The sequence below is a fragment of the Passer domesticus genome, chromosome 8 (assembly GCF_036417665.1).
Source record: "Passer domesticus isolate bPasDom1 chromosome 8, bPasDom1.hap1, whole genome shotgun sequence".
NCBI classification, from domain to species: domain Eukaryota; kingdom Metazoa; phylum Chordata; class Aves; order Passeriformes; family Passeridae; genus Passer; species Passer domesticus.
Window position 1 is genome coordinate 51,574,818 of NC_087481.1, and position 240,283 is coordinate 51,815,100.

General features: G+C 39.2%; 2 protein-coding genes, 3 long non-coding RNA genes and 1 pseudogene across 12 annotated transcripts; 4 read left to right on the top strand and 2 right to left on the bottom strand.

The window, feature by feature from the left end:
- The first annotated feature begins 1,163 nt into the window (after window positions 1–1,163).
- Window positions 1,164–25,382, top strand: LOC135305892 (uncharacterized). Its single transcript, XR_010366881.1, has 8 exons — window positions 1,164–1,300; window positions 1,676–1,743; window positions 5,124–5,246; window positions 7,748–7,906; window positions 8,125–8,261; window positions 18,137–18,210; window positions 19,838–19,874; window positions 25,308–25,382. It is a non-coding gene; the product is annotated as an uncharacterized LOC135305892 (long non-coding RNA).
- Window positions 25,383–28,103: 2,721 nt separating this feature from the next.
- Window positions 28,104–165,572, bottom strand: GFRA1 (GDNF family receptor alpha 1). The gene is given in 10 exon segments (XM_064431414.1): window positions 28,104–35,793; window positions 36,487–36,543; window positions 58,567–58,745; window positions 61,753–61,887; window positions 66,947–67,056; window positions 83,475–83,814; window positions 162,403–162,486; window positions 163,670–163,954; window positions 165,048–165,096; window positions 165,099–165,572. Coding segments are annotated over 10 exon segments (1,452 nt in total). The 5' UTR covers window positions 165,150–165,572; the 3' UTR covers window positions 28,104–35,631.
- Window positions 96,091–99,720, top strand: LOC135306845 (uncharacterized). The gene is made up of 3 exons (XR_010367598.1): window positions 96,091–96,186; window positions 98,214–98,335; window positions 99,554–99,720. It is a non-coding gene; the product is annotated as an uncharacterized LOC135306845 (long non-coding RNA).
- A 1,308-nt stretch (window positions 165,573–166,880) lies between the features above and the next one.
- LOC135306843 (uncharacterized) lies at window positions 166,881–212,551 on the bottom strand. Of its 3 annotated transcripts, none has more exons than XR_010367594.1 (4): window positions 212,362–212,551; window positions 173,902–174,231; window positions 171,290–171,340; window positions 166,881–169,907 (listed from the first exon to the last, which is right to left on the bottom strand). It is a non-coding gene; the product is annotated as an uncharacterized LOC135306843 (long non-coding RNA). The 3 variants fall into 3 exon arrangements; XR_010367596.1 differs by lacking the exon at window positions 212,362–212,551 and adding an exon at window positions 185,135–185,259; XR_010367595.1 differs by lacking the exon at window positions 212,362–212,551 and adding an exon at window positions 184,415–184,813.
- On the top strand, window positions 184,213–202,824 carry CCDC172 (coiled-coil domain containing 172). Of its 6 annotated transcripts, none has more exons than XR_010367590.1 (8): window positions 184,213–184,796; window positions 184,987–185,072; window positions 188,192–188,308; window positions 189,416–189,581; window positions 191,490–191,591; window positions 192,273–192,375; window positions 197,022–201,788; window positions 202,629–202,824. XR_010367590.1 is itself a non-coding variant. In XM_064431417.1 (8 exons), the coding sequence occupies exons 1-8, from the start codon at window positions 184,718–184,720 to the stop codon at window positions 202,659–202,661; spliced, it is 774 nt and encodes a 257-aa protein (XP_064287487.1). In that variant the 5' UTR covers window positions 184,216–184,717; the 3' UTR covers window positions 202,662–202,824. The 6 variants fall into 6 exon arrangements, 2 of the variants coding, with proteins under 2 accessions (XP_064287487.1, XP_064287488.1); XR_010367591.1 differs by having other exon boundaries at window positions 184,215–184,796; window positions 201,394–201,788; XR_010367592.1 differs by having other exon boundaries at window positions 184,216–184,796; window positions 201,397–201,788.
- Window positions 212,552–223,826: 11,275 nt separating the features above from the next.
- On the top strand, window positions 223,827–235,513 carry LOC135305606 (pancreatic lipase-related protein 2-like; annotated as a pseudogene).
- The last annotated feature ends 4,770 nt before the right edge of the window (window positions 235,514–240,283 follow it).

A 240,283-nucleotide genomic window follows, 5' to 3' on the forward strand; every position in this document is an offset into this window, starting at 1 on the left:
TTAGCTGAAGCCTCTCCAGTGATAATGGTTTCCAGCAGGGCTGGTGATAACCTGCTGCCCAAGGATGAAGCACTGCTCACTGAAGCACCTGCAGCTTGCAGTGGGTCTGGACACATTTTGGACGCTTTTTACACCAATTTCCTTGGCATGGCAGGGTGGGAGACGTGTTCCCATGGCAGACTGGGATCTGTAGCCAAGCCCCTGCTCTAAGAGGGGTCTGTGCCCTACAGCTGCCCGTGCTGTGTGTGATTAGTCAGCCCTAATGCTGAGCTCTGCAGATTAATGTGTTCCTCTTCTCCCATTATATCCCTTCTCCACAAGGCAGCCTATCTCTTGCATCAGCAATGACCAGCTGCAGAGCCTCAGGGTTTTCTCCAGCTACTTTTAACTGATCTAGAACTTCTTATTTTTTCCATGCTCTGCCCTTTCCTTGATTGGTAAATTCCCCAATGTCTTTAATCAGGCTGTGTTGAGCCTAGCAGCTCTGGCAAGTTTTCTTTTGTTTTAATAAAAGGTGAGTTTGTTCCCCAGGCAGGTTCTGCCAGCTCAATTTCAACTATTGCACAGTGGTCTTAAAACAAAAGGGGCCTCCAATCTCAAAAGCACAGGCAATACAATATCCCAGGTGAACTCCTGCAACCTGCCTATTCCCCTTCAGAGGAAAAAATGGACTTTTCCCTCCCGTTTCACTGAGCTCAGGGTTTTGCTGAGTGCATTCTTCATTCACAGCTTCAGGCTAATGGACTCAAAGGGTTTATTTGTGTGGCTGCTGTTCAGCCCAGCCTCAGATCTCAGATGACCACATGGGCTCTCCAGGAGTGTCCTTACTTAATATAACTTAAACCTGCAAAGTCAAAGTTAGGCATTCTTGAGATCTCCCTGCCTGTCTCAGTTCTCAGCCTCTCCCTTTCTTAGGCGTTTAATAAAAGCTGGGAGAAATGTTTCAAGTAAACTGACTTTGGAAAAATTCAATGAAAAGGGAGACCAAAACTTGATGTGAGTTTGGTCAGCACAGGTGAGTGGATTTTGTTGGTAGATTTTTTTTTTTATTATTAGTAGTATTTCAACCTCTTCTTGAGCTGTTACATTTGCAACAGCTGGTTATGGAACTGGAGAGCAGGTGAGAGGAATCCCAGATGACTCACAGAGACTGAGAAGCCATAACCCTGCAGCTTGTCCTGGCATTCCCTCTAGAATATAATGTTCCTTCTGACAAGCTTGTTTTAAAAACCTTTTCCAGATTTTGTATGGTTTGGGTTTTTTGAGCTTCCAGTTAACAGTAAGATGAGAAAATTCAAAGGTAAGGCTAATTATCAGGAACAGTTCCAAAATTTAGGCACTGGAAGTGTGAAAATTGCTATTAAAAGCATCTCTGTAACTCATCCAGCCCTGTATAAAATGAAGTAATATGTCAAGATGAGTGCAAGGTAGGGCTGTGTCAAGCAGAAGAAATCAAAATTGAAATATTGAACCAAGCGATGTGAAAAATCATCAAAATTTACAAAATGCAGTCATTTATTTAGTTCCATACTTTCTGCATAGAGGAAGTGGACCTCAGTAAAAATTAATTAGGTGGGTCTGCATGAAATTGTTGGGTCAAAGGTAACAAAACCATCTACAGCTCTTCTGAGAGTCCTGGCTCTTTTTCTTTTTTTTTTTTTTTTTTTTTCCTCAGGTGGAACCATCAGGAAATTTGACCTGAATTCAGGAATAGCTTCTGGACAAGAGAAAATGCATTTCTTGGTGAGTTTATTGTTGACTGAAAAAAAATATGTTTACCCTGTACCACAGCAATATAAATAGCTTTTATCTCCATTACAAACAGACTGATTTTTTCTATCAGTGATGTACTTTAAATCTCATATTTCCATTACAAACAGGTTTGTTTTACCAGTGACTTACTTTAAATCTTGTAGTAGAGTTCTGCCAACCTTAATTTTCTTTATGGGCAGATGCAGAACAAAGAAAAATAGGTGCTATACACTCCACATTCACTATCAATGAAGTAGTGAGCTCAGCAAGATTTCCTTCCTTGCTGGACTCTGTGCAGAACAGAATGAGAGGAAGATGTTGGGGTGATTCCTGAGGCTTTCTGGTCATGGAGGAGGGAGAATTGGGATCAGCAGGCTGGGTTGGGAAGCTGTGCAAACAGTGAGAGAGGCAGAGAGGAGCTGGAGCCTCAGCCAGGGCAGGGCTCCAGCAGCTCTGATGCCCCCCCTGCACAGGTCCCCAGTTACACAAATGTCATTAGCTTTAGGAATCAGCTTGTCTGCACAAATAAACCTCCCAGGCCCAGATCAGGAAATTATTGCACTTGCTTTCTGAGCAGAACAAAGCTTAGTGCAGTGATGAAGCTACACACTTAGCATTGAAGACATGAATGTATGAAGTCAATTATAAAAGGGAAGCTCTGTGGTGCACAAATAATTGGTACAAGTACAGTGGTTTTCTGTGTGGAATATATCCTTGGTGTATTGCTGCAGCCTTCCAACACAACCAGAGCAAAGCAGCTGATTGGAGAGAATAAACACACCTTAACAAGTAAGGGGGAATGGACAAAGATGGGAAGTTAGGGGTTAGCAGTGGGATAGATGTTAATTAATATTTTGAAAGCCCCAACTATCAATTTCCATGCTTTGAGATATGTGAAGTTCTTTTAAGTACAGCCAGGACTCAGAATCCCCTGAGTCGTTAATGGCTGTGATGATCATTAGTACTGGGCACCCAGCGAGTGTTAGAAACAAATAAAGACAGTTTATGTTCAGAACTATTTGCAATATGAATTGAAACAGATCAAAGTGAGTGGAAGTGATGACCAAATCAAACACATGAGAGAGGTTGTTAAGTCAGGGGTTTGGTGGTACTCCAGTGCTTCAGTGAGGCTGCTGTAAGTGTGCAGGTTGCTGTGAAATTGCTGCAGCACATCTTCAGTGGCTGGCAAGTGGCCCCAGCAGAAAAGGACTTGGGGGTGCTGCTCAACAGCAGCTGAACATGAGCTCAGCTCTGTGCTCAGGTGCCCAAGGAGGCCAATGGAGTAGGAGAATTATCATTACCATTATCTGACTGGGTTTTCCTTTCTCTCTCTCCTTGTTTTTAGAGTTTATAATTTTGTCCACTGTTATAGCCTTGAGGGGATTTGGTGGAGACTCTGCTGTGTCTTGGTTTTGGTTTTTTGGGGTTTCATTCAATACCCCTCCCTCCCTCCCTCCCTCCCTCCCTCCCTCCCTCCCTCCCTCCCTCCCTCCCTCCCTCCCTCCCTCCCTTCCTTCCTTCCTTCCTTCCTTCCTTCCTTCCTTCCTTCCTTCCTTCCTTCCTTCCTTCCTTCCTTCCTTCCTTCCTTCCTTCCTTCCTTCCTTCCTTCCTTCCTTCCTTCCTTCCTTCCTTCCTTCCTTCCTTCCTTCCTTCCTTCCTTCCTTCCTTCCTTCCTTCCTTCCTTCCTTCCTTCCTTCCTTCCTTCCTTCCTTCCTTCCTTCCTTCCTTCCTTCCTTCCTTCCTTCCTTCCTTCCTTCCTTCCTTCCTTCCTTCCTTCCTTCCTTCCTTCCTTCCTTCCTTCCTTCCTTCCTTCCTTCCTTCCTTCCTTCCTTCCTTCCTTCCTTCCTTCCTTCCTTCCTTCCTTCCTTCCTTCCTTCCTTCCTTCCTTCCTTCCTTCCTTCCTTCCTTCCTTCCTTCCTTCCTTCCTTCCTTCCTTCCTTCCTTCCTTCCTTCCTTCCTTCCTTCCTTCCTTCCTTCCTTCCTTCCTTCCTTCCTTCCTTCCTTCCTTCCTTCCTTCCTTCCTTCCTTCCTTCCTTCCTTCCTTCCTTCCTTCCTTCCTTCCTTCCTTCCTTCCTTCCTTCCTTCCTTCCTTCCTTCCTTCCTTCCTTCCTTCCTTCCTTCCTTCCTTCCTTCCTTCCTTCCTTCCTTCCTTCCTTCCTTCCTTCCTTCCTTCCTTCCTTCCTTCCTTCCTTCCTTCCTTCCTTCCTTCCTTCCTTCCTTCCTTCCTTCCTTCCTTCCTTCCTTCCTTCCTTCCTTCCTTCCTTCCTTCCTTCCTTCCTTCCTTCCTTCCTTCCTTCCTTCCTTCCTTCCTTCCTTCCTTCCTTCCTTCCTTCCTTCCATGATGGGAGGGGGAAGTTCTGTCCTATTTAGGAAGGAGATGCTGGAGGTTGAATGGCTGAAGCAACATTCCCATGTAATTTTTGGCCATCTCCTCTTCAGTGGAGGTTGGTGGAGCCCCTGGGACAGATGCTATCACAGCTGATTTCTTCTCTTCAGGAGCAGAACCTGGGCAGGCTTTGGAGCTCTGGTGAGGTCTCCTCGCTCGTAGGTAGCACAGCAGGATTTGGCCCACTTTTTGTCTTTCTCTGGTGTTTCTACAATGTAAGAAACATTATTCTCAGAGTTGCCCTGAATCTGTGGAGTTAAAAAGAGGTTACAAACAAAAGCCTTAATTCTCTGTACAGCATGGAAGTAACACTCAACATCCAGTTGCCAGGGAACAAAGTTCTTCCTAAGGAATAATGGCCAATGGAGAAGCCAAAAATACGATTAAAAACTATTTGGCAATATACCATATTTTTACTTTGTCTCAAGCCTTCATCTTATGATTGCCTTGATAGAGGTGTAGAGCACAGAATAAAATGATGGAATGGGAAAGGAGCATAGATCATTTTTTTTTTCCAGTTCTATGTCACTGCTTTGCAGAGAGGATGTTCCTGCCAGGGGACATGTTCATCATTTTTCAAGTTTTGTGTCAGTCTTCTAAAGAAGATATCTGTTGATCATGCTTAAATTTATCTAGGGAGTATATCTATCTTAGCAGAGAGAAAAATAATTCATTCTTTAGATCTGCCAGTCAGAGCAAACATCTGTCCTTACAGTGAGGAAAAATGATAGAATCCATATCCTCTCTGACAAGCCATCCCCAAGGAAGGCATGAATCTCACTGTGAGCATGTTCTGTGGGAGAAATCGTGGTGTGAAACAGAAACAAGAATCCACCTTCCTAAACCAAAGAATGTTTATCCCTCCAATTTCTAATTTACACTCTGCCTTACTGCTGGGAGAATTTTATATCACTCCCAGAAAACCCTCAGCCCTTTTTTGTGCTCATTACTGTTCAGGTTTAAAGAAGTTTTTTCTCAATGAAAGGTGCCTCTTGTGCTGCATGAGGAGGCAGACTGCAAGGAGACACTTTCTAACTGAGTCCCAGCCACAGACTTTGGACTTCCCAATCTTATCAAGATGTTCAGGACAAGAGAGCATCTCTAAAAAGTAAGTCAGGCCTTGAAGTAAGAAAACAAAGCCTATCATGTCAAGTGGCGAAACACAGGAGCAAAGGAACAGTGGCTTAGGGGAAAGAGAAAAATAAAATGAACCATCATCAGATTGTCAGGTTTACAGTTTTATGATCTGTACAAGCTTAATAGAGTTTAATAGAGTGGAAATCCGTACCTTTGAAGCTGCTGCTGGAATGCATATTGCCTGATGGGGTTAATTGAGGAAGGCCTGAATTCTGTGAAGTCTTAATAGTGCCACTTAAGTGGGTAAAATATGTATTCATTTTTATGTTGACAAAACAATTAAAGCAGTAGCTCATGGCTGTACTCATGCACTATCTGCTGCATATTATCTTATGCAACTTTAGTGTGTTTTCTTTATCCTCCCTGTGTGTTGGTGCTCTCAAACCACTGCTCTCCCACTTCTCTTTTGTAACTGGAGACAGTTACAAACTGTTCCAGTTTTGTAACTGGATCACTCCTCTCCTTCCCCTCTCTCCCTTCAGCATTGCCTTCTGTTCCTCCCTGTCTCTCACCATAGACTGTGGAGTGTGTTGTGTTTTGGAGTCCTAGTTCTGAGACAAGCAGCAGCACCTGCTCATAGAGCTCTGGAAAGCCCTTTGCCAAAGCTCTTGGGATGTCATATCTATCATTGGTGGCTTTGAAAATTTACATCAGTTTGAGATAGAACTATTGATGCAAAACCTTTATTACAGGAGGAAATGTTAAACTTGAGTAACATGGGAACAACTACAGCTGTAATATTTTAGGGAGGAAGGAGGAGGCTTTTATTATTTTTTTCAGCTGACAGTTTCAGTTTTGACTTGTTTTTTTCCTTATTGGGCCAATTCTGTTAATGCTTCCTTAGGATATATTATAGTTCTTAAGGCTCCCTAGCTATGTAGTCATATTTAGACTTTTGAAAACAAGCAAAACATCCTTAAGGGCTCTTAAGTACACTAGTGATAATGTTAACTGAAGCAGCGAGAGATCTTTCCTTTCTTGGCTAAAATATTTCTGCAGGACAGTGCCACAGCCTTGGCTATATTCCATCAGTCTCATCTTCCCTGGCTCACTGTCATGGCTTGCTAGTCTGGAACAAAGCTCTCAGATATGTTGCAAGAAATAAAAAAAATCTTACAGAGAAAGAGAGTTAATGACCACAGTCAGAACTATTAATACCAAGCAAGGCCGAGTTAAAAGAACATGTGGCAGATCTTCACACTGGGCTCCCTTTGTGACTCTTTGATCCTGCGCAGCTGTAGAACAATTCAGAGTGGTAACACCTGCTGTAAAACAGCTCAGTGACTGTGCTAATTGCTTAACTGAGGAAAACCAGCATTAAATAACATGAGGGTGACCACACTGTTTCTGCCTTCAATCTCTCAACAAGAGATCAAACACCAAGATCTGCTGCTGGAGCGCAGTGAGAAGGAGCAGGAGACCTGGCACTTGTGCTGCACTTAGAGCTTGAGTCTCAGCTAATACCCTCGGGGGGAGAATTTTAACACAGCTTAAAGGCATTTTGGGCTTTTAGGGGCCATCTTTCCTGTGTTTCTATCAGTGCATATTTTAATATGTGTTTGGGGGCTGGAAGCAAGCCTCTGTAGAACCCTAAATGCACACTGGCCAGCCGCAGGTTTCTGAGGAAGGGGAGTCAGAGAGGAGCTGTGAAATCAGGACAAAACTTCTGGCCAGGAGCTTTCTGTGTAACAGTTTCCACCCTGCTGTAAGAAGCCTTTAGGCAAAGAGATCTGTAAACATTTTTGTCTGAGAAACAAAATGGTGGGTGTGGAACTGAACAACATTGAAAAATGTAATGGGCACCTATCATGGATGTGGATACTTATTGTCCAAAACATGGGCCAGTTTTTATTATGAAATTAAGGCAGGTTTGGACTAATGGAGTGGGATGTTACTATTTGCTATTTGCAGATCTGAAGCAGGCAGCTTTTTGTCACCCTCAGACACTCCAGGTGTTTTCACTGTACAGATCTGGGGGATGCAAGAAGATGGAGACTAATTTGCAGGCCTTACCTAAAATAGTCATGTATTTTGAGCATTCCTTCCAGTGTGAGACAGTGATAAATTAGAAATCCCTGCCCTGGTAAGTCTTGTTAGTAAATCTGATATGCAGTTAGCTGACAACTCTGATGCATGGGGTTTCAAACCTGCTCTTTGGAAACCCTGCCTTCTGCCCACCTCCCACCTCACTGTGAGGAAGTATATCCATCAAATTTTACATGGGATAGCTCATATTGCTATCTGGATGATAGGAGCAACATTTTCTGCATTAGCAACTCTCAACAGATAATGTCTTGAGGATTGAGAGAGGGAGATTAAGTCTGAATAAATATCCTGTGTTATTCATATTTAATCATTTTACTTAGATGCTGTCTAATCAGTCAAAGCAACAACTGTTGCTGACATATAGGATTCATAAAAATATATACTAAACTAAAGAACTAAGCCTTGTCCCTTTATATTCATGTCAAGCCTGTAAACAGATCTCAGAACAAAATGACTTAGAAATTGAATCTGATGGCTGTAATGAAAGAGCCATGTTACCAAGGAATGACAAACAGGAATTTTGGACAGATTTACACTGCTGGAGGAACTGAGAAGGAGAAATTGTCCTGTGAGTCGCTTGGTCTGGTAAGTGCATTATTGTCACCCTATTAGCTTCTGAGTTTGGGACAGATTAAAGGTGTGAAACCTATCTTCCCAAGTATACATTTTAATATCACCACCTGAGAGTGTTCCCCTCCACCCCCCTTCATAAATACCAGTAGGATGGAGGGAAAGGGGAAAGCAGCAGGGGGAGAGGGGATGGTTTTGGAGAGACTAAAATGTTTCTGGTTTTCCTGGTGCAGAACTACAATACTTGGCAAAAGGCTGAGAAGCAGCATTTGAGGGAGGAAGGAAACAGTGAAGATGATCTGAGAGGGGGACAGAGATGGTGATTTGACAATTTCTGGAAGAGACAGAGCAGATATATTGCTGATGTGCTGTAAGTAAAGTGCACCACAACCAGTTCGGCTGAGGTGAGCTGGCATGTGCTTTCACAATGAAATTTGGCTCCTCCATCACATGAAATATTCTCTGGTTGCTGCCCCATCATTTAACTGCACGGCATTCTACTTAGGACACAGTAAGCTGTTCTTTACCTTTAGAGACAGCCACGTAGCGATGTCTTGAATGTTTTCATTATAGCAGAGAAGAGGAAGCCTCTCCACTGCAAGCATTAGCAATGCAATTTCATAACTATTTGTTCAGACAGTGCACAGGAGCTTGAAAAACAACTTGAGACACTTTATTCCCCCTGGGAAATGCCATCCGAGAATATGTTAATCTGACGAATATGCAAAAGGCTGTCCCCTATTGGTGAACCATGAAGAAAACCACCTCCTTTTTTTCTGGGTTTGTGAGATGTGCTCCTCCCTGCCAAGAGTGCAGCAATCCTTGCCCTCTCATCAAACCAGACAGCTGAAAAGTATGGAGACATTGTGCTGCCTCCTTTGACTTGCAATGTGAATTTGATATTATCTGTACCACCTTTGACAATGCACTTGAAATTAATCAGAGGAGAAATGTCTTATTTGATTATATTTGACCATGAACATTGATCAGTTGCATGCAATTTTGACTTCAGATCTGCATGTCTAAAGTCCTTTCTAAAAAGGGCAAAATATTACCCAGAGATACACAGGAGCTTGTATTATCTGAGTCTCTGAAAAAATATTCTCAGGGGAAATGAATGTACATCTGGGAAATTAAAAATCATTTGCTATGAAACTCTCAGTGAGAGATGGACAGTATCAGAAGAGAGATCCCCAAGACATCAATCCTTTGCCCATTCTCTTTTCATTGCAGCTGTGTTAGCTCATTCTGCTTTCATATGCTTGCATTCATTTCTGGCAGATTAGAAATTCTGTCAGTCCTCTGAGAAGACCATGGCAAGACCCACTGCTCCTCAGTATCTCAAGTGGCACAGGACTGACACTGACATCTGACATCTGGCTTCCCTATCTGCAGTCTGAAAAACCCATGGAGACTACACAGTTCTCTCTATAGCCTCTTTTTCAGGCTTCCTTTCGTCCACAGGGGAGCTGCTGTGGCCCTGGGTACCACAATAATTTGGCTTCCTTTGGGCAGATCAGCCAGGGGATTTATCAGGCAGAGTCAGAGTCAGGTGAGCCATGAGCTCTACACAGCTCACTGCTGGAGGGCTTTGCTTTGGATGTTTTCTGTGTCTCCTAGGTTGGAATTCCCACCAAGAATGTTGTTAAAAGCTCTCCACAGACCTTGTTCTTGGTGCCGACTGTCACATCCTCAGTGGTGGCCATGTCCCTGACTGGACCAGAGCCTCAGGTTTAGCAGCCTCCAAAAGCTCTGGAGCTTTCATGCACCAAAACTTCTCCACAGTCTGAAGCAGCTCAGAACTGCCCTGCTTTTACTGAATGAAGCAGATCTGATAAGGAGTACTTTGTAGGATGTTATTGGAAAACTGTTACTACTTGTATCTTAAATGTGCAGAGATCATCACTTGCCAGTTCTGGCCCCTCTTTCCCCTCTGTTTCTTGAGCCAGGGGAGATCTCCCAAATTTGGTCTCCCACGATGCTCAGATAGTGCAGCACTTTTCACTGATGACAATAATTTAAATCAGAGTGGAAAAAAAAATTAAGAAAAGCAGAGACAAGATGTTTGTTATGGCACGTAGCAGGACAGTGCTCTGAAGCCTGCTCTAGTCTAGAGCTTGTGACAGCTTACACTGCTCAGCTGCATGGAATCTGGGAACTCAAACTGCACACAGGCTCAGGCAGCTCCTCCTCAAAGGGTCAGGATTGCCACAGTCCCCACACCTCTCAGAGACTCCAGTGTGCTGAGGCAGATTTGCATGTCCTGACAGGTTTTTCTTGACTGTGTGTCAGATTCAGCATTCCTTTATAAAGGGCAATAGCTTTTCCTGCCTCTCACCCTGTAACTTTCCTGCTTTTCAGACACCCAAAGGGTCTTGGATGGCATTTCCTGGAGGGAGCAAAGTGTCTCAAGCTGTTTTTCAATAGGTTGGTTTTTTGGTTTTGGTTTGTTAGGTTTCTTGTTTTTGGAACCTGAGGAGGAATTAATATTTCACAAAAGTGACTGGGTGGGTGGAGGGGGGAGCCTGAATACAAAATTCACTTGTTGGTTGGGATTCTGGGGTGGGAGTAAAGGAAGAAAGCATTGCAGGGAGTGTTTTCAAGCTCTTAAGAACATGTTTTTTCCAAGTGCTGTTCTTAAGCATAAGACTTTTAATAATAAGAGCACAGTGGGGTAATATAAATGACACAAAAGGCACTCTCATTGCAAAGCTGAACAGTTTGTGGTTTAGTAGATATTTATGATAAAAGAGACAAAAGGAATAAAAGTTTTTTCCTTCTCAAAAGCTACCATGCCTAGTAACATCTTTTACTCATAAAAAAAATTCAGCTTCCCCCCCTGCTCCTGAGATATGTTCTCACCCAATTAAAGTCCTCCTGCAGATCTGTGGGCCTATTGACAACTTGTTCCATGTCACTAAACTTGGTTTGCTGCCCTGTAACTGAAATTACAATGCAGTGCTTCTTAAATGGTCTCAGTGTTTATAAGTGGCAGAAGAGAGGGCGTTTTGCAGACCCTCAGCCTCCTACCTGGGATCTTCATCCTCACCTGCATCTTCCTCTTTGTTTTCCCTTCCATCTTGTTTGTCAGCAGCAGGGCTTAGCAACCAACAGGAAGAGATTCAGTTTGCTTTTGTATTGTAGCAAAACAACTGTTTTTGTTGTTTGCCTTTTATTCTTTTTGCCAATTGCCCCAGGCAGGCTGGAGGTGAGGAGCTCTGAAGTGTGCAGATTTGCCACAAAGACACACAGAAAGGGGCTGGTGTCTGTGAGCACATGGAGAGGGGAATCAAACTGAGGGAGGCAGTAACCAGCATCCCTTAACATGAAATGGGTCTGGGAAATCTTGATGGAGAGAAGGAAATCCTTTTCTGTGCAGAACACTAGGGGCCTGATGCTAGTCCAAATAATGAAACCCTCTGGAAGTAGACCTGTAGGTGAGCTGTGCAAGCAGTGTTAATGCCAGCTATCATTTCAGCTGCAGCCCACCAGCTGGTGCAGGCTGTTTGTAAAGCTGAGTGCACCCTGGAAAGCGAGGCAGTGTCCCCCCATTAGCAGGTCAGTCACCTCATACAAGAGTATGGAATCCAGATGACTGATTCCATGCCTTTTTCCACAGAAGCAGTAGGAGCACAGGCTGCCACAAGTTCAAAAAGCTGAACTGTTCAGTTGTGTTGGCAACCATGGCACAATCTAAGGATGAAACCACAAGGCTTTATATGGGGAATATGTGACCTTAATCCCACTAGAGGGGTTTGTAGTAATTTCCCCTCTCTCACAGACCATGTGAAAGGCTTGTGTGGGTATCTGGTACAGTTTCTGTGAGCCATTCAGGCATGGAACTCCCACTGAAATTAGGGGAGAGGCCTCAAATAACTGTTTAGGAGCTGTGTCATGATGTATTTTTGATATATAAAAGAGAAATTACAAAACTTCCAGGGTTTTTTCCCTATTTAGATCCATAAATTCCTTGCTGAATGAGCTTTTTCCAGCGCAAGGAGATCCCATCTTTTGGCACCCCAGTAGTTTTAGGCACAGCTCTGCTCTCTGGGCAGAAAGGCCAAAGCAGTCTGTAGTCCTTGAGTCACCAGGATCTACCACAGCACAGGCAGCAGGGCACTTTCTCTCTCTGCCCAGCTGTTGGATCCACTCCTTATCACACATCTGGTACAATTCCCCTGGCTGCCTTGCCCGTGGCTCTGTAAAAATTCACGCACGAAGGAAGGAGCTGTACCTTGCTGTGTGGCTCTAGGCCAACCCACTCTGCAGCACGACACAAAATGCCTAATACACTATTACCTCAGTCTTTTTTTTTATCATTTCTCTGATTAAAAGCAAACCTTTGTCTCTGCTGGATGCATTTGTTATCACCAGTTCATTGGCTAGTGCATGTACAGCTAGTTTTAGCCTCCATTTAAAATGCAGGGAGTTTAAGCATTGCGTGTAGAATACGGCAGGATAAATAAAGACATACTTGAGCAAACATACATTTAGTAATTTATTTTTCTACCAGCAGTTTTAGAGAGCTGTGGGGTTTGTGTTTTTTTTTTTTTTTTTTTTTTTTTAATATAATCCATTCAGTCAGCGGTCTCAAGAGTAAAAGCTCCTGCCTCAGCTTGGGGTTGATGCTTGGTCGAGCCTTAAAGCTTCATGGTTTTTTGACACTGCACTAAGTCTGAAGCTTTGATGTCTGAGGCTGCTGCCTGCACAGCGTAAATCATATTTTAAAGTTTATTGGTACAAAGGGTGCCTTTCCTCAGACATACACATGTGCATCCACACACAGCATCTTCCCACTTTTTTTAGCTACCTACAAGTTTCTGTAGGATTAGAGGATTCTTTCAGTTACTATTCCCACATGGATGTTGCCTTCTTTAATTGAAAGCTCGCAGTATTTGTGGGCTAAGGTAATACACACTTGCTCCTGGCAGTGCTGATTGAGGGGCAAAAGAGAAATGAAAATGTTTTTCTCACTCCACTACTGTAGCTGCTGTACCTGGCTCTCTTTGGCTGTGTGTAAAAGCTGTTGCTGAGGCCAGTGGGATTAAATGAAGGCCAGACCTGATGTACAGAGACCAACAGAGATTTTTGGTGTGTGGATACAAACCAAAGCATCTTTGGGTCTCCAAGGAGCTTGGTTTTGCTTGGCACAATGGCTGTGCAGGTCCTTTGGCTGCTGTGTTCACTGCTCCCCTTTGGCTGGGCCTGAGGAGATGAGTGAGCCACCTTGCTGAAGAGCAGAGTGCCACTGCTTGGGGAAGTTTGAGTCTTTCACAGGCTAATGGAGCACTCCAGGCCATGGGATTAGCAGGATCCGTGTCTGAGTTGTGGCTGTTCAAAGCTTTCTCCAGTGTACAGATGACTGCTGGCAGGAAGGAGATGTGGCTCCCTGTTGGAAGGGCAAGACACTGACTCAGCACTCATTCTTCTGTTTCAGTCATTCTCTGTTCCCAAATGTGCTTTACACCAGGAGCACAGAGCGCAGTTTGCACGTGTGCCTTTGTGCCAGATGTAAACTTGCTAACAAGCTATTCAAGCCAGTGGCACTGGTGATTGCCTTTGTGTATCTCCTGCTTTCCATCCACACAACTGAGAGCACACGAAGAGGTTGTGCAGGCTAAAACCTGTGCTGAATTTATTTACACAAAGCTGTAAATCAAAAAGCAACACCCAACAAAATTCAGCCCAGTGAGGGTGACATATGTTGTTGTTCAGTTCAGTGTCTTCAGAGGAGACATTAGAGGGATGGTATCATCAGGGAGAGAAAATATGGAAGAAGGCTGGAAGTGTGAGTTTCTTGTGACAGCATAGTTCAAGTCACAGCAATTTATTTCAGAGCCCAGGCACTGTCAGAAAGGCCAGGACTCTGAAGAAGTGACCAAGCAGAACTTAATTCCCAGCAGAAGTAAAAAGATTCTTAATGTAATAAAAAAAATTAAAGCTAATCAAACATCACCTGCAGTTATAAAGGATGGTGCAGAAAATCTGCTGTTCCAGGTGTTATTTGTGGTGTGGCATTTCAGGCAAAGCTAAGGAATGTAATACCTGTCAGTGGGACTTATGCTCTTAAATCCCATCAGTGCTTTGAAAAAAATCCTCACTGGCCCCCTCAACCATTGCTGTTACCACTGCTAATGTCACCTGGAATCTTTTGCACCTACAGGGAATGCCTAGAAGTTCTCAGGGCAAGAAATAAAGCAGAGGGTCTTTCTTCTCCTGTTATTTTCAACAAAACTCTTTATCAGTCATTCTTTAAAGGGCTGAGATACTCTCTCACTCCAACTGTCTGCAGTTGTCACCTAGAGTAAAAAACCAGGTATTCAGGCTTTTTCTCTCTTTCTTCAGAGTAGCTGCAGAGAGCTCAGGGAGAACTATATTGAAATACATTAGTAACACTGAAAACCTCCTCCACCTACTCTATCATCTCGGTATTTTTCCTCCAGCTTCTATTTATCATCTATGAATAGATTCCCTGAATGAACAAAATTCTTCAAGAATTCATGATTCAGGCTGAAGGGCCAGGAGGTAACTGGGAGGAAGGAAAAAATGGCAGGTAAAACGTAATTAATTGTCCGTGCACTGCTTTCCCTCAGCCATCTTTCCTTTGGAAGTGGAAATGCCTTGGTATAAAGGTCAAGGTATTAGTGCGCTGGGCAGGATTCAGACAACTTTTTTCAATTTCTGCTATTGACTCCCTGTATGACCTCAGGTAGGTCCCTCATTTCTCTCTGTCTTAGATCTCTATCTGTAAAATAAGGGTATTTCTTTTCCTTTTCCTAGTCTATTTGTCAGCTCTTTAAGCCTTGGCATTAGGTGTGGATGCAAACGCACCCACACCTATGGCTGTCAAAGCATAATGGAGGAATGCAAATATGCAAGACCATACCTGAGCTTCAAAATCAGCACAGTATATCTGCTCTCTGTTACTGAATTTTTTTCTTGTTTTTATCCATCTTTATCCATTAAAAATTGTGATTTTAAAACACAAAGTAGCTATGAGGCCATTAGTATAGAGCAGGAATTTGTGTTAAACTACTTTCAGACCACTAAAGATGGGAAGAAACTTCCCAGCAGCAGGTTCATTTGCAACTGCAGCTTTGGGTAAGGAGTTTCTTTAGGAAGGTCTTGCTGGCCAGTGTTTACAACAAGGCAGTGGACTACAGGGATCACAGGCTGATCTGGCATTGCATTCCTTGTCATGCTCAAAGGTACTGTAAGAAAATGTAGCAGAACAGGATACGCTATTTGAATTCACAGCAGTAGCAGCAGTAAAATGTTTAAAAGTCTCCACGAACCAGCTTCTTAATATCCTGTCAATGCCACTTCTCTCACACCCCTGCTGCACCCCGAAAGGAGCAATCAGAGAGATGTGGATTTCCACAGCAAAGCTGGCCAAAGACGTGTTTTCTCCCGGCCAAATCCCACCTCCTCCTTGCAGTTCCTCACCCCTCAGCTGTGCTGATACAACAGTTTATTATTAACATTATTTTCAGACAGTTCACTTCAGGAATGCAGGCTGGGGCTGAGCCCCACGCTCCTGGTGGCACAAGCGTGTGGGATGCAGGGTTGGGATGGGATGTGCAGCTGGGAGCAGGGACTGGGCAGGCTGGGCTTGCTGCTGTGCCAGGCTGCTGTGCAGTGACCCAGGTCTCACTGTGTGCAGCCTGCTGTCCTGCTCACTGCAGGGAATGAGTGTGTGTGCTTTCCTAAGGAGCTGTGAATTCCTGAGGTTGTTCGTGGTGCAGCATTCCTTGGGAAAATGTGCTAATTCAAATGTTTGTCTCACAGTATGGAGGAGCTGGAGTCAATGCTGGGAAATGTAAAACTTGTGTCACACTGTGATAATGGGGGCATTTAACACAGACCATTGAGAAATCATAGTCAGGGGAATCAAACAACAAAAACTATATGAGGTGACTTTTCATGAGTTTTTATTTTCATTTTGTTCTTCTTTAGAGGGTGAATGGATAGGGAAGATGGCTAAATTTCTGGCTTGTAAGATACAATTTTAATGGTGATCTTACTAAAACATTGTTGAACCTCCTTTTGCCCGAGTTACCAAAAATTGGCTTCAATTTGCATGCTTGTGCAGAAGCTTATGCTAGGTAGAAGTAGAGCATTTATGGTCTCCAGATGGCAGCTGTTTTGATATATGAAGGTCACATCTTTTTAGAACCATTTATTTTGTATCCATAGACAAACTGGTTGAGATTTGGGGCTGCTTGGAATCAGAATGAATGGATAATGAATAATGGAACCTCAGTTTCCATGCAGGAAAAGTAGTCTATGAGCTACTATGGATACACCTATTGATCAACAGATTGGCCAATGCCACCAAGCACTTTTTTAATCAGGAGAGAAAAAAGGCGTACCTGGGGATACATGCTATGAAAATTACCAGGAGGGAGGAAGGAAGTTACTTCACAAGGAGAATACTGATAAATTTATTCTTCCCAACAAAAATTGTGGAGATAAGCCCATCAACAGCTTTCTGTTTCTGCTTCTCTTTGTATTAATTTTCTTAGTTGAAAATTTAGGAGAACATTTAATGTCTTACAAATAATATAGAATTGTATGCATATTTGTCTAGTTCCTTTCATAAGCAAGGGTAGAAAGAACTTTTTGTCAGTTATGTCATTAATCCTGGGCTTCTAGGCTTGATTTGACTGTTGTGAATAGAGTAACTTCCAGAATCTATTTCAAAATGTACGTATCCATGCTTTTTTTGAACATAAAAATTACCTTTCTGGCAAACGGTGTGCCTAACATCCATCTTCAATCTCACAAGTGGAACATGGGGACTTAAACTGACAGAATCAAAGCCCAGGAAAAAAGAGCAGAACAGGGCTGGATTCTCAGAACTGACTAATGATAAGAGAGGCCTAGAAGAAGATCTAGCTTTGAGCTAGCTTTGTGTGTCTAACCTCTGAAGATTTAGAAGCATTTAGGATGTCTCAAACCTGAGCCAAAATTATCTTCAGTCTGAAGTTTGCTCATTGACTGTTCTCTTCTCTTTGGGCTGGTGGCTTCATTTGTCCCACAGGTCCTTTCACAATGCATTTCCATGTCGTGCCTGTGGTCCTTTCATCTCGCCTCATTTCCTGAGAGTGCTTAACTGCCTGGAATTCCTTTATTTTTCCTAATTTGAGGGTTCAAAGTATGGATTTGTAGCAAATTATTCCTGATGAGTGGTTTCATTAAAAGAACAGAAGAGAAATTTTTCTAAGAACTTTCTCTGTTGAAAAGGGGAGGGATAGTGAAATAAAGTACACTGAGAACTTCCCAGAACTGTAATGCATTGTTTCCTGTAGAGTTATGTGCATGGACATGCTGCTATAACTCATCTTTGCTGAAATTAAGATGAGCTCTACTGCTAAACACAGTGCTCTTCCCTGTTCATAGAGGGGATTTTCCAGTGGTAACAACAGTTCAGTGGGGCAATTTCTCCACAAAGTTAACAGACATAGAGCCAGATTTTTAGTGCATCTCAAGCCTAGGTGATTCATTAAGAGATTATTTTTACAAGAAAATGTAATATTTTAATGCATTTTAGTTGTTGATCATCCAGTTTCTTCCAAGACAACTGGGGAACTGCAGCTGTACACCAATCAATAAACACAGTGGGACTTCCTCAGCCTATGATATCATCAGCCGTTTTCTTGATGAAAGACATGAAGTCTTGTGAAGATTTTCCAATTATTATTTAGATAGGGTCAGGTTAATTCTACTGTATCAAGAAGGTAAGACTAAACTGGGAGAGCCTGGGATGTATAAAGCTTAGAAGAAAGGAGAGAACCTATCTGTCACTGTGTCAGACTCTCAGAGGGCTGTTAATAATGGGTTTTCATGAGTTAACCTTCTATCTTGTCCTTTTCAAAATGCTGTCGTGTAACATGAGTTATGTGCTACCAGATAATTTTCCTAAAGTGGTTGCAGTGCGCACCAAAGATAGTTGTGCTCTTTGTCTGGACTATCATTTTAGAACACACTTTAACTACATCTTCTGCAGGATATTGCCACTCTGGGGATCTTTTAGAGACACAATTCACAGCAGACAAACCATCTCTTATGTGTAGTCATGCAAAGTGAAATAAAGCAAGGTGAGACTGAAGGCGTCAGTCGACTTTAAATGTATCCGAATCCTTCCTCCCAGGAGAGGGCAAAGGCAGTGGTTCTAACCTTGCTGTGGCTTGTACAACACTTACAGCACTGATTAACACTTGTTCACATTCTGCCTGATTTCAGTGGAAATTCCACGGGGCTTCTGGGAATGCTGAAACCGCCAGATGAGGAATTCATGGAGGGTTACCCACTACAAGGTAAGAAAACAAGCTCAGGCAGCATGGCTTCAGCACAGGAGCACAGCAGGGCCCAGCCTGGCTTTGGCTACAGCCCTGTGCTTTGTACTCCTCTGTAGGACCCTGAACCCTTGGGGGCCAAGCAGGGCCTGATTTCTGGGTTTCCCACGTTTTGCAGAAGTCTTCAAGAAATGGAAATTAGGCAGTGGAGGCAGCACGAGCTCAGCGCCCCAGCCCAGCACTGTTTTCCACCAGGAGCCTGGGCAGAGTTGAGGTGTTTTCCCATCTAACCCTGGAGTGTGATGCACTTTAGGTTGGAGACAGGCGCCCTTCTACTCCACCCAGGAAGGTTTTCCAGCATGCAAAAGTGCTTAATGAGCTCTGGAGCCCAGGATGAAGGTGCTCACTGAACTAAATCATCTTTGGGACTATGCAGGGTAGAGAGTAAATACTGTACATCACCATCTGAGAGGCTGGCTCCTAACTTCAATTTAATCCCTATTTAGACTGTTTGAATCTTTATGTTCTCATCCATAAAATGGATTTAACAGCATTTTCCTGCCTTTCAAGGCAGCTGGGTGAGCACACAAAGATATGTGCCTTAGCACTAATGAGCTCTTATGAGTACTGTAAATGAGAATCATCTAGATTAAAATGATACAGGGGCTTTTCTTTATTTTGCTGAAAATAACTGAATCTCTAAGGTCACTTATGAGGGGGTTTTTTTCCAGTGGAAATCTTTAAATTTTGTGTAGGAAAGAGTGGGGCCAGAATCAAACATAAAGGTGGATACATAAATATGCATAGAACAGTCCAACATTTTCACACTAAGGAACTACTGTATAAAATATTTTATTTTGTTTTATTTTTTGTTTTAAATTTTTTACAGTAATAAGTGTCTAGTGCACTAGGGAGAGATCTGATGCCTCAGATTACTGTCTTTGGTCTTTGGATTCCAAAAGTGATGGAATAGTTCCACAGAAACAGAAGGTTCATTGAGAGAAGAAAAACCTATCATGTTTTGTACACAAATTATTTAATCAAATCCACCAATTACTACACTATGATATGTGCTTGTAGACTCTGACTGGCGTGAAACATGGCAATATCTGCTTTTTGGGCAGAATATATTTGTTGTACAGAAGAAGGGGTAGGCATGAGTTTGAACTGCACATGTAAGAGCAGAGGTACAGAGGAGCCATTCCTCTCACACCCTCTTTGTCTTTTGCCCTTTACTTGTGTGTGGACTTACTGTGCTTGTGCCTGGTACTTGTGCCTGGTTAAAGGAATGAATGCTTAATTTGTGGCAGGATTAGAAAGCCCTAGCTCAAAGAAAGAGAGGAATATCATGGTGTAAAGTGACTTGAACTTTAAATTGCTTTAATTCCATTAAGTCCAATGGACTTCATTGCTTGAAATTGAGTGCATGAACATAGCACTCCCTTTTCTTGGGTTGTTTTTTGGTTTAGATTCTTTTTGTTTTGTTGTTGTTGCTTTGGGTTTTGTTTTTTCCTCAGGTGTTGGAAACTAGATCTTTTGGAGCATCCTCTGCTATTTATCACAAAACCAGCTGCAGAGCTGAAACATGAGATGTACAAGGCAAAATTAATAAAGATTGTCATCCTTTCTGGTTTGTCTCTTCCTGCAGGATTTCTGAGGTGCCCTTGCAGCCACACCAACCATGTGTGAGTACAGTGAGTATGATTATGTCTGGCTGCTTAGCATCAATTTCCAAGCTGAAAACTATAATTTTTATTGTGTATTATTTATAAAGTTCCTGGTAGGCCTAATGCTTGCTTCAGGAGAGATCACTGTTGAATATTTGAGCTGAACTTGTCTCATAACACTTAACAACCCACTTTATCAGCACACTGTCCACAGTAATGCTGAACACACTTCCCAACAGGGTAAATTTTAACTGCTCCATTACTTTCTCAGAAAACTGTCCCCCCTTTTTGGTAGATACCTTCTGATACCTTGGACTGAGTATACCACCTGAAAAGAGGGTTGGGGTCTCCTGCATGCAGTCAAATGTTGTTACACCACCAGCATTTCACTCTGGAAACTTTGGACTCTTCTCAGTTTTCCAAGTCAGCAATTGGATCATATTTATTTAGAGCTGGCTGTGCAAATGTATTGATTTGTAGCCTGTTATTGTTTTCTGCCTTGTATTTATGTGGCTCTAATGGACTGAAAGTGTTTCAAAACTGAAGGGGATTAAAATATAGAGCTTTTTCTCTGGGTAAGTGTAGGGAATATTATAACTTGAAATCTGTTCTAAAATGTGATTTTACAACATTTATATACTGTTATTTTAAAGCTAGAGATACTGTGCCATCCAGTAATTGAGTACAAAGCCATGAAAATAGTAGAAAGAAATGAAGGTACAGAGAGGAAACAATGAAGCTGGCAACACAAAGCCTTGTCAAATGTGAGGAATGAGCTTTGAAACAAGCTCTGACTTTGCCTCAGCACCACTTGGTAGAATAGTCTCACCCCCAGCCAGATGTCACCATATGGCCGGTGACAACTTTCAATTAAAGGCCTATGGTGTTAATCATCTCCTTTTACATATGGATAAAAAGCAGTCCTGTGACCTGCCCATTGCACCCAAGAGGATTGTGCTCCTTCCTTAAAAGATGTGTGTGCCAAGACTCATCCTCATCTTGGTGTTCTAAGTTTCCAAGCCCAGTTTTAGTGTTTTGATCCCTTGTACAGCCACTGCCAGCTCTGAATGAGCCTGCATCTCCAGCAGTCCCTGGGTACTGAGGGTGGGCTTTGGAGAAGCTTAGGGCTCTACTCTGGACAGTGCTGAAAATGTCACTGTGCAGTTGATTCTGTGCAGCTGCTTTGGCTGCCCCCTTCTGCAAGGGGCATTTTCAGAGCATGGCCACACAAATGTGAATGTTGTGTCCTGCATCTCAACCACGGAGCAAGGAACTTACTCATTGTGACAGCACCAGTCACACTTACCAAGGGGTCCTGGCACCCTTCACAAATGAGGGACAGATGTTAATAATCCAATCAGCTGCTCATCCTTGAGATTGCATAATGATTATCCAACAAATTTGATTATTGGAGTTACTATGTGTTTTAAGCTACCTTTTATGCATGGCTGGGCTTTCCCAGTAATCCTACACAGCGTCCTAGGCACCATTCAGTGGCTTCTTGCAAATCCCTGCAAAGCAATTACTGTCCTTTCTACATATTCAGGAATTGTCAGTTTCAGGTGCAATTAAAGTAAAATTGCTTTCAGTAGGTACTTGGCTATGATGACTTTTGCTGGTCATAATTCTCTCTACACTATGTTGCTTCTTCAGATAAAAATTATATTTCTCTTGTGCCCTGGAATCTCAAGCTCATTTTTGACCCAAAGTATCCTCAGAGAGTTGTAAAACTAAGATGTTATAACTGCACATTACCTAGTAATGAACATTGTGAGAGTCAGGCCAGGAAGATGAAGACAAGAGGTATGAATTAATGTTTTAATAATCTTCCTCAGATCGGTTCAAGTCATACAGGCAAGGATCCCAGTAACTGCTGGTGAGCAATGCAGCTGCTCCAGTAAGGTCTGATATTGCTGTGTAACTCTCCCAGGAGATGGTGCTCAGTGTCTGCAGAGATAGATGATCACCCAGCCACCAACAGAGCTTTGACCTTGTCCCAGCACGATGGTGCAACTGTGCACTTTGGACAGAACTGCTGCTTACAGTGGCACGGCTTTTGCTGGAGGCACAGGAAGCTCATTAATTTATTTTTACTTCTATTTAATCCTAGGCTGTGCAAAACATCCTTTTGTGCTGGTCCAGGGCTTCCACCATTTTTATAATGGAAAGCGAAGAGCTGCTCCATTTCAGAGTAGCACAAGGTTTGAATTGAAACACAGCTGTGAATCATGCCACTTGGTCCTGCAGGGCTAGGACAGGAAAGCTGTGGAAGCAGCATCTCCCACTGCACCACACTGGTGTTCCTGCTCCAGCACAGGAGCCAACTAGTATGAGACATTTTGCAGACCTGCACAATGCCAGCCTTCCCACACATCCATGTGTGCTGCCAGTCCAGATCTGCTGGGATTTGTCCATGGCCAAAATAACCAGAACAGTGTCTTGTTCTTGCATTTTAGAATACAAAGAATCTCCAAAGACAGTGCAAAAACTCCAACATGTCAAAGCAGAAACCCCAAACACAACAGGGCTATATCCTAGAGAAACAGGTTTAATAGATTAAGAGGCTGTCTTCTGGCACTGTGCAAGGTGTTGGACTTGCCTGAATCATTCCTTGAACACAACTTTTCTCTGAGGAAAAAAAAACCTTGTCTGGCTTTAAAGATTTTGTTCAATGGTGGAGAACACAGTACAAATCTTGCTTACTTGCTCCTATGTTTACTTACATTCTCTGTTGAAAATACGACACTTCTCTATGCTGAGCTGGTCTAGATTTAACAGCCAGCCAGCCTTGCTAAGGCTTTATCTATGGATGGAAAACTTTCTAGTTATTTTCTAATTTTCTGCTCCTTGTTAGGTTCCCACAGTCAGTGTTCATGACAGTACACAGTGGGTTTGTGATGAGATTGCACAGTTAGGGATGTGCTATTAGCCATGCTTTTCACAGACACTTAGCATCACCCTTTTGGATCTTCTTGGAACTATCTCCAATTTTTCAGCACCAGTTTGATGAAATTTACTGAAAAAGGACAGTACAGACCCAGATGGCTTCCCACCCAGTGCATTCAAAGTGGCAACACTTCCATGTGTGTTACTATAAATACAGCAACAAACACTTAAAATGATTTAATCTTATATTTTTAAGTACCTGTCTGCTGTGAGATGGGTGCAATGCCACAGAAGAAGTGCTCAGAAAACCCAGTATGCTTGAGTTGACCCTATTTCTCCATTTGGTTGTCCCAGAAAACATGGTCCAGTACAAAATGTGTATGTTTGCAGTGACTGTGCCAGATACAGCTTTCTCAGGTGTCAGTAAACCAAAAAACAGAATGAGAGAAGTGATTAGAGAAACTATTATCACTGCAAACTCCTTTGTGTTCTTTAATATATCCTCTTGATCTGTTCTGTGTTCAGAGCCACCTTCCAGTTCGTCAGCCACCATGAGTCCAGCTCCTGGTTGTTGGGTGTTTAAAAAAGTCAGTTAAGCAATAAAAACCTGAGCCAAGCTCCCAGCGAGCATCTGGCTGTGCTTGTTTGGAAGTGTCTGTGAGTAATGCCAAGCTACAGGAAAGCCAAGCCAGTATTCAGACATCAGTTTTTGGAAATGGGATTTGTTGTGTTATTTATCTTCTGTATTAATGGAGAGGGCCTGGCTTTTGTTTTTTAACCTTGTTGTTTCAATGCCAGAACTGTAGAAATAAAACCCAAGTTAAAACAATAGCTCTTAAAAGATGTGATATTTTCTTTCATCCCCTGTTTAGTAAGCAGCCTTGGCAGTGTCATTTCATATAAAGAACTGCAAAGTCACAAGGTCCAGAAATACAATAATTCCAGGAATGACAAAAAAAATGACCTGCTTTGTCTTTTTATTGACTATAACTGTGGTGAAAAAGGCCATTCTGCATCCTCAGCCGTAACTAGTTAATTACTTTCTGTTGTTTTTTGTAGATGTTTCTAACCAACATTAAGTAAAATGTACATTGTGGAGCAAACCATCCATACAGTATATGCCATAATTACTGTTTAGCAATTTCACACTAGCAAAAATTTATTAAAACTTCACGACTCATTAATAGTAAGTGATCATAATCGCTTAATAGAAAAGGAAACTCAGCTAATGATAGAAGTGCTGATTAATGTTTTTGACCTTAAGACAGGAAGTCAAGTGAAATTAATGTCATTGGGTGTTGAAAGTTAAGTTATTGTCAAGTGTAGATAGCCTCTAATCAAAAGAGAAATTCCACAACTTCGCAAATTTTGTCTTCTTCATGGGAAAACTATTGCTTTTCTCTACTCCGTGGCATTTTTTAAAATCTCACTGCCACATTTCAAGTAGCAAGACTGACCCATTTATTACAAAAGTTTAAAAAAGGAAGTTACTCACACACATTATATATACACACATATATACATATATATATATGTAAAGCCAATTCAGGATGAGGTCGTACAGAAATAGTTAACACACTGGCCATACTTAACCAAGCAGCATTAATGTAGCTATTTATCTCTTCCTCTTGGTCAGAAGCATTCCTTTTATCAGCTCAGGTTAAATATTTTTGAAGAGAATAACAGCCCAGCTGACCAGTCAGTTGCCCCATCACGCATCAGATGCTTGGGCACCATGGAGCTGACAGGATGACTGTCCTTGCAGCCAGCTGCGTGCCTGGAAAGCATCAGCCTCAGCTTTGCATCTGCCTGCTTCTGATGCCCACTGGGGCTGTTGCAAGTGGTGGCATTTGGGATGCAGCAGGCACTGGACTGCACCAGGAGCTCTTGTGGCCAACCTCAGGCCAGATCAATGTGGTAGTGGAATATCTGTGCAAGGGTCCCAGTCCCTGAGGTAACTCAGGTACTGGGTTGTAAATGGAAATGACTTCTCCTTCAGCTGTAAATATTTTTTATGCGTGCTCTTTTTTCATTTTTTGAAAGCAGGATTCCCCAGGACATACTTGTTCTTAATTATGCCACAGCCCCGCATGTAACATTTCAAGATGAAGGATATGGAGCCTCTCACACACTGGCCTAATCTTTCCCACTGAAAAGGCTGAATGGAGATGCCTCAGCCTTTCACCTGAGAAGGCAAACTTCTTTCCAGAAGCTAACTGAGGTTGTGAGCACTCTAAAACTCAGTTTGAATAACCTTCTCTAGATTATTCAACAGCTCCCATGATGGGCAGAGAGGGAGGGACAGTTTCTTCCAAGTATGAGCAGAAAACTGGCTACGTGTTAGTGAGCTTTATGTTCATTTGACATCAGTCAAAGTCACAGAGGGAAGGACAATCCCTTTCTAATAATGTCACTCAATATTTAGCCTACCTGCATTTGTATTAATAATAAAGCCCTCAGGCACTGAGTTATGTGCAGCCATTGATCTGCTCAAAACAGCACTGAAATATTGACAAATACTGTTTTGGAGGAAAATAAAAGCTAAACTGTATTTATATCCACCAGATTCTGACCTCTGACAAACAAGCAAATGGAACTGCACAGCCAGGTTAATGCCACCTTTGAGCCTCTACAAACCAGAATGAAGCCAGCAGCAGATTGGTAAATGCAGATTTATTTTTACATTTTTGTTTTTATAATTTATATCTGTGTGTGTACTTTGTGGGAGACTTTCCAACTGCTTCTCTTGAAGATTTTTGTGTTAACATCTCTTTTGAAAGCAAGAGGGATGTAGCACACTTGCAAACCTGCAGATAAATACCATCTGTTTAGTTAACTTCGCTGAGAATATTGGTGGAATGTTGTTCTTTTTTTAAAACATATATACAAGAGCAATTCAGAGATTTGAATTGCAGGTCCTTCCAAAGCAATTGACAAGACTTTATTTTATAATGCTACAAAACATAAATGTATTTTTTATTAAAGACTCTGTAAACTACACTTTCTACCTCAGAGCAAAAGATTTTCTATCATCCTCTTTGAGGGAAAAAAAACCAACAACCAATCCAAAAAGCCTTCTGCACAATTACTATGGAGCAACATTTCCCAGTCCCTGTTTTGGCTTTTCGCTTGCTGTTGCTCTGCAGTTTTCTGTAATTAATACAGATAAAAATTTTGGTGACGCAGAATTAGGGAGTGTAATTAGTATTCAGAGCCAAAAAAGACATGCATCTCACCAAAACAACTGAGTTTATTGTTACCAAAAAAATGTTTCAGGAAATCATACTTCTGTCTCTGAACACAAACCAGAACTCAGCATGAAACAGACAATAACAGAGACATGTTTTTTGCCAACATGCAGGAACAGTGCAAGTGTCAGGGCAAGCTGATTGCTTGGGCAGAGGATTTTGGAGAGCTCTAGGAGCTTGCCTTGGTTACGATCACCTTTCAAAATCCTTTTCTTGTGCAGCTTAGAACTCTTCTGATTTAATGGCACACTGGAAATGCATCTCCAAGAAAACTCCAAGTAGGAAGGTGTCACATTTGCCCTCTCTAACCTGCCCATCTTTGTCCATGCCTGCTTTGATGATGCCAAGCCATTCATCTGCTTACCAGGGTGTCGTTTAAAATGTCTCTGCACAACCCAACCCATTTAACTTAAATTATTCTATAAAAACCAAGTAAAGTAGAAAACCCCACTTAGCCAGGTATTACTGGCCCTTACCAACACTCCTAAAGAAGTCAGACAATGTGTGATGAGCATTGTTTTGCACATGGCAGCCAGGACAGTGGAGACAGAACTCAGTTTCTTCATGAGGATGCTGGTGTCCTCCGTCATGACAGGAGATGGATGCTATGAGATGTCATTCTTTATTAACAGCATAACCTCTACATGTGGAACAAGGGCAGTGTAAAACAATGGATCATGTCTGTGCGCCTTCTAGGCAGTCTCTTGGCACTAGCTTGGCCAGCCTTTGTCCAGGAAAAGTAGCCCTAACTGCCATGATCTGTCAGCCCACAGGGAAATTGCCAAAGGCAGCCTACGTGTGAACAATTGAAAGCAAAAATCCCGCCAACCCTACAGCAACAAAACACAACCTAAAAATCATACCCACAGATGAGGCACACTGAAGAATCCATCTGGTCATGCACAGTTGGCTGCTTAGTGATGTCAAACACAGCTTGGTTTCATCTGTCCCAGGAGAGGCTGCTCAGCAAGTCTGTCATGGAGCTGTACCACAAGTGGAGGCTTCACTGCTGTTCCTCCATCCTCATCCTCCTCTTTCACAGCACTGGAGCTGTGGCAGTGCAGAAAATGAGGGAAAGGTAGAAGGAAAGTCCAATGCTAACTCATACTGGCAAACATTTTGATGGCTTTTGTGCACCACGCTCTCCAAACACGTCTTTGAAATGGTTAAACATTTGGAAGATGGCACTGCAGTAGCTGAAGAACCTGGAGCACTTTATGCACAGGACTTAATAGCAACAGAATGACTCCTAAATCCAAGCAACCTCAGTAGCTGGCCCAGGAAGCCAAGCTGAGTGTTGGATACTGCCAAACAGAATGTGCTGTCTTCCCCTCCCACCTCCTGAAACACAGATCATCTGGGTAGCAAACAATGCCAGGACAGCTAAACATCTCCTACTTGCATCACCCTGCAACTCCAGACCCTCCTGGAGCTGCCAAAGCATGATGATGATGATTCAGTTGGAAAAGTGTTTTCAGCCCTTGTAGAGCAGACCTTTAACCTTGGATTTTGTGCATCTCTACCACTCCCATCTCTCCTTCTCGCACCCTGCCCCCAAACATTGCTTCTCCCTGAGAAACAGCAATTTAAATTGTCTGGCCTTAAAATGGTGGGAGGCTCTGGCCCTTTGCTGAGCAGCAGCTTTTTCACGGGTGAGTGTGATTGCTCTTTGCTCATAATATATTCATTTGTTAAATCTCAGTTTGAACATAAGTAAATGCTGAAATAATTTGCCTGGTTTTTAGTCACTAACATGAGGAAAGGCATCCTGAAAGCTTGTTTATCCACCTTCCCTCTCCTCTCCCAGCACACTCTGCATTTCCTAAAATATCCTCCCGCTAACGCCTTTGTCTTCAAAGCCTTTGCAGCTCTTCTGCTGCCATTGTGTGAAAATGGGAGCGAGCCCTTTCTTTCTGGCCTGGCAGGATGAAGGGGTGGGATGGGTGTGGAGGCGTCTGTGCGTGCCAGAGAGTGAACAAGCATGAATAGGGCCAGCTGGCCCCTCTCGTGCCCGTCCTGCCATCATTTCCATCTGATACTGCCTGCTCATTGTAATTTTGCAGGCCACATTCACTAACACAAAGAGACTAGGGAGCAAGCAAATGAACAGATATTTAAAGGGAAAAAGCTTTATTTCTTACTTTCTTAGATCATGGTAGACTGCAAAACAACAGGGAAAAATGAGATCAACTTTGTTGTCTTTTTTTTTTTTTGCCAGTCAAGCTCCCTTTTTTTTTTTTTTAATAATAATTCAAAACAGAAGAAAAACAACCAGGAAATTGTTCTCACAAAAACATGCTTTTTAATAAAAAAGAGAATAATGTTTATTGAGAGGGATTTTTTTCTGGATATGTACAATACTAATGCAGGAGGATTATGCTAACAGAAAATGCCAAACATCATGGATTGACTTCCAAAGTGTGGACAGTCCAAAGAGCAATGTCCTCAGAGCAAGTAAGTCAACAGGAACAAGTGAACAGTGGTTTTAGGGGTTTTTTTACAACAAATTACCAGCCATTATGACTGAAGATCTGACACGGAATAACCTCCAGTGAGATGTACAGAAATCCCTAAGACGACACAGAATTTGCACAAGAAGGTAACTGTTTGTGTAAGAATTTCCTTCAGAAAATGGAAAGAGGTTCCAGACAGTTTTGGAAAAAGACAGAGAAAGAATAGGTGAAAAGAAGTGCAGGAAAATACTAACATTGGATATCCTCAGATCACAGTGAATGCCAGTCCTCCTGGGTCCAAATGCTATCTGTTACCTTTATCTTCACCACTTCTTCTTACCCTCAATTAACTGCTCAATCATCATGATGTAAGAAAAATTATTTTTATGTGAGCCTTCTCCTGCTATTGCCTTTTTGCTGCAGCTCTTGTCAACCTGTAGTTTACACAAAAAGTGCAAAATTCAACACAGCCTTGGGTGAAAGACACATGCACCTTCCCAGCCAGAGCAGTACTAATCACAGCTAATCATTTCAATACCAGGTAATGCTGCACAAAACCTCACACAAACCCTGTCAGGGCAAACTCAGTAGCAATGACTCTTGGGGAGGGGAGAACATGGAGATCAATAACTGCCACCAGTTAAGTTTCCCACACGTTGGAGTGCTTTGAAGCAATTTCTCCCACTGACTGCACTCAGGATTTATTTTTTGTTCTTATCCAGAAACAATGTAGGCTACTGGAAAGAGGTAAAAGGTTGATTTTATACAGCACTTCCCAGAAAAGCAGCAATATAAAAATCAAGACCATATTTTTCTTTCAATTTTTTAGCTCTACTTAGTTTTCTTTTTAAGAAATGTGTGACTCAGCTCAGTCTGGGTTGTGCACTCCTGACTGCCAGGCACAATCCCCTATGAGGCTTTGTTCCACCTCCAATAACCCTTACAAACATTCCTTCTGTCCTAACTTTCACTTAAAGGTTAAAGCCTTTGTCTCACCCAAAAGCAGGCAGAGGATGTCACTGCTAATAACCAGGTCTGGGGATGTGAGAGGGAGATCCTGTGCTCCCAGCATTTAGGTTAGCATGCTCCCAAAAGAATTGCTTCACTTCTCAGAAGGGGGAACAGTTTCCATGGGCTAATCCACAAAGTCAAAGAAAAAATCCATGATTTCTCTGTTTTATCCTCAGTGGGACACACATTCCTCTCTCAGCAGTGTGCTTTCTGCAGTATCTCCTGCTAAAATAAATGGTGGTTCCCTAAACAGTAATTTTTGTATCTTCAGGCTTTCTCCTGTTTCTCCAGCTTCCTTCAGTCATATATATCCTATTCCATAAACATTACCAGGAGAGGACTATATAGTTTTAATCTTATTTTGAAAATTACTCCAGAGTTTCAGTAGATGTGCTGGCTTCTGTGCTTGAAGGAGTTTACATCTCCCTGTGGTTCACTACATCTGTGGGGTTTAGCTTTTGTAGCGTTTAAGCTTTGACCTTAGGACGAGTGCAGTGGCCAAAAATCAACTCCTTACTCAGCTGAAGAGCTGCAGCTAGCAAGCCTGCCATGACTTATTTGTCAGCATGTAGCTCTGACAGGTTTGTTAGTCTGGGATAAGCTTCACCCCAGCTGGACAGGCCTGAGTGATGGAGCAGAAACAAAGGCTTTGGAGGACAGAGGTTTGAAAGAAGTCAAATATTTTGGTATTTCTGAAAGAGGAATTTGAGGAAAATTGACCTTAAATCTATGGCTTATTTTCTTCTGAATTCTAGGAAGTTCTCCTTTTGACAGATTAAAAACCAGTGCAAAAGAATTACAATGTTGGAATCCCTACCAGCAGGTGAAACGGGGCTAAGATTTGGGTGTTTTAATCTAGGCAACAATTAGCTCTAATTCTATGCATGGCAACAGCTATTGGCACTGAATAGGATAAAACAACAGAAACTGGTTTAAACTCTGGTTAAATGTGCTCAGAGAACTCTTGTGAATACTCTAGACAGTAGTAGCTTAGTACCAATTTAGAATATCACAGTCTCTCTTGGTAAGAAATGCTACTGAGAAATTTGTTGACTCTGTGCTCCTTTAAAATTCAGATAATTTTTAGGCCACATCCTGAATTTTTTGCTCATGCTTTTATGAATGAAAAAAAACAGATTGAACATCTTGTAGGAGTTGCAGGAATTGGCTTCTGACTATTGAGGTGCCCACATTTAATATGCCTCTATTAAGTATAAACATTGCCTGGAAGTAAACATCAGAAGAGAACATGAAGCAAGGGTGTATAAAAGTCAAGATAATATTGAGTTAAAAATGGGAATTCATCATTCCCCCTGATTTTACCTTAAGAACAGAGCCATCAAAATTTCCCACAGAGAATTCTTACTATTATAAGAATTTACTACTTACTGAGACTGCATCTATTTGACTGAAATTCCAACTGGAAAATACATTAGAAGTATTTAAATATTTCTAATAGCTTGCAAAGAGTTTGAAAGTTTTCAATCCTATTCAGTACCAAACTAAATTTTAAATTCCATCTGGGGAATAACAACATAATGTTTTAGATTATTCAAGTCAAACCAGTGCTAAAGAGATAAAATGGGAACTTTCAATTTCCTCCCCGTTAAAGATGTTCTTAGTTCAGTGGAGACATATTCCTGATCACATCTTTTTCTTCTCAAAAGTGAAGGCTGTAATTAAAAAAGAAAACCAGAAAATCAGCACTGAAGCAAATTTATAAAGTTGAATTCTGTGGAGTTGGACAAAATGACCTTCTGAAGTTAAAGAGAAGCTGAAACAGCCAATAATTGAAATGTCACAGGAGGAACTGGCTGCTGAGAAAAAGCAAATATTTAAAGATGAGAAATATTTAACAAGCCACTGGATTAATTTCTCTGCCAAGTTCATCAGAACCAAATATATTTCTATTTGATGTCAGAGACATCAGGTACAATCTGACTAACCTTATGGGCACAAACAACCCTGGAGGCCTCCTTAGCCCAGAACACTTTTAATGCAGAACATGCAGAATGCAGAACAGTTTAATGAAGAAAGAAATAATGTCATATATTGAACATATATTTTTCAGTGAGGTAGATGCACCTTGGTATTGAAGACAAAGAATTGCATTTTATGAAAGAAAGTTATAATTGTATGAATAACTGCTTGTGCTTCCATCTTTTACTGCTTGCTCTGAAGGAGCTGCTGCTGCAGCAGAATCCAGCTCTTTTATTAGAAGCTAACTATGAGATACTCCTGTCACTTGACATACATAAGATTTATGTCCCTTCAGGGAGCTGTTCTGAGTTTTGCTCTTCTACTTCACTGGTTTCTCACCATCTTTACTCCATGGAAATATCATAGTGATTAGCCAACAATTGCAAGTTTTAATTAAATTGAGATTTCAAGGTGATTCCTGCTTTGTTTTCTTGGTCTCCAGCCTCGTGGCCCAGGCTTTGCAAAAGCAGATGCTTTCATTTGTTCAGTCTACTGATTTGAACTGCAACAAATTGTGACCACTTATGTTCAAAAGGCTGGGTCTCTAGAGGGACGTAATTTCATTGGGGGAAAAAAAAAAGAAAAAAGAAAAAAATCAAGAGTCTGTCTAGACATGCTTTGAAATGATTACGAATTCCAGTTCCTCCTGATTCTTCCTGCTGACATGGTGGGAATGAAACTGCTCAATGGGAAGTGGCCAGTACCCTGGTGGAGACAGACAGACAGACAGATGGACAGCTCCTGCTCAGGGCTCAGCACCTCAGCCCCATCCTCCTGAAGGAGCTGGATCCGAGGGAGCCCAGCCAGTGAAGCAAGGGTTGCAGCCCTCACCACTGACCAAGTCCCTGCATGGTCACTCCTTGGGGCTGCTGCCTGCTGGAGGTGCCACCCCCAACACCGGGACAAGGGAAACCCTCAGCTGGAGCTGCCACCCCCACACTGGGACAAGGGAAACCCTCAGCTGCTGCTATTCCTGCAAATATCTGCAAGGTTCACCTTCAAGTGCCTCTTCCACTGGAACAGCTTGTGGAATGAAGAGTTACGCTGACTACTGCAAAACCTCAGCCATACATTTCAGTTCAGTCCCAATTTTACCTTTGTGTGCACTGCTTTTAAAAAGAAGCATAAACAAGCTATTAATAATGACAGTGTCTGCTCCAGTACAAGATGATTTGGATGTGTTTATGGTAGCCCATGATTTAATTTACACACAACTGAACTGGTGAGATTTACAACTGGAACAGTAGATCATCTCTATGTACATCTTTATTTGGACAGTCTCTATATTATTGTTATATGGATAAAATTCATCTTTTAAAGGGCTATATAAAGCCCAGGCAAAGCTTGTTCATTAAGCACTCAACATATGATATTTTAGTGACTGAAAGGGGGAAAAAAAATTAAACCATACTGTAGCATGTGACTGCATTGGCAAGGTCACCATGCTAAACTGACATCATCCACACCTCATGCAACTTTGAAAAATCCTCCAATATTTGCATGGTAATGCCTGTAAAGTGTCAGACTTCTAATGGTATTTTCTTCCTTTCTTTAATAAGCAATTTAATTTTTTTTATTAGGACTTTGATATGCTTTTCATTTACAGGATAAAAAGCTTAAGTGTCCTGAAGAGCTTTTTTGGTTACCTGTAAAAACCACCACTTTTTCCTCTACTAAACAAGTTTTTCTCTACTAAATAAATTTTATTTCCAACGGTAACTCTCATCAACTCAGATAACCAGCAGTTTCTTTTGTAATTAGAAGCTTATTAGGTTGTTATTTACAGTGTAAGTGATCAATAGTTTTTACTCTGGATCAGACTGTGTCAAAGCTCTAATAATTGGTATTAAATGTAAGAGAGATACTGCAACCAAAGCAAACATTAAAAAATCTTCAAAAAGTATATACTATACTGGGAGATTATTAAAATTCCCAATACTGGCTAAAATGTTTAATGTGCTGAATACAAATGATATTTTAAAGAAAGATTTGTGGATCAAAGATGGATTTAATAATCATAATGTTTAGGAATTTGTTTTGAAAATATTTTTAATTGGATAATGTCAGACTTCTGAATTACAATGCTGTGTTCATTAGCATTTCAATAGGTTATACTATCAACTCCTTTTGACATAAAAGAATTTGATTCATTTTAAAAATCATGAATCTCATGATCTTTTTTCTGCTGCCACTAGTTTTCAGTAATTTGATTATCTTCTACAAGAAGAGCAACAGGAACCACATGGGCTTTGCTGGTAATGACGGTCTATATATCTCTTCTCCGAAAGCAGCTCCACTGCCTTTGAAAGTAATCTGCAGTTTCTTATCAACACAGAATTAAAAAGTAATATTGTCTAATTTGTTATGTTCAGTGGCACAGAGTACTGTAGAATTCTATCACATGCAAATCGCTCTGAAACCTGTATTATGTGACCATAATCAAGAGTACATAAATGACCTTCAAAATTTATGAAAGTGTTTATTATTAGCCAAGAAAAAAATCTCAAAAGACGAACTTGTCAATAGGTTTAATAGTCTCTTAGCAAGATGTGTATTTTGCACACTCAAACCTCAGTGCAGTTTATAAAATAGTAATCTGTACTTTATAGTTGTATTGCAAAGAACTGGTCTGGACATTTCAGAGCAGGACAGGGCATAATTTTGTAAGTCTCAGAGTAAATCTGTACATTCAACATGATGAACTCCTTGCTTGCAGAAGTTGTCTTCTACTTCCAAGAGGAACCAAAACTGATTACTGTTGATCACTTAGACATAACTGCTTGTAACAGTCAACAAGCCATCACAGTAAGGTATAAAGACAGCCCTTAGGAGAAATGCTGCCTATCTGATGACATTTAAAGCTTTAAAGAATTCCTTCTAGATACTGCAGGAAATCATCATGAGCCAGCACAGGCTGCCAATGCCACCGAGTGGAACCAAGCCATTAAATCATGTGTACTGGTAACACTGCCATCCAAACCATTAAATTAATTTGTGGAGCTGGTCTTGCAAACAGCTCATCATGTCAGCAATGCAAAGGTCTGTGGTAGGAACTACCAGGGTGAGAAAAGCCTATCACATGGGTACATGTGCATGATGCTGCCTTGCAATTGGATCAACCCTACTTTCGTGTTGATTTTAGCAGTTCTACGAAATAAAACATGGTTTAAATGATATCCTACTACCTCTTGTCCCTCTACAATGTTTTGATAAGAGAAGTAAGGCATGAAGTTCCTGTAGCTGTTTGATCTGACATTATCAGGTATGTATAAACAGATGATGATGTTTTAGCAGAGCAAATAAATTGTATGTCATTTTTTTATTAAACAAAGAGTATAATAACTGGACTATATTATCACAATGGAAGCATAGAAGACCATAGACTGTACAGCTGAAACCCTGTAGCAATATTTGTTCCTCATATTTAAAGAAATGTATCTTTATCAAGCTTTCACAATGGCTGCATCTTGCTAATGTAAAGAATCTTCACTCTTGTTAAGGCTAGATGATTATAATTAAAAGATAAATGTACTGTTAGAAGGTTCTACGCCACACTCTATGAGAATTTAACTGAAAGACATACATTATACCTGTATGTGAATTATAATGGCTTCTCAGCAGGGAACGCAGAATCACTTACAGTACGTAAACATTTAAAGAGGAAAATGCTAACACACTGAAAGAGTTTAACATCAGTAGCGATTTATCAAATGAAGAAGTTTCATAAAGTCCACTCTCTGGGAGAACATTCACCATTAGACAAAAGCCTGGCATCCTTGATAGTCTGAAGTTCAATCAATTTGAAAACCAAAACCATTCAATGAGATAAACAAGATTTTAAGAAAACCATCATCTTCTTTCTCAGGTAAAAGCCAGAATTAAAATCATAATTATTAAAATAATCCAACCAGGTCGCTTTACAGGCAAATTTACACACTGTCTCTTTAAAACACAGCATGCCCAAAAGCCTTTTGGGTTTGGAATGTAGCACTGCACCAAGTATTTCACAAAGCCTCTAAATATCACAAGAAGCTTTTTTTAGAGAGAAAAAAATAAAATTCCAGCTGACTGAGACTGTTCTAGCAGGAGTGCCTCAGCTTAGCTCCCAGACCTGGAATTCCAGATAAACAACAGAGGACAGCAAACAGACTTTTTTTTTTGATTTTTTTTTTTTTAACACGTCCTTTTGTAATGCAGCTACAAGACGACTGATGAGCTTAGGGACAAAGAGAGTGAGAGTGCAAGTGCCATCAGGGTGAGCTGTGTGCTTAGATAGGAGCTGGTAGGAAGAGCCAGGGAATTCTCCGCGGATATGTGACTGGTGGACACTCCTGCTGTGTTGTCCTTCCCCAGAGCGTTCTGCAAGACACAACACCTTCTTTGGTCACCAGCACAACATTTCCATTGCAAAGCATTTAAGTTCTACTTCATGAAATCCATCTTTTGTTTGCCCATGTCCCACCCTCCACTGATACCTACGCATCAATCGCATAAATTGAATGATAAAAAGGGCATTAAAACAGATGTCACAATGACAGCATTGTGAAATTATTTAACACCAGTACTGCACACTTAAAAAAAGAGAAGAGTATTAAAAAATTATTACTTTATCAATGCTTCCATGTGTAAAGTATGGGGGTTTTTTTTAGGGATTTGTGTTTGTCATGCCAGTTTATTTTATAACAGCAAAAACAAGACCCCTAGAGAAACTGCACCCTCTGAACAGCCAACAGAACAAATCTGTATGACAAATTATTTCTGCATAACAATTAAATAACACTTAATCCATGGATGCAGATTATTAAATAAGTATCCTTGCTAGGTGCAATGGTGTTTACTGTGGGATCTGCCTAAACAGGTACCATACAGGTACTGAAATATCAAATCAGCAGAGAACACTTTGAGCCCAGCTCTGAACTTCTGAGATCATTCTTTAATGCATTACAATATCCAAACACAAAAAAAACCTGACAAAACTTGACAGACTTGGAATGTCTTTTCTTATGGGGAGGTGCCTGTGCTGTGAAATATCCAAGATCCACACTTACTTACCTCATTAAGACAGAGCTCTGTATCTACAGATTCATTGGATTTTCGCTTCTTCTGTGCCTATGAAAAAATACAAATTTTATTCCCTGTACAATTTATACCTCCAGCAGCACAAAGCACTTAGATAAATTTGCATCAGTTGTCATAATCCTATAATTTTGACAGCAATTTGCACATTATTAGCAAATAAACTCCAAATGTAACTGCATGTTTTCCAATAACATTCACATTCTCATTTGAATTTACAACAAAATTTCCAACAGTCAACTAAGGGTACATAGTAATTACAATGATGAGTGCCATCAGCTGCAGAGAACATGTTATCTCTTCTATGGCCCCTTAAAAATGCTGCTGGACGTTCATGAGAAGAAATGAAATATGACAGTTAATAATTACCATAATACCACTGCATATTAACAAATAATCTATGATATACCTCAGTTTTAGGAAAATACACAACACAGGAGTATTTTATCCTTAATGATTCTTGCAATTTCCCCAAATATTATGATAAAATATAAATATTCTTTTAATATATGTCATGGTTGCCAGAGAATCTCTTCCACAAAGCTGCAAAAGGAACACTGACTAAAGCAAGAAGCATTTCAGGTGACATCATCCAGAATGGAAGCAGCAGCCTGCACTCTGTCCAGCAGCAGGAGGTGTTTAATATTTCCACTCCTCAAGTGAACAAGTCTGGGTGTTTTCTGCTTTTCTACAAGGGCAGCACTAATCCCCATGGTGTGGAAGGTGCTCTCAATAAACAATGCTGTGTCTGACTTGAGCACTTCAGCGATTCTCAGAATCAGTTCTTTCTTTGTTCATTTAACTGAGCTGAAGTAAATCAGTTCTTGTAAGAGAACTTTTGGGTTTACAAAAGTACTGACTGCACTGGGCACATCTGGTGCTTCCACCTGAATGTTTTGTCGGACCTGCAACTTATTTCCTGCAAAAAACCAAATATCTGAATCTCAGAGTGCTGCTTTCATTTTACACTGCAGAATCTCACTGGTTTAGGCAGTGATGGCCTGGACTAAAGCAGATGTGAGGAAGTGCTGAGCTGTCTGATTTTATGCCCCCAAAAATTTAGTTCCACATACTGCTATGTTATTTCATATCTGAGAGCCACAGGTTCTGCCAATGGATATAAAATAGTCTTTGGCCTAATTACTGATTTTAGAATTCAAATGAAGGAACTGAACCTCTTATTAGGAAACACATTTTCTGCTTTTGATAATACAGGAACACATTACAGACAACTGAAAAAGTAAAACAGCTGGGATTTAAGAGAAAGACAGCTCAGCAATAGTAATAATACATAATGAATATATGTTGATAGTTTTTGTATATATGACAAAATAATAGCTCAATTTATTAATAAACACCCTCTGTAAAATTTCCGTCTTACATGCCCTCTCTACTAATTAGCACCATTAAAGTGGTTATGGTAAGCATAAATTTACCTGTCTAAATGGAAAAAGAAATGCCTAGAAGTAAATTTACAACAGAAAGAAGCATCACAGTGAAGCCTTCGTGCCATTTTGTAGTGGATAGGAAACTTCTTTTAAAGGCAGCTTGGCATCTGTCAACTGCCAAATGGCTGGCTCCAAGGAGACAGGTAAAGAAGGATAAACTAGATTTAAATCCTGATTTTCTTATGTCCATAACACCCATACTACCTTGAATTGGAATGTGAGGCTTCAGATAAAGCCTCTGGATCAGAGGTTCAGATCCTGAAGGTGTAGGCAGTAAGGCTCACACAACCCTCCTCTTATTTCTCAGTTTGTCACTTATTGCTAACTTTCCTATTCCCACACTGTTTGTTTGTTTGAAACTCTGCTTTGCTGCTTACACCTGCTGTGGATTGATAGCACTGTGCTAACTACAGGTCTACACATGGCAGTAGGTCTCAACACCAAAGTCAGAATTTATATGCCTTTTGTACTGTGCCTATCAAATGAGTAAAGAGAAAACCTCATTATTTTGCCAATATGCAGTGAAGTCTTCCTTTACTTCATTCAGCCTGAAAACAATAAAGTGCAGCAGCTAAAACATATCTACCTTTGAGAACACTATTTTAAGGGTAAAATCAACAGCTAGAAAAAAAAAATTCACCATATAAAAAACCCCTTTTCAATCATTTTGATAAACATTGTCTGGTTTTCATTTGGAAGGAGATACTTCTCTGCATCCATATACTTATTGTAGACATTGTAACATCAACACTTATTCACATGCATCCTCTATTAAAACGTCCTCCTCTCATAGCAATGAAAAGCAATTTTAATAATCAGGCAGGCTTTTCCCTTATCAAAACAGAAAGGACAGTATCTTCTATTTAAAAATACAACAAAAATGCAACCTTTTATTGGGAAGAAGGCAAACAGAAAGAAAAAACTGTCATTCTGAGGATGAGATGAGACATTATATGCCAAGTTTCAAATTGGAAGAGTACATTTTTAGTGTTGAGTTATAAACCTGTGAGAATAGGTTATAATGGAAATACTGGCATAGGCTGCACTACTGGAATACAACAGTGCACCACTAAATCACACAAATAATGGGATAAAACCTACATGTTGAAGAGAGTGCTTTAGTGAATGTCCTTTACTTACAACCAAAGGGGAAAATTCTTCCTGTCTTGAGCAAAAATAGCTTCACACCTAGCAGAAATCTTTCCTTGTGCTACAGTGAGTGAACACCTTATCAGAGATTAAAAAAAATAATCAGAGTTTAGAGGTTATGTGGATAGCCCTGGTGGAAATAGACCCAGACTGGGAGACGTGCATTTGAATTAAAGAGGATACCCTCTGCTGTCAGATATTTACTTTCTAACATCTTCTATTATCCTAAAAATTTAAACAAGAGAAACGAGTGTCCATCACATACAGCTGCAGACAATTCTGGAATAACTGCGCCATCAGTTAATTTGGGAATTGAGAGTTGTTCATTATGCAGGATGCCAAAGATTCACTGCCAATCCCATCTCAGGTATCCAGCTTGCCTACCAAGCAGGCAAGAAGGTGTTTTCGAATGTTCTGGAAGTACCTAACTCCACAGGAGTAAGAGAGCACACACAAATGGCTAAGTTGTCTGTATTCAAAATTGTATTCTTTTGAAATTTTAATATAAAGCTGTTTATCTGGTAATGAACAGCTTTATATTAAAATAAATCTACGGGGACTCTATCATTAAATAGAAAACAAGCAGGGCTGGGCTGATAAAAATAATGATTTCAAAAAAACAGCGAAGGAAAATCAGCTTAAAATAAGTGGCTAACAAAGATGTATGAGTTCTTTTCTACTGCGGAAAAATAGCATTTGCTAATGACTTACTTAATGACACACTGAGCTGTGACATATCTCAGTCTGTAAAACAAAGTTACATAAATGGGCTGACACTTACTCCAGCTTTGCAGGGAATTGTAATTCATTAATGTGAGCTACTCTGGCAAAGCTGTGTCCATGCAGCCAACAGGCTTGACCTCACTTAAGCTTTTACATTTTCTAAAAATGAATACCTCCTTTCCCAGAGAATCTCCTCACTGTAGCAGCACATCTTAAGCAATAGATGGAATTTAGAGATAATTGTATTTAAAGCACCTCCTGATGAGCTTCAGTACAGTGTCTGCTAGTCACATACAAGCCTTGTTTTGGCCTCAAAACCCTTAGCTTTCATTACGAGAACAAAGATATTGGACTTGGTTGGGGCTGGTAGAGTAACCAACAGCATGCCCAGAAAAAAAAAAATCTCATTATGAGAAGCAAGATTTTACTTCTTTCTTTCCTAGAGAGTTAAATCAGGATCGGCAGATGAGCTAGTGGTTTTCTGAAAAGAAAAATAAATATTGCTTACAGAGATGTTTCTCCTTCAGAAGACTCTGTGGACCTCCATGTTTCCTTCTGATCCTAGATGAGTTTAACTGTATGTCTCTAATTAGTCTTCTCTTGCCCTGCACCTAATAATTATCATAAGATCCTCCTAAAACAACTCCCTGCTTTCCATCCCCCAAATCCCTCTGGATCCATCCTCTGCAGACACTACAGCCCTGAATTTATGCCCAGAAATGCAATCTTGCAATTATGCATCCAGCTTTTGCAAATCCCAGCACCGCATGGTTAATAAAAGCATTAAACACTGCAGCAGTGTCTCACCAGGAGTCAGCACACACACTCAGGGCTTGTCACCCAGCTGTATTTCTGTATGTCCACTACAGCATCAATTCTGTTACTCAAAGCAAGGAAAAGTTCTGACTGGGGATGTCTCCAAATGGAGGTGAGCTTTCATGGAGGGAGGGAAGGGAAAGAGAAGGAAGCAAAGGGAGCTGAATGCATTGCTCTGAACGCAAACAGGCACAGAGTGAGCACCCAAATTCAGAACCCAGCCCCTTTCTTTAGCTACCCACTTTGGGCTTTATGAGCTTTATGGAACATATTGCTTGGACAGGGAGGGGCAACAGAAGCATCATTAGGACAGATATCTGCTAGGTAGGCTGTTTATACAGCTGATTTTAATGAGTGAGCCCTTGTCCTCTCCTGAGATCCTGGTTCGTTATGCCCACATTAACAAGGCTTTCTGAAGAAGAGAGACAAATCTCCCAGAATGCATCCTTCAAATGACCACACTTCTAAAGTACCTATAATAAATGAGAGTGTTTGTTCTTTTTGTTCTCCTCCTGTGTTGATTAGAGAGATTTACTATGCAACTAACCTGCTTTCCCCAACAGCAGGACACAAACAATAAGCAGAGAAGTATACAGACTGTAAAAATGCAATCAGTTTAACTCTTCTGTGCTCACTAAGTGGATGGTGAATCTATCACAAGTGACAACAGTATTTTCTTATTAGCACAGGAGTACTCTGCCACACTGGGGTATAATTACTTTCAACAGGAAAGATAAGAATAGTGTGGGTCAGAGAGGCTACAGAAATAAGGATCCAATTCAGCACAGGGTAATTCTAAAACCCATACCATCCAGCCAGAGTGCAGAGCTATTTAAGCTATAAAAACAAGCAGCTCTGCGCTGCCCTGTAACAAAGCAGACAGATCTTTTTTTCTGCTTTGTTTTGTTGGGTTTTTTTCCTCTCTGCTGAATCAACCCTCAAGACAAGCTCAGGGCATGAAATTATCAGTTGTCATTCTGCATAAAAGCACTACAGTTCTGTCATGACACTTTGTGGAGAGAAGAAAGTATCTTCTGGAAAAAAGCATCATGAAGACATTACTGGCAATATACTCCAGAGCTACACAGATAGCACCCAGCACAGAAAGAAGCAAATCACAAGATTTTCAGCTGAGACACATTAATAAAGTAAACCAATCATCCCCTGGTGCCCAAATATGCAATGGGGAAACACACACTGAGGGGATTTTTACAGCATTCCCCATATCCCTCAACATTAATAAATTCTTGCTGGATTTGAGGACTTAAAGATGAAAAATGAGAAACAGAGAGCAACCTTAAAGCAGGGCAGTTTGTTTTCTGGCCAGGAAAGAGAAGGTGCACAGGAATCCTCTGGAAGAGGGGCTGTAACAGAGGTAGGTCCTTGTTGTGCTAAAGGCAGCTTGGCAGCTCTGCAGTCACCAGGGAGGGAGAATCCCCAGTCCCTTTGGACAGGGGCAGGTGGGCTGGGAACAGCATCTCCTCCCCAGACTGCAGAGGAACGACTCAGATCTGCTCTGGTCTGACACTGCAGACACTTGGGGCTACTGACAGATGCAGATGGAAACACACACAGCAGCAGACACCACTTCAGAAATCTAAGAAATGGGCAGAAGAGTTGTTAAAGACTGATATAGATAGAGGGAAAACTCCCTCAACTTCTTCGATTTGCAAATTGTCAGAAAATTTGATTGAAGGGCTAAGAATTGGAAGTAATCCTCCCAAAATGGGAGGCTGAAAAGAGTGTGGAAGGAAGGCAAGATGACCTCTATGATATTAATTATTGCTAGACCATTCCCAGATCCTTATGTTAATAAACATGAGACCTCATTAAGCTCCATCTCTCACTGCACTTATTTGGCTGGGATAACATGGCACAAAAATTGCCTAACAGCAATCTTAAAGGTTTTATAAAAAACAGATCCTATCAGAAACACCAAACTGATCAAACAGCTTACAAGGACCAGACATGGAGATCTTCAAATATTTATTTCAAGCAATTAGTTTCCCAGTGAGCACAGCACAAAATATGACACCCAGCCAAGACAACTGAGCTGACTTACCTTTCATGGCAGTACAGTAACTTGCTAACAATTTTGTTTTCGTGTTCAGTTATTCATTTAGCTGAGTAAAATGAATTTCTATAGTCCCAGATCCTTCCTTCCTATTTTTAGGGGATATTATGCAATTCTCCTAATATGGTCTTTTTATGGATTTGCTGCAAGCAAATATTTTTGCATTAAGAAAGGCAGAGGAGGAAACAGAATACTAAAAAGCAGAGACTGAGTAAGTTTTATTAGGTTAATATCTCAACATCTAGGGCTGCCTAGGTTGTTGGGTTTTTTCTCTAGTTATAAAACTAAACATCCATGTAATCCAAAGTTGAGTTGTTTTGGATTTTATTATTAAAATGCATTTCTCAAGTGATTCACCACAGAGATCAACTTAGTGCCACGGACAGCAGGTACAGGTAGCATCTGGCTGCTGCACCTAAAGAAAAAGAGCAGGGACATAAAGCCATTGCAGTCCCAGTTAAGAGAGGAGAATTTTGAGGGAAGGTAAGTAATTGAAGCACAAGAGATCCCACAGCACTTCTCCAGCCTGAAGCGTGTGGCCCCACATGTCTGAATACCAGAAAAAAGCTGTTCAGCTTGGCAGCAGGTGAAGCTGCTGCCTCCTGGATTAGCCATGGTGCCCTGGAGAGTGGTGGGAGCAGCCCTGAGCAGCTGCCAGCCAGGGCTACTGCAGGACCACAGCAGCTCAGCCCTCTGGAGAGCCCTGCCCTGTGCTAGGAGCCTTGGGAAGAGGCACCAAACCCACGCAGGGCTTCTGCAGGGCAGCAACACCTCCAGGTGTGCCCAGGCAGGAGCTCCAGGGCAGGCAGCATTCCCTGTGCCTGCTGCTCACTGGAGAGCTCCCTCTCTGCAATCACACACCAGGACAGGGTGCAGCCAGGACTCTGCCAAATCAGAGCTGCAGGAGGGCTCAGGAGGCTCCAGCTGGGAGCTGTGGAGGTGAAGGGATGGAGCAAACAAGGTCAGGCACTGCCCGTGTGCCCCAGCAGCAGGACTGCTGCTCTGGGGCTCTGCAGCTGGAAGGGAAGATCAGGCAAGCTTGCCTGAACACCAGGCTGAGCCTCAGCACGACAGGAGGAAGCTTTCCCTTCGTGCCATGCCAACCTCGAGCAGCATTGCTGCTGCTTTCCTGAGCACTGCCCTCACTCATGAATTTTAAAAGGGAAGGCCAGGGAACGACCACGAGCATCTGCTTTTTGTTCAGTGCCTCAAAATGTTCAGGACTTTCTGTTAACAATACGTGTGTGCACGTGTGCATTGCGAGCACTGGCATGGTTACACAGAGACAAAAAACGCAGAAAGCCTTAAAAGGGTGAAAGCACTTCAGGTAAAAAGTGACTCTTCCTGCAATTACAGAGAGGCAAAGGCTACAATAAAGTAACAGTGAAGTAGAATCACACAAAAAGGGGAAAGATGCTCAGTTATCTGAGCATCCACCTATGCCCTCCTGTTTAGTTTGCACATTTCAAGCCCAACATATTAATTCCCAGAGTTGTGTGGTGGAGTACCCAAGTCCCTCTAAATCATGGCATGATTCAGAGGGTAGTTCTTTTCTTTTAAAATAATCCACTCCTGAACAGCTGTGATTTGGATTCATTAGCAAATTTCGCATTTTTGGCACAATCTGCTCTCCAGAAGTGCCACTGAAATAAAAAATTCAAGCATTCAGTCCCTTCTCTAATCCTCTAGCTGAATTTTGCAGGTGCACAGATGCATCCTTAGAACTGGCAGGGCTGCAATTGTGGTGAACTTGCTGCAGTACTTGTCTCAGTTTCTTTCTAGCACTGACAATACCATTTAGAATAAAAATATAGAAAACTTTTTTTTTTTAAATAGTGGAATCAAATCTAGCAAGGTGAGTATTTAAAAAAAAACCCCACATTATGGTGTATTGTGGCTTTGATAGGCAGCTATTCCTCAAGAATTTAGCTAGAACCACACACAAAACGTGAAAATTTTCACCCAAATAATTAATGTTTTAGATCTTTTTTAATATGAAATGTAAGACAACTTCAACCTCAAGCATAGCTGCTAGCAATGTCTATGACAACCTATTTTTATTTTCATTAGAATAAAAGCCTTTAGAAGCCTGTAGAAAGGTGTTCAAATTCACTACTATCATTCCTGTTTAATAATTCTGGAGGCATTTTAATTTCTAAAAAAAAAAAAAAAAGTGAATTAGTATCATACAATTTGGATTACTGGCATTTTATTTTCTCAGACAAGCATATTTTTCAACAAATTTAAGTCATGACTGCAAAAAAAATCCAATTGGTCTCATTCACAGATCTCCATTAGCTAAACTAGACCTTGGTTTGTCCTGTCAGCTTCCTAAATGTTATTAAAAGGCCCCTGCAAAATGGATCTTAAAACTCAATACTTGTGAAAGACTTTGATGTAGCATCCAACATTCATTCTCCCCTTGCTGAAGTGAGTGAGGGAAAGAAAAATCACCCCTTCTCAGAAATACTATCAGTGAAACCCTGACAGTAATTCTCTTTAATGGGTTATCCTACAGTGGACCATACTTTAATGGATGGTATTAGAGTGGCCTTCCTCATATCCCTGATTTACACATGAATGATGCTCTCACAAACAGCCACGCTGTAATTAATGAAGCTATTCAAAAAAGCACAGAAACTCTCGTAAGAGATCTCTGCAGAATCATGGCATTATTTGAAAGGTGCCTTATTTTTACTGCCTTGATCCCATCACGCTAACAGGAATTTCTCCACTTGCCAGGCAGTGGAGAAATTTGATTTCCAACTGGAAATCAAAAGCAACTTCCTAATATCATCTGCATATATGGCCTGAGAATTTGAGAAGTAAGAAGGATGGAGGATTTTTTTTCCATCACTGAAAAAAATTCTTATACACAAAAAAGTACTGTGAATGTCAGATGTTTAACAATTATAACCCACTAAAACAAAACTGGGCCTATAATAACCAGATTATGCAAATAATTACCAGATTATGCAAAACTGTATTCACAGGATCTAATCCTTCTTTGTTTCATCCCACAAGCTCTTCACAGAAGGACAGAAGGCTCAAATTTATGTTTACATTTAAAAAGCTGGAAAATAAAAACAGATGAATGCTAATAATGTCAATAATGCAGATCAACATCACTTTGGGTATATTTTGAAATGTTTCCATGCTAAACTGGAAGTAGCTTTAGAAGTTTAGTTGAGACTAGTCTGCCTACTTTTTGAAGAATTATATTCTGATAGACTGGACAGTTCAGGGGATTATTAATGAGACATACAGACCTAAATTCCAAGGTAGCTTGTTTAATCTAGCTCAGGTCAACACAACTATTCTGTTGTAGTATTGAAATGAGGAGGTGGTTCTGAAGCACTTTTTCTCTAAACAGGATAGGTTCAATGCACAAAAGTGGCACTAATTTGCACCTCAGGCAGTGAAAACTTCATCAGAGACTGAGGAATTAATGGGGTATAGGTTTATAATGTTGCAAAGCATGTAGGATGTTTCCCTATGCCCTCCACTTCCTCTTCTGTGAGATGAGCTGCTGTGTCAAAAAGGGACAGTCCAACTCTAACCTCAGATTTTTCTAAATCTACTGCAAACACTACAAGAAAAATCCTGAAGGTGCCTTGTGCTACCAAATTTTAATATCCTTTGGTGGAACTCAAGAGAGAGAAATGATAAGATTTCACCTAGAAAAACATCTTCGGAGTGCTATCTGAAGAGAATCTTGATTGATGATGGTTGGCAGCAAATAATTCCCTGAGTGCGTAATGGTTTTATTAATAGTTCTGGACTGAACTGAAGCAAGTAGAAAACAGACCAAGTGAGGGGTGGTTTTTTTGTAATCTACTTACTCAGATGCATCCAATGTCTCACTAGCATCAGCTTTTGTCTTCCTAGCAAGTTTCAGTGTCAATACATTGCCATCAAGTATCTAGAGAGGAAGCATTAAGAAAAAATACAACTGTGTGTGTGCCAACCATAGCAGCAGTCTGGCTTCTTGTGTTACTCCTACCTACAGATCAGAGGGTGGAAAGTCACAGGATGACAGCACTGCTAGGAACGAGGGATGGGTGTGATGCAGACAGAACCTACTCTATATTAACATTTGCTGTTGTATCTGGACACCAGTGCTGATACTGCACTACTGAGCTGTCCCAGTCAACAGTGAATTAAATAGGCTAAAATGCCTCGTTCAGTGGCCAGCAGAGGCCAAGCCCCTCTGGTGACTGAGAGCAGCAGCCTCAGAAGGGACCTGGGACATCACTGTGCTGCTCCCACTCAGTGACTGCAGGAGATGCCACTGCTGGGATGCTGAGCACAGCTGAATGGAGCTGCTCTCCAGCAGGCTCTGCACTGAACAAGGGCAGCAGATGATGAGCAGGGGCCTGCAGAGCACAAAAGAGCAGATGTGTCTCGCTGGCATGGAGATGATGTGGAGCTGAGGCTTTGCCATTTGCTCTCTTTAAAAGTCCACGGAACAGCAGAGTCCAGTCCCCTGTTATAGGGACAAAAGCCAGCCCAACTGGCATTTTAGGGGCTGTCCCTGTGACATGGACCCAGTTCAGCTCCCAGCTCTCTCTCTCACTGAGGGCACTCACCAAAGAGCTGCACTGATGCTAAATATAACATGAGCCACCAGCCTGAAGGTGAAAAGACTCTGCCTAATTAATTATTCCTAAGTATTCTCATTAAGCTGTTCTCTGGGTATAGACAGACTGTGTTTTTGATCTAAACCTGTTTAGTTGTGCCTATAACAATCTGAATTTCTTCTCTGCATATATCCATGACTGAGTCCTTAGGAATAATCAGGAAATCTTAATCAAAATTAACACGGGCTGGGTGAACTCCTGATGAGAGCAGGATTCTGCAAACAGTTGCAAGAATTTCTCAAAGTTCAAAACCAAGATGAAAAAAGGGATAATTATTTTCCACTGCATTTGCATTTGGATTCTGAAACTGTATACAAGCAGCTAGGTTCCTGCAGGAACAGACCCCTAAATTCATCCTGAGAACCAGACAATGGCAATGCATATGTGACTGAGGTGTGCAGAACAGTACTCCAACACAGAAATCACTATAGACCAGGCAAGATACATGCAACTATTAATGCACTACTTTTCCTTCCTTTTACAAAAGGTAAGCCTTTGTAAAAACCAAACTGAACACTATTCATCAGAACATTTCTGATCAAACAACCCTTTTTACATTTGTGCAGGCACAAATTTAGGAATGGGTTTTCACATATTCTTGTAACCACTTTGCTTTTGTCTGTGCACACCTGATTTATATGCCCATTTATCCAACCCTCTGCACAAACTAGGTACTTAGGGCTGCAGGTAGCTTTTTAGAGCCTGCTGGTACATGCCTTACCTGCCATGCACATAAAAAATTCAAATGCACACATTTCAAATCTGAGGATGAATTCAGAACATCCAAATGTTTAGGGTCATGTGGCAATGTGTAACTTGCCTTGAGTCAGAGGTTTCTTGAGGATTCTGAAAATGTCAGTCTGGAACACTATAGCACCATGTAATGCAGTACTTAATAAATTACTGCCTGAATACCTAATTCTGTTTTAAGAAAGACATGAGGGAGGATAATCCTATAATTCTTTAGGAAACATGCTGAGTGAACCTATGAAAACCATTCTGTGTTATGCACATCAGTCTGTTTACCCATGACTCATAAAAAGAGCTACACACAGAGGAGGGCTTAACCTGAGGTGGGATTATCAGGCCAAGTTCACTGATTGGGAACAGGATTTGGTGTGAAACAGGCAGGCTCTCCTCCAAAGTACTGACTAAAATAAGCATTTTTAACTCCTATTGATTTTGACAGCAAGGAGCTGAAATGGGTGACAGTGTCTCATGTTCTGGAACTCAACAGCAAATTGAAAAATGCTGTAGAGTAGATGGTTTGATGCAACATAAAGATCTATTATCCAGGTAAGACAGCTGATTAGGAGTCATGGGCATAAAAAGTATGAGATAAAGGGTGAGATTTATTCCCAGTATTTTATTACTAATGTACAGTGAAGACTGTAAGTAAAATAAGCAGAAAGGGCAAAAGCTGAACAAAAATTTCTCTTCAGCTGTTTTGCTGTCATTAATATTTTTTATTAAGAGTATAGATTAGCCAATTTTGTTAAAAGATTGTGTTTCATTTTCTGTCCTATCAACTTGGTTTGATTACTTGAAAAATTAATGAATGCTATGGAAAAGGTTCCAAATTTTAGCTCTTCAACATGGTACTATTTTTGCAGCTACGCTGTCTCTTTGGCATAGTATCGGTTAGAATGATTACTTATTATTTCACTCTAATTTCCACTGGGCTTTTCTATATTTCATTTGCTGGTGGTAACACAGAATAAAATATCCCTGAAAAATCTTCTTCATTATTCCTGAAATGATTTTGATCATATCTGCCACATGGCAACTGAGAGTCCGGGTAGTTTGTTTTTTAAGAATGTTAAGTCTCTGGGTTACACAGAAATATCAAAGAATGGTGTGCATACATGTAAGGTGTAATGGATAATTACAATGTACACTTAAGGATAATTGCAATATACACAACTGTGGAGTTATTCCCTTTTTACAAGTGTATAAACAAAAGCAGAAATTTGATTAGGTCGTGTGATTGCCTCTTTAAAATCAAATTACTTTATATGCATAAACATACTTCAGGTACTTGGGTTTGCTGTTGGCAGAGGAAGGCAATGTATCCTCCTTAATCAAGGATAAGGAAACAGGGTTGATTCACACATTTTACACAAATCAAAATGCAGACTTACTCCAATCTCAGTTGCACCCCAGTAGAGCCACAACCCCACTGTACCTTGCAGGGCAGCCCAGCCCAGCCCAGCAGGGAGATTACTTCAGGATTATACAGGTTCAACACCCTTCCAGCTCAGCCTGGTGCAGATTTTGGTGGGGTTTTTTTTCCTCTGAATCTGCATTTAGCCATTAAATCATGAGAGGAAGTACAGAAAAAGAAGATAAATAAATTTCATAGCAGATTAAGTCTATGAGGCAGTTGAGTGTCTAAACATCACAGAACTGATCTGCAAGAAGAATGGACCAAACACCCCAAACCACAAGGAAAGAAAACAAACAAACAAAAACCACACTAAAAGGAAAAACAACAAAACAAACAAACCAAACAAAAACAGACAGGGAAAGGATCTAATGAAGAATAACTGCTAGCTGGAAGCGAGGTTTCAGATGTTTCAGGTGTAGATATGCCAGTGAGCACAAGACCATGAACTCCAATCGACACTTTTCTGTAGGATTAGACACAATGTCATCAACCACTTGTCCCAAAAAAGAGCACAGGTTTGCTGTGCTCTAAGAAACAGATGGAAACAACGTGCTGATCATTAAGAAGTGTCCAGTAGTGTCTGCAAGACTTCAAGAGCCACCAAGGGTGATAGTAAATGAGAACATTACAGGACAATGTGAATGCAGTTCCCATCTGTGAGCTCTTCTCTACCCACTCATTTACCCAGGGAGTCACATAAATCTCAGGGAACAACATTTTTGGGAAAAGACTCTGGGGCAGGCAGCCCCACACCCCTACTCCAGGAGTATTTCTCTCACCTCTGCGGATTCCAGGGAACCAGAGAGAAGGCAAACCCCTTGACCCTGCACCAGCACTGTGCACAACCCATCAGGTCCCTCTCTGTTATTGAGCCTTCCCCTCCAGGGAATGAGGAGCTTGTACAACAAATTGCTGCCCTGGTCCCCTAAATTCTCACCCCCTCTGCACCATCCCCCTCCAAGGCAGAGAAGGCAGTTAATTCATGAAACTCTACGCATCTGTGACTAAAATGCTCATTACCCAGAATTATTCAACCTCCACACTGTCATTTGTCCTAAACCATCATACTGCAAAACAAAATTGTCAATACCACTTCAATAAGTGTTTAAAAGTACATTTCAGTTATAGAAGTCTTGTGAAATCTTTCAGCTTACCCAGGAAAGAACAATTCATTGCAAAAATGGCAGAACTGATAAAGATTTTATTTGTTAAATTTTGATCTATTCTGGCAACTGCTGAGCTATTTTCATACCTTAGCAAGAAACAACTCTCTATTGACAACTGTATTCATTATCTCATATATTTATATCTGATAAAGTCTTTTACTTTGATTTTCCTCATGAATCTTTGTGGGTATATATTTTTGAGGATAACCTAGTGTATTAACATAGTTTATAATAGTAAAGTCTTTACTGTTTCTGAAGCACTCAAATACACTATGTAGTTCTCAGAACAAACAGAGGCTATAAGGTGATAGCTGGACTGAATTTAACAGCAATTAATTGGGTTTTTAAAGCCAAGACTACCCTTTCATTATGAGTTTCTGGAATATCTAGTATGATGAGATTTTGGTATATAATAAGGACACCTTGAGAGCTATTTCTGTAAAAAAGAAAAGTATTCAGGATGTCAAGGTTTCTACTCTTGATTTCTGTTCCATTAAAAATCTGGTGGAAAAATCACTTTTGCCTACTCTTGCTTGGGAACAGGGTCAGCCTGCTGGCATAACCAGAGCTTCTTTAACTCTAGCAAGCAGAGATGGGAGCAGAGCCATGACTAAAACCTAATATTTGCTAATAGCAAACAATATGTCTTAAACAAAGCACTTTGTCAGGTCCCATAAAGGCACAATATATTCCAAAGACACTATGATTAAACATGTACCATCACAATGCAAAAAATGACCTAGAATTTTTATTGGTAGTAGTTATGCCTTAAAATTAATTTATAATACTGTGCTCCTCTTTATGGCTGTTTTTTGCAGACCATAGTGAGCTATCTGTTTTAAAAGGGAAATACATGATGGACTAGGTATTTGATTGAGAACTAGAGTTGGCTGACATTAGGAATACCTTCAATATGATGAAGAACCACATAAAGTAATAACAAGGGCTATGAATAGTTTGATTTGGCTTATCTGATGAGATCCAATTTTCTGATTCTGGTTTATTCTAGCACTTTGTAGTTCTGTTGTATTCTTCTAAGGATACTCGTGAAACACAGAAACAACTGTAGCTTAGGGGAACACTGCAAATGCAAATCTGCTTTTAGTATCAGTAATTTGCAAAATTCTTTCTGAGGATAAAAACTATAATCTGTCCAAAAAATTTCAATTTTCTGTAAAAGTGTGTAGTGCATTTTCATAAAGCTGTATTTTTTTAAGTCGTTAAATTGGTTTTTAGTAACCTCATACTCATTTTCAATTGAACAATTATTAAACTATAAAACAAAATTGCACAATTCCTAAAACTGTAGTCTGGAGTTTTACAGTCTGCTATAAAGTGCTGTATTATTATAATACACCAAAGACGCTCAGACTATTAAAACTTTTTTTTTTTTTAATGAACCATAAAATACTTTATCATTGATGAAATAATTCTGAAGTATTATGCTCTTCAACAGTATACATGCACAATATTTTGGTCTCATGAAAAGCATGCTAATCAGAAACCCACAATTTAAACTGTAATTCTAATAAGCAACATAAAACATGTCACTATCTTTCAGGAACAGGAGTTTATTACACCCAACTTCAAGCATTAAAAATCAGAGTATTGATCATTAAATATAAAGTCCAGTCTTACAGAGAGATCTCCATGCCAAAGAGACTGATTGTTAAGCACTGGTGATAACAACAGAGATGTGATTACTTTCCTGTTGTAAAGTTTTAGCCTTTATTTCACTCCACAAATCATAACTGGTCTTATAAGGGGGCCTGATGTTCAACTCAGAAGTTCAACCAAGCCTGGTAAATGAGAACAATTTCTTCCTGCCTGCTGATGGCTGCAGCACTGACAGTGATATGATGTGTCTGAGCTATTGGGTTTGATCCCTGGCCACATCCTCACACTGCTCCTCTCTGCTCAAAAGGGAGCCAAAGGATTCCCTGCATTAGACGTTCATCAGCTGCATGAATCTCATCTTTAACTTCAGCAGGTTTTCAACAAACCTGAAAACAACCTATCTTGTGTGCTTTTGAAACTCTTTGGAAAAGAAGGCGAAAAGCTCAGTCTTGCTCTGAGTGGGAGAACCCACACCACCATACCATGAACACACACACGTGTCTGTGTGTGTGTGTGTGTGTGTGTGTGTGTCTGTGTCTGTGTGTGTGTGTATGTGTGCACATTCCCTGCCAACCAGCCTCTGGCACTGGGATCCTCTGTCTGCACAGCAAGGCAGCTGGGCTGGGGCTGCTCTCCTGCCAGGATGCTCCCTTCAACTCCTCTGGATCTTGCAAGAGTCATGCAGTAAATGACTACAGTCTCAGGGAATTGTGCAGCCACACTTTCTGAGGAGCCACTCTAGCAGTGAAATTTTTGCCCAACGTCTGGGAAGAACGATGAGGAGGACTCCATGATATCAGAAGGCTAATTAATTACTTTATTATACTGTATTATTCTCTACTATATTACACTACATCTAAACTGAAACTGCACAAGCACTCAACTGAACAAAATCTCATGACTGTCTGCTGACCGACTGCCTGGACACGCGCTTGGCCCTGACAGGCCAAGGAAACAAAACACCCTCACTTTGGGTAAACAATCTCCACACTCTATTCAACTTTGGCACAACACAGGAGCAGCAAATGAGATAAGAATGGTTTTGATCATTCTCTTCTCTGCTTCTCTCCCTGCTTCTCTCAGGTTCAGAGAATGTGAATGCCACACCACTCCAGCATGGTGCTGAAGAAAACAAGGATTAGCCCCCCTGAAGCCAGTGTCAATGAAATCAATGGACAAAGCAGTATCTGTTGTGGCAAAACAGAATTTTGTTTAGTGCTCCCTAAATCAGAAGTATAAGATTAAAGATGAAACTTCAAGTTAGCCCTGGCTGTCAGATCTTAATCTCTATACACAAAGCACTCAAGACTTCTTTAGGTACAAGGGACTTGCCACTAAAGCAAATTAAAGACATTGCTTTTTTAGCAGAAAAGCTGCCAATAAGTGTTCTCTAAATCACTCTTACCAGCAGGCCGACCCCATTATGTCAGCTAATCCTTGAAATACAGGAGGTAGATTTAAATCTTTTCATAGAAAACATTAAGTCTTTTTTTTTTTCTTTTTTTTTCTCCTTTCTTTTGGTTCTGGCACAGCACTGGGACTTTCTTATTGTTGTCCATCTTTTGCCCCTGACTCTATCTTTCTGTGTAGCTGGAATGCCCAGAGGAAGAGGTCCAAGCAGAACTTTCCCAAGGGATGGAGCAGGCAAGGCATTTGAAAATCAGTGCTTGTATACCACGAAAAGTTCACGGGCTGTGTGAGGGTGCCAGGTGTATGGGTGAGTGAAGTGTGGTGCTCAGGGGATAAAACAAGCTTTGTCTCTACCCCAGTGCTCCATCCCAGCAGCTGTGCCTTTCCCTCACCTACACACTGCCTGTGCTTCCTGCTTATGCTCACCCACCACCCAATTACCAGCCCGTGGAGATCCACACCTGCTGTGTCCTGATCCTCAGAACGCTGCACAGGAGCTTTTAACCCTCTCCAAACATCCACATAATGCTTTGAATAATGGTATTTAGCACCTGGGAAGCAACATTAAGCAGTTAGAGAGGGTACTTAACCCACCAGATTAGCAGCTCCCTGCACAGTGCTGAAGGTCTGCACAGACAGATCTACATGGCAAAAGCAGAGTCATTTTCTGTCTCAGTCACATTTAAATCCTGCTCTCCTCAGAGTAAGGTGAGCCCTCTCTCCTGTTTTTGTCCTAGGATTCACCATTTTAAGTATTTTTTTTAATCGCTAGTATTACATGAATTTGTGGAAAAGTAGCTTGCATTATGACCCATATCTGCTATAAACATTCACTGATCTTACATGCAAATAGAAAGAACTGATATATTTCAGTATCCCGGTTTCTCTTTTCCCACGTTCCCCACAAAATATTTGATATTTTCAGTTTCTATCTCATAGTTTTTAATTTTGCTGCTGAGAGCATAACAGTATTTACATACTGGACTTGTCTTCAGTCCAAAGGATCATGTATCTCAATTATATCTGTCCATTGCTACATTCTTCAAAAGCACAAAAACCTTAATTCCTCTTTGAATCCAAAGCAAAAGCACAACATAATAAATATGGGAAAACAAAGTATAGAGCTAGCTAGCAAGACTTCGATGCATGTATTCACTTAAATGTCCTTAACCATCCTGACTTCTACAATTTTTGTATTTTGTAAAACATCCTTTAAAATATTATAGAAAACCCAGTGTGGAAGTCAGAGTTTTTTATTTATCTCTGCAATGACCCAGGAACAACTGGTTTAATCTATCACTTGAGGTTCATTTCATTATCATCCTTCAGGTCTATCTATCTCTCCTAAATGCAAAGGCAGCCTTTTTTTGAAGAATACATGGTGTGAGTACACATCCAAACTCATTCTTTTGTCCCTTTCAAATAATCCAACACGATGGCTCAGGCAGTGGGGGTAGGACATGAGACTGGAAGACCAGAACCATTTTTTGACTGGCATACTGAATGCAAGTTATGACTAAAAATGAAGGATTAACATATATGTCAGTTAAATAGAAAACATCAGAGTGAAGCCACCAGAAAAAATGATAGGGTTGGCAATTACTTAATAAAATCTGCCTGTATAAGGAACATGTTGTTGGGATTAATCTTCCTTTTTGTTCACAATACTTTATGTTATTTTTATATGGTGCTGAGGATTCTTTGCAAGATGTCAAGCACTTCAAATATACGTAAATTTAGCATTTCATATAAACCTAACTACTATTTACTGTGTTTATAGCAAACTCTGTCAGAAGTCAGGTTCATAAAAAGAGCTTAGAGGATTCTTGGCATCTTCCTGGCAAAGATAGAATGCTGATTTAATTGAGGGACAGAAAAAAAGAATATCTTACACAATCCATGCATATGTAAACATGAAGTAAGCAGATATCAGAAATAAAGATTTTGCTGTATCAATTTGAAATAAGACAATACCCATAATAGGATGAATTGCAAATTCTCATAGCAATGATAAGTTCAAATGAAGAACAACTAAGCAGCATCACTAAAATAAGTATTATTTTAAATTCCACATCTTCAACAGGTTTTTGAAGTAAATATTGAGTACAGGTAAAGAAAAAATATCTCATATTTTCTTCAGGCATTCACCACCTTTCTGATTCCCAGGTTTGCTCGTACAGGAGAACAGGGCACAGCAACAAAACCATGGGTGCACTCCTGCTCTTCACATGACCATTCTGAACAAGTCAGAAAGAAATGTATCAAAAACTGCTCAGTCAGTGGTGCTCCTGGCAGATTGGGTTAGTGCCCTGTATTTTACAGCCCCGGGAGGTTGGTATTTGCTCATTTCTGTGGCATATTATACTAATCAATCACTTCCTGCTCTTTCTTCCCTTGCTGTATTTCTTCCAATGGCAATTTATACTAATCAATCACTTCCTGCTCTTTCTTCCTTCGCTATATTTTTAAACCCACTAACCAGAATATGCAGCCCTGTTGCATCTCAGTGACCACTTCCTCTGCCACTGTCGTTCTGTGCTGAGACTGATGCTTGTAATTTGACTTTTCACAGCATTCAGGCTATATTGCCTTTTAGAAACCATTCAGCTCAGCTGCTAAGCATATAAAAAAGCTTTTGGCTGCACTAGTTCATGTTTTGAAAACACTACAAAGGCATATTTTCATGGGAGGAGAGGCTTGGAATGAATACCCTTCTCCAAGTGCAATATGAATACCAGTTCTTTTATAAAATTTGCATTAGGGTTTAAGTCTCACATGCAAAGTGGCACCATACTGTCCAAAAAAACATAGGTTTCTTTTTAAAAAAATTGTGGGCTTGTTTCAGCTCTGTCTGTAAGTCACTTTTTGAAAAATGCATTAAAATATTAGAGCTTTGTTCTTTGTATTTCAGTTCTGACAGAAGGAAGTGGTAGGCACAGAATATTGTGCTTCACAGGTATAAAACTGCTTGGTTCACATAACTTCAGTGATGTTTTAGTGCAGACTTTATCTACAGTTTCTACCAAACACCAGAGATCATTTATTTAAAGGAACCTATTTTCCCCACCAACCTTTATTTCTTGTGCCAAGTACATCAGGGGGTACCCTTGGAGTCAGAGCACAGCTTTAAACCAGAGCTGATAAACTCATGTGGGATGTGACTTCAAAATGCCGCAGTAACAGGAGGAAGGAGGGAAGAATTTAAGTCATTTTCAAAACACAAGAACATCTATTCAGGCTTAAGAAACATTTGCAAATTCAAGTGAATCCAATGGGATTTGTGATCACTTGGCATTTCTTCAGTTCTTTATTTATTATGTGTACTTTGGTAGCATCTGGAGGCCTGACTCTACAGGGGGCTGTACAAACACTGAAGGAAAATGTGATCTCTCCCATAACACAACTTTTTAATATAACATGAAGTGACTCCATAATATCCCATCAAGGTCTTGTTCTAAATACAAGATATTCCAAGTTTCAGGTTTAAAAGGCTGTGTTTCTTTCAGCATATTTTATTTGTTTAAATGACTATTGCAAATAGCCACATATGCCTCCAACTGTCTCTCTTATCAATAACTTACAAAGCTTAAATAATAATGAATGCACAGATGAGAAAAAGAGAACTAAAACAGAAGGACCTAAACTCAGCACCCTCCATCATTAACCCCCTATACTTTGTGACTCTGTAATGTCCCTCATGTTGATACACATACAACTTTCCAATGCAAAATAGATGCAGGAACTGGAAAAGGATAAAGGAGAGAGAGCAATGCAGAAAAAATTAAGAAGCAAAACATACTTCTCAGAAATAAAATATTTCTGGTTCAGTGGACATGGAACCATTTAATATTAAGAAAACAAAGTGAAAATTTTTTTTTAATAGGAAGTGAAAAATCAATGCTTTAACAGTGAAATCCAAAAATACAGAAAAAATTATCTTAATACCAGCTGAGACCTTAAAGCTTGGACATGTATATTTGTGTCACACAGCAATTTTCCTTCTGTAAAGACAAAAATAAACAGGACAAGCTGATCTATCCCTGCTTGACCTAATTTTGTATTTAAACCACCAGAAGTTTTTACAGCCCAATTCCAATCTGGCCTAAGGATGTTTTCATTTTACATTTCCTACTACCTTCTTCCTGCCTTGGTTCTGCTCTCTTCTCCTGCCCAAGTCCTTCAATCTTTCAAAGAGCTGCAAAAACTGTCCTCAGCAAGTGGTGAGCCTCCAAACCCAGAATCAACGATCCACTATCAATAGCCTAATTTAAGTGTCAAAGAAAATCACTAAAGCCACTGGCCAAAATCACATCATGACCCCGACCTCAGTTCAGGAGAGTGCCTGCTTCAAAAAAGTTTTATCTTTGTCCAGCTTCTTCAATGTGTAGCTTGCAGCACCATATGTTCTCTAATATACAGACCTACTCAGCCAAAAAACCTTCTTGAGTTTAATGCCAATAACATAAGAAAGAAGGCAGCAGGACATGCTAGCTCACATTAAGGGTTTCCTCTGAATTAGGAGTACTCAAGGGATTAATTTAATCTGACATATCCTGGCAGGATTTGGAGAGTGCCACATTCATATTCAAACCTGTGATAAGAAATTAAATACCATCCCCTGTTTCTGAGACAGCGAGGCAATAAAGTCCACTTTGAGATATGCAAGTTCCTGATTTAAAATAAGAGTGTCTGACAGCTCACAACATATGCAGCCTGTAACTACACCATGGGAATAAACAGACATTCCAGTTCAGGCAGGCATCTAGTTAGGCAGTGCGAGACTCCTCGACAGGTATCTGTGAAAAACTTTCATTTATGCACAACAACAAGCAGAAAACTCTCTTACCTGCAGGTTTGCACATGCTGGTGAATCATTGTGGGAGGGTATTTCGTTGTTGGTGGTCTCTGACCCTGTGTTTCTAAGTCTGGAAGCTGTCGTAGTTGTGGCTGTAGTGGTCTGTACTGGTAAGATTGGCTGCCAGACATTCACATCAGTGCCATTGCCAAAGGCCTGAATTGCATTTTCTGTGAAAATAAATTACAGGCAATTTTCTATTTCTAAAAAAAAAAAAAAAAAAAAAAAAAAAAGGCAAAACGCAGAACTGAGTTGTTTTTTATTGCTGTTATTATTATTATTACATTTTAAATGTGCATTTGTAGAAACTCAATTTTATGCTGAAAACTGTGTCTTATTTTTGAACCTATCAGAAACATGAATGGAAAATCTGGGGTTACATAATTATTTGGTGCAGCCTCTTCTTTGTAATGTTTCCAGTAATTCTTGACAGAAGCTTTAAGACTTACCACAATCATATTTGTTACCATCCAAAAGACTCAAAAATTTATTTTCAAGATTAAAAATACAGTTTGAATGTCATGTCCTAATTCAGGCAGGTGAAGTTACAGAGCAAACTACAAACAGGATAAATATTTATTTCTACAGCTTGTTGTAGTAAAACTAATATGCCTATAACTACAAAATAGTTTAACTAAGGCAATCTTTTCCTCACCCTTTTCAATCAAAATCTGCATAATTGGGTGAGGGAAACATGGTTAAACTAAAACTTTAGAATATAAAAGTTAAAAAGCTTATCACAGTTTCACAGGATTAAAGAGTGTGTTTATAGCAAGAGTAAATTGGTTGGAGTTTTTTTATAAACAAATAGAAAAACAGTTCTTAATCAGGTCTTTGGGGATTCAACAAGGATTTGGGGATTTCTTATTTCAAATTCTTTGTACAAGAAATCAAACAATTTCACTGGGGACTAATATGTGGAAGTTATTAATACTTCTTCTCAGTGCCATTCCTTGCCTTATAAAATAATTTACATGTAATTTTCTTCTGAAAGAGATGTATTTTATTCTGATATTATTTCTCAGAAGTTCAAGATGCAAAGAGAAGAACTTATAAAAGGCATCAGAAGGAGCTGCATTAATGGAGACAAAGTAGGAAGCGGGATGTGATAAGTTTTCTTGTGTTTCCTTGAATAAGGCAATATAAAAAGCAGTATTTCCTAAAATCACAGTAACTCTTTGTTTCCATTGTTGCAAGAATGGCCACAGAAATACCTGCAGTCCTCCCAATTTTCAAAGTAACAAGCAGCCTTTACAATTAGTCTTCAATTATTTCATACAATCATATTTGATGATCCTTATGAGTCCCTTCCAACATGAGATATTCCATGATTCTGTGACAGAATCACAAAATTGCTTGGGTTGAAGGAACCTTTCAAGGTCTTCCAGTCCAGCCCTGCTCCAATGAGCAACTTCAACTAAATCATTGCTGTAAATGCCCCAAATAACAAGTTTATTTTCCATTTTGAAGGGAGAATATACTGAAAAACAGACTAGTAAGAAACTCCTAGTTTCTTCCTACCATAGAAAAAAAAGTTTTTGTTCTGTATAAAAGAAGTGGGAAGGATTTCAATGACATTTTCTCCAGGCATCAGAAGGCTCACTAATGAAAATAAAAAATTTTAAAAATTCGTATTCTGTGTGAAAGACAAAACTTTGTAGAACATCCAGAAACACCTTTAATTTCTTCCTGAAGAAGACATTATCTTGCAGCTAGGATGACATAATTTGTCTCTCAGTAACCTCCAATGTCTTTGATTTGTCTTCATTAATGCTTTTGTACTGATGGCAAAAGAAAGGACAAGGAATCACTCTGTCTTTATGTTCCAAAAGGAACCTGCAACACTCTAGAAATTAATTCATTCACAAATGAATAAAATCTAGGTACTGCAATAGATATAAATGGCAACTGCCATTAGGCTTGAAGGTCTGATGGCATATTGTTAAATTTTACCCCTCCTAAAGTTTGAACTTTTTTCTCTTTTTCTTTTGTTAAATGAACTTGAGTAATTGATTTGTTCTTCTTTGTGCACAGACCTCCCTGTGCCTTCACAGCAATGGTGCCTCTTGAGAAGCTAACAACGGGGATTTTCAGACCCTCAAGTAAAACAGTGAGCCCTGCCCCAGCATCAGCTCAAGTCTGTAGGGCTGGATGGGCCAGTCTGGATTACTGAGTTCATTTACTGTTTTGGGGAAAAAGCAATGATGTCTGCTTCTTTGCATTAGTTGATGAAATATGACTTTAAAAACCACTTTTACTCTCAAAACTCCTGCTGGAAGCCTATTTCCTAACTTTAGTCTGATGGTTAAAAATTTTCCCCTTTTAAGCCTAAAAATGCATGGCCAATATCTTCCTTTTTGATCATATGCCAACACTGTCCTGCAGGTGAAGTAATCCCTTCCCCTCCCTGGGCTTGCCCTGATAATGCAATTGCAGAGGACAATCACGTATCCTTTCAACTTCTGTTCTGCTAGGCTAGGGAAGCCAAGCTCTTTTGGTCTCCTCATTCATCTGAAATTAAAACTCTGATGCACACTCCACATCATCCAATTATGCTGCTCCAGGCAGACAGGAAATTTGAAAAGAGAACCTGCCAAAATCAACTCCACTGAGCCATTCTGAAATTTATAATAGTCCCTAATTTGGAAGTGAGTCCGACAAGAAAAAAAAAATCAATAATTTAACAAAATCTTTACAATAGTTACTATCCAGGCTTGTGTTAAAACCAGGCATCTGAGATCCAATATCCTAAAAAAAATGAAGTTGGCTGTAAATTGCAAGCACAATCCAATTTATACTTACTTATGGCAAATCCTTCATATCCTAAAATACATGTCTTTTTTATATGAAGTTCTTAAATTATACAGAAACCCCTCAGGTGTTGCAATTCCATGGTAAAGATGCTGCCTCACTGATAGGCTCCAAATATGACCTGTGTTGTAAACACATTTTAATATCATACAACTTTGGGTTCTATTTTTGTTTTTCCAAGAGCTTCTCATGTTTGAAATCATGGCCATAAACCACAGCATCAGGTGTATTTGCTCATTTTTTTAATTTTTACACCTACAACAGAACCACGCTCAACAAAGTGATGGCCTCGATGTGTCGTAAGCAGTAAAGGAACTCCAGAAAACACCCTGCAACACATTAGAAGACACCTAATTTTGTACTCACTAAGGCATATGTTGTCCTGGAAGAAATTCAGGAATTTCTTGCACTCCTCTTCGTCGTTGCCACTGTTGCTGCAGTCGCACCACGGGGCCACGCTGAGGCTGCTGGAGTCGATGTAGTTCGGTGTCATCACGGTGCCTGTCACCAGAGCGAAGCACAGCACTGTCAGCAACCCCTGCACTGGAACATTCCTGCCACCCTGAGATGGCAAACAGCCCCTGGGAAGCCATGCATTCGGGGCTGGATTCACTACACAGACCCACAGCAGGGCTCTGACCCGCAGATCTGACAGCTCCTGGCTCCTCTCAGCCTCTGACGCCCAGCCCTGTGCTGCATTTCACACCCTCTGCCAGTTGAATGCAATCACTTTAGGGACTGTAACACGACTCACACCTTGAAGACACATTTCTTCCCTCCAAAAAGGATTCCCACAGAGACCTGCATCAGCAGAACTGACAGGTAGAAAGCCGTGGCAGAGGGAGGGATGGTTTGGGAGAAGGTGAGCTCCTCTTTGAAGGGCTTTGCTGCCAAATCAAACACACGTGGACTGGGTCCTTAGAGCTGCAATTAAAAATCTGATTTTCCTTCCTTGCTTGTGTTTTTTCTCATTGTAATTCTAGCTGCAAATAAATGGCTGAAATGGTACCCAGACCTGTGCTTCCTCCTTGAGTCTGCAGCCAGACTGGAAAAACATTTCTGAAATGCATGAGCAAGGAGAATGCTGGTGATGCTGAGGGGAGCCCTACCTCATCTTGATCAGTGTTAACCCCAGGGTGCTCATGCTAGCAGAGTGGGTTAGGATGATGAACAGAAGAAAAACCAGCATGTGTGAAGAGGTACAGCAGATTCTTGCAGGTAATAAATTGTAATTAATCCTGCTGTTTCACTACTTCTTCAGTAAAGTGATTATTTCCTAAAAATTGTCAACAACTTTCCAGCCACAGGGTCATTCTAACTCTGCTACAAACTCTCAGGCAAATATTCTCCCATTTATAGGCCTGCTCAAGGCAACCAAGATTAAATGAAACCAAAGCAGGCATTTTGTGTCCTGAAACATGTACAGCAAGTGTTCATCACTCATCTGGATCAGGAAACTGTTGTATGATGAGCACTTGCTCAAGCCAGTAGTGTCACTGAATGCATTACCCCAGCAGGTCAGATATTTCAAATTTTCCTAAGGATTGACAAGTTCCAATCTTTATTTTATTTGTCTGACCAAAACAGAAAAATTAAATGAAAAGGGGAAGGTATTCCAGACCTGAACAGCTGCCAGCTGCTTCAGGGAACATATTCCTCACTCGATAATTTGCAATTCTAGGACAGGTCATATATTGTGAGGAAATGTGATCACATCTCCTCAAAACTGACATCAAAGTAGTCATTAAGAAGATGGAATAGATGAAGGACAAATGTTAGAGACCCAAAGTGTACACTAGGAGAGAAAATTTGGTCCATAGGTCTAGGGCCCAGCAGTCTGCAATAGCAGACGGGAAAGGGCTATCAAACATTAAGCTAAAAAAAGGAACATTAGAAATAACACAAATCACAGAGTGATGTCTAATAGCCTTTCAGTCACCAGGCAGTGCTGGGAAATGAACAAATCAACATGCAAACTGCCTCATATGTGACGTGGGAGACAAAGGACAACAGGCACTAGGGCTGGCCTGAGGAAGACAGTAATGGATGTGAAAATAAATGTGGTCTTATTGTGAGATTCACAAAAAGCATCTTTTCCCTTGTTTTGGGATGTTCTTAAATTCGACTATACTCCCATACCTTTGGCTTCCTGCAGCTTTTTTTAACAGATAGTTGCACTAATAATTGCTTGAATTCTACATGAGATTGGTACATGAGTAAACAGCATGGTTCAAAATTCATTAAATGGAGATAGAGAATTTAGTAAAATAGGCAAATTTAATTTGCATTGTTAATGAAAACTGGACAGTAGATAAATAAGAAGAGGAATGATGTTAAATTAAAATAAAACACATTAAAATGTCTCTCCCTCATCCATGTGGTGGTTCAGAGCACTATTTCAGCCTTGCAACATGATCTGAAAAAAAGTGTGAGAAAGAGAAAATCAAGAGTATTTTGCAAATGGAAAGAAAATAGTAGGCTGAAAAGAATTCTAATTAGTAAATGCTTAGTTGAAGGGTTGAAAAAACAGAAAGATACTGAGGAAATTAAAAAGGTCACTGAGGTAAGACCTTCTTATCACAAAGAGATAATAAGGTAATTAAAATGGGTTAAGACAGGGGTTAAAAGTGTAACAGATACCAAGGTACAATTAGGGTTGATGAATACAGGAAAGACAGGACAAGGAAAGTGTGTACACAGCACACAAACTGTGCATCCAGCAAAAACAGAGTGGCTGAAAGAGCAGCTAGTAGAAAATCAGTCTGTCATTTAAACCTGGGGGCAGATGTGAACCCAAGCAGATTATATGCTTGGTTTCCTGGGGTGGATTTTCTTTTTTCCCTGCACCGTGTGTGCCTTTCCCTTCCCTCCCCCCTCCTCTAGCTGACATCTTGGAAATTCTGCTGATGGACACTAAGGGATCAGAGAAACCATGGTAAAATAGGACATGCTTGGATTTCTGAGCTCTAGGTATCAAACAGCTCTGGGATGGTCTCAAAGCCAGCAGTGAGAACTCCACATTTTAGACAAAAGCAGAGCTGGACTGAACACAGCCCAGAGGTTGCTCAAATTAGGGTGAATTAACAAGGAGATGGATGGTGAGTCTAGGAGAAGAGACAAGGGGCTGAAGTTTCTTTGGCCAAAATCAAGTCCAGCTTATTCACACAAACTCTCAGGGAATTCCTGGGAATAACAGGGAATTTGGATGGATTTGGCTCGAGACAAGGGAAAATGTGTCAGAAAGTGAATGCCAAAGCAGACCTTGAAGTCAGCACTTAGAGCAAAACTTAATATATGTGGGAGTGCAGAAGGTCCAGATGGGTTAGCCAGGCTGTAACCAAAGCACTGACTCAAATGTGGCTATCCACAGTCTCCTTTTATGGTGATTTTTTTTAATATTTTTTCTGAAAAAAACCCAACTTATCCTTATGCTACAACAAGGAGCCTAAAGCAATGAATTGAGGTTTTTCAACTTCCTGTAATGTGCACACATCTTTAAAATTATATATATAACACCCTGATGCAAATATTCAAGTAGCTTCTACAGAATGTTCTCCATTTGATTGATAAAGCCCCTCATACAAAAGCTGTGACTGGCTCTATTTCCATCTCAAGTCATGAATTTTAGGTGAGATTCCTCTACTTTCAGTGAAGTTAACCCTCATTTACAACCCTGTATTGGAGGAAAGAATCACATTCACTGTACCTTCTATAGAGAAGCCTCAGTTTCCTGAACAAAGTCTGTGGATTTTTGCTACATTTAATGAAATGGCTAAGCTAAATAATATTTTATTTTAATGAACAATAGTTCATCTTAATTAAACTGAGATCCTGAAACCCCTATGGACAAATGGATCTATAGCAGCTTCTTACCCACAGTCTAACTCTTCATCTTGTGTTTTATATCTATCAAGCAGACATTTGAAAGATTATACTGCTGATTTCTGCCTTACTCCACTTTCACAGCAGATTGATATCAGAAGCAGGAATTAACTGCTTCAGCACAAGAAACGTTTTGGTAATTTCTAGATTTAATAGAATTAGTACTAAGAACCAAAAACTCTCTAACACCAGTCAACTCCTCTTTTGCAAGTCTCCAGGGGGTGGCAGGAAGGAAGAAAAATGTGCATCTTCCCTTTGAAAAGTAGATCTCCTTTTCATTTAAACTCCTTAGGCCCCCATTCCACATTTCTGATGTGTGACAGTTTTGCAGCATGGTCATCCCCAGCACCACAAGAACACCTCACAAGAGAAACTGGGTCATCCTTGAGGTTAAACTGAAAAATGAAACCAATAGAACTGCCAGCAAAATTCTCTAGGTCCAGCAAGAACTTGGCAGCTCTTAGCCAGAAGTATCTGTTAGTTACTCCTTGCCAGCAGCCAGACTTCTTAATCTCATTGACAAGATCAGATTTCAAGGCTGTTCAGTTCTCTGTTTGAGAGTCAAATGACAGTCTGTCATAACTGCTCAGATGTTATAGCCTTTGCATACTGTCTTAATCTCTTCAGTGGTAGAAGAATATCCTTTGAAGCCATCACATCTCATTTTACCCATTGCCACATGGACTTACCTCACTTGTTAGCTGCTAGAGTAATAAGAGTGGTAACAATAAGCCACTGAGGATAGCTTTCAGTCATTTTCCAGCAAACCCAACCTATTCTAGAAATATTTTCATTTCGATCTTATCTCCAGAGACATTTATTTAACAGCAGGATCAGCCTCAGGGCCTCAGCTGGCACCTTCATGCCCAACAGAAGGGGATATTACTGCACTGCAGCAGGTGCAGGCTGTAAGCTTAAAAACATTTTATCTGGTGGCCTTTAAATTTATTTGTTTCGGAGTTTTGACATTCACTTATTATTTATTGCCCAACTATGATATTTCTACAACACATTCAGCTTCTTGACATGATCTCTCTTTTTCAGGAATCAAATATTGAGTGTGGCATGTGGAATCTTCTATAAAGGCATCCTTGTGCCTGTTGACACTCAGGAAGATGACAACAAACAAAAATAACTACACTGGGGAGGGAAGAGGATTTCAGATTTGGTCTCAGCTCAACTCACTGACAGGCATCTCTGAAAACACTTGGAGTGGACAGAAGGATATCACGGAAAGAGTAGCAGCTGGAATTGATAAAAGGCTGGATTGATCTATTGTTTCATGCCTCAGATCCAGGTACCTTTCTCTGAAGGTGTTTACCCAAACCTGTGATGACAGCTGCAATATCAGCCAAGCTGCACTTCCACTTGTTAACTTCCTACTCCTCACTCCTGTCTACATTCAACCCTCTAAATAAGCTTCACTTTTAAACTTGCATTTATTTCAAATCCAAGCACCTTTCTCTCCTTACCTTCCATCCTTAATTTTCTTGTCATGTACAAGCTTACCCCAAGAATCTCTGTAAAGCAAAGCAGGGCCACTCTATGTAGGTGGAGAAACTGGCCTAGGATCATATCATACCGTATTATATTCCAGCTTTTATTTCACACAGGCCTTCCAAATGCAGTTTGGGGTTTTTTCTCATGAGCAAGCCCCCACCCTTCCCTGCCCTCTCACCAATGAGCCCCGAGTAAGCGAGCAGGCAGTCAGCATAGTTCTCCTTCAGACAGCCACTAACAGAGCGTGACTCAGGCTGGCAGTTTGTGAAGAAATCTGCAAGGCGAGATCTGCAACAGGAAGAAAAATGCATATCTTTAAAAGTCAAGCCTGAAGGCACTCTTACCTTTTACACTCTCTGTTTTTGGACAAGGCTTAATATTTTTTAACTTAAATGAATAATGGACACATTTCAGCTATTGAGAGTCTCTTTCTATGACACATCTCTTTCCAGAATCTATTTTTGAAGTCAGAACAAAAAAGTGTAACAAAACAGTAAAAAAGGAACAGAACAACAGGGAAATGCCTGCCCTTTTTACTAAAGGAAATGTTCTGCATTTTCATGCCAAGAAAAAAAAGACAAAGACAGATTTTATCATATGAGGAGTCATTTTGCCTGGATCTGAACTCTAACTGGAGTCTTTTATTCAGAGCACAGTTTCTGCTGATTTACTGACTACACAAAGCTGTATGTTTGTGCTCACAGAGCAAGACTCTCACTGCAAGACTGGAAGCAGGACCTGCTTTGGTGGTTTCCCACATTTCCAGAGTGGGCTCACCCTGCTCTGGCCTGGCCTGCAGCAGCAGCTGGGGCAGCAGGCAGGAGCAGCTGGCACAGCCTCCTCACCCCCAGAGCCACAGAGACCTATTTGTTCTTGTAAAACCTGCATTTATCCAAACTCCAGAGTACTGACTCCAGGGCTGAGATGAAAGGAAAGTGTGCTCTGCATCGAGTTCTGCTGCTGAGTGGCCACTTTATCTTCACCCACCTCAGCCGGCACATGGCCAAGGAGGGGAGAGCTCTGATTCCATGCAGGAGGTGCTTTAAGGCAGGAATGAAGCTGTATTGTGATCAACTGATCACTCCCATGATGGAAATTAAAAGGGCTAACAGATCTCTTCTGGTTATTTGTGGTTCAAAGGCCACATAATGCTCCCATTCAGGTCTGTAAAATTTGCAAGGCATTGATGAGGCGGGTCAAGGTCACACATCCTACAGTCACTCCCCTGCCCATTTTAGACTTCTAATTTTGGAGTAGTGACTTTTGTTTATTTACAAAGTGTTATTAACTCCTTCATCTATAAAAAAAATAAAATTATCTCCCTACTTAAATCTTCTTTTCTGTGAAATAGTTATAAAAATGTTCTTTTGCATCTGACAACCCACAGTAATGTCTCAGGATAAGATGCTTAATCTTTGCAAAGCCCTCTCAAAATCAGAATAGTATAATCTATGAATTTTCATTACTGCTCCAGCATTATGCAGATTTGCAATATAAATGCTCTTTTTCAGTTTTGCAACAACCCCACAAAAGTTAGCAGAAACAAGTGATTTGCAAGTGATTTACTTTATTTGTTTACATGCTCCAGAGACTAATTATCTTTGTTTGCTTTATTGTTTTACCTACCCCAGAATGGGACTGGATACACATCATTAATTGGCCTGAAAGTAATGATGGGCAAACATCAAAAGGTTCAGAGGCTTAGTTTGAGAAAGCATCCTATAAATAAACTCCATGCAACCTACACCTGAATTTATGAGAGCTGTTCTCATGGCCTTATTTTAGTTCCATCTCTTGCTAACTGTACTGACACCAGCAAATCCATTGTTGCCTTCAAGCCACAGTCAACCCTAAGCTTTTCACTCCTCTTGCCTTATTTAACCACTTAACCTTGAGATGGAAATCTGTACCCAGTTGCCTTTATTAGCTTTAAAAATTCAACCTCTCTAGCAAACGTTCATACATACATACATATATATACACACATATGTGTGTGTGTGTGCATATTTACACACATACATGTATGTGCATACATATGTATGTATGCACATGTATTTCTAAATTTACATAAAATCCCTACTTAGCTGGTGAACAGATACTGTACCTGCTAGGAGACAGGCTGAGAGGAAATGGGTCTCAAGGTATGGAAAGAGATAAATGGCAGCACCATGAAGAAAATCTGGGAAAGGAAACCCTGTGTCACTGCAGTGATTCCTCTCCCAGTCTGTAATTAAGACAGTGGCTCAAATCCAGCTTTTGGATCAATTGGGAACAAAGAGATTTGACAGGTTCCAAGGATTTTTCTAATTCTACTAATACCTGGATGAAGTCAGGTTTAGAACAGAATAGAGCCTATTACATCTATCTAGTATGAAAAACCTCTGCCATGGTAGAAAGGGCAAGCCTTCTGCATATACAGTATTCTTGTATTTCTAAAACAAAGTAGCTCCTCAGATCTAAATTTCATTATTTATGTGACCACAAATAAATCTTTCTGGCAATGGATTATACAATCAGCATCTTGATAATACTGAAAACACTTCTTGCAATCCTTTCATCCTTCTTGAATGTCCAGCTCTCCCTTAGGTTATTAGGTGCACTGGTCCAGAGATCATTAAATACCTTCCTCTTCTCTAAATGTTTCTAAGGACTGATAACCATGGAATAAACTCAGTCATTTACTACCCAGCCTGCTTAAAGAACTTCTTTGTTGTATACCCTACAGGAGGCTAAAGATAGCTCTGCTGATCTCTTTTGCATACACCTTGATTTCCACGTGAATTTCTGAAGAATTTTGGTGGTCATAAAAAGTAATGATGTGACAACATTGCACATTTAAGTTTTCAGAAGTAAAATGCAGTTCAGATAGCTCTGGTCTGAGCATTGCTGGACACTATCAGACAACCCTTCCCTAGCCAGTCATCCAAACTTCACACAATCCAAGCTCTCACCCTCTCTTGAGCTGTTAACTACACCTGATACTTATGTGGATTCATTTGCACTGCAGATGAAGCTAAGGCCAAAAAAAAAAAAAAAAAGCAGAGTTCTCCATCTGTCATAAAATACTCCAGTACTTCCAGTGAAGATCTGCTGATTAACACTCACTGAAGATCTACCCCCAAACATTTCCAGCAGACTGGCAGTGATGAAAGTGTGCTCATCAGTGAACACCAAAACAGTGGTACTGCTATTTATCTAGAGAGAGAGACAAATTAGCCTAATGAGAACCATTAATCCTAAAGTATTGCACATGAATATTAAGAAGTGTTTGGGTAAAAGAGACAATCCTTTTAGGGATGCAGATTCAGAGCAATGTGATAATAGCAGTCCTATCCAAAAATATGCACTGTATTGAATTAGTGCTCTTTCAGCAGGAGGCAACCTGTAGGTGGCAACTTGAGGGTTTCTAACCCATGACTGAGAAGTTTTGTTACCCAGAGAACAAACAGAATTTGCCACATGTACCTTCAAGTGTGCACAGTTTTACATGTGCAGTGTACACAAATGTATCTCACTGCTGAAGAGAGACAGTTTTATGTTGATCATAACATGTAGCAGGACCACATCTAAAAGGAACTATTAATTTCTTTTTTTGTCACAAAATCCTCATTGTGCACAGCCACATTTGTGATTTGTTCCCTTTTCCTTGCATAAATAAGGGGTACTGCTTAGACATCTTCCTCCCAGGAAGAGGAAAAAACAAAAAACAACAACAAAAAAAATCATCTCTTTGTAGGGCAAAACCCCCACAAATTAAATTAGTCTTATCTTAGCCCTGGAAAACCTGAAGATGTTCTGGAAAGCTTACTTTAAATATTTTCTATACCACTAACTGGAAAATAGGAATAATCCCATCAGCAAATTCAAAGAAAATCTGCTCAAACAACAAACAGCCTTTCTGAAAAGAAAAGAAAAAATCCCAAACCTGCTATTCTCTAATGCTTTGTATTAGTACCAGTAAAATAATTTGTAACAGTTAAAAATACAAAGGAAGCAAAGTTAATTTGCTCTCCTTATGATAGTGGCTCTTCAAATACTCAGCTGGATAATTCAAAACTTTCACATTTGCTTACAAATAAGCTTTTTTAATAGCAGTATTGTATTGGATCTGCATATAATTTTTGAAGCAATTTAATTTTACATTAGCACAACCCGTCGCATAGGCAGCATTGATTAGGTTTTCACTACATTTTGTTCTTAAGGTTCTGTAAAAGTTCTTTGATGTCCTGAAGTTATCTTTGATATTTATCAGTTCTCCCTCTTTAAGGTTGGTCAATTCAGCTTTAGCTATTGCACCTATAGCATTGGTGCAGTATTTAGAAGTATGATAAGAACAGTGAAGTTGCAGAAAATTTTTACAATTTTTAGTTTGGATCTGGTGCAAATAATGACCTACCAGACAGCAACACTCTGAGCCAGACTCCTCCTCAACAAGCACCCACCTCACTGGGATGGCAGGTGTTGATTTCTCTTCTTTTTTTCTCTCTGACTGTATTGTTGGTACACAGGGCTGAGCCCTGAGGAGAGAAACCTCTCTGAGCCTTGCCTTGGCACTGGTGGTGCTCACACCAAGCAAGACACTGAGCTCAGGTCTCCTGCTGGCTGCCACACACAGGCTGTGATGTCCAAGTGAGTGGTTACAAGCACCTGCCCTGTCAGGGATGCAGAGAGTGACAGTGCTGCTGTGCCACACCTCAGGGATGTCAGGTGAGGTCTGGACATGCTCACTGCCACCTCTCCTTGCACTGCTGCTTGTGTTTAGGCACCTATTTATAGCAGTAACACAAAGAGTAGGTAAATGCCAGAGCTGAGAGACTGAGGTGACTACACTAATTAGTCAGAGCTGCTCGAGTGTCTAGACACCATTTGGCAGTGCAGTCACGTAAGGGAAGTGCTGCATCAATATTCAAAACAGAAAAGAGGTATAAATCCCGCACTGAAAAAAGCCAGACTAAGTCAATGAATGTGTGTCATAGTGATAAATGGCACCATTACAGAAAAAAACAACAAGTCAAAATACTTGTTCTTCTTTCGTGGGGGTCAACTGCAGTGTCCTACTCTGGCTACAAATAGCTCCTCTATGGCTGGGGTGGTGCTGCTTCTGCTGGGGTGCAAGAAATGGTTGCAAGGGCTGGTATGTGGCCAAACTAATGGCTTCATTGTTGGAGGAACATTTCATTTTCTCCTTCTTTCATAAACAGTGAGAAAATGAGGCAAAGGCCACATAAGCAGCTCTATCAACCAGTGGGATGAAAAAAGCCTCAGAGGAACTCCATAACGAGAGATGACTCTCCCTGCACATAGTAAAGTAGCTTTGATCCATCTCTTTTTCATTAAAGAACACTATAGCTGTGTAATATTAATAAATCTTACACCTCCTCAGATATCTAAACACACTGTTGAGCACCTGTGAGCAACTACAAATTCTGACATTTTTATTTAAGAGGTCACTTTCCCATGTATTTATTAAACAGCAACCCCACTAAATTTTTCCAACGAAAAGGCTGGTTTGTGTTTGGTGGCTACCTCCTTCTCAAACAATGACAGTGTCCAGGCCCTGAGTCACTGATGCTCCTGCCCTGCTCAGCCATGGCCCCACAGAGCCAGATCTGCCCACGGGCTGATGTCCCATCCTGTCCCCAGGGAGATGTCCCACTCCCAAGCTGGGTTGGTGGGATGAGCCCAGGAAGCCCCCATCCCATGCTGCATCCTGACATCCACCTTGGCCTTTGTACCTTTTGGGGAGTGGGAAGGGTGAGAAAGTAAATTTCTGCTGGCAGAACATTTTCCTCCCAAGACCTGAATACTGAAAGCAGTTTCTCTCACATGAGCTCATCCAAATCTTTTCCAACACTGGCAGAAACCATTACAGGATTTTAGGCCCCAAATACCAGCTACTAACTGAAAGCAGCTGATTTTTATCTGGTTTTGCTGCTGTTTTGTTATTTTAAATGTCTGGCAGCCTAAACCCAAGCAAATATTTGATTCTGGGTTCAACTTGCCTCTCAAAACTGCGTTGTTCATCTGAAAGCAAAATATGGACAATGCCCAATTACACAGAGGCAGCCTGTTTGGATTGTGGAATAACTAGACACAGGAACAAACACCAGGGACCACACAAGATTCACTGAGATGCCTTCCAGCAGCAGAAGTGCTTGCTCAGAGCATCAGGCACAGGCACAAAGCCACCAGTGCTGGTCCCTCCAGAGGAGCACCCACACTCGACCCAGCTCTCTGCCTCTACCATGTCCCCACCACATTTGCCAGCATTTATGTTACTGCTCAGGCTTTTTTGTTTATCAGGGGCCTCCTGGACATTTAACGCCCCAGAAAATGGAGATCTAACTCTGAAATTCAGTCATGCAAAATGACAAGCATTTCCACCTATGCATATCTGTATTTTAAAATTAAAGGTACAAACATTGTATCCTTTCTATTCTTCTAGTAGGAAATTAATACCCTACACCCATGTTCTTTTACTGTACTTTGTGGAAAGCAAATACAATTAGTTCTATACCATTTTCTGTTAATATTATCCTTTCTCTTTGCTCATATCATCTGCTGGAGACCAGTTAGATCTTTTTACACAGTATCTGCTACAGAAAATCAAAAGAACTTAACAAAACACTAATGTCATAGTTTATCAATGTTAATTAAATCCTCTAAGCGACTCAAGATCAGGCATGAGAGTAATTTTAATTTAATATATTAGGTCTCTTTTGGGTTTAAGGGAAACTACTAAGCTCAAATGTGATTCTAAACAAGTATGATTTATTTGAAATTGGGTTATATAAATATTTATATACTACTGACCTTTTGTGTAATAAAACCAATTTTGAAAAAAATTGTGAAAATCTTGAGCAGAAGGTAATGCAATAAAGAATCAGAACAGTGATTCTCAAATGCTGTGATACAAAACAGAATTTTCTCTTTCTGTTTGCAAAAAAAAAAAAATTACCTCACATCATTTTTTAGAGGCCTGTTGGAGAGAACATCTGGAAAACATTCCACAGGAAATCAAACCTATATTAAATATGTTTTGCAGGGCTCTGTTTCCTTGCATCGACCTTAAGCATTCATAATGTGTTTCTGTCTTCTCAGCTGCAAAGAAAACACTTCTGTCAGAGCCCTCTACAAAATGACAGGCTGAATTGTCAGCCAGTGATTTTATCAGGGGATGCTGGTAAGATTTCTATTTAGTTTACCTGTCTCTGTACCAAAGCACTCCAATAACATGAACAAATCCACCAGCTGCTTTCCAGCTACCATGAATTTGTATATCGTTTGCTTAATTTCCTTTATGCTGTTTAATTCAAAGCCTCTTAAATAAAAATGACTGGCATTTTTAAAGATGCCCAAGCCTCAGTGTCTCCTGGCAGGATGTTACTCAGGAAAGAACTATTCTCACTTCATTAGCTGGGCAAGCAGAATAGTCTGAATCACAGGCTGGTAACCTAAGAAAATCACTGTCACTCTCAACAAGCAAGCCAAGGAAAAGCAGTCCCACTGCAAGTCCTTGAGCGTGCCACTGGACGCCTCAGTGTTTATGAATAACTATATTGTGAGTGCACACTGAAAGGATGTGCTTCCAAGTACCTGAGAAAGACATCCATGGCTATAATGTTCCCTGCAGCCACTTGAATAAACTATAATAGACTATTACTAGCTCAAGCATGAAACTGATGGGAGTTTGGAGATGGAAAATAATCTAAAAAGTCCAATACAAGTTCTCTCTTCACCAGAAAAGTTTCTGTTGGTAGATGTACTGGAACATCAGGTTTCCTGGGGTTATGCAGGGATGCTCTTTGCCTAAGAAAATCTCTCAGTAGTATGTGACATTCCTGAAGGAAACAACTCCATGTCCCCTTGTCAGAGGGGTGGCTCAAGGAAAGAAAGAGTGCCCAGAGTGTCCTTGCACTCAGCTGAGCAGGGTCTGTGGGCAGCCAGCATGGCTGAAACCCATCCTGGAGCTACTCTAAATACTGCTCTGACCTTGGAGTAAGACAACAAATATAAAATCATAAATACAGAAGATAAAAAGCAGAGTATTTTTATGTGGATCCATCTTTTCATGCACAAAACAGCCCCACCAAACAGCAACTCAAGAAGTTCTGGCAGCAGCAAGCCAAGAGAGCACTGACCTTATTCAACATGTTTTACTTGCTTTTAGAAGTAATATGGATATATAATTATAGTACAGAAAGCACTGATTTGTAGTGTAAAATTGCAAAACAAATAATTTTTACCAGTTAAGGATGATGTGCTGTATTAACAGCATCTTTTTTGACTCCACTCTCAAAAAAAGGTGAACACACAAGGCAGAGAAAAAAATGTGAGTCCAGGAGTTGACAGCCTGTGATACACCCAGACATTTACAGATGTTGTTCTGAAATGAACTGTCCATTCTGAAAAATATTTTGCAATGCTGCATGATGGCCAGTTACTGAGATGTACCTCCAGCATTTCCTAATGACTAATTGGCAAAGGGAGCATCATAACTAAGAGGACAACCACTGTGATTTTTGCTTGAACTGAAACAAAAGTGAACTAAATATTCAAATAATACAGCTTGAATTTCACAGAGTTCTTAGTAGTATGTGCTATATAATAAAAAAGCTTCCTTTAATGGTTTATAGAATGTGCTTGAAAAAATATAATGTAAGCACAAACATTATCTTTTGATGTAAGGTCATCTATAAATAACCTTAGACAAGGGTCACAGTCAGCTCACACAGAAAATCTATCATCAACAGTAAACACACCAGAAAACCCCTTCTGTGTCACTTGTTTTAAAGCCAGCAGATCATTAAAGCATAGGAAACAACCACAGGAAACAACCACCACCTCTGCTGGGAAGTCTCTGCAGACACTGCCACATTTACATCTCGCTTCCACTTAGAGGAGTTACTCCAGTAACACTGTAGTGATTATTAACATAATTAAATCAATGTAATTTCTATTCAGTAAACATGAGAATGCTAAAATTTGAAGATATGCATGTGGCTGTCACTTGCTCTGTTGAGAAACAAAGTTTTATTTTTAGCTCCAGTGCTTACATTTTCTTGCAGCTATTTTAACAGATGAACTGCCACCAGAAATATTCTCTCACTGGGCCCTGATGTAGAATGATATAAATAACCTTTACAAAGTCCAGCATAGCAGAATGGTAAAATCAGTTGACATTCTCCTAATTAGCACTGCCTGAAGATTTACCTACACAGAACAGGAAGAGCCAAAATCACCCCTGGAAAAAATCCACTCAAGTCACTGATGTCAGAGGAAGTACACTGGGAATGGACTTGATAGAATAGATCTGTTATTTACATTAAACACAGAGCAGCTTCTTGCCTGTAGCATATACATGGCTTGAAGTAAATGAAAAACGCATTTTGATTTATTAAAGAAAATGCTATCCTGTGATATATACACCCTTTCTTTGCCCCAGAAACAGCAAGTTAGCCAAATGTGACTGGGTGTACATGACAGATCTTCTCTACAATACGTCTAATATATCAAGGGGTGGAAACTACTCATCAAACCAGTGGATACTAAACTCCTTTCTACTGAAATCTCTCAACTAACAATTCAAAAAATCAGCAATAGCAGTACTCCTAGTGGAGCCCCATCCAGCAAAGCAATTAAACTGTAAGGACATGAGTAGTTTCAAATTTAGATCTCTATTAAAGTTTAATGCCAAATTTAACTGTCCTGGATTTCAATATTTTTGACTGAACATGTGTGAAACTGTTTAATTAGCATATGTCGTTTAATCTCTCCCCCCTGCCCCGATAAATCAACAAAACAAAATGGATCACATTAGCCCTGCTGTAACCCCCACCCTGGCTCATGTTCCTAATCTGTAGTCTTCTTATTTCTTAAATAATACAGGCAGCTTTTCTTTTCCACATAAATTAATAAAATAAGGGCTCTCAGACAAAATGAACACTCAGGGGAGTGTTCCTGAGAGGAGGCTGTAGCAAGGTCTTCTTCCAAGTAACAAGCTACAAGATGAGATGAAATGGCCTAAAGTTGTGCCAGAGAAGGTTTAGATTGGGTCTTAGGAAAATCTTCTTTATGGAATGAGTTTTCAAGCATTGGAATAGCTGCTCAGAGAAGTGGTGGAGTCACCACCCCTTGGAAGTATTTAACAGACCTGTAGATGTGGCACTTGGGGACATGGTTTAGTGAGGGGCTTGGCAGTGTTGGGTTTATGGCTGGACTTGATGTTCTTAATGCTTTTTTCCAACCTAAAAGACTCTCTGAAGGATCACATTTCGATACAAGTGCCCCAAGTTTTTGGAGATGAAATGGTCACAAGTACCTCACCCAGCTCACTGAATCATTTTCCTACAAAGAGACTGACATGGAAGGAGAGTATCTAAACACAGCCTATAAAACCTGAATCACTGGCATCCGAGTTTATTTTGTGATTGTTGTATGCTCAGACATGCACTCTTTATTCCCACTTCCAGTTCTTCAGCCCTGCAGAGAGGTAATACGGAATATTCAGCACCACAGGTTATTTTTAACCTGATCAGCAGAGGATCTACCTGACTGCAGGGATGCTGCCTGGAGAGTTTGAGCTTGCCTGACAAGGGACCTCAGCATGAAATACTGTCTAGTTACTGCTTCTTGGAGCATAAACTCTCCTACTGGTACAGCACAAAGCCAAGGGAAAGTTGGGTGCAGGACTAAAGCTGAGCTGTTTTTCTAATTACTGTATCCTTGTGTCTCTCCTGCTTTTGGAGAAATGTCAGTCACCCAGCAAGCTTTTAATCTGCCAGCCCCTCCTAAGCTGACCAGAGAGAGTATAAATGAGGGCCAGCCAAGCAGATCTGGGCACTGCAGAATGAGATCCATGCACACTTCAAAAGGAAAAAAGCAGTCTTCTTTTGCAGGATGTTTGGATTTTTCTGATTCCAGAGGGATTTATGGATACCTTATAAGGAAGAACTACTTGATTCATTTTGAGTTTTATTCAGATGGAAGAAATTTAAAGTTACCTTTGTTTCTGAGGGGGAAGGGAGAGCAATATTATGTCTATTTGCTCTACTAACAGAAGACATCAAAGTAATGAGTCATGTAAAGAAAGGGAAGAAAATAACACAATATTGCAGTATTTTCTATCTTTACTTTGCCTTTCTTGAAAGGTTTTTGCTTATTTTGCAGAGACTGCATTAATATTTTTTTCCAGGCTAGCAGTTCCACACACACATATTCCACTACACCATCAAGTTTCCCCTGCAGAATACACCAGCTTTTTTCCTACCTCCCCTCAGACCTGATTTTTTGAATTTTCTGAACTGTCACCATGCCTCACTATTACTTCATTAAAATGAATGAACACCTGTTTTGTCTTTTTTTTTTCCACTTAAATAAATAAACCTCTAGCAATATAGACATACATGCATACATTTACATGCCTGTACATACATATATGTATAAAAATCACTCTTCAAATTCAGGCTATGTGAGGTGAGCTTGTGGGCATGGGCCAAAAAGCAGACTTACAATTTTTTCTGCCCCACTTGGTACTCTGGAGACACAGGAACTCTCCTGAGTGCAGGTGCAGAGAGCTCAGACTCACCCTACTACACTGCAAGCATCTTCTGCAGGGTGAGTCAGGTTTTGCACCCACTCCCTGACTCAGTCTCCAAACACACAATGCAGGCACACCCTGCATTCTCTAGAAATCAAGAGTGTCCTTTTCTTAATGTCCTCAAGGGCATTACAGAAACTGCACTGTTGCCCTGGTTCTACACAACCACAGCAAACCAATCATCTCAAGGAGCTGCCAGGGCGCTCCAAGTGCCAAATTGATATAAACACCCTGGAGGGACTCTCTGTTATCCCAAACTGTGCAATGCTACTGTGGCCTTCATAAAAACACCCACCAAGAGCCCTTTTAACATGCAGAACTAGAGTCAGGCTGGGAGTGAGCGCTCAGGCTTTTATCTGACCAACTGAATTGTCACCAATATCAGCTACACGGCTCAGAAAGGAGGCAGCACCTCTGTTTTCCCTCTCATTTGCTGAATTACAGATGATCACTGGACCGTGGCAGGATACTGAGGGAGGAAAAGCACAACATGCAGAGAAGCAGGTGAGGAGGCACCGTAAGTGGCTGTAATGGAATTCAAACGTGTCAGAGAGGCGGTGAAAGGCAGGTAATTGCAGGGAGATCTGGGAAGAGGAGATGAAAGGAGACTAAACAAGGGGAAGAGGTAGAAGTGGGGGAAAAAAGCAATGGAAAAAAAGAGAAAAATGAAGGAGAAATATAAGAAAGAAAACATGTGAAGAAAAGGGCAAATTTCTTTTTCCCCTCTTCCATCTCCTCCCGCACATCCCTCCAGTACACTGCTCCCTGCTAATCCTGAAACTGAGGACTGCTCCCTCCTAGAACAGGATTGTGCGCTCCCCCCATCCAGGAGCAGGACAAAAAGGGTTGCCTGCACAGTTAAAACATCTCACCACAGACCTGTCTCTAGTGCTGAAGCATGAGGGTGGTGCAGGGTTTGCAGTCAGCAGTGGCTTTTGCTGCAGGAGCAGTCCACAGGACTCACACAGAGAAGCCACTTTTACCTAGAGGTTCCAGGTGTAAAGCACCTGCAGATTTTCACATGCCTCACAGAAAAGGAGCACAGACACAGTGAATCCCTTTCCAAGGTAAATTATCATTAAAAGTGTTCAACAGAATATCACAAAGGAAAATTATTTCCTTGGCAAGTTTCTGATGTTTTCAGGAAATGCAGCAAGCAGCTGAGCCTCTGTTCCAACATTTCCAGTGGATGAATTCTTTCTCTGCCCTGACAACAGTGTTTGCATATCCTCACAGAGTGCTCTGATTCCTGCAGAAGCAGACATGCTTCATGCAGAGCTGAATGGGTGGCTGCAACAAAATTAAGACTGGATAGGACAGGTGACCTGGTCAAGAGGTAGGAACACACCAATGAAAGCACATTTATAAAGATTTGACTTTCCGAACACATAGTGCTGGAAACATTTTTCACTGTATTTTCAAGGAGATGACCCATGTACTGGAACCTAATTGGATATATCATTACTATCCTTCCCCTATCCCACAGGAAGAAGTTAAACATGTTAAGTGTATTCTATTTTATTTCAGTATCAAACATCTGTATACAGCAATATGTACATTTTGCAGAAATAAAGCAAAAAAATTAAGAAGACAACTGAAGTCTTCTGAAATTAGTTAAGAACTACTTTCTGGCTATTTGAGCTTCAAAAATGAACCTCAGTGATCTGACCAGTCACTTGGAGTATAATTATAGTGAAGGACAAGAAACATGCTGCTACCAGATTCTTTTATTAGGAAAAAGATGCTGCCCTTCTTTTCTGATCTTTGCAGCACTTGAATGGATTGACAGCATTATTTCAATAAAGAATGTGTCTGTATCATTATCATTCTGGTCAGTGTCTTCTGAACATATCCAGGAAAAAAACCTCCAAGTATGCAAATTCAAGACAGATTATTAAAAAGACCAAACTAATAACTCACACTTTCATTACTCAAGCAAAATAGTATTTGCAGTACTGTCAAATGTGATAGTGGCAAATATGAAGCACCCTGCCCTGCATTTACAGCAGGATGATATTCTTAAAACATGCCAGTCAACTTTCTGAAGACTAATTGTAAGCTGAAGTGATCAGATCACAAAGTTCTTTAGAGGTTTGTGCTATTCCAGGACATCACTGGTGAAAGTTTTTGATGGCACACTGACTTTCCTTAGAAGATTTGTTTATGCTCACAACAGAAAAGAACTCTAATGGCTGCTTCTTGTTTTTTTCTTTTCTTTTCTGTGAGCATTGACAGACATGCCTGAGAGACTACAATTGTTTCAAAGCTGGATATGGACTGGGATACAAGCAGAGGCAGCAGATAAATGACAATGAAAGTGAACCATTCAGCATTCTGATGAAGTTGAAAATTAGGACTGTTTACATAAGTCAGAACTTATTTGCATTTCCTGACATTTCAGGTCTCTTTATCCCTCGATTGAGAATTTCTTATATAACAGAGTAATGAATTGAACAAAAAAATAATAAAAAAGCAAAGCATCCTGCCGTGTTAGTGGTACCTGTAGTTTGGCCAGATTGTTTCCCTGCTCTTAACTCTGCTTCAAGAACAGACTTGGTGATATATACACCAAGATAAAGCTTTTAAAGTGTGTTCAAAACTGAATGTTTAAATACTTTACACACGCCCAGCTGATATTTTATACAGAGTACAGGCAGATTCAAATCTTGCATTTCTGAGTAAGCAGCATTCATAAACCATTTTATGAACATATTTTCAGAAAACCTTTAGAACTTGCACCCCTTGTCTAAACTAGCATTATGAAAAGGCTTTAATAGGTGTAATAGGCATGCAAATAACATTTTCTAAATTACCTGGTTTCACAGTAGGCAGACCATATTTTCAAATTACTCTGCCATTTAGATACTCTCTCTGATTTCAAAATGAAATAGACGTTATCAGAGTTAGAATTACACACCTACTGACTACTGCTTTTAATTATTCTAAACATATCTGGAATTACTATAAGGACTGATATTTATCAGTGCCAGTAGTTACAATAGCAAGGAGATCTCCTTTTTCTTTCCTGCCCTGCCCAAGTCGCTGTTTTCCGGCAGGACCAGGGGAACAAATCTCACCAATTTCCTGTAAGTGCACAAGTCACAGAGACAAAATGTCTTTCCCTGTCTGATAGGCTGGGACAGCTTTGGTGCCAATTCCTCCTCTCCATGACAGCAGGGAGGGAAGGTACTAAACCACCAGCAGTTTAGAGAGCCCAGGAGGTTGTAGCACAATGTGAGGTGACTCTCAGCAACACACCAAGCTTGCTTTACCTCCACAGGACCTAAATGTTGCCCACACTGAGTCTGCCCCAGACCCTGTAGGCATTTGCCCACCCATTCCAGTGTTGCCCCTCACCCTCACAGCCAGGTCTCACCGAGCCTTGGAAGAGCTAAAACTTTTTAGTTTTTTGATTCTGATGTTCTAAAGCAAAAGAAGCTGCTGATCATTTACAAATGAATCCATTTTTCATTTCAGTGCTCGCTGCAGCTTCGGGCAGAGATTTTACCAAGCCTTCCCCTGCAACACTGAGATGGAGAAACCCAACACCAGACTCATGAAGTTAAACAAAATGCCATAAAAAACTTAACTGCTGAGACAACATTAGCTGACCAAAGAAAAACACAGTCATGAGAGAAGTAATAGCATTAATTTAACAAGTTAATTCCAGAATACTACAACCCAAATAACAGGGAAAAGTCTCTCTATAAAATCCTCTCTCCAATTTCACTGGCACTGTAACACACTGACAGTTTGGCAGAAAACACTGTAAAGATACTGTAACTCTACTAATTAACAGGACCTGTGTATAGGGAAGGCAATACATAGAAGAAAAAATACTAATGGAACAACATGGAAATAGAAAATGGATTGTTCTGAGGCTTTCATAAACTGCAGCAGCATCAGCAATCAAGGTGGTGAATGCAAGTCAGACTGCTCTGATTTAAACCTGCTCCTGTGGTGGCCACAGGAAATGTGTCCCCAGATTCCCCCAAAGCCATGGAGGACAGGGCACTGCTCACCTCCTGACCTCTGAACAACACTCAGGCACAACTGAAGTGCTACCGCAAAAAGCTTAAAACCAGCAGTGGAAATCTCATAAACAAACTTCAAAGTAAATATTTTACCAGGCATAAGTAAGTACTTATTAAGATTTAGATTGTATCTTCAGTGTCCTTGACATTTTACAATAGTGTTTATCTCCCTTGTTTGCTAATTCACAGAATTGGATAATCTACAAGAAATTTACACATTAGAAACGAGCAGGGTTCTCGGGCAAGACTTCATAAATATGACATTAGCACAACAATGCCCTAATATAAACATACACAATGCTAAGTGGGAGCAAAGCATTTCCTGAGAGCAGAGGAGGGCCTGTTTGCCACTGAATGAGCTCTGTGTGAGAACCTGCAGGGACCCCAGGAGGGGAAAGGACCCCAGCCTGTCCTGTAGAGCAGGGCTCTGCACTGCCAGAACACTCAGGGAAAGAGGCTGGGAATTAGGGCAGTGAATCCATGACCCCTGGGCTGAGCCAGCCCAGCACTCTGCTCAGGGGAGGGGAGATGAGACAATTTCAAAGCTAAACAGCTCTATGAAGATAGTGGGATTCTGTCTACAATGTGGACTCCTTTTTTCCCAATGAATTAAAAACACATGAGTAGTCTGTGCATTGTGACTATTTATGAAGTCCAACATGAAGCCTGTATTCCCAATTATTAGTACTAACATGTACAATGAAAATAAATCCCATTATAATAAAAATTCTATTTTTACCTGGTCACTAATGGGATATAAAAATTGTTTAGACACATTATTTCATAGAGACACACAATGTTTCCAACAAAAATCTGTAAAAATTAAACTGGGGGTTTAAAGACTCCTCCATAATGCAAGGGAGTAGCTGTGACCAGTTTTGGAGAAGGCACACACTGTAAGCAAATGAGGGCTTTTGTTACTCTGTTAAGGATGTCAGAGGCATTTGCTGTTTTTCCCTGACTCATCCTTTTCCACAGTGGGTACTCCGACCCTTAGTCCTGGCAAATCCATCAGCACCAAAAACTCCTCCGTGGTACCTCATTAATCACTCCCCTGCCGTGTGCTATCTTACCTGCAGATGTAATTCTTCTTGCAGGACTCTTGCAAATTCAGGCAGTTTGGTTTCTCCCTGTCCTCATATGAGCACACAGGAACAATAGTCTGCCGCCTCCTCTCAGTACAGGCTACGTCTCGACAGGAGCAGAAGAGCATCCCGTAGCTGTGCTTGGGGGGGACCTTGTCAAAAAATAGCCGGAGGGCCTTATGACACTTCCGCTTGTTACAGATCTCATTGGACGTGCTGCTGGTGCAGGGGGTTATGTAAGCAGATCTGAACCTCTTGCAGGTATCATTTAGGTTACAAGCTTTGGCTGCATCCAAGCAATTGTTCCCCTTTGAAAGTACTGGCTCCACTAGAAAAAACAACACAACAGCAGTGAGAAAGGCGTCACATTTACACTTTGTGCTTTGTGGTTATTTCACTGTTAACGAGATCCTGAATACATTTATTTGTTACATACAAAGCTTTCAGTGCCTGGAACTGGGACCAGTCCTTCTGTTTCTCGGGGTATTGGTTGAACAAGTGAACAAGAGCATGGGCATGCCATGAGGGCAGAATGCTGGTGGATCAATGACACTCTGGGCAGGCTGTACTTCATCTTCTTCATGCAGGGGGACTATTGGGTAAGACTTGGTCTCACCAAACAGCTCTCAAAATCCCTGGTAAACTGGAAAGCATACATCTGGCATAAGAACACAGTGACAACATGGGCTTCTAACTCTGGTTTTGTAAAGCTCTGAGATTTCCCAGTTCTTTCCTTTGAACAAGTTAAATTACATGCCATGCCTACCCCAGGTGACAACATTTAAAAGTAATCTGTGTACTGTGCAGAAAGTAAAATAGACATGCCCATTTTTTGAGGTCTGAGGACGGCCCACCCAGATAAGAAGGAAATCAGGTGCAGCCTCCTGTCTGGGAGCTCTCTAAGGCCACCCAGAAGTTCCATGCTTAGGTAAAATACTGTTGTAAGGTCTACAGATGACACCTGAACCCTGGAAAATATATACACTTCACAAGGTTTGAAGAAGCTGACACAAAATTAAAAAGTAACTGTGAAAGAAACATTTTAAAACAAGGATATCCCTTTCTCTCTTACACACACACACACATACACACTACAAGAAATTACAGGAAAAATTAAACTCAGATATAAGTTAAAGCTATAATTACACATTAATTTCTCAATACATTATCCAGATATTAAAACCCAGTAGATGTTTTGCTTGAAAACTAAGGCAACTGGCATTAGACTGCAAAATTCAATTAAGAATAATTATAATGCTGCTTTGGATGTTAGGAATGTCAACATCAGAGATCCAAGAAAATGCATTAATTTCTCACTGCTACAGAATGACAAAACATTTTAAATGATCCAGAGCTCTAAATTACTCTTACAAAAAGCTTTTCTTCCTAAATCTTTCACCTTTACCCAGAAACTCAATGCAAGGTCCTTCTACAACTCACTGCCACTCATCTCCATTCTACCATGCTGTCTGCCATTCCAGATCAGGATATCAACCTTTTCTCTTTTTCCAGAGGAAAAAACACGGAGCAGCTTGGCTGAGAAGCTGCACGGAGGTGCTGCATTTGCTGGAACACACTGTGCCCAAGATGGGCCATGGCTGCTTGCACACACTTCCCATTATTCAAACAGATCACCTGCAACTGTCCCATGCATCTTACCTACCCAAAAATAAACACACAGCTAAGGAGCATGAGATCTGTGCTTCACTCTAGCAGTGTGTTGTAGCTGTGTTCAGTGTGTTTGCACATTTAACCTTTGTAATTTAACAATCACACTCCAGGTCCTTCCCGATCTCAGCTGCTTGCACAACAAAATGACAACTTTTGCATCTCCTCTTCATAAATTACAAAACTGTAAATATGCAACGTTTGACTATAAATTAAGAGCCCAGCCTTTCTTGTAACAACAGCCTACAATAGATTATGCAACACCAGATGCAGAAGAGATGAGACGGCCAAAACACAACCCTCTCATAAAATTGTAACATTTTTAAATAAAATGTTGTACTACATTAGTATACAACTATAATATTAACTATGAACTCTCAAAGTTTTTTTTTTTTAATACAGTATATAGAATTATATGTTTAGTACAAATATAATTACTATGTAATCTGCAGGGCATATAATTATGCAATATATGAATAGTATATGCTAATTACTATGTGATTGCAGAGTAATTACATGGTTATTTGTGCCTGGGAGTCAACTGCTGAATTCCACTATTTAAAACAAAATTCTGTGGAACAGCTCCGAATGGGGTACTGCAATATGAACAGACTTCAGCTTACAGTATTCATATATGCTGCTACAGAATTAAAAAGCACTGTGAATACAAGCATCTCAAAAATCAGAAGGGACAGGTTAATCAATCTTTTTTTAAAAGGCAGAATATAAGCCAAGTCACTGACAGCACAAACAGCAGTGAGAGTTATCTTGGGTGAAAGCTGAATTAGGTGCAAAGTCTTCACAAAGTATAGTTATGCATATTCATACCTGTAATTCAATTTATATCTGCCCAACACTCACATTCCTCTACACATCAACTCTGAATACAGACTGGTTTGGGGGATTTTGTATTTTAAACCAGCCCTGGCTGTAACCTGCCCTTTGCCTTTTCTGTTTTGATACATATGTCTCTAACTATTGTTTCTGGCATACTTGTAACATTATACAAATTATTTTTATCTTTTAAAAGCAAGACTAAATGTAGAGGAGGTGCATCAACTGCATCTGAATTAAACCAGACTGTCTAAACCAACTCTTCTCATTAATATCAACTTCTCTTAAGCTTTTAAATCACATCTGAATGCAAAATGGAAAATCTGCAACACACTTGATGCTTTGTTTTCATTGCAAAAGTGAACAATTTGCAACCCCTAGGTCCTGGGTAACTACAAACAGTTAACAACACTGGGAGTGTTCCTGAGGATTACTTATGCAGCAGTAATTTATAAGGTCAAAATTTCACCCAGCTTCTGTTCTGCAAAGCTTAAATTATTAAGACAGGCAGAAGTTTGGCTCTTACCAGGTAGTGACTACTTTAAAAGCAAATGGATCTTATCCAGAGCTACTTTTCATGCCAGAATCCTTTGGGAAAGGCTTGTGTAAGGAGATCCTTTTTCAGTTCTCCCCTCTCTTGGGGCATTAGGATATGGACTGGGGGCAGTCAGGGCAGGAGCCTGGGATAAGTAAAGATTTCTCTGCACCACATTTCCCAACCCAGAGCTTCGTCTCCCAAATCCGCTTTGCCTGGGCCCATTCTGCAAACCTCTGCCAAACCACAGAGCCCCAATCCCCAGAGAGCCCGTGGGAAGTCACTTCTCACAGGTGGTGAGTGGCGCTGGTGGCCGTGAGCGAGGCGCGGCTCCTGCCTGCAGCACGGGGCCCGGGAGGGCTGAGCTGGGAGCACCAGGATGCTGCTGCCTCCCAGCAGGAGCCTCCACCCAGCAGCTGGGGATGCTGCCCTGATGGAGAGCAGGCAGAGGGATGGCAGAGCCCAGGCAGAGCCAGGAGCTGTGCCTTGGTGGCACAGCTAAAGCCCATCCCAGCAGCAGCTGCTGCACAGCTCACACAGACTGGGGCAGGACCAGGGGGCACTGACTCTGACTTGCCTGCCCCTGCACCCCCAGCTCTCCTACTGCACGTGGAACATGTGTGGCATGTTTTCTGACCAATTCTACAGGTGAAAAAGCAGTCCTTGGTCTGCAGTGCAACCACATTGATGTTTGTTACCTCCTGCATGCCTCTACCCTGGCCCAACACTGCTACAGCTGTCCTGGACTCAATCTCCCTCAACCACAGAAAGAAGAGAGCCAAAAGGCCCTGTCTTTTATCCAGAGGTGCTCCTAAAGTCTTAACAGGGCTTCCTCTACCCTGTTTCACCTTTCTCATGCTTCATCCTCTTTCACAGTCTCTCCACCTTCATCCTTCATTTTCCTTGCACCTCAATTTCTATTTCATTTCTACCTACTGTGTCTCCTCAACTCCTGCTAACCCAGCCCATGATACCCAAAAAGGGACTCTCAATGGGTACTGGGAGATTCTTATTTGTGCTCCCACTAGACAGAGGGAACACAAGGAATATTAGTTGTTCTGCAAGATTCTTATTAAACAGCAAAATGCACATTTAGTTTTCAATTTTCTTTCAGCATATAAAAAACAATTTACTGAGGTTGTCATTAAAATTACCATTACTATTTGCAAGTAATTAGCATTAGTAGGTTTTCTAGTGGATATAGTAAAGGGAATGCTGTAAAGAGAGCAATAAATGTTAATGTGATGGAAGGCAATATTACAAAGTGATAGAGGTGACCACATGGGTATGGGCCTACTCCAACACAGGTGCAGAATATGGCATATAGAAACCAAAACCTGACCAAAATTAAGAAGAGAGTCATGATCCCACTTAAACAGAAGTACTGCTCTGGGGTTCACCAAAGTATTTTTGCTTTGTAAGAAGAGCAGATGAAAAAATAAGGAAAACATAGCAAATATTGTCATCTGGATTAAATTAAACTACTGTTTTCCTGGAGAAATTATTTCTAATTCCAAATGGCAGGGAAAAAAAAAAAAAGAAAGAGTCATCCCTAAAAAAAATCCTGAGACTGATAGTGTTATTCTGAAGTGCTACTTCTCTTCTGCTCAGCATTTACTCAAGAGCTGGCCTATTTCCAACCTTTTCCATAATCTTAATAAGCAGGTGACTTAGTTTTTAAATTAAAGCTAATATATTATCAGCTATGACCAGAACTTTCAGAATACTACCACATACAACAAGATTCACGTTGATAATACAGTTGATGGCACCAGGTGCCAAAGATGAGACTGATGCCTGTGAAAGGTACAACCAAAGCTACAGCAACAGAAACATCTAAACAAACTAAACTGCCTAAAATGACACTTCAGCTTCCTACGACCAAAGCAGGAACATTTCACCTTCCTGGTTAGTAATTAAGTCTTTGCTCAGACAAATTGCCTAGGTCCCTAGAATTCTCTTCTGAATACCCCCGTAAATTCACAGGAGGAGGTCAATAGTGTCTCCTGTCCAAGCCATTTAGAGATTAGGAACAATCACGTTGCTTAGCATGAACCAACAGGCATGATCCGGAAGTGTTCATCTCCCATGTTATGATTGGAAGTGTTCAGCTACTGTGTTATGCACAGCTGCTGTGTCTGAAGTCTTTCCCAACACACCCTGGCCTTCGTTTCTGTGAGGCTCCGCTGGTGAATCATCAGCAGGGATCTTGCAGACTTTGGTTCAGTGCCTTCTGTGGCATCAGAAACTCAGAAACACCGTTCTCATTTCCCAGAAGGGCTCTCAAACCATCTCACTGCAGAGTGTTCTCAACAAGGAAATGGTGCATATTGCAAAACAAAGAGGGAGCAAGATGCTTCAGCCCAAGAATGAGAGCTCTCACTGGGAGGCAGACTGCTGGCTGCTGGCCTGCACCCAGGCAGGAGAGTTACTTCTCTTACAAGAGCAATGACTGGAAACCTTCCCTGAAGAAGACTCTATAAGCCTGCAGAGGCATGATCCCACTTGTACTCCCTACTTCTAATCCCTTCAAAAAATACATAACCCTTTCTATAGCACACCTCATTGCCTTCCTTCCAGACCAAGGTACTGCCAAACCCACAAGAAGGGTACCCTCCCAGGCTTTCTGAAATCCCACAGAGATGAGCAGAGAGCAAAGACATCCCACTTCCTCAAGGACTGTTCTCATCACTGCCTTGGTGACTGAAGCTCCACGACCCCTTGTGCTGGGTGCCCATTACATTCCTGGCTGTCTGCTCCCAGGAGCACACACTGACTGCTGCGTGGGCAGATGCTCCTGCCTGAGGCTGGGAGTCTGGCTCCTCCAGTCCAAACCCTTCCAAAAAAGCTCAGCTTCTGTATTTGCAGACACCTTCCACTAAACCAGGTTGCTCCAACTTCATCCAACCTGGCCTTGGATATTTCCAGGGATGGGCCATCTGCAATCTGTTCTAGTGCCTCAATACCCTAACAGTTAAGAGACTCTTGTTCCTTTTTTTATTTGTTTGCCATTTGTTAAAACTGTTTTCTCTGTGTACTTTATAAAGATTCTAAGCATCTTCTAAGGACTATAGATACCACCTCAAACCAGAAGCTTCTGACTTTTAGGTGGACACATTTATCTCTTGGTCTGCTCCTGGAAGTTAAATTCTATTAATAGAGCCACATTCTCTAAATGCTGCATTTTTTATTGCCCAAGTTCACCACTGGATCTGGGCTCTAATACTCGACAGAGCTCTTGCCTATATTTTGACTTAGATCCTGCTTTAGTTAACCATTGCCTGGTGCATTTCATAGACACTGCAAACAAAGGTTGCAGTGAAATTACAATTCCTAAGCTGCATATGTATTGATTAAAAAGGGGGAAATTATATCTTACTATTTCCTTTAACAGTTTTAATTCTTTACTGGGGAGGAATGGGGAAAAGCTGAGCAGAAAACTCCAGGGTGGCTGAGCCCTGTGGGTTGGCTGAGGGACATCTGCTCAAATTACAAGTTACGCAAGAAAAAAAGTCTTATAAACCTACAGTGATCTGGTTTAAATTTTAGTTCCACAAGAGCAGAGAGGGAAAGGAAACCCTGCTCCCCAGTGTTAACAATACTGTGGCATACAATGCTGAAATTCTGTCTTCACTCAAATATCCTGATCTATCACCTTTCACTTCTGTTACAAATCTAATGACAGGTTATGCCAGGGTCCCTAAGTTTCCACATGGCACTGAAGACAGAAGTTCTAAATTACATTTATGCCAGCACAGTTATTTTGTTCACTGCAGCTATTCTGAATTTTTAATAATTTAAGTTATGAATTTGGCTCTTTAAAGCTACTCTTACTTCTGTCCAAAGTATCTCACTTAAAAGGCAGAAACACATTAATAAAGTCAGAGACTTGATAAACAAAGAAACTACAGTCGCTGCAAACTGATCCAGTCACTGTTTCTCACATTACTGCACCACTGATTTCAGTTCTACCCTGAAGACCTTAAGGGTGTAAAGATGATTTTAACCTATCCACACTACACTAACACGGGGATGGATTATGCATGACTGGGGCCATGTACAGCATACAATTTTTTTTGTGAGGGATTCAGTCATTCCACACACAATTCATGCTCTGTACTGAGTGAGAGGCTGGGTTTGTGATGTGGAAGGCTATCACCACAGTTTCAGCTGAGTTCTTCTAATTAATTTCCCCTTAAAAATAGAGTGAAAATGTGTTACTGCATATGCTCTCATCTTATACAGTTCAGTATTTTATTATCAGCTAAATACTAAGTCAACAGAATTAGGAAAGAACCAGCAGACATGGAAATAGAGAATAAACCTGTGAAAACATTCAAACCTACACGGCTGCCATGAGAAGTGATTTACTGCATGCAAGTTCTCAAGACACAGTGAGGGACTGTTTTGCCAAAGTCATGCCAATTTACAGGGCAACTTTCAGCATTTCTTTTTATTACTACAGAATTGAATTCACAACTTGTTTCCTCTTTTCCTCAGCCTTGATTAATTACCATGTTAACATAACTACTATTCTCCTGCTTATAATGGGCTCCCTCTAAAGTGCTGCCCCAGCAAAATAAGCCAGGAGAAAGCTTCTAGCTCTTTGCTCTAGCACTGCAATCCTTTCTAATCTCACTATTTTTCAAATTTATGTTCCATTCCAATAAAGCTTGTGTGAATATTACAGCAAATCAGATAATACAAGGTTATGACCCTTGTAATTGATCCTTCAAGGTTCTTTTTGCCCTTTTTTTCCAGTTGACGTGGTAAAAACCACATTTAGCTGCGCTTGTTGACACTTGAGAATTCACTTTGTTGGTCATATACACTGTTTCAGAGAGATCACGTTACATAATGATGTATTTCTAGGGCTTCATTTCTTCTATACCTACAAGCCCATTAAGCTGTAAGCAAACCTCCCGTGGGGCTGTAAGACTGCAAGTATCAAGGGGGCAATGCTCCCATCCTGTTCAGAGGGAGCACGGCTGGAAGAGTGTATTATGTGAGGACACAGGGTTAAACATTACCTACTGCTTAAATAATTTCAAATAAATAAAAGCAGCTTAAAATAAAAAAGTTAAATTTCCATTTATAGAAAAATAGACATTTAAATGAACACAGATATCCTAGCACTAGGAATCGGTTTTCTGGAGCAATGGTTTCTGTATCACATGACCACTGGAACAAAGTGATTAATTGGACTGTCTCAGTAAATGCAATCATTACACTTTTAATTAACCTTTTCAACCTCTTCCACCTTTTCGTTTTGTTACGCATTAGATTTTTACAGTTTTCCAGTTATTATGCCTGACTACACTTAAAACAATGTGGAGCTCAGTAAGAAAGATAAGAAGAACAATTGAAACAGCCCTTACTCTTCGTAACAGGAAAATACCACTGATACTGTCATCCTCTGAGCAGTTATAAATCCGGTGGAGGACAGACATTCTGAACTCTGTGGCTACGTTCCCACCTAATTTTTGTTTTGGCAGCACACTGTTATTTAATGACTCTGGCTACCAGGAAACTAGCTTTTGAAAATTCTTTCTCAACCTAGTTATAATTACTCCATATAAATCATACAATGATCAATTATAATAATCTTAGCTTCATCCATTATTTAAACTTAGCGTTTGAATCTACACAGCAGGAGTGCAGGAAATTCCAAAGTCCCTTCTCTGCTCTCTCACAACTGCTTTACTCCTGAAGCCATGCCAGCTACAGAAAAGAAGGGCCAGATATGCTCTTATCTATGACATCCAACCCTGAAATAACCACAGATCCCAGACAAGCAATGGTTTCTGGTTTGGTTTTTGGCTTGGTTTTTTCTAACCACAACATTTTACACTTGCTGAAACTAAATTCAACATGAGATTTTGCTTTCTTGACGTTGGTGGACCACAATCAGGGGAGTTATCTGCAATTACATACAGTGACAGCATGAAATATTCTTACTTTAAAATGGCCTAGGTCTTCCTCACATGGATGCATACAGACACATTTGTACACACATGTATATATGTACTAGAATACTTCAGTACTATTTGGCTTTATGTGTCATTTCACAAGAGCTGGAGGGAAAAAAATCCAAAAGTTTCTGTCTAATTTCAGGCTGATCCTAAGATACCTGAACTCGGTGTGATATGAACATTAAGTATGATGGAAGGAGGAAAAAAAAACTTAAGAAGAAACAATCTTTCATGAAGCATCAAGCAAAACATCCAAACCTTTTTCAGAAAAACTTAAGACATTTAACTGGATTTTGAAATAGTAACAAGAATTTTCAGAACTATTTAATAAACTGACTATATGCTTTTGATCATGCAAAATATTTACCTAATTGTTATTAGTTTTCTGCATCTTGTCTTCGTTTAGTCTCAGCCATAATATTTGCTATCCACTGTAAAGACAATGTCAGTTTTGAGGTTCAACATCTTTTTCATTTCCAACACGTATTTTAATGTTTCACCGACATGCCAAGAATTCCTTTGTTGATAGAGGTGTATTTTTTCTGTGCTTCTCAGCTAAGTCTGCCTGAAGCCCCCCAAATTTTGCAGCATTTAGCATGAAGCAGAGAAAGGAGATGACAAGGAAGGAAACCTTGTCAGGGCAGGAAGAAAAGTCTAGAAATACAAGATCATACATGTGATAAAGCAAGTATTCATATCTGATATCAGAATCACAAAGTTTTCAGTAACTCCACAGCCTCTCTGAACAGCAATCCAGTATTCCCAATGCATCCCATGAAAATTTTTTCATGGGATGTTATCTACCACTTTCTACAACATAATTCCTGTTTTCTTCCTGAATTTACTCCTTCTGTCTTAACAATGGCTTTTTAATTTCTTGAAGACTCTCCTTCTTCCATTACTTGTCTTTTAAGTTAGTCCCCCTCATATTGTTTGTTCACAACATTTTCTGGATATCCAAACTCGTGCTATTTATTTGCAGATTTGGGAAAACAAAACAAGAGATTTCAAAAAAACAAAACAAAACAAAAAAAAAATAACCACACAACAACAACAAAAAAAACCCCACCCCAAATAATTGACCAAGAATTTCAGTAAAAGTTGTACTCAGGAGATTGCTTCAGACAGACAAAACCTGTTAATTCAAGAGCTGCTGAAGCATAGCTTACTCCAGCCTCAAGCAATACCAGTGTAGGTAGGGATGGTTTACACACATTGACTGCCTGCTGCAGGAGTATATATTAGCTTATCTTTGACAGCAGCTTGCTCTCGATGGCTATAACCTGAAAAAAGAAGTCAAAGTATATAAAACCTTAGTAGAAAAAGTATCCTGCTCATTCTGCAGTGTTACTCTTCCAGAAGGAAACTGAGAAAGGACAGTGATCTGGAGAGGTGACTGTGAATCCAGTCTGACAAGATGGGATAACTCAGGGAACAGTTAAAGGCAGAGAAAGGGAAAGATCCTTTCTCCAGAATAGCAAGAGGAAAGCTCCACTGTTCCTAGATGGGAGAATCACAGATGTCTCACTGGTCATGACAGAAGTCCACCAGCACAAGAGAGAGAAGAGGCTAAAAGCACAGTGAAAGCAGCAGGGACAGACACAGGGCAGATGCTCAGTCAGTGACAGCAGCAGCAGGGGTGGGGCAGAGGGTGCCATCATGGCATGGAGAGAGCAATAGAGACAGAGAACAGCAAAACCCACAGCAGCTGGGGAGGCACCAGCTCAGCCCCCCTTTCCCTGCTGCCAGTGAAAACCATTCGGGGCAATTATCTGGCCCATCGACCAAACCATATGAGCCTCATTCCATTAATCCACCACCAGCTGCTCCTCTTTTCCCTATCAGTTGGTCCCAGTGAAATCCTGTTGAATACACATAAAGTCACCACAATGTGAAGAGGACAGCAGTGGTAACTTTGTTCATGGATTTGGTTATGTCAGCTGCAGTCACTGTGCTGCTGCTGACTCCATCTGAGCTCCCACTGCTGGGCCCCAGAGCCAGTGACAAGGAGATGTGTGCACTGAGGCAGGTGTACCTAATGGATCCAGGGAAACAGGATACTTTGGAAATAAATGACTTCAATGATACTGCCCTGGAGAGTTAATAATGGTTGTGATGGTGCCCATCCTACTGTGTGCCCAGGAGATAAAGCAGTACAAAATGAAGGTGAGGCAGCTGTGTTTGATAGATGTCACTTACCTACAGTGCAACTGGGGGTTTGTTAACTTGAGATCATTATGATATTTAATAAATTACACCACACTAACAATCAGACCACTGCCAACTGTCTAATCTAAATTACCTGTACTGTTCATTTATGCCACATGCAACACATTGCAATAGACAAAAAGCTTCTTTTTCTTTTGTCTTCAGTGTTCTTGGCTTTCTGCTGTTCCCTACAGTGGAAAGTTCCTCACAGTTCCCTCCTGAGCTAGTCTGGTTATTTTTCATTAGCTCTTATAAATGGCCAATATCTCTTTTTTTCCAAATGTAAAAATGTGTTTCTTTCTGAGAAAAGGCAAAGAGGAAATACAATTATTTTGACTTGTTAACTATATTTAACAGCATTTGTGTCTCGTTTTTGAGGTGCTGCCCCTACACTGAACACAATATTCTGACTTCCATTTACTTAAAAAACTCTGAATCCAGATTTTATGCCCAAATTTATCTTGTCTTTGAAACCCATTTAAATCAACTAAACATTTGATTGAGTGCTATAGTGACCCGGGCATCAGCTTACACCCTCCTTAGCTCCATTTATAACTCTAAAATACATATAGAATATATTGGTTTTTGTTTGGCATACACGTTTGCAAATATGTTAATGCACAGGTACACAAGACTGAAGTAAACACAGTTGGAAGAGAAAAGCAGTGTTATAACAAAATTGATTATTTTGGTGTTCAAATACTTAAGTCAAATTAATGTCTTCCTAATTAGCGAGGAGTGAGCCTCACTAAGTAAAATGACAACACTATTTACATTTAAATAGTCTATTTTATTCAGAGTCACTTCACACACATGCACACTACTGAACTGCAGCCAATTCTGCAGTGGAGAATAATAATTATACAGCACCAGCAGCACTGTCCAAGAGACACTGGAGGGACATGGATAAGAGATGAATCAAGAGTGTATAATGCTCCTGTAATCAAAATTATAACTCTTAAAAAAAATTTTTTTTCAACATTCATACTCCTGCCTGATCAGGTAAAAAGTGTTACTGCTGCCAGGAATTCAAATCTCAAGACTGAGATCCCAACTCGCATCCTGCAAGGATGCTTGCACAGTATTGACTGAAATGGATGGGTTTGAAATAGTAATTGACTAGTGATGTATGGCTTCCAAATAGGCAAATTATGTTGAACATGTCTCAGTAAGTGAAGAACCCATTTCAAGACAACATTAGTATTAACTCTGTTACTGTTTTAACACATTCCCTTCCTGAGGGTGCAGCCTGTGCAGCTCCCAGGAGCTGAACAGGGTCACTGGTCTGGCACATGGCACTGCCCACGGTCACTCTGTGACGTGGGGACATGGAGGCTGCAGCTCTGCCCCTCCCTGCACAAACACAGCTCTGGCTCATGACTGCAGCTCTGCCTGAGTCACTGAGGCCGTGGGTGCACAACCTTTGCATTGCTAATTTCTGCCTGCAAACCTTGATGCTTCGCAAACTGAGCAGAAAACTTTGGTAACTTTTAGCTTCCCAGCCTTGTCCTACTCTTTCTCTTGAGGAATTGATTCAATAACACTGCTAGGAAAATGATGAGAGATGGTTGAAGTACTCAGTCAGTGCCCCTCACAAACAGGCTGATGAGGAGTTTCTTAGCCCTGCTGGAGACAGGAGATCAACACCATTCCATATATATTTGCTCTTTGTTTTTATTTACTCATTTCTTCATCCTCATCTAAAACACAAATGGATTTGTTTATATACCTGATTAGTGTCAACAGTATTATTTTATTCTGAATACACTTACGAGCGCATATATTCAGTTAAAAATAGTACTCATGTTAAAGCCTGAGAGCTAAACTAAACCTGCATCTTGAAGCCAGTGATGTTCTAATACTGTTGCCATGTGTTAGAGAGACATAAAATAACAGAGCACCAATCCCAGAAAAAGCACTATATATGGAAGCACTGAGGAGAGAACAGAATCTGAAAATTCATTATACACTGGGCACACACACATTTCTCAATCAGCAGCAGCTCCTGCTCTCCAAGTCTCTCCTACCACTGGGAAAACTTTCACATGTCCAACTAAGTGCATGTCCAGTACAATAGCACAGTTCCTTCTGTAATTCAAGAGCATAAGAAAGAATGATTAAGTATGCTATTGAAATCAACACCAAAACTTCAAATAAAATGAATCATGATTAGGTGTTGAAACTAGAATGATGTAGAAAAGCGAAATATCCACAATATAGCAGTGCACCAGTAAATAAATAAAGCACCAAAGTCCCACATATTTGACATTTGAAGAACAAAACTATCCATCAATGTCTTGGCACAGATCGATCAAACAGAATGCTGCTGACGAAAATCTAATAGTATGATGGTAATAATGTAGCCATAAAGCCTCTACTCTGTAATTGACTGCTTCCACTTCAAGCTAACATGTCTAAAAGAGTGACTAATGTTCACCTAAAGATTTCACTTGTGTTGAATGACAATCAGCTACACCTCGTGCTATTCTCCAAAGATTGCTTGTGCAGGGTAATTGCTGAGGGAGAGGAGCCAGAGAGGAAATAGTCTTCTTAACTAAGGAAATTTATGTGGAGAATGGTATGATAATCTCAAAGGAAAATATAGTTTCCCATCTGGTTTTAAAACACAACACAATACTCCAGCCATAGCATTCCCTTCCTAAAGCAGAAGCATCAGTGCTGACTCCCATAAACAGGGCAGAGCAGGTTTTAAATTTAAATGGGTATTTAAACTTTCAGCAAGATATAAAAAATACAATTTTTGCCTCCCAAAATTACATCCTAAATTCTTTGAATAAAGAACATATTTCTGAGAGGCTACAGATAGATTGTATGCTTTGGTCAGAATTTCCATTTCACTAAAAGTCAATACAGTTAATTAGCATTAATAAACCAAACAGAACCATACCCTTTAATGACATGTCTTTAAAGCTTATTTTTGTGATCTTACAGAGTAGACTATTTTAAAAATAATGTGAATTAATACACAGTTTATGTAGTTTTAATTCAGGAGACTAAGATGAAATTAAGCACATTTTTGTACTTTCCTAAAAAAACCTGAAAAACTACAGAAACAGTTTGGTGGGTTTTCCTAATTTTTTGAGGCCAGAATGAGAAATTTAAATTTCCTTTCTAAGTTTCCTTGAAGATAAAAATAATTAAAATGTTTGGAACTCTTTAATGGACCATGATTGCTCTGTCGCCTTTGATATATACTTAAAGGTAATTGGCTAGTCTTAGTGATGTATTTTTAAAGAGCTACCTATTGATTAATAATGTTTCAGTATTAATATAACCACTTTGTGGATCAAGAAACATTGATAGCAGAAACCCATATTTATCCACAAATTAACTGGATATAGATCTGTTGCTTTAAGCAAAATGGGGTGCATCCACTCATTATTTTACAAGAGTAATGAGATAACCCTAAGAGTGAAGATTAAAGCAAAATTTGGGTTTATATTTCAGCTTCATACAATAGATAAAGTTAATTTATTTCTGTTCTTGCAGAATGAAAAAAGGACATAAAAGCAGAACTTCCAACTGCAGGAATTGGTGACACTGTAGTTTTGTACTTTTGGGCCTCCAGGTCAAATGCTGGACACAAAATGAAATGTGCAGTACTGACAGAGGTAATTTTTTTTTTCTTTTTAATCCAGTTAAAATTGGATTAAACCGGTAAATGATCTTGTAATTGACCCCTATAACCAGGTCTCTTACAGCCCTACTCATATCACTGTGACCCAGCAGGTTCCATAAGGACTCAGAGGTTTGCTAATTTATAGAGATATTTGAAAAGAATGTCCTGGCCTGTGATGAAGATCCATCACAGAATTATAAAAACCTGCATCAACTGATTTGCATAAGAAATGGCAGGAAAAGAGAGTGCTGTGCCTTCCTACCACAAACAAGAATAAATAACTCAGGGAACACCTCACTGTCAAGTATCTTACCAAGCAGGTCAAAACTTGTGCATTGAAATTTTAGCAAGATCAGGCAAGTTCAGGTCTGATAGCTGAAACGGCTATTCAGTTCATCCTACTGTGGCAAGCCAAAGTAAGTCCATCCTTTGCAGATCATCTGTCCCAGTCTCCCAGTGGTTGCAATGCTGCAGCCTCCACAGTTTTCCATGCAGTGTCGACTTCTCTTTGAAGTTAGATTTTTTTTCTCTAATACGTAACCTAAACACCACATACTACAATTCAGAGCAAATGACAATTACCCTGTCACAAAGGATATTACACTGCTTTGACATTTGTTCTTAATGAATCCACACTGACCCTCCTGATCACCTTACATCCCCTAGATACTTTTAAATCACTTTTTTTAATACCCTATATTCTATCATGCTTCCAAGCACTCTGTTTGGGAACTGGATCATAATTCCCTGGGCTTTTTTCTGGGTCTAGTTTATTGATGGTGTGTGTATGTGCCTATATATATTTGTTTGTTTGTTTATTTTTAAAAATTAAGTAGGTTCTCTGTTACTTTTTCAGTAGCCCCTTTGGGCTTCCTTTCCCTTCCATGAATTCTCAAATGGCTAAAGGCTTAGTGACAGCTTCAGTTTATTAAGTACACTAAAAATAATTTAATCAGGCCATAAGAAGGAAAAATTTCTCACATTTCATGAGTATTCTTCTCCTTTTCTATTGAAGACACACTTTAACTTGAAATTATTTTTTTTTATGCTATATCTTGTGATGACATACTACATGTTACAGGTCAAACAGCTTAAAACTACTTTCCTAAATTGCTTGCTGAGCTATCTTGCATAGTTTTAGATGGTCTTTTATCAATACAGAAAGCAGTTCTCATAGACAAAAATCTGTCTTTTCCTCCAATACACACAGGTCACCAGGGGAAACACAGAGATGGGAGTGAGGCCTAGAGGGACTGGCAGACTCTGTCTGGGTGGTTTTGCTACTCTGGAGAAGGAAAAAAAAAATCTTTCACCCCAACTGTGAAGTTAAACCAGATTTCTGGTAACTTTGTCTCACCATAGAAGCATTCTGGTAAATCAGGCCTTTCTTATCATAAAGTTGGCCAAAAAATCATTGCTGTTGTTTTCTTTGTGAACAAACACAAATGTTTGTGATACATTTCTCTTTCATGAGCTTTTCTGTTATGTTAACAAAACCCTTCCATGGCAAAACCAGGATCTCTAAACATGCACTCACACCTCCAGAGTCTGAAATCCCCAAACTCTGAGCAAAGTGTCCTTATTGAAAAGAGATCACAAAGCCACCATTCTAGGACAATCCCAGTATCCTGACAGCCCTCTTAAACATGTACATGACCACCAGGAGCAAAAAAATAAGGACCTCTTGAATCTCAAATGCATGAAACTGCTTGCTTGCTTTCCCATTTTACTGAGCAGGAAGTTGGAATCTCTCTTTCTCTCTCTCCTGGTCACCACAGCAAGAAGAAACACCAAATCTGCAGCCAAAGAACACCAAATCCAGGTGGAGACAGAACAATGGGAAGAAAAATAGCACAAAGCTCACTGCCCACAGCAAAGGGGGTGCCTGAGTCAGGATCCCTAGTCCTTCCCTAGTCCAGCAAGGGAAGGACTTCTAAAATCTGTATTTGACAGTCAGATCAGCAAGGGGCTTTTTCACAGCATCTGTCCCCAGCAATGACAGTTTATTGAGCCTTACAAATAGGGGCTGTTTTATCTGTTCAGGAAAGCAGTGAAAACTGGACTAGAAGTGCTGGTCAGCTCCCCAAAGCCCTGCCCCCCTAGAGCTGTCAGGCAGCCAGAGCCTGGGGAGCTCCAAGCCCACACTCCTACCATTTCCCATTCATCTGTAAAATCACAGGAGGCCAGGGAAGGGACAGTGCCAGGAGCATCAGTTTCCATTTCTGAAGGGCTCCTGGAAGAAATGTCAGTCTGCTCAGCCTTCATTCCCTGAGCTGTAGGGAGCTGAAAAGAGATGGAACCAGGGAATACTGCACGAAATGTAACCTATGGCCTTCAGATGAGGGCCACAGCCACTAAATGATCCCTTGAGTGTGAAACTCTGCAAAGCCTGGCTAAAACGCAGGAGATCTAGTTCTTGGATGAAGCACTTTGTCCATCCCTCATCAGTAATTCCTTTCAAGGCAAATTAATGAAGAATAGAGCTACTAGTATGATAGAATAACTATTAGAAGAGTTTCTTCCTCTGAGTTTGGAGAAGCTTAGAATAAGCTCTAGATCAGGCTACCCACTCCACACCTGCCATTCCCATTTCACAGCGGGATCCCTCAGGATTCTGAAGCAGCAGGAACAGGAATGGGACAGTAAAGGAAGGAGTATAGGAAGTACAATTTATCACAAGCAACAGTTTACTGTGAATTTGAATGCCCTAAAGTCGAAGTGACTGCAGAAACAGCACAAGGATTAGCTGCTTCAACAAACATACAAGTTACATAAATATTCCCATTATTATTTGTTAACTAACAATAATTCTAAGGTATTTTTTCCTTTCTTAAAAAAATTAAATAATCAACTTTTCTAGCAAACAGATCTCCAAAATTCATTAATGATTGGACTGCTTCTGAAGAAGTTTTATTTGTATGTAAAGCTTGCTGCAAAGTAAGTTGTGAAGAAGTAACATGGCACTATAACAAAGTTTGACATTTTCTTACTTTCTTTTAATCAGTCTCACATGGTGCTTTACATTTTGTTATGATGTGTTCATGCAGTGCTGAATCTCAAGCAAGAATGACCCACCCAAATTCCCAACAAGTTAAGCAGATGCATAAAAAGCAATTCAGAAACAAGCAGCAATGCTAAGAAAAAAAGCCATTAAACATGAAGAGAAAGCTTTTACCAGGGCATAGGAATAGGTCAAGTTGTGCAAAAAGGAAATATAAGGAGCACTTTAATGGCCTTAAATGCATCAGTAATTTTACAGCATTTGCTTTCTTTTTTTTTTTCTTTCCTAGTGAAAGGATGCACTCAATTCCTAAAAGCTACTATATTTAACTGGAAAAATGAGTGACTACTGTTTACTACTACAAAATCTGTGTACTTGGGCCACAAAAAAAAAAAAAAAAAAAAAAAAATAGTACTTACTTCAAGTCAAGCAGCCAGAAGGCTTTCCTATATTTCAAATACATATTTTTCTGAAATTTCCTCCAAGATTCCTCATTGTCATTTTTGAGAAATTACAGCAAATTACTAAGGATCTCTATCCATGGTTGAAAATATTTTTTGTATAACAATGAAGTCATTACTCTTTTTATTCCTGTAAATTCCATGAGAGAAAGAAACAGAAACACAATAAAAAATCTCTTTCATAACAGTTGATTAGAAAATATGGCCTGCAGAAGTCTGGCTCTCTTTGCACTGTGCACATTAAGAATCCAAATACGTTACCAAAGCTGGGATTTTAACCCCCCACAGCTTTAGCACAAAGAAGCACATTAATAAGATACAATTTAGATTTGCATTTTTTAATAAGCAAGGGGATCAAAGAAAATATGAATGCTGAAGGGATGTTAAATCATGTGCAAATTCAAACATCAAGGTATACTACAGATTTAAGACACATTTGCACTAAAGCGAATGTAGTAAGGCTTTCCAAAAGTTGTGGTGAACAAAATGAACTCTTTTTGAATTGTCTGCAGGCACCCAGCGAGTCTAGGAGAGGAGCAGATACATTGAAGTTGCAACAAATATTTTGTGTATTTGATTTTGAATGTGGCAATGGTCAATGGCAAATTAGCTGGGCTGATGGAGGATCCCTCTTTCTAATGACCAGCACTGCTCTCATTAAAGACTCTGAGCTGTTTCAGCATGAAGATTTGAGTATTTTAACAGACATATATTGTCATGCAGACAGCAGGACAGCCCCTCTCACTGAGGTGGCCACACTGCTGTAGTTTACTGGGTGCAACCATCAGTCTGGGCAGCCTGAGCACCATGGCTGGTACAGAACTTTGCTGAGGCCCTGCCATTAAAAAGGGCTCTGTCTGCACTTCTTCACACCCCACGAGGAGGCTGAGATACCTCCCAGCCAGCAGAATGCAAACCAGCACCATTTCAGCTGCTCCTACCCATCCAGGGCAGCTGACAGGTACATAAAGGGACACAGAGTTGTTGAAAAGGGCACCAAGAAAACAAGGGGGAAACAGCCTTGACAGGCTAATGACAAACATTCTTTTCTGTAAAACTGTTTTACATTTTTTGAAGAATTGAGTTCATAAGCTGAAGCTGCCTCCAGGCGTGACCAGCATTTACTCATCAGATCTCCACAGGCCTCAATGACCTTGGCAGTCTTACAAGGATCATATTTTCACATGGATGAACTGCTCCTGAACAATTTCTCCAAACAGGATTTCTATCAATGTCAGGCACACTTCTCTTTTCATTCTACTTCCCTCTCCTTGATTAAACATATCTACAGTGGACATTAAAGAGAAGAAAACAAGTGTTCACCCACATGCAGATTCAGTAAAATTAAATCAATCAATCACAGAACCGAACCAGTGTCTGCAGTTATCACATCCTTCACTGCAGTTATCACATCCTCACTGTTGCATGCTCTGTCCCTCTGCCCATCCAGGTGATTTACTCTGGAAGTTCATCAGGACAGGGTTTATCTTGCAGCAGTGTCTGTGTACAGCAGAATGGAGCCTTGTTCCCAAACAGCTCTTGAGCATTATGTAATAAACATGATTCATATGTGGATCATCTCCATATACTCTCACAAGCAGTGACAGAAGATAATACCTTCTGAAGGAATCACTTTCAGCACTTCAGTGTCAGCATGCAGCAATGCTCTATGCTTATTTTAAACTTCCAGCCTAGGAGTTTCCCATGAATTTTGAGGGAAAAATGCTTGATGTACTTGGTGTATACAATGAACTATATTCTCTACTTGCAATTAGACTCAAAAATTCAGAGTAACTCTGTTTTCCTAAGATATGTCAAGTTCTGTCTCATTTCATAAACTTTTCCTATCTTTAGAAAAGACCAACACAGAAAAAGGAATCTAATTTACAGCTCCTTAAGCATCAGACTAAGAAAATGAGGATGGTATTTATTCTTTGTCAGTATAAGCAATGCATAACAGAAATCTATATATAAAATAGAGAAAGAAGTCTGTTCTAGTGCCCATGGAGAAGCCTCTACTCAAACCCAAATACTGAATTTATGAGCAGAATTCCAGATTTAGTTCTTAATTAGCATTGTCTACACCTGTATTAACAGCAAATTGATTTGATCCCATGTCACATACACACCCATCTTGCTCCAGTGAGTTCAATGGAGAGGAAGAAAGTAAAAAATGTCCTGAAAAGCAGCTTTTATTGGTTGCTGTCAGACAGGGATAGATGGACAGCTGCTCTGATTCACTGCAGAAATCTTTCTATTCATAAATTCCTAACACATGCATAAATCATAAGAGGCTGAACGGACAATTACTCTGTATCTCAACAATTTTTTTCTTTTTACTGGAAAATAAACTTGGACAAAACCCTCACCAGAAAAACTTGTAAATACCTGCCGTAATGATTGCTATTTCCAATAACATATTCATTAGGTCATATTTTCAGTCATAAAAAACCAGTAACAAATGGACAAATTTTCCACTTTGAAAGAGATAAGTAAGTTAAATTTCTCAATTCAACAACAGGTCAGCAGGTGCTGTATGAAAATTTTAAAGCTTGGCTGCCTGACTGTGAGATGTCATGGGTATCTCATGTCTGGTGTCACATGGCACAGCAATTATCTGGATACAAACTTGTATCACTCACTGGGACAGGCCTGTCAAGCTTTATGGACTTGGTAAAAACAAATGGCTATAAAAATCAACTTGGGTTTATGAACTTGGCCCACAGAAAGTAAGAAATATACATTTATGCAAATCAGTTTCCAATACAATAGCTGAAAACAAGCAACGGACCAAGAAAAATGGTGCTTGACCTAGTAGCATTAGATATATTTTAAATATTTTGTAGTATGCATTGTTACATGTCTAATTCAAGAATTGCTCCATTTAGCTGTTGAAACAATACTGTAAATTATTGTCAGATCTTAACAAAAGCTGGTTTAGTTCAGCCAAACGGGAAAACAAAAAAATGCCATAAAATTCTGATTTTTATGTAAAGCACTATCACTAGATATAGAGCATGAATACTGAATTGCAAACTAACTAGAATAGCAAAAGCAACCTTTTAATGAATGTAATTTATCATGACAATGTCAATGTGATTCATGTAATGAGGCCACATGTCAGAAAAAAGGAAATTACAGGTCATTAGGGTAAATTAAAATTATGTAGTAGATTTGAATGATTTTCTTCATTTTGCTAGGAATTTCTCAAAATTTTCTTTTAATACCTTAGGTTTTTCTTTAAAACATCATACCATTCTTCTAGACTCCAGCCAGTTTTAGCTTGGAAAGTGACAAGCATGAGTTGTAGGGCATTGTGTGATTACATAACATCTGTATCAATAAGAAAATGAATGAAAAACCCTCATGAATCTACAATGAAAAAACCCCTTCTTTTTGTTAATGTAACTATACACACAAGTCCCTTTTTTAACCACGGATTTTTAGTAAACATACAGCTGGGTAAATTTTGTGCCTTAGAGATACAAACAAAAAATGACAAGCAAGACAAGGCACAGGGGTTTAGAGGACAAAAATGAAGATTTTGTAGGCAGAGGAGGGAGCTTAGGGATAGTACAATATAAAAGAACAAAATCAGAACACCATACAAAAATGTGATTTATCCTAAGGTCTTAGTTAACGTTGCAAACAGACCTAAGCATGTCCCAAACCTTAAAAGAATGCCCCAAATATTAGAAGAATTCTTTTCTTTTTTGTGGATCCACAAATAGAAATTCTAATAGCTTTCAAGGTAACTTTATGCATTGTTAAAAAAACTCTTTCATGCATTTTAGAGGAGAAATTCCATCCAGTCTTGAATGATGTCTGAAGTAAGTTTGAAACTTGTATTTTCATCCAGTTAGTAATTCATCAGTCAAAGCCATGTCTCCAGTCTGACAGAGTCCACAGCAACATTTGCAGAGGAAGCCAAGGTTATTTTTTTTTTAAAATATGGACAGTTCAAATTAACTCTTGCCCCACTGAAATATTTTCTTCTTGAAATGGCCATGACAGTTTTTTGAGGAAACAAAAAGGCTGAACACTCCACTTGCCAGTGGTGAAACCATAAACTAATACACAATTTCATGCAGCATGGCAAAGACTACTTTTAAGCCTACTATGCTGTAAGAGCAATAATTCTAAATGGGTTATAAATCCATGAGAATTGTACAGTTTTTTTAAAAATACATATATTGTCTTTAAGCCACTGTACATTTAGAAATTTCAGAGTGGTATGGACCACTAGGCATTTAGCTATACACAGATTTATGGTACTCTTATGCCTACTGTTTTTAATTAGTTACTATTTTAACATGTTTCCTTTCAAAGCACAAAGGCATATGTCAATAACAACCATGAATGATTAATTCTGTTACAGGATCTTAATTTACTAAGCAGGTAACATGAATTTGTGTAAGTTGGGTCCCAAGAATATTATGAATGTTAATAGATGGCCAGGTCATTGTCTGCTTTAATTTGATAAACATGGTGATGTTTTTCATTATTAAAATATGGTTCCCTGAAGTATAGATTTTAAAAGATGAAAGAATAAAGCAATGAGAGATTGATGAGATTCAGCTTTGTGCTGTACTGCATAGAAATAATCTCAATGGCATGTAATCCAGGAGTGCTTCAGAAAAAAACAGATGAAATATTTGAGTAGAATAGGCCCCAGTAAGGTGAACTCCTCCTCCCAGGTTTGCCTTGTAGTGAGAGAACTCCAGGGAGGAAGGAGTGGGGTGCAGGACATCTGCAGGCAAGGGGCGTGAAGTTAAACTGCAGCAACAGGTTAATCACAGAGACAGGCAGAGCCCTGGTGACATCAGGTCTGCTCTGTAGGTCTTTAATTATCAGCTGCAGCACCTAGGGATCAGTCAGTGCCCCAATCAACCAGAGACAGAGAGTGCATGCTAAGTGAAACATGGCCTCAGTAGAACAAAGACATGTAACATTCATTAGCAGCCAGGAATATTATTTCACTGTCTTTGGACCCTGTAACAATTCATAAGAAGCTAATCAGATTCCTATTAGACATTAATATTCTTCTATGGCAATACTATTTAAGAACTCTCTTTGTATGCTCTTCAGTATTCCAGCTTGGAATGACATGTTACTTTCAAGAACAGTCTTTCAAACAAACCTACTGTGAGAACTAAGGCAAACCACTTTGTGGCTGAGATGTGACATTAGATATTTCCATCCATGATCAGAACTCAGCTACAGAGCTGCCTTTTGGTTTATTTTTGAGATTGTGCAGTTAAGCTATCCTTATTATTGTACTTGGAATGAAAAAACAAACAACTCCCAAAACTATACTGGCCAAACCTGCATGTTTTTACCAAAATTACATTTAAAAGATCATGTCCTGTTGTCATAAGTGATCAATATATGGAGACATCCACACAGACACACAGAGGGTATCCAGTACAATGTGAAACTCAACACACTGCTGTCCAGGAGCATTTTGTAACCAGGATTAAGTGCAGTGAGACTTTACAGTGTTCAGCTGCTAGAGAAAGTGAGTTGCTAATGCTGCTCCTCCACTCCCTCGTGAGAATGTAAGTACCAAAGCACAGCAGTCTCTGCTGTAATGTGGAGTACAGAGGGAGACTGAGAGACAATTGGAGGGAGAGCGTGAAAAATGGCAGAGGGCACTTAGTAATGAATAAAGAAAAAAAAAACAACGCTGCTAATTTCCCAAGGGTTGGGTATATTTAACTGTCACATCTGGAACCCATGTTTAAGTGTCATTAAGGGAGCTGGTTTTCAAAGAAGGTTATAAACTGAAGTGTTCTGAAATCACTCTGCAGCACTGTTTACACAGCAGAGTGGCTGCAGGTTTTACAGCTGTGAGTTGGATCCCGACAGCCACAGGAACCAGAAACCCCACAGGGATGCTCACACTGATGTTCTCCCCGCCGTGAAAAAGGGATGCTCACAAAAGCAAAGCAGCTTAACACCAGCCAAGGAGTTTCAAAGTCTCAGACACAGCTCTAGAGCTATTAGAACAGCCTCTCCAGGGCCAAAAAACTCCAACTCAAAGCACTGCTTTACAGATTCTCATCATGATAACTGCACTTCAGGCAAGGGAGTGGCTGAAAGAGGCATAAAGGACAAGAGGAGTTTTTGTGATGTGACATTTGAAACACACTTCACATAGAAAACAGTCTGTTTTCAGAGGTCTACCAAAATGTAGGTCTCTGTTTATTTAAGAAATTTTTTACTCCTAAAACCATCTTCTAAAGGCATTCAAGGTTACCGGGAACTCTGAACTGGTAGAAGGCCTCAAGACTCAACCTTATTCATCTGTGCCTATGTGCACTTCACACTGAATTCAAAAGCCCCCAAAACAAACAAACAAGCAAACCTCAGTAGGTTTGTTTTGTTGTTTTTTGGTTTTGGTTTTTTTTTTCTGGAAAGGTCAAAAGCTCTTTGATTACAGACAGCATTGGTGAAGTGCTTTGGACTGCTAGTGTGAACATCTTTAGAATTATGGTAAAGATGAAAAGATAGAGAGCAGCAGACAAGGTACAAAGAAAGACACTGAATTTCTTTTGCAAATGCATATGTGAGTTCTGCATGTGCTAGTTTGCTCTGAGCTATGTTGGGTCACGCTGTGTGACACACATTTGATTTGATACAGGATTTAGAAGGACACACCTATCAAAGTATGTTTATAAACTGCCTGCAGAATTAAGTCAACTGAATTTTGCCTACATCTGAAGTAGATGTGGGATGTTTATTCGTAGACCCAAAGGCTAACCTAAGCCAATGAATGTTGCTGGATTCATTTTTTTGTAGGAGAAACAACTGGTGTTCATTGTATTGCCACCATATTTATCACTATTTTGTCAGAAAATGGAACTTGGATATTAAGACTATTAACATAATACAATGCAACGTATTTGCTTAATTACTGCTTTTACATTGTAACATGTCAAGAGAAAACAAGATGTATTAAACCCCAAAATGAATTGATCTGTTTACACGTGTTCACAGGAATACTGGAACAAATGACATTGCCATTATAAAACAACATTTACGCCTGAGTAAATGAGGTGCTGCACTCTGTTGGAAGAATAACTGTATCTTGGAGAGCACTGTTTAAAACAGCAGCACACATTGCTTGTGTTTATAGAAATTCATACTTTCATTCCCATTTAGTAGTGCATAGATCTGTACCAGCCACTTTTTACCTGATGAAAAGGTGCACCCAATAACACGTCTGAGCTTCTGTCTGTTTAGAGACTTCTTTTGCATCAGTGTCTTCAGCAAGGGGACAAACAAAAAAAAATCCATAAGGATTGGAAGAGATTACTCCTATATAAGGGTAGTTTAACATCCACTCCCATCTTCCTTTGGTGTGGCATCCTAGTCTGGATTGTGTCCATGCACCCAAGGACCCCCAAACCCCTTTCCCTGTGGTACTTCAGGAATGAGGTACCACACACAGCCATGCTGGAGCTGAATTTCTCAGGCTGCAAGAAGAAAACATGCTCTGCAGATGATGTCTGATGGGTAAGGGTAATCTGTCCAATTTTAATTTAGTTGACATATCAGGTTAGATTTTTAATTTTGTGTTTATCTGCAGACAAAAGTCTACGTTCTTAAAAACAAGCCTGAATTGTTCAAGTGAAACAGAGATCGAAATGCTAATTGAGTCTTCTCCCAGAAAGGTTTTGCTTAGATCTGTGAGAATACAAAAGGCCAGTTAATCGAAATATATGCAGTAAATTTTGTTTATTCAGTTCAAATCATATAGACAGGTTAATTAAAAATTCACAAAGGATTTGTTTTCTCTGTATCAAGCCTAAGGGTTCTTAGTGTTGTGTTTAAACAGGTGCATATAAGAGCTATGAATATGATATGTATCCTGAAACAGGAATTTTAAAAGAAAATCAATATCCCAGGCAAGAGAATAAATGGAATTTATCACTTGTGCATGCAAATGAGAGGGTAGTTGGGGTAAGAGCTAATACAAATTTCTTATTCCTTTTGTAGTGCAGTCCATTCCGAGATTTCACATTTCAGCAGCTCTAATGAGCTGATAAAGATCTGTATCATTATGTGCTGGGTTTGGCTCCAGAACACACCAGTAGCATGAGAGAGGTTGTGCATCTCTCCCCAGGTGCAGAGAGGCCACCTCGCCAGGGGACAGGAGGCCAAGGGCCAAACAGAGCTGGACTCAATCCCTGTTGAGCCCAGAGAACAAGTAAGACGCTGCCAAGGAACAGGTAAGTTCATGTAAATTCCTTTTGGAATTCATCTGGGATAAGAGAACAGCCCAATCTGGAAGTGACCTTGAAGGATCACCTGGTCTAACCTTACCTGAGCACACAGGGAACTGCAGAGAGTGTCACAAAGGGACTGTACCTTCCAGAGGCACTGCAGGTCTGGCACTGGGACCAGCTCCAGGGGAACCTGGGATTTTCACACCCTGAAAACACCTTTTAAAGGCAAGTAAGTATTCTTCTTATTTGAGATGTATGACTATAAGTAATTTCCTTTTCTTGTGTCCTGATCCAAAGCAGGTAGGCTCCCAAGAGGATGGAACAGTGGGGCTGGAACTCAACTTGCAGGTACTTTGTTTGACTGAGGCCCTGGAGTTTAAGCTGATTCTCACCCAAGCCAAGAATATTACAGATTTTATCAGTAAAAACACTGATGTGCCATTGACTTGTATTTACTGTTTTCCCGCTGCCAAAAAAGGCCATTTAATACTCAAATTGTTTAATCTAAGATAGGAACCACTTCTAGCTGGCAAACTTGAAAGAAACATCTCTGTCCTCCAGAGAAGGAGAGAAAGATCAGCTTTAATCACCAGAAGGCTGGTGGTCAAAATAATTTTTGGCTGAGAGATGACATAAGATATTTCCATCCATGAAGGGGAAATTTCCACCCCTGACAAGGGCCTCTGCAGAGGCAAATGCAGACAGCAGGACACAGCTCACAAATGGAATGTGGAAAAAGTGTCTCCAGTGGGAACCACCCTAAGCAAGGGGCACAATATCAATATCTAACTGACCTTGCTAAAGTAACACTTTGTGCATCCATACTCTGGAATTCTGTATTCCTGACAAAAGTAACTTTCAAGAATGGAAAAGGATGGCCTTAAATGCATTTACAAATGAGATAAACTTTGAAGAACCAATTTTTTTGGGATGGAGTAACAGAGGAGAGGTGATGAAAGCAGTAAATGTGTAAACATATGCTGACCTAGCACAGAAGCAAATGGAAAGGAACAAGTGATGGATCACACAATATGAGTAATTTAGAAAAGTATTCAAATAATATGCAGAAGCACTACCTAGAAGATACCCAAAAATATTACAAGACCATTTTGTTCACATAGCACACTGAATATGAAAATGTGGTTTACAAAAGATGTAAGAAGTTTTCAAATCATACCATTTTTCCTCCCCTTTTTTTAAAAGTACAAAACTATAGCACTCACTTTTTACGATTTCTCTGGACACCATAACAATATTTAAAAAACCAAGAACAATTAATATCTCAGCAAGCACAGACAATTCTGCTACTACAGGCTGAGCTGCAAGCTCTCTTTTGCAAGAGGGGCATTGCAGCCATTAATTCTTTCAAAATGTAAACTTTAACAAAAATTAAGGGCAAAAATGGTATAGCAGGTTACCTTATGTCATACTTCTCAAAAAAGGCAGTTTTTTTCTAGAGATATTCAACAAACCAAGGTCATCTTGAGTTAGTGGTAGCTGGGGAAACATGACAACTCTGAAAATCACTTTGTTCTGAATACCTGGAGAGGAACTGAAATGCCTATCTTCACAAACACAGGCTTGATTAATTTGTCCACTCTTTCCCAGCCCTTTAGTTACAACAATAACCTCCCAAAAGCAAAGTGCAGGTAAATCAAATGCAGAATTGCATTTCTGAAGCAGCTGGGGTGGAAGTGTTTGACCCAAATCAAAACCCCAACCCAAAAAATAATAGAGGAAAGAGTATAACCACCTCTCAGCTGCTGCTTACAGCTTTTAACTTGGAAAAAAACCCTAAAATTGACAACACTCCTGTCACAACATGGATGCTATTAAGAACTATGCAGGGCTGCTGCAAAGCTTTCAGAAGTCATGCCATTTTCATGCTGCTCTAAACCGGGGAATCTCAGAGCTGAAGCACAGGTTCACCACCAGCTTCACTTTTTAAAGGAAAAAAACATTGCAGAATTGGAGCCAGAGGAGTCTGCAGTAGCTGGGATCCCTCCTTTCCAGTTCCACAAAATAAAGCAAGATTGAACATTAAACAGTAGAGGGGTTGTGGTCTTTACCCAGTCTAGAAGGGCTGAGGAAAAGGCAGAAGTGTGAAGGCAGAGAAACAACTGGAGAAGGACACTTCACTTTTCCTTGCAGGAGTGAATATGCAAATCTGACAATACAGACAGAAGAAAGTGCAAAGAAGCAAAAGAGCTGCCAAAAGAGGTGTAATCTTTTAGAGATTAACACTTAGAAGTTTGTGTCAAATCTAGGCTTAGAGGAAGCTCATAAACAAAAACTGCATAAATTACAGATGCAAAAAAGGAAAATCACATCCCCTCTGAGGTGCTGTCAGGTCAAACTTTTGGCCCTTGGCTTCTTTTTCAACTTCAAATGCAGTTATCTCCCAGCAGACACCTAGAACCAGTTTTCCAGCAATCTTTGAAGCACGTCTGTGCCGGCTTTTAGCTGGAAACTAAGCACTTAATCCTGAATTACCAAATTCCAGACTCCTGCTACTAAAGAGAGCCACAAAGTCCATAAGCACTTTATTTACAGCTGCAAAGTTTTCCAGTGTTTGAGGTTAGACCTTGGGCTTTTGGTCATGGCCAGACTGCCTCTCTCATGTTGCTAAACTGCATTCCAAGTTCAGTCTCTGCACTTGTCCATAACCTCACTGCTAATGGGCAAAGCAGCTTTCCATTTAGTTGATAACAATGTCCCTCAAGATCCACAAAGGAAATGTTCTCTCTCTCAGACCTAAGAAGCTTAAAGTCTACTGGAATTTATTTGAACTTGCTTAATAAACTGTGCACTGTTAAAATGTGGTCATTTTAACACGGCACCGGGACGGGAAATGAGATAGTGACAGTCATCCAATTCAATTATTTCTGTTAAATGCAAAAGCAACTCTTGGAGCAGAACTGGAACTGTATTCCGCTTCCCCAGGAGAAGGCTGACCACTACATTAGAGAATCATTATCACTCTTACATCCTCTCATCTTCTTTTTGTCACAGGGTCTAAGTCTTTATGTGGACGTAGGGCCTAATTAATTTTGCTGCCCTGACGTAATCTCAGTCTCCAAATACGTTTATGCAGTTTCCAAGTAAGGGGGGAAAAACTAAAAAAAAAAAAAAAAATTAAAAGAGAAGGATACTTGAACCTAGCAAAACTACCCTCCCCCTCAAGTTCTTGAACTGTATCTGTCACAGCACTGTCTCAACACTTGAGGGCACAAGAAAATCCTGATTAAATGCACAGGGCTTGGAAGAAATCCGAAACACCAAATCCCAAGCTTAGTTAAAAAGCACCTACTATTGTGTAGGACTTATTCTCAGTGCTATGCAGATCTTAAACTAAAATAAAGACAGAATTGTACACTGCTTGTTCAAAAGAAAATACCTTATTTTTTGAGTACAAATTGTATGTGACTTTAATAGTATGAATTCTGTCAAGTTGTCCATAGAATAAATTTGCACACAGTTCAACATAACATGTGCACATTAAATAGGATTTGGCATTAAAAGACCCAACATTGAATGGAAATCGAAAATAAATGCCCACATTCTCCCCAGAAGACTATTCACCCCAAGGCCTTAGGCATTAATTTAAGTGAATGAGGAAGCCACTAGGGCAGCTGTCGGTAGCTTATTTGATTTGTGAATAAACAATGGCTTCATTTTAAATGCTATTTACTCCTACTACATACTAATGTCAGAATCAAAAACACAAAAAAGAACAGACTATTGAAAACCACACATTTTTTAGAAATCTTTTATACTGCAAAATTCTTCATTTCAACATGGCAGGAAAATAAAATTATAAGAACTTCTGTTGCATTACTAATTTTAACTGCTGCTAATACTAAAAAGGCCTGAGATTGTATCTTATACTTAATTGATATTGTGCATTTGGCTGTATATTAATGAGAACTTAGGGTATCATAGGTCATTCCAATAAAATCTTTGGGCTTGTCAGCTTGAATTATGTATCTTTACATCTGCAGAAAACAGTGGCAACATGATAATTACAGTAGTTGATACATGTTGTTATAACTTGTTAGTACAATCAGGTACATCATGTCCAAAGCGCAGATGCCAATCCAGTCTGGCACTAATAATCCATCAAAGAGATTATTAATTAAGAACAGTTTCTATGCAAAGAGGAGCATTTAGCTGCACAATGAATTTTCAGATTGGAGCACAGCAATTTCTTCCTGATATTATGAAGACTTAATTACAACACAAAACCATCTCCCTGGCACTCCAAGATGAAAATGAAGACCTTTACCCTATACATCCACATAAACAATGCTGAACTTTATGTGTAGGTGTGCCTGTGGGTTTTCAGATAATTACACACAGAACTTCATTCAACTAGTTAGGTTTCATCTAAAACATCCTCAAATTACCAGGATTTTTATTTACATGTAGGTTTTGTCCTGGGCAGGGTTCAGAAAGAAACTGCCTACAAAGATGCAGTTCCTTCTCAAGCAGAACATCCATACTAAATACTTTTGTTTTCCTTCTAGCTTTGTAATTTAAAATACAACAAAGTCCAGCTGCCCCTTCCTACACTCAATTTCTGTTTCACATATAGACATCTTGTCCAGAAATCAGACTCTTGCTTGACATGTAATAGAGGTATGGGAGTCTAAGAAAAGACAAGGAATTTACATAAAAGGAAAGGAGCTGTTCCAAACAATAACCAAATTGTATCTGCTCATGAATGCAAAACCTGACTACAAAGCAAAGCAAGTGCACAAGTTAAATATGCCTTTGTGCAACTGGCACTTAGAACAGCTGATAACCCAGGACGAAGCTGTCACTGAAAGCACTGCACAGACAATCTGTGGATAAATCATTCTTGAACAATTTCTCCAATATACACTGAGCACTAAAAGGCTCATTTTTAACACACACACCATCCAAGTTCAGCCTTCTTGGTTTTCTTGGTAAATATGAATATCCAGGCTAGCAAAGAAAAAAGAAGCCCCATTGAGCAGTTCCCATGCTGATCTCTGCTTCTAAGATGCAAACCTAGAAAAACTCCACTGAGATCCAAAAGGTGCTCTGAATTTACAACCTGTAATAGCAGAAGAAAAGGCTATTGCCTCCAAAGGCCTGAGCCCCCAGACTTACTACATAGGAACAAACATTTTTACATTTTTCATTTAAATTCACCCAGGCTGTCCAGCACAAAGTATCAGGGTCTACAGAAAGAAAAAACCCAGAGAGACAAATTGCAGATCTGATGTCCATGTGCAATGAACCAGCCCAGCAGCTCAGGGTATTTCCATGCACGGGTCAGCTGTGCAGCACATGTGGAGGGAGGGAATCCAGCACTTCCCAGTGGCTGCTGTGCATGGCTGTACCAGAACTCATGTGCACACCAGCTCCAGCTGGGCTGCCAGATGTCTGAGATTTATGGACATATGGCAGTCCACACGGTAGCTTCTAAACTTTTAGGACTTCCACAAAACCCAGAGTAATCTTTTAAATCCCTGAAATCTATATGAACAATACCTCTGTGTGCAAAACAAAATTTGTCCAGGAGCATGCAGATGACTGGTGCCTGACATGGATTAATGGCCCAAACTATCTGCAATCTTGTATTCACTGAGAAGTCATGAACCCCACTATTTTTTTTTTCTGAGTTATGAAGCAGAGCTCAGCAGGCTGTAAAATGTTGCATTTGATATATTAACAGTGTATTGGCTGTAAGCATGTTTTCTTCCTCAGGTATTGCTCAAGTGTTTCCAGGTTACCTCCTACATGGGCTGATATTTAGCAAAGGAGGTGCAAAGGAGCTCCATTTGAGCACAGCTGGTGTATTACAGGCAGTAAGTTGTTGCATCCACATTAAAGGATGAGAACAAGGAAAGAAGGTGGAGTGAGTTGATTGGAAATTTGCCTCTCATCTATGGCCTCAGACCTGCCCTTGTGTTCACCCTACACACTGTTTCAGCACGTTGCTGGTGAGCCCCAGCCGCTGTCTGGGGGCACCCTCTGGGAAAAAGCATCAGGGCAGGGCAAATTACATCTGTCCTTAACTTTTGAACCACAGCTTTCTGGGCCAGGCTGCAGAGAAACACAGATCACAGCTGGGGAGGAGCTTCTGGCCACTAACAGGACTTACCAGAATGATGCTTCTAAAGCATCTGTGTTTTCATTTCCTATTTTGGTTCAAGTGTTTAAGAAAAAGAATTCTGCTTCTGGGTTCTTGGATTCCAAACATTAAGCACATTAATACACTGAGTCTGTATTTGAGTACCTAAACAGAGCTGGCTTGTTTCTCAGTATCATCAAAGCTGTATACTTTCAACCAGTGCTTTTTAAGTTCAACTCTTCTTTCCCAGTCTTCAAAAATTATTAATCATTTTCCTTGCATAAAGAATGCTCAGATTAATAAGACAAGGAAGAAATGCCCTTGTACAAGAAAAAAGAGGGATGAACATAAAGGCACCACACTCACTCAGACCCTAACAACAGACCTTTTCATTAATTATCTTCCTAATGATGCATTCTCGAACAATACTGCAAAATTTCCTTCGAAAATTGAGCTACTCGCTGGGGAAGGAGCGTATTTTATCTTGCTCCCTCAAGAACTCTGAAGCCATCTTCCTCATATTTATATTCTAATCTTTCTATGCTCACTTGTAAAAGCTGATAATTAGGAAAGCCTCTTTGATGGCCAGAAGCTGCACACTATTTCTGTGTGCATGGTAACAGCATGAATCACTGGCTGCACTAATCCTGTAAGAGTGTTAAAGGTCCCATGTGACACTTACCCTGAATGCTAAACCTGTCCTATATTATGCTATTTCACACTAATCCTGAGAAAATTAATGTTAATTTATCATGAAAAAAAGGTTAATTATACATTTACTTCTGATTTAGCCACATTACACCAGACTCACAAATAATACTGGGGGCTTTTGGTTTTTGTTCTTTTCTCTTTTTTTTTTTTTTTTTTAATGGAAGTTTTCTCTTTCAGCCTGCAATCAGGGACTATATCCCAAAATCACACCAGGTTGGGAGGTAGTGTTGCAGAGGCAAGGCAACGTCAGTACCCACTGGTAATTCTAATAATCCCTCTGATTCAGTTTGTAGAAACTTTAGCTTTTGTTCTTTAAGCAAAACTTGCAAACAGTATCTGATTCATTGTTTCTGCTGGTGGTTTTCAAGTATACATTGAATGCCAACTCTGGTTCAGAAAACGGATTCAAGTTATTTAATTGCCTATTCATTGCTTATTAAAGTAATAACTTTTGGAATAAAATTTGCTCCTTTAAGAAATACTTCACTGTAATTAAACCACAGCATTTACTTGAAAATCAAAAACCCCAACAATGACATCCTACATTTTGAATGATTTATTAATATGAGTAGACTCTAATCCCTAAGTACAATCCTGGCATTTTACCCAAAGTCCTGCAATAGCTGCATTACACATTACTATACAAACCAACTTTGAGAGATTGCCAGGAGACACTACCAGTGTCTCCCCATTGCTTCCAGACAGAAACCCACAAGAAAAGCAATAATGTACATCACTAATATTCCTGTTGCAGAAGTTAAAACTTAATTGATCATAAATGGGACAAGTCAAACAGACATGAAGTATTTAATTTACATTTATCTCAGTGTTTTCTCTGGGAAATCTGAACTTCTACACCACTATTTATAATTAAATGCGTATTTTTACCAACAGGGTGTGGATGGGGTCAAACTATTATTGCTAAAACAGCATTAAATTTTTCCTTATTTTTATATTAGATATGCCTTGATAACGGGTAGTGAAAAACCATTTCAAATTCAGCTGCTTTTCAGAAAATTTATAACAACCAATTAAAGACAGGGTCCATCCCATTTCCTGGGTCTTCCAATAGGCTTTTGAAACCATTTCTCTGCTTAATATCCTATAAATTTTTCTTAGAAACATTCTTCAGTGTCTTTGATAGAAAAACTGTGCTGAAAATCAATAGTCTCCATACCTATTTGCCTGCAATACCTTATATATCAAAATCCTGCTTTATAGAAGTGTAAAAATGAGCTAAAACAGATTCAATTTTAAGATTCAGAATTCAAACTAATAGGTTTTAATTTAAGAAAATATCTGACACTGTGAATAGACAAACAAATGGATTTGATTCTCTGGTTTTATTCCTTAGGCCATAAGTGTTAATCTCTCAGCAGAACCAACATAACACACCACTACAGATTATCAAAAGTGACTATGGCTGCCATGAATTATTCATTTGAAAAGTTATGCACCAGTGATAATATGAATTATATTTGAAAAATATTCACATAACATTTTAATAAGCTTTTAAAATGATTTCTTTCCCAATGTTTAAACTAAAAATAATATTTAGTATCTCAGAAGGAATTATGGATTTACTGGATGGGTTCAGCAGTCTCCCATAAGGTATCTAAGACTTAGGGGGAACTGATCATGTAAATGCTCTTTAAGATGTACTTGCTCCACAAATTAAAGGTAATGCACGTATATTTCTCTCAAAGGCCTCTAATCAAATTATCTCAGTGCATGTAAATAGCTGGTACTGTTAAAATTTACAAGACATTCTAAAATTGAAATCAGTAAGGTTTCCATTTCTGTGTTTGATTTGTGGCTGAGCAATGTAACACCTCCTCTTTCCTACCTTAGATGTCCACTGTAGGAGCTGACACATCCAAGTTTTCTTTTTCTTCCTTTTGCTTCCATTGATCTCCAGTGGAAAATCTCAGCCAGTCTTCCTCCTCCCTACTCCTGTCTCAGCAGGTTCACCTGCCCTCAGCTTCCAGCACCACTTTGACACTGATGAATCACCAATCTTCACTCACATCTCTCATTTCCCCTACGTTGCAGGCTATCTCCCTTCTCTGCCTGCTTCTCAAACACACAATTTTGATGTCAAAGTCAGCCTCCTGAAAATTGAACTTCTTATCTTTCCTTCCAATTCTCCCCTCCTTGCCACTGCTGCTGAGAACATCACTACCTTTCTCGATTCTCGAGATTTCAAATGTCATGGCCCATTCAACACTTTTCTCCATCCCTTGATCACAGCTCAAACTGTCACTGTACTCCTCTATGATATCTCCAATATGCACTCTGTCCTCTCCAATCCTTCCTCTAAAATACTTGTCCAAGGTTTTGCATCAGTTACAGCAAATTCCTGTTTAAGGTCTTATTCCCAATGCTCCAATACATCTAAAATAATGACCCTCCTTGCCTTCACTGACCATTGTAACTGGCCACTGACCATGACTTTTAATGGTCACCCATTAAAAGAAGAGTTACATAAAGTTAACCATTACTTTCCAAATTAAGCTCAAGGTTCTGACTCTTCCAAGGTTTAGTTCATTTTCCCTCTTAGTTAATTTTTCTACACTTCCTTTTTCTTCTCCTGCTTCCTACAAACCTACTTACTCTTCCTTCTTGTTTTTCCCAAGGCCTCGTGCATGCCACCATAACACTGAATACACAAAATATATTTGTTTCTTTCCTTCCAAAACACAACTCTCTGTTATGCTTTCTAAGGTATCTTTTCTAAAAATACTTCCTTCAACCTGAAGTTACCACTGGAACATAATCCTTGCCTTTATTTTGAAAAAGGAAGCAATCACCCTAATTCAGCCAATTCTTATTCTCCCCACAACAGTTTTGCCTAGAGTTTTTTCCTTTACAAAATATAAGCAAATCATTCCACGAGAGTGACACCTTCAAAGGTTTTTTTAAAAAACCCGCAGCCAGACACAAAAAAACACTCAAAACCTTCCCCGCCTAAACAGAAATAATCAGTTTAATTCACTGTGTATCTCATTGAAAAATCAATGCTTACTAACAACTAGAAATCAATAATTCTTTAGATAAATCATGAGATGGTAACATGCAAAGCAAAATTTAAATCAATTATTCAAATAGAGGCTACGTTAAAGTAAAATGAGTTAAACCAAGATTGATTAATTAAATTAATCCACTCTGTCCCAATATATTACCACAGCAGGTTATTTCACCTACACAGCACTGTACACATTCAAAGTCCTTCTTATGAACTTGCACACACAGTTTGTCCTGGAGGAAATCTGAATTTATTTTATTCCCATCAAACAGATTGATAAACTGAGACAGAGAGAGCAGTCAATGAATCAGTGGCTCATCTTAAGCTCTGACCTCAGGTCTGCTGACCAGCCAGCTCTGCCTTCCCTGAAGAACAAGGCTGATGGTCACCAGTTGAGCCCCCTCAAAGATTGTATCTTTGGTCTGCACTTCTGAATATAGCCAAAAATTAAAGTTGTGAAACCTGAACAAAGACTACAGGAATGGGCCAACTTTGCTATCATACAGCCACACATTTCAGATCAGTTATTTGAGCATGGATATACAATAGTTCCAGAAACAGAATTCCATGCAAAACATTCTCAAAAATGAGATGCTTCTCCCCAAAAAAATTCAACTCCAGGATTTTGCAAGATGATAGAAAATATGTAAAAATAAATTTCAGTACACTGGTCAAAATCTCTTTTTACAACACAAATGCAAGTAAGGTAATAAAACCTGAAGTGTACTGCCTTGAAAATAACACTTTTACTATTTCATAGGTACAACACCAAATTTTAATGCTACAGACATTTAATTCAAAGGTTTTTCTGGCTATGAGGACTCTACTGGGCACTAAAGCAAGAAGAAAAACAGATCTAAACTAAAAGTGCAATGAAGTGATTATGATGGTTATGAATCAGCCTTCCATTATTGAGCCACTTTAGCAGCATGTAATAGATTCTGATTAAGCTCTTTAAGCTGAATTACACTGTACTATTAGAAGACTACTCAATTAGTATTTTTCAAGGCCCAGAAGCTAATTTTGCCAGCATCACTAATTTTTACCAAGGTCTGATCAGACCTCACCACAGTGTGCTCAGCAGGAGCAATGAGCCAACCCCAGCTGTACCAGACCTGCTATTAAAAACCTCAGGCTGACGTCGAAGCTCTGTCACTCCTGGGAAGCTTCACCCCATGTCACAGGCAGGAATTCCAAGATTCCCCATGGGCATACAGACATCACCTGCTTGTAAGAGACAATTCACAGACTGGATTTTGCCATTTTACAAGCCCTGTACTACTGTAAGGCTGTTAGATGCCACTACAAACATTCAGAAGTCTAAAGAAGAACAACTCAAGTTTTCTAAGCAGTTTATAGGTGCTCCTGGCAATGCAAGGTGTAATCATGGCATACTGCTGCTCCCTGACTGCACAATAGATTTTGAAACACTGCAATCATTCATGTTCCTCTTGTAAGACACAGTATTACCTCCTGCTTTCACCATATAAGCAGGACTATTCACATCTACTAAAAATGGCAAGAGTTGCAAAAAAAGAAATAAAAACAAAACGTGAAAAAAAAAAAGCAGCACTGCAGCAGCTCCATCTACAGAAATCCTGTGTAGGAAATGGCTGTGTCTACCTTAGAGACAGCAAACAGCTCCCTCTGACCTATGGCTCATATTGAAATCTGGGAGAAAAAGAGCTTTCTTTTATGAAACTCCGGAGAAGTTATCTCACTATAACATTGCAGCTTAATTTAAAACCTAATGATTTTCATCCTAGTAAACATTATGAATTCTTAGTGTAGGTATTTCATTAATAAAAACAAGCACATTTTCCACAGAATGCTTCAAAAAGCTACTTTCTGTATTGAGAATCATGTAGCGAAGACAGCACAAGTTTAGCATTCAAGAAAGGTTTTGCTCCAAGTTCCCAGATGTACTTTTGCAGTCTGGAGTATTTTACATGCCAGTGAGGCTCCATGGCTCCAAATTCCAAATTTAATTCAAATGTTTGCACACTGAATGCAATGTAGACACAGGCAATCTAAACCAAGAGGTCTCTCAGATAAATGTATGAAGCAGTGCACAGCCATATGCCAATTCATGTGAGACAGATAATAAAATCCCTTATCCTTGTAATAAATGGGGCTCCTCAAGGAGGTCTCTCAACCTAGATTACCCATAATCATCTCTGGAAACTATCATAGGAGAGTTTGCTTTTCTAATCTACTCAACTATCATCTATTTCAGATAGCACTGTAGTTATTGTTCATGAATTGTACTAAGTAGAGTGTTTGGAGCCAGGTTCTTCAGCTGGATAGTTTAACTTTGCTGCTATCTTTTTTTTCATCTTGGTTCTGAAGAAAGTTCATTTTAGTTTCTAGTTATTATCAGTAATTGATAAAATATGTTTCATCATCTCCTTTGGTTTACAGCATTTTCCTTCCTGGGCTTTTGTTTCACATGGAGCAATAAGTAGCAGGTGCATTTTCTCACAGTCCATAAATATTTATGGCTTGTGAACAACGAAGTGCACAGGTTTTTAAAAAAATCCTCTGTCGTATTTTATACACAACAGGCGGAAAAGGAAATTTCCCCTCCAGATCCCATGTGTGGGAGTGAATGTCTTGGCACTGTGTGTCAAGGAACCACCTGAGACCAAGGGTTATGTCCATATTCTTACAGCCATCCAATTATTCATTTATATATGTATGCATGTAAGTCCATGACATCATGCACCTTTAATACATTTCCTATTAATTCAGGCAGCTGGTCTTTATATCAAGTTAAGAAATCCCACCAGCCTGGAGACAGTAGGAATCTAGAGAAGATGAGCATGCTGTCCTGGGAATTTCTGAAGTCCTACACGATTACTTCAATATTTTAAATCTCCATTAAAAAAGAATTGGAAATACTTAGTTTACATAATAAACCCCAATTTTGCTGTTGGTTTAGTGCCAACTAAAATTTGTAGAGTCCCCAGATATTGACAGCTAAACAGTGGCTGGAATACACCTCAGGTGATCTGCACTTCTGTAGCACTGAGGCTGTCTCTCAACGAGAGCTTTCTAAAAGTGTATCATCCACTGTGGGGTAAACCAGTGAAACAGGAGCCAAAGCTGCCTTTGGAAAGTGGTGAAATTTACTCCCTGAAGGTGTTACCAGTAAGTAATGTGAAGTTACCCCTGAGCAATGTGCACACTTGCACTAAGGACTATCTGTGAGCTTCCAAACAGCCTCTAGAGTTGCTGGTGCACTGCAATATCCTAATGTGGGCTCCATATAAATAAGCTGCTTCACAGAGAAATGGCTACAGTGAGCAGACTGAAAAACGGAGTCAACATTTTTTTTTTAAGGCTATTGTTTATAAATCTGAATATATGTAAATATCCCAAATCAGCTCTGCATTGTCCTCTCCCCAGCATGGAGGGCTTTATGTGGCTTTACCAGATAAATGGTTTTATCTTCATTTACCAGAGTTATCTAATTGTCACTTGGGTTTTTGTCTTGTCTAGACCACAGACATGGAGATCTTCGCCACCACCATTTTTAGTGTTAAAACAAGGCTGAGTCTCCCAACAAATGTTCAGCATTGTCCACTTCTCTCTGAAGGAACAAAGAAGAAATTCTCCCATCTACTCCAACTGAAGACCACAGGTGGGTCACTGAAATGTGACTATCACTGACACAGAGCTGCTGGAATGTTTACAGTAGCTTTGATTTAAATGTGACTATTTTAGCAATAGTTTAGTCGAGATTCTGTTTTTTACATAAAAACTATTATAAGGAACAGGTAAGCTTCTAAGCACGAAATAAAAACAGCCTCATGCAATGTGCCTGACCCTAGATCTGTCCATATGGATGTCCTGTCCTTCCTCTGACACTCAGTGGAAATGCAACTACAGAGCCAGCAAGGAGGGCCATGCACAAAGTGCTGCTGCACAAAAACCACACCCTGGAGAACAGAGGAGCTCTGTCCTCAGAAAAGGTGGCCTGCAACAGCACAGGTCTGCACAGACATCCTTTTGATCTGCAAAGAAAAGGACACTAAAACACTGCCATCTCTCAGGACTGTCCACCTCGCTTGCAGCCCAGGCTCACAGCAATTTAATGACGCCTGGGGACTGACAGACAAAACTTCCCTTTGCTCATTCTGCCTAATGCATGAACAGCTACGAGCTCAGAGAAGCCTTTCTGTCAAAAAGTCACCAGCAAATGGCTTTCTACTGACCTTCTAAGCAGGTTTAAGTACAAACATTCCTTTCAAACAAGAAAATTTTTGTTTTTAAATGTGTGCTACCAAACTGTATGGAAACAAATTACATTAAGCACTACATGGAGGAGGCTGCTTTGCAGATGTGTTACCTCAAGAGCAACCCCTCCCATCTGCATACTGGATAAAAATACATGTTTGTAATTTTAAGCATAAAAACCCTTCATTTCATAATATTTTTAAAAATTCTACACAGACATCTTGAAGTGTCCAACTATGTTTGTACTCCAGGACAGATGAAATGTGGTATGTGATGATTCCCCCCCCACCAAATATCAAAATAGCAAGAGGGAGAAAAAGTGTTATTCATATACAGACAGTGACAGTTTCTAATTATCGATGCATCAGTAAGCAAGGTTTTGCTAACAGCTAAATGAGCTATTGCACTTACAAAATGAGGGCACGTGGCATATCTGATTAATTCTACTTATGTCTGTGATATTATGTAATTCTAGAAGGTTGGTACGTCTTTATCTTTTGGAAAAATGTGCCACATAAAGGCATTAAATACCATATTGTTTTCAACCCAATCACATTTTGTTTTCAACATGCAAGTGGAAAAATGCTGAGTGGTCATTTTAAGTCCTATATATTATCATAATTAATTGAGAGGTAGCTTCTGCTAGTGCTTGTCATATACAGCACATAAAAGAAATTAAAAATTCTTGGCAAAAGAAGGTAGAGTATTCCAAGAAATCTGCTTTTTGCAAACTAATGAAACAATTTTTAACAATTTTTATTACAAGCATCTGTGAGCTCCCACCAGGCAGGAGCACCAGAATTGTTTCTGCTTATATTGCTCAGTTCCAAGCTAATGTCCCCTAAAGCTGTTAGGCTGAATGCCAAGAGAAGATATATCCACAGAGGGACCTAACCCTTACCCCTGCAACTAATAAGGTCTCCTGGAAGTTTTAACTTAATAGTCTATGTGAGATTCTTATTAGTGAAACTTTGCCTTTTTTCCCAGCCATATCTACTGAATTATACTCTTCAGGCAGCAGAAATCATAGAATCATTTAGCCAGGAGAAAACCTCTAAGATCACTGAGTCCAACCACTAAACCAGCATTGCCAAGTCCACCACTTAACCACATCCCCAAATGCCACGTCCAAGCGGCTTTTCAATCCTTCCAGTGCTTACAACCCAGCAGGTGAAGATATTTTCCTGAATATCTGGGCTGAACTTCCCCTAGGGCAACCTGATGCTGTTTGCTAGTCTTCTGTCACTGCTTTTTGGGAGAAGAGGCTGAACCCCACCTGGCCTCCTGTCAGGTGATTGTAAAGAGGGACAAGGTCCCCCTGAGCCTCCTCTTCTCCTGGATAAACACCCCCAGCTCCCTCAGCCACTCCTCATCAGACTCACCACATACAAAATCCAAACACTGACATGAAAGAAAGAGACTGAAGGAAAATTCTCCAGCTACAGAACATTTGAAGTCTCTTAAATAAAGGACATCAATATCCACATTTCTCTTTTCCTTTTTGTTTTTGCTAAACATGCTTTTACTTCTCTGCTTACCAAATTTCAGGAGGTCATCTCTTGAGTATTTGTATGCCTGTGAACACTGTTCTTAATTTCTTTGCTCCCACACTTCAGATACATGGCAGAATCTTTCTGGAAACTATTAGATAACGTAAGGTCTCAGTCACTGGAATACCCCAGTTGTTCATGTGTTGTGATTTTGTTAGCTATATATATATATTTTTTTTTTTTACCTGATTGCTTGAAAGGCTCTAGCAGCAGAGGCCAATGCTTTGACCCTTATCAATGACCTTTTTCTTGAGACAATTTTGTATTTCCACTGCTCCAACCACAAAAAAATTATGGACAAAATGGCATCTATACCATTAGTAAGTGAACCAACTGACTGAAAATATTTGACCTTACAGTGGGTAACGTATGTGTAGTTGAGTCTCTGAAAGCTGGAAACTAAAGATGAAATGAAGCCAAAGAAACCACAGAGGCCAAGACTTCTAGAGAAATCCATATTTAAATACTTAAGCAAATAGTTGGTTCTTCCACAACAACTCTGACTTAAAATGAAGGTAATTACAAGTTTCTGGTTGCTCAGTTAATAGATGAATTCAGAACAGAACCTAGACTGGTGACTCTGAGGCCAACACCCTATCTGTGGAAAAGCACTGCAAAACCAGCAATCATTTAATGCATGAGCGACAGTTCCTCTCACAGAGTGAGGTTTAAAAAGAAAAAAAGAGGGGGAAAAAACCCAGTAGGAAAAGGAGCTGAAAATATCAGCTACCTGAGCTATTGTGATGTGACGACAATTTCAAGGAGTGGATCATTTTCTAACATAAAGCATTATTTGTAGGCAAGATTTTTCCCCAGAATACTGTCTCCAAGGAGGTCTTGCCCCAGTGTGCAATAAAAGGATGGAGCAGCACAGCCCTCTCCGAAGTTTCTCTTTTTACCATGCTGTAGTGCAGATTACCTTGCACAGGACAAGGATATTTGTCAAGAGTTTGAAAATGATGGTTTTTCAGAGCTACTCAAAACTGCATCTTCAGTATGTGAAAATTAATGCAAAGGACTTCCAACAAAGTATGGATTGCCATGGATTTCATATGTATGGGATAACATAATGTTGTACAAATACCTGCTCACCTCCACCTCTAAGTTATTACTGTGTTTACTGATAGAGAGATGCAGATCACATGGGAAGATAAAACTGATGTTATGAATTTAATGCAAAATGTATCTTCCAACTAGTTATATACGGCAAGTACACTTCTAGAGATTAAATAAAATGTGCACCTGCAGTTCTAAATTACTTTGTTTGCTGGAATTTTAGGTGTGCAAGGTGTAGGAAAGTGGGCATAGACAATCTGTGAGGCTCTATGGCTTGCCAGAGCTGAACAGTAGCTTATTCATGACTTGGTCCTGAATAAAATCTAAATTCAGGCTTAATTTAAGGGATCATTTATGTTCTATGTTTCTTTTTAAAGAAAAGCTCTTAGCCCACACTAAAGAATTAAGAGATATGCATAAAACAACCACAAAAACAGTTTTATAGAAGGCAGTATCATTACCACCTGAGTCTCTGCACAAGGCTGCATGTGAATTTTAAAACAAACCAAACTACTAAAGAGGAAACAGCTTGGATATAATGAAGTACAATTTATTTTTGTAATGATCTGATTCCAACACTAAACATTCCCAAAGCTACAAATGTCAAGCAGGCACCTAAGTCATCTGTGAGTTTCCAAATTTTCACTCCCCTAATTAAACTGAGATCACCCCAAGAAAACAAAGGCATATGTGGCTACTTCACTTTGGCTACATCCTCATGAACACAGATGATAAAGATCTGATAGAACAAGAGGAATGTTAGGATTTAAAGTTTGTTCTCTTCCCATACAATAAGAGAGAGAGTGCTCTGTGCAGAGCAGTTTGGCATAAATGAAATAATATCTGGATAGTCGCCAGTGCTAAGGTTAAAATGCAGGATTACAACACTTCCATGATGACAGCCTACAGGGAGACATTTGTTGAAAATTGCTTTACCTATCATTCAGTCAGCAGAAAGAAGGGGGGAAAAAAAGCTTTGCAGTACTAGTTACATTAGGGGTATGTTGAGTCTTTATCTATAAATGATACAAATTGGACGCTTATAAAGCCCCCATACAGGTGCAATCAACATAAAAGCCTAGCATTTCTCCTCATTTCTTTTGTATCACAAAGCTCTATATATTTTCACCATATGCCATTCCAGTAAGTGTGTGTAATTATAAAGGAAGCATGACCTAAGATTTAGATTCAAGTTTCAAAAATTAAATTGATTTTTTTTTTTTGACAACAGGCAATAAAGTTTTCACCGGTTCCACTGAGAACAAGCAGAAGTCTTAAATCTTGCAGCATCACGTAGAACAACACGTTTTAACCATACTCTTTTACTCTGCAGGAAATGACAACTTAGGCAGTGCAATACTGCTAAATTGTAGTATTTTAACTGCACTATACATGTCTGCCTTTGAAAGTCCACTGAATACATGAAAGTCTTCTACAACAGTTTGAAAGAAATAAGAATAAAGAACTAAGTCTCAAATTTTCAAAGAGGTCCATACAGACTGTCATTTGGCTCTCATCTAAATTAATAGGATTCAGTCAGCTACTTCCCAGAATATTGCTTCAAAAACACAGGCCTGTGTAATCTGAAGGTTTTTCCAATATGGTTAAAAAATTAATATTCATATCCTACAACAGCTTTTATCTTTATGTTATCTGTTACTGACAAAGAGAAATTAGAAATCTGATCTGGGTCTGGGTATAGCTAAGTGATTCAAGAAAATATTATTTGTAGTTTCCTTTTTTAAGAATTAAAAGATCTGTAGGTGAAACAGGATTTAAAGTGAGTCTAACCCATTATCAATGGGCAAAAGTTTATGAATATACTGCATCAAAATATGGTTTATTTTGCAGCTTTTCATATTTTTCTGGACCATTTCTAAGGCAAAAACCATGGTTTTGCAAAGATGTTAATAATCCAATTGTTTATTTGTATCCATAACATGCGGAAAGCCTCTGCAGTTGAGTGTTATCACTGGGGACCCAAAGTGCGTGTCGATTTTTTTGTGTTTGTTTTTTTTTTCTCTTTTAATTTACTTCCTACCTCTTTCTCAAGAAATTACTATTTTTCCTAGAAAAATGAGTGTAGACAGTCTAATGATGAATTCCTAAGTCCACAGAGAATTCATAGCTCTGTCACCAGCTCCCCTCTCTCAAAGGATTACTTAGAAAGATTCTCTCCGAGACTTGACTACAGTAAAGTAAAGCAGTAAAAAGTGTTATTTGGTATGAATAAAGGATTACTTTATATTAGATGGATTCATCCTTGTGACAACTGGGTAAGTGTTCAGTGTAACTCATCTAAAGCCAACAGAAAAACTATTTAGCACTTCAAGCATAAATTGGTCTCTTAAGCCAAATTATACTTGTGCATGTCGTATTTCAAATAAAGGGAAAGACAAAAATGGTTGTCTGATGCTGGTCTCAAGTTAATATCTGCTCACATGGTGTAAGAGAGAGTCTGGCTCTGCAGTAGCACACACTATAAATTTCCCTGTAAGAAATAGGAATCTCTAATAATGTTGGGGTTTTTTTACTCCACTGGTACAAACTACACTCAGAAGTTAATGCAATGAGTTTTCTTATTCCATACTTATGGAAAACAAATGGTAAAGCAACTTGGTAGAATTATTGCACTTTGAAAATAATTATTTTTCACAAGACTTTTGGGTTCTACTGAAACCTCTTGTTGTTATGAATCCATACTTTTTGCACTCATAATTATGAAAAAAAAAACCCAAACCCTGCTTCTGCAATTCAAAAAATACTGGTATGGGTTATATTTGAGATCAATTAATATTCGTTTTCAAGTGTTTCTAGCCCTAATTAATTTGTATACCTAAGTCCAAATTTAGCATACTACACATAGATATATATATGGTGGTGTTTTATTTACATTTACACAAAGTGATGTTGATCCTAAATTCGACCTCTCCTATCATACTAATCATCCAGTGACTGTCAGCCTTTTTTACTTCTCTAAAAGCCATGAAAAAACTTTCAATGTCAAATCAGTGCCACCATCCACAAGCTGACTAGAAATGGATACAGAGATAGAGGCAGAAATGCTACATGATACTGACAAATTAAATCAAAGGGAAAAAACTAGCCCTAACATTTTAGGAAGAACAGAAAACTCTAAAATTAGTTTTGTACAAACAAACCCTGACTTGACAAGAAGTCAGGCAAATCTAGCTAGAGTGGGTGACATGCAGCCATGACAAAATTCCAGCTAAGAAGTTTATTTAAAGAGAAATGAAAACATTTCCTTTTTCTTTTTTTTTTTCAGTTGAGCATCATACAAATACAAGTGAGAACAACCTTCTGGGCCTTTGGGAGAATCATTCCTAGTGCTCTGTATGGCTGTTAACTCCTTTGCATGGATATCATCACCTCCTTCCACTCAGAAATGTCTTTTTCCATAATCTATTTTCCAGTTGGCTAACCTGATTTGAGTAATACACTAATACAAAAACCCAAAGAAAGTTGTCATATGTCCAGCTTTTCAGTTAGTTTGGGTATGTAAGCTTTTATTTTAGAAGGAGAGAGAAAGTAAAATGTGATGGAAGGAGAATGGTAAGCAATGGGCAAAAGCAGGACTGTGATGCCAGGGAGGTGCAAAAATAGAGGAAAACAACTGCTGTCACTCAGCTTGTAGAACAGAGTTGCAGAATTATCAGATGTGACATCAGGATATTGTTGATATTAACCAAGAAATTTTATACAGAGAGGCTGCTAGGTCAGAGAGCCCAGAGCTGCTCCCCTGAGGAAGCAAAGCTCAGTGCAGGGATTAGGTAGGCTTCACTCAGCATATGTAATGTCACAGAGGGGGTGGAACAGCTGTGGAGCCATGACATAGCTATGCCTGCTATGTAGAGGCTGTGCTGGGGCACTGGCCAGGGATTTGTCATGCTTTTAGGCTCCCCCACTGCTGCTGCCAACCTTCTCAGCATCCTCAGCACACCACTGGGAAAAGAGCTTCCATGGAAGTTACCAGCTCTCTACTGCCTGCACCTACCCCATACATCGAAATGCTGCAGCTGTGATGTTTTCCATACCTTCACCACTTGCACTCCAAGGGGAAGAGGGACTGGATTTGGTCCAAAGGATGTTACATCTATATGCTTTTACAAGGATGAAGTAGATATCAATTTCAGTCTGATCCCTAATGTCATAAAAGCTGTCACCAGAAGATATTAAAACCACCTACGTGTAGGACAATTGGAAATGAAAGAACTGAAAATGTAAAACCCCAAATCCACCAACTGCTGCACCCATATTTAGTCCTTTCTTGATCTTCTGTGGTTGTGCTGCTGTAGTACAGAAAACACCTCCAGATGGATACAGGCTTTGCTCACATGTACACACATGTACAGAGCAAAGCAGCCTCCCAATTTAGGCTACTACATACCTATTATTACACTTCAGAAAACATATCTCTGAATATATTTCACACGGGTCTAAAACCAGAGAAGGGCAACAGGGAATGGTGTCAAAACCCAACAGACCTTTCTCAGTGAATGCAAAATGCATCTCTAACAAATGCAACTCTAAAACTTATGGTCCACTGGCCCCAGCATTTAAAAACCAGTGGCAGGGAGTTTGAGTAGGATATGGATCATGAAAGGATCTCTGTGACAGCTTGGCAGAATTTCTAAACTGAAGAGACACCGGGATGTTATTTATATTCTAGAGTGAAACACACACAAACACACAATTACAAGTAAATACTCTACAGACACCATACTTAATATAAAAATGAAGGTAAATCACTGGTAGGATAAAAATAGGCAGCAGGGAAAAAAAGGGAATTCACTTACATTTTACTACTAAGATAAATGCGAATGAAATAAAGTGAGTGGAGTAAAAAAAAAAACAACTCCCTTTTCCAGATCCTTCAGGTCTTGTCTCAGCAAGTGTTTCCACCCCTTCTACAGGGAACTAAGCATGCACAGACTCCCCTCTCATAATGACAGTAGTAGCAGGAGACAAGACAACCCCAAGCACAGGGGCTCTCGAGGAGAAAATCAGGGATCTGCTCTATGGAAAAAAAGAAAAACCAAAGTAATCACTGATATTTTCCATGCAGGCTAAGAGATACAGCTACAGCTGTAAGCAGAATTTCAATGAAACAACAACAAATATTATTCAACATCTTGCTTCTCCAGCAGCGCAAAGCGCAAACGCGCCAAATCCGTCCTTTTTCACAGCGACGCAGCAGAAGCTGCTCTGGGGATGCTTTTGGCCCGGGCAGGGTTTCTTTGCAGAGTGCTCAGCACCAAGCACAGCAGCGAAGTCTGGAGCAGAGGGTACCAGGTGGCACCAGGCTGCCCGACAGCGAGGGGAGCGCAGATGCCAAGCGCCGCCGCGCGCGTCCTGTCTAGCGGCCGACGGAGAGGCATTACCAGCAGCCTCACAGCCTGCTCAGCCAGAACACTGGCCAGAGGGCGAGTGCTGGTTACAGCAGCTGTGAAGGAGTGTGTGGAAAGGGGAAATAAAAATGGGGAAACGTGGAAGGCCTCGCCAGCCAAAAGAGATAAACACACACACACGACACACAAATAATCGCTGCAGCTTCACAGCCCGCTGGAAAGCGGCGCCGGGCTGTGATTTCTGGATCTTTCTGTCACATTCGTAATACTCAGAAATGGGCATAATGGAAAAGATTAATTTCAGAGGATTTCTTAAGTTTGCAATATTAACTGGGGCGAAAAGAACGAAAAAGCCCTCACAAAGGACTACTGTAGGACTTATGCAAATATTTCCATCTGGGTTTAGAATAAAAATCAAAGCCCCGAACCAACCAGCAGACAGTTTCATGCACTGCTAATGAAGAGAGAATTCAATTCTCCTGTTTGCTGAAATGAATATTGAACTTGTATCTTAATGTTTTACGAGAATACGGTATGTGTGTCAAAACAGGAGTTTCACAGACAATTTCAGGAGCACTGGCAGCTTCTATTAATGTTTAAGGGCTGGACCACAGCTTCAGACTGAGGTGTGAGTAAAGGACATTGAGCAGCCATGCCTCTACCTTGTAATATTGAAATTCATACAGTAGCAGATGAGAGGGGTTGGGTTGGGTCCTAGTCTGCCCTTGGCAGGGCCCCCTTCCCTACTAAATGGATGATACACACATACAGAATGGGATACATTTCACAGCAGCACAAGTTAACCTAGATGCTAACACATGCTCTGGCACCTGAACCTGCCAGCTATTTTCCTCAGAAAAAAGATGGGGAAGAAGCTGAGCTGCATGGAGCCCATCCAGCACCTAGGGAGAGTGACAAAGGGCCAAGTTCCCATCACTGGGCAGCAATGGATGAGCGGGAGCATGTTGCTCCTATGGCAGCCTGGAAGCAGACAGCAAGGGCAGGATTAGAAAAAGGAGGGGAAAAAAATTGTTGTTCACAATGGTGATAGAACAACCAGGGGAAAACAAAATGGTAGGATGATAGATGACTCATAAAAGTGTTAGACTGGTGCCAAAAGCAGTAGATTTGGCAGCAATGCAGGACATGCTGCCTCAGGAGAGTTGAGCTCCAGTTCTTCCTGCAGTGGGGGAGCGAGACGCATGAGCTCCCATCCAGGGCAGGCTCCATCCCTGCCATGGGCTCTGCCCCACCATCCCTGCTCCCTGCAGCACCATGGGGATGGCACCAGCCTGCCTTCCCTCCCTGCTCCCAGTGCTAGACAACACTTCCAGCAACAATTTGACAGTAAATTAATACATGTATTCCTACACCGCTAAGCCTGAAATGGTTTACAAAATCCATTTTTTTCCCCCTTGTCACATAATTAAAACTCTGCTTTCCTTCCACACTCCTTCACTAAAATCTTTTATCATCAATTTTGTCATTTGCGGCATGTGAACTTGGGGTGGTTTTATCCCTCCCCCCCCGCCCATAACTGTTCAATATATATCAGACAGGCATTTGGGAAATAAAGGAAATCTGAAAAACGAGGGGAGCTGAACTCTTGGACATATGCCAAAAAAAAAAACTCAAGACAAAATTAAGGCTGTAAATATGTATTGATTACTCAGGGGAAGATTTTTACAATGTTTTATCAAAGGTTACCGGCTCCCAATCCTTTATATTCCAAACTCTGATACTGCTAAACCACAAAGCACCTCAGCATCTGTCCACTCCTTAAATGTAAGACTACAAACTGACTCTCGCTCACCACAGGAGGCAAACAACTCAAGATATTACTTTGCTTCAGGTGCACATATGTTGACTGTAAGAGTCACTCACAACTTTCTCAATCCTTCCTTCACCCATAAATGCAGGTTACTGAAGCAGTGATACATTAGGAGACCCCAGAGTATCAGGTTCCATATCTGTTACGTGTTTGGAACGGGCTAATAACAAAAATGTTCATTCATATCAAAACACATTTTACTGTCTTTTTGTAACAGGCACTGCTTTGGCAATAGAGCTGCAGGAAATGCAGCAAAAGTAACATCTCCTGTTTGCTTTTGAGAGCATAATTCTCCTCAGAGTCTCTTGAAACACAGAAAGCAAAAGGTTTCCTCCTGGTATTCTGAAAAGGTGTTTTAAGGTAAAAACAGGCACCCAAGTGGGTTGATTCTTCTGTATAAGTCTAGGGGTATGAGGAAGAAACCTCCAGGGAGCCAAGGACAAGAGAAGTTTCACGTAGCTTCCAGATTCAGTGAAAGTACAAGTCCACTTGGACTCCTTCATCCACTTGATGGCTGCTGTATGAAAGGGTATTAACAAGGAGTTCAGTTTGCATATACATTAATGGGGTCTCCCATAGCCTTTTGGCAACAGTGCCTAATTGAAGATTCCTTACTGGCATTAGCAACACCCCCTTCTTTAGCTGGATTCCAGTTTCACACTCACATTAAAGCAGAAACCAAACCAAGTCACCAGCCAGAGCTCTGAATTCAGCAGCTGCAATTATGAAGGCTCAGCCACTGCTTTGCCTCTGAAGTAAGAATGAAGCAGCTACTGCAGCTGGAAGTGGCATCTGCTCACCACTTTTAAGGAACATGAACATTGATATCACTGTTCTGCAGGCTAAAGTCACCTTTTGTGTTGTTAAATTTTTGGTACTTCCATTTGGAGCCAAACTCTTCAAAGTGACCTTCATGCTCTGAGCTTTCTATCCCTGGAAAGTTCCAAAACAAACACCCTACAGGCCCAAGTAAAGCAATACATAACTCCAGCAATTATGCACATGTTGACAAATACAGGCAATTTTCAAAATTCTCAAGTTTCTCAAAAAGCAGTATTCAGGGGCCTGGCTATGGCCCTTTCATTAAAACACAATCCCGCCACTCTTTCTTGCTTTCCTGATATTTCTTCTCAGAATTAAGCTGTCACTACATAAAAAAATTTAGATTTTATGTGATGCTGCCAAACATCAAGCACACAACTGTGCAATGTGTCATTCAGAAAGCAATTGTATTTATAACTTTTCAATTACACTTGCTGAACCTAACACCAGCTTTATTTGGGTTGTTTTTTCAATGTTCTAAGCAAAGACTGAATTAAAATAGTGAGAGCAATAAACTGTATATCAAGCCCAACCACTCTAACTGCTTTGCATCCCAAAAGAGAAGAAAACCATGACAGAATTTCTATGCCTTCATAGAGCACTGCCTTGCACAGAGTAAAAATTTTTAGAATGTTTTTCTTAGTGTTTGTAGTGTTTCTTCCAATAGGAAAACTGCTGTCAGATAATCATGGGAGAACGTAACAGTATAACAACTGTTCCAGTGTTTAAAAAAATGATACTGACTTTCCAATTATGAGAAATTTTCAGAAGATTATGTTTAACAGCACATCATGTTACTGACTGGCAAATCCTACCAGGAGAATGGCTAATTGTACAAAGTATGGCAAGCTATTTAGTAATAAACCTAAATTTATTCTTTGCACTTCAGTGGTGCTCACAAATTACGCACTTAGATTTTATCATCGTAAGTGATAAATCTGTCTTGAGTTTTGCACACAGAAAGACTTCCACAGTACAAATAGATACTCTGGTAACATAAAAAGTACACTCTACCTCCTGGTTGTGAGTTATTTCTAATTTATGAAACATACAATAGTCAAAGCTGACTAGATGGCTCAGGGCAATTAGAAATAGTCCCAACAGATATGCATTTCCACAACAGATATTTCATTAAAAAACAAGCCTCATCCCCTTTTCAGTTTTGTTTGTTCAACCTCAACTAACTATAACCTCTAATGCACCTCACAGGATATTGGCTTATACACATTAAACAGAAAGTCTCTGTTGGTAAAAAAAAGTTACTACATAGCCCCTGGAAATAAATAATGTACAGCCTACAAACAGTAAGCACCTTCCTTCCCATGCCATATGCCCCCAGTAATCATTGATACATCCTGACTTTCAAGAGACAGACAGACAACTGTGTAAATAAATACATCTAATGAAGAACATTTTGATAGCCATATAAATGAAGAGTACTTTCACTACTTAATTAATCCAATTAATGTACCAGCTTCCCAAATCTTTGGGAAAACATCAACATGCCTACAGCTATCCATTCCCAAAATCTGGTATTTCAGTTATTAATCTTAAAAGGATGCCAGAAAGGGATGTCACAGACCCGCAATCTTCACCACTTGCTTGGTGGATCAGTCCCTGCCACCACAGCACAGCCCCTTCCTTGAGGGGTCTCTGAAACACAGATCAGTGGGAAAAGGAGAACCAGGAGCCATCCCATCCTTCCCTCTGCCTCTTGCCCGCAACGTCCTTGGAAGGCACAATGGAAAACACTCAGGCCCAGTCTGATTTGATAAAAGGTTTTCTGCCCATTGTGCACAGGGACAGGGACTCCATAAAGCAGAAGGCACAGAGACTATGACTCATGAATTGTGAATGAGAATTCTGAACCTCCCCTCTGCGGATGGCAGGACTTGCAGTGACTTTCAGCCATGAAGAACTGGCCTTCTATTACAATCTGTTATTCATACACGGAGTGAAGCCATATTACAGCATAATGAGATCTGTATATTACACCCAGATACCATTTAGGAAAAGCAGTTTTGCCTTATTTAACAAATGCAATATACACATACGCTCAAATGTTGTTGATTGTTTGTTCATAAAAATCACAGATTAACTCAACTCAGAAGGACTCTTGAGCTTTGGATACAAAGCACTGCTAAAAGCAGGATCAGCTGCACTATCAAATCAAGTGGCTCAGGACTTATCCAAATGTTTTGAAACTTCCAAGGAGGGAGTATGGACTTGAGTGTGTACATTTTATTATCAGTTTACAAAGATATAAATTAATGCACATTAACTTATATCCCTGCATCTGGCTGTTTATATATTTATTCCTATGCATCTGGCTTAGCAAGCACTCTGCCAGAGGGCAGCCAGGAGATATGATGGGCAAAACAACCAAGGAGACAAATTTAGTCCTTTGTCCATAGGGCCCATTTCCTTCTTAATGGCCAAGTGCACCTTCCATCTCTGGGAGATGCTGCCTCGCCTGCTCTGGGAGCACTAAAGGTAGTCTCAGTCTTCTGTGTAATACAGGTGACACTGGCTGGAGATTGACACGGCCTACTCCTCAAAACCCAAAAATGCCTTTAAAAACATCAGAGGAACAATTCATTCCACAAAATCACATTTCTGCTTTTACAAAAATATCTCCCTATTTACAAAAATATCCCAAAATGTTAATTGTGACCAAATAAGAGAAGGAGTCTTAGAGAAGAATAATCCAGAGCACAGCTTTTCTCTCAGGATCTCCCTTTAAGTGAGCACTGAAATAACTCCAATCCATAAAATTTTCTCCTATGTTCTCATGCAATAATAATATCAATGGAACTAATAAATCAGTATTCATTTGTCCAAAAATCCATTACTGTATCAATAAAGCTACTGGTCTCAAACAAAGAAGACAGTACAAAAGCATGAGCACAAGCTTTTTGCATGTTGAATAAAGCTTCTGAAAATGGTTTTCTCTAAAACAAATGCTGGCAATGTGAAATTTGATGACCTTAGCAGCAAGCAATCGTAGGTAACTCTATATGGAACATGAACTCTAGGCCTACAGATATGGGTCTTTTGAAAACAAAATATACACCCCTGGACTCTTTCCCAAGTTGCTGCTGAGAATTTGTTTCAAGAATTTTATCTTTATACATGTCCAGCAAACCACAGACAGCTGTCTACAACCCAGTTACAGGAATTCTTTTTTAGGTTTTGTGGGTTTTTTTCTGGGTTTGTTTATTTAATATCTGTTATCTTTTAAATTTCCTTAGTCTGTTTCAGATACATTTTGTCTGCACAAGTATACAAGTTTTTCGTATTTCCATTTTCTGCAACAACCCTCACACCCTCACATTCTGTATCTAGTAATTAATTTTCACTCCCAGCCAAGATCTACTAATTTCTGTAACGATCAAGAGAATATCCAAACACTGCAAACTACTTTATCTAAGAAAATTGAGATTTACCATGACAAAATCTCAGAGGTCATTCACGTTTGGGAACAGAGATGCAATTTCCAATGCATCCTCTGCCCAACTGCAGTGTTTAAAAAACCCAGCCTAGATCTGGTTTTCTCTGTCCTATACCTGAATCCTCACAGTGCAGCCCAGAAGAGAAGACACATGATTTTAACCAGTTTGGCCAAAGAGAAAAGGCTCCTCTTGAATTTTGAGAAGATTTCAGTAAATTGAGTTGTACATCTGGATACCAAACTCTCTGCCTTAAGCCACATGATCCAAGAAGCTGGAGTAGAAAGAGAAAGAGCTCTGCTGGACAGGAACAAGAAGCCAGTTCATTTGTGTGTCAGATGAGTTCCATCAGATGAACTAGGAGACTTTCCTGCTGAAGGAGTATCTCCTCCTTCCATGCTGAAACCAAGCAAAGCTCAGACTTCTACCCTGTAAAGAGGAGTATATAAAATGGACCAAGGAAGAAAACTTTCCTCTTTCTCCAAACTGATGTGAATCCCAAACCAAGCTTTCCCTCTGCATTTAAACATTTCCAATTATTGTCCTATTTTGAGTTTGCACGTTACACACTTCCACGCTCTTTTACAGGATCTGTGTACTTCATACCATGCTTTGCTGCCTCTACCACAAAATTATTCTCATTCTCTTTTTATCTAAGTCAGAGTGTAATCACATTTGCAAAGTAAGCAAGCATTAAGCTGTATCCCTGGGTGAGTTTCTAATGCTAACAGCATGCAACAAAAGGAGAATCCCATCACTTTATTGATTGTCTCCACACAAAAGCCAAAACCCGAATTAGCATGAATGGAACCATTTCTTATGTTTAAAGGCTATATCAGAATGAATGCTTGTACTGCTTCCATACAGGATCTGGAGAAAAGAGGATCACACTGCTCAAATGTATAAAGTTACACACAATACATGTTAAATTTATTTTAGAAGTTCCCCAAAACTGGCTAATTATTTGACTGCAATGTGGGAAATCAACTAAAAAGGTTACAAAACTGGATGATAAACCATCTTCCAAAATAAACTACACTCATCAGAATATTAATTTGGTTACTCCACTTAGAATGTTGTATCATAGAGTGCAGAGCTATAAAAGCTGTAACTTCAGATAAAAAAGCCCAAGCAAACCACTCTTCTTAGAATAAACCAAAAGGTATTTCTAAAATAATAGCATAAGAGCATCAGCCTAATGCTTATTTTACACTTGGATGCTTTCTAATATCCAGACAACCTCAGTGTGCGAATTTGTGTAGTTCACAGAACTAATTAAGAAGATAGGATATAAAATCGAGACATTATAAACATTTTAGGCAACTGATCAAGCTTCTTCATCTTTTCTTAATAGGTCTATTCAACTATTTTTCCACCCACACAATCATTCTGAAGAAAGATTATGGAACAGGACACATTTAGAAACAAAAATAAAATAAAAATATGAACCCCAAAAGACAACCATGTTTTCAGTTCATTTTAGAAAACAAGATTCAGAGGGAAATAATACAAGATGACAGAACAGAGGAAAGATCACCCTTTTGCAGATCATTACACTATGATTTTATGGCGTTCATGACAGAAATCAGTTGTATTAAATGGAATTCATTGGTGATGTAATTTAGGGATGAGAGATAAGGGGCTGTGGACAAGAGGGAGAAGTAATTTCACATAGGGGCAGGGGTGATTACAATATTTAACACGATCTCACAAAAAGTGATTAGCACGTTTTATCTCTGATGCAGACACCCAAAAATTACTGCCTGCTGGTCCCCTCCTACTCCCCCAGCAGCAGCAGGGCAGGCAGTGTGGCTGCAGAGGTGGCCAGCCCAGACAGATGTGCTGCAGGCAAAGGGCCCTGCCTGTCACAGCCCACTGCCTGCACCCTGCCCTGCTTCACAGCGTGCCTGTGCCAGCTGGTTAGAGCTCTGTAGATGGATACAGATGAGGGGTATATATAAATATATACACACACACAACGCAGGGGGGAGAGAGAGGCTGAGAAGCTCTGGGTGCTGAATTACTGAATACAAAGTCAGAACAAGCTCTTCCCATACACACAGAGCGTGTTACAAAACACATCCCAGCTTCGCTGCAACTGGAAGCCCAGAAGGATCTCTGGTCCCCACTGTAGGTACAAATCTCTGCCAGCCTTCAAAAAAGGCCTAAACACACTTTAAAACATTGCTCAGGATGTGTTATCTGTACAAAAATAAATCATTAAGAAACCTTATTCCTTTTCATATCATATCTAGGAGAAATCACAGAAATTTTTATGTGATTTTCTTTTGACACAAAACCTGTCTGAATGAAGAAAGGATGAAGTTGGACATCTCAATGTGCATCAATGCAAAAGAAAAGAGTATCAGTGCTCAATATCACCTTACAGCCTAACTACTGGCAAAGCACTCTGCCCAACATTTAAATACCCTTTACTGAGGGTATTCAACCACAGGAGCAATGTGATTTCTTCACAAGGACACAGAGAAGCAAAGTCAGGACTGACTTTTTACAAGGCCACACAGTGACAGCACAAGAGGGAATAGCTTCAAACTAAGAGAGGGCAGGTTCAGATGGGATATTAGGAAGAAATTCTTTACAGTGGGCATGGGAAGACCCTGGCACAGGTTGTCCAGAGAAGCTGTGGCTGCCCCATCCCTGGAATTGTTCAAGGCCAGGCTGGAAGGGGCTCAGAGCAACCTGGGATACTGGAGAGCGTCCCTGCCCATGGCAAGGGGCTGGAGCAAGATGAGCTTTAAGGTCCAACCATTCTGTGATTCTTCCTCTGGGTATTCAGGTCTCCTTCTGTCCTGCCTCACTGAAACCAATTATGACAGTACTGCTCATTTCTTCCCTGCTGAATTATCATGTGTTTTAATACATGTTGTTAACAGATTTGCCATTTTTTTTTACTTTTCAACTCCTTTCATTTTTTATGATTAAGAACAAGCCTCTACCTGCCATTTTCTCTGCTTTGGCATCTCTTCTGTCTCCAAGTATCCTGTACAATTGAAGATGTTTTCCATTATCTCAGCCCAGTGCTGTCAGGACTCATTTTCTAGACATTTTGCTAGCATCCCTTGCAATTCACAAGCTTCAGAATATCAGACCCAGATCACTTCCCATTTTCAATATGATGCAATATACAATACATACCTAGTTTCATCTTTTCCTTCTTCAAATCCTTATAGTATGATTCTCTATTTCAAGAGCTATAAATGCTAGCTGTGCTTTGAAAGAATTGTGGAGAAAACATATGACCAAAAAGAAATTCCACATTCACTTGCTTATGTTGAATTATTGCTTTTTGTGGCAATGCTTTATAGCTTTGATCATTTAACAGATTATATATATGTAAAAACAAGAGTAATAAAAATAGCACTGAACTAGTAATACATTTACAACATTTATAGAAGGCTTTCATTGTTATGGATCATACAAATTTTACAAGACAGCCCTATTTAGTGGTGGTGTTTTTAAATGAACACATTGAAGTGTAATGCTCTTTTCTGTTCTTAAACTACAAGCCAAATTCAGAACCAGGCATATTATTATCAGAATTATGAGTATACCACAATTTATATCTATTTAGAATTTCTGAAATTGAATTACTTTTTAATTACAATACATGCAATTCAGGCACAAGGAATTCAAGTATTATTAAACTCTCTGGGCTATAAAAATATATTAAACTCCATCCCTCTAGCAGCTACTGATGACTTATCTGAGTCTAGCAAAGCAATATATATATTACTTTTCTTCCCAAATACCTTGGCAAGGTCACTTGTTTGAGAGTTGAAATGTAAATTACTTGTATTACAGCAGTATCCTCAAAAGTTTTTCATTTTGTGCATTAGCTCTCCCTCATTCCATCTGTGCTATTTTAGGACTGTGAAGTCTGTACTGATTGTTTTCATAAAAAGACATGTTAGGGCAGCACTGAGACAACAATCTGGGAAGTGATCTTCCCTTAATACTACCAATATTAATCCTTCTTCACTGTTCTTCACCCTTGCCCTACAAAACTCGGTATTTATGAACAGTAAATCTTCTTTTGCTCCCCATGGCCTCTATTCCTCTCATCTCCCAAGGTCACTGCATTTCTGGCCTGGCCACACGTCCATTCTTGACCCATCTGGTTTTGTGTCACCAACAAATTTGATCATGGTTGAAACTGCATCAAAGGAACACCCAACAAAGAAGATGTGAAGCAGCTGCAGATCAGACAGAAAGGCAATAGTTTACAGTCTCTGTCATGAAAAGAGTTTCTGTAAATGCAGCTCTCCAGAAGAGCCAAACACTCTTGAGAACCAGTACAAAGTTCACATGTATAACAGATGCAGCACACCAGCATGGCCTGTCATGAAATTTGTCTCCAAAAAGGCATGTATTGTGAGTGATTTCTTTCCCAAAGCCATGTCACTGAAAAAGAAGCTGTTTCATTAAATGATAAATAATGTGACATCCCCTATGAAGATAAAAACGCATGCAAAAAAAGCCAAACCAATACAAATACACATTTATAATAAGACCATCTTCTTTAAAACAGATATTCCATTTCTTTCTCCAAAACCACAGGCCAGGGGGAAATACTTCTGCAGCACAACTGATATGTCCCAAACCAGCAAGTTGCTAAACTTCACAGATGTTTTTTTTTTTTTTCTAATTTTCTTTCAGCTGTATTTACAAGACAGCTGGTAATTAAATCACATCTATATATTCCCTATGGAGAATACCCGAGTTATTTCAGAGGTCCTAGTTAGTGTTTGCAGCAAGTTAGCCCTCAAATCAAATAGGATGGCAACCAAAACTGCACATCCTGTCTTACCCAGAATTTATTTCAACACACTATTTCAAAAATAAATCTAGAAGACAGCAGTCATCACTATAATAAATTGGCACCAAAATATTGCATAATCAGGATCTCTGGATGTGAAATACAATAAAAGCTTAGACAGTGATTCAGTGCCTAGTATTGAGTCCTTATTGTCATGCTCTGGCCCTAATCAATATCCAGTAATTTGTACTGGTTTAAGTGGTAACAGTGTTGATAATGTTTTTATACTGATCTTTCACATTTCCTTCAGAAAAATTCTCAGCATTTTACCAAAACCACACACATTTAATGGAAGAATCAGTTTATACATCAGATACCCAGGCATTTTTCAAGTGGACGTAGGTGATATAGTCCTGCTACACAGCCACAGGTCTAAAATTCACACAGATGCATGAAATGGAGGTGGAAGATTCCAAAAGACAGAATAAAACCCACAAAACTTCATTTGGATGAGACACCACATCAAAGATTTCACAGAGTAGAGATATATGAATTGATGGTCACTTTAGGAAGTTCAGCAGAACCAGTGAGTAGTTAATTTTTTTTTCTTCTGTTGAATAAATTCTCTGTCAGTGCTACCACAAGATGCAGATGGTTTCAGCAAGTCTGTGGGAAGATGATCCCCACAATGTTTAATGAGACCAGCTTTGTTTTCCACACATACACTATCACAGCTCTTCCTGAGCAAGGAAATACCAAAGACAGCAGCAGCAAAATCTAAATGCTAAGAAATCCCTTTGTCCCCCATCTCTTCCAACCACTGGCACCTCAGCCAAGAGTTAGGATTCAGTGAGTCTTCCTTGTCTCGTTCTTTCCCATTCTTAGATGTTTGCATCCTAGAACAGATTCTCCTTCTAAAACTGGAAACTTAGGGATTTGTTAGTAACAGTAATAATGGCATTAAACTCATAATATGGCCAGTCAAGTCCCTTGGGCATTTTAATGCAATTCTCATAAGCCTCCAAACATAAACACGAAAATGTGCTGGCTGGAAATAGAACAGAAGCAAAGAACAGGAATGCAGATAATGCATGTGCCCTTCCTTTGTTTCATCTGTTTTCCAGTCTACACAAAAGAAATATTTTTTGTATTAAAGTGTTTCAAAAATAACACAGACATTAACTTTTTTAACTTGGAAACATTTCTATTTTTGCCTAATCCAGTCAGAAGTAAATACTAAACATGGCCATTTTACAAACCTTTAAAAGCTGTTCTTTATTCCTGAAAGCAGTATGTTTTCCAAATCCTAGAAACTATAACATGCTCAATTTGTCCACATCAGTTACATTGCATGGCTTTATGTGGCAAGGCATGAGACAATGTGCTCAACTACACAGCAAGCAAAATAAATGCGTGACAGAAATGGAACTTTTCCAAAAGCAGAGATGAGAAAGTAAAAGCCTACAAAATGATTTCTGAAGTTTTTTTTTTTTGTTATAAACAAAGACAGCTCTGGATGTCAACAGACAATGACTGAGAAGATCTGGTACTTTGAAAGGAGAAGGGTTTTTGAGTATCATAAATCTGATACAGTCTATAGCAGTGATTACACAAAGTAATAAGCATCGAGCACACTATTGATGAGTTTTATTTAGTTTAAAATGGAAGCAAACCTCCTTCGAAACAATGCAAAATACTTGAAAGCTCAATAGTATTGGCAAAAATATACTAATAATTAAAAGTCAGCGGAGGAAGGAAATGCAATTGCCAGGTACCTCAGAGAAAAAACATTGTGGTGTTTTTTGGGAAGTTTGATCTGTGTCAAGCCTGGACATAACCAGAGCTGCTGGGGACTGTGCAGTGGCAGCCAGAGCTGGTGCAGGTTCACTGCAGACTGTGAGCTATGGGGGAAACACTGACAGCACCTCCTCCTCACAATTAATGCACTCAGATCAGCGTTTCATGAGGAATCCTCATCCCACCTGCGGCACCTTTCCTTAGTGGGCTGATCACTGGAATCAGTGCCCACTGCTGCAGGGTCATTCCTACAGTCTGCACACACCATAAACTGTGACATACACAGCAAATATACACACTGAAACAGGGCTGTGCACACTGTTCATGGCACTCTCTGAAACAATTCCTAAACCATGGGGCTTCTTTTCAATTAGTACCTGCAAGTGGCTACATTTAATTGCTCTCAGCCCCTTTATGAAATATAAGACCTAGGGATCATAGGGTGTGTCTATATAGTTCAAATATACATTGAGGAACTCATTAGCATTTTTTCTACTCAAATTAATTAGTCCTACTGAAAAGATGCATTTTTCCCCACAGCTTGTGATTCAAGTCTGACTTCTGACTACAATTTCAGTTAGAATTTAATACACAATAATAGGATGCTATAGGCCAGTAAACTTTTTTCCAACACATTTTTTTAACAGAGAATTATTTTATTTAGACTCTAAATGGTAATTAACTTAGGAGTACACTCAGCAGTTGTAAAATTCATGCTGTTCTGCACTTGTAGAGGTACAAAAGGTCCCTTGTTTGCAGTACTATGCTGGTCAATTCCTGTGGTAGAGCTGTTGATTCTCTGCATGAGTCTTCTCAGATAATACATAGCTTTTAAATATTGGTGCACAGGGTATTTATAAAGCATATATTTTCCAAAGCTGGGCAAGGAAAGCTTATTGACTTTGGTAATTTTTCAGTGTTTGATTTAAACTTTGTAATTTAAATTGAACATTTAAAAATAATCAAAGTTTTAGACATATTTTTCAATTATGAAGGCAGGTTTTATAATTACAAAACTGACTGGTATCAGAGAGAAATATATTACACATAGCATTTATAAACTGGAAATCTGAGGTACCTAAAAAGCATATTTGGGATAAATACACTCAAATTTGCTTTAGCATGTCAAAAATAATATTGTGCTTCAGCTGACTAAAGCATCTTGAACTGAAACAGCCATAGGAGAGCTGTCTTAATTTTCCTTTGGGTGTGTGCCAGCATAAAGCCAGGCAAGAGTGACTTCTAAGCTGTAGTGTTTTCAGAGTAGTGGCATGAAAAGTGCCAACACTATCAATTAAACAAAGATGGGAATACTGCTCTCCCAGAGCATCAGCTCTGGATCTAGCAGCTGCTTGCTTTACAAATATGAGCAGCTTGTTCTGTTTCAGAGGCTTCTAACTTTCATAAAGTAGATGGTTTTACAAACAGGACAAGATGTTTCTGAGGTTCTGGTAATGAAGGGAAATACATCTGCTGTCTGATTGCTGAGCTATAAACTGAGTTTTCCACATAAATAATCCTCTCCATCTGTAGCATGATGTGTAGGTGAAAAACATAAGGCTACCAATTCTGCTCTGTAAAATTCAGGCATTGCCTTTATAAATGAATTTCATACAAGGTCTCAGTTCTATTTGTTCCTGACAGAACAAGGCATATAGCTTTTATACCATAACTGACTAAAACTTGCTGCTCCCCTGAAATGAATACCAATTTTAAGAGTCAGACAATGATCATAGCAATGCTAAAAAGGCACACGATGCATGGCAAGCATCACAAACAAAGCACTGAAGTGCTCCATTAAAACCTGTCTTGTGTCTAAAAGAGTCTTTGAGTTTTGACCAATATGAGACAGATCATGAAGTGAAGAATTGAGCAGGGGCACACATGTGTTACCATCAGGTGAACTTTTATCAGGGTAAGGGAGAGCATGGAGCATCCTACACATTTTAAATAACTACACAGCTTTTAAGTTCAAGAGCTACCCACATGGAAAATCTCCTCTACTTGGAAGGAATTTTCTTGCCTCTGCATGATGTAGTCTCCTTATCAGGTTGCTCAAAGCAAAGAACCAGCAGTCATAATGCGAGACTAATTATGAAGAACAAGTCTTGTTTCGTGGAAGGTATCTCCTAAGATTATCTGTCAGAAGCATCAGACTACTGCATAAAAGCTTATATAAAAGCTCCTGAGAGCTTTTAATCCATATTTTTTAGGAGTAATGAAAATTAACATCTGGAATTAGAGCAAAGGCGGAAAAAGTATTTTTTAAATGTTACAGAGCTTAGATACATATTATAGAAGGCAAACACAATCCTCTTTCCTCACATAACTTAAGAGGGATGGTAATAGCTGTGTCCCTTTTTATGTGTGAATAAAGCAGGCACAACACACATACAGAATTCCAAAAGATGCAATTAATCAAAACATCTCAAGGTCACACAGACAAGCTGTTTTCAGCCTAGAATACACAGAGCTACATCATTGTTGAGAGTGGTTATATCCTGCAGTTTGCTTGGGAAAGCTCCATGTGATCCTAGCAAAAAATTTTGCCCAAGGAGGGACTAAAAATCTGATCCAGTGAAGCTGATTTTGATTCAGCTCTGATGGAAAACAACTGGAGACTCAATGGTAGCAGAGGGCCTACAGTGCTCATAATGAGACCCTGATAATAGAATGTAAATGGTATCCTGTGACTAAAAGCAAGAGAAAACACTGCTGCAGTTAACTATAAAACATATTTGTCATAATTTAATGCTATGAATATGGGTTCTCCAGCTTAAAACAAATTATTTCCAGATGAAGCAGCAAAATAATACAAAAGTATTTTGCTCCAGTGTTCCACCATACATGAACAGAAAAACAATGAGAAGCCAATTTCACAGTGGCTGATGCTATCCTCACAAACAAAATATAATCTGTAATTAAAAAAAAGTAATTGGCACACTACTTAATTACTGCAAAATACATTCTTCAAATAACAGTGTGACCTGATGAAATAAGCAGGTTTTAACATGCAAACATCACTTCTTCCCCCTGCCAAGTGTCTTTAAGAATCATTATTTAGCTTGCAAAATAGCTGCTACAATTTGACCGGTGTTGGTATAACCTGGTTTCCCCTTAATGTATCTCCAAGATTCCCATTAGCAGCCAACTGACAATGAGTGAAAACAACAAACAGAAAAACATTTATATTCCATTACACATGAGGAGTGATTGTATAAGGATACAACATAATACCAGAGTTAGTGGAATTCTGCCAGGTGAGAAAGCAAAGTGGTCATTTCCTTCTCTCCAACACCAACAGAGGCACTACACAACCTCCTCCAGGAATATGTTGCCAGCTTTCAAGTTTTGGTACTCAGTGGAGTAGCTTTTTGATACAGATGAAAGGAGAGTGAAAACAGAGGATTTTCTGTTTAAAGATGTATTTTACACTACCTGAAGCTCTCCAGTTCAGAGTTTGACATATTTTAGTTTTATTCACACACAAGATGTTGTCTTCTTCTCTTCTACTTGTCTGCCTCATTCCAGATGTTACTTCTCTAAAATTATATTTCAATTGATTATTCAACATTTACTTGTCACCAGTGCAGAAAAGAAACTGCCAAAAATGCAGGTATTTAAATTCTAAGTACAGCATAAAAATTAATGCTGTATGACAGTCATCACAGGACACATCCTCTAAACAACAAAAGGCAGATTTTCCTTATGAAGCAAATCCAACTTGCTTCTTCTATGTTTGTTTTATTAAATAAAACTGTGGCATGGCTGTCTGTCTGAAGTACAATTCACTTTATTAACTCTAATAAAATAAATGGCCTCTGAATGCCAGATGTGAGATGGGACTTGTGCATTCTTGTTTCTTACCAACTCATGTCCTTGAGCTGATTTCACTGTGAGGCAACAGATGCAGACAGAAGAATTGGGAGCAGGAAATAAACCAGGATATGGGTTAAAAGAGCAATACTCTGCTTTGAGAATATTTGTCCTTATGATGGTTCTGCCTTTAAACATGTGCTGACCTAAAATCCTATGGTTTAAGGGCACCACGTTGAATTACAAACAGAAAGGTTTGGCTCTTCACAAACTGCACACTGCTGACCAGCTCTGTGAACAGAAATGCTCACACATCTCCTGTACAGTACAAGCTGCCACCAGTGAGGGCTTTGAAGACTTCTAACAGGAATTAAATGCGGTCTCACAGAAAAACCAGCACAGAGTACAGTCAGGAAATTAGGATAACTGCATTTTTTCCAATGGAAAAGAGCTATTTCTGGGGAAATGTCTGGAAGTTTACACAAATGAGCCTCCTAACCTTTCTCTCAGTAAACCTGCTGTTGAATGATTTATGAAAAGAAACTTTCCAGTCAGCGAGGCCCAGAATTCAAAATGTGTTTCTACCTTAACTTTCCCTGCCATGCACATATTAGTCAGATTTTAACCACATCAGTAAAGGTGATCTTAGTCACTGCTACAGCATTTCACAACATATTCTGAATTGCAAAGGACCCAAGAGCATCAGGTCTGATTCTTAAGTGAATGGCCCATACAGAGATCAAACCCACAACCTCTGGTGTTGTTGACACCATGCTCTGACCCACTGAGCTAAAATCAGTCATTGCTTCATGGGAATGGCCTGAAGTTGTGCCAGGGGAGGTTTAGGTTGGGCATTAGAAAAAGTCTCTTGCTCCACAGGGTGGTTGGGCACTGGAACAGGCTCCCCAGGGCAGTGGTCACAGCACCAAGCCTGACAGAGCAAGAATTATTGGTATTTGAGCAAGTATTATTATTTATTATTATTTGAGCAAGTATTATAATTTACAACACTCCCAGGCACATGGTGAGATTCTTGGGCTTGTCCTGTGCAGGGTCAGGAGCTGGACTCAATGATCCCTATGGGTCCCTTCCAACTCCACAGATTCTGTGATACCACATCCTGGAAAAGGAGTGTTTGAATTCGATTTCAAGCCAGCATCAGAAAGGAACTGTACAGGAGAGAAAAAGCTTAAGCCTTAACTCTCCTGACCTCTAAGTTCTTGTGTCTGCCAAATATACATTAGCTCTGCTTTTACATTTAATACGAAAAAAGCTGGAGTCCTGTCAGCACCTATTCACTCATGCCTTAAAACAACTAAGGATAAAACAGTCAAGAGAACGAACTCAGCCACATTCTCTGCAAACCTCACGGCTTCTCATGCTGGTGCTGGATGCAAAGAGAAACAACCTGGGTGTTGTAACGTGAAATGGATAAACAATTCCTCTGACAATTAAAATGAGCATGATCTTCCACAGCAAATACCAGCACATCCCTCCACCTTTCAGGTGAACTCAATAATTTCAGACAAATCGGGGATACTTCAAATCATACAGAAGAAATGTGAACAGCAGGAGTCCCCCAGTGGTAAAAATACCTCAAAGAAACCTTTTCTTCCTCCCAAATACCACTTTGTACAGCACTTTGGGCAGCAAGCCAAAAACCTGTCTCTAAAAGTAACTGTAGAGTGATTTAGAGATGTATTTTAGTACTTTTACCACTCTTTAAATATGAACAAAATAATACATTTATTGCACCTTAATAATACATATCTGAGAAGTTAACACTATTAAAAAAAAAACCCTCTCTAGTTTTCCTGTTGTAGTATAATAAATCATTCCAAATATGCACAGTAATTTTAGAATTTTATTAAAATGCTTTGCTGCAATTGGATCATTTCACACAATAGAAAGTCATTACCAAGAATTAGACCACTGCACTCAGCTACAATCTGGGGAAAAGCTGATTTGTAAGGTAATACTCTGAAGTACCAACATTTTCTGAGTTTCAACATTTTTCAAATATTAGAAATACCTTCAAAATTCTGAAAGGCGCGAGGAAGGATAAGTGCTAAACCTTAATTCTCTCTGACATGCTCCTCGACAGTCTGATCTTGTTCAACATGGAGCATTTGTGCTTAGGAACATTATGAATTGTCACCCTAATCTATTGGCAACTCTTTTCCACAGAAGAAGAACAACCTGCTCAGGAGTCAGGAGCCATCTATCTGTTACAAGCACTTTGCACATCTCCCATTCTGACAGCTGCAGTGGGCAGCAGCTCTTCTTACCAGAGTCCAGGTCCAAATACTTATTGTATTTCTCAGGCTGGCTAAGGACAGGAACTAGACACTTTGAGTATACTACAAGCCTGAATATTGACTCTTACAATGCAGTCCTTCAACCAGCAGGCATCACTGCTCAAGGGGAGCTAACTGTTGGCTCTGTATTATTCTTTTTTACAACAGAATAATTCATTCTGTAACTTGTAAATTACATTTCTCCTCACAGTCTACCCTAGATATTGCATACTGCCCACATTACAGAAATCAGTGATGGTTTTTTTTCTGAAGATCTTACTAGAAACAGCTCTAGAGAAAACATTGCCATTTGAGATCAATTACTCCTGCCTCCTGTTAGTGTCCTATCTACAGTCACTGATTATCTTTTAAGCATGATTTTAATTTTATTATGTCTATGTAGGATTAAATACATATTTAAAACACTGAGTTAACTAAAAATAATTATTAAAATCAGTATATACAATTGCAATGCTACAAACATAACTTTGAAAGGCAAAATAGAATAAGGTTTCCTATTTTCTTAGCCTGACAAAATGTTGATATTGAGAAGATTCTTATGGTGACATATTCTTCCTTAAAGCAGGACCAAAAGTTTGCAACATTTAAATCCTTGACTTAACACAACAGGAAGGAGATAAATCTCTTTTTAATAATCTGAGGGGTTTATAAGCTTACTTGCAATTAGCATAAATGAAAGCCAGTATCAGACTGTGTAATTACTGCCCAGCAATGCAGTACCTAAGCCTAAAAATGACAGCTCCACAAGTGCACCCATCCTCTGCCCTGCTAAGTGAGTGACTTAAAGCAGGTAGGAGCAGAGCAGAGTGGCTGCCTGCAGTGGTGTCACAGCAAGGGGTGTTCTGCTTTCAGAAACATCCCTGTGACGCCTGGAATACCCAAATGCCAGCACATTTTTAATTAATAAACAAAAACATAAAGCTCAAGCATCACAGTTATTCACTGTTTGTAGTTATGCCATTAAATGTCTTTAATATATTGGCAACCTCACCTCTGAGTCACCAGCTCAAAGACAGAGGGAAATGACTGAGAGGACTTCCACAGCTGCATGGGGAACTACACACAACAAGCTGGGGAGAAAGGGCAACGTTCAGGGATAGAGAACTGAGCTACAGAAATCCTTTTTGTAATTGGCACCTCCTGCAAGGAGGAGAAGGACTGAGCAGGGAATGAAAAATGAACTACCTTCCTTTCCCAGGGCTACCTGAGCCTGTCTCCAGCAGCAGGGCTCCCTGCTCTGCCCTGCCACACTGGCCATGCAGGACTGACAACCCCAGTTTGCAGACAGCTAAGGCATGTGGTACCATTTTTCTTCAAATAGGAAAATACTAAATTTATTCTCATTTATGCTTTTGAATCTTCCCACAGCTCTCAAAGAAAGGTCAAGGGCATGCAGATAAGATATTTTTAGTTACACAGCAGAAATGTATTAAAAAACTAAATGCAGCCCCAAGTCAGATTCAAATAGTTCTTTATTTACCAAATTAAAAAACACTGTATGCTTTTCCCTCTAAACATTAACACAGAGTTAATAAATTTACTTTCTACCTGACCCAAAAAGAGCTGTCTAGGTATTTTTAAAACGTGCAAAAATTAAAAAAAAACACCCAAACACATCACCAAACCCTGTGTTCAACAATTCTCGCAGCAATTTATAGAGAAGATTCATACACTAACACACCACATTTCTTTGCAAGTCTTCTTTAATTTTCTGTTGCAAAGGTGGGATGTTTGGCAAGGGGAAGAGGCATCTCACACATCAGCTGCCTTGGGGAATGTTTGCTTAGAAACACACACAGTTTGACCTCTCAGAGGATCAAATCAGTTTACTTCATCAGGTCATGAGTGTTATCAACTGCTGCAAGTTTGTGTCTCTATTTCACTGTTTAGGAGACTAAAATTAAGTAATAGATTACAAGAGAAAGAGCTGACACCATTTCTCAGTCTATATGGGTTATTTTAAAGCTGTAATTTTCAGGACTTTTTTTATGAGAACACTATAGGCAGTTCTTACCCATGCAATTCTTTAAAGAAATCTGACAAGCAAATTCATCAATTTCTAATAGAATTTCAAATACAGCTGACACCTCGCTGTCTTCAATCATGTCTTGTTTCATAACTGTGTATGTGGAGAAAAGACATGTCTGTCTGGGGCCTAATGGATAACATGATGTACATTCCCGTGGCAATAGAAAATGAACAACAATAAAAATTATAATTTACACTGCTGTCAGGTGCTGATCCTGTAGGTGTGAAGGGAAGCAAGTAAAGCTGCAGGGACTGAGTTTTGATCTGGTATTGTATTTAAATATTCTGTTGTTGTCATTTAATTGCACCTAATCTGCTCAATAAAATCATCTTTACTGTTATTAATATCCCAGACTTGTGTTATTATATAATCCTAACCTATTTTTTTATACAGAAATTTTAATCTGCTGCTTAAGTGCTCATTAATGCAAAGCCACTGCTGTGGAGAATACATTCCACTCTATCTGCAAGAGGCAAGAATTCTTTGGAACTACTACCAAATGCTAGTGTTGTCTTACTTAACTTTGTTTATGGCTTTACGACAACAAACATCAGCAAAACTTAATCATTAATCCTAAAAATATTCCATCTGGAAAAGAAGATGACTCTACGAAGTGCAGTGTCATTTGTAAACACAATGTGGTATCATCCAAATAGTCAAATGCAATACATGTGTTCATACATAACAGCTTTTGGATGGCTCCTTTCTTTCCTGTTTCATTTCTAAATCTGAATAAATAATCTGCATGCCAGCTAACCTAAACGATGAGTTATTTCCCACTCAGAGAATCCTGAGATGCTCAATTATCTCACACAACTGCCAGCCATCAACTGTACTTAATTGCCTGTATGTTTCAAGTCCACTGCATGTTTATTTATATCACTTGCATGACAGACTAGATGTTTTATGAGATCAGAATAAGATGAGATATGTCACAGTCTAATGCTTAGGGATATGACAGGAGCTGTATTTGATTTTTTTAATCATATTTTTTCAAGGAAATCTAAGTAAATTAAATATCAGTCTCTATCTCCTCTACACCTTGCAGCTCCCAATGATTTCTTAACCCATAGGACATACTTGCACAAATCTGACAGGGCAATGAATATGAAGTTCCTACAAATTTTATGAAAAACCACAGTTTTGGACCTGAGTAGACCTGACAAGGCAGGCGTGCCTCTGGCTCTGAGCCATTCCAAGAGGGAGTGGGGACCCAGAGTCCTTCAGCACAGGTGTAACACCCAGCCAGCTGCAGCACTGCTGCTCTGCAGAGCAGAGATGTGGGACACAAATGAGGACCAGGGAAGGGACAGAGGAATGCGCTTGTTTGGTGACAACCGTGCCACAAAAGGGATGGGGAAAAGGGCAGCCAGATTTCTGAGGAGCAGCAAGGTGGAAAGCAGAACCACTCCATGCTGCAGGAACAGAGAAAGAAACCTCTGAAGCCCCTGAATCTGGAGGGGATTTGGTGTGGGAGTCACAAAGAGAGAGGAAAGCCGACAATCCAAGGGAAGGCAGTACATGGAAAAGGTACACCAAGGAAGGAGTGGGCTGGGGTTCTCAGCTCAGGGGAGCAGCAGTGCTTAACATGAGCCTGACTGCCAGAGCTAAACCCAAAAAACACCTGCACTGGGATGGAGGCTGTGGGACTGGGAGCAGGAAGAATCCTTGTGCTGTCTGCAGCGGAGGAGGAACAAGGAAACAGCCATTTCTGGGTTTGCTGAACTGAGCTTTAGTACTGAATTTAGGGTGCAGAATTTAAAAGGAAGAGCTTCTGAACCTCATCAGCTGCATGACAAAATGCTAATGGGAAGATGCATTTTATGGACATCAGAAAGTGATAAAATCATATAACCACTGAAAGCAGAAATTCATCTTTATTTATGGGTTTCTATTCAAATTGTTTGATACCTTCAAGTCTCTTTACAGCCTATCATTTCTGCACATTTCTATGCAGCAAGAGCTATCTCTATGCCATTACACTTTGTGTCATGCCTCTCTCATGTTAAATTTCAAGCTGAGTGCAGATTGTACAGGACAATAGCTTGACTCTTGGAAAAATTGTCAAAGCATGGTAGTAACTAAAGAACTGTTCCAAAAATAACTTAATTGTGGTAATGCTGTAACTATACTGACAGCATTATTGCTGCATTAGTTTCATCCATGGAAAATGCAAGGATATAAAAATACTATCAAAAATAACATAAATTACAGAATTACATTTCATGAACAAAACCAGCCACATTTCTAAAAATCAAAGCTGTAAACACATTCCCTTCTAAAGTTAAAACAATATAATGTGCATCTTAAAATAAGAAATGTTAGATACTTATCATAAATAAGTATCTGCCTTGCAATCCAGAAATCATTATTTCATCACACACAAGCATTTCACCGTTAGCATTTTTAACATACTGTCAACTCCTGACAGAAAGCATTGGCTTCTCCAAGACTGTCAAAGATATCTCTGAGAGTCCAATACAAATAGGGTTATTTAAAAAAAAAGAGTTTAAAAATATCTTCAAATGTAAAGAGCCAGTGTGCAGAACACCTGCCATAAACTGCACCTTGCTGTGCCATCAAGAGACAGAAAGCTGCAGGATGCTGTTCTTTTGGTTTCACCAGGGAAAACTGCTTTCACACAAGGCATTCTGGAAGCCCTGCAAGGAAGGCTGCCACAGAAATCTGCCTACTCAGTGCAGTCCTCTCTTCCACCCTCACAAGACCTTTATCACTGAACCAGTGACAACAGTGGGGTCACCACAAGAACCGAGCAGCCTCTGCTCACTCTCACCATGCCACACCTCCATCAGCAGGCTCAGTGTGTCCCACCACTCACCCTGAGACACAGCAGTGTGCAGACACCTGAGAGAGCAGGGAACTCAGCCAGCTCTGTGTGTCTGAGGTGCCCAGCAGCCCATGCCTGCTCCCAGTCACTGCACCCCTGCAATGGTGCTGCCTCTCCACAGATAACCTGCTGTTATCTGCTTCCCTCCTCAGCCATCTGATCTCTCTTTGTAATCCCAGCAACACCACTGGCAGCTCCTCTTTCAGAGAAACTCAGGTGCTATTTAAGTGAACAATAAAGCTGGCCTGTCATGGGCAGCAGGAATACACAGCTTGCTGCCCAAAAATGTATACACACATATGTTCATTTAACATCTGACCCACCATACCATAATTGAGGCTTACCTGCAAAGATACAGATTAAGGGATGGCAGTTCCATTCTCCAAGGATGTTACTCTGGAAAATATGTGGTTCACTGCATACATTATATATATTTGGCAATAAGGTAGGTACTTTATTACCAAATGGTCATACTTGTTTAACCAGCTATACCCCAACACTTCAGAAAAATACTGCCCAACACTGAGATTCCTTCAAGACTTCTAACTATTCTCCCTTACTACTCTTGGCATTAAAGGCGAGGCAAAATATTCATGCATAAATGCCTTGTGGTCAATCAGGGGTTCCTCCTTCCATGGAATGGATTTCATCTGGTGTCCATGTTGACACAGGTTGACAAAGCCTGTCTAACAGGACAAGCAGAAACAATACATCTGCTCAAAGCTGTGCATTTTAAGTACTTGAGGAACAAAGAGCTTATCTTCAGTTTTACAGCTCTTCAAATAAATTAGCAAAAAGGTTCCAATAATCTTACCAAGGAAAACAACATGGACTAAACTGAGGACATTTACATATTCCTATTTTCGAGGCCTGCTGAAGGTAAAGAGCATAGGCACTACCTTTATAGGCCAGTCAATCAGTTACTTCAGCAAGGTACTTAATTCCCCTCTCATAATCAGATCTAGCTTCAAGAAATGCAGAAAACAGGATATTCAAAGAGCTCCTGCAAGCCAACAGTCACCAAAGTGATTTTCTTTTGTGTGAAGTCCAATCTGATTATAAAAATGCAGAAGTGGAAATCAGGAACTGGTATCTATGCACCCTTGATAACTTGTTATCAGCCTGGAACCCAGCCTAGTTGCCTCTGCAAAGAAAATCTGCACTCAGAAATGTCAAAGAACACAAACATTGTACATGCTTAGATTTATTTTTGTCAAACTATTTTCATTCTGTTAAACGCAGCTAAAAGAGGTGCCTGGTTTGTCTGTTTGTTTGTCTTTTGTAACAGGATACAAATTCCCACTGGGGAAAAACAGACTTAGACTGGATACGTGCAAAACCAGTATTAAATATTGGTTCAAGAGCTATTATTTTAATGTATTACCTCATAAAGAAAAATACAGTTATGTGTGTGACAATCTAATGTAGGCCAAATATTAAAAGTTTTTCTTTTCTGTTATCAAAGGGCTCAACCTCACACCAGAAAACCAGAACTACGCCAAAAAAATACAACAGGAAACAGAATACACCATAATGAAATAATATTTTTATATGTTATGCTTACTTCAGTAGGAACAGAATCAGAGTCCTATTAGCCTAATAAGATCTGGTTTATTGTTTGTGAACTCAGTTGCATAGGGTAACTAACATGAGGCATCTCAACTCTTTAACTAAGCAGCAATGATACAGGAGGTAAGAGCTAATAAAAGCACTGCAGAGCGTTGACAGAAATCAACGTTTTTAATATTTTTTAATTAAAAATATTTTAAAACTGCCTTTGTAGAAAAGTGGCATCTCATACAATCTTACACAAATTTCACAAAAAGACAGTGTTAAATTAGAAGAATATGTGGCATCTGAAATACATGCAGATTTAGGAACAGAAACAGGATTAGAGGCCTCAGGCAACAGGAATTGGAGATGTCATTCAGTATTAATTCATGGGAGAAGCCACTAATTCACACGCCACAAACCCCAAAAGGAAAAAGCAGTGAATTTTTTGGCTAGCAGAGAGATTCTAACTTATCTTTTTGATAAACAATATAAAAAATGCCATACATGGATTCTACAAATGAAAAGTCATTTACCAGGTAGGAAAAAAAAGAAGTAAATAATAATTAAAGTGTCAGGGACTTCTTACCCCGAACACAGCTCTTACACCAGAACAAGAATTATGAAAATTAATAGGGAAACCCTCCATTCTTGAATAAAAGAATTTTGGGGGTAATGAAAGTTTTGGGGATATTAATTCACTATGACACAGTTTGCTCTAGTTCAACAGAATAGAAAGAGGAGAAGGCACAAGGAGGAGCACACAGACAAGGAAGCTCTGCTTCTCCTAATCATGGGCATTCAGATTGAAAAGCCCCAACCTTCCTCCCCCACCTCTGCTGATGGCAACTTTTTCAAGGAAACACCAGCAGTTCATTGTCAGTGATGTCTCTGCCCCAGTCCTGAGAACAAAAATATAATGGGGAGGAGGTAAATAGGTGCGTGCCACCAATACTGAGAGCAGGTTTTATGCTGGGGAGAGGGAATTAATCCTTTATAGAAGTCTGTCCCATCCTCAGTAGGGTGTTTTGCACACTGGATTCAATCTTTCCCCACAATCGACTTAGTAATTTGTGAATAAATTATACAAGATGCTTAAGAGACTTTGAAAAACTCAAAGGAAGTCAGGAAAACTATTGATCAATCTAATCACCTTCTGAGCAAGGGAGAGATCCTAGAGAGATACCCAGAGCCATCCTCATGCATCCCACAGAAAGAGTGTAACAGCACACACACACTCACTGCTGAGATTCCAGCACTGCTGACTTTTTAGTCTCAACTTACACACAATAAAAAGCCACCTCACTGACCATAGCTGTTTCTGTCTGCACTTACAGCTTATTCACTGGGCAAACCAAACCTGGCAACTTCATGTGCTGAGGTCTAACAGGGAATGATACACTCCAGCAAGAAGCCCGACATGCTGTCTGTCTACTGAATTCTTAGTTTTAATTTAGCAGTTCACTATAATAAATATAAAATGCACCCTTTTCTAAATATAAGCTTCCACATACCCTCTACAACAAAAGATTCCCAGAGATTTTAGATCTCATGAGAACAGCAGAACCAGACAGTCCCTCTGAGATAAAACCAGATGAGCCATTTTCTTTCTCTGATTTGCTAACAATGCAAAAGGAACTTTGCAAAAACAGTTTACTACACCAGGAATAATGGCAAAATAATTAATTTCTACCAGTCCTGTGCTTTAGCAACTAGAAACAAGGCCTAACTAGTAGCTTGTAACCAACCAATTCTTCCCAGATTAACAGCAAACACTGTGTTTTAAGAAATGTTCTAATTTATGTAGCCTGTTCTTTTAAGATTATTTCTGAACATAAAGGCTGTAAAAGAAAGAAGATCCACAAAGCTGAACAATAGGATAATAAGCCTATGAACAACTAGGCAACTTAGAAGTGAATCCATGGGAGGAGAGGATTCTGTCACCCTAAATGCATTGATCTATATAGCCAACTCTTTTTAACACTGAGTATTCTATTTACACCACTTCACAGGCATGGCATAAAGCATTTTATTCAGATGTAGTGTCTCTCCCTTTTCTGTTGAAATGAATGAGACATTTCGGAAACATTACTTTGTTAAGTATTTCGACAGGTATGTGCAGCTACATTTTTTATGCAAGATATTTTCTTACAAGATGTCTGAGATGACCACTATACTGTATCAGCTAATACCAAAACAATAACATATCTTCCAGTTGCAACACTCAGTGTCAACTACAATACAAATTCAGTTGGCAAACTGTTCTGAAGGTAGTAAAAGCCACAGACAGCTTTAAGAAGATACTAATTCAAGCATCTCTCCTTAATGTAGTGTGAAACTCAATTCTGAAATCCAATCAACAGATTTTGCATTTACTGTAGTTGTGACAGAAGTCAATGGCCTTAAATGTTTTCACCTCTCAAAAGTTGCAAAGGTTCAAGCAAAAATGCCTGTTTAGCAAAATCTTTACATCATAATAGCTAACCCAAATCTGTTACCCTCCAAAACTAACACACAAGTTTTCAGCGATTTGAAGAGCTGCTTAACAGGAAGAAATTCACACCCTTGAGGCAGAAGCACCACATCTGACATAGCAGTTATAAAAAAAATGCCAAACCTAGATATGCCCAAAACAAAAAACAAGACAGCCCAGTCTTTCAACTTGGAAGACTCAATCTTAGTAACGGGTTTAGCCATATATTCCTAATTTTTCTCCTAAATCAACATATTGATGCTTGAAATAAAGAGAATGTGGCATCCTGTCTCCATAGAGGAAGCAATTTTGAACATCTATTTGAATAGAATTACATCAACTTTAACTGCTTTTAAAAACTATCCTTCATTTGTCAGGCTTATGTACACTACAAAAGACTTACCTGACACAAAATAATGTCATCTCAGCCAATGACTTCCCCTTTTATATACCACAAAAGAAAACTATTCTGATTTTCTACACTACCACAAAAATAAATACAAAACATGGCAAAGACCTTACACTTGGTACAAGCCCAAGTAATACAGGACCATAGAATGGGCTTTGTGATATGAAAGGGTTAATTGCTGCCTTTAATTACACACAACAAATTTTAATGGGAGTGATCACTGCAGCAACATCTATAAACACAATGTCCACATTAGCAGAACACCAGTTATGAAACCCCTGCCAACACTACTTGTACAGGGATTGTTTTGTTTATTTTAATCAAATTTTACCAAATTCTGCTGTACTTGCAGAGCTCTGCAAAAAACCTGTAAGGCTGAGGAGCTTTAAAGAATATAACATGCAACAGTAACCATGACAGTAAGAAAAATGCTTTTGCTAATCTTTTTCAGCTGACAATACTTTCAAATACTGGGGTTTTTCCTCTAGATGACAACTTTTGTTTGTTGCTCATGATGAATTTTAGGCCTCCCATCCTTGTAAGCCCAAAACTTTTGATGAAGGGAGCAGCAATTTGGGGTGCACTGATAACATGGGATGAGTCCTAACTGTGGTAGGATGGACATCATCTGTAGGCAACTATATCTTACTTCATTGCTGCTCTGAAGTGGTGCATGAAAATGACATTTTTAAGCTAATTATTCTGCAAGTAAATGGGGAACCTAAAAAAAAAATACCAGAAAGACAGAATGCAGATAGGGTATTCCTCTGGAGATGACAAAACTGCAGAGGTATGTTAGAATTTGGCCCCAGGCAGGCTGATCATAAACTTAAGAAAACAGCCTGGAACTCCTCTGCACTGATTTTTCTCTTGGTTTTATATTAAGTTGGAGTTTTAAGCAATAAAAAAATAAAATAAATAAAGATTCTTCAGAGATTTATCTTTGCTCTCTACCATTTCTCCAACAGACTTGCTCACCAAATAGGACAATGCTTTCAAAAGATGTATGGGATAAGGATCAGAAGGATAAGGATGTGAAGTCACATATTGGAAAGTGACTAAAGGGACGATTTTCAAAGGCATTAAGATACCTAAAGATGCATTAAGCACTTAAAATTTTCAAAACTGCCTGGGCATCTAACGCCTATTTAAATCACTTAGTCCTTTTGAAAATCCCAATGGGCAGTTATCCACATTTTATGTGTCTATATGCCTTTGAAAATCTGTACCATTAAATACTTAACAACCTAAGTACCCCTGGCTTTTAATGGGACTTTGAGTCCTAAAAAGTGTAAGTACATCTGAAAATTGGTCAAGCCACTCTCTCTGGTCTTTTTTCCCCTTTCCTTTAAAGAGCATCTCCTGATGCTTATCCATAGCATGTCAGCTAAGTAGAGCTTCAGCACTGTCCAACTTACACATTGAGCGGTGCACATTTGATTTGTTTTATGGAGTTAAACAAATAAAAATCCAGAGAACAGACTGCATCCTCAAAAAACACTTTCTGAAGCTCCTAAAAATAAATTAAATTCCAATCTGTAACCACAGTGAATGGCCCCAAAAAAACACGTTTTCAATAAACGTGACCCCACATGAGAACAACCTAGGCTGATAAAGAACCAACATCATTGTTTAATACCCATGCAACATATTCAAAATACCACTAAAAAGTTCTGAAAGGCAGCCACACAGCAACAAGAAAAAACAGAAAGAGGAGGAAGTTGTGAATAGGCTCTTTAAAAAGGCAGCAGTTCCAGAAAAGAAGACAAGCTTTAATTCTGAATTTTCTTTTTTTAAAAATAAACTGTATGAAACGATAAAGCATTCCCTTATGCAAGCATTTGAAAGATATATCCTCTGATCTGCTGTAATGTCAATAGGCGGTAACTTGCACTGACCAAATTCCCAAAAAGGAACTGATTTGTAAATTGGGAACGCAGGGAATCAGATTGCCACCTACAGGAAAATTTAGCATTTATTGTCAAGAATGACTCAAAAAGAATACAAATTGCCATCCTGCCAAGCATTCTTTCATTTCAAAACCAATTAGCCTTTTCTTTTGTGCAACTATATCATAAGCTTCCTAAATCCAGGAAGCCATTATAATTTCTTTTTATTTATGAGTACTGCTTGAAAGTTCCATAATTGAATTATAAAATCATGTGATAGTTAAAGAATTTTAAGTCTGCTTACCTGATACCATTGGTGCTAGCCTGAATATGTCTGATAGTCTGCTGTTAACTGGCTCATAAGGGGAATCTTCAAGCAAGTCATTTCCTAAGGACAAAAAATATTTGGATATTTTTCTTACACATGAATTCAGGATAAGATTTTTTTGTTTAGTTTTACTCCATAACAGTGAAATGTATTCCCCTTTAATCACTTTAAAAAGTTTATATGGCTACTTCTCAAATAATTACCTATAAAAACACCTGAAAGAAGCTAATTGTTTATCCCTGTCAATAGATCTCTCCCTCCTCCCCTTGGTAAGGTCATAATTTGCAGAGACAGCCTGTGACATCACAGGACTGTCCCACCTCATGCCAGCAGGAGAGAAGCTGTAGCAAGGATGCTCCTCTTCATTCACCATAACAGCAGAGCTCTTTTTTAGAGAAGCTCAGCTAACAGCCAAAAACTAGCATCTTTGGTATGAAACACTCCTGACAAGATGCTGCTGGAAGAGAAACTTTTTATGATGTAGAAAACGTCTGTTATTACCCCAGCACAAAAAAAAATACACATGGACTCATTAAAACATACTGATAAATGAACAGAAGGGGATTGTTTCCCCTTTTGCAGAAGCAACTTTGAAAGGAGTTAAATGGGGTGCACATGAAGGAGAGACTGCACCTTTAATTCCAGGGCCACAGCAAAACAGGACTAAAAATGATGTCTCTCATATGAGGACCTGACTGTTCTCAGTAGAATAAGAGAAATTTGCCTTATGAATATGAATAACAGAACAGTCCTGAGTCAATCACTGTCGTATCTCTTCTAACTGGCCAATCTACATGCTGTAGGAACCATAAACTTTGGAGCTTTTTCTGCCTCAGCATGCCCAGGGAATACTGCTGGTAAATACAGTGAAGGAAAACATAAACTTTTACTTAAAACAATCTTGTCTCCACATCATATTTAACTTTCAGCAAAATGGCTAAGAAACTAGTTCCAGTGTCCTGTTAGGTGAGTCCTACTTAAGGAGTTTTCACATTATTAGGAAAATGTCTCCAAATTACTGTTTGTGCGGCTCTTGCACATGCTCGTGCCCCTATCTTTTGACTGCGGTGCGGGAAGGCCAGCCGGGCCCTTGGGGAAGCTCTGGCTGTCGCGTTCCCAGCGCAGGAGCGGAGCCGCAGCTGCGCCGGGGCTCGGGGGCGGCAGCTGCGGGCACGGCCGGAGCCCGCCCGAGCCTCGGGGCGCCAACCCGCACCCTGCCCTGGGGTTCTGCTTCGCCACGTACCCTGCAAGCTCTGGTACATGCTCCAGTAAATGCGCAGGCAGTTCTTCTCCTTCTTCATGCCCCTCTTGCAGCGGCAGTTGTACAGGGATTTCTGCTTGAGCGCTTCCATGGCGCTTCTGCATTCGTCCTTCGCCTCCAGGCCCGTGGCCCGGCTGAAGTTGCTCTCTTTGCCGGCTACACACTGCCTCAGTGTCCTGAATTTAGTACTACAGCTCTGCTCCTTCAGACACTGATCGCTGGCTTTCACGCAGTCCAGGCGGTCCCCTCCAGGCAGCCCGCTGACTTCTGCGGACAAAAGTACATCTATGGAGAGCAGCCACAAAGCAACCCGCGCCCTTCGGGGGAGCCGGGGGCGCCGAGCCCCAGCCCAGAGCAGCACCGGGCACCTCCTCACGCCGCACATGCGGCCACCCCCAGGGGCAGCACCTTGCAAACCTCCTGGCTTCGTGCTACGCCTTAGGAAAAAGCACCCAGGGTTTCCATGGGCTTAGATCCACTTTCGGGGGAGTCCAAGGAAACAGTATTTTTTAACCCTGATAGCTGATTTATATGGGAACACAGAAAGGAAAGAAAACCCGGAGGGAATTAATGTGCCTGATAAAACAAGCATTTGTTATTCCATAGATCCACTTTGGTGAAACAAATCAGCTTTCCATTCCAGGGTTTAACTAAGGGGTTAAATATTCAGCCCCACTTTCCACAAGAGCTTTGCTGTAATTTCACTTACATTCAGGGACAGCCCGCTCAGAGAGATAAGTATCCTCACTGATTGATATTAGCCTGTCTTTGCGTCAGTCACTTTTTAAAGGCTGTGCACATTTTTGCTTATTCTATATGCATAAAGGTAGAATTTGTTACTTCCCCCCCTCCCCACTTCTCTCCACGTATGATGCTTTTGCAGGAGAACAAAGCAAATTGCATTAACTCTCTCCTCTCCATCGTGCCCCCGTCATGCTCCCTCACACACATGCGGATGGAAACGCAAACCTCTCCTGTGGAAAGGAAACCAGTTTGGGCTGCAAACCACTACCAGTCGGGCACGCTGCCAGGTTCAGGTGAAGATGTAATCCTTCAGCTGGTCTTGTCATCCCCCACCCTCCCCAGGCAGCCTTATTTTATTTAAATGAAAAGTTTCCCTGTAACTTGCGGGAACCCAATTTAACAAGAGGCTAGACAGGCAAGTACCGAAGTCTGTAACCTACAGAGCTTTAAACCTACACCGGGCTAACTGATGTGAGGCAGAGCCATAAAAACTACTGGAAACTTCACTGTTCTGCCTAAACAATAGACTGACAAGCATCAGGCTCCCGGTCCCATAAACCCTATGCTTTGCTTTATGAAGCGATGTGCAGACCGAAATCAGGCATCAGCAACTTACCCACTAAGGGCAAAGCGAAGTACAAGAGAACGAGAAACATCTTGCTGTCTTCGGATGGTTTCCCCAAACGACTTGATGTGTCACAACAAAGATGATCAGCATGTAGATATTCCAGTACCGCCGAGGTCTAAAGGCTCCAAGTTCAGATCCATTGAATTCAAGGGGGAAGGAAAAAAAAAGCCACCAAGCAAAAAAAAACCCCACAACCCCCTCTCCTCTTCACCGCTACCACCACCGGCGGCAGGAGCAGCGACGCAAACGCTGAGCTTTTCCCTCAGATTTCAGGTCTGAGCAACCTGCAGGCACGAGCACTGACTCCAGTGCGGGAGCGAGAGGCGCACGCACGGTGCGTGTGTGCTGTGAGATGTGTGTGAGTGAGCGAGCGGCAGCGGGGCAGCAGCGCCGGTCGCCTCCTTGGGTGGGCAGCGCCTGTTCCCAGGGAGGGACCGAGAGCGCACGGGGGGCGGGAGGGGGGTGCACACACGACACCCGCAGCCGGGGCCAGCCGCTGGCTGATAGCCCCGCTGATAGCCCGGCTGGCAGCTCCGAGCCCCCACCCCGGGGCAATTCGCCTCTTCCACCCCCCCGACCGCAACTTTATTGACGCGCCGGGGCCGGGGCGGTGCGCGGGGCGCGCAGGCTGCGCGGAGCGCTCGCCGCCGGGGCGGAGCGGGGGTGGCCGCGCTGCCGGCAGCCAAAGTTTGCCAGGGAAAACTGGGACGGGCGGGAGGCGCGGCCGCTCCGGTTCCGCCGAGCAGAGCGGGGCCCCCCTCGGCCGCGGCGCTCGGCAGGAGCGGATCCCGGCGGGCGCCGCCGGCACCGGGCAGCCGGGAGGGGCGGCGGCCCCGCGGGGATGCCCCGCTCCTTCCTCCCTCCCTCCGCGGGGCTCGGCGGTCGCGGCCTCCCCCTGCCGGCCCCGCCGCCCGCCGGGGAAGCCCGGGGCGTCCCGGGGCGCCGGGAGCACCGCCCGTCCTTGCCCGCAGCCTCGGCGGGGCGGGCGGGCCCCGCATCCCTGCAGTGCGCCGTGCGGTCCGGCCCTCGGCCGGGGCCGAGCGCAGTGTATCGGCTTCCACTTGGCTCCTGAATAAACAAAGCGAACATATGTCCCATATTCGTGACAGATGGTTCAAGCAGAGAACTATTTAGTGGTTTTCCCACAGTTGCTACTATGTACCACTCCCCCGAAACCCAACAAAATGCAATTAGCCTAAAATAGCTTCAGCTTCCAGATTTCCTTATTTTCATATGTGGAAAATTTGATTCAGGTGTTTTTATGTTCTGGCTGCAACCAAATGTGTTAAGTTGTTTTGGGTTTGTTTTTTTCTGTTTCTAAAAGAAGTCAGCATATATGTTCATTGCCAGTTTTGTCAACAAGCTATTTGGCCCATTCGACTCAAGGAATTTGCTTCTCTTTGCAATAAATTTTGCCTAAAGGAGTTTGAGTCGCCTCATGAGATGGGAGATGATCAGGCTGGCCACTTTTATAGCAAAAACTGGATGGCAGATGGAGCTAAACTGTTGAAAGGTACTTCAAAACACTTATTTAAAAGCCTAGCATATGCCAGGATATACAGAGAGTACAACATTCATAGAACCCAAATGGAAAGGGCTTACTTTTGTTTGCCTTGCTGTTCGGGTTTTTTTTTTCCCCTCTCTTGCCACTCTTACTTAACAGATGGATTTGCATTTCTACCAAAAAAAGAACCCCAAAACCCATGACCCACAATAAAAATAAACAAAATCCAACAAAAAACCAAAAAAACTGTGTAAATTACTGGTTCTCTCAGTGAAATTGTAATAGTGATATCAACTTGAAACTGATTAAGTCACAAGTTTTGTGGTTTGGTGTTTAATGTGAAGAGGCATATTACACAGTCACGAGGTCTATTATCTGCTGCACATACAAGGATGTAATTGGAGGAACAAAGACAATGACCAGATTTCTGGAGTATTTCAGGGTAATGAGAAGGTGCTAAGTTGGTGATAGCATTGACGACTGGAGACAGCTTCAGCTTTTCAAATCGCTGGTATTTAATGAAACAAGTTGGTCTTCCAAACACTTCAATAGAAATTGAGCTGAGTGATACCGAGAGATGATTACTTCTTCACTGGTAATTTTGACATCATTACGGCACACGATAAGCTCTGTATAGAAGTTATCTGTGTATCTAACACAAAGGTAGCATAATTCTCCTGTCATTTAGAAGCCTAAGTCAAGAATAGCTACAAGATTCTCAGCAGAGGATAGCAACTGAAAATCAGACTGAAATCCAGGCCACTTTTTACAGAACCATTCATGCATTAATGTCCTGAATACATACATACACACAGACATCTATACACACAAGTTATTTGGCATTTAAACAAGCAACACATTGCAAATCTCTGCATTAATAACTAATTTTACTGTTATAAAACCCAGTTTTTGTGGGGTGTTTCCTGTTACAGTAAAACTGAACTCGCATTTAAAGTGTTAAAAGTGGAATAAAATGTCGCTGACAGTTCAGAAATAACAAAACAGCTGGAAAACATGCATCCAAAAATTCTGAATGCTATCTAAACACTCCTCTTGCCAGTATTTTGACTCATCTCAGGAAAACTACCACCCAAAGTGAAAAAAAGGTTAAAAGGTTTTAATCGAGAAAAAAAGTTTAAAATGCAACCATGCTTGAAAATCAAGATCCAAGAAGAAAGTCCATGCTGCATACAGTTCCTCAGAATATCCAACTGCTACACACTCTTTACCAGGACAGTAGGTGGGAGACAGCTCCTTACAAACCACAAGGACATTTTTCCACAGCAGAAATTAGGGCTTTTTTCATTTTCTCTTTCATATATGGAATTATTTATAAATTTCTGTTGCAGACAAAACCCCATAAACCACTTTGTGGCTGGAGTCATAATCCTTTGGGTCTTTGCACAGTGTTTTCCAACTGCCTTTTACTTGCCCTGGGGTAAAATTAAGTCATTGAATGTTTTGCTGTTGATTTCAGTCAAACCAAGGTCTGCCTTACAATTTGTATCTGTCAATCATTCAACTCATGAATCTCTTCAGATAAAAGTAAAAGTGTAAGCCACACAGAAGTACTTCATGCAAATATTTTAAAGATATTTAAGCTTTTTAAAATATTCTGCTGGTCAGGTTTTTTATAAAAGTTTCAGAACAATTAACATAACATAACATACATAGGGTGCAGCTGGTAACAACAAACTTCATTATAGGAAGGATGACAATACAATCACCCTGGATTATTGTTTAAAGGCCATTACAGTATAAATAATGTGGAAGGCAGAACCAAATACTCCAAGGTACTTGCTGCCAGCATTAACTGCTAGTACTTCAGTCTTCATGTAGCTGTAGTTACTGGTTTCTTTTTACTTGGAAGCTGGTTTACAGTAGTTGGTTTTCTTTCATTGGAAACTTTTCACAGAGAAAAGACAAAGTAATGTGGGTAGTGCGGTTATTTGACACTAAAACTTCAGTAAAATTAGTGCTTCAAACCCTTTTCTTTCCAAGTAGATTGAAGTAAGTGTTTTAAGCTTCCTGTCACCTTGCCTGGTGACAAATACTGGGCCCAAATGTTCTGAATGCAGCAACAGCACCAAGCAAGAGCAGCCTGTGTCCATCCAGGCCATCTGCTCCTGGTGGCCAGGCATGCACAGCTAAATCAGAACTTTGCTGCATTCAGTCCTGCTGGTGCCCTTCTGCCTCCTCCTCTGCATGTGAAGTAATGACAGCAAACTCTTCAGAGGTGTCACACGCAGAGGTGCCTCCCTCCAAGGCAGTGGATGTGGTGGATGTGGAAGCCAGTTCCACTTGCAAAGGCTGCAGTGTTGGAGCACTGTGTTGGGTTGTTCTGGCTGGCAGCAGCTCGGATGACAATGTACCCCTGAGCTGACAAGGAGGCTGAATTAATCCATTGCCTGGCCCAGGGTTAGCCTGCAGATTTCCTTTGCCATCTCTGCCACAGACCTCCTTTTAAAGAGTGAACCTTGCAAGAAAATATTGAAGTTGGAGCCACTGAGCCCAGGGAACATTACACAGTATTATCTGCAGTGCCGCTAGGTATGTGAAGAGAAAGTATGCTGAGAATAAGAGCAGTGCCATGAACTTTAAATACAATTCTTAGGGGAGTGAAGAGGTGAAGCAAAGCTAAAGTTGACGAATGAGTCAGATCTAGCAGGTGAGGGAGAGCAAACTAGTGATGGGAAAAAGTCTGTGTGCCATGGGAGCACAAAAAGTAGTGTTTACACAGGAGGCTTTCTTCAATAATGAGAAAGGGAGAATAGAGAAGTTAGAGAATTACTAGGGACTGGGGGAACAGTCTGAACTGCATTTTTTGTCTTACATTTATCTGCTTACCATGAAGTCAAAGTGCCTTTTGGTGGGAATAAGGCAAGAAGGATTTGCTCAAGGCATTAAAGTTTTGTAAAGGGCAGATTAAATAACAGCGCTCCAGAAATCAATTTTGAGGGGCTTATGAAACCTTGAATGGGCTTTTGCAGCACAAAAGCAAGATTGAGTTTTTACTGAACCTGTCATTTATTTGGGTTTAGAGCTTTCAGTAAGTATCAGAAAAAAACCCCATAAAACAAAGGCAAAGTAAGCAATGAGCATTCACACAGCAATCAAATAAAAAACACGTGGAGGTGCAATCCAGATTACTAAGTGACTTAATTGATGGGAAAGTATAAGAAAAGAAAGTCAGAGTTTCACATCTGCCATCCCCCACCCCCTCTCCCTGGGCTTTAATCAGACTTGGTAGTGAATTCCCACAGCTCTTCCTGGCCAGCAAGTTTCTCCTAAACTCTTGTGTCCCTGTCCTCACCAGAGGTTGTGCTGATACACTATCAAGCCACCTGGAAGGAGGAAAAAAAAAAAAAAAAGAAAAGAAAGGAAGAAAAATAAAGCTACAAAATTCAGTAGAATAGATACAGAAACACCAAAAGAGTACAATGCAAGTCAGAGTTTGTAGTTAAGAAACACAACATACTAGTTATCCCTACAACATGAAAATGCTGATGGAACTGCCGCTATTTTTAAAGGTAGCTGATAGAAATTATTCCATTTAACTTTAAGTAGTGATCTAAAGGCATAGGCTCTGATATTTCTCCCAAACTGGTAAGAAAAGTGTTGTTAGGAAAAACCAATCCCTGGCTGGCCGGATTTGGGATTTTTGCTTTAAAAATGGGGTAACGCCGCCCCCTAGCCGCTGGCAGGGACGGTGCAGGCTGACGCGGGCAGGGATTCCTGCCCCGCAGAATCCCCGGCACGAGGGGGTCCAGCAGCGCAGAGACTCGATGTGGCACGTTAATTAAAAACATAAAAGATGACCACAAAATGAAATATCAACATTAATCAATAGTAATTCATGTGCCCAGGGAATCTGGAGCAATACAGTTCAGGTGCTACAACAGCATCATTTGAAACTTCAGCTTCCAGATCAGTTGGTCAGAGCATGGTGCTTGTAAGGCCAGGGCTGTGGGTTTGATGGACCATTCATTTAAAATCTGACTCGATCCTTCTCAGTCCCTTCCAACTCAGGATATTCCGTGTGATTCTGTGAAATACATCAGCAGCATCAACCTTTACCGTCCCCTGGGCATTAACAACCAATGTGATTCAACCAAGGCCACAGTTTGCTTTGTAACTTGGAACCTTCCTTTTGTCTTTAAAATTTCAGTGATTGCCACAGCTGGGGCTTCTGTAATTCATTCGGTCCTGAACCACAGGACAGGAAACCCTACCTTATGCTACATAAAATATTTTTACATTAATGAACCTAGCTCATGTTTTTTGCAGAAAAATTAGAGCTAGGAAATTACTTATTCTAATTGTCTAATTGTCTATTTCTGTAAGAATACTGCTTTAGAATGCAGAATACTGCTTTAGATGCAGAATACTGCATCGACACTGCTTTAAAAACATAACTGCATGAGCCTTTCAGACCACTGAAATCAGACTCTTGATCTGAGAAAATCCATGTTAAAATCAGAATATTGGTATCTTGTATTTTCATACTGGTTCACTTATATGTGGATTCATTTCCCTCCATTTTTAATTGAAAGTGATGAAAATTCTGTGTATAGAATGGTGTATAAAGGTGGTGTGATTTTCTGTTCAAACATGCACAGCTCTAGTGATGGGTATTCAGCTTTCAGTGTTCATGCTACCCCAGATACACACACACTAACCAAGCAAAGCATGTTAAATCAGAGAGGAACATCTTGCTTTCACTTACTGTACATATCTTCTTCCAAATTGTGGGACCAAATCTGCCCTGACACCTGCCCTGTGTAGGGAAGTCAAAAAAAGATATATGGAGGTTAAAGCCATTTTAGAATTTAGTGACCAAAGGCAAAATTATCATCTTGGATTGTCAAAGCCGTATTTTCTGTACATTTGCTAGAATAGCCCTGACGAGTGAAATAAATTTTTCTCCTGATGGTATCACCAAAATTGTAATTTTATTGGAAGTTTCTCTAAAGGTTAGTGACTCTGTCAGTGTTAATTTCTGTAATCTCTGTTTCATCAGTCTTCTCTGAGGTAAGAAATTTTGGGGACAAAAAGTCACAAGATATTTATATGGGAGGTGAAAGGATATCAAGGAAAAATGGAAGCAAAAGAAACTAGTGTTGTGAATGCCATGAGAGTTTTACTGAGAAACCAAAACTGACTGTTCTCAGGTACCTGTAATCAGCTGTATGTCACAGTATCTCTGCCTTTACAGGTGCAGCAATATTGAAGGGTTTATTGTTTGCTTTGTGGGTTTATGGGTTGTTGGGTTTTTTTGTGGGGAAGGGCGGGGGGGTTTGGTGCCTTGTTGGGATTTAAGGACACGTTGTGTGTTTTTATAAATTGCTTTTTGTGTTTGGCTTGTGGTAGATTTTTTTTTTAATTTGGGCTGGATGGGAAGAGGTATTTGTTAGTTTGTTTACTCAATTTTAAGAATAACTGCAAAAATCTCAGGAAAAAAATTAAAAAACAGATCAGAATTTGAACTCAGAGGTTTAGTCATAAAAGGTATTGAATAAGTATGGCATGGAAAGGCAATATTTCTTGAATCAGGAATGTCTCCTTAATTACCACTCTTTTTTTTAATATAGTTTAGGAAGAACCTTATGATGAGATAATTCTCCTTTAATCCAATTGATTATCAAATGGAAACAGTGTTGAAAATCAAGACCTGGTTGTTCTATTAAAATACCCCATAATCCCATTACTTGGCTTCTCTGCTACTGCTGCAGAATTCTGAGGGAGCAGTGCACACACCACAGCTATGAACATGACAGGCAGAGCATGGCAGTGAACATGAAAGCCACAGTCCCAACTGATGGTATTGGCAGGTTCTTCCCTTTTCTGTGAGCACTCATTGATCAACTACAGCTCTGTCTGTTCAGGGAGTTTCCCTGCTTTAATCATGTGATGTGCAGTTAAATCTACAGCACTTGTTTCAGATGGATGGAGTTACCTGCTGGGAACACCAGTAAAGGAAGCTTTTTTGCATGTCTGCATCTGTCTTGCAGTTTCAATGGCAGGCATAATTCATGTGAAAAACAACAATGCGGACTTTTAAACTTGGTCCTGAAAGTCATTTACATGTACTCTGAATATCCCAGAATAAAGGGTATCCTAACTCAGCAGTAAAAGTATCCACAGGGGAGGACTCCACATTCTGTCTGTCCCTCTGTGAGGAATATAGATGTGGAATTACCATTTTCTCCACACCAAATCCATTCCATCCCTGAGAAACATTTCTAAAGGCCATACTTGTGAACTCAGCAATGGCTGCAGACACGAGCAGTCGAGATGTGTAACTTACTTTATAAATGGCAAAAAGTCTAGGAATCTTCAGCCCCAAGTAAGGAAAAGAAATAAGTTTCTGATGAACTCATTTTCATAGGAATTTCTGAGTTATTAATTTATGAAAGAAGAAAAACTGTTTGTAGACAAAGTGTTAACATAAAATGTAAATACTTTATAGTAAATTTAAAGCTATAACAAATTACCTATATGCTCACAGTGTGACCCCTCCAAGTTTCTGACTTGTTTAATTATTCAGTAGAACACTATTTATAACAAAATAATGCAAACTTGTTTAAACATGTACAATGGTGGCATCTTGCCAGTATGAAATGTAAGCATGATGTTCACAGAATTGCAAAAATCCAAAGCAATTGAGATTAATATCATGGTTTCTGAATTTGATTACATTATAATCTTTATGACTGGAGCTAGCCAGAGGGGTGTTTTTTTTGTTTGTTTTTTTGTTTTTTGTTTTTTTTTTTCTTAAATTCTTCTAATTCTTAAAATATTTTCAATATGGTAAAAAAAAATTAAGATTATAGTTGTCACTATCTACAAGTTCCATGTCATCATCAAAGCCACGCTATTTCCTGTGGTTTTTGAATTTTCTGGTTTTTTGCAGAGCTTCAATAAAGATCCAGCTAATATTTCAAATATCAAAATGATATTCTTTCTATAATTAAAAAGAATATTATTCCACATGTTTATGTGCTTTTTGACACTTGTCCATACCCGCTTTTAATCTACTGTAAACAGACTGAGTTAAAGTGATATGCCAACCCTAAAGTACAAATAGCACAAATTTCAAAATTATTGACTTCTAGCAGTGCTTGCAGGCATTAAGCAGTACTTCTTCAGACATTTAAAATAGCTCATTTCAGCACAGAGACCCACTGAAAAAAGCTGAAAATATTTTAAATACTGACTGCTCAGTCAATATTAATTTAAAATTGAGGTTTAGATCTTTGCTAAAAGTGAAAAAAAAATTTTAACTCCTTTTATCCCATGGGATACCCTCTTCCTCAACCCAAATCACCATATTCTTACCTATTTCAAGGTGTCAATCCAACACTTTTGCAGAGGAACCCAGTATCTTGTAATTACAACGAGCAGTGAAATACTGTGCTGACTCTTCGAGTTAGACATAGCAGAGTTTGCTTTCCATCTTGTGGGTGGACTTAAAATTCAGCCCTGCTCAGGTTTCCTTGACAGGGAGGTGGCCAAGTGCTTTGCTCTTCCATCTGAGGTGATCTGGGTCACTGGTACAGCACACAAGTAAAATCACATGAAGGTAAGTGACTTTCTGCCAGCAGAGGCAGGACTTAGTTGATATCAGGAAACTAAGGCTTTCAAACTGATGTTTGTGTCACAGTTTTCCTGTGGAATAAAAGGAGAATACATTTTTGATGGCAATAGCTTAGACAACAAATAAGAGGTTAGGACACATAGGAAAGGAGTATTATGGTATCTAAAATGCATAAAATGAAATTGCCTTCAAAAATCCTATGTTTCTGATCAAAATTTAAAACAAGCCAACTTAAAATGACCATCCTGGTTTTGGCCATGTAGAGTTAGTAGCTGTTACAGTGCTGAGTTTGGATTTAGGATGAGAATAACATTTATAACACACTGATGTTTAGTTGTTGGTGAGCAGTGCTTACACCATACAAGGACTTTTTTTCCTGCCCCATCATCGAGGAGGCTGGGGGTGCACAAGAAGCTGGGAGGGGTCAGAGCCAGGACAGCTGACCCCAACTGACACAGGGATATTCTATACCATGGCTCATCTTATAAATTTGGCGGATAGCTGGCTGGGGACAGGCTGGGCAGAATTCTGTCTGTAGCAAGCAATTGTTTTTCATTTGCATCACTTATTTTTTGGGGTGGTTATTTATCTCTTTCTGTTATTTTCCTTTTCATTCCAATTTATTGTTCTGATTTTAGTTTATAAACTGTTCTTTTCTCAACCCACACTTTTCTAAGTTTTACCTTTCTAATTCTCTCATCCCACTGGGGCAGGAGGATTGAGGAAGCTGCTGTGTGGTGCTTTGTTGCTGGCTGGGGTTAACCACAACAATGACTCAACAAAAGTTTTCAGCTTAAATTTAATCACACAATTTATTGGGAGTGGTGGTGGGGAGGGAAGCCAATTTCAACTGGATTTATGTATCAAAGATGATAATGAAAGGAGTTTAGTTTTATTTTACTGCTGCTCCAGATGGTACTCAAAAGGGACTGAGAAGCATGGGAGAAACCATTCTCTGTCTGTGAAAGTTTGAATTTGGAATGTTCTGTATTCCAGGCAATTGCCAACTATTTCTTACAAGGTTCCATGGCTTGTAACTCTGGACTCCTCAGAGACAACAGTATGAAGAACAAAGCAAAACTAATTTGGTGATTTTGCAGTTTGCATCACTAGCAGACAATTAAGCATTTGTTTAATTCACAGAAAATTGCACAACAGGATTTTGGAGGACTGGCAGGTTTAGAGACGTGAATTTTCTATAGATGTCTCAGGCCTAAGGTGGGTTAAAGATAACTTACCTTCCAGTGAATATTTATATATAATAGTAATATTTATAGTGCCTTTATAAGATTTTTATAATTTGTCTTAAAAGATCATTTACCAAAACAAAAAACACAAAAAACAGATAAAGAATTGATTTGACCAGACTTATGAATCTGCTATTTTCTTTGACAAGAATTATAAGGAGAGGGACAGACTGAGTAGCAGTAGATTACATTGTCATTTAGCAACCTGTGCTTAAAAAAAAAAAAAAAAAAAAAAATCTCTTAAATTTCAACTTCCCAGATTGCAAGAGATAAACCTCATCTCAGAACTGACACCACTGTAGAGGTTATGAAAACTGAACTGCATTATTTCAAATACACTTATTCAGAATCCACAAAGGAGTATGGAGATAAACCAAGTATCTTGTTTTTATGAGTTAGCAAGATGTCAAACCAACCACTACAAGCATAGATATAGATGTCAATAATTCACACTGAATTACTCAGTAGGTCTTTTCATACAATTATATCCTATGTGGCCTACAGTTTGAGGACCCATATTTGTATAAAAAGCAATCTTTAGAATTGCATATTATACATACAGTGTGTTTACACATTTACATTTACATAAATACATTTACATTTCAGTACATTTAAGTGGATTGTATCCACTTAACTATGACAGGTGAGTTAGTAGCATAATTGCTGTAGGGCCCCTACACATTTAATGAGATAAAGCACTACCATTTTCCAAGCATTTCTTTCCAGGCAGCAGTTTTTATGCCTTTTTAGACAGTTTATGTTATAGAGGAATACAATACTCTCCATAACCCCAACCACTATGATTTGGAGAAGAAATATTTCCTAATCTCTATCAGGTGATCAGTTTAATCCTGATCATATAGGTAGGTTAAATCCAGTTAACACCTGACATCCTAAAAAATTGCTCCATTTTTGCCTGCTTCTAATCTTACCGTTTAAGAAAGGGCAGTCCCCTTCTATACTTTGCACCAAGAAGGAACATAAAAGTTCTGGGGGATGCAGGATAGAAAGGCTGGCATGTGGAGCAGTTAGAAACATTTCTTTTTAGGGACTGTATAAAGAAAGTACACGAACGAGTTTCCAATTAAGCTTCCTTGGCAATGTCAGTAGATATCCAAAGCTTTATATCCCAAACTTTATATTCTGACACATGATCTCTTCACCATGTCACACATACCCTTTATTAATTTATAAATTTCCATCTGGAAGTAGTTCAGGTCCCTGCCTCCGTGACCTTGCCTATAAGCAGTTCCAGAGCTTTGCACAGATTGCCAAGAACCTTCTTTTAAATTTCTCATTTATTCATAATTGTTTGTAAGTATCTGATCTTGAAATAGTGTTATCCTTTAACACAAAAGTTGCCTTGCCTCACATCTACCCCCACACATACTTATAAAGAAAACCATATGCCCTTTCAAGCTTTGTTTTGCCGGATAAGCTATTTCCATCTCAGCTGCAAAAACAGGTACTGCTTTCCCCTAACCAGCCCACTCTGCACCTGCTGTGCATCAATGTGGGTCATGAGAACTGTAAACAATATTCTGAGACTTGTCTTACCAGTGCCTTGTAAAGCAAAATTAACACTTTGTTAACTGCCTTCACTGAAGATTCTTCATCCAATGTACTCTGAAACTGCTGTGTGGCCACGACACAGCAATGGCTCATGGTCACACCACAGCTGATTAATGCATTAAACCTCTTCCTCTGGCTATTGACAGCAATTTTCAAGACACCAGTTTATACTAGAACATGACATTAATTCCCAAGCACATCCCACTAGTCTCTGTACTATTAGATTTCCATTTTGTCAGTCCATGAGGTCATTTACTTTTTTCTGATACACTAGTCATTCTTAATGCCATACCCATTCTCCTTCCTTCACCAAGTTCAAAAATACTATTAAATCAGTGCCAAGATCAGTCCCAGAGGAATTCTACTAGTAAACTCCTTTCATTTTGATATTTTCATTTTTAAGAAAACCACATTTTAATATAACTCTTCACTTTGTTCCTCTTCCACCTTCAGTGCCTGCATTAAAGCTCCTCTTTTCCACCCTCAGTGACTTCCTACACCAAACAATATAATGCCTTAGTTCGATCAAGGTAGATTAGGTCTGCTGCATTACTCTTCTCTGGGACAATTATCTTATCAAATAAAGATATTAAGTTAGTCTGATACTATCCTTCCTTGATAAAATCATGTTGTAGTTTTTCCCACTTTCCATTTACTTCTAGGTTCTTGATAATTTTTTTTTCCTTCAAAATCTACTCTAAGACCTTGCTTGGTGTTGAGGTCAAACCACCACACCTGCATTTCATTTGACCACCTCTTTTCCTTTTCATGAATACAGGCAATAACATTATTAGTCTTTAGTTGTATTGTGATAGCCCTGAATTGAACAGATACACATAAAATCCCTACAAATACATTCAGTGCAAATCAGCATTGCAGGATTCTTCCAGTGCCCTGAAATAGGCATTGTTGAGCCCTCTCTATTTTTTGGCAGTAAATAGGCTTTGTTCAGCTGATAGCTCATTTGGGAAAAATTCCATTGTTCTGTGTCTCTTAAGCACCTTATTTTATTCTTTTTTGTTTAATTTTTTTTTTTTGGCAGCACTGGGAGATCTAACAGCATTCACAACCAGCAACAACTGCTTTGAAACTGGCATTTAAGACACGCTTATTTATTTTAGCTGTGGAAGAGCAGGGTTAAGAACATCATCAATAGTAGCCTCAATATGATAGACATTTTCAGAGAAAGAGGAATAGGCCAAAACTATGCATGAAAACACATATGAAAGCACTGTGTGTTATTCACTTTTTAAAACTCTTCTGTTTCTACTATGGATATTAATTTTGTATTCAAAGAACTGACATAGTGCAGATATTTTAAATATTCTGATTTATTTTTCAAAATGAGAAAAGAGTAATTATTTTTAAAGGAGTAACATTTTTGCCACTTATTCCAATTCACTTTCCTTCTGTTATCTTCTTTCTCAAAAGACAAGCTGTAAAAAGACAAACCCAGCAGAATTATTTATATACTTTTCACACAATCTGTGAATAGACATGTTTAATGCTTCTGGAAAGAAGTGACTGTAATACAATGCAAATTATTAATTTATGAATGTGGCACAATTGATAATACATACTTACTGCAGCTGTGACTTTCTACTCTACTTGAATGGAATGCTTTTATTATCCTGCCTATGCTCTGAGTCCTGGCAGATGTATGCAGATGTGTGCCATGAAGCCTTTGAAAATTTCAGGATTAAAGGTAGCTAATCTTCCAGAAGCATCAATGGGAAGGAATATGGAAGGAATAGAAACCTAACTCTGGGTTCTCTTTTTTTATGCCACCTTTAAAAAAGATGAAATTACGGCATAACACCCAGGATCAATAGGCAGTAAAGTTTATGTAGTGTTATTTATCACTGTTAAGTCTTTATTAAATATGTACCTCTGCCTGCAAAGGGCTGTGCAGAATGAAGAGGGCCCAGTTTTATAGAGGTACAGTTATAAGACTGGATTTTACAAAGCAGCTTGTAAAACCTGCCGGTAGAACATACATTTTCCACAATACCCTCAAGGAAAGAAGTATTCTGAAAACTGATCAGGATATTTTGAGGCAGTAGGGACAATAACTTTTTTTTTTCAGAATAAATTATTAAAATTGAAAATTTCTTAGAAAACGGAGTATAAAAGTTTTAGGGTTTTTTTGTTTGCTTTGTTTTGTTTTTTGGTTGTGTTTTTTTTTTTTTTTTTTTTTAAGCAGAGTATAAAGTTTCAGTTTGTCACTAAAAAATACCATCTGGCCCTACTTTGATAAGAGGTTTTGTGAGACCGTGCAGGTTCCATGTTGCAATTTTTCAGATTCAGGGTCTATGTTTGTGTCAAACTGAGACAGCCCTTCCTTAAACTTTCTTGGTCTGGGCATTTGCATGGAATATGGAATAATTTCTGCTGCTGCCTACTTCAGCCCATGGGCCTGTATCCAAAGCTTCTGAATGTCTAAGGAAGTTGTCATGTGTTTAAGAAGGAATACAGATGGAACCACAAAATTCATATTATGAAAAAAACTATTAGCAGAGAAGCCTAAAAGTGTAATGGACAACTCTTGGTTTCACATGAGAGTTATTCTCATTGTGCAAGAGATTGATTTGGCTTTAATGCACACAGTAGAAGGATAAAAGTTATCTAACTTTGTAGTGAATAACACTCCTGTTATGAATAAAGACAATAAAGTCATTTCATTTCAGTCATCTGCATATACTCTTTTTCCTACAAGTGCAGCACCAAGTAGAAATAGAGCTTTAAGAACAATTTTTTTAAAAAATCGGAAATATATTAGAAGTAATGACAGCTGCTCACCTGATATCTTAGCAGGATTATATATGAACTTCTGAGAACTGACTGAAGTGGAAAAAAAATTCTTTGATTAAATAACTGTAAAACTATTACTTTCTCCTTTGGTGTTTATTAATATTTTTCTATGATTAAGGTAAAATTTATATGACAAAAAGAGCTAAGCTGGCATACTGGCATTATATGCTTATAGGAAACATACCATAATTAAGCAATTAAAAAGAAGTCTTTTTCAAGAGATTGTTTCATGCATTTCAATCCAAGATTATTTTCTTGCATGAAGGTCTCAGTCCTCAAAGTGTTTCTATAACAACTCTTTTTTCAGAGGATTTAATGCTACCACCCATCTTCTTATAGGATGTTGCAAGATAATGGATAATTTATTTACATTTCTGCTAATATCAAATGAAAAAAAATCTCTTTTATAAATGGAAGATACAAACAATTACTATGTCAGAAGTATTTATTCCCTGTTTCTGTTGTAGCTTCCATTAGGTGCCAACTTAGGAGTAACCAGTACTGATGTTGGGCAAATTACAATCTCCCATAAAAAGAATTAAGACAATTTACTATGAAAATGCAAATTCAAGGCTGTGTTTTGTACTGTGGTATGGACTCTAGATCTGAAAATTTTTTCTTCATTAGGCAAGTTACTACTCTTGTGCCAAGATAAATAAGAGCTCTGATATATGCTTTAAAACGAGAGCCTCATTTGTTGCTTATCCAAATAGCAGAGTATAACAGAAGAGCAGAGTATAAAAGCTTTAGGATAGACTCCCTGACCCAGTAAAAGAAACAACTGAAACGTATTTAAGACTCTAAACCACAGCAGAGGAACAGCATGGATACCTGTATAGCAGCACACCTACCAATCAGCAAAGAAAGCAGGTGCTGTGTTCTCTGACCAAAGAAAAGAGAAAACTTAGATTTAAACCCATAAAAGAATAATCTTTGCTTTAGTAAGCTGAAGGGATCCAGTGAAGCCTTTCCAGATGGAATTAAACAAAATCTTGGATATAAGACTCAAACAGAGATATCACAATGCAAATAGCAAGCTTTGTCCTTATAAAGAACATCTGTTGTGAAGTTGTTTACATTCCTACCAAAGTGGAAAAGGGTATCACTAATTCTCCATTGCAGCCAGGCATGGAATGGGGGAGTACAAAGTTACTGCTTAATATTTTTTAATAAAAACATAGAGCTTCTCACTAACTCAGTTTTTTACCTGAAAAAAATAAATAGGGGTTTGGGGCAAAGAGAAATATTCTCATTTCTCATGATACTCATTTCCATGTAAATTTCCAGGGATTTATTTATCAATTTCCCATTATTTCATATTTTATTCTATGAATTTGGTAGTCCATTTCCCTCCTGTTACAAGGAGGAAACAGAATGTCCATTCATGACTTGCTGAGCACTGTACTAGAAACGGAGAGCTTCCAGCCTGTGGATCAGCAGTGTGCTCTCACTCTTCCAGAGATAAAAACTAGATTGTTCTTAGCCTGAGTTCCTCAGGAAATCTGAGATAGGCCATAAATTATAGGTTTTTACTGGCTTTTACTGTTTCCCTTTTCTGTTGTCCTGCTGTAGGTTTTCAGAAGTAGTTGAGGTAGCTAAGTAGCCAGCAAGAGCAGGAGAACCAGCCCACAAAATGTTCTTGATTTACATTGAAAACATTTTATTTGATGTCACCAAGTTACCCTGCTTGCTGTATTGTAGCAAATTCAACAAAGTTTTAAATAATAGAGTTAAAGCCTCGCTGTTTAGAAGTGGCATTATAAAATTAATTTTTTAAAAGTCTGTGATTTTTTAATGCTGATTTATGATAATTACTAGGTTTCTCACTGTTTGTGGTTTCTCTCCAATAGAATTGCTGCTCAGCATTACATTCCAAGTGGTTAGAGCACTCTCATGTACATTTTTGTTTTTAACATACACACACAAACACACATATATAGTACTATATATAGTACTGAATGCAAAATAACAGCTGTGAACTTGTGCCACACAACAATTTGACTTTATTCCTTCATGTGAGGTAGACAAAATACAAAGACCACCAAGAGCAAAGGAAGACCAGAGAGATGTAGGCTGGTAAGGTTTGCTGTAAATAAAACTATTCAAAAGTAAGCAATGTAGTTTGTATATGGAAAAAATAATATTAATAGTGCTTAAGACCAAAAGACAAAATTTATTTGTAACTATAATCCTACAATTTCTTATTATGCATTTCTTATGATGAATACCATATTGCATAATTTTTTACCCTTCCACTTCTTAAGTTTTGCCTCTATTTTTTTGTTTTTTTTAAAAAAAAATTTATGAAACAATCTGAGTGTATATGATTCAGAAATAAGTTACAGTAATAATTTTTTATAGTGTCTTGAAATTACAAGCAAAATCTCTCTTTTCTTCTTCCTACACAAACAAGAGAAGAAACTTATAGAAGAAACTTTACTATTAGCACAGCAGCCTGATTACGAAGGGCAATTAGTAATTCTGAAGAACACTAAAAAGACATGACCTGATTACAGCACAGTGATTACGATACAGATATAGATTAAGATTAGGATGCACTGATATGACCGACAGAATGAAATTAAAGTCACCTTTCTAGCAGCTAGCGATCTACTAAAGATCTTATGCTTTGCAGAATCTGGAGTTGAGTGAAGGTAATGCATGTTTTACTTTTATCCTGAAACATTCAGGTTTGTGCCCTTTCCATGGGAACCAGCAACTGCACACCTTTGATCCTGGACTTGATACCAGTAATTTCAGAATCAGGATATGTTTCATGTGCGTGGTTAAATTGGCATAATCCTGAATTATTATTGTGAGTATTTTACCATATAAAAATCAAGCACATGGCAAATAGCTGCAGGAGTCAAAAGCTGTGAAGCTTAATGTCAAACACTTGTCCCACTGAATTTTTTTTCTGAAGGGAACTCTTAGAGAACTGTTAATCGTGCTGAATGGTCATTCTCAGACAGTGAGAAGTGCAGTTGGAGTCAGACTCCTCTTTCTGGGGAGAACAGCTCCTTTGCCATAATTAGAGGCGCTGAAGCACCCTCCACAAAACACAGAAGTTCCTTTAATAAGTGACACTGAACTCTATCCCAGCCTACAGCAGCCTTCTCAGCTTCAAACACAAAAGCAGTCAAGTCTCAAAAACTTCAAAGACAGCTTTTCATTTTATTTTCTCCTTGATCCACTGATAGAGCAGTTCATTTTCTTGAATTTTGTAAAATGACTTTTCACTCATCAGACCTGTGTAACAAATCACTGTCTCAATCACCAAATGTTCCCATTTGACTCATCTGCTTTTCCTTTGGCCTTTGGGTAGGAAGATTCACTTCTGAAACATTTTCTAAATTCACTTTGGTGAACTCTTCCCCCTTAGTTGCACTTTGTGCCATTTAAAAAAAATAATTGCATTTTCTGCAACATAATGTGCTAGTTTCAGGGTTTAAAATTTCATCAGAACCCACGTTTTCTTTCTTAGAGCAATATCTTTACTTTAAAAAACATCATTTTCTAACGCACTACCAGCTGTAATATGGTGCCTTTTAAGCAGTAAATGCTATAAGATTTCTCTAGAATTCTGTTGCATTCTGCTAACTTAGAACAGGTTTTTCATTAATTATACATTTGTACTCTCATATATATTGTTTTGGCTTTTGCCAGTCAAAGATTTTCTAATTTCTGAACTTTTCTGCTGCAGTCTATGCTAAGACAGTATCTTCTCTGAGGAAAACTATAACACAGGACTGTCAATAATCCTAATATTTTCAGTGTTAAAAAGGCTGGAAATCTATAAAGTTTCATTCCTCCAGGCTTTTTCTGCCTCAAAGCAAATAGGCAAACTTCGCATAGTTATTCTCCACAGGGAATGTAGTCAATCCTTCCCAAGATGTAAAAGCAAACCCTGTAATGTGAGTTATATTTTCAACCAGGTGCTTACATTTCCAGGTGTACCATCCAGTAACGTACAAACCAGAACTTTGCAGGAAGTCAGAGCATTGTAAATTTTTACACAATTATGCACCAGAAGAGCATAAAATGGTCTGTGCTGTGATCTTTGCTTATTGGAACTAACTGGAACAGAAGCATTGCCCATTTTACATTCATGGTGAAATGCAGCCAAGCTGAGTCTGATCACTGGACGTTCCAGAGAGTCAACTTGACCATGTTCTCCTGCGTGACAGCAGTTTTTACTTCCTTAATTGCTCTTAATTCTTAGACATTTGTCTTCAAAAGATAAGTAAAGCTGGAGAGATATAACATTTAGAAAGGATGGTGATCACTCCATAGAAAGAGGTAGAGAAAAAACAGCTTCTGAATGATAGAAAACCAGCATGGAGCACATGGTCCTAGAGAATTTAAAAAGTCAGTTATTTGACTAAAACGCCCCAGAGATCCTGTGTCAGAACCAGCTTGAGAGATGTGCCTATCACCATGCTTGACATGATTCCGTGTCATCTGTCTTTTTCCTTACCAAACATCTTCTGCTCCTACCATGCTGCTTCCCTGCGTGTTCCTATTCCATTTTCCGTGTGGTCTCCCCCCCCCAGTCACCCACATTCCCCTCTGCTTGAGGTTTGCTCTTGCCACCCTTTCTGCAAAAAGTGTGACAAACCCTCACCTCCGTCTCTGTCCCTGTGTCCCCTCAGCCGTGTCCCCAGACCTCTGTGATCTGGGGTCTCTTTCCCCTTAGTTGCACTTTGTGCCATTTAAAAAAAAAAATTGCATTTTTTGCAACATAATGTGCTAGTTTCAGGGTTTTAAATTTCATCAGAACCCACGTTTTCTTTCTTAGAGCAAGAAGGGGAAAGAGATCAGCCCAGGGAGGCCGAGGCTGAAGGTGAGGCCTGAGGGCAGCGCTGTGGGGACCCTCCCGGAGCCCTCACCAAGAGCTCAGCCCACAGAGCCCCGGGAGAAGCCAGGAATGAACCTGAACGCTTTGTTCCAGCATATACAGTTCACAGAGAAGCAGGCGAGGGAGAAGAGGAGCTTCATCCAACAAGGTCGGCCCCATGGGCGCCATCCTGAGGGGCCTCCCCATTCCCACAGCGTGTCCTGAGGGGACTCATGCCGGGGAAAGCTTGGCAGAGCCAGCGTGGCTGGTTCTTGCCACCAGCCTGTTTCTATAAGGGTGTAACAACTGAGGATTTACAAACTAAGCACACACTCTTACAGGTTTTTGTTGCCTTGCAGCTAAATGCGACATAAATAGAAGTTATGAAAAAATTAACCAAATAAAAGAAGAGCTGAGTGCTGCAAAAATTAACTTAGAAACCAAGGTGAGCAGGCATATTTATAGTGTATATAATAATGAAATACATTCTGTTTACAAATACACAACCTGTTCTTTCAGGAATAAGCACTTTCGAGGAGTGTGCTTCACCTGCTGAAGGAGGAAACACCTGCAGTGTGGAGGAAACCTGCACTGGGCCTTTCTGAATTAAAAATGTGTCCATCAACATCCTTCCTCCTACAGATCTCACCCCTGGGGCTGGCCCTGGCTGTGTTCATACCCTGTTTGAACAGTCCTGCAACTTGTTACAGCACTTTCCTCCAGTCTGCAGAACACATCCCTTGGTTGCCCAACGCCATTTATTAATGGCCTTTCACAAAAAATAAATGGAAACATTCCCTGTATTTATTTCACAGGTTCTTGAGTCATATACTGAAGATCTTTCTGTGCGCTTTCAGTTAAGTCTTACAAGCCCTAAGTGTTTTTCTAGGGAGGCCAAAGACAGAGGAAAGTTCCTGAATCTATTTAGTGATTTTATTACTCTTTCCATTTAATCAAACTGCAGATGTATTTTCAGATTAAGCCAGAGTTTTTCACCAACAACACCTGTGGTTGCGAATTATTTGAAAATCCATTTGCTTGTGTCTGAAAATTAAGTCTAAATACCCTCCCCTGTGCTCTTAAGTATCTGTGGTGACAGAATGTGTGTTCACAACAGGAAAGCATGTGGAGCCTCCTTTGAAGTCAGAGCTGTTGGATCCTATCATTTAAATAAACAACTTCAAGAACCTTTGGGAGATTGCCTCATCTAGTTGTGAAAATAAATGTTTGGGGGATGACTTTCATCCTTCCTAAAACAGTTTCTTCTGCCTTTTGTAACAGACTATATAATATATATATAGGTGTGTGTATATATATATCAACATTGCTGAGAAGGGATCAGAATAGAACTAATTTACAAATATTTACTGGTTGCAAATTGAGACTATAATCATGCAGGCAGTTATTCAGACACTCACATTTATGCATGCCACAATCTCAGAGCCCAAAGGTGCTTTAAAATAGTAACTTATTTATCCAACACAGATTATATCTGGATGTTGTTAGGTGCTTGTTAGGTGCAGTCCTCAGTAATCTTACTCCCAAGTTTATTTATGAACATTACAGTTTTATGTTTATACTAATAATTTGTTATTGATGCATTGTGATTTATAATCAAGGTTTATGTGGTAGGTACAGAAGGTCTCAGGAGTAGAGCCATTATTGTAAATGACTAATGGGAAGAGCTGAAGAACTATTTCTAATTAAATTTTATGTGCTTTACTGACCAGTATTAATTATATTCTCACTGATGTCCACAAAAATACATTTTACTTGCTTTCCTAGTCTGACATTGATTCATTTATAGATAGGAAATGATACAGAACAGTAGTGGAATAGAAAAATGCATTTTAATCAGGCTGTATTTAGGGTTAAAGATTATATAGTTATTGACATTATTTAAAGTAATTTATTTTTCACTACAGGAATTAGCTTTACATATGTCTGCAATAGTTCATGTAATTCAAATAATATTAAATAATGCTGTTCAATTTATCCCACACCAAATAACTGCAGTTCTTTACAAGCACACATATCCAACCACATGCATGCTCAGCAGCTGATGCCTGACCAAGATGATGAGAGTGAGTTCAAAAGTTTTTTGACATCTATTTCACAGACATTGCCTGTGGTCAACCAAAGAGTCCTAGGAAATGCAATTTTCTCTCTTATCTAAAACCAGGTAGCATGTAATTAGAAGCCAAATTACAGCATTTTTCTGTTTGTAGCTCAATGACTTATTTTAAAAATTGATTGCAAACTCATAGATGAATTTTGGCATCTTGGAGAAACTACACTGAAGCTAGTTATGTACAGTGTTACAGATACAGTGATGAAAGACCACCTACTCTCTTTGAATTCATATGTAAAATAAATTCTGAACCAAGCATGACCTGCACACTTAGCATGCTGGATATATCAGGGGTGAGGAAAAAATGTAGTCCTCTCCTTTCCAACTCTCACATTGCAGTCTTTGGGCATTTCCTTCCACTATACTCTTTTTTTGAATAGATGCACTTCATCTGTGCCCTCTCCATAATCATGTGCATTATTTAACTTCAAAATATTTTCATTTTTACCACTGTAATACCATTCTTATTTGGTCTTTTCTGCTTCTACACACACAAACACTCGTGAATCAGCCTGAATGTTCAATTAAATTCCTGATACTTACCCTGTGCCTTTACTCTCTGTGGGCAAATCTTAACTTTGCTTTTCCTATTCATTTTTCTGAGTCAAGAGAACTTGACACTCCATCAAAAGAATGATTCTCCTCCTTTAAGACTCTACACTTAGCTGCTTCCTATTTGTTATTGTTATAGTTTATCCCACCACATATCTGCACTTTGGTAAGATGATGATACAGTAGGTGTGCTAGAAAAACAAGAAGTCTTCAGCAAATTTTGAAAATGCAGTGGTTGAACAGCATACCCTCCTATCAGATGAACTAATGGTTAAAAGTAATAAAACTCTAAATAAACCTAGGTGCAAAATTGAGGTTTAGGGCTTGGGGGGTTTATGATCAAACTGTCAATAACCAGTGAGATAATTCCCATTACCCTTCCTCAGCTAAAAAATCCAGAAATTGTGCTCAGAAAAATATCCCACTCTCCTATGCATACTCCATAGTGACATTGCAGAGTGGATGACATTACAGCCATTCAGCCAAAACCAGGATGCTGGACCCCTGTCCCTCTGACATTATTCTGATATTATTGTCTCATTTGCTTTGTGAGATGGAGGATGCTGGATTATGTTGGCTAAAGGATCCCATGTGGTCAATATTTTTCCTGAAAAAAAAATTCTTCTAAATCTAGCAGATTTTAAAATGCCATTTTAGATAGACAGAGCACCATTAAATGAGTCTTTCACAGAAAGAAGACTTTTCAAAATCTTAGCAGCATACTGAAAGGTTATTGAGGGAAAAAAAAAAGAGCTTTTATGCTTTTGTTAGTCCAGCAGCTGTGCCAGCTCTTTTTAAACTGGACCAAGATCATTGTGTACAATTTCAGAGTATATTAAACAATTAAACAATAACTTCTTTTTTTTTTTTCCTTTTGGAAGGTTCAGCATCTTTCTGTAAAGCAGTTCAATGCAGAAATTCTGAAGAAACGTGAAGACAGCTTAGAAAAACAAAAAGCTGAACTAATTAATCAAAAAGCCAGTCTTCTTAAAATCATGGTATGTTTCCAGCTGTGATATTCACACAGCTCTTTTCTACTGTACGAGAGCAATCAGCTTTAACATTTGAAAATTTGGAAAGGCTAATGTCTTAATCAGGAAATTTTTACTGTTTTTTTTATAGTAGTGTATGTAACAACGTAAACTTAGATAAATTCTCACATTTCATTTAAACCATAATCTAAGATAATGTATGCTGCATTTTATCACCAAAGCTGATTTTATATTCTTGACTTAATTTCTTAATGTTTGCTCTTGTATGAGTGAACTCCAATTCTGACAGATTATTTCCTTTGTAAAAGTAAGCTACGGAGGCCTCGCCTTAAATTGGATTGCCTCATCCACAGTAAAAAATATTGAAAAGGATCAAAGGAAAACCCCAGGGAGGCCCACACCACATTTTAGCAAATGTGGACAGTTTAGCAATCCTGACATAGCACACAATCTCTTTTATGCCAGACACACCTCACCACCTCTTCAAAGGTAGCTACTTACAACAAGTTTTGCAGTTCTCTCAGATGCTAACCTGAATATTGCCTTCCTCTTACTTTGTTGAATCTTTTTGGATCCTCCACAGAGAAGCAGTCTTTTCTGCATATATATTTGCCCTTTAAATCAGCAGAGCTAATTTTAAATATTCAGTACAAACCCACCAATATTAAACCTAAATCTTTAGGCAGATATCCTTTTACCTTTAGTCATAGTCCTGCATCACCCAAAGTATTCCCAATATGTGTGAAGTTGGATATATGTTATCTTTTCTTTTTTCCTGCATATAGGGGTAATTTCAATATGAGAGTTGCTGCTTCAAGTCTATAACATAATATAGTGACTTTTAAAAAATGCCGTTACCAAGAATAGACCCTTCATTTTTGCAGAGAAAAAAAAAAGTTTAAAACAACAGGCATAATGATGGATCCATAGCTTATTTTCATGCTTTTATAAGAAAAAGAAAATATTTTCTTTACTTTTACATTTTAAAATTTTATTTACATTCCTACTACAAATTTAAGGATAAAAAACAACAGTGTGTCTGAGTCTGCCTAGCTTAACAAAGACTTTCACTTTTTTCACTTGAATATTCAGTCTTCCCTTTCTTTTTTTCAGGCAGATGCAAAGAGAAAAATTGCTGAAGAGGAAGATAAGTTTACCAAAGAAATAACAGAGTTTAACAATGAATATGGACTAACAAGTAATAGAGATCTTCATATAAAAAAGAAAGTCAAGACTGAAATAAATGATTTAGAGAATGAAGCAGCTCTGTTGAAAAATGGTAAGTCTTATTTTAAAGCAGTTTATCTTGGATTAACACAAATTGATAAAATACAGCTGTTTAGCACTGAACTGAAAGAGTGTGGACTGACATACCAAGCATAATTAAAGGCTCTTCTGTTCCCTATCCTCTTCAGCCTTTCTGATGTGAGCACTGTGAGGAGAAGGAGCCAACCTAAAGAGGCATCTCCCCATGTCTGATTCTGCCAGCACAGAGCTCATGGTTGTACAGAGCCACTGAAGTAGGTTTAGAATCACCTGTGGCTGAGCATTGCCTTAGCTTCAAAAGAATTGTATACACAGATGTCCATTGGTTCTTCACTGGCACAGTGTAGCTTGATTTTCAGCTAAGGTACAGAGTTGGGATCTCTCAGAGCACAGGGTCACACTGCAGGGCAGCCCTTCCTCAAGGAATTCGGGGTCGTCATGGATCACAGGCTGAACATGAGTCAACGACATCAGAAGGCCAACACCACACTGAGACACAAACAGAATTCTGACCTCTAACACATGAAAATAATTCCTCACTCTGTTTGAGGCAGTTAAGCTCTGAACTGGAGCACTATGCATCTCATTTTGATCTTAAATTAAAAAAAAAAAAAGTGTGGACCAGCCGGAGAGAATCCACATAGGACCAGTGAGAGTGATCAGAGTTCTGGAGCACATGATAAAGAAGAAAATGAAAGAATTGTGACTATTTAAGCTATTAAGGAAAAGACTGATGAAAGATGGATATCAGTCTTCTTATTGTATAGGTATCCTGTAGAAAGGAAATAAATATATTCTCTATACCTATAGTCAACTGAATATAAAGTAACAAGTGTAAAGCACAACAGAGAGTCTGTCTGACAGCTTAAGAACCTTTCTAACAACAGTGGACAACTGAAGCTCTCTCCCTTAAAGATTCTTTAAAGATTCAATTGCCAAAGGAATTGTGAGTGTCCATTACCAAAGATTATAAAAAAAAGGATCAAACTAGCATTTTTCAGAAACAAGAGGTACAGTTGATCCTGCCTTCAGGAGAAGAATGCAGTAGGTGACCCCTCAAAGTCTGTTCCAGCCTCATGATCTGTCAAGCAACAGCACTTTCAATTCCCCATAACTGCTGTAAAGTTTCTGAAAAATTACTGTCCACTGGAGTTTGCACTTGGTAACACCTTCTATCTTATTTCCTGTGGCTAAGATACTAATCTACAGCTGAAAAGTCTGCATTTGGTGTCAAGTGCTACTTTTAGCATTTATTTTTTTACATAGTCAGGCAGAGCTGGGCAGTTAAATGACCAGTAGTACCTGAAGATTGACCAACATTCTTCTCTAAGTTCAGTTGCCATCTCAGTTCCATCCTTTAGTCGCACCTTTCTTGAGGCACAGCCTGTCTTTTTGTTCACTATACTCCTGGGCACACTGACAACTCTGAAGTGAAAAGTTTAAGCAACTCATAGCTAGGAATTATGTGAGGACCTCCAATTGGTAGAAAAACAATCACAATTAATTCCAGATGCTGTCTAATAGTAAGGTTCAAATATATATAACACCAAAAATACTAAGAAGGGGTTTTATTCAGTCCTGCTGAGAGGGGTCTGTTCTCCACCTATTCAATCAGTCATCTTCCTTTCTTTATAGCTGAATTAACTGTAAAGCAAAACATTCTTTTTATGCCCAGACAACAAAATATGTTGAACAGCTCAATAACATTAAAAAAATCCTTTTCTTTCAGAGCTATGAATACATTGTACGACATAATTTCCTGTAAACTGTGTTATATATGAATTATTTTCATTTATTTTATTTTATATTTAAGGTTCTTTTGACTAGCTGAAGATTGGTAGAAGTAGTTAAGAATATTTAAGATTGTATCATGAATGCTAAAACTGTGATGCATTTTAATTTAAAATGTATTTTTTCTTAGAAATGGAGTCAATGGAACATAAAAATGTTCAGTTAAATGCACTCCAGCTGCAGAAGAATGAATTAAAGCAGGATTTATTTACTCTGCAAAGTGAGCTCAAAGGTGTGCCTGATAACCATTTCTTGTGATAGTTATTTCTGGCTTGACAGATGCTTTTGAAAAATGTTTTCTGTCAATTTTCTCAAGCAAAAGGAATCATAGTTACAATATTTTAATTTATTTTTACAATATGCAATACATCATTTTTAAACCTGATTATAACAAATATTATGGATTTCAATGAGAGTTAATTTAAATGTTATTGCTATGAGATTCAGAGATCTGCTGATTCATGAGCTGTAAAGATCAAAGAAAGTTTTGCTTTTGCTGGTAAGTCATATACTTAAATGTAGAATTTAATGTTTCAAAGAACTTAAATTCAACATAAATATTGTTTAAAATCTTCTGTGTCAAAGGTGATCACAGCAATAGGGAATACTTTGAAATCTGAATTAAAATAATGTAAACGAGTGCTTTAGTATCTTTTTTTACCAATATCTAAGTAAGAGCTAAGAAAAGCAGTAAATACGGTCCTAAATTGTTTGGGAAAAGGAGTGAAATTTTCTAGATTGCAATATGTGATTACAATAATGAAAAAAAATTAATTTTCTTTATTTAGATGACTTTACCCTTCAAAGAGTTTCATGAAGAAATATTAGAAAATATAAATTTAGAATATGTAGAAGGTCTTTGAGTATGGATGATTAATATATATTTATAGGGTAATTGTGATTTCATGTTTAGACCTTGAGAAAGTAATCAGGGAAGCAGAAAGAATGACTAAAGATTTAGAAGCAGAAAAAGTCCAAGTCACTGAAAAACCTCAGACTGATCCTGAATGTTTAAGGTAAAAGCCTCGTATTATTTAGTTGTTAATTTCATTTTAGGATTGTAACTGCAGTGTAACTGCAGTCTAGTCCTGGTAACTTTCATGTACTTTCAAGGTAACTTTTACCTTTCATGTGCAATATTCTGTCTGAAATCAGCAGAAGGATTCATTTTATATTAATCAGCCCCAAGTCCTGTTGTTGATTTCAGCATCGCACCCTCACATGCACTCCCAAAGAACTCAAAACTGCAAGTGTTTGCAGGGGTGTCAGTGAAACCCAGAGCAAGAACAAACTGCTGCTGCTTGGGTGGAAGATCCTGAGGTCCTGTAGAAATGGTGGTGCTGCACAAAGCACTGAGGAGCCACCCAGTGCTAAATTTATTTCTGCTGAGCCCATTGCAATGGACTGGGCTGGCCACAGTAACCTCCTTGGGTAGCAGGGACTTATTTTGCAGCAACTAAATACAGATTTGTTTTCTCTGTGTTCTCTGCTATCTAGTTTGCCTTCTAATTAAGCTGGCTTGAAAAAAAAATTGACTTGACCAAGATAGAAGAGAAGACCTTGTATACTCTCCCTTAACAGAGAAATTTTCTTCTCAGGAATTGGGTGGTGACACTTCATTTCTTGTCAGTTTGCTTAAGTGAAACATTAGGTTTTCACTTCACAAAATATAATGTAATCTATTTTTTTTAAAAATCTCCGAATACAGAAAGCCCCATATCACAGAACTGACCACCTTTTTCCTATTTTATGATAGTCCAGATGGAAATGCCTGGAATATTTAAAAATAATTAATAGACAATGCAAAGGAACTCCTCTTTATAAAGCTAGACCAAAAGATACTCCAACAAAAATTAAGGAAAATACGACTTATATTACAATCACAGGGTTTTTTCCTATATATACCTAAGCTTTTGACAAAAATAAGTAAATATAGTGGGGATTTTTTTTTATCTGAAAACTTTCAATGGAAAGTTACAACTTTGCAGAGAACCCTGAGCAATTTTTTGAAAGACGATTTGGTAATGACCCATTTTTTGCTGAATATTGGTTTTTGAAAGAAAATGATATATCAGCCCTATTACTAACTCTCTTCAACCTCTTACACGGTGTTGAGACATGGCCAAAATCCCCTCAGCATAAAAATTAATTAGCTCACAATCCTGCATACAGTAGCAAAAAATTTGCATTCAACATATACATAGAAGACACAGTGTAAATAATAATAACAGTAACGATTCTCAGGGACAGCACATTATATTTCACTCCTTTACATTATTCATTCAATCATGATATATTGGGGTTGGTGATACACGAGGCTGTCAGCTTCCTTCCAACTAACATACTTCCCTTGGAGTAGTTTACTGCCATGATGCCACTGAATATCCAAATTTGTGGAATTAGTTTTCCATAGTAGGTTTCCTGTGTGGAAGGTACAGAAGTAGCCAGCATTATCATACTTTTAATCCCCAGCTCTGCCACTGAGAGCCTAAGGATCAATCACATCCATGTGTCTCTTTCTAGTGAAATTAACTCACAGCTCTTCAAAACATCTTGGTTTTCTCTGGGTGAAAACTGGATAAAACATATTAAATTCTATTAACTGCAAAATCAGCAAGTATCATTTACAAACAAGGCAAGAAGGATGATGAGATTTTCTTATTTCATGAAATGCCTCCTTCTGTCAAGATAAGCTAATATTATTTGATATTTGCATGTAGTGCAAAATTTAAAGTGCTCCTATGCTATTACCAGTATCACAAAATGTAAGCCCTTCTTGAAGTCTAGTAATATACTGAACACATTTTCTTAAAATGGAAACATTTTTTCATTTCAGATACTGGAAAAAGTTTAACACAGATTTGCCTAAATCATGTTTTTATCTTGCACTTGCTTTTGATCAGAAAAGCTCAATGCTTCATAGAGAGAGATAGCCCTGAAAAAGTTAACTCAGATGCCAGAAGCAATAGAGTTGTGCTGCTGTATTTCCATGTCAGCACTAAGAGATTCTGCTTTTCTGTGTGCCAAGCAGACAATCCTCATTTGTCTGCCTCTCTATGTCACTGCTGGGCTCTTTAGAACCACCCCAAACTTTATCAGACTCATACAACTCTAGCAGTTGTTTGGTGGGTTTTTTTTTTTTCAGTTTAACAAAGCCTACTCATCGCTTCTTGGTTTGAACTACTGAATTAAGAGAATGAAAGGGGATTTGAAGTATTAGACACTGTAAATTGTGCAGCATAGAAATAGTTCCCTGGAGGGTATCTGATCACTCTCTGGTACCTCTGTGTTATCAAGAGGATGGAGCCAGAATCTGCACAGTAAGAGAACAAAAGGAAAAAAGAGGAAGTTGAAACAAGAGGATTTCGTGCGAATTTAAGGAAAAAGAATTTTTATCATGAGGAGGCACAGTTTGCTTAGAGAGGTTGCATAGTTTTCACCCTTGAAGGTTCTTCTTCTTGAAACACACTCATATTCTTGTGTCTATCTTAGCAGGAGTCAATTTTGGTCATGTTAAAATCAATGTGATTGAACCTTCTGTGTCTGAGAAACAACTCTTTTTAGACTAACAAGATTAGGGTTTTTTATCCCCATACAGAGTTTATTGCAAGAATAGAATTCTAGTTTTCACTGAAAATCATTTTTATTACACATAAAGATAATATTTTGACACATGTAATGTGGGTCAGAAATACTTTTTTTTTTTCCTTATAAAATAGCACAAAATCTGATGTTATTTTTTACAGAGATGGAAATCACACCACTCTAAGTGGTAAAAATACTTTTTTTTTATGCTTCCTTAGAACAAACATGAGAGACAGTCAGCATCAATAACCTGATATATGTAGCTCCCAGATCACCCTGCAAGTCTGTTACTGTATCACATCCCTAGTCCCAGCTTAAAAATCAATATCAAAAGTAGCTGGCAAGGCAAGAATCTTCATTGCAATTAAGTATATATCTAAAAGTAAATTGCATTTCAGCTGAACAGCGTAGCCAGCTAATTCAAATTACAGCAATTCATCTTTGATCTGAGAAAAATGCCCCATACCACGTCTGCAGTTTCATAAAATTTCTCTGAAATCCATCAAAGAATTGAAAAGGGTCATGAGAAGCACACACCAGTAATTCCAGCAGCTGTTGGAGCTGCTGTAGAGGCTTGTCCTGATCCACACTGGATGCAGAAAAAATCCAACCAGAACTGGAATGTTAAGCACAGATGTAATTAGCAGGCACCTTGGAAAATGTAAGTCTTATGATGCAGGTGCATAATTCAGAGAAATTTTTAAGAAAACAGGGCCTTTTTTTCTTTATTTTTTGTTGGTTTTTTGGTTTGTTTTTTTGTTGTTTTTTTTTTTTTTTTGTTTTTGTTTTTTTTTAGTTTTAGGTTTGTAATTTTTTTGTTTTTCCCTAAAGAGAGCTGCAATTAAGATCAAAAGCCTTGTTTTAATCATCTGTTCTGCCAATGCCATCCTCAAACACAAAACAGCAGGAAAGAACTTTGGCATCAGCTCTCTGGAGTCCCATTTCCCTGGCAGGTAGCAAGTAACATCACTTAAGTGGAACAATGCAGGAGTCAAACAGACACTAACTGATACCAGCAAATTCCTAACTGTGGCATTTCATTGTTATATTCACTGTAATTACTGTATTAATTATTTATCCTCTTTCACATTTTAATTTTAAATTTTTTGTGTTGCCTTAAGTAAAACAGCCTAGAAATAATTCTAGCTGAAGTTCATTTAGACTAAAACCAGAGCATGTCTACCTAAAATAGATATCTTTCAACCTATTTAAAAGGTAGAATAAGGATAAAATGCTTCTTTGAAACCTGAATTTCTCTTCTGCTTCTACAGAAAAGAAGTAGCAGAAAGCAAATGCATGAAATCTGCTTATTTTGTAAATAGTTCACAGCTTTGCATACATGTCTAAATGTTAAAAATATAGTATTCTTTCTTATTCTTCATAATCCAGAAAAAGAAACACTATTACCAAAATTAGGAAGGAAAAAGTAATTTTTTTCATACATATCATACAGTAAATATATTCTTTAGAGCTCAACAAATTGTTCATGCAAACAACAGACTGCCTAAGCCCCATGCATTCTTCTGGTGGGTTAAACTTTTTTTGCAATTTAATTTTATGTTAACTTTTATAATCAGAAAATATCAGTCTCTGGAGTAATATATGTGGTTCAAAATTAGTTTTTCAATGGCAGTCTCCTCATTGATTTTTTGAGCTTTTCTTTTTAATAGCAGTGCCTAGTGGAACTATTATAGCTTGAATTATGTTAAAATAGCTTTCCATTATGAATTGCAGAATGGATTTACAAAAAGCAGATCAAATCTGACTAATGATGTCCTTTGATAAGATAACAGATATGTTAGACAAAAAAATTCCAATGTCATCCATCTAGACATTTATAAGGTATTTGATGCTATCCCACATGGAAAAATACTAGTTAACCTAGGGAAGACATATTAAAAAAAATTAAGTAAAGAAATGTGTAATAGTAACAACAGTCATAGGTCTGCAATTTAAAATTCTGGGACTTGAAGGTAACAACAGTCACAGTTGGTCTTGCTAATGTTTTAATTAATGACTTTAGAATGGAAAGTGCTTCAAGACGTTATCTTAAACAATTAAACTCTACACCTTGCAGAAGAGTCACTAAAAAGAGGAGGAATATGGATTGTATACCATGTAAGTTTGTCTGCTTGTACACAATTAGGGACTTCAATAACGGGTACCTGGAAGCAGAGAGGACTGAGCATACTGTGTGTGCAAAACACAGCTATAAACATCAAAAGAAAATATAAAGCTGTGCATGAGATAAAAGAAAGTTATTTCCAAAAAATACCAGGAGGGTGTAAGAATACTTTGTACAAATCTTTCACCTACTTGTCAAAAAAGATTCATTCAACCTGAAAGATGAGCAGAGCATGGAAAGCCCATAAAGCAGAATGAAACAAGGACAATCCTAAATCTTTTTTTAGTTCTGAGTCTATTATACACATGAAGAAAGCAGTACATAACAGAGACACTAAGTTCAGCAATAGAGTAGGCATATTAATATACCTAGATTAAGATCTAGTTTTCTTTGTCCATTAGAAAAATAAAGATCATTGAACCAGAAGAACCATTGACCCCTATTTGCTTTCCCTGCCTTTCAATAGAAATTTTATTGACCTCTAGAAACACATTTCATTTCAAATCTCACATACATGCTTGTATATTTTTTCTTTCCTATGTACCTCATTCTTACAGTTCCAATGAAAAGTAATCCACACAACTTTGGTTTGCTGTCTGCACAAAAGCAAATCTCATCCTAGATGTGCAATTTAATTTAGTGTGCCTTAACCTTTCCATGTTTATTCACCTATTATTATATATACCTTAAATATGTCTTGTGATGGTTTATGTGTTTGGAAAATACCACCACATTTTTCAAGACGTCTAACTGCTCTTATTAATAGGTGCCTGAAAACATTCACAAAATGAAAACTTAAATGTAAAATACATAGTTACTTTTGATTAAACATTTTATCCAGGATGCCAAAAGCAGAAAATTTCTTATTTTACTTGAGGTAGATGAATTTCTTTTGATTTGCATTTAATTTCCATTCTTATGTTGTCTAGTACCTTCCTTGTGTTCATGTTTCATCTTCTTGCTAGACTTCATTATTACTACTAGATCACTTGCTTAATTTTATTATTCTTCTGCTCCATCAAGCACAGACTTTTATATTTAATTGTGTAACTCAAGTACTTGACTTTATATTTTGGGATACTGTATTCCATTTAGGACTTGTTTTATCTCTTCCTCAATCAATTCATAATAGTCTGAAATTTATTGACTTCTCCAACTGTATCAATAGCATATTCTGTTTAGTAATGTCAGCAAATTTTAAATACCAATAAAATCTCGCTCTCACTGTAGAAACATACAGGTGCTTTAAACCCAGTCTTGAACTGACAGAATTACCTCAGTGTCTTACCTCTACTTGAGCTTGAGACAATAAACTTAAGTCTTCAATACTTTTCTTCAGTCCCAATAAAGTCTTAAAACATTGATAAATATATCTCCTGATGTTCATGATGAAATCCCAGAAAAATCAAGATATGTACTCTCAAGTTATATATAGCTTCTTAAGGAATTTCATTTTGTACCATGGAGTCTGTGCCATGTATATCAGTGTCAAACAGTTCTGTTTTATAACACACTACAATGTTTTCCCTCCAATTTATGACTAAAAAATAAAATGGTGGTCGTAAACAAGGCAAAGACAAAAAGGAGAATATAGAAAAAAATTTGTACTTGTGGCAGCTGAACATAACAATCTGCTCCTCCTGCAATTCCACCGACAATTAGGTAGGGTCTTTCAGCCCCACTAGAAAAAAAAAAAACAACTCTAAAATCAGATATTAACCCTACCTTCTACAGAAATTATTTCTCCTTTAAGACCTCTTTACAGAAAATTACTCTTGGAATACAAGTTTTGGATACTAAAGTCTTGATCCAGTAATTTGAATCTATGGATGAGTTGCAGAGAGACCTGTTTGACAATAACATTATTTTCTTCATAGTTCAATTTATAATACTAGCATGTATTGATTTCAAATTATTTTTCCTCTTTGCCACATGCATCTGGAGGTGAAATTCAAGAAGAATGTGTATCAACCACAAATGCCAATGACATTTAATAGCTGGGCTCATTTCAGAGCTGCAAAATCGATCATCTTCAGTGATCTCCTCCTTCTTCATCTCTGTCACTTCTAGCATTCAAGACTAATGGAAAATGGGCCATTGATAGCAGAACTCAGTCTAGGACAAGATAGCATCCAAAAAATGCTGATGTTGTTTTCCCACCTACTTGATTTAAGGCTAGGTTTAGCTATTGCAAATGTGGCATTTCAGCTCCAGCTGTTCATTAGAGCCTATGATACTGTAACTTGCCAAGACACTGTTAGTCCAGTGCAATGACTTATTTTAAAGCTATATTTTATTGTCAATAAGGAGAACAAAATGCTAAAAACAAAACAAAACCAAAGGACAAGGGGAGCCAAATGCTAATGTGATTTTTAGATTATTTTTCCTAAGAGATCTGCCTTTTTTCATAGTCATAAAAAGGGTATAATTGTCAAATTAATCCTTGTTCTAGCAAAAGTTACATCTTTTTCCATTTTCAAAGGTGACAGAAAACCTGCCTTCTATCGAGACAGTATAGTTTCATGAATAATTGGTTTGCACATTCAATCTGATAATGGAAAGATGAATATGAATATCCTGCTTATCTTAAATGTAAAATGAAAAGACTGAATCTGCTTTCAGGTTAAACATTTTTTTTTAATAGTTCCATTGTCTCACATTCCTTCTGGTAAAACTTCATCATTTATTCAGTAACTCAGGCGTCTCCAATGCATTAATTTTGTAGACTGTAACCTAACAGACAGCTCTTATTTTGTGAGTATATTATTCCTGGCACATAGTGTAATTATCTAGCTTCTAAATAAGAAAGAAGGAAGACCTGAAAGCAGAATCAATTGATTAATGTAAGAATTAAACACCACATTTGAATGAATGTCTTGTATCACCACTACCTGATGATATGTAAGGAATTGTGCTGTCACTACACTTAAAAGTCTTATGAAATATTTGAAATAAAATTTTAAAATCCATGCACAAAATGTTACTTTTAAAGCCCATCATCAACAGAAATTAATTGACAATCCCAAGACACAAATAAGCAACTCCTACTGCTGATCTTCTGCTTGTTCTATTCCTAGTGTGGACCTAGTATGGACTGGTAGCATTCCTAGCTAGCAAGTGGCAAACAGGCTGTGCATCAGTTTTACACTGTGACAGACAATGGGAGAGCATTTTCTCCGAGACCAGCAGACTCTGTCTTTTCCTAAAGTAAATTAAACTATTGGGCTTTGGTTTGTCCCAAGCAAATTAGGGTTCTAATATCACAGTAGCAGAGAACACAGAGAGAAAAAATGCAGAGACAAGGCAATGAAGTTAAGGAGATTTAATCAAGATCACAAGCTGATCCTAGACCTTGAAGTGAACTTCTGTCAATGAGATGGACTGAAAACTAACAATGTACTACAGTGCACTGAAAATTTCATTTCTAAAGCATAGTTCAAAATTCCCTTTTCAATTCTTGTGTTATGAGAAATATTTCTGAAAGAAGGGACATTTCCTCCTTTATAATGGAAGCACATAGAGCAAATGCTTTTTCCATATTGATGGTAAGATATTTGCATTTTCCACAGGAACAACAAAATTAACTTCCAGTCCAGTCTTAGTCTGTTGTTCTAAAGCTGCACAGTGACTAAGCTATTCCTCTGTTTAAAGATATATCATTTAATAAAGCCATTTTTGTGCAGACCAACTCTCTTTGCACTAGGACAGCTAAAGAGGTACATCTCTGTAGCAAGGTCAAATAATTTATTGTCTATTATAGTATATAAAATCAATAATAGTTGCTACCTTCTGTTTCAACTTCAGAAGAAACAAGGTCCTACTTTAATGCATTGGTTTAGCTATTTTATGACAAGGAGAATATTTTTGGTCTTTTTGTATGTTCCAGAACATTTAGATTGTTTCCTGAAACTGTATTAAGCGTAAACAACTTTATCTTTGTCATTATGCTTTTCTTCTGACAGCCATGAAAAGACCCAGTATAATCTCATCACCTTGTATTTATCAGACTGCTGAAAGCTCTGTCAGAGATTTCTCTGGGCCCCCCAAGTATTAATTTAAATCACTACAGTCATTGATGTGTAGAGCTGAGGTATCTCCTTTTAGCAGGACTGAACTATCTTTTGCATGGAGAAATATCTATACTAAAGTAATCCTTATTGTAGAAAAGTTGGAGAACTCCTGGCTGAGAGTACTGGGAAACAGTAAGTGCTGAGAAACAGTGGGAGCAGGGGGGAGAGAAGAGGAACAAAATCTGCGGAGTTTTGGGAGGGTATGGAGCAATGGGGCAGCAGAGCACCCATCTAATCCAACATTCTGTCTCCAGCAGAGGCTACAAGAAGATACCCAGGAGAGATAAGAACAGTAACAGATGGTACTTTCTAAGTATCACCATTCCAATTCACATGTTTAAATAAGGAATATGATGACTAGTGAAGCCATATATCTTTCACAGTTTATGGAAACAACACAGTCCAGAATTTTGTCTAACTAGCAAACTTAAATCCCAACCAGGAAAACAGATCAATGAGGCTTTTCTCACACAAGTCAAATTGAGAACTGGGACCAAAGCTGAAAAAAAGTTATCCAGCAACAGTTCTCTGACCTGAAAATTTATTTGCTTTTGGACACAGACTTAAGAAAGAGTTGGAAAAATGCAAAGATGATAGCTGGGAAAGTGTCTGTGAGACTCTTCAAACAGAAATTGAAATTCTGCAAATGGTATGCCATTTAAATGATATTTTTTAAGTGTTTGATAATTTTAGTTTTAAAGGTGTTCTTTAGAATGATTGGCAGTGGTTTTAGATAAGCAGGTTTTTAGACTATGCACATACCTAGATATCCTCTTGATGCAGACACGCTCCAATATTAATTTGTTTCAGATTATTTCCAAATATACAGGAATATAATTTCTACAGAAAAGGAAAGCACAAAGAACAATTTAAAGATATTCTTTTAGCACAAGAAAGATGTACTGAGGGGGGACTTATATAAATTGTTATTTTATTGAAAGCTGCAAAAGATTATGCATTTAGGAGCTAAATTAACCTTTACCTCCAGCTGCCAGTTAAATGGAAGATGGAAGCATGGAGAAATAAGATGATAATAACATCCTTTCATCTAGTATTTTATTTTGTCCACTCACAAATTCCTTACAAAAACTTACTAAAACATGTTTTTCTCTGAATGTCAATCCTAACTTCAAATTTCTTGATTGTCAGTCTGTGTCACAATACAAAGAGAAAAAATATTTTGAAGTCCCTTTTGGGAAACATAGAGGTTTTAAAGGTTCATTTTAGAGCCCCTGATTGAGCTGTACAAAGACACAGCTGCCACTACCATCAAGCAGAATGACAGTCCTGAGAAATTTGCATTAGTCACTCTTATAATCAGTTTCAAGTTTCTGTTGAAGTAATGTAACTTACTTGTACTTTGTCATTTTTTTCATTAATTTGTTCAGAAAGAAAAATAAAACAGCTCAATGCTTAAAAGTTTCTCTGTAAAAAAAACCTATACTCATAATGTTTCATTTTCTACAATTCCATTCTTTCTCTTTTCCAGAATTTATCACAAAAGAAGTCTTCAGGGAAATGAATGATACGTCATAATATGGAGTGTCATAGAAGCAAGTCTGAGAATTTTTAAATTGTTTTACTCTGGTTCTATCAGATTTGCTTCTATTTTCTGTTTGATTAACTCTCACTCTGATTCTGCCTTTACTTTCCATTAAAATAAAGTTTGATTCATTTAAAACTGAGGGAAGGTTTGTGTTTTATCTTCACATTCAATAGCTATCCCTCTATAGGTTCCTCTTTGTGGCCCAAGGATCACAGCACCTGGTAAACCACACATAAAGCTCAGTTCCTACATTACTAGCTCTATTCTTTAGGTACTATTTTTCAAATGAATGCTCTCCTATTTTTAAAGGTAGTGGCATGGTCTTATTTGAGAGGAAGACTGCTATTACCATCAATAACTCTTAACAGGAGCTGTGACTATTTCATTTATTCCTCAACAATGTAATTCTGTAATGAATTCCCTGAAATAGCTCAGCTCCAGGAACACAGCTTGACAGTCCAGAAAATTTTGCAGATCTGCTTAGCTCTAGGTGCCTCCAGTGGTGGTAAGCCAGGCTATTACTTAGCACTTGCCTTCTGATAACACAGAAAAATCTTTTCTCCCTCTCCCACAACCCACAAAATACTGGGTGCTTAACTTCAGCACTCGAGAGCAGATAAAACCTTATTCTAAATGAAAAGTCCACATTCCTAGTGGATTGGTGCAGAATTTTGGTTGAACCAGAATCCCTGTTCACTCCAGCATGTAGGATGTATAACCAACAGCAGCTCCCAGCCCCGCAGAGGGAACTGAGTTTATCATTCAGGTGCTTACAGCAAAACCATGTAAGAGCATTCACTCTGCTCAACCTCAGTCCTCTCTGTGCCCGTGGTTTCATCACATCCCACTGCATGTGCAAGTATTTTTCAATGCTTCCCACCTAGTGGTGGGATGGATAATTGCTCTTTGCTAGCTTTTCTACAACCTGAGCCCTCCAAGCTACAGTGAGTATTTGTCACACAAAACTGCAAAAGATGTTTTATTAAGAAGGGAGGAATAAATCACTTTTGGAAGCTGACCAACTTCTGCCTTAGATGGAGAAAGTTTTTCCTCTTGGGATACAGCTGCAGTTTGAAGTTTGGCAAGGTTTGATCTGCAGCACTGGTATCAAAGAGTCTTCTGATCCACTGGGTTAGCTAGCATAATTCCAAGTGGTTGGAATTATCATTCTTAATAACTAGTGCTGTTGAAGCTGACATTCCTATAAGACTTTTTTTGGTCTCTTCCCTAAGACAGCTCCTCTTAGGATTGCTTGATTTTTAAACAACTTAGTCCCACAGCTTCTAGGGACCATCTGAGTTCCCAAGTTAGGCAACTGCTGCTTGTGGGTTTTCATCAAATCCAAAATAATTCAGTTACATATCAAAACATATACAGGCAGCTAAAGCAGTGCTGAGTTTAATTGATGAAACATAAATCTGGGACTTGCTAGAATGACTGTTTATCTTGATCTTTTTTTCTTCGTTTAAGAAAACTTGCTTATGTTGAGTATTTGGCAGTCAATCAGGAAAACCTTTTTAAACTTTGTGCTTGTGTACTTATAGTTGCTTTTATTTCTGAAAATCCTTGAATTTCTTTTGAAATGGTCTCATATTTATACAGCACTTTGGTCCATATAGATTAAATATTCAGATAGGACATAAACCAGAGCTCACTGGCTTACCTCAAATGTATCTTTGAAATTTAGGTCTAAGTGGAATGAACAATAGTATCTAATAACTACCAATTAACACTATAGATTAATGTTCCTGTATCACCTGAAAAATCATCTGGAAAAAAAATATGATAAGTTCTTTTGAGACATTTCAGATTCCAGCAAACCAGTTGAAAGTTCTGGTTTTTGTGTGTCCATGAAAGTCTGTGAAAGTCTGACTTCTTGATTATTGTAGTAGGATTACAGCATAAATATAGCAACATTTGTAATAACCCAAATGGCTAAAGCTTTCAGAATCAATATAAGAAAAAACCCCAAGAATAAAGATCATGAAAAAAAAGAAAAGTGAAACAGAAATCAATACAAATCCTATTGGGCTAAACAAATCCCTCAACAGCTCTGGAAAAAAGTATGCCAGACTAACCCAGTCATTGCAAAGTGAATGTAAGACATACTAATTTTTCCAAGTATAAAAATACGTTTGTCACCACCATCTTAGGAGTAATGTAATTTTGGACAAACACAGTACTTCTGTTTTTAAGACTCAAAATAAAAACTAAGTAAAAATTTGTGTTCTGTGGATTTTTTTTTTAATTGTCAAACTGGGTATGAGTAATTTTTCAAATAATGAATGCAAAAGAACCAAATATTTTGTTATGCTTAATAAATACAAAAAAGAAAAGAATTGTCGGGTTTCCATGAAAACACAAAGCCTTATTTTTCTTTCACAGACGACATAATAAAAATATCTTTTTAAGTGCAGGTTGCATATTAAATGGATATATTTATACCTTTTTATGACCAAAAAAAGATTAATTACAGATAAGAAACACTTGAAAAAGTTAATGAGAAAGAGGAACACAGTACAAGCAAAATGTATTATTATTATTCCAAAGGTGGAAAAAAAGGCTTTGGGAAAACTAGCTATGCTTCTATGTTGGACCTGGGAATAGTTGCTTCTTAGGATCAACAGATAAACAGTCTCTCATTTGTGAAGAGAGACAGAGAAATACTTTATTTACTTATTAAGAGCTCTGACAAGCCTCAAGTCCTACCTCCTTCAGGAAAGGGTGTTAAGTGCAGTTTCAGCTCTGGCTTCCAGGGCCTCTGCTCCTGTGACCATGTACCTGAGACAGCTGGGCAGCCGGGTTTTATCACCAAATCACAGCTCCCAGCCATGCTTTGTGAAAGGCCTTCCCTGCCTAATGCAAACGGGGTACTGCAAAGGAAAATGCAGGATCCATTTGAAAAAACAGAACAGGACAATTATCAGGTCAGGCCAGGGACATGAGACAGCTTGGGGAAAAATCATGGGACTTTCCAAAGGAGCTTTCCAGCCAAGATGAGTAAGGACTGAGTACAGGGCCCTAAAGAGGCATCTGTTGAACCTTGAATTTACAAGATCACAGCCTCAAGACTTTGGAAGTACAGCAAGGACAGGTCAGGAGCCAAAGAAACTGAGATACACAATGACAAAGTCATGGTCAGAGACCACACTGAGGAGCAGAAGACCCAAGAGCCTGCACTCCCAACAAGCCAGGACACAGAACACAAACCATCTGGCATAACTGTGTAAAAACTGTCCCCATGACCTAATGTTATTTCTCCAGAGGTGAAGCTATTCTTGAAGCAAGGAACACCGAAACGTGGGGGGAAAAAACCCATGCAAATAAAAGGAATTAAAATGCAATTATTTTGTATCTTATTGAAGAATGATTTAAGCTATCACATTTTCATGTTACTTTATTCATTATTATGAACAGATTATTATGAACATTTTGAAGACTAACAAGAAAGCCACTACAATACCTGACCACAGAATGAAATTACACTTAGCTAATGCAACAGTGCCCACACAAATTATCTCTAATTGGTTGACATTCATATGATTGTGCTGCTGATAGTGCCAAATTAATGTCATAAAATGAAGAACAGCAAGAAAAGAAACTCATAAAAAACAGTATCTGTAACTGAATGACAGAATGAGTTAATGAGAATTCTTTTTTTTTTGTATGAAACGGGGAAAATACATCAACTGAGGTCCCATATCCTTCTTAGCTGACCCAGCTTATGGGATCCTCAGTCACAGAGAAAACTGGCAATCTCCAGCTACAAGGCTGGTTGCCTTGCCTGCTTTGAGCTTGACAGCTTGATAGCTGACTAATCTAAAAAAATTAAACACCAAGATCTGTGTATACCTGTTCAGGTGCTTTCTGCTCTGTTATCACAGCATCCACCCGAGTGATTTTGGATGAAACTGTGGGCATCCCTCTATATTGTCATGCAGCTCCATGTTTAACCTCATCCCAGCTCAGCTATAGAGCAAGTCAGCTGGCTTATCACAAGTCATCTTCTGTTCTTTATAACCCAAAAAAGGATTTCACCACTGACTGAGCTGGAGGAAGAGACAGGGGCCTTATAAAAAATCTCCAGATGATTTCCATGAAAAAGATAAGAGGCTTAGCAGCTATGCTACACACCCATTTCCAAGGATGACAATGCAATAAACAGATACTGGCTAAAGAGAACCAAAGCAAAATAGTTCCAGTTCTGTGAACTAAAATGTGGCACTACAGTGGAGTAACTGGGTAACAGATCAATGATTCAATCAGACAGATCAACAGATCCAATGTTTAATGACCCACCTCTTGCTTGTCAATAGAGTATTTAAGCAAGTGGTAGCTCTGCTTCTTTTATTGATCGCAGCTGATGTGTAGTTCTTACATATTGTAGTGACAGCCCCACCTTCCGAATTCCCATCATTCTTATTTTTCTGCTTAGGATTTGTCAGCCCCTTATCCAAATAGCTTGTGCAATTATTTGCTTTTTCAGTTGGTGAATTTTTGGGGCTGAGTTTATCAAATTTCTAGATGCATTTTTTAATATTCTATACCAGGCTGCTGTTACTAGCCCTTTGTGTAGCAAAACATCTGTATTCTGGGCTGAAAAACAATTATATTTACTAATACCTTCTTCTGCAGAAGGACAGTTTTCACCTGGCTCACAAGTAAAGCTCCTAAAGCCCAAACTGTCAAAAACACTTACAGACTCTGAGTTCCAAGGAGGGGACATGCCAGCTCCCATTCTCTGAAGGGCCAAACTCAAGGCACATCCAGACATTTACAGTCACCTCGAGTCACTCTGCTGATATTTGTAGGGCTTGAATGTTTTCAGCATGAGACTGCCATCAGTAGAAGGTTTATTTTTCTTTTAATTTTTGACTAAAATTTTATCAGATAGCATAATACATGACCACTTCGCATTTTAAAACACTATGCTACATACCTTCTAAATTTCTTCAACCAGACCTATACATTAATTACATTATTTTATCAGTTTCACCATCATCATTCTCACAAGCCAGTCACCCTGAATAGCTGAGGATCTTAAAAATTTCTGGGAAAACGTGAAATGAGAGCTGATATCTTTCTTCCCACTTAATACCTTGAGTACTTAAAGGCAACATGTATTTGTTTGGAAGAAACAGCTTCAAAGTGATCAATTTTACCTGTAAATAATTTATTATATAGATGAAATCCCAGAAAATGAGTCTTTATAAATACACAACATATTTCTTGTGTCTTACTGGAACAGTAATTCCTGTTATTGTGTATTAATAGAATTTGAGACAGTTTTGATTCCATGTCCTAGTGAGAGGAACCCATAGCCTCTATTTCACTTTCAAATAGAGAATTGCTGTTATTAATTCAACTAAATTTACTCTAGCAGGAAGACAACAATGCCTAGCCAGAAATCCATGTTCTAAGGAGGATTTAATACAATTTAGTACAGATTAAGTTCCCTCAAACAAACCTCCAAACATTTAAGCGCATAAAGATAATGCAGATAATCATAAAATAAACTGTAAACAGTATATTATGCACAGTAAAGAGATAGAAAGAAAACTCCTCTCGTGTAGTATCAGAATTTTATGTCTCTTAGATTCTTCATACTGTGGTTCATAAATTCCTTTTAGCCTTGATTAAAATAGTTGGCTAATGAGGCTATTGGTCAAAGTGAGAACTGTAAAGGGATGTTTCAGTGCCATCTAGTGGGTTTATCATGTTCATAAAAAAAAGTTGCCTCTTGTATGACTATTTTTATTTTATAATCATAATCAGAAAACAATTTTTGCTGCTTCTCTACGCTTGCTTTTTCTTCAGTTTTGTACATAATGATGTTGGACACATTACCATTAAAATATTTGTGTTTATTATTTCTAAGGCCATTCTGTTTCTGTGCAAAAATAAATCCCATGCAGGGTGGGAGAACACTGAGATATATTGTGTACAAGGAGGAAGCATCATAGTCTGAGTCCAAGACCAATAATCAGCCTAGAGAGGCAGCCCCACATCCTTTGGGAAGAAACAGCTTCAGCTTGAAGATACCAAGATTGGGGGTGTATCAGACCTGTTCTGCTGAGTGATGGACATCTTGATCTTCATCTGACAGAGTTTGAATGTGCTTGCTGAAGATTCTCGCCCTTGCTTTTCCTTACATTTTCTTCTTTGAGGTAAAAAAGCCTTTTAATATATATTTGCCACATGTTGCTACTTCTGTGCTACAATCAGGACTTAACTTTTCAGAATTCTTTTTGATGTGCTTAACAAATTGCATTCATTCTGTCCTTCACAGTAAGGCTTTTTTTCGCCAGCATTCAGATAATCTTTGTGCCTTTCTTTTTACACCTTCTCCATTTCTTCCACTGTCAGAAACACTTGATACCTGACTTGTAAGCAATATTCTAGTACTGGCTTCATCAGGGCTTATATAAACAAAAAATTACCTCCCTACTCCTACACACTGCCTTCCTGAATAGATTTACAAATTCATGTTAATCCTGTTTGCCTCACATATCACATTAGAAGTGTGTGTTGACTCAGTGTTCAAGATGATTTATAAGCACTTTTCAAAGTTGCTGTTTTCAAGGATACCATCCTCCCCTCCAGTTATAAATTTGATTTTTTTCAGACATACAATTCAGTACATGAATATATTAAAACAGGGCTAATTGCATGGGTTCGTTCTGTTTACCAAACTATCCATGTTACTCTGTGCAACTTCAGCATCAATATTTGTCACTGTCAACCTCTGTGTCATCTGCATATTTTATCTTTGGTGATTTTATATCTAAATCAGGTTATGCATAAAACTAGCATCACTTTCCTTTGAGCACTCATCTTTGGAAGACAGAGTTTTAAGCAGCCTCACTGGAGGCTTATTTCTGACTGGCATTATTTTTCTAACCCATCAGTTTCAGGCTGTAGGTGCTACAGTGGCAGCTACTTTAAATGAACAGTAGCACATTGTGCTTGCTCAATGTCCTCTAGCAGTTAAAGCACATGGTATCAGCATATATGATTACATCTGTAATCTCTCCAATACCTAAATCAAGCCTATTAATTGTATTCCTATGGTTTAAATCTTTGTCACCAAAATCCTCTGCCCTTTTCCACTATTTTAGCTGGATCATATCAGGTCATCTACAAGTCCTTTTTAAATGCTCATAAGTTATTAATGCCTCTGCAATTTCCTCAGCACTCCAAAATTCATCTCAAAAGCTGTTGGTGTACATGAAGAGCCTCAGCCAAATGTGTTTTCGTTATGGACTTTCAGGTGTGAATAATCCAGATTTGATCATTTAAAAGAAATCATCCCAAGCAGATGCCAAACTTCCTCCTTACATATTAATGAATTCAGCAGAATTTATGCATCAGCACATTTTGTTCCAAACACAAGAGAGGAAAAATACACTGAAGCTCTTTGTCCTTTTTGCATTCTTCTAAATAGCTGTAACACAAATCTCTGAGGAGTCCACTCAAAACGCGTGTTTGGGAGCATGGCCCAACATCTCAAAGCAAATTCACCTGAGCTCTATGGCCATCAATCACAAACTTTCACTCCTTTAAAGCTCCCATGGTTAATCCCTAGGCATACCTGCCTGCGATGACAGAGAAAGCAGAATCAGAGACACCACATGACAGAAAGAGCCGCTGTTGGTGTGGTGGGCAAACTGTGACACCACAGCTGATGTTCCTCTCAGAAACATTCACTCTGTCAGAAAAGGTCGAAACAGCTTCTAGTGACACACTTGCCATACTATAGCTTATGATTATTAAATAAACTGAGTACATTCTGCTCATATTTGAGCCCCTTCCAGGAATATTCCAAGGAATTATCCATCAAGTACCAGTTTGTCCCTTTAAGCCTGTAGCCTAAGCTTTGAACACTTCTAGCTTTGCATGGGGGCAGGATCCCTTTGCCCAAATCACACTGGAATTCCAAATCAGTGGATTTCCTCAGCTATTTTTGTGCTTATGGGGAGATTGATCCTTCTGGTCTCTATAGATCTGACTTTCAAATGAAAGGGACATAAAAAAATGAGGCTGTTGAATTAAAGTGTATATAGTTCCCTCAGAGTTCAGTTAGTCCATAAACACCACTACAATGAACAGATTTGCATTGTTTCTTTAAATGAAATAAGTATATATTCTATATTATTGAGCAAAGACAAATACAGCTAGTATTAGAGAAAGCATTTTTCAGAAAGTTCTGCTGAGCATTAAGTTAATTCTCTATATATTTTTCCTATTGAGAGAGCATTAAGTAAGGCTGGGGAATTAAACATAAAAATAAAACATCAGTTCATGTAGCTTCTTTTTAAAAAGTGATAATATCCAATTGTGACTGTAAAATAATTCATTGAGACAAATGAGAATTTCAATACAAAGAAAACTCAAACACCAAAGTGCCTTGTAAATGGACAATGGGCTTGTGCATTCTTTTTATATTAGTATTATTATTTTATGTATTATTACATAGCCATAGGAAGGAGCAACATTATGTTTTGCCCTTAAGAATTTAATTTAAATAATTCCTATATTATTTGAGTATTTCTATTGGACATAACTTTTAAAAATATATATTTTTTCATGAAAGAAGTAGAATAGCACCAAAGTAATAGCTGCACACTAGGAATTAGCAACATTAGCTGGGTAATCCATATTGTTCTTTGTTAAAACCAGAATGCTAATTATTGTGAACTTAGAGATTTACTGGGGGTTTACATACCACAGAAAAGGAGATCAAGACAATCTACCCTCCTTTTCCAAATCACACTTCAAATATTAACAGGGTGTTTGTACAAAGCAACCACTGTTCATTCATATAAACCCGCAGCTGCATAATTCAGCAGGGGTGTAGGCGTGTACTGTTGTGCTACAGAATGATTGCTGCCTTAAAATTGCTATATACATGAGAGAAAATAGGCAGATGAAGCACGGAAGTCAGGGTATTATTTACAGAGGACTTACAGGAAGAAAACCCATTGTGTTCTGTGTCTGTTTCTTTCATTAATATGGAGTTAATGTTGCAGTCAATAAATACCATAGATAGATTAATTATTCAGAAGAGTTTATAAATAAAAAAGACAGCAGACAGAATAATGCTGCTGCATTGGAACAGGAATTGCACTAGGTGGTAGTGTGAACTTGCTCCTTATGAGAAGAGGTTGACGATTAACAGTGATGGTTGTGATGCTCATTGGAAAAATCAGCTGCTTTCTACCACCAGACATACTTTACCTAGGAGATGTTACTAAGCTGAGTGGAGTAGCAAATATCAAAAAATTGAGAGATTTTTCAGAATGAATCTTCAAAAAAACCCCACAACTTCACCTTGTTTCATATTCACGCCTGTACCTCTATAACCATACACATATCATATATCTTATTGCTTCCTTAATGCTTACAAAAAGGAGACCAAAACAATGGGGTCTATTCTTTTTTTCAAACCTTAAATAATTTTTTCACTCCTTCAGAAAGCTAAGATTGAAAAAGTCTTTCTTATCTTAATCACTTTTTCTTCCTGCTTGTTTGCCTTCCATACCTGTATCCTGAGCATCTTTCAGGAGGCTCATGTTAGCAGGTTTTTCCAACTTGGCTGCTAGAAAGCATCACCAAACTCAGAAGAACACAGTAGATTTTGAAAATCTATATGATCACCAAAATAGCTCAAATTTACCTCTGTGATGGTGGCTCAATTCCAGCACCTCCTTGCAGCATTCCTCTTGGAATCTCAGAGACTTTACATCTAAAATGCTCCACTAGAGCACACTGCAAGCATTGGTATTTATTTATGGCACCTGGAAGTGAACAGGTGTCTCATGGCACAAAAAAAATCACACAGCATCACAGAGGAGCTAAAAATCCCATTTCAGCCCAGCAGGAAGAGCCGGAGCCTGATGAAAGCAGGACCAAGGATCACCTGCATGAGGCTCCAGCTGCCCTGGGAAGAGCTGAGAGCACTGTTGTGATGCTCAGCACAGGAACCCCAGCTCAGGAATGTTTTGCAGGTGATGTGTAGGGAGGAGAAAAGAGATGAGAACAAGCTGGGCTCAAGTTCTAGGACTAGGAGTGGCTTAGGAGGAGGATGTACCTGCACCACAGGCTGGCATTCTTGGCTCAGCAGGGATTGGGGCGGTGCAAAGAGCAGAACAAAGTTGTGAAACTGAATAAAGAGTTCTGTTAATTCACTTCCCTGAGGTAGCCCACAATTAAAAAATAAAAAACATCAATAAAAAAAATCCAAACTACTTGGCTTTCACTGAAGGATATTTAGGAACATCAGCTGTTGTTCATCTCTCTGTAACACTCAGAAATTGTAACTCTGGCTCCTGGCTCTAACTATGCCATGACCAGTGAAAGCACTCATTTAATCAGTGTCTATTCCTTCTATTTTATAACACAAAATAGCACAAATAAAAAAAAAATAAACTGCATACTCATTCTCAAGTCTCTAGAGAAACTACCTCAACTACTAGACTACTTTTAAAAAGTAACAAATTTAAATTACTGTTAATTTTTTTAACACAGTTGTCTCCAACTGTATCTTCAGGTTTATGCTTCTCAGAAGATATTCAAGCAAATATGATATAGGACATCAGACATATTCAAATATCCTATTACTCCATGTCCGTCAATTCCTGTGGAATTGAATGTACATAAACAGAACTTTTACACCCCTCAAGGATTCAAATAGCATAAATTGCAACTCTCTACTTGACAGAAGATACTGGAATATGCCAACTGTGTGGATACACTTTAGGATCTCAAATGCACTGATACACCCTTGTATCCTAAACTCTAATAACAACATGCAGCTGACACTGTAAATATATGATTGCAGGCAAATACTGCCATCCAGTCGCCAAAACTCCCAGATTTTATTTTATTTTGTTCATGGTGCTTCAGTGGAATGTGAGCTCCACTGAGCACCACCAAGATATTTTCAAGCAGTATCTGATTCACTACTGGAAAAGTGGTTTCTCACTGTGGTTTCTGCGAGGACATAAGTCATCCTGTTTTTATTCACTCATGGAAAGCAGGAAGATGCAATACATCTAATATAAGAAAATTCAACCACCTCTAACATTTAATGTATAAAACACAGATATGAACTAGAAGCAACTTTATAGAAGGAATGTCATGAAGCCATAAATATGAAAGGACAAAATATCAGAATAGTTGTCATATCTGCTTCCTTTAAATCCTTCTAAGGGATGCTGCAGCATGGCTTTACCTAGAGAATTCCATTAACTCCTGGCAGCTGTGGGGAGGCAGCAGTGACTGCTGCCAGATGTCTCAGTCTTTCTTTGGTTCATCACTGTCAGGCTCTGCTTCCTGCAGCCCTCCTGCTCCTTTCAGCTGTTGCCTCATCAGGATCAGGATCATCCGTTTTTTTTCTCTGTGTCCCTCTGGGAATTGCAGTGATGCCACTGGTAGTAAGGATGATGGAAATGACTCTGAAGGGGAGTTAAAAGGTGCATGCAAAACTGCCCTCAATTTCACGACCCTCTCTATTAACTTCTGAGCTTTTTTCTTCTGCATAAAATATCTACAGGTGGTTGTTGGTCCTGTCCTGAGTAGTAAAATGCTTGCACTCTTCAGGTGTTTCTACAACTGTAATAATATTGATTAGCTTCATAGGAAACTCCAAGCACATTTGAGACCTAGATCATAAAGTTCAATTCAAGAGTTTATTTCTCTAATTAATACATGCCTGTTATAATCTTTTATCATTTCTAAACTGTCATGGAGTGTTGCAGTACTTCAAGCCCTTAGATAAGTTTTCAGATTAATATCTGATAATAAAACTACTTGGAACTTATTTTAAGTAGATATTGTAAAGTCTTTTCCCTTTAGGCAAGTGGTGAATTGGTGTGACAATGCCAGGGTTGGTAAAGCGATCCTTCTGTGGCTGTCACAGCATCTCACAGACAGCCCCATGGAGTGCCATCGTGTCCCAGGTGGGGATCTCTGAGCTAATGCAAACTCCAGAGGGAAGAATTGCTCACTTGGTTGTTCTTGCTCTAATTTAAGATTAGCTGAAAGTATTTTGACATGATTCTTGTGCAGTCCCTGGCATTTTGCATTCCAAGTTCGTGCAAGGGACTCTGGTAATGCAAATTGGTTGTAAAAGTAGAACATACTCTCTGTGCTACCATCTCACACACTTCATTTATCCTATCCTGAACATCATCAGATGCCCTTTGATCTGAACACAAGAAATGAAACCAAGTTTGCCCTACACCAAAGCAAGAGTGTTTTCAAGTTATCTCTTGATCTACTGTACAACAGGAAATGCAACCAGAAAAGTGATGTTCCTAGGAGTTTACTTTCAATTCTACTGATAAAATGCCTGCATATATCAGTCTAATGGGATTAACTAATGAGACAAGCTGATAATTAATGTGCTGTTTAGAGGCTATGCTATTTCAAGGCAGTAATGAACTGCTCAGCAATGCAGTGTGGGCTGGGGTTTTTTTTATTTAGGTTGAAGGACTGGGGAGGGGTGGTGCCCCACACAGCTCCCCACTGCAGTGTGAAGGGGGGTGGTGCAGGTTGGGTCTCACCCCTTGTACAATGAGGGCATTGTCAGGGCACAGACCCCAGCCTGAGAACCAGAAAATGTTCCTTCCTGGGGCTGATGGAGTAGATGAATCACCAGACATAATTAGGGACCAGAGTGTCTCTGCAAATCAACTGAAAATAGAGGTAGACAGAGATTCTGGTATTTACACATCCACCTGGCTGATTGTGGAAGGACACTTCAGCTATTCAGGGAACCCTCTAATAAAATGAAACTCTGATTCTTCTTACAAAGTAATCATTTTTTGAGATATGTTATCATTCCTTACCAATTCTCTAGATGTATGTATTGCATCAGTTTGAGACACATCAACATTTATGGCCCAGAAAGGCAGAACTCAGGGCTTGTTGCCTCTCCCAGTTCAGTAACTGAGATGGCCACTCCCCTGCTGCTCACTGTCCCAAAGTTGTTCATTGCTGTACTTTTTCTTTATGAATAGGGTAGGGGGAATGAATAATTAATGAAAGAAATAAGCTTATCTTCTAATGGTATACCAAATATGCCACGACTTTTTGGCCTCTGTGAATGACAACCTTGCAAATGTTCCTTACAGATGTGGAGGGCTGTAATTGCTTCTATTTGAGACCTGGAGCTCCCTGTAATCAGCACTTACACAATGGAGAGGAGCATTGTGCAAATCTTGAAAACACACACCTAACTCACTCTCTGTCTATGGATTCTGTGCTTGTCTGATGACAGTTCTTTCTTTTATCACCTGAACAACTTAATTTCAATGGCATTAAAAAGTATGCCCATTAAATATCTGACTCATGTATCATACCAGACTCACAGAGTGCAGCAAGCAAGTTAAAAGGCACCCATGTACACAGTGCCTAAGAAGCAATAATTTAGATTATTACTTCTGTCTGTAGAGTATTGCTGCAGGATAAGAGAAAAGCTTCAATATGAAATATTTCTGGGATAAAGGGAGAAAACCAGAGAAGGTTTTCTAAAGGCCAAACCAAAGAATTCTGAAGTGACATTTTTACTGTATTTAAGATTTCATGCCAGTGAATGCACTTCCAGGTATTTTAAAAGCAGTGTTATACTAAAAAGACTAAAAAGGCCTTTATCTTGTATGTGTTATAAATTGCAAATTAAATAAAGTATTAGCTTACACCACCTCTCTATTTTAAAGCAAATAGAGAATTATTACTTAAAGAAGAGACATTAGGTACATGAAGAACAATCCCTTTGATGTGTTTTCAATGCTGGCAGGATGTTTTTCAGAGAAAGAAAGAGCTGGTTTTCTCAGAACCCATGAAAATTCCCCAGATGAGGATGGCCTTTGATTTCTTATCCAAATACTGCATCTTTTTGGGCCAGGCTCTGATGTCCAGGCTCAGATCTGGGGTCAGTGGAGCAAATTGTCTGCAGACCCCTTACTTTTTATCACCTCTGATGCAGGCTCTGAGTCCTTTTCATATAACCAGTAGCCCCCAGGATTTTGGCAAGCCCTGGCTCCCAATGCCTGGCCAACAGCACATTCCCGTCCCAAATCAGTGTTCAAGGCTCCCCTTGTCATTTGACAGTCCAGGTGTTGTTTGACTCTCACCTCTGGTAGCTGTCAATAATTCTAGCTTTAATCATTAGGTGTTTTTCATTAATCTCAACAAAATAAAACTGTAGTCTAGCTGGTAGAAAAGCAGATGATAGTTGCTTAAAACACTTACATACATTGTGCATATCTAGTACTGCAAATTCCCAGAATAATCAGCACTTCCTCCTTTGCACATGCCAGCATTGCTCAAATCACTTCATGGTTAGCACCTCCATAACATGTCACATTGTTCTTATAATGCACTTTAGGAGGATGATGTAATTTCTTTTCATAAGACATAAGTGTTGAATAATCCCAAAACAGGCACAGCTCCTTGAAAAATCAAGCCCTGCACGCTGCAATCACCTACAAGTGATGTGTTCATAAACAATCCAACTGGTTTTCAGAAGCAGGAAGTCCACACAAAAACCAGCCCTAAAGCTTTTCACTCTCCAGTTGTTCACCCTTAGCATTTAGTGCCTGTCCAATTACAGATCACTGAAATATCCCTGAAATCTGACAGCTTTTTCAGACATTTGCATGCACTCAGGTTCAGCCATATACACCTTGAAACAGCTACAAAACCCTGAAATCAATCCTGCAGTGCAGCCTTGTACCCTCGCTTGTTGAAAACAATGACAATCACTTCAGCTGGCTTAAAAAGAGGTTGGGTTGGACTCACATTGTGAAATACTCCAGTTAAACTTATTAAGTCTAATTGGTGTGGTAATGTTGAGTGCTGTGCTGGTTGCAACATCCCACTCCCACATTCCTTAAGCTTAAATGACTTCATGCTTTGCAGCCCTGCCTCATAACTCTTATTTAGGGAAGCCCTTTAAAAAGCTTTTGCTGTTCCTCATTATTGTTTTCTTCAATTCTTTTTTAAAGAGCAATGTTTCTTAACTTCAAAGCCAAAAGGCTTAAAATTAAAATGATGATGCTCAATTTTTCTGAAGTAATTTTGAATGTGATACTGATTTAACTGGCCTGCAAAATAAATGGATGTCATCCTGTAGCTTTTCATTACTTTATTTACAGAAAGATGCTATAAACTAGATACTTTTCATCACTTTATTTACAGAAAGATGTTATAAACTAGATACTTCTCATCAGTCTACCCTGTATTAGCTGACCTCTCTCAGAAGAGTTTTGCAAGACCTTCCAAAAATAGCAGAGGGCAAAGGTCGTGCTTCATTGAAACCAACCTACTGGATTTAATTCCAGTAGTGGCCAACAAATTCATAAAATTCTGATAGTATTCTCAAGGTATACTAAAAACTCAAGTTGCCTGAAGAAACAGTACTCAAAAGAAAAATAAAGAAGCCCTCCTGCTTACAGTTGCTCTTACCAGCAAACAGGATAAAAGTATTCCCTGTGCAAGCCATCCTTTTGTTCAGGGAGTGGCAAAGCCAGTGAGAGGCACCAAGCAGACTTTGGGAACCATCCATGTGCTGATTCTCCTCATGTCAGCATTTCCAGGAGTTCTTCTGAGGAACAAATCTTTAAATCACAGCTCCAAACTGAAACCTCCTTGCCAGACACAACAAGAATGGGGCACAAACACAAACATGTGGTCACAAGGGGAGAGAGTACCACAAAACAACACAAATTTTATGAAAGCATCACAGGTGTTGCCACACCACAAGTACTTAAGAATATATTTACACTGGCACAAACATAACAGTGCCCTGATGAAAACTTTCTGTGCTAGACTGAAGTTGGAAATGCGATTGTGATGGAACAGAACCATCACCTGAAAAATGACAATTAAACCCAAAAACACCAGGCCCCATACCACATCCAAGGTCTGATATGGAACCATCTGGGGTTTTTGTTATGTGTTGCCATTTAATAGTGGCTAAATTCCATTTAATAGTGACAATTACATTGTATAAATCAATGTAATTTCTTATTTTCATTTTTTGCACCGTAATTTAGTAATTTGCATCCCAAAAAATTAGATCAATGCACATAGTGTCCATAGGTCTTAAAATACCTTGCTGCAGGAGATTTAAAATTTTCTGTTTATATTGTATTCCTTTGGTCCCTATTTTGTAATTTTTAATTCAATATTGCCCTCAGAACATGCACTGAGCACCAGAGTGTTTTATCACAGAAAATGATGACCAGGTAATTCACCTGGAATTCTCTTTGATGAAAACTAAGGCATAACTGCAGGAATAAATATATTTTCTTTATTAAGATAAAAACTTCAGATCTTACCCCATGTAAATCAGAAAAAGACTTGGGCTTACATGAAAGTTACAAATAAGTCATGCAACAACTGTTAGTTTAGATGGTATTAAAATACAAAGTAAATGGAAATTAACATTTGGTACTCTTTTTTTAGCTAAGAAGTATTTTATTATATGAGTCATCCCATTGGGATTGACATTAAAGTATTAGAAGCTGGATTGTAAGAAAGGCACAGCAGATATAAATAACAATCCCTTCATATCTTTTTCAGCAGCCAAGCAGACTGGAATGAATAGAAAAATATTTGCTGGTATTTAAGATTTTTTAAATTAGAATTTGTTACAACTGATACATTGGAAAAGGTGACCTTTACATTACTGTTACTATCCATAATATTCACACATTATTCATACACCCAAAACTGAATTATGCACCCTGCAATGTGCGTGGATAGGCAGGTCCCTGCCCAGAAAATTTATTCTCTAGATCAAGACTTGACAGTGGTGCAATTAAAACTGAGAGAAAAGAAAACAATAAATAAAATAACTAACCCTGAACAATAACTTGCCTGAATTATCCCTATTAGGCCTTTTTTGAATTGTAGGATATTATATGCACTGTACCTCATCATGTAAGATGATTACAGATGTTGCTAAAGAGAGATTTGAGGAGAGAATGCACAAAGCTGTGTTTTAACTGCAGAAAGAACCTTCTTCCACATCTGGCCACTTCATCCCTCACAAAAACATGTTCATTGATAAAACTGCAGGACAGAAGGAATTTTCCTTGCTGGTTTTAGTAATGGAGAGCAAAATACTAATGTCCATCTTGTCCAGCCTGATGGAATAAGCAATCATTTTCCCATGTTGGCATATGAGAGAAAAACAGAAGTCAGCCAAGAACAGAGATGAAGTTAGGAATGTCATCTATGAAAAGAAGAGGATCATGGAGAAGGCAAACACAAAATGCCTAGTTCATTTCCTTCCACCCTAGTAACAGGGGACATGAAATGGGGCTGGCACTGCACAGATGAAGAGAAAGGAAAGGAGATGATTCTCCTCACAGCTGCAGGTTTCCAAATTGCTTGATACAGGATGCTGGGTGTGCTAGAGCTGTGCATGAGCTCACGGACAGCTTGGACAAGCTCATGGATGAGAAACCTTCAGGCACTTCTAAGGGATGGAGAGTCAGCATTTTGTTTCTTGCTGCTCCCTACCCAGTCCCAGATAACACCGAAGCAGTTAACCCCATTAAAGTGCAAAGATTTCTAGAAGCCAACACAAGTGCTGACGTCTGACAATGCTGCTGAGCTGTGAGCTTTCCTGGTATTAGTAAACTAGCATAGAAAACCCATTTCATGCCTGTCAGCTGGAGCAAATCCTCTGAGTAATTTGTTACATGTATGAGGATACCTTGCTCTCCCAGTAACCTTGCCGCAAACACCGGAGGAGAGCTGTGGTGTCTCACTGGCTGCTGAAAGGCAGCAAGAACATCACTAAATAATCACTTCATGTGTTCTGAGAAAAGCCTGGGTAAGTTAAACTTCATTTTGATGCTCAATATTGGCTGGAATTGATCTGGAAAAATTGCATAGCACACATTTACTCACATCATAGGATGTGAGACAGCGATGTCCTCATCTTAGGTAAAATCAAAAACCCTTTAATATTTTGTTGTTTTAATTTTAACTTGGCAAAGTCACTGAATCTTGTAAGTGATCTGAAATCTGCACCACCAGATTACAGTTGAGTCCATGTTGCAGCAGAGGGTTCAGGCATGGTTTGGGACTATCATACCAGGTTTGAGAAAGGCTTCTTGATCTAATGAGTTATTCACATTCCTTGATCTCCCCTGAGAACATAGGCACCAAAATATAATGCATAGGTAAAATCTATTAATTCAAATTATTCAAGAATAATTTATTGAGTCAACTAAATTCTAACTAAATTAGAAGTTCAAGTGACCTGTTTGTGCAGTAAACTTTCCTTCTGAAGTGTGAAGAAATGTTGAGGATAGAATGAAATGAGGGTTTGGGCCAATAAAATATATAACAGAATTAAATAAGAAGGTAAGATTAAATACTAATTTTCTGTGGAGCCCTTAAATTCTAATAAATCAATCTTTCTTTGTCTATGAATTCTTAATGCTATAAAAAACCAAGCATTAAATACCTCTAAATGGGGTGCTTTATCAAAGATCTGAGCACACCACACATCACAGTTCTGAGTTCTGTTCACTTCTCTGAAGCCAGTTTTGTCCAGGATGACCTGGGATAACTTGGAAGCAGATTTTTGTGTGTGTGCATCTTTTAAACAATACTTCATTTTTGTTTACTTAATTTCTATGGGTGACTGGCTAACAGATCAATTTGCAACCCAACAACAGACTTTAATGATGTGAGCAGAAGACAACTCAGTTTTAATGTGAGTAATTCCACACTTTGCTGGACTAACTTAGTCTTGAAGAAATGAATAGGAACTCCCTGAACTCCATACTAACCTTGATTCTTAATTTTCTCTTAGGGACACAGAGTTGGAACCTGTATTTGCTTCTACAATATACAGCTGAAGAAATCAACCTTTCAAGGTTAGCTTTATTAAAAGAAAAAAAAAAAAGGAAAAAAAGGAAAACCTTGAAAATGCTTTTGTACTTAGCATTTGTAGCACTTTAACCCAGTTCATATTTGTGTGTGCTAGATATGGAATAACTCATCAGTCAGTGGAAAGGATTATACCAAAAGGGAGTCTCCTCTTCCTGTACACCCTTGTCTTTGGAGGTGTCAGTAGTCACCCTTTTACTTAAAGGGTTTAACATTAAAATGTGGAGATGCAGGTTTCTCATTTGTATCTACACAGAATTATAGAATCATTTAGGTTGGAGAAACCCCACATACACCTGCAGCAACAAAGATTTCTAGGAAAGTCAGAAACGTGAACATAATAGTATAACAACAATATAGTACCATGTGAAATGACATAATTATCAAAACACTAAAAAATAAAATTACTGCAATTAATACAATTTAATTATGAAGATTCATGGTGATTGAATGTGGTGACAATCTGCCCCAGGAACTATTCTCCTCTCTTTAAAAGCATTTCTGTCACCTTTTCAAAGAAAAGTCAGGTAATTCATCTGGTAGCAAAATTAGAGATAAGAGATCTACAAGATGAACAAATAACAAGTGACAGACTAAGCTATTTAATTTTTTTACCATTTTTCATACTTCTTTCTGCATTTTATCAAGTGACAGTTTGAACCTGGCAAACATATGCTAGCACATCCTAAAACACCTTGTTTGCGTCTTCATGTTGCAACAGTAGACTCAGATATCAAACACAAATTTGAAAATTTTGCCTAAGACTGTAAGATATTAAGGACAGGGATCAGTTTCAGTAAGGATAGTTTTGCTATCAAACCTGTGGGATGGAATACAAAGGATGGAGGCTCTGCCACTGCCATTGGTGCGATGTCAAGTCACAATCTCAACTCAGCCTTGCACCAAGATGAGCGGCCCCGCCGATCCTGAGAGGCCCCGTGTTTGTTCAGTGTTTACACCACACTTCCCAGCAATTTTTAGCTTGAAAAATAATAACCAATGGAGGACAATAACAGCCTGTTTGAAACTTTGCATTAAGTGGGTGGAGTCACGCAGCAACTGGTCAGACCTGGTTGGTGTTATCTGGGATGAAGGCTGACAGAGGGAGATCTCTTTTGGCATTACCCAACACAGCCACAGATGCAGCTGGGAATCCAAGCATTGTGGAGCAGCAGAGGGTGAGCATCCCTCTGCCACGTGCCCTTGGAGGGCAGGCACAGAGCTGTCCTGCTTCTCTCCAGGCTCCTCAAAGAGCTTCTGCAAGGTTTGCCACGAGCAACTGAGAGGTTGACCCTGAGGACCTTGCCAAGGTAAAATGGGATGCACTGGAGCCAAGAACACCTAAGGAGGTGAAATAAGGATCATGGTGATGAGGGGTAAGGTATTTGGTGAGTGGCTGGAGGAGAGGAGATGGAAGCAGGATGTGCTTGAACCTGCACTTGGTTTCACAGGGATGAACTCTTCGCTCCTAACATTGTGTTATGGATTTCAGGGGATGCAGGGCTCTGCCTGTGCAGCCCTGGTTGTATGATCTGGTCATGACATTAGATTTTATAAGAATTATCTATTTTCCTTTGAAGATATGTTGCTCATGGTAGTAGTGAGACTGTACTTTCCCTGCTTCACCTAGGAGTAAATGATGGGTTCCATTTACCCCTATCCTATATGGGTTCCATTTACCTATCAGCTGGTGATTAAGTGATCAGGCAGATGAGGGCTGATAAGCATCCATGGCTGATAACAGTGATCAAAATGAGTTTTCAGGACCAGCTGTATGATTTATAAGCACAAATTAAGTTTGTTCTTGGTTGGTTTTTTTTTCAATGCAATCATTGATGGCAGTTCTGTGAGTAACAGATTTCTGTTAAATCTTAGGATAAATTTCAGGCAGTAATGTGAGAATCCTGTAAGAATTTAATTTGCATGCTCATAAACTGAAGCTCTACAGAGAAAGTTTCTTTTTGTCAAGGACAAAAAGATGATCTTTAAGGATTCCTAAAGGATACCCTGATCATGCAAAATCTCAATGGCAAACAGAAATAATCCCAAAGCTATTTTTTTGAAACCTTACTATTTTTGAAGAAAATATGCTTTTTTTGGATCTAACTCAGTAAATGACTGAAGCACTGAGTTTTGAGGGGTTTTAGTGGGTTAAACGAATCCTTAGGTGAATTCCAGGTTCTAAGTTTAATTATGTTTGAATTGTGTTCTTATTCACTTCAGATGCTTGCAGTATGGATCACTACTCTTTTTCTTCTCAATGCAGCCAAAGGTGAGACATATAATGAATAAAGTCTATAAGGAGTACAAATGATGCACAGCTTACACCAGGATATCTATATTCTAGAAAAAGCCTGTTCATTGGAATGGATTTAACATAATTCTTCATTAGGACCACTGAGTCATGTCATGTCTTTCCAATATTTAACTCATTACTTTTTAATCCTGTAAAGGTTTTTGCAGCAAGTAAGCAGAATGGAAATCAGAAAGATATTTTTATATGCAAATTGATACTGAAATTCTTCCAGAACATTTCCTACTCTCAACTCACTCGTGGTAGCTACAACCCTAGGCACCTACTCTTCACAGTCCTATGCAGAGAAAATTGTCTTGGTCCAAAATACCTCTTTAATGACAGGAAAGAATGGACTTTTTAATAGCAATAAAAGTTTCTTGGGATTTCACAACTGTTGTGCTATAACAGTGTGGAAGGATAACAATTAATGGCAACACCCTCATGTCATATTTGCACCATCACTGCATTAAAGGCACAATAGAAATTGTGAAATTGGTCCTTCAGGCACAGACCACGCATCCTGAGGCTGTGCTTTGCTCTAGGCTTTCACTCAAATTCCACTTTATTGCTTCCACTAAAATCTTATGGTGATGAAAAAAATAAAGGAGATGTTTAATGTCTGTTGTGGAGCAACCAGAAGTATCTTATTTTAATGTTTTGGTTTCTTTGTGCTCCCTCGTGAGCTGTTGCACAAGAAATAACAATTTAGATAATCCCTGGAGTTTAGGACAGATTTAAAGGACTACTCTGTGCTGACAGCAAAAGCTAATTTCTTCCCTGGATCCAGATTTTATTGTCTTTTTCCAAGGGCTGTGTTAACAATATGTTGAACCAAACTCACCCTGCGCTCACCAGGCTGAGCTCCAGGCTCTGTTTGCAGCAGGAACCACTCCTGAAGTTGAAGTCCTTGCTGTAAACACCCGAGCACAACTGAGCCCCGTGATGACAAATGCTCAGAAGTGCCATCCTAATCCAAACGAGGCTTGTTTGGCTTTCCTGGTGTAAACCTTCCCCTGCCACCTTCGTGTACAGAACCTGTGACATTCCCAGAACACAAATATCTCCTCCTTCTTTGTGCACCCCAGGAAGGGAAGTTTGCTACAAAAGGCTTGGATGCTTTTCAGACAGCCCCCCATGGGCTGGGATCCCGGGGAGACAACTGGCAGGCTTGCCCAGCTCTCCAGATGCTGTGAACACCAATTTCCTCCTATACACCAGAGACAACATGGTGAAGTACCAAGTAAGATAATGCTTTGGTTTTAAATACTGACAGTGTACAATACATTCAATAAATTATAGGGACAATTTCTGTTCTCACATATTTTGCTCATATGACTGCTGGGAGAACCTCCAATTCTATATTAGACACATGATAATTTTCTTCCATCTTTTTTCCTTTTTCCTGATTTCAGCCCCCTGAGGAGCTAGATATATTTACAACAACATATTAATCACAGCCCTCTAACACAAGTTATTACAGGTAAAAGGCTCCAGAATTAAGGGGTTTTCTATAAATGGCAGTCACAATCAGTGGAGGTGTTTATTAAGTCACTTCAGAACAAGTCCAACTCCTCCAGCTGAGAGGGCCTATGAGGTTTTAGCAAATCAGTCTTTCACTGAAGGTGAGATGTCTGCTAATGTGCATGACATCCTCCTTTTAAGTCAACAAGACCATAACAAAAAATATGTAAGAACTAGTACTCAGAATTTCTTTAAAAGAAAATAATGTCTTCTGTCTCAATACACACCAAAATACCTACAGCCTCTGAATTTGTAAGCCTGTTGGGCTTTCCCATAAAATATAAATGAAGCAATTAAGGTCTTATCTTCAAATAAAAAAATAAAGAAAAATAGCTTTAGTTTCAAAGTCACCCACATGATACCTTTGAGAAGATGCTATCTTTGCATTTCTATGGCCAAGTTTGATAAAATCTTGTGCTTACACGGCATGTTGTACCAGTATATCACAAAGCATTGTGCAGAAGATGCCAGTATCACTAGTTCAATTAACCAGAGGAAGTGAAGCATTTGTTGAAGTGATTAATTAATTGACACTTGAAAGGCAGTTTAGGAATGAGGAATAAGACCCATCTTTTCCAGGTCTAGAACTATTCCTTAACCATTGGGGCACTCTGCCCTTTATCAATGCACAGAAGGATGGAACAGTCACATCCTTGTTGTGTTTGTTGGTTGTTTGGTTCTCTTGGCACAGAAAATTTCAGCTACAGATCCTTCAAGTATAAAAGCTTCGAATTTCCGAGCGCACAGGAAAACTCGTTTCATTATCCACGGCCACCTTGCTGGAGCAGATCTCCCCTGGATAACAAGCATCTGCAGGGTAGGTATTGCTGTTTGACAGTCATTTTGTTGTATTTGAAAGTCTAAATATCCACATCTGGCTTAAAATTCCCATGTAAAATTTACACCTCTGTTCTCTTGTTAATTCAGGGGATATATAAGGAGCACATAAGTCAGAATGATGCCTGGTTCCACATGACCACTGTCTTGTTCCCGGCTAGGAGTATAGTGCACTTCAGCTTTCTGCTTAATGCCCTTTTGCTGCATTCACCTCCACAGGGAAAGCTATAATAAATTGATTTTTCAATTCCTTGCCAATAATAAAGGGAGAAAAGAGAGTGAGTTTTCTCACCTCAGCAAAAGGTCACAATAATCGTGTCGGTTTGAGTGACACATTTGATCTAATAAAATCAAAAGGCTTTGTTCAGCAGATTGGTTTCATTCTACTCTGGCACATTTCAAAAATGAAATTGTTTCAAAATAAAATAAAAAATCAGAAGGTTCCATTGGAAGAAGTGTCTAAATAGAATATTTTCATTATAATCTATGAGTTTTAGGGCTGAACAATTCAAGCACAAATTTCAGAATTCTTTTAGATGAACCAAGAGTAAAAATTTTGAACAATAAATCTTCGACCTACTTCAGTAACAGGGGTAGTGATATTAAGAGAAATTGGTACCTTAGAGCCAGCCAAGGCACCTGGAATGGAAAAAGAGCTGAAGGAAGCTTGTGAGTGTCCTCTAATCACTGGTTCCACTCTGCCTCCTTGTGTTGATCTTCAGCACCAGTAGGAATTACTGGAGATGTGTCGTCATCGGTCACACAAACAAAACAAAATACAGTTTACATATGCCCTGCTACAATTGTACTTAATGCCTGCTCCCTTCTCTGTTCTTTTCCTGTTCTCCACCAGTTCATGTTTCACTCTGAAGATGTGAACTGCATTCTGACAGACTGGAGGGGCGGCTCCAGTGGTCTGTACACGGACGCCGTCAACAACGTCCGCATTGTGGGGGCCGAGCTGGAGTACCTGGTGAACTTCCTTGAGGTAAAAAATATCCCTGGAATGTGCACAGTGCACATAAAGGTTGTGCTCAGAGTGACACCTTTACGTTTGATTCAATAGGAAGAACAAGAAGTACTCAGTAAAGCAGGTCCAATCCCTGGGCTCTAATCCCACACATATATCTGCCTTAGCATCATAATTGATTTTGAAAAACTAACATGACTTTTCAGCAGTTCAAAACGTTTGAAAATCTGAAATGAAAAATTAAATGCCCTAGATTTAGTGTGTCAGGATAAGATGGTAAATAGCCATGAACACCTTGAAAATGAAGAGGGGTGGGATGATTGGGGAATTGCTTCTCTTTAGGTAGAGATCCCATCACCCAGAACTGTAACTTTACACCAGGACACTCGTCCCCACTGCCCAGTGACCTGGCCATGTCCTGGCACTGCATGGGGACCTGCTGCAGTGTCACTTGTATACCCACTCTGTTTTTTTCTCCTTTCCATAAACCTTCACAGAAAGACTATGGCTATTCTCCTGCCAACATCCATTTCATCGGCCACAGCCTTGGAGCACACGTTGCAGGGGAAGCAGGGAGGAGGAAGCCTGGCATTGGAAGAATAACAGGTACTGCAGCTAATTCAGCTGATAAAACTTTGTGTTTTTACCCAGCTTAAAAAGAACTGAAGAATCAAGAATCACTGCTGCTTTATAAACATACAATACAAAATGCAATGTGCTGGTTTGTCATAAATAACAGTGTCCAGCCAGCACGGTGGCACACAAGTCATGATACAGTCACACATTGCTTTCTTTTAAAAACTCACTATTTTCTGCTTTCCTTCTGTCCCAGTCAGTTCTTTTTCTCTGCATAGGCATTGCTTTGTCTAAGCCATGCACACAGTGAGCAGTCACACAAGCAGCTCAGGGAAACTGGGGTCAGAGCTGTGTTTCTTTATCTCCAAAGAGACCTCTCTGACACAGAAGTTAAGGAATACCATTTTCCACCAAGATATTCTGGAAAAAAAAATAGACTTCTTGCCAAATAAAAATTCATAAATAAATCTACGTGCTCAGAGTAACATATGAAGATTTCATATTTTTCAATAAAATTATGAAAAAAACCCAATAAACCAAATCTCTTCTTGTATCATTGTTCCCAAAAGTAAGCCAAGCAGCCTACACAATTTTACTGTGCTGCAATGCCTTCAGTCAGCTTTCTATTAATACCCTGCCTGTTTTTCTAGCTCTGGACCACAAAATGGATTTTTTTTTTAATGTAAAGGCAGAAATGTAATCACATATATAGCATATATAACCTGTGTGTGGTGATATACATATGGTATTATTTACTCAATCACTTGTATCTCCATTCATTTAGGTTTGGATCCAGCTGGGCCCCTTTTCCAGTACACTCCCACAATGGTGAGGCTGGATCCTTCAGATGCAATATTTGTTGATATAATTCACACTCATGCTGGTCATCTTTTCTTTGACTTTGGTAAGTTTTCATTGAAAGGCTGCCATTGGCACACAGGTTGGCTACAGAACACCTGGGACTGATCTGCCAGGATCCATTGTGCATTTCAGCTCCAGGGATTCTCCAGACTTGTGGCCACCTGGATTTTTACCCAAATGGTGGGAAGAAGATGCCAGGATGCAAGCAGCTTCGTGTGCCTCCTGCAACTCGGGATGTCAATGACCTGATGAGAGGTAAATATATACATTAAAGAAGTAATTCCTCATTATAAGTTACAGGTGGATTCAAAGGCTAGGATAAGGTAAGACTTTATATAGCTCAGATTTGGAATAGGGAGACAATGCTCAAAAACTGAACATTTAAAGCTGCCTCTAAAATACCCTCCAATTTTGTTTTGTACTAAACAAGGCAAATTCTAGATGAAAATTGCAGTTAAAGCATGCAAAATTGTGTATCACAAGCTTTCTAAGAGCCTTCCACTGTGCTGACAGGCTGATCTAAGTGGGAATTCTTCATATGAAGGACTGGTAAAATTTCATTCACGGATAATCAAAATATGAGTATTTTAAAATCTGAGCTCTCCTTCTCCCTAGGAAGATATTACTCCCAATATTAGTGGGATTCATCCATGCAATCAAGCTTTAGTCTCTTCAAAGGGAACAGTGCAAGGTCAGAAATATAAAAGATTGTAAAAGGAATGCTCCATTAGTAGTTCTTCAAAGAAAGTTGGACAGTTAATCAGAATTACCCTGGGATCCAGTATAATAGATCCACAAAATCCTGTCTTCTGATCCTAACCTAGAGACATGAGAACATCTGTTATTCACAGCTAAATGGCTTGAAATCCCTACCGCTAGTTAAACAATTTGCTTTCAAAAATGCTCTCCCTTAGAACTGGTCGAGAACTTAATAACAAAGAAAACTGAAATCTGGCTCTGCTCAAAGTCACTTGGAAGAAAAACACTTTCCAATTGGAATGCATAAAATGTCTGCATTTAAATTTTTAAAAATTAAATATTTTTTCCAGAGACATTTCACAAGGCTCTTTGCAATGTTTTGTCATGAAGGAGAAGCTCAGCTCTATTGAACACGAGCAGATGGAGTTGGTTGTTCAAGCAGCTCTTAAAAATAGAGACAGCCTTAACTCCCTCTTGTTGGTTAAACCTTACTTTGTTTGGTAACCTCTCTATTGTTGGCTAATGTTTACATTTATGTAGTGTTTTTATGCATGAAGTGCTTTAAAAATAATATTTAGTGACTTTTTCTCTGCAGTTTTTGATGCAGTAGAAAGACGATAGGTGTTAAGTGAATTTGCCACTAACATAAATTGAGCCAGCTCTAAGAGCTGAGAGTTTAAAAGCACAAACCCTTCTGAATTAAAGAAGGAGCTACTAAGAAAACACACTCAGGAAGCCTTGATGATGTAGATTATTTCCAAGAAAAACATACAACAAGTACTTTTCAGAGAGATTTTCCTTATGGAAAGAACAATGTGTCAACTGGTCAACACCAGCTGGTCTATCTTTAAGATGCATAAACATTGCCATTAGGGGAAATTTTGATTTCACTACAACCTGTGCTACTTGCAACTACTTCAGTGCCTCCCAGACTTCCCCCTGTGGTTTGGTGAGCCCCCACCACACACTGATGTGGAATAAAGCCCATTTTTATACAGACAACCTAACTTTAGTATATTGTGTTTTATATAAGAGAGACCTCGGAATCAAGGAAGACAACATTTGCTATAGGGGACGTGTAAATATAACCCAAATAGCACTTCTTTCTTTCCTTACTGGCTGCTTATAAATTTCAGTCTGATGGGAAAAAGTATTTGTTTCAAAGAGTTCTGACAAAATCAAGGACACGCTGCCAAATATCCTGCTTTTCAGAGGATTTCACAGAATTGCTATCAAATGACTGCAGATTTTCTAGTGCTTAAGAACATCAAAAGCCACAGAATTTATAATAATTGCTAAAATTGTCTTTAATTCTAGAAATTAGTAGAAACTGTGATTTTACAGAATACCATGTTTTGATAACTGTAAGAAAAGGAAAACTACTCCATTGTGAATTACTGTATGCTTTACAAAAACTGTAGCTATGAAATATTCCAGTCTTTGAAATATCAAAGGGGAACACTCTCAAATGTTTCTTGTTTCACCTTGTGCATCTCCAACTCTGTCAAAAACTACCTTTTTCCAACAGAAAATAATATATGCAGGCACAAGTACATTGTCTTACTACAAAACCAAATAATTCACAATGTAAATGTCTTTTAATCATTGCTATTTCTTTTACCTGAGACATCACTATATGTGCAAGTGCTTTTGAGGAAAAGAGACCCCCAAATGTTTCTTTGGCATGGACTTTATGTTAGTATATTGCTTTAACTACTTTTTATCTTTTGGGGTTTTTGTTGGGATTTTTTTTGTTTGTTTGTTTTGTTTTTTTTCCCCAGCATACAGATCTTTTGGATGTGGACATAAAAGAAGTCTCAGGTATTATGCTGAGAGCATCATCACTCCAAATGGATTTGTTGGGTATCAGTGTGAAACATACCAAGAGTTTGTGTTGGTAAGTACCAGGTCTGGATTTATCTGAGAGCCTACAGCCCTGCCCTTCTTCTTTTAAAGATTCCTGGGACAACTTCTACACTTGGGATCATGGGATATGGGCACAGGGGACATTCAGAACTACCTTCATTCAGACCATTCCCAAATCCAAGCAATTTCACAATAGAGAAGTGATGATGATTATTTAGCCTTTTTGCATCAAATGTACAAATAGCCAAAGGTCCACAAATACCAGTTTGAACAGAACTTCCCATATATCAATACTGAGCTACCTAAACACAGCAGAGCTATTTTTTCCCACTGCAATTAATCTGGTTTCATGCTTATCTTGTTTTACCTTCCTTTAATGGATGTCAAGGTCTTGATCTGATTGTCTGAGCTGTGTAGGTAGATAGAATTCATTAAGACTCTGAATGGGAATAAAGGATGAAGAGCTGACAGAACAAATCCCAGATGGAAAGCCCAGCCTTCCTAAATTCCAGTACTCCTAAACATAAATATTTTTACCACATGAGTGAGACATTCAGCCCCACCCCCTTGGAAATGTGGTTATCCATCCTATAACCAGCAGAAAGCCTTCCACTGGATGCTATGAAAGATGAATATACTACCTGGATTTTACAGATCAGGTAGCAAGGCACAACAGTTTATGGTACTTACTTATGGTCCCTGCAAGACCACAAGGAATTAGGTCAGATTTCCAACCTGTTTCTCTCTGATTTTCCACAAGATGAAATAAGATGATTGGGCACCTCAACTCCTTTTTCAACCACAATGATAAATACTGAAGATATGATCTGAACTGAGAAGCCAGGACCTACAAAAACCCAAACAAACAAAAAAACTGGGAAAAAGCTGAAATACCCTAATTTCCTAAAATTTAAGTGAGATTAAAATAGATGATGTCTTATAACACACATTTTTATTTTTCCCTCCAGGGAGACTGCTTTCCATGTCCAGAAGAGGGATGCCCACTGATGGGTCATCACGCTGATAAGTTTTTACGTAAAACTGAAAAAGAACAGCAAAAAGTTTATTTAAACACAGGGCCCTCCCCTCCATATGCTCGTAAGTGCTCATTTTGTGGTGTATTCTAAAGTGGCAATGAATTATGTGTGAAAGGGGACCTGCAGAGCTGCTGCAGTTAATGAGTTGCTCTCAATAAAACATCTAAAGTTTTAGGTGTTAGGAACATGCAGTACCAGCATTATTTTGGAAAGCTGAGATAATTGTAAAAAGAGATCAAATTATGCTCACCTTTGGATTAAACTTGGTTATTACATGATGGCTTCAAAAATTCTATAAAGCTGAAACTGGGAGGAATTTTATGCTGGAAGTGCATAATTTAAAATTTTTAAATGTTGCATTGTTTTTATTGCAAAATTTATAAAATTGGACCATTTCAGGATATTTTTGCCAAGCTCATCAAGTCAAAATGGCAGGGAGGAACAAGGAATACAGCTTTAGTTGTGATTAATGTAGAAATAGCCATAGGACTGGGGAAATTGGAAAATTAATAAATGAACTGCAATTTATCACAGGTGTTTTTTGCTTATAAGCATGTTTGTGCAATCCTTTTCTCTCTCTTAGAGACACTGAAACATATAAGAAATTTAACCCTTAGGAAAGAAATCTCCTTACAACTGTAATCCATTTGATTTTGCTTCCCAAGGCTGGCGAAAAGAGATACATGTCAAAGTATGTGCAACAGAAACCATGAAGGGAAATATAGATGTAGCCTTGACTGCAACTAATGGGTTCAGAAAAAAATATACCATTGACAAGTAAGTGTAATGTGGCTGCTGGAAACGTGGCCCTATCACTGTCAGCACATGGAATGTACACACAGCTTTTTTTACATGCATCACCTTGTTCTGTGTGGTCTGTGATTTACACTGGTAATAAAGCAGTGATCAGTGATGGAAGCTCCCTGTGCTCCAGACTGTGGTAAAAATCTGCTGGTCCCTCTGATTTTCTTTTGTTTTCTGAGGTTGATGTTTGCAAAGTGGGCAAGAGCTCTGTGGCTGCTGCTGGACTCAAACATGATTTGGTGATCTCTGAGAAGACAAAGAGCTCAGTGATGTACAGTCATCTAATTATCCCCTCCTCTGGGGAATATGTGAATAAGAAAGTTGCAGCTTGCCCATGAACCATGCTGGAATATGGGATTCCTGTCCACTCAGCCTGGCCTTTTCCAGTAAATGTGAATTTAAATCTCAATAAATAGATGCCAATCAGCAACCCAGCTTCAATATTACAAAATCAATCTCTTCTGTGTTTGAACACAGCCCCATTACTGGTCTGTACCAGGACTACCTTTGGTTATAAATACACCACTGCAGCAACAAACCCACAGATAATTTAAATGTTAATGTCACATTGCAATGTGTGTTCTGTTAGAGTGAACAGTGATAGCACAGAAGGCACAAATGTAAACTATAATTTTCAATTTCCTTTATGGTTGAGAGCAACCAGAAACACTGAGAAAACTTTTTGACTTGGATTTGTTTGAAGATAGATCCTATTTTTCAAAAGTAATGTATAGAATAAATCATGGTGATACTGACAAAGGCTGTGCTAACTAATGTGTTTTCATCCTGAAAAGCACAGGAATTTCAGCAAATCCATAAAAAAAGCTCATAAAATTCCAGCAGTAGTATCCAAACCCTCAACTCATGGCACCTCAGCTCATCTCCTTTATTCCCTATGGTTAAGTTTTCTTTTCCCCCTCATTTGTGTAGAACATTGAGCATCACTTCTGTGCTTTTCTTTTGCAGGGGAACTTTCAAACCAGGCAACACATACTTGAACTACATTGATACAGAAATTTCTGGGAACATTTCAAAAGTTGAGTTTCTCTGGAAAAAGCAACTAGGCCATGCAGACAGAGGCTGCATGGGAGCTGAAGAAGTCAGAATAATATCTGGGGAAAGCGGGAATATGTAAGTACATAATCTAGATGCAAAGGTAGAAGTTTTTCTCCTAAATTGCATTTTCCTGTGCCCAGCTCTCCATTGGCACATAGCACACAGAAACAGCTCTGCAGAGTTCAACCCTGCACCTGCCTGGGCGGGGGCTTCATGCTGACTCCAGCCTGAGCCAATGGGCCTGGCAGCCACTGACATCTGCAGGACATTAGGTACACTTTTGGAACATACCTCTTGTTTAGTTTTAACCAAAATGAATCCAGTTTATGCATCCACCTTAATGGATTCTTTGCCTCTTTTCTGCCAAGGTTGGGATTAAATCGCTAGATGGTATTTGTTGTTTGTTCATTCTTATCTACGTTACAGTCTCACAAGCTGTGAGTTCTACAGTACTTTAACAAGGTAAAAAATGGCAATGTAGCTATCTCTACAAGGCTTTTTAAGGATAAACTGTCCAATTAAGAAATTACATTAAGTTATTTTTACTTTTAACCCAATAACCAACCACCTGTGCCCATGATGTGGAGTTTTCAATCCTATTACACAAAACCACCCAAACCCATGGAGAAGAAGGTCAAGAAGAAGGTGAAGAAGAAGGATCAGCCTCTGCCTCAAAACCTCCATCTTGCTATATATATTACTATATACTAAAACTTTAAGTTTTCCACCCTGTGATATTACAGACTTCTATTCAAACTCCACACCCACAATCCCAGTTCTATCATTCCATTTTGGGAGCCTTCTCCACGGTCTCAGGTCAAATGGAGTGTTCTTTTGGGAGTCAGTAACTGTCAGCACAAAAAGTCCCGGGTTCCAACACATCCCACTCTGTCATATAAACCAAAACGTGGTAAGTGAGAGAAATGGAGGGAGCAATTCCCTTTAAAAGCATACTTCTGTCCCAAATGAAAATGCTAAGGGAGCCTGATCAAAAAGGCAAACACATCCTAAAAGTTAATAATTAGTCATGAACTAGTAAGTCTTAAAAAAAAAAAAATTGATAACACACTTTATGTTCTCAGTCTACTGGAACTTATGCATTGGCTTAAGATGAAATAAAAAAACAGGGTTTATATAGATCATGTTGGCTAGCTGCTATGAAAATGTCCCATTTTACTGACAAATATTTCCCTAAACTCTCCCCCGTTCCCAGGTCTGTGTTCTGTGGGTGTGGAACTGTGCAGCCCAGCATGTGGCAAGCCCTGGCTCTTTGCTGAGGGCCAGGAGTGCCCAGCCCTCACCAGCTGCGAGAGGACACTGCAGTCAACAACAAAGGATCAATGAGACTCCCTCTCAGACTCTGAGAAATTTGTCCAGTCCTCTATAAAAGCTCAATTTCCAACTCAGTGCTGTCACCTTTTCAGACAGCACTGAGAAACTCAGTGACTCAGACTCTGAGAAATTTGTCCAGTCCTCTATAAAAGCTCAATTTCCAACTCAGTGCTGTCACCTTTTCTCCATGCAGGGCAGCTACACTCCTGTGAACTATGGTTACAATGACAGAAAACACATATGTTACTAATAACCAGCTGGACTCTTTTCTGTACCTGAAACAGGCATCTCCTTTACCAAAATTGCATTGTACTACTGAGGAACTTGAATTTCCTGGCAGCCTTCAATAAGAAACTATTTTCTCTTTGCCAGTGGAACCGAATTCTCCACCTCTACTTTGCCTTTCTGACAATGCTGAAGTCAAACTTGAGCTGCATCATTTGGATTAGCATTGGCACTCCAGATTTGTCAGCATTTTGATTGTACTGGTTAGAGAAAGCAGACCACTAAGAGTTATCAGCATCAGCCAAAATAAGCTGAAGTTCCTTTGTTTCAACACAGGCTACCCACAACAATTCTTTCCTTTTTAAATTACCAGCTGTTGTCTGAGGCATGCAACAGATTTCTGCCTCTGATGTGAGGTTTATCATTGGAGTGCAGAAATTAAGTGTATCAATTACATTGGGCAACTCTGTTGTGTCCCATCCTGACAAGCAGCTATTCCAGAATGCTCCCAGTGGGGTTCACCAAAAGGTGTTGGTGTGTTGCACAAGGCTGAATGTGGCTGATGAACAGGTGTGTTTCAAATTATGCAGCAATACTTTTGAGATGTCAGAACCCTGTCACCTCCTGAGCAGTTTGCTGAAGGAGCTTGCTCAGGGTATTTGATAAATCAGGTGTCTCGGAGTCACTCTTCAGTACCCTTTATTTATCATCTCCCCACGAGCAGGGTGGGACCAGAAACCATCTTGAGCAGGAAATTCATCCTTCTTTACCCCTTAAGGAAACTTCTTGGCAAGATTTCCTTCTTGAGCAAGAAGGGGCTTTCCTCTCCTGTGCTCCCCTGGAGATATAAAACAGCTCCAGGTACTTCTACAGAGTTTGGAAATATCTGTGGCTGGTAATTACAACATCTTGAACATCCTCCATAAAACATGCATGGCTCTCTGCCCCAGAGTTGCACAAATTAAGGAGACTCTATTATTTTGCCTTTCTTACAATCAGGAACTGAAGCAAAACAAATGCAAATATTTTCCTCAGAATCACAAAATACCTGTGCAGCAGGGGCAGGAACTGGGTTCTATGGCACAAACAGGAGTGTGATCAGTGCCATGTAAGGCATCACTCCTCACAGGAAGGAAACAAAGTCCAGTTGGACTCAAGACTTCTTTAGAGCTCATCCTCTCCTGTCTCCATACTTGACTGTGACCCTTTTGCAATTCTGAAAACTAATTTGATGGTTTTATGAATAATAAATCATATTCTTTCAAAAATACAAGTTTCATTTTGTTTAATTTTAAGCTATAGATTTAAACAGTTTTCTGACAAAACTAGACAGTTCATTTAGGCTGCTGACATGTGCTACAAGTATTGTACAGCTGATCAGATCATTTAAAAATATGCTTTTTCTCTCCCAACTTTTTCAGCTAAAACTACAATATTATATTAATTTCTCCCCCTTGTGTTGTTCTGTTTTCATTCTTGTCATAAGCTATTTCTTGAGTTAAGTTTTATTCTTTGGTATAGCAGACATCAACACTGCCCTTTTTTAATATATTTTCAGACAGAACAAGAGAGATTTATTTTTATGAGATAAAGGTGAAAAAACCCACATTGACAGCACCTGTGTGTTGCTGGTGGCAAAAAATCTTCCTCCTTGTTTCTTTCTGTATGTAACATTTAAAATTCTTCCTAGTATGAAATTTTTTGATACTATCACTTCATATTAATGGTGCTAGTCCAAATAATGCAAGGGTTTGATATTTCATGAGAAAATCTGCCTTTGACAAAGCTCTGGACAGACAATTCTTTTATATCTTTAAAACAAGGTAAGCCATCTTTTCAGAACAATTTAAATTGAATCTTTGAAATGTCAAGTGAGACACCCCACTCCATATGTTTGGCTGTCATGTGGAAAGGTAGTGCTTTTTAAAATCAAACATGCCTCATTTCTCCAGGGATTTAAAGGACGTATTATGATTTGCATTCCGTCTTTTACATTATTTAAATATTGTGCCAAATTATAAGTGCTTCAGAATTACAATATAAATTTAATTTTATACTCCTTAAACGTGTGTTCACTACAAAAATTATGCCAAAGGTAAATTGATAATAAAGCCATTATGAAGCTTTCAGCCTCAGGCACTTTGCTCTCTCATGGCACTCTTTTGACAATGGGGTATCATAAAACAAAACCTCTTAAGCCTTTTATGGAAAAAGGGACAGCAATAATTGGCAATACAAAACAGGAACTATCTGGTTCACTTACATTGTCTTTATGTACTCTATATGTGACAGAAAAATAATTTTGGAAGAAAACACGTTTGTCATAAAGGCATATGTGCAGGTATGCTGAAGAGACAACAAGAGCCATTTTTGTCAGAATTCTCTGATAACAAAAATAAAATACTCTACTGCATAGCACAGTAGTTTCTCTCCTTTCCAAAATCACAGCCTATCAAAATGCCCCTCCTAACCCTCCTAAATGTTTGTGAGCCCAGAACTAAAATAACAACAATAATATAAATTAACTAAATAGGAATAATAGACAGAGTCCTCAGTGTTCAGACTGGGTAGTTTCTCTTTTCCTACTTTTGATCCTATCTTAATCTGTGATTTTTTAGATTTTTTTCATGCTACTGTAATCCACTACAATACATTGATAAAATTCTTGCAAAATAATAATATATCATATAAATAATAATCCTCACAAAACCAGATGTTTGCAGGAATAAGCCTTCCAACATATTCTGGTCTTTCATCTTTGTTTTTTTTGGGTTTTTTGTGCTATAACAGGTTCCAATTCTCCAATATCTGCCTGTTATACTGAAGACAAAAAAAAAAAAAAGACTTTTGGAAGGTAACTTTTCTGACACTTTAATGCAGTCAGGGTATTTTGTGAAGCCCCTGGGTCTCACAGTTGTTTCACAGGCTGCTGGGACATAAGCAAAACCAAAAATCTTTGTACATGCCCAACATTTATTTGAGTTATTCTTCCATAAGCAAAGCTGACTGGAGTTGGAGTTGCCACTAAACAACTGACCTATCTCTAACCTATCAGTAAATCTATCTGGGTGGAGTCTCTACAAAACTTGGGTCTTTCTTATTCTCTTTTTGTCATTACACAGTATCAGGGACTTCATAATTTCAAGTAATCTGTACTTCAAGTTGCTCTGTTTCCAGTAATTAGGGAGCAGAAGTTGATAGCATGCCCAAATCTATTTCTGTGGCATATTTCCAGGACAAAACAGAGCCAATAACCTTTATCTTCAAATATCAAGGATATAAAAACTTCCAGAAAGAGCCGGCCTCATCACCAGCCTTGCACAAACAGAGCACGCCCACGTTGCTGTGCTGGGGAGCACAAACCTCTCCCAGCTGCCACAAGGGTCTTGCAACACAGGAAGCATAAGCAATATGTGACAATACAGGCTGCCAGTGGTGTCATCCCAGAGTTTTTTCCCTTTTTTGTGACACTAGGAAAACTTGGGGCCAAGTGTTGATGTTCAGAGCTCTAGAGGATCAGCTTTGTTCTGAGCCACTGGGCTGTAGGTGAGCTGCTCAGAGCCATGTTTTTATCAAAATACATATTCAAGATTTGCATCTGCCTTTCAATTTCCAAGGCAAATCTATAGTTATTCCCTTTATCTCACCTGATTTGTTCAAGTAAGTTCAATACTCTAGCATTAATAGGAGAGAAATAATTCAGAATAATGAACTTCACCCTCTTCCCTTTAATTCTGCCCATTACTTGTAAAGAAATCTGGCTGTCCCTAAGGACCCTCCTCCGCCTTGGGTTACTTTCATCATCTGCTCTAAAACTCCCTTTTCTAGTGCTATTTGCTTCAAATACTACACTCCATAAATCTCCAGCTCACAAAACCAATAGTTAATATTAGCTTTGCTTGCTTTGAGTGATTTAATTAACAGCCAGCATGTATTATGGAAAATCATAAATATTTATAACTTCCAAAATATTCTTTTATTTGCTGCTGTATGATACTGGAAAGGATATACTAAGATAAATTGGGTTTGTCTCAATTCAATTTAAAATTTGTTCACTTGACCAGAAAGAAAACACTGGAGTTAAACAATAGAAATATGAAGCACATCTCTTATTCTTGGCTCTGGCACTCAAATACTGCAGGTAAGATTCTCCAATGAGCTGAGTGGTCTTTGTCTATGCATATCAGCAATTCTCTAGAGAATGGAATACACAAAGCTACTTCCAGATGACCTCCATCCAAGCTAAGAAATTCATTAACCATCTTCAATCTAAAATTGATATGAGAGCAAGAAAAATGTTGCTTTTACAGTTTTATACACTTATCCTTCTATGAAAGCCATGGTAATTTATATATTGCTGCACTTGAAACACAGTTTCTGAGATTCCTTTGCAGAACATGATTCTCAGTGAGTGTTTTGATTCTCTTTTTCCTACCTATGTGAATGCCACTATGTGAATACCAAAAAGGATTTATGTCCTTGATAATTCTCAAGCTGACATTTATAAAACCACTGGATGTGTTCACTTGCTCATTGTCAGAGGCAGCTGCAAAAGCCAGACTTTTCTTCCTGCCCACTAAAATCTGTTTTCCTGTTAAGA

Bases quoted from the DNA above. Each gene is read 5' to 3' on its own strand.
- CCDC172 (XM_064431417.1), top strand. From the start codon at position 184,718: ATGAACCTGAACGCTTTGTTCCAGCATATACAGTTCACAGAGAAGCAG. The intron at 185,073-188,191 runs GTGAGCAGGCAT...TCCTTTTGGAAG, and splicing joins AAATTAACTTAGAAACCAAG to GTTCAGCATCTTTCTGTAAA. The intron at 192,376-201,700 runs GTAAAAGCCTCG...TTTTGGACACAG, and splicing joins ACTGATCCTGAATGTTTAAG to ACTTAAGAAAGAGTTGGAAA.